This window comes from Chiloscyllium plagiosum, unplaced genomic scaffold, assembly GCF_037043375.1.
Source record: "Chiloscyllium plagiosum isolate Xiang-an unplaced genomic scaffold, Cpla_swu_hap1 HiC_scaffold_15, whole genome shotgun sequence".
Taxonomy (NCBI): domain Eukaryota; kingdom Metazoa; phylum Chordata; class Chondrichthyes; order Orectolobiformes; family Hemiscylliidae; genus Chiloscyllium; species Chiloscyllium plagiosum.
In genome coordinates this window covers 54,103,653-54,392,010 of record NW_028270153.1, presented here as the reverse complement: position 1 = coordinate 54,392,010, position 288,358 = coordinate 54,103,653, and the positions used below count along the sequence as shown (strand labels likewise).

Here is a 288,358-nt window from a genome sequence, read left to right as displayed (position 1 = left end):
TTTCTGACAGCAAGTAATTTCATATTGCTGTCTTAGGCATCCTGATCGGAATGGACAGGGGGGAACAAGGTGGTGCCTTGTGGAATGCAATGTCTCAACCTTCAGAATAACATAGAACTGCCATCACATGTAAATCTTCCCGGCTATCACTAGTCGTGCTGTAGAAAGAGTAGAACCTGAGAATGGGCTTCAACAAGATTAATGCAATAAAATCAATATTGCATACATCATGCATTTTTTACATCTCTTATCAAATGGAGATTATGGCAGTACATTGACAAACTGTCAACACAGAAATTTAATGGCGTCTTCCATCTCTTTGGTGTACAATGGCATGAATTTTTAAGTATTTTGTTGCATGTACGATGAATTTACCATGAGACTATACATCTGCTGGTGAATTTATTTTGTAATCCAAGTGGAATTGCAAACATTGCAGAAAGCTCACATCCTTTGAAACTGAGAGCTACACAATATACAGGAGAAAAAGACCCCCACAACATTAAAGAAATTACCCACCATCAATACCACTGCTTTTGCTGCGGGGAAAAACATACTTTGCACGTACATTTTCACAATTAGGGTACATTTAATATAACACAATGACGAGCTGCTGGAAGAAGCTTAAAACACTGCAGGGTTCTTGGGCAAAGGATTTTGCACTCTGCCCATAATCTGTTTTATTGGAGCAATGAGGAAGTTTAAATTGCAGCTTATTCACTCTCCCTCATTTTATGCTTTCATCCAAGGTAAATTTACAAATTGATACATTCATTTCAAGAATCCTGCCTCTAATCTAGCCAGATGGTTTGTTGAAAGCTCTCTCCATTAATGATTAAATCTGGCTCTGATTGAGGAAGATTGGCCAGAGTACAGCACAGATGAGCAGTGGATTTCCAACTGCACTTAGAGATAAAAGGAAATTCATGCTCGAAAATAAATTGGCGATGCAGTTGTGGTTATTCTCAGAATGGAACAAAAACACACTGCTGGAGCTGAGGGAGGTTTTCTTGAATGTGTCAGTCTAATAGGAGAAGTTATGAAAGGATGTACAAAGTTTAAGAGTTCACATTTCACAGAACTAAGATCCCTCCCATAATAAGCAAGACATTCTCAAAGTAATTTTCTTTCCCCATTTAAGGCAGTTATTCAATCTTAGCTGCTGTATTTTTGCATTAAAAATCAAGGAATCACATTTCCATTTGGCAATTGAGTCATACGGCAGAATTTTATTGCAACAGATAACTTACAACAGGGGTCTCTGGCAGCAGATGGGGAATACAGTCACTTCATTTCCAAAATTTTTTCATTGCATCAGAGTAAGGTCCATGCTAACTGCCCTTAAGAAAGCTGTGAGGGCCTTTCTGAACCACATCAGTCAGTGAGATGGTGCAATACAGTGCTTTAGGAACTCCCAGACATATGATCCAGTATAGGTTATATTGTTCCAAGTCAGGAGGTAAAACATTTTGCCGAAGGTGATGATCTTTCTATGCAACTACTGACCCCATTCTTCTGAATGGTAGAGGTCTCAGATTTAAAGGTACCATAAAACGAGCATTCCAAGTCATTCAGTTTATCTTGTAGACAGTACACACTGCTATCATGTGTGCCAGTGATGGAAGGAAGGAATGCTTACAGTGAAAAATGGAGTACAAATCAACTGGACTGCTGTCTTCTGGATGGCATTGAAATTCCGAAGTGTTCATGGAGTTGGACTCATTCGGCCCGTTAGAAGTACTCCATCACATTCCTGACATGTGCCTTATGGATAAGCTTTGAGAAGTTAGAGATGACTTACTCTTTTATTTTATTTCATTCATGGGATCAAGGGCTTTGCGAGCAAGGCTGTATTGTTTCTATTCCCAATTGACTTTCAGAAGGTTGTTGTGAGCTGCTTGAACTGAGTATCTTATGAAGCCATTTTAGGGAGTAGTTGTATCAACCACATTGCTGTGGGTCTGGAATCACTCTGATTAAGAATGGCTGTTTTCCTTCCATTCATGACATTGTGAGAACTTATTGTATAACAACTGGTGATAGTCGTCATAGTCATCATTACTAAGAAGTTGTAGATTTACTGATAGTTAAATTTAAATTCAAACTGCCATGGAGAGATTTGAACCCACATCCTGAAAGCATTAGCTTGTTAGCCTGGGACAATGGATCACACATCTAGTGAGATTATCACAACACCACTATCTCACCTCCAACTTTCCATCCCACCCCACTCAACCAACTCATTACTGAATCCCAGCTTCTGCCAAGTTCATGTAACCACAGTATTCATGTAAGTTTGTGGTCAATGATAAGGCTGAGGATGTTGATGGTGGGAGTGCAGCAAAAGTGATGCCATTGAATGACCAGGGGACATGGTTAGAATCTGATTTATTTGAGATGGTTATTGCTTGGCATGTTCATGATGAAAATTTGACAGTTATCTGCCAAAACCTGAATGTTGTCCAAGGCTTACTACACATAGACATGGATTACTTATGGCATGATGAATGGCTTTCCTGGCCAATGATGAGCTCAGGGCTACTGGCAAATGTGAAAGGTACTGTATTTAAAGAGATCACAGAAGGTGTAAAAATGGCTGCATCTACATTCTTTCTGCAGGCAGCAGGAGGAAGAATTATGGTAGGGAGACAGACACATACAGTCATAGAGCTGTACAGCATGGAAACAGACCCTTTGGTCCAACTCACCCATGCTAACCAGCTGTCCTATATTAATCTAGTCCCATTTGCATTTGACCCATATCCCTCTAACCTCTTCTTATTCATAAACTCATCCAGATGTCTCGCAATTGTACCAGCCGCAACCAATTCCTCTGGCAGTTCATTCCATGCATGCACCACCCTCTATGAGAAAAACGTGCCCTTAGGTCCCTTTTAAATCTTTTACTTCTCACCTTAATCCATGCTCCTCACAATTTTGTAAACCTCAACAAGGTCACCCTCAGCCTCCCTTGCTCCAGGGAAAATAGCCCTAGTCTACTCAGCTTCTCCCCATAGCTCAAACCCTCCAACCCTGGCAACATCCTTGTAAATCTTTTCTGAACCCTTTCAAGTTTCACAAACCATCCTTCCAATAGGAGGGAGATGAGAATGGAATGCAGTATTTCAAAAGTGGCCTAACCAATACATGTACAGCTACACCATGTCCAGCCAACTCCTATACTCAATGCACTGACCAATAAAGACAAGGGTACTAAATGCCACCTTCACTATCCTGTCTACCTGCAACACCCTTTAAGGAACTATGAACTTGCACTCCAAGGTTTCTTTGATAAGCAACACTGCCCAGGACCTTACCACTATTTTTATAAATCCTGCTCTGATTTGCCTTTTCAAAATGCAACTCCTCACATTTATCTAAATTAAGCTCCATCTGCCACTCCTCAGCCCATTAGCCCATCTGATTGGGGCCCTGTTGTACTCTGAGGTAACCTTCTTTACTGTCCACTGCACCACCAATTTTGGTGTGCAAACTTACTAACTATACCTCCTATCTTCACATCCAAATCATTCACATAAATTATATAAAAGTGGACCCAACACCTATTCTTGTGGCACAAGCCTCCTGTCTGAAAAGCAATCCTCCACCATCACCTTCTGTTGTCCTCCTTTGAGCCAGTTCTGTATCCAAATTGCTAGTTCTCCCTCCATTCCATGTGATCTAACCTTGCTAACCAGTCTACCAGACAGAACATTGTCGAATGCCTGACTGAAGTTAATATAGATCACGTCCACCGCTCTACCTTCACTGACCCTCTTTGTTACTTCTTTAAAAAACTCAATCAAGTTAGGGAGACACAATTTCCCTTGCACAAAAGCCATGCTGACTATCCCTAGTCAGTCCTTGCTTTTCCAAATATATGTAAATCATGTCCCTCCAACAACCTGCCCACCACCGATGTCAGGCTCACTGGTCTATAATTCCCTGGCTTGTCCTTACCACCTTTCTTAAATAATGGCACCACATTAGCCAACCTTCAGTCTTCTGGCACCTCACCTGTGACCATCAGTGATACAAATATCTCAGCAAGGGGCCCAGCAATCACTAGCCTAGCTTCCCACAGAGTTCTAGGTTACACCAGATCAAGTCCCAGGAATTTATCCATGGTTATGCGTTTTAAGACACCCAGCACCTCCTCTGTAATATAGGCATTTTTCAAGATGTCACTATTTATTTCCCCAAGTTCTCTAACTTCCATGTGCTTCCCCATAATAAACACTGATGCAAAACACATGTTTAGTACCTCCCCCATCTCCTTTGGTTCCACATGTAGGCAGCCTTGCTGATCTTTAGGGACCCTATTCTTTCCATAGTTACCCTTTTGTCTTTAATGTATTTCTAAAATCCCTTTGGATTCTCCTTAACATTGTTTGCCAAAGATGTCTCATATCCCCTTTTTGCCTGCCTGATTTCCCTCTTAACTATACTTTGACTGCCTTAATCCTCTTCTAGGATTTCACTCAATCCCTGCTGTCTATGCCTCACATATGTTTCCTTTTTTTTGACTAAAACCTCAATTTTTCTAGTCACCCTGCATTCCCTACACCATAACAGGAACATACTGTCACTGGACTCTCATTTTCTCATTTTTGAAAGCTTCCTATTTTCCAGCCATCCCTTTGCCTGCTAATATCCGTCCCCAGTCAGGTTTAAAAGTTCTTGCCTAATACTGTCAAAATTGACCTTCCTCCAATTTAGAGCTTTAACTTTTAGATTTGGTCTATCCTTTTCCATCACTATTTTAAAACTAATAGAATTAGGAATACTGGCCCCAAAAATGCTCTCCCACTGACACCTCAGTCACCTACCCTGCCTTATTTCCCAACAGTAGGTCAAGTTTTGCATCTTCTCTAGAAGGCACATCCACATACTGAATCAGAAAATTTTCTTGTACACATTTAACAAATTCATCTCCATCCAAGGCAGTCCCAGTCTATGTTTGGAAAGTTAAAATCCCCTACTTTTATAACTCTGTTATCCTTACAGATAACCGAAGTCTCCTTCAAAAATTGCTTCTCAATTTCCCACTGACTGTTTGGCTTCTGTGGTACAATCCCAATAAGGTGATCATCTCTTTCTTATTTCTCAGTTCCACCCAAATAACTTCCCAAGAGTTAATCCCAGGAATATCTCCCCTAAGTATCACTATAATGTTATCCCTAATCAAAAACGCTACTCCATCTCCTCTCTTGCTCCCCATCCCCCTTCTGTCCTTTCTATAGCATCTATACCATCAATAACATTAAGCTGCCAGTCCTATTCATCCCAGAGCCATGTCTCTGTAATCACTATGAAATCTCAGTCATGCCCAGAGTTCATATGCCTTCCCTATTACGCCTCTTGTATTAAAATAAATGCAGTTTAATTTATCAGTCCTAGCTCGCTGCAAAAGCTGCTTGTTCCTTCCTTTCCCTACACTTCACCCAGTTCACAGACTCTTCCCTGGAGGTGGTGAAAACAGAAGTGAAATCCAATTACATTTAGATTATATACAGAGGTCAACCACCCTTGCCAAATAAGCTTTGCTGGTATTATCAGCAGTAGTGAGCAGTATTTGGATAATTCCTCATAGCTAAAAAGAGTACCAGAAGAGGTTTGATAGCCTATTCAGCATGAACGCTAAGCAACATAATATTTTCAGATGGTAACTCTATGATGAAATGTTAATGTTTATTATTGTCATTTTGAGAACCAGGGTTCTGAAGTAGAGACAAATGGGGTTTTACTTTTCATTGCTGTGAAGGTCAGATCAGTTTTTTGTGCTTAGGATTAGAAATCCATTCTGAATAGTGAGAGCAAAATAGCATTTTCAAGACAACATGTAGTTTAAGCTAAAGCCTGGGCAGATAGTTGCATAAAATTCTCACTTAAGTTGATATATTCATGATGCAGAACAAGAGAGCCACAGCCAGAAGCAAGATCAAATTGACAGCAAAAGATTCAAAAGAACAGTTTCATCCCAGCAGAACAGCAGTTTAATTTTGGCAGTAATTCAGAATCCATTTCTAAAGAAGAATCATTGGATTTGAAACACTAACTCTGTATCTCATTCTATGATGCTGCTAGATCTATTGAGTTGTCCTAGCACTTCTGTTTTTTATTTCAGGCTTTAAAAATTGTTGTCCATTGGTACAGGCACAAAAGATAGGGTGCTTCTCCTATACTTGGTGAAACTCAATGGAATTAATGTCAACAATAATAGAACTGCCATGATGTGCACAAGTTTTAACTCTTTCCCCATTTGAACAAGATTTTGTGTCTTTTAAACTTCTAAAGATCTTTGACAGAAGAGGAATAGCAGGAGAAGGCTTCCTGAGAGAAGAGGAAGACTTCTGAGGATGAACGTTACATAACTCCTGCATTCTCTTGTACCATTGCAGATATATACACTCAGTTTAGAGAAAGCTGGGTGGTCACCACTGAACAGGAGCAGGTCCTGGAGGGAGGAACAGCAATCAGACAGTATATCACTCTCCTGTTCAGTTAGGAGACTGAATCTCAGATGAATAGAGGAATTCATTGTTACCTTGGGTGCCATAATGTTTCACATATTTGTGCTGATGTCCACTTCCATGGAAACAGTTGCTGCCTGCATGCAGGCTGAGTGATGGCTCAGAGCAATTGCCTATACATGGTCTGTCAATTTACACAGTCGTCAAGTTGTAAAATGCAGGAAGCCCAGCATTAGAGAGGGAAGCTGGTAAAACAGCCTGTGGAACGGACACTCTTCCCAGTGTGTTCCCATCTCTCATTTCTTGTCCCTTCCCCTACATCATGATCAGTTCCCCACATGCTTCCTCCAGCTCAATTGCAGGCAAGGCAGTCTTTGGTGGCAATCTCAAGGGTTTCAGAAGGAAGAGGTGATTCACCACAGGCATCTGATAGATTAATACCCTGTCTAATGTATCAGCTCTCATTTTCTACCGAAGCCACAGGGATTGCATAGGGGTAATAAAAAGCAATTGTGAAAGACTTCTTAATAGTACAAGGGAATTCATTTGGACATGCATAACAATGGCCCTGTCATTATGTATATATCAACTTAAATGAATTTAAAACTTAATTTGAATTATTCATTCTCATGACCTCTACTTCATTGCATTTGAATTTCAAATCAATGGTAACCTTCAGCAGAATAGTATAACATTGGAGCTCAAGAAAAGGGTGTAAGTTAGATTCTTGTCTTTGGGAATGATTTATTTTGGGGAAAGAGGTAAAAATGAGGACTGCAGATGCTGGAAACCCAAGTCTGAATTAGAGTGGTGCTGGAAAAGCACAGCAGGTCAGGCAGCATCCAAGGAGCAGAAAAATTGACGTTTCGGGCAAAAGCCCTTCATCAGGAATACAGGCAGGAAGCCTGCAGGGTGGAGAGATAAATGATAGGGGGGTGGGTGTGGGGAGAAAGTAGCACAGAGTACAACAGGTGAATGGGGGTGGGGATGGAGGTGATAGGTCAGGGAGGAGGGTGGAGTGGATTAGTGGAAAGGAAGATAGGCCGGTAGGACAGGTCATGGGGACGGTGCTAGCTGCAAGGTTGGAACTGGGGTAAGGTGGAGGGAGGGGAAATGAGGAAACTGGTGAAGTCTACATTGATGCCCTGGGGTTGAAGTATTCTGGGGCGGAAGATGATCCACATTGATGCAGTGTGTTTGAGATTGCACTTGAACATGGTTTCACACACAGATTAGTTGCAGTGTGATCGTTGAGGCTGTCACAGGACTCTCAGGCAGCTGGGTAAGCCACGCAAGGAGCGTGGCTACATCAGGCTCCTCCTACCCCCTCAGATGGTGATTAGTACTTTCCTCCTCCTACAGATCCATTCCCCTCGGAAGTGTGCAGTTAATCAAGACACAGTAGACCACAACTATTCTAAAGAGCCATGCTGGTACATAGTAAAGACTACCACATACCTGCCCATCTCAGTGGCTTACTCATTGATTAACTTTGTGGTCATGTGGTTCTTGCTGTAGCTCTTCAATGATCAGGCTCCTCATAGGAATCATCAGCGACATCTTAGGAATGTAGCCTTTGACTTCAAGGAGTCATCCACTCACACTGTTCAGAGGTGTGGAGTCCTGTGGGGGATGTGATTGTCAGAGAATAAAGGAATCACGGCAGCTTATCTTGGATATCTTGCACAGGCATGGATGATAGCCTTCTTGAAGTCAAACACTTTCTTGACACTAATGCTGGAGGGATTGTTTTCAGTTCATAAATACCCCAGGCTGATCTGAGAGGACCGTGTGAGCCATCAGTGCAGACAATAATTCCCTGTATTTCTGGGAATCTAGCTACTGCTGCAAACACCAGTCCTCTTTGTGTCTGATTTACCTCATTAGTGTCAAAGTGGGCACAATTAGTGACTTTGTCAGTAACTGGGAATATACCATTATGGGCAGCAGATTGTGGAATGCTGCAAATGTCATTGGGAAGGTCTGAAGATGAAGCAATTCAGGGGTCTGGTGACTTTGATGCCACTGCCAATGTTGGCTAAGCCAGTCCTCTTGGAGGGATGTCTTGATGCACAAAGCTGAAGATGTCAGCAATGCTTGCAATGAAGGCCTGTGTCATAAGAAAGTTGTCCGTTTATCTGTGTACCATGTTTGAGGGGTTTTAATCTGTGTTGAGCTGGAGCTCTATGTGCAGTCACAATAGCCTATACAGCAGCGTGAGAGCTGAAGAGAAGGTTGTTGCTAGGGGTGTAGTTTTCAGGTGTGCTTGCTCTATTTGTTCACCTGAAGTTATCCTCACATTTCATCATTTCCTCCCTTGCTATCATAAAGAAGGAATGTTCAAGGTGGGCAAAATCTAGTGACTCCTAAAGCTTCACAAATTACCTGTGAAACCAGGCTCCCAGGATAAATGTTATAAATGTAAGCCTTTCCCATTGCAAGCCAGTAGCTGTGCACTTTCACTGTTTTAAGGCTTTTTACTCTACCAGGTGCATTGTTCAACGAATTTCCTCTGCTTTCACTTTGTTGGCCCCGCAAGTTCCCCGTAGCACTGCAAACACATCCATTGACTTTTAAAGCTACGATCCTGTGTTAACACTACAATTAATTGTTTGTTTACATTTTTAAATGACTGACTCAACAATTCCCTGGGGGTTATTCAATTACCAGTGAAAATGCTCCAGCAAAACAGGAGGCAGCCATGATCATGTTGTGTTTCCACCCGAAATAACCACAGAAAGGTTAGCCCTGGTGACCAAGACACCCTTCATGTTCTAGGGCACAGTACAGCAGCTATGGCCAGCAGCTCAGTCAGTCCTTAACTGAGGAAATTCTAATTTTCTGGTTATACTTTCTCTTGGCTACTTTTCCCCTTTTTTTTTATTAAACAGTACAATTTACAAAACAGCTAATGTTAACAGCTGTATACAGAGAAATAGCAATTTTACAAGGGAGAACAGCGGCAAAGCCAGGCCTCAGACCCTCCAAGCTCACAGTGAGACTTGCCAGACCTAGGGCAACATAAGACAGTGCAGGTGATAAATTCAACAAGCAACAAGACAGTCAATTATCAACAAACAGTGTCACTTCTAGTACAGAGTTCATTACCATAAACAGTTATCTTTCAAATGTAGAGTCCATTCCCAGGAACAGAGTCCACTCCAGTATTCAAAGTGCACTGTCAGAAATAGAGTCCACTCTAAACTGCAGAGTCCCTTGCTAAAAAGAGAGTCCACTCCTGAAGCCAGCAAATGCACACCCCATAGAACACAGGTGTTCAGTCTCCATCGAATCCTGGCCCATCCATAGAGAACCAGACCCACTCACAGGAACACAGTACATTGTAAAGGTGCAGTTAACGCACAGGGGTTTGGTCAAGTTCCAAAGGCAGAGTACACTTCTGAACTCCAAGACGCAGCTAATGCTCACCTCCCAGCACACACACAGGTGTACAGTCTTTACAAAGGCCTAGTCCACCGACATAGGGCCAGGCCTTCCCACAGGAAAAGCTCATCTGGAAAATTGTATTTTCTCACAAGGGCTCAGTGCAAACACCAAAAAAAGTGAAGACACATACAAAAACAAAGAAAACTAGAGTGAAAAGGCTAAGCCCTACTACAAAATCAACAAAGTACTTTTCTCAAAGAGAAAGAGAAAAGACTATAAAAGCAGCCAGTGAAACAACAATCCCCTAATGAGACTGAGTTACATCTGAAACACATCGACTGCATCAAGCACAGAGTCAGTCCCCTAAACGGAGAAAACTTTATATCTGCTGGTTATTTTTCTTTATTTCCTCTTTTTTTCATACCTTTATATTTTACGCCCACACTACCACCTCACTGTGGTGTGAGATACAGTGAAGAGCAGATGTTTAAATCTTCATTTGTATTCCACCACCAGGAAAAAAAGGAAACACTCAAGTGGCCAGTGACAAGCAGTGCTCTTCTCAAAGGACAATGCTGCGTGACCAAAAAAAGTGAAGGGGAGGGCAGGGCTAAATCAAAATAGAGTTGGAGGGGGAAATAAAACACTCCACTCCCTGCGGTGCCCACCTCTCCCTGAACAACTCCAGGGTGTTGATGGACACTATGTGCACCTTCTCCAGAGACATCCGGTCTCGGACGGAGTCATGGAAGAGGGGCAGGCAATCAGCCATAATGAAACCTCCACAGCCCACTGCCCGGACGCATTTATGGCCAGGCCCAGGAGCAGACCCATGAGGAGATCCTCTGATCTACCATATCCCCTGCACATCGGGAGCCCAAAGATCAGGAGCGTGGGACTGAAGTGCAGCCAAGAGCAAAGGAGAAGGTTTTCCAGTAAACTAAACAGGGTGTGCAAACGCCCACACCCCGTGTACACATGGTCCACAGACTCCACAGCACCACAGAACATGCAGTTGGGCTGGGAGTCCATGAACCATCATAATCTGCAGTTGCAGGGGACCGCTGTGTGCAGCACCCTCCACCCCAGATCTGAAAGAAGGGGAGAGGACTCCCACGTAGAGTGCCCTCCACTGGGGATCCCCACCGCCAGGTGGCAAATGGGCATGCCAGGGCAAGTCCGGGCGGTGGACAAGGGAAAAGAAGTGAATGGTGTGCGGCAGCAGTCTGTACAGGCAACAGCACTAAAATTCCGGAGGTGGCTCAGGTTGTGGGACACAGGCTCCCGTGCCGTGGGAAGTACGGGACCTTGGGGCCAATGTGAAATTCCATCTGGGCAGGGCTAAGCGTGGTCGGGATCCCACCGCACACCTGAACATCCTCCAACTGCTGCACTATGTCGGGTCTGAGCTCTGCCATTTTAAGGCGTCGAATGGCAGTGGCCACGAACCACTGACCTATATCCTGCGGCAGCGTCCAGCCCAGACCCCTGCCACCCAGCATGTCCCCGACCCTAGTCACCCTCGCCATCACAGCCGTCCCCCTCCGACAGCCACTTGAACCCGATGAGTACAGAGGTGTGGATTCCTGAGCAATGGCGCCCTGATGACAGCCGCTACTCCTGTCGGAGGGTAGGCACAGCACAATTCCACCATGTTCCAGACAGTGATCAGGTCCTGGTAAAAGACAGGCAGCGCCCTGAGAGCGACCTCCAAACTGTCACGGTCGATGAACAGGTGCTGCATGTCGTAACTGAAGTTACACACCTGGTGGAAATATACATCACCAGGGCACACCACCTAGCAGGAGGTTCGATGTAAAAGTATCGCTGCAATGTCCAAAGGTGGAGAGTTGCCACCTAGGTGTGGACGCACACCAATGACTGACCGCCCTCCTCAATGAAGACACTCAGGACCTGCACAGTAAACCAGTCTGACTTTATGTCCCAGAAGTGAACCAACGTTCTCTGGATATCAGCGACAAAACCAGGTCAAAGGGACCAGCCAGTACCACAGCATGGCTGCCACCAGCTGGTTTATGACCAGCATACGACTTCTGTAAGACAGCACTGACCAGTCCTGTCCAACGGCTTAGGCGAGTTGAAGCTGAAGCCCCGTAACTCCTCCAGCAGTGAGTCCACCTGCCATGGACTGACCAGTAGTCCAGAACATTTAGCTCAGTTGATCCTGGCAGAGGATGCTGCCAAGTACACCACCTGGCACTCGCACAGGTCAGCCAGGTTGGTGAAAGTGAGGAGCACGTCATATGCTTAAGCAGAGAGAACCACCCCTGTGCCCAAGTGCACAGAACCAGCCCCAACAACCTCCTCCGCAAGAGGTGCAGGAAAGGCTCCACACCCAGGGAATAGGGAATATAACTCGCCGCACAGGGGGCAGTCTTGATGTACTCCTCTCCCAAAGCAAAGGGGCGCCGTCAGGGACCCGTTCAGTTTAACCAGACACACTGCAGTGTACATAAGTCGGATCCGGGTGACAAACTACATCCCAAACCCGAATGCCCCCAGAGTCCTGAGCAGATACTCGTGATCGACCCTGTTGAAGGTTTCTCCTGGTCGAGGGACAGGAAGGCACTTGGCAGACCAGCCTGTCGACAAATGGATCAGGTCCCAGACCAGATGGACATTGTCATGTATCCTCCAGCCCAGGACAGTGTAGGACTGGTCTGGGTGAATCATGTGGGCCAGCATAGAAGCCAGGCAAGAAGCCAACACCATGGCAAAACCGGAGCTAGACCGGATGCCAGTTCTTTAAGGAACGAAGGTCTCCCTTCTTCGGCAGCAAGAAGATGATCGCCCTGCGCCAATAAAGAGGCAGCTCTCCCCAGGACCTGTGCGTAGTCGCTCCCCAGGGCGTCCCAGAACACCCTGAAGAACGCCACATCAGCGTGTTCAGCTCCAGGAACTTGCCCCTTGAGAGCTGGTAGAGGGCGCCTGTCAGCTCCTCTAAAGTGACAGGAGCGTCAGGCCTTCCCTGCATCCTCCAGGCTGAGCTATGGCAGGTCCTCCTACAGAACTCTGCAAGCACCCTCACTGGACAGATCTGGAGAGAACAGTGCTGTGTGATAGGAATGAATTTGGGATCTGACACCTTTGCCATCCAAGATGAAGGACCCAACATTGGCCAGCAGTTCAAAGAGCTGGTGATGGGTGCCACACCTTTTTTCCAGCAAGTAGAAGGGGGAGCGGAGGTCCAGGTCCTGAAGGAGCTGGATTTGCGACCTTGCATACAGGCCCTGGGACCTGACAAGCTGCAGGTCTCTGAGCACAGCCTTCACTACGTCCCCCCCCTGCAGAGCCGGGTCCACATTGGGCTAACCAAAACGTGACTCCAGATTGAACATCTCCTTCTCCATCTCCTTGATCCTGGATTTTCGCTTCTTTATCAATCCCCTCCCGTACTCCTGACAGAAAACCACGGACATGAGCTTTGTTAAAGTGCTAGAATGTGGACATGAGCCGAGCGCCGAACAGAAGGAGTTCCGCCCACACCAGGTGATGGTCCGTGCATGACACCTGCTGCATGGAGGCCATCGGAAAACAGCAGGCGTACGCCCGCAAAACATACAGGCGGTCGACTCTGGACGATCTGACTCCAGGCCTCGCAAAGATTAAGGCGATGGAGTCAGGATAGAGATTCCGCCAGATGTCCACCAGTTTGAAGGACTTGACCAAGTACCCCAACCTCCTCCCAGCTGCCAAACCAGACCGGGGCACCACCGTGGTCTCTGTAATCAAGGATGCAGTTAGAATCTCCCAAGGACAACACATTGGCTTTCTTTGATGAAGATGAGAGGAGTGGTCACTTCTCTGCAGAAGCGCGTTTGCCTCAGGCCGACTGTGGGAGTATAGACGTTCAGAGTGAATCATGCCACCCACCCGAGCCATCAGGTGAAGCAAACAGCCTGGCAGAGGCTCCTGATGCCCAAGATCTCTGGCTGAAAATGCAGGGCCAATAAGATACCACCCTGCCAGATCTGCGGGTGAAGTGACTCAGGTAGACCACCCTTTGCCACTCCAGAAGCCAGATGACTTTGTCTCCTGGGGTGGTGTGGGTTTCTTGCAGGAAGCACACAGCATACTTCCCGTCTTGAAGGACAAAGAGGGTCTGGAATCTGCGCTGTGACTCCCTGCTGCCGCTGATGTTAAGGCTGGCTACAGTTGTCTTCATGTCTGTAGTATTTTGCAACCACTACCAGTACAATTAAAACTATACACATTTACCTGGAGGACAAGGGAGGGACACATAGGTTCCTCGCTCTCAACAGGAGTGCACACAAGAAATTTAATGCGCTTTTGCTCGCTGGTGTCCAGCCCAGGTGCTGGGCTGACCAGAAAACCAGCTCAAAAGGCACTCCAGCGGTCAAGTGCCATTTGGGCTCTATCCCGGTGACTTAGAGTTTCCTTGAGAAATTCCCAGAATTCCCTGAGGGGAAACTTGACAGGGGGCACCCAGGAGTCAAAACCTTCGCTGGAGATAGACTCAGCGTCATCCCCAGTGTCCACCACCAAGCCTAAACCCTCGTTTGGGAAGTCACCCACTGCCGCCAGTCCCTCCCCCACAAAGTCGGGGCTGGTCCGTCAGTGCCAGCTGGCAGCAAACCCCCAGCAACCCCACACCCTGGGTCGCAGGCAGTAACCACCCCAGTGCATCTCGTTCTGGAATCACCGAGGTCAGGTTATTGGGCGGCGGAGGCTCAGGTCACACACTGGGATGCCCGGCTCTTCTGGGAGAAGGTCCTTCCCAGGGCCAAGATGCCCAGAAAAACAGAGTCTTGGGGGGAGGAGTGAGGATAACACTGTCCTCCCCTCCATCGCTCGATGACCCAGCAGTATTTAAGATACTACGGCCCATGCCCCGCCCACAGTGGTTTCTAGTTCATTCCCGGGGGCTGATGGAACGGCAGCTGCAGGCAACAGCGGTCCAAATTCCAGGAGGGGCCCAAGGCAAGTTCTAGGCAGCAACAGTAGCTGTCCCAAGTGTAGCTGGGGCCCAGGCTGCAGAAGTTGAGGTAGGCCCCAGGCCCCAGCAACACACTGTTTAGTTGTGGTCAAGGCCCAGGCTGCATTAGTGGTAGTAGCTACTTGTGCAGTGGAACATAGTTCAAACTGAAGGAAAAAAAACAAACCAAAAAAGCACAAAACTAAAAAGAACAAATATCCTCTCTGGAAAAGTTGGGGGTGGGGGGAAGGAATGGGGGGGTGGAGATGGTGGGGGAAAGGAGAGAGTAAGAAAGAAACACTCCTCCTCCAGAACAGAGACCAGCACCACACTGACAGTGGCCCAGCCAGCACAGAGGTCAGTCCCCTAGACTGAGGTGATTCTAAATCGCCTGTTTTTTTTTTTACTTTATTAAAGGAGGAGCAGCAAAGTCAAGCCCCAAACCCTAATGTTCAACCAGTTTTCAGGAGAACAAACCTCAAATCCCATTTTCAATTACCATAAAACAGTAACAAATACATGAGGCAGTTCAATTACATAAAAAAACAGTGCACAGAATATAGACCCCCGCCCCCACCTCCCCCAGTAACCCAACAAGCCACCCTTTCCTTCCATCTTCCAGCCACTCAAAGGCAGCATGTCCCTAAGCCCCTTCCGTGTCTCAGTCCACCCCATGCCCCTTCCAGTTCTCGGTCCACGCTGACACACCTTCCGACCACCTCTTGGACAGCCAGTCCCAATTACCCTTCTTCTGATGAAAGCGCCCAGAATGGCCTACCCACCGTCCGGCTCTCGGGGCAACCGGCATCGGGATGGCCTACACACTCTCCGACTTTTGGGACAGCCTACCAACCTTCAGGTTCACAGGATGGCCTACCCACCCTCCGGACCATAGGAGGACAGCTTTCAGGATGACCTATGAGCTCCCAGCTCATAGTGAGGCCTGCCAGACCCAGACAGTGCAAGTGATAGCCCCAACAGGCAACAAGACAGTCAATTACCAACAAGCAGAGTCCTTTCTGGTACACAGAGTCCATGACAGTAAACAGTTCTTTTCAAAATGCAGAGTCCATTCCCAGGAACACAGTCCACTCCAGTACACAAAGTGCATTGGCAGATTTGGAGTCCATTCCAAACTGGCAGAGTCCATTGCTAAAAACACAGTCCACAACCGAGGGCAGTGTCCACTCCTGACGGCAGCAAATGCACACCCCATAGCACACAGGTGTTCAGTCTCCATAGCGTCCTGGCCCATCCATAGAGAACCAGACCCACTCACAGGAACACAGTACATTGTAAAGGTGCAGTTAACTCACAGGGGTTTGGTCTACTCTTGAAGGCAGAGTCCACTTCCGAACTCCAGGATGCAGCAAGTGCTCACCTCTCAGCACACACACAGGTGTACAGTCTTTACAGAGGCCCAACCCCAGGGCCAGGCCTTCCCAAAAGAAACAGGTCATCTGATAAGATATATTTTCTCAGACACCAAACAGCAATGAAGAAACATACAAAAAACAAAGAAAACAAGCTCAAGGGCTAAGCCCTACCATAAAATCAATAAAGTTATTTTCTCAAAGAGAAAGAGAAAAGAGTAACATACAGGCTGTAAGCAGCCAGTGAAACAACAAACCCCGAATGAGAACTGAGTTACACCTGAAACACATTGACTGTGTGGATCAGGCAGTTTAGAAATCAGTGCTCACTAAAAAAGGAATGCGAGTCAACAAAGTGGCTATATAATTCAGCGAGTTCAGCTATCAGGTTTCCCCCCAAAAAAGCAGAAACCAACAACAGCAGTAACACACTGACTGTTGGCCCAGCCAGCAGAGAGCAAGTCCACTAGACTGAGGATTCTAAATCTCCTGGTTAATCTCCTAGTCATATTTTGTTAAACAGTACAAAATACAGTTGATAATAAACAAAGCAGTTCGCAAAAAAAACCACTACATACAGGAGAAAAGGCAGCAAAGCCAAACCCCAAATCCCACCATTCAACCAGTTTTCAGGGAGATGTGGACAAACTTCAAATCCCACTTCCAGTCAAAGATAACAGTAACAAACACAGACAAGACAGTGCAATCAAGTGAGAAACAGTGCATAGATCACAGACCCAATATAGCTATAAAAGACACCTGACAACCATCCACACAACATACTGATCTGACCGTCCTTGGTTAGCCTTCCTGCAGGACAGTCATCATCGTTCTGGCCTCTGGCCACCCTGAGTACTGACTGACCCTCCCCAGGCCTGCTTTCCTTCAGACTGGCTGTCAACCACCAGCTCCCAGTTGCCCCGTGTACTGACTGGGCTACCCCGGGCAACTTTCCTACGAACTGGTTTTTTTAGATTAGATTAGATTACTTTACAGTGTGGAAACAGGCCCTTCGGCCCAACAAGTCCACACCAACCCGCCGAAGCGTAACCCAACCATACACCTACATTTACCACTTAGCTAACACTACGGGCAATTTAGCATGGCCAATTCACCTGACCTGTACATCTTTGGACTGTGGGAGGAAACCGGAGCACCCGGAGGAAACCCACGCAGACACGGGGAGAACGTGCAAACTCCACACAGTCAGTCGCCTGAGGCGGGAATTGAACCCGGGTCTCTGGCGCTGCTAGGCAGCAGTGCTAACCACTGTGCCACCGTGCCGCCCACCGGTTGTTGATCTCTGGCCTCTGGCCAACCTGTGTACTGACTGACCCTCTCCAGCCCACTTCTCTCTGGGACAGACATCAGCCACCAGCTCCTGGTCATCCCACATACTAAACAAACCACCTGCTTTCCAACAGTCAGGCTGTTGGCCTTCCAGCACTCACCGCCCTGCATACTGATTGACACTTTCTCCTGGCCAGTGTTCCTACGGACCAGCCACTGGCTGTCCAACTCCCAGCCTCCCTATGTATGGACTGGTCCTCCCCTGGTCAGCCATCCTATGGGCTGCCATTGACCGCCTGGCTCAGCCTCTCATGTACTGACCAACCTGCCCGATACCGGCTTTCCTACAAGGATGCTATCCGTTGCTTGGTCCTGCCTACTCCATGTACAGACAGGCTCCTCCAGGTCAGTCATCAACCCTCCAGCCCATAGCCAGGACATGTACTGGCTGCCCCTCCCTTGACCAGCTTTCCAACAGGCATGCTGTCAGCTGCTAGCCCCCAGCCACCCTGTATACTAACAGTCCCACTCTGAGCCTGCTTCCCCCGGCCAATCATTGACCCTCCAGCTCCCAGCCACCCCAAGTACTGACTGGCCCACACAAACAATTAACCCACAGAGTAACTGAATTCACAAAATCCTCAATACAGCTTCCAGTACAAAGACAGAGTCTACACCCAAACTTCAGGATATAGCAAATGCTAACCTCCCAGCACACACACACACACAGGTGTTCAGTCTCAATAGAGGCCTGGTCCTTCCAGGGAGAACTAGGCCCACTCTCAGGAACACAGAACATTGTGAAGCTGCAGTTAACTCACAGGGGTTTGTTCCAGTCCCAAAGGCAGAGTCCACACAACCCATACAGGTGTTCAGTCTTCCTGAAGAAGGGTTTATGCCCAAAACGTCGATTCTCCTACTCCTTGGATGCTGCCTGACCTGCTGCGCTTTTCTAGCAACATATTTTTTCAGCTTCAGTCTTCAGAGGCCTGGTCCACTCATAGGAACACAGTACATTGTAAAGATGCAGTTAACTCACAAGGGTTTGTTCCACTCCATGATGCAGAGTCCACTTCAGGATGTAGCAAGTGCTCACCTGTCAGCGCACACACACAGGTGTTTAGTCTTTACAGAGGCCTAGTCCTCAGGTCAGGCCTACCCACAGTAACAGCTCATCTCGAAAGTTGTATTTTCTTTCAGTCCAAACATCAAAAAACAGTGAAGACATACAAAAAAAACAAAAAAAATAGAGAGCAAGGGCTAAGCCCTGCCACAAAATCATTGTCCTTTTCTCAAAGAGAAAGGATAATGTACAGGCTGTAACCAGCCAGTGAAACAGCAATCCCATAATGAAAATGGAGTTACACCTGAAACACATTGACTGTGTGAATCAAGCTTTTCACAAATCAGTCCTCACTAAAACAGGAATGCGAGTAAACAAAGTGGCTATAGAATTCAGCTATCAGGTTTCCCCCAAAAAAGCAGAAACCAACAACAGCAGTAACACACTGACTGTGGGCCAGCCAGCACAGAGTCAGTCCTCTGGAGTGAGAACATTCTAAATCTCCTGGGTTTTTTTTTAAACTGAGGGGATTCTAAGTTCCCTGGTTAATCTCCAGGTCATATTTTCTATTTTATTAAACATACACAGTTTACCAAACAATTAACATTAACAGCTGTATACAGAGAAACAGCAATTTTACAAGGGAGAGGAATGGCAATGCCAATACATACTAGAGAGTCTAATTACATTAAAAAAGTGTATAAAATACAGACCCCAGCAAGCCCCCTCCCACCATCCAGCCAGTCTAAGGCAGATGTTCAGTCTTTGCAGAGGCTGAGTCCTAGGGTCAGGCCTACCCACAGGAACAGCTCATCTGGTAAGATGTATTTTCTCACAAGGGGACAGTTCAAACACCAAAAAGACAATGAAGACACATACAAAAAAACAAAGAAAACTAGAGTGCAAGGGCTAAGCCCTGCCACAAGATCAGCATTGTCTTTTTCTCAAAGTAAAAGAGAAAATAGTAACAAACTGGCCAAATCATGCAGCCAGTTCAGGAATCAGGTTTCCCCCAAAAAAGAAGCAGAAACCAATACCAGCAGTAACGCACTGACTGTAGCATCAACCAGCAAAGAGTCAGTCCTCTGGACTGAGAGGATTCTAAATCTCCTGGCTATATTTTCTTTTGTTTACTGAGGGGATTCTAAGTCCCCTGGTTAATCTCCTGGTCATACTGGTCAGCCAAGATGTTCCTGATTGCCTCACGTTAGCAACCCCAATCAAGAACCTCATAATCAACAAGGTCCACCAGGTTCCAATCACTACATCACCCCACTGGCATTTTTCAGGGAATTATCCCCCTACTTGCATCCAAACATGCCTCAGCAGTTACAAGTTACAATTCTGTCAGTCGACCTCAATCCTGTACATATCACCTCATTTAGATTTTTGAATATGTCCAAAATTCAGTCATATGCAGTATAACAATCCGATTGACAAGGTACAATCTCTGCACTGATTAAAAAGCTAATTTGTCACATCGAGTACAATACTCAGATGATAGTCATGAATAAAGTACACTTATTTGGTAAATTATACCACTACTGCGAAAGATTTTGGAAAGACTGATTGCAAGTCTTTGGCATGTAAAAGCAATGTTACATTTACAGAAGAAGTTAATTAAACAGAGCAAGAAAAAATTATGGCTGACTTTTACTTATAGTTTAAAATGCTCTTTCAGCTTCTATTTTTCTTCAATTCTATAGCTAGTTTTTATTAAAATCTTTGTCCCTTGATTCATTCAGATGCAAATGACTAGAGAATTTAATTAAGAACATTAAGGTTATTTTTCACACACATTGAGATCATAATAGAAAAAGGACAACTCTTCTTGTTAATAAGGTCAAAACTTTGCTATATTTATTGAATAAAAAACTGAAATAATTAATCCCTACTTCTAAGTTATTTAATTTTTTAAAATCTCATTAGATCCGCTGCTTAATGCAGTATTTCCTTCATGAAGTGTTCATTCAGTTCCACTTTCCATTATATGTTTATGATGTGCATCCATTCAGGGAGTGAGCTCAAAGATTCAGGAGCCTGCCGCAGACCATTTTCTAACTTCATTTTTGAATGATTTGAAAATTGTACACAGTGCATAGAAACTTTTTTCTGGTAGGTGCCTCAGCTGGGAAAAATATCCGCCCAGAACGAAACGCCAGGCAACTACCCATCCACTTTCCTTGCAGATTTAATATCTTCTAATGTTCGTTGTGCATTCGGAAGGGCTTTCCACCAAACTCACTTGTATCTTCTGAGTTAAGCCCTCTTTTAAATCAAGTCCCTTTGCTTGTCCCCATCAGCTACTTGCTAGTGTTATCCATTCAGAGTGTCTCGTTTGGTGATCCCATCAGACTTCACCCTTTACATTATATGCATTTAGCAGCAACAAGCAAGATGCCATATGACTAAGATACCTCATCAACTGGTTGACTGGGTCAGGCTTCATCCTTTGCACTGTAAGTGCTTATTCAAAGAAACAGCTTGGCTATGAAGAAGCTAATTCACGGAGGAGGTTTGGATGTGAACTCACTGGAGTTAGGACAAAGTCTACCCCGCCAAGTGGACATTTGATATAAATGGTCGAGCTTGTGAGCACATATTTCCCATCTTTGTCGAACAATATTGTATCCCTGAATGTAATTCCAGCAGATGAGCTATTAAAGAGTATTCAGAGCATGCTAATGAAAGCAAACAGATTTTGATATTCAGGAAAGCCAACCTGTCCGAAAGTTCTGAGATCATAACAGTTAAAACTTTAACCAGCCATTGGGAAATAGAAATTTTTGCCTTCCACCAAATAAGTCCATTGCTGGAATGTTTCAATAATTTATTCTCACTTGTGGTGAGAATGTCAGAGAGCGGCGGGAGCTGGGCGGAAGTGAAGTCAGAGCGCAGAGCCTGTTGGGAAGGTAAGTGATTGTTATTTAAGAACTTACCTCAACGCCAATGGTCTTTTTGCAGCAGAGAGCAGTGGGAGCTGGGTGGAAGTGAAGTCAGAGTGCAGAGTTGTTTGGGAAGGTAAGTGATATTTAAGAACTTACCTCGACGCCAGCGGTCTTTTTGCAGCAGAGAGCGGCGAGGACCTTAGGCTCATTCGAGAGAACGAGATCTTTCTGGACAGGACCTTCAGCGAGGTGATTACACCGACCCTATCAGAAGAGAGCAGAAGAGAGAAGACGATGAGGAAGGCAGAGAGGAGACAGGTGCAAGAGACCGCAGGGGAAGTACCTGTCAGGAACAAGTTGAATCTTTTGGAAACAGTAGAGACAGATGACACTGCCAGTTCGCAAGGCGGTCAGGTCTGTCAATCAAAAGTTGGCGTGGAGGCAGAGCCGAGGAGTCAGACATCGCATAGAGCCGTGGTGATAAGGGACTCCATAGTGAGAGGAACTGAATGGGGTTTCTGCGGCAACAGGCGGGATTTGAGGATGGTGTGTTGCCTTCCTGGTGCCAGGATTGAGGAGATCGCAGATAGAGTGATCACCTCAACGGCAAAGGTGAAGAGCCAGAGGTGGTGGTACATGTCGGCACAAATGATGTCGGGAAGAAGAGTAGGAACATACTACAGCGGGACTTTGGAGAACTAGGAAGAAGGCTGAAAAGCAGGACATCCAGGGTGGTTATCTCCGGTTTGCTTCCAGTTCCTCGGGCTGGTGAGGCCAGGAACAGGGAGATAATGGACTTGAATGTGCGGTTGGGGAACTGGTGCAGGAAGCAACGATTTAAATTCTTGGATCATTGGGGTATGTTTTGTGGTAAGCATAAATTATACAAAAGAGACGGTTTGCACCTTAATAAGTTGGGGGCCAGCATTCTGGCAGGCAGGTTTGCTACTGCAACACAGCTACGTTTAAACTAAATAGCGGGGGGGGACAAACTGGATGTTAAAGAAGGAAATTGAAGGGAAAGTTAGAACAAGGGAAGTCAGGAAAGACAACTGTATCAATGAAGCAGAAAACTCAAAAAGGGTTCATGCTGTAAGGTTGAGTGAAATAGGGGTTGATAGGAAGGGTGAGGGCAGTAACAAATTAAAAATACTATACATGAATGCACGAAGTATTAGAAATAAGATGGATGAGCTTGAGGTTCTTTTGGAAATTGGCAGCTACGATATTGTGGGGATAAGTGAGATGTGGCTTCAAATGGACAGGACCTGGGAAATGAATATTCAAGGCCATACGTGCTATCGTAAGAACAGACTGACGGGCAGAGGGAGTGAGGTGGCCCTGTTGGCTGACAGGAAACAAAGAGTAGTGATAAATGGCTCCCTTTCAGAATAGCAGGCAGTGACCAGTGGGGTACTGCAGGGATCAGTGCTGTGACCGCAGCTTTTTACAATATATATTAATGATATAGAAGATAGTATTAATAGTAACATTAGCAAATTTGCTGATGATACAAAGCTGGGTGGCAGGGTGAGGAGGATGTTAGGAGATGACAGGGTGACCTGGACAGGTTAGGTGAAGAAGGGCTTATGCCCGAAACATCCATTTTCCTGCTCCTTTGATGCTGTCTGACCTGCTTTTCCAGCAACACATTTTTCAGCTCTGATCTCCAGCATCTGCAGTCCTTACTTTCTCCAGGTTAGGTGAGTGGTCAGATGCATGGCAGATGCAGTTTAATGTGGATAACTGTATGGTTATCCACTTTGGTGGCAAGAACAGGAAGGCAGATTACTACCTAAATGGAGTCAAATTAGGTAAAGGGGCAGTACAAAGAGATCTGGATATTCTTGTACACCAGTCAATGAAGGCAAGCATGCAGGTACAGCAGATAGTGAAGAAGGCTAATAGCATGCTGGCCCTCATAACTAGAGGGATTGAGAATAGAAGCAAAGAGGTTCTTCTGCAGCTGTACAGGGCCCTGGTGAGACTGCACCTGGAATATTGTGTGCAGTTCTGGTCTCCAAATTTGAGGAAAGACATTCTAGCTATTGACGGAGTGCAGCATAGGTTCATGAGGTCAATTCCTGGAATGGCGGGACTATCTTATGTTGAAAGATTGGAGCGACTGGGCTTGTATACCCTTGAGCTTAGAAGACTGAGAGGGGATCTGATTGAGACGTATAAGATTATTAAAGGATTGGACACTCACGAGGCAGGAAACATGTATCCGCTGGTGGGTGAGTTCCAAACCAGAGGACACCGCTTAAAAATAAGGGGTAGGCCATTTAGGACAGAGATGAGGAGAAACTTCTTCACCCAGAGAGTGGTGGCTGTGTGGAATGCTCTGCCCCAGAGGGCAGTGGAGGCCCAGTCTCTGGATTTGTTTAAGAAAGAGTTGGATAGAGCTCTCAAGGATTGTGGAATCAAAGGTTATGGAGATAAGGCAGGAACAGGATACTGATTGAGGATGATCAGCTATGATCATGTTGAATGGTGGTGCAGGCTTGAAGGGCAGAATGGCCTACTCCTGCACCTATTGTCTGTTGTCTAAATGATGTCACAGCGCCCTTTGGCTATATTGTCCATGACCGAGGTGAGTTTGATGCTGACAATAATGTGAAAACATATTCATTTCTCCTCACCAACTCCCCTATTTTTACAGGTTGTGGCCTTTCTTTGTTGCAATTGTATCACAGAGTCATAGACATGTTCAACTCAGAAATAGACCCTTCAGTCCAACTCATCCACACTGACCAGATATCCCAACCTAATCTCGTCCCATTTGGCAGCACTTGACCCATATCCCTCTAAACCCTTCCTATTCATATACCCATCCAGATGCCTTTTAAATGTTGCAATTGTACTATCTCCACCACATTCTCTGGCAGCTCATTCCATAAATGGACAACCCTCTGTGTGAAAACGTTGACCCTTAGGTCCCTTTTATATGTTTTTCCTCTCATCCAAAACCTATGACCTCTAGTTCTGGACACCCCCATCCCAGGGAAAAGACTTTGTCTATTTATCGTATCCTTGCCCCTCAGGATTTTATAAACCTCTATAAGGTCACCCCTCAGCCTCCAACGCTCCAGGGAAAACAGCCCCAGCCTGTTCAGCCTCTCCCTATAGCTCAAATCCTCCAACCCTGGCAACATCCTTGCAAATCTTTTCTGAACCCTTTCAAGTTTCACAACATTCTTCCGATAGGAAGGAAACCAGAATTGCATGCAATACTCCAAAAGTGGTTAACCAAAGTCTTGCACAGCTGCAACAAGATCTCCCAACTCCTATTCTAAGTGCTCTGATCAATAAAGGAAAGCATACCAAACACTTGCCTCACTATCCTATCTATCTGCAGGTCTACTTTCAAGGAGCTATGAACCTGCACTCCGAAGTCTCTTTTTTCAACAACACTCCCCAGGATCTCGTTACTATCATCTGAAATAAAGACACTTAGCAGCTATAAATTCTAGAGGTGTACTAGGAGTTTCTTTTCTTTTGAGTAAGATACAAGTTTATATTGATGTCATCTGTAAATATTCATTGCATTAGTTAAAATTTAGTTGATTACATCCTTCTGTTTTGAATCAATTAACTATTGCTACTATGAAGAGAAAGTGAGGTCTGCAGATGCTGGAGATCAGAGCTGAAAATGTGTTGCTGAAAAAGCGCAGCAGGTCAGGCAGCATCCAGGGAACAGGAGAATCGACGTTCCTGAAGAAGGGCTTGTGCCCGAAAAGTCGATTCTCCTGTTCCCTGGATGCTGCCTGACCTGCTGCGCTTTTCCAGCAACACATTTTCAGCTATTGCTACTATGAAGTCAGGCACCATATTGTGATTAATATTATGTTCTTAAACTGTTCAAATAGAAAGCTTGAGTTCAATTTGAAAATATCTTTAATAATTCAATACTTCTTTAATATGTAAAAGTACTTAATAATAACCCATCTTATTAATTGAGGATAATATCATACCAGTGTTTACTTGTAACATATGTTGGCTAAGACAGATTGTTGCCTTAGAGCACAAGGTACAGGCAATAGTTTGTCCGGAACATGAGTGAGTGTTGTTGGGTAATTGAAGGACCAGGATGCTGCTGAGCATCACTGGGCCCATCCATCTGCTAGAAAGACAACACCAAACACGCCTCCACTGCTTATTCAGATCTCTGACCCAATTTTACATCCAGCAACCAATTAGCTGTGTGTGATTGAGACTCTCATCCCTTTAGGAGATCATGCTTGCAAGAGCTGTTAGGAAATTGAAGGGCTGGCAGTTCTTCAGTCCATGCAGGTTCACTGACAATGGTGGCCACTGCTGGTTCTGCAACAAGACATCAGTGGTTTCAATGGAGGAGGACCCAGAACATAGGTAAAGCTTGCCAGGGTCAATTAGTCAGATTATGGTGAGGCAAACGCAGGGTTGTTCGAGAAGTTAGGGGTGGTGCTACTGAGGTGACATTCTCAACATTTGGGGGCCTCTCTGGGCCACAGAGTACCAAATCTGGAGGGGCAAGCCACTGAGGCCAAAGTCCACAACGAGGTTGTTAGGTAACCCTGGTAGACTTCAGGTGTGACAATGTGGTCAAATACTCCAGGATACAAAATGACACATTAAAAAGCCTTCAGCTGGCCACTTAAAGACCTCAGTTGGTCTAAAGGTGGATTGGTCACCTATACCCTTAAATGCTAAAATCTTTCACTTCATCTACCCATTTCATTTATTGTGTATTCATTTTTAGTGTTTGACCTCCCTAAATGGATGTCCCCACACTTATCAGAGTTGAACTCTATCTGACACTTTCCTGCCCACTCCACCAACCCATTTATATCATTTAGACTAACAGTTATCTTCTGTGCTATCCATCACATGGCTAACTTTTACGTCATCTGCAATTTTTCCAATTGTGTCCCTCACATTCAAGTCCAAACTGTTAACATATAAAATAAACATCAGGGCTCCCAACACTGAGTCCTATGGAACACCACTTGAAACAGCCTTCCATTCACAAGGACAGCCATTGACTATTACCCTTTGTTTTCTGTTACTAAGCCAACTTTGAATCCAATTTAATAAATTACCCTGTATCACATGGGCGATTACTTTGTTGACCATTCTGCCATGTGGGACCTTGTCAGGTTCCTTGCTAAAATCCATTTCGACAATATTCACTGCACTATCCTCATCGATCCTCCTTGCCACTTCTTCAAAGAATTCAATCAAATTTGTAAGGCATGACCTTCTCTTAAGAAAGCTATGCTGACTATACCTGACTAGTCCATACTTTTCTAAATGATAGTTTATCTAATTTCTTGGGATTGATTTTAACAATTTGCAAAACACAGAGTAAGACTATCTGTCCTTTTAATTACCTGGCATTCCTTTGTACTTTTTCGACAGAATAGAATCACATGCATTCTTTTGCATTCCTCCAGCACCTCATCTTGTCTGGTGAAGATTGGAAAATAAGCCTCAGAGCATCTATTATTTCCTCCCTTCAACAGCCAAGCAACAATCCATCGAGCCCTAGTGACACATCCACTTTCAAAGATTCTAACTCCTCTAACACTTCCTCTCTCATAAAGTCATAGAGATGTACAGCATGGAAACAGACCCTTCGGTCCAACCCATGTCGACCAGATATCCCAACCCAATCTAGTCCCATCTGCCAGCACCCGGCCCATATTCCTCCAAACCCTTCCTATTCATACACCCATCCAAATGCCTCTTAAATGTTGCAATTGTACCAGCATCCACCACATCCTCTGGCAGCTCATTCCATACACGTACCACCCTCTGCATGAAAAAGTTGCCCCTTAGATCTCTTTTATATCTTTCCCCTCTCACCCTAAACCTATGCCCTCTAGTTCTGGACTCCCCGACCCCAGGGAAAAGACTTGGTCTATTTATCCTATTCATGCCCCTCATAATTTTGTAAACCTCTATAAGGTCACCCCTCAGCCTCCAACGCTCCAGGGAAAACAGCCCCAGCCTGTTCAGCCTCTCCCTATACCTCAGATCCTCCAACCCTGGCAACATCCTTGTAAATCCTTTCTGAACCATTTCAAGTTTCACAACATCTTTCCGATAGGAAGGAGACCAGAATTGCACGCAATATTCCAAAAGTGGCCTAACCAATGTCCTGTACAGCCGCAACATGACCTCCCAACTCCTGTACTCAATACTCTGACCAATAAAGGAAAGCATACCAAGCGCCCTCTTCACTATCCTATCTACCTGCGACTCTACTTTCAAGGAGTTATGAACCTGCACTCCAAGGTCTCTTTGTTCAGCAACACTCCCTAGGGCCTTACCATTAAGTGTATAAGTCCTGCTAAGATTTGCTTTCCCAAAATGCAGCACCTCGTATTTATCTGAATTAAACTCCATCTGCCACTTCTCAGCCCATTGGCCCATCTGGTCAACATCCTGTTTAATCTGAGGTAACCCTCTTCTTCGCTGTCCACTACAACTCCAATTTTGGTGTCATCTGCAAACATACTAACTGTACCTCTTATGCTCGCATCCAAATCATTTATTTAATGACAAAAAGTAGAGGGCCCAACACCGATCCTTGTGGCACTCCACTGGTCACAGGCCACCAGTCTGAAAAACAACCCTCCACCACCACCCTCTGTCTTCTACCTTTGAGTCAGTTCTGTATCCAAATGACTAGTTCTCCATTTATTCCATGAGACCTAACCTTGCTAATCAGTCTCCCATGGAGAACCTTGTCGAACGCTTTACTAAAGTCCATATAGATCATATCTACTGCTCTGCCCTCATCAATCTTCTTTGTTACTTCTTCAAAAAATTCAAACAAATTTGTGAGACATGATTTCCCACGCACAAAGCCTTGTTGACTATCCTTAATCAGTCCTTGCCTTTCCAAATACATGTACATCCTGTCCCACATGATTCCCTCCAACAACTTGCCCACCACCGAGGTCAGGCTCACTGGTCTATAGTTCCCTGGCTTGTCTTTACCACCCTTCTTAAACAGTGGCACCACGTTTGCCAACCTCCAGTCTTCCGGCACCTCACCTGTGATTATCGATGATACAAATATCTTAGCAAGAGGCCCAGCAATCACTTCTCTAGCTTCCCACAGAGTTCTCAGGTATACCTGATCAGGTCCTGGGGATTTATCCACCTTTAACTGTTTCAAGACATCCAGCACTTCCTCCTATGTAATCTGGACATTTTGCAAGATGTCACCATCTATTTCCCTACAGTCTATATCTTCCATATCCTTTTCCACAGTGAATACTGATGCAAAATATTCATTTAGTATCTCCCCCATTTTCTGAGGCTCCACACAAAGGCCGCCTTGCTGATCTTTGAGGGGCCCTATTCTCTCCCTAGTTACCCTTTTGTCCTTAATATATTTGTAAAAACCCTTTGGATTCTCCTTAATTCTATTTTCCAAAGCTATCTCATGTCCCCTTTTTGCTGTCCTGATTTCCCTCATAAGTATACTCCTACTTTCTTTATACTCTTCTAAGGATTCACTTGATCTCTCCTGTCTATACTTGACATATGCTTCCTTCTTTTTCTTAACCAAACCCTCAATTTCTTTAGTTATCCAGCATTCCCTATACCTACCAGCCTTCCCTTTCACCCCGACAGGAATATACTTTCTCTGGATTCTTGTTATCTCATTTCTGAAGGCTTCCCATTTTCCAGCCGTCCCTTTACCTGCGAACATCTGCCTCCAATCAGCTTTCGAAAGTTCTTGCCTAATACCGTCAAAATTGGCCTTTCTCCAATTTATAATTTTAACTTTTAGACCAGGTCTATCCTTTTCCATCACTATTTTAAAATAAATAGAATTATGGTCGCTGGCCCCAAAGTGCTCCCCCACTGACACCTCAGTCACCTGCCCTGCCTTATTTCCCAAGAGTAGGTCAAGTTTTGCACCTTCTCTAGTAAGTACATCCACATACTGAATCAGAAAATTGTCTTGTACACACTTAATAAATTCCTCTCCATCTAAACCTTTAACACTATGGCAGTCCCAGTCAGTGTCTGGAAAGTTAAAATCCCCTACCATAACTACCCTATTATTCTTACAGTTAGCTGAGATCTCCTTACAAGTTTGTTTCTCAATTTCCCTCTGACTATTGATAATTTTGTCCAGTGTTTCACACTTCTCCTCTTGATTACTATATCCACATCATCCATTTCTTTGTGAGTATGGAGGCAAAAATTTCATTTAAAATTCTTCTCATCTCCTCTTCATTTTCACATAACTTCCCTTCTTCTCTGGTACATCCAACATTTTCCGTAACTATCCTTGTTCCCTTAATTTGCTGGTAAAGCATCTTTGGTTTTTCCTTTATCATGCTTAATAATACTTTTCATGCCCTTTTTTTTGTTTTTTTTCCCTTGTTTTTGTTTTACTTGATCCCTGTAATTTGTTTGCGAGTAAAACATCTTTGGTTTTTCCTTTTTCATGCTTGACAATACTTTTCATGCCCATTCATTTTTTTTTTGGTTTTTTTAAATTGTTTTACTTAATCACTGTAATTTCTACACTCATCCAAGCTATCTGCAGTTTGGAGTTTTTTGTGCCTATCATAAGCTTTCTTTTGTTGTTTAATCTTCTCCTGTATTTTTCTAGACAATCATGGGGCTCCAGATTTGTCAGTACCATTCTTATGTTTAGAGGGACATGTCTGATTTGTGTCCCAAGAATTTAACTTTTTCGGGCTTCTGTTACCACTGATTTATCCTTTAGCAGTCCTATCTTAGCCAAAGCACATCTCATTTTTGTAAAATTTGTCTTGACCCAGTTTAAAAATTGCAGGCTTGATTTATCTTTATCCTTTTCCATAATAAAACTGAATCTAACCGAATTGTGGCTACTATCCCCGATATGGTTGCCCATTGTCAGCTTACCCATTTTCCCAGCTTCTTTTCCCAAAACTATTATCAGAATTGCATCTCCTCTCATTAGGCTTGTCATGTATTGTTCAGAAAAAAATTCCTGGACATAGTATATGACATTTTCACTATCAATGCCCCTTATTTTGTTTGAAATCCAGTTGATATTAGGATAGTTAAAATCTCCTACTACAGTCAGTTCTTCTTTAACACAATTGCATTCTTGTGCAATCCCATGTTATAGGAAAATCACACTTTACACCCAACACATATTTTAATCATTCACACTTTACAAATAGCATCCTCAAATCGTCAATTGCATTGCAGTGAATTCGTGTTGAGGAAACATACATTATAGCAGAACGACCTTTACTATTGTCCTTATTTCTCCAGGAAGAAATTTGTCTGCGTAAAAGGTGATTCACTTTGGTCAGAGTAACCGGAATGCAAAGTACTGGGCTATTGGTAAGATTCTTGGTAGTGTAGATGAGCAGAGAAATTTCAGTGTCCATGTACACAGATCCTTGAAAGTTGCTACCCAGGTTGACAGGGTTGTTAAGAAGGCATACAGTGTTTTAGCTTTTAATAATAGAGGAATCGAGTTCCCAAACCATGATGTTATGCTGCAGCTGTACAAAACTCTGGTGCGGCCGCACTTGGAGTATTGTGTACAATTCTAGTCACCGCATTATAAGAAGGATGTGAAAGCTTTGGAAAGGGTGCAAAGGAGATTTACTAGGATGTTGCATGGTATGGAGGGAAGGTCTTACGAGGAAAGGCTGAGGGACTTGAGGCAGTTTTCATTAGAGAGAAGAAGGTTGAGAGGTTACTTAATAGAGACATATACGATAATCAGAGGGTTAGATAGGGTGGACAGGGAGAGCCTTTTTCCAAGGATGGTGACGGCAAGCACGAGTGGACATAGCTTTAAATTGAGGGGTGATAGATATAGGACAGATGTCAGAGGTAGTTTCTTTACTCAGATAGTAAGGGTATGGAATGATTTGCCTGCAACAGTAGTAGATTTGCCATCTTTGAGTACATTTAAGTTGTCATTGGACAAGCATATGGACGTACATGGAATAGTGTAGGCTAGATGGGCTTCAAATTGGTATGAAAGATCGGCGCAACATCGAGGGCTGAAGGGCCTGTACTGCGCTGTAACGTTCTATGTTCTAGATGTTCTTCTGTCTCTCTCCCACCACTTGGGGGTCTATTGTATACTCCAAGTCCTGTCCCTTTTTTATTCCTAAGTTCAACCCATAAAGTTTCTTTTACCCATAAAGTATATCATCCCTTCTCACAACTGTAATTGAATCGCCAACCAATATCCCACCCCTCATTTTTTATCACTTACTCTATTCTGCTTGAAAACATATATCCAGCAATATTGAGCTGTCAATTCTGCCCCTCCTTTAGCTAGGTTTCTTGCCTTGTTTATAATACTCATTGCATTGAAGAATAAACATCTCAAACCCATCAATTTCCTTTGCTAGACACTTTTTAATCCTTAATTCTTTTGTCTTTCCAAGTCACTGACTGCATCATGAACTAATGTTCAACCTCCTTTTTTCCTGATCTGAAGCTGACCCAGCTAAGCCTACACTTTGGTTCCCACCTCTCCATTATACTACTTTAAAACATCACTAACAGAACTAGCAAAAGTCTCCATGAGGAGATTGTCCCATTTTTATCCAGGTGCAACCCGTCAGTCTTGTACAGATCCCACCTTCCCCAGAAAGAATCCAAATAACTCAAGAATCTAAATCCCTCCCTAGTACACCATTTCTCCAGCCACTCGTTCACCTGATCTATCCTTTTATTCCTGCTCTGGTAGTAATACTGTGATTACTAACTTTAATGTCATGAATTTTAATATATCATCTAACTTCCTATATTCAGCTTTCAGGTCCTTATCCCTTTGTTTGCCTGTGTAATTGGTACCTATGTGTAATATAACTACTAGCTGTTCACCAATCCACTCCAGAATGTCATGCAGCCGCTCTGTGACAACCCTGACCCCGACACCAGGGAGACAAAATTCCAATTTGGATTCATAACAGAGAAGCACCATCTGTACCCCTTACTATTGAATCCTGTGTCATTACAGCTCACTGCTTGTTTATCTCCCCTTCTGAGCAGCAGAGCCACCCATAGTACTATGAACTTGGCTTATGCTGCTTTCCCCTGAGAGGTTACCACTCACTAACAATATCCAAAGTGGAACATCTATTTGAGAGAGGGATGACCTTAGGGAATTCCTGCAATTCCTTCCTGAGCCTTTTATTTTGTCTGTGGGTCACTCACTCCCTTTCTGCCTGTGTAATCCTCACCTGTGGTGTCACCACCTCGCTAACCTTGCTTCACTGTGAGTTCTGCTTGACAAAACAAGAGTGCTTCAAAGTTGGGTGAAAACAGGAAGTTAGGTGAGACAGGGAGTAGGTGAAGTTAAAAGACTGAGCACGGTGCTCAGTCTTCGTCCAGACAGTTCAAAGTGTCACTGCCCCACCGGAAAAAGCTAATTGGTGATACCTGCAGAGTTTTTTCATACAGTTTTAAAGCATAATATATTAGCTTAAATAAAGGTTGGGAATTTTTTTGAAGTTTTTGAAACAAAGGAAGGTCCTGAGCTTAATTAAATTCTCTTATAGGAGTAAGTAGCTTAATCTCAGCAAAGTCATGACAGGAGACCTCAGACCTGTGGTGTGCTCTTCTTGTGCAGTGTGGGAAATAGGGTCGCTCCTAGTGTCCCTGACGATTACATGTCCAAGAAGTGTGTCCAATTGCAGCTAATGGTTAACTGCTTTTCAGAGCTGGAGCTGTGGGTGGATTCACTGTGGAGCATCTGTGAAACTGAGAATGTCATGGATCGCACGTTTAGCATGCAGTTAGCTTTGTGAAAGTTTTCTTATCTACAGTTCTGCAATTAAATTAGAATTGTCATTGGATGGTAAAATAAAATACTTTACACTTTAATGAGTAAGTTAGTTATTTCTTTGGCGTTCAATGTCTTTTTTCCCTCCTGGAAATGATAAAAATTCATTAATTCAGAATTAAGAGACCAATGTCAGGGCTTAATCTTTAAGGTAGAAACATTAATTAAAAATCAACAATTTGCTTCAACATGGATTCAGACATAGTGGCAAATAGTCCTTCAGGTACAGTAGATTTAGCAAAGTTCCCTACCCGGCTCTAACTACAACCCAACTAGTTACAAGTACATCCATGTGGGTGAGAAGCACTTCCTCCCACTGTCAGGGCAGCAACTGAGAATCACCAAAGCTGATGTCTTACACAAATCCCGGTGTATGATATTAACACAATAGGCTCTGGACTAGCTGGGTCAGAGGTCAGAAAGGCGTCCCTCTCGGGGTTGTCTGCCATCACTCCACTGAGTCGTTCTGTGCATCGGGCAGAACCTTACCATATTTTGACTAAGTGTTAATTTTGTCAGATTTCACAGATGGTTTTTCTGTGAGGCCTAGCATGATTTCTCACCTTATCATCGCAGACTCACCTCATTAACTATCTACCACGCACCCATGGTGTTCCTCTCACCCTGATACTTGCCTATTTCTATCATCTCAGCAGCAACTCAACAGGTCAGCTCAAGATGAGTGAGTGCTAGGAGAACAAGTGAGCAGCCCTGAAATGGAGTCTGGTCTGTGAGCTGAGTGTCTTCTCCTGCAAACAAAACATCCTGGCAGCAGTCTTTCAATATTAGGTGTCAGTGCACCCCAAAGTGTGTCTCTAAAGTGCATAAGTGTCCTGCAAGTGGATCAGTGAGGTGACATGAGGGTTCTGAGAAGCTGGCAGTTGTCAGGTCCAGTATCTGTGGATCAGAGGTCAGTGTGGCAGGGGCCCAGAAACAGGCCCTGAGATGTTGTTGGCAGGTATCCAAGATGGTGACCCAGAGAATCAAGTGGCAAGCTGCAGCCACCAGATACCCACTGAAACTTACATATTGGGAATCGTTGATGTCTAGTTTCCTCATGGCAGGTTATAGAATAGGAAGCTACACATCAATGAAGTGAAATTTGCAGTTAATGAGGCAGTTAAAAACCAAGATTCCCCAGTAATAGGTTTCTCGCCCCTGCCTAGAATGGCCTCCCCGACTTCTCACACAATTCTCCCCATTTCCTGCCAAAGTCCACATCATTCAGGCCTGTAAAATTCCATCCGTGGGGTCCAGACACGTGCATGATGACTTGATTGAGTTTTCCAGTTTCCCCCTTACAAACACAAACACAGATGGACTGATAAAACCTAGGAAGAAATCAATTTGCTGAAACATAGCAAACGTTTCCTACTTACTTAAACTAGTCAGTGTTGCTGTGAAGGGATGGTTAATAGCCTCTGGTCCTCAAGTGCCCATGTCTGTGGCCTGCTGTTAAAATCTACGAAATATATAAATACCAGCAATTTATAAGAGAGATCTTAAATCAGATTTTCTGTGTCTTTTACATTCACTGAGACAATCAATTAAACAGATACATTTTCTATATATCAGAATTCTTACTTGTCTTAAATAATGAAATAAAATAAAAGCACACTAAATTCTCCAGATTTCACATAATTTCAGCCAGTGGCAAATGGCATTATCATGAGATGGTAACAAAAGCTCCTAACGACCTCTCTCCACAGCAATCAATGGCTGTTCTGACCAACCAATTTGAAACTTGTTTCTACTGTGTAGATGGAGCGATAAAAATTAATCAGTGATCCTATTAGATACTGGAAGAGGTTTATGGTTTAACTAAAAATTGTGCAGTGCTCAGAATATCTCTTTAACGTATTTCAGGGGTCGGTTAGCTCAGTTGGCTCAATGATTAGAGTATGATGCAGAATAAATCCAACAGCACTGATTCAATCCCTATACTGACTATGATGGTTTATGAAGACCTTACCTCCTCACCTTATTCAAGATCTGTGGAACGAATATCCTCAGGTTATACAGAACCACTTAGAGCACTAATGGGGAGACATACCTACAGTCCTTTGTTGACTATAGCTTCTTACAATCCCTTATTTCTTCCTGATTTACTGTTTGACATGCCAAACATCACACCATTACATCACATGTCAAAAGTTAGAGCTGCATGTTCTCCATTAAAACTGAGTTGAGGCCAAACACTCATGCATCCTCTCCGATAGAGGACCAAAAAATATTGGAACAGAGTTAGGCCATTTGGCCCATCATGTTTTCTCTGTCATTTGATGATGGCTGATTTGTTTATCAAACTCATTCTTCTGCCTTCTCCCTTTAAACTTTGATCCCTTTATTAATCAAGAACCTATCCATCTCTGTCTTAAATACACTCAATGATTTGGCCCCCACAGCCATCGGTGACAGTGAATTCCACAGATTCACCACCCTCTGGCTGAAGAATTTTCTTCGTATCTCAGTTTTAAAGTGTCATTCCTTCACTCTGAGGCTGTATCCTCAGGTTCTAGTCTCTCCTACTAGTGGAAACATAAGCTCTACTCTATCCAGGCCTCTATGTCTGCTCTAGGTTTCAATCAAATCCCTCTTCATCCTTCTAAACTCCATGAGTTCGGACCTCGAACCTTCAACTGCTCCACATGTGACAAGCCTTTCATCCCTGGGATCATTCTTGTGAACCTCCTCTGGACGTCCTCCAATACCTTTCTTAAATGCAGAGCCCAAACTGCTAACAATATTTCAAATGGAGTCTGACCAGAGCCTTACACATCTCTGCTCTTCTTGAAATGAATGCTAACATTACGTTTGCCTTCCAACAGAACCTACATGTTAACCTTATGAGAATCCTGAATTAAAACTCCTAAGTCCCTTTGTGCTTCAGATTTCTGAAGCCTTTACTCCCACTTAGAAAACAGTCTATACCTTTATTCACCCGGGCAAAGTGCGTAATCTCACACTTTCCCACATTGTGTTCTATCTGCCACTTTTTTGCCCATGCGCGTAGCCTATCCACGTCCTTCTGCAGAGTCCTCGCTTCCTCAACTTTATCCATCCCTCCATCTATCTTTGTAACATCTACAAACAGCAACAATGCCCTCAGTTCCTTTGTCCAGATTGTTAATGTATAACGTAAATAGTTGTGGTCCCAACACTGACCCCTGCGGAACTTCACTATTTGCCAACTGCCATCCTGAAAAACACCCCTTTGTCTTCAGTCTCTGCCTTCTGCCAGTCAGCCAATCCTCTGTCAATGACAGTATCTTGCTCCCAGCACCATAGGCTCTTACCTTATTTAGCAGCCTCCTATATGGCACCTTCTGGAAATCGAAATACATCACTGCCATTGGCTCTCTTTTATTTACCTTGCTTGTTACCTCTTCAAAGAATTCTAACAGATTTGACAGGCCTCTTCTTCCCCGTGACATTGCTATGCTAACTCAGTCTTATTTTACAATGTACCAGCCAAGTACTCTGCAATCTCATCCTTAATAATGGACTCTAAAATCTTACCAATGACCAAGGTTAGACTAAATGGCCTATAATTTCCTGTCTCTGCCTCCCTCCACCTTGAAACAGTAGTGTTACATTAGCCATTTTCCAGTCCTCTGGGACCCTCCCTGACTCCAGTGATTTCTGAAGGATCACCATTATAACTTCTACAATCTCCTCAGCTCTATCCTTCAGAATCCTGGTATGTAGTCCATCTGGCCCAGGATATTTATCCATTTTCAGAATTCAATTGTCATGCAAAACAAATATGGGTGAGTAAATAAATTCATGCTTCAATCAAATTCTTTTCCCTTGTATACTTTGTTTCTTCCCTCTTGCTCACCCTCTCTGGTGTCCTTCGTTTCCCATCTTGCCTATTTCTTACTTGTTTATGATTTTGTTACATCAATCAACAAAAAAAGTTCTTTTTTTGTTATTACTATCAGAGACTGATGTATTTTTATGCACAGGACTGCAGATGCTGGAGAGTCAGAGTCAAAAAGTGTTGTGCTGGAAAAGCACAGGAGGTCAGGCAGCATGTGAGGAGAAGGAGAGCCCTTAGGGACTTATGCCAGAAACATCGACTTTCCTGCTCCTCGGATGCTGCCTGACCTGCTGTGTTTTTCCAGCATCACACTTTTCGACACTATTTTTATACAAAGTCATCTTTGCTGAACCACCCTGCTTAATTTTTTCATGAACTCATGACATCTCAGAGCACAGATGGATTTATGAAGTGTAACCATCGCTTCTTGTAAGGAAATGCATCAAATACTTTATGAACAGTAAGATCCCAGAAACAATACTGAGGTAAATGATTACGTGATGTGTATTAGATACACAGATTGTGTGATAAATGTCGACCATAAAGATTTTTGGCTTTTCAGAGAATTAAAGAATCTTTTAGCATAGAAGATAATTATTTAGCCACTCATGCAGAGGCCAATTCTTTTAAAGGACTATTCAATCAGTCTCAACCGCTTGCAATTTTCTTGTCAGATATTTATCCAATTCCCTTTCAAAAAGCACTACTGAATCTGCTTTCACCATCCTTTCAGGCAGTGTATTTATACCATAAGTACTCATTGGCTAAAATAATTTCCTCTCATATTCCCTTAATGTCCTCTGCCGTGAGAAGAACAAACTCATCTTCTCTTGTCTCTTCATGCAACTGATTCTTCATCCTTGTACCGCCACAAGCAAATTTCCTCTAAACTCGTTGATATTTCTCCTGAAGAGCAATGCCTTCAACCGGGAAACAAATTTCTTGCCTATTAACAATATTCGCTATGTCCTCCATGCTTCAGTACTTAATTCCTTTATTTATATATTCAAGAATACCATTTAATTTTCTTTCATTACTTTCTCAATTTGTCCTGCCTCCTTCTAAGTTTTCTGATTCTAAAGCCATAGGTTCTTACATTCTTGAACACCTTTAAAATTGTACTATTTATATTGCCTTCATCATTCTTCCTTCCACATGCATCACATGTCACTTCTCTTCAGTAAGCTTCCTCTTTTGATTTGATTTGATTTATTACTGTCGTGTGTACTGAGGTACAGTGAAAAATGTTGTCTTATGTGCTTTACTGATAGATTATACTGCATGAGTACATCAGGGTAATAGAACAGAGTGGAGGATACAGTGTTACAGCTGGTGAGATGTGGAGATCAACATTAACATTTAAGAGATCCAGTCAAATGTTTGATAACAGTGGTGAAGAAGCTGTTCTTGAATCCGTTCGTATGTGTATTCAAACTTTTATATCTTCAACTAATGGAAGAGGTTAGAAGAGAGACTAACCAAGGTGGGAAGGGTCTTTAATTATGTGTTGAAACTTTATTGCTGGAACAGCACAGCAGGTCAGGCAGCATCCAGGGAACAGGAGATTCGACGTTTCGGGCACAGGCCCTTCTTCAGGAATCATCACTGCCTGAAGAAGGGCCTGTGCCCGAAACGTCGAATCTCCTGTTCCCTGGATGCTGCCTGACCTGCTGTGCTGTTCCAGCAATAAAGTTTCAACTTTGATCTCCAGCATCTGCAGACCTCACTTTCTCCTCTTTAATCATGTGCTTTGCTTTCCCAATGTTGCAGGAAGTATTGATGGAGTCAATGGATGGGAGGCTGGTTTGCATGATGGACTGTAGTGAATAAAGCATTTGGTACCCTTGCCTTTATCGGTCAAGAATAATGAGCATAAGAGGTGGGATGTCAAGTTGTGGCTGTACAGAACATTAGTTAGGACGTTTTTAGAATACTGTGTTCATTCTGATCTCCCTGCTATAGAAAAGATGTTGTTAAACTTGATAGGGTTCAGAGAAGATTTGGAAAGTTTGAGCTATATGGAAAAGCAGAATAGGCTGGCACTATTTTCCTGGATCATCGAAGGCTGAGGGATGACCTTATAGAAGTTTATAAAATCATGAAGAGCATAGATAGGGTGAATAGCCAAAGTTTTTTTTTCCAGGGTAGCAGTGTCCAAACTAGAGACACTCTTTAAGGTCAGAGGGGAAAGATTTAAAAGGCACCTAAGGGGTAACTTTTTCATGTAAAGGATGGTGCATGTATGGAATGAGCTACCAAAGGAAGTGGTGGAGGCTAGTACAACTGCAACATTTGAAAGGCATCTTGATGAGTACATGAATATGAAGGGTTTCGAGGGATATGGACTCAATGCTCACAAATCAGACGAGATTCATTTAGGATTTCTGGCGAGTTTGGATGAGTTGCCCAAAGGGTCTGTTTCTGTGTACAACTCTATGACTCTATGACTGAGCTATGTTTACGATTCTCTGTAGTTTCTTGTAGTCTTGGAAAGAGCATTTGACCTATCATGCTGTGATGCACCCAGATCAATACTTTTAATGGTGCAACTATAAAAAATTGTTTGAGTTTTTAATGGACATACTGAATTTCCTTAGCCTCCTAAAGAAGTAGAGGTCTTCTTGTGCTTTCTTGACCAATTGTAAACGTGGCTGGTGTAGGACAGATGGTTGGTGATCATCACTCCGAGGAACTTGACGCTCTCGACCATCTCCATCTCAGCACCATTGATGCAGATAGGGGCGTGAAGTCAATGACTAGCTCTTTTGTTTTGCTAATGTTGATGGAGAGATTTTTGTCATTACATCATGCTGCCATGCACTCTATCTCCTTTCTGTAATCCATGTTATCATTGTTTGAGATCCAACCTACAATGATGGTGTTGGCAGCAAACTTGTAAATGGAGTTGGTGCAAAATGTGGCAACAAGATCAGGAGTATAGTAGGAGCCAAAGTATGCAGTCTTGTGGCGCATCAATGTTGAGGATTATCGTAGAGGAGGTGTTGCTGTCTGTCCTTACTGACTGCAGTCTGTTTGTCAGAAAGTTGAGAATCCGGTTATAGAGGAAGGAGCAGCGATCTAGGTCCTGGAGTTTGGAGGTGAGTTTGTTTGCAAACTCTGCCACACCCTTATTAGTCTATGTCCTCCGAAAATCTGCTGGTTTTTCTGGGATTTATAATCTGCAAACCTTGTCATTATGTACCAAAATCCAGATCATTCGTATGTATCAAAAAAAGCAATGCCTTTGTAACTAAACATGAAGGCACCACTGTAAATGTCCCTGCATCTGAAAATGAATAGTTCTCCAATACTCTCTGTATATTGTCCTTTCTTAATTTAGTATCCAGGCTGCCACTGCCTATTTAATTCCATAAGCTTTTAACGAACAAATCTATTATATTGTACTTTACTAATGACTAATCATAACATCAATTGTATTACCTTCAATTTATTACTTCACAGAGAACCTAAGTGAAAGGAAATAGGAAAGGAATGAAAGGCACCACACAAATACAATTCTTCTGATATTCTAACGTACACTGTGCCAAATTTAGTGAATTGGATGTCTGGTAGCGTAAAATGTTTCATAGAGTATGTCAACTTGTTGGCATCTCCATGAACTCAATTTTCTATCATCAATACCAATATCATCAATATCATCAATTGTATTCCACCTCGTTGAAACTGCATAGCTTTTAGTATTCTGAAAATCACCTCTCTGTGACCTGCTGTGCTCTGATGTCTTTATGGTCTCAATTAATCATCCAGTTCATGAGATTGCCGCATGAGATTAGATTAGATTAGATTAGATTAGATTAGATTACTTACAGTGTGGAAACAGGCCCTTCGGCCCAACAAGTCCACACCGACCCGCCGAAGCGCAACCCACCCATTCCCCTACATTTACCCCTTTAACCTAACACTACCGGCAATTTAGCATGACCAATTCACCTGACCTGCACATCTTTGGACTGTGGGAGGAAACCAGAGCACCGGGAGGAAACCCACGCAGACACGGGAGAATGTGCAAACTCCACACAGTCAGTCGCCTGAGTCGGGAATTGAACCCGGGTCTCTGGCGCTGTGAGGCAGCAGTGCTAACCACTGTGCCACCGTGCCGCCCACTCAGCTCTCAGCTGAGCTCTTCCATTACTCTCCTGGTCCTCACCATGTAAAATGATTAGTATACTTACCAATCTGATTCAAGGATTTGGGCGATTACTCAAACATTTAGATTTTTACATTGTCTGAAACAGTTCAACAATATACATTATTGAATACTTCCTCAAAATTGATGAAGGCATTCTTCTTCCCCTTTCAATTGCATGTGCCTACAATGGGTGAGCCAATCTCCCCTGATTAGATATCAGATCTAACTGAGAAACTAGACGGGAACCTCGCAACTCTTGCTTCCTACATGAAAAGCCACGACCCTTACAGGGTGATTCTGAAACACTTAAATAAAGGTGGCACGGTGGCTCAGTGTTTAGCACTACTGCCTGACAACACCAGGAACCCGGGTTCAATTCCAGCCTCGGGCGACTGTGTAGAGTTTGCACATTTTCCCTGTGTCTGTGTGGGTTTCCTCTGGGTGCTCTGGTTTCCTCCCACAGCCCAAAGGTGTGCAGTTTAGATGGATTGGCCATGCTAAATTGTCCATAGTGTCCAGCAATGTGCAGGCTAATTGAATTAGCCATGGGAAATGCAGGGTTGCAGGGGGGTTGGGTTTGGGTGGGATGCTCCTTAGAAGGTTGGCATGGGGTGAATGGCTCTTGCTTCCACACTGTAGGGATTCTATGATTCTCGTAGACTTATGATGTAAGTCTGCCAGGCTGAGAATAGATTTTCAAAGACCAAGAGCAAGAACCTAAACTCATTTTTGTCCCTCAGTAGAATAGCATGCTGTATCATTTTAGGATTATGTACCTTAGAACAAGGATTTTATGTTTTAATTTGAGTTGTAATATCATTATATTAGATCTAACCTATAAAGGGTTAACTTCCAGATTTATGCAAACCATTTAGAATGTTGATGAGGACGGTTCCCATGTGGTTGTGCCAGATTGCTATCATAGTCTGTTTACTTTCGCATATTGCATTTGCTTTGAGATAATAAGCTTCATTATGGTTCCCTCTTCAGTATTTCTTGCCTTTCTGAGCTTTGTGCATTATACCTGGCAGGCGATTTGATTGAACAAGGCATCATGGAGGAACGACACCCCCTCACCGCAACCCCCCACTGGTAGATCAGTGTCGGGAATATTTTATGTAAGCATTAACTTTGCTCAGCAGACCAATTCTCGAAAGAGTTGAGGGAGAACTCAAGAGACCATCATTGTTCTTTCTCCAGAGTACCAGTGTGAGAGGAAGAAACTAGAATGAGGTATGTGTAGCCTTTTAACAAAGAAAATCATGAGCAACCAAAGCTATTTTGAAAATCAATTTTGCCCGGCATAATAGGAAAAATGTGCCAGTGGTGCCTGCAGAAGACAAGAGACAGAGTGAGTTGTAAAACAGCAGGAGAAGTTTGGGCATGGTAAGAATACATTCACAGTGGCAGTAAAGGGAGAGCAGCATAGCATTTGACAATGATTCTTACTTGGTAGCTAGGACATGAGATCTTTGGCATGACCGCTTGTGTGGTCAAGTTCTCCATCAGTAATGCAAGGACTCTGTCTTCATATAGAGTGAAAACATACCCTTTCACCCTCACTGTGGAATGGTTTCTCCTGGGAAAAGGCGAAGAAAAGGATTCAATGAGATGAAAGTGGCTGGACTCGTTGTCAGTGCAGGTAAGGAAAAGGTGGTGATGTGTTCCAAGTGAGTGGATAGACAGTGCAGAAAGCCTGCATGTTTAGTCATCTGGGATTATGGAATGGGTGAGAATGTGTGAGAGAAGATGTTGTGTGTAGTAGTGAGAATTGTAGATCAGGAGCCTTGCTGGGAGATCGATGCAGTAGCGGAGATAGAATAAGAGCGAGGTAGCACTTCCTCCTGTGGAGGACAGAAGATCAGTAACCTTCTTCCTGCACTGCTGGGCATTCCTTTGGACCATGACCCACTAGCAGTTTTTAACCTGTCTGGCAGGGATTGGTGTCATGGTCTTCCTGACAGTTCTGAGGCAAAAGCCCTTCTCTCCATATTGTCCACTAGGACACTCTCAGCAAATTGAGACATCTATTTATCTCTGGCAGCCAGCTTTCGGATAATTTTTCCAACATTGCAATTGTGATGGCCAACGCTGGTCTGACAGTGATTGACCTGTGCTTTAAATATTGCACTGGTGATGGAAGTCCCAGGAAGTCCTGAATCGTTCTGCTGCTGCTGAGTGTATGACAGCATAAGCATGACTCCGTGGAGAAGCAGAGGATATATAAGGAGGTGAACAGTGTAAAATTGTGCAAGAAAACTCACAAGAGTCACACAGAAACTTTCCATGACACTGAAACTTAGCTGATTTTTTGTACAATTTCTGACTCTGAGTTAAATGTGCAGATTTTATGCATCTACATGGTGCATCTTGATATTTACCCAGGAAATATTAAGCAGTTTAAAACATGGTCTGACAGCTGGATGACTCTAAAAGCAGATCTTGCCCATTCAGTTCCCTCACCCCTTCCCCAATTATACAACAATCTACTGACCAAACCTAGCCACCCATGTAATCCTCAACTACTATTCGACTACTCTTCTAATCCAGCTACATCTCCAACTGAACCTGACTGGCCTCCTAACAAAAGCCAACTACCACCCCTTGTACAAGATCATTCACACTCATTCACTAATACACTGTAAAACTTTGGGACTTTATTTTATTCATTTCTGGGGTGTTGGCATCGCTGGCTGGTCAGCATTTATTAATCTCTACTTGCCCTTTAGAAAGTAATGGTGAGCTGCCTTCTTGAACTGCTGCAGTCAATAGACAATAGACAATAAACAATAGGTGCAGGAGTAGGCCATTTTGAACTTTGAGCCTGCACCACCATTCAATATGATTATGGCTGATCATCCTTAATCAGTATCCTGTTCCTGCCTTATCTCCATAACCCTTGATTCCCCCACAATCATTGAGAGCTCTATCCAACTCTTTCTTAAATGAATCCAGAGACTGGGCCTCCACTGCCCTCTGGGGCAGAGCATTCCACACAGCCACCACTCTCTGGGTGAAGAAGTTTCTCCTCATCTCTGTCCTAAATGGTCTACCCCGTATTTTTAAGCTGTGTCCTCTGGTTCGGCACTCACCCACAGCGGAAACATGTTTCCTGCCTCCAGAGTGTCCAATCCTTTAATAATCTTATATGTCTCAATCAGATCCCCTCTCAGTCTTCTAAACGCAAGGGTATACAAGCCCAGTCGCTCCAGTCTTTCAGTGTAAGGTAGTCCCGCCATTCCAGGAATTGACCTCGTGAACCTACACTGCACTCTCTCAATAGCCAGAATGTCTTTCCTCAAGTTTGGAGACAAGAACTGCACACAATACTCCAGGTGTGGTCTCACCAGGGCCCCGTACAGCTGCAGAAGAACCTCTTTGCTTCTATACTCAATCCCTCTTGTTATGAAGGCTAGCATGCTATTAGCCTTCTTCAACACCTACTGTACCTGCATGCTTACCTTCATTGACTGGTGTACAAGAACACTCAGATCTCTTTGTACTGCCCCTTTACCTAAATTGATTCCATTTAAGTAGTAATCTGCCTTCCTGTTCTTGCCACCAAAGTGGATAACCATACGTTTATCCACATTAAACTGCATCTACCATGCATCTGACCACTTACCTAACCTGTCCAGGTCACCCTATAATCTCCTAACATACTCATCACATTTCACCCTGCCAACCAGCTTCGTATCATCAGGAAATTTGCTAATGTTATTACTAATACCATCTTCTATATCATTAATATATACTGTAAAAAGCTGCGGTCCCAGCACTGATCCCTGCGGTACCCCACTGGTCACTGCCTGCCATTCCGAAATGGAGCCATTTATCACTACTCTTTGTTTCCTATCAGCCAACCAACTTTCAATCCAAGTTAGTACTTTGCCCCCAATACCATGCGCCCTAATTTTGCTCATTAACCTACTATGTGGGACTTTACAAAAAGCTTTCTGAAAGTTCAGGTACACTACACCTACTGGATCTCCCTCATCCATCTTCAGAGTTACATCCTCAAAAAATTCCAGAAGATTAGTCAAGCATGATTTCCCCTTCATAAATCTATGCTGACTATGACCTATGCTGTTACTACTATCCAGATGTGATGTAATTTCATCCTTTATAATAGACTCCAGCATCTTTCCCACCACTGAGGTTAGACCAACTGGTCTATAATTTCCTGCTTTCTCTCTCCCACCTTTCTTAAAAAGTGGTACAACATTAGCCACCCTCCAATCTGCAGGAACTGATCCCGAATCTATTGAACTCTGGAAAATAATCACCAACTCATCCACGATTTCTCGAGCCACCTCCTTCAGTACCCTGGGATGTAGACCATCAGGCCCCGGGGACTTATCAACCTTCAGACTTAACAGTCTCTCCAACACCAATTCCTGGCAAATATAAATTCCCTTAAGTTCAGGTCCTTCAGCCACTGTTACCTCAGGGAGATTGCTTGTGTCTTCCCCAGTGAACACAGATCTGAAGTACCAATTCAATTCTTCTGCCATTTCTTTGTTCCCCGTAATATATTCCCCTGTTTCTGTCTTCAAGGGCCCAATTTTAGTCTTAACCATTTTTTTCCCTTTCACATACCTAAAAAAGCTTTTACTATCCTCCTTTATATTTTTGGCCAGTTTACCTTCGTACCTCATTTTTTTCTCTGCATATTTCCTTCTTAGTAATCCTCTGTTGTTCTTTAAAAGCTTCCCAATCCTCCATTTTCCCACTTATCTTTGCTATGTTATACTTTTTCTCTTTTAACTTTATGTGTTTCTTAACTTCCCTCGTCAGCCACGGCCACCCATGCCTCCTCCTAGGATCTTTCTTCCTTTTTGGAATGAACTGATCCTGCATCTTCTGCATTATACACAGAAATATCTGCCATTGTTCCTCCACTGTCATCCCTGCTAAGGTATTGCACCATTGAACTTTGGCCAGCTCCTCCCTCATAGCTCCATAATTCCCTTTATTCAACTGAAATATTGTCACTTCCAATTATAACCTCTCCCTCTCAAATTGCAGATTGAAGCTTATTATATTATGGTCACTACTTCCTAATGGCTCCTTCGAGGTCCCTGATCAATTCTGTTCATTGCACAATACCAGATCCAGAATTGCCTTCTCCCTGGTAGGCTCCAGCACCAGCTGTTCTGAGAATCCATCTCGGAGGCACTCCACAAAGTCTCTTTCTTGAGGTCCAATACCATCCTGATTCTCCCAGTCTACCTGCATGTTGAAATCCCCCATTACAACTGTAGTAACATCTTTGCGACAGGCCAATTTCAGCTCCTGATTCAACTTACATCCGACATCCAGACTACTGTTTGGGGGCCTGTAGATAACTCCCAAGAGGGTCTTTTTATCCTTAGAATTTCTGAGCTCTATCCATACTGACTCTACATCTCCTGATTCTAGGTCCTCCCGCGCAAGGGACTGAATATCATCCCTTACCAACATGGCCACCCCACCCCCTCTGCCCAACAGTCTGTCCTTACGATAGCACGTGTAGCCTTGAATATTCATTTCCCAGGCCCTGTCCACTTGAAGGCATGTCTTAGTTGACCCCACAATATCGTATCTGCCAATTTCCAAAAGTGCCTCAAGCTCATCCATCTTATCTCTAATGCTTCGTGCATTTATGTATCGTATTTTTAATTTGTTAGTGCCCTCACCCTTCCCATCAACTCCTATTTCACTCAACCTTACAGCATGATCCCTTTTTGAGTTTTCTGCTTCATTGATACAGTTGTCTTTCTTGACTTCCCTTGTTCTAACTTTCCCTTCAATTTCCTTTTTAAACATCCAGTTTGTCCCCTCCCACCTGCTGTGGGTTGATACACAATGCCATTAGGGAGGGAATTTCAGGATTTTGACCCAGCAACAGTGACAGGACAGTTATATATTTCAAAGTCAGGATGGTGAATGATTTGGAGGGGAACCTGAAGATGGTGGTCTTCCCATTAATCTGCTGTCCTTGTCCTTCTAGTTGGAAGCAGTCGTGCGTTTGGAAGTGCTATCTAACGGTCTTTGGTGATTTTCTGCAGTGTATCCTGTTGATAATACACTGTGCTGCTACTGAGCATCAGTGTTGGAGGGAGTAACTGCTTGTGGATGCTTATGTATATGGTGCCAATCAAGTAGCCTGCTTTGTGCTGGATGGTGCCAAGCTTCTTGAGCGTTGTTGGTGCTGTACTCATCCACCCGAAAACGCTTAAGTGAATACAGTGTTTAAATATGTAAAAATGTATATCATCCCTTACCAACATATGTAAAAATATGTTGTGTACTGACTCTCTTGATTTGTTTCTCCATGGAGGGATTTTTTTCCATTATGGTACATCGCAAATTTAGCCTCAGAAAAAAAAATTCAGCGAAGTGAATGTTTTTTTGTTTGATCAGCACCAACAATGTAGTTTCCGATGCTATCAAGAGATTTGAGCCGATTTGATTTTATGATACCTGACAGATCTGCTGCTGGAAGAGGAACGTTTGGAATCTAAAGAGAAAAGTTGAGAAAAACAATCCATGCAGCGATTTGGTAAAGACGATTAAGTAATGTGGGACATGAAGGAACAGGGAATTTAAAAGTAATAGTTCATCTCTGAATAAGGTCCATGCAAAAAGTAGTGTTTTTAAAAAAAAGTTTAAGTCTCCTTACCTGAATGCAAAAAGCATTTGAAACAACATGGATGAAATTAGTGGCACAAATAGAGACAAATGAGTTTGATCAAATTGCAATTAGACAGACACGATTGAAAGATGATGAAGGCTGGATAATAACAATCCAGAGTTCTTAACATTTTAAAAAGACAGGTGGATGAAAAAGGAAAAGGTGAGTTTCTTGATAAAATATAACATCATAAGATAAATGAGAAAGAGTCTCTTTGGTTCAAAGGATCAGAGGTATAATTTGTATTGCAAAGATAAGAATAACAAGTGTCAGTAAACACAATGGGAGTAGTTTATAAGTCCCTTAAAAGTAGCTATGTATTGTCCTTTGTAGTCAAAGATGATTATGATATCACAGCAAGAATTCTTCAAGGAAAGTTGTAGGGGCATTTGTTCAAAGGTGATGAAGTGGTCTAATTTTGCACAAAACTGCAAATCAGCTGCATATTGGATACAACGTTTTGTTGGTTTGGAAGAGGTCCTTGTGGCTGTAAACGTTTAAAGCTCACTTTGGTCCTGGAATGAATCATCCTATAAGAAGAGGCTGAATAAAATAGGTCTAAATCTTCTGGAGAGTAGAAAAATGAGAGGTAATCTTATTGAAACATACATTAGCGCAGGCAATAGAAGGTTGTTTCCCCCAACTGGGGAATCAAGACCACAGTGTAAAGGGATTGATAATTTCCAACCACAATGATAATAAATGGAGAATTGTAAGTTTTCAAAGTTGTCTACCACAGAGAGTTTTTGAGCTCCCTTATTGGGTGTATGCAAGAATGAAGTAATTTTGTGTCCTCCTAGAGAAATAACAGGTATAGGAAGAGGGCAGAGACAAAAGGCCAGTTATTATTCAATTAAATGGTAGAGTAGCCTTGAGTGGATGCATTCTGTCCTTTCCTATGTCATAGAGTTATATCGTCAGCATGGAAACAGACCCTTTGGTCCAACCAATCCTTGCTGACAATGTTCCCAAAACTAGCCCCAGTTGCCTACACTTGGCAACTACCTTATCAGGTCCATGCCCCCCAACAACCCACTCTCCCCTCCCAACCTGCGCCCACACCTCCCCCCTTACCTCCATCCAAGGCCCCAAAGGAGCCTTCCACATCCATCAAAGTTTCACCTGCACTTCCACACATGTCATTTACTGCATCCGTCGCATTCGATGCGGTCTCCTTTACATTGGGGAGACAGGATGCCTACTCACAGAGCGCATCAGAGAACATCTCCGGGACACCAGCACTAACCAACTCCACTGTCCCGTGGTCGAACACTTCAACTCTCTCTTCCACTCTGCTGAGGACATGTATGTCCTGGGCCTCCTCCATCATCACTTCCTTATCACCCGACGCCTGGAGGAAGAACGCCTCATCTTCCACATTGGGACCCTCCAACTCCAGGGCATCAATGTGGATTTCACCAGTTTCCAAATTTCCCCTCCTCCCACCTTATCCCAGTTCCAAACTTCCAGCTCAGCACCGCCCACATGACCTGTCCCTCCTGTCCATCTTCCTTCCCACCTATCAACTCCATCCTCCCCTCTGATCTATCACCTTTACCCCCACCTCCATCCACCTATTGCGCTCTCAGCTACCTTCCCCCTAAGCCCCACTCCCCTCCCATTTAACTCTCCACCCCTGAGGCTCCCAGCCTCATTCCTGATGAAGGACTTTTGCTCGAAATGCCGATTTTCCTGCTTCTCGGATGCTGCCTGATTGACAGCACCACACTTTCGACTCTAATCTCCAGCACCTGCAGTCCTGACTTTCACCCATTTCTTTCCAAACCTTTCCTACCGTGAACATTTCCAAATGTCTTTTAAACATTGTCTTATTTTTTGTAATTATTTGGACGACAAGATTTCCAACTGATTCAAAATAAAAATCTTATGATTCTGAAATGTGAAAACCATAAAAATCTATACAAGAAAGCCTGCAACTCAGAGGCAGCTGCAATATCCATGCTATGCTAAGTCATGTCTTATTTTCTTATGTGTTTCTCCAAAGATTACCTCTGGGTTGTTCATCCAACACCATAATGATTGCAATACAACCGTGCAAGTACTTGAAAATACTTTATTAGAAAATCCTTCATAGTATTATTCATGGTATAATTGAAAAGATATTGATATAATGTCGTAAATAGTTTGTATATATAGTGGGGTGAGACATTGTCCCCTGTTCTTTACAGCTACAGGCTATTCTTTTTATGGGTCTGGATGCTGAACCACACGGTAGCTACGTATTGGCTGTTTGTCAGGTCATGTAACCTTGCTGGCTTTGTATTGGCTGTTTGTCAGGCCATGTAACCTTGCTGGCTTTGGGATTGCAGAGTCATTTTGGCTGGAGTGTGTTGCTAGTAATTTGGGTATTCCAGTTCAGAATGGAAGAGAACTCTCAGTATATTTAAATTTTTTGGTCACATTAAAATGTTTGATGTCAGAGGAATAACATATCACTGAACTGGGCTTTCATATGTTCAGCATGGTTTTGGTTTATAACATTTTTGCGTAGACAGAAGGACTTCACAGCATGCACACTAAACAGGTTTCCTTGTGGCCCACAGGATCCACAGCAGCTACTTCACCCTGCGAACATGACAGGTCACATCGTCATGCTTACAACATCTGGTAACTTTCAGTACCACTAATCAAATCTGCAGAGATGGGAAAGCACCTGGGCAACATGATATAGCGACTGAAATTGGTTATGTCAGCGAAGGAAACTCTGGTGGAGTTACAGGCTTCCAAGGATAAAGTTGGCTATTAAATTTGAAAAAAAGGAAAGGGGCTCCCAATGTGTCCTCTCTTAACTCAGCAGAAAGAAAAAAACTAAGATAAAACATTCTACCTACCGATGGCATGGAAGTTGGGGAGATTTGGAGGAAGACTGGAGATGCCAAGAAATTCTTCAGCTGAAAGCGAGATCGGGAATGCACAAATATTCATTGCATCCTTCAGGTGCCTCAATAAAACAGGAGCTGGCAATCTTGATGGAGCATCCACTTGGAAAGGCCCATATCATGGAGAGATATTAGACCGACGAGTACGTATCGTAAAGGGGAATCCCAAAATTCTCTGTGGACATATAAATAGTAAAAGAATTGTTAAAGGAGTAATAAGGCCAATTGGAGACTAAGTAGGGATTTACATGCAGAGGCAGGGGGCATGGCAGAGATGTTAAATGAATACTTTGCCATCTCCCTTTACAAAAGAGGATGAAGCTGTCCAGGCCGTGGTAACTGAGAAGGAAACTTTGTCATGGAAAGGTTCAAAATGACATTAAAAAAAAGCCTTAGATAACCTCTTGGTACTTATTTGATAAGGCACAGGACCGGATGAGATGCATCCAAGGATTTTGAAGGAAGTGAAGGCAGATATTGGAAACACTGACCATAATCTTTCAGTCTTCCCTGGACTTGGAGAGGTTCCAGGAGAATGCAAACCCTACAGCTTTCTTTAAGAAAGGTTGTAAGGATAATCCCAGCATCTTTAGACCAGTCAGTTTAATTTTGGTGGTGGAGAAGTTTCTAGAAACAGTTATTTGGGATGGCATTTGTAATCAAATGAAGAAAGATTCAGAAGAATCAGCATGGATTTATAAAGGGCAAATTTATTTCACTAACTTGTTCAACTAACTAAGGGTTGATGAGGGTAATGCTGTTGGTGTTGTATACATAGATTTCCAGAAATTGCTTTATCCAGTATCACGCAATAAATTTGTGAGGAAGATTATAGTTCATGTATAAAAGGGATAGTAACAATGTGAAGACAAAATAGGCAGAGTGATAACAAACGGAGATTAGTAAATAGATATCTTTTGGGCTGGAGGCATGCTGGTAATGAAGTTCCTCAGAGGTCAGTATTGGGACTCTTGTTTTTTCCTGATATCATCGAATCGCTCGAGTGCAGATAGAAGCCATTTGGCCTATCGGGTCTGCACCAACCCTCTGAACAGCATCCTACCCAGACCCATCTCCATGACCTCTAATAGCCAAATCAGTTGCCCTGCATGGCCAATCCAGCTAACTTGCAAATCTTTGGATTGTGGGAGGAAACCGGAGCTCCACCAAAGATCCACACAGACACAGCAGAATGTGCAAACTCCACACAGACATTCACCCAAGACTGAAATTGAACTTAGGTCTCTGCCACTGTGAGGAAGCAGTGCTAACCACTGTGTCACCATGCCACCCTGATATGTTAATGATCTGGATCTTGGTATGCAGGGGATAATTTCAAAGTTTGCAGATGATACAAAACTTGAAAGAATTGTAAACATTGAGCAGGATAGTCTGTAACTCCAACAGGCCTTTGACAAGTTGGTGGAGTGGGCAAATAGGTGGTAGATGTGGTTCAATACAGAGAAGTATGAGGTGGTGTACTTTCTTAGGAAGATCATTGAAAGACAATGTAAAATTGGGGTACAATTCTAGAGAGGGTGGAGGAGTAGAGGGGCATCTGTGTATTTGTGTACAAATCACTGAAATGATAGGACAATTGGAGAGAGCAGTAATAAAGCATGCAATGCATTCAGCTTCATTAATGAAGGCATAGAGCACAAGAGTTGATGTTGAACTTGTACAAAACACTTATTTGACATCAGCAGAAGTATTGTGTACAGGTGTAAGCATCACATTATGGGAAACATGTGAATGCATTGGAAAATATTCAGAAACAATTCACAAGGATGACTCCAGGAGTGAGGAATTTCAGTTATGAGGGTAGACTGAACAAGTTGAGACTATTTTGTTTGAAGAGAAGAAGGCTGAGAGGAAATTTAATAAAGGTTTTCAGAAGTATGACCGGACATAGAATCATAGAATCATACAGATGTACAGCATGGAAACCAACCTGTTCATGCCAACCAGATATCTTAAATCAATCTAGTCCCATTTGCCATCACTTGACACATTTCCCGCTTCAAACCCTTCCTATTCGTATACCCATCCAGATATCTTTTGAATGCTGTAATTGTACAAGCCTTCACCACTTCCTCTGGGAGCTCATTCCACACATGCACCACCCTCTGCGTGAAAAAGTTGCCCGTTAGGTCCCTTTTAAATCAATCCCCTCTCACCCTAAACCTACACCTCTAGTTCTGGACTCAGCGAAGCTGTACCTGTTCGTAAATTGAACAAGAACAAGACAGCATAGACTTAAAGCGATGTGCAAAAGAAGCAAGGGTGATATGAGGAAAAAAACAACTGTTGCACTCAGCAGGTAGTTAGGACATGGAACAAAACAGAAATTGTGGGAAAAGTTCAGCAGGTATGGCAGTATTTGTGAAGAGAAATCAGAGATAGCGTTTCAGGTCCGGTGACCCTTCCTCAGAATGTTAACTCTGATTCCTCTCACAGATGCTGCCAGACCTGCTGAGCTTTTGCAGCAATTTCTGCTTTTGTTTCTGATTTACAGCATTCATGGTTCTTTCGGTTTTTAGTTAGGATATAACAAAGAGCAAAGAACAAAGAAAATTTACAGCCCAGGAACAGGCCCTTCGGCCTTCCAAGCCTGAGCCGATCCAAATGTACTGTCTAAACCTGTCGGTCAATTCCTATGCATTTGTATTCCTCTGCACCCCATCTACTCATGCATCTGCCCAGACGCATCTTAAATGAATCTACTGTGCCTGCCTCTACCACCTCTGCTGGCAACGCGTTCCAGATGCTCACCACCCTCTGGGTGAAGTACTTGCCATGTGTATCCGCCTTAAACTTTCCACCTCTCACCTTGAAAGCATGACCTCTCGTTATTGAATCCTTCACCCTGGGAAAAAGCTTGTCTCTATCCACCCTGTCTATACCCTTCATGATTTTGTAAACCTCAATGGGGTCCCCCCTCAATCTCCTTTTTTCTAGTGAAAATAAATCTAACCTACTCAATCTCACTTCACAGCTAGCACCTTCCATACCAGACAACATCCTCGTAAACCATCTCTGCACCCTCTCCAAAGCTTCCACATCCTTTTGGTAATGTGGCGACCAGAACTGTACACAGTATTCTAAGTGCGGCTGAACTAATGTCTTGTACAATTTTAACATGACTTGCCAGCTCTTATACTCAATACCCCGTCCAATGAAGGCAAGCATACTATATGCCTTCTTGACCACTCTATCCACCTGTGCAGCAACCTTCAGGGTACAATGGACCTGCACTCCCAGATCTCTCTGTCCATCAACTTTTCCCAAGGCTCTTCCATTCATTGTATAATTCGCTCTAGAATTAGACTGGCCTAAATGCATCACTTCACATTTATTTGGATTGAAAGCCATCTAGCATTTTTCCGCCCAACTCTCTAGTCTATCTATATTCTCCTATATTCTCTGACAGTCCCTTATGCTTTCTGCTACTCCACCAATCTTTGTGTCATCTGCAAACTTGCTGATCATACCAACAGTGTCCTTTTCTAGATAATTTATGTATATTACAAACAACAGTGGCCCCAATACTGACCCCTGTGGAACACCACTGGTCACCTTTCTCCATTTCAAGAAACTCCCTTCAACTACTACTCCCTGTCTCCTGTTGCTCAACTAGTTCTTTATCCACCTAGCTAGAACACCCTGCACACCATGTGACTTCACTTTCTCCATTAGTCTACAATGGGGAACCTTATCAAATGTCTTACTAAAGTCTATGTATATGACATCAACAGCCCTTCCTTCATCTAACAACTTAGTCACTTCCTCGAAGAACTCTATCAAGTTGGTAAGGCACGATCTCCCCCGCACAAAACCATGTTCCTATTACTGATAAGCTCATTCGTTTCTAAATATAAATAGACCTTATCTCACAGTACCCTCTCCAGCAACTTCCCCACCACTGACATCAGGCTCACTGGTCTGTAGTTACCCGGAATATCCCTACTATCTTTCTTGTACAGGGGAACAACATGAGCAACCTTCCAGTCCTCCGGCACTTCACTTGTATTTAAGGATGCCACAAAAATATCTGTCAGGGCCCCAGCTATTTCCTCTCTCACCTCCCTCAGCAACCTGGGATAGATCCCATCCGGTCCTGGGGATTTGTCCACCTTAATAACCTCTAGCATACCCTACACATCTTCCCTACTTATGCCAACGTGATCCAGACTAATCAAGCTTCTATTTCTAATCTCAAGATTCATCATGTTCCTCTCCTCAGTGAATACTGATGCAAAGCAATCATTCAGAATCTCACCCATTCTCTCAGGTTCGGTACACAGTCTTCCTTCATTATCTTTTAGTGGACCAATCCTTTCTCTAGTTACCCACTTGCTTCTTAGATAAGGATAAAATGCTTTGGGATTTTCCTTAACTCTGCTTGCTAAAGCTATTTCATAACCCCTTTTAGCCCGCTTGATTTCTTGTTTAATACTTGTCCTACTCTTCTGATATTCCTCTAGGGCTCGTTCTGTTCTTAGCTGCCTAGACCATATGTACAGTTCTCTTTTCCTCTTGGCTAGTCATACAATTTCTCCTGTCATCCACGTTTCAAGAATCTTGCCCTTCCTATCCTTTGCCTTCACCGGGACATGCCTATCCTGCACTACCGTTAAACTATCTTTGAAAGCCTCCCACATCTCAAATGTGGGCTTTCCTTCAAGTAGCTGTGTCCAATCCACATTTTCCAGCTCCTGCCTAATTTTGATATAATTGGCCTTGGCCCAGTTTAGTACTCTTCCCTTAGGACCACTCTCTTCTTTATCTACAAGTATTGTAAAACTTACAAAATTGTGGTCACTGTTCCCAAAGAAATTCCCAACTGCAACTTCTACCACCTGGCCTGGCTCATTCCCCAGTACCAGGTCCAATATGGCCCCTTCCCTCGTCGGATTATTGACATACTGCTCTCGAAAACTCTCCTGGACGCTTCGTACAAATTCTACTCCATCCAGACCTCTGACACTAAGTGTATCCCAGTCAATGCTGGGAAAATTAAAATCTCCCATCACCACTACCCTATTGCCTCTACATCTATTCAATATAGAATGCAATGCCTGGAAATGTGGTGGAGGCAAATTCACTTGAGGCATTCAAGAAGGATTGGATGTTTATTTGGATAAAAATGGTGTGCAGGGATATGGGTAAAAGACGAAGATATTGGCATGAGGTAATGATGTTCATTTGAAGAGCCAGTGTAGGCATAATGAACCAAATGGCCACCTTCTGCAACCGTAGCAATTCTGTGATTCTAGATTAATATCAAAAAGAGCCTACAACTGCATCAGCAGATATTTTACAGATAAGACTATCTGAAGGAGAAGTTATGGTCTCGGTGTCCCTGAAGCTTGTAAGTTTATTTGACCGAATCGTCCTTCCTCCTTTAAACCAATCATGACACTCAGTTGAAAAATCGTTTAACTGAAGCAGTCAGGAGTGAAATGTCCAGATGGAGCTGAGAAGGCTTATCAGCGACAAACCCCAGCTGTCCTTCTTTGGGACACGTGACCACATTATCATGATCATGGGAAAAGACAGGATTACTTCGAACATGAGAGAGGCTACTAGCATACAAATATGAGTTAGTGCTTTTGAAAATGAAAGCACCATGTTGAAGAAACAAGTGCAACAGATGCAATGTTTGATGTCCTACTTCCCAAAGCAGGCCTTAAGGCTGATCATACCCAAGAGATATATCAAAGTGGTGCTGAAATTGCAACAATAATCAATCAATTTCAGTGAGATTGCCCTCAGCAACCACACATTTTACAGACTCTATAAGTGTGGCTCTGGAAAACCACAGCAGGTCAGGCAGCATATGAGGTGCAGGAGAGTTGACATTTTGGACATAAGCCCTTCATCAGGAATGTTATGCCTGAAACTTTGACTCTCCTGCTTCTGATGACCAGCATGTGCAGTCCTCACTTTCTCCACATCCAAATTGCAGGCACAATTGCATTCCCCCTTCCCTGACCAGGTAAGGTACAGATCTGGTAAAGGTGACCAATATGCTGATGCCCTGAACTGCAATTCTATCCAATGAAAGGAAGCCTATCTCTGTCAAGTGACAGAGGATTATGACTGATGGCATCAATTGTAAAAAAAAGTATACAATTTATCTTACTATCATTTGGCAATAGGGATTTTATATAGAGGCAGATTTTGGTGCAGCTCTATGAAGATAGTAGTTTTAAGAGGTCAGAAAGTTATTAGAATATGCAAAATTTCCAAGTAAGCTTATAATTCAGTTAGAGTGCGCAGCAGGATATATCTGTGGTGTTAATTAATAAAATAGTCACACGGCCAAGTTTACAACCAACAGAGAAAACAGACCAAGCAACATTAGTTTAGTTTGACTTCAGTTCAAAATGATCAGAAGTTTAGTTCGGATGACTAAGAAAGTGTGGAAGTTACAGGGCTGAATGGACTAATATAGGTGCAGATAAAGAGAGGTTTAACATTCATGTGAGGGAAAATTAATAGAGAACTATTCAGGGAGGTAAACAGCCAAGTGATATTATTGCTGGACTGTAATCCAGAGACCCAAATAACGTTCTGGGGACTTGTTTTCAAATTCTGTCACAGCAGATGATGGAATTTGAAATTGATTAATAAACATCTAAACTAAGAGTCGAGTGATGACCATGAATCCATTGTTGAGGAAAAGCCCATCTGGTTCACTAATGTCCTTTAGGGAAGGCAACTGCAATCCTTACCTGTCCTGGTGACTTCAGACCCACAACAATATGGTTGACTCTTAACTGCCTCCTGGGCAATTACGGATGGTAATAAATGCTGGGCTTAGCCAGTCATGCCCTTATCCTGTGAATGAATTAAAGAAAAACCAAAGACAGCAATTTGGGGAAGCGATGGCCTAGTAGTATTATTGCAAGACTGTTGATCCAGAGACCTGGGTTGGAATCCCATCATGACAGATGGTAGAATTTGAATTCAATAAAAAGCTAGAATTAAGAGTCTAATGATCACCATGAATCCATTATTGATTGCGAGGAAAAATGTATCTGGTTCACTAGGGAAGGGAAGGAATATGCAATCCTTATCTGGTCTGGTCTACATGTGACTCCAGACCCACAGCAATATGGTTGACTTTTAATTGCCTTCTGGGCAATTAGGGATGGGTAATGCAAGCTCATCTAGCCACCTATGACCTCATCCTGTGAATGAATAAACAAAATCATAGATTTATATGATGGATGATGAAAAGGGTTTGAAGTGGAGTTTAATTGAAGGCTTCCTTCTGTGCCATATATATAATTCATCACATGTGTCCGCTTATGTCTTACTGCCATTCTTTTGCTACCTTTTGTTCTTTCCCCTCACAAAAGAGCTGGAAAATGTTTTGGAAAGGAGTCAACACTTGGATCAACAACAAGATATAAAATATATTGCTGCAGGAAAGTGGCAGCACTGAACAAAGCAGACAAACTATGAATGAGGATGGCTGTCAGATGAAAGAAATGGGCAGCATACCCTGGAACATTTCATTATAATGATCAGGAGAACTGTTCAAGATCAGGGCATCTTACAAGAATAAGGTGCATACTTTATAGAAAGTGGTGGTCCTCAAATCCTGAAACTCTTCTGCACATGAGGAAACAATTTCCCAACTTATTACGATAGCCAAAGTTAACCGTCTCCCCACCCATCTGTAGTGGGGAAGATGCTTGGGTGTATTATCAAGGAAAGAATAGCAAGGCATCTTGACAGAAATTGTCCCATTGGGCAAATGCAGCATGGGTTCATGAAGGGCAGGTCATGCTTAACAAATCTTTTGGAATTCTATGAAGACATTACAAGCAAGATGTACAATGGGGACCCACTAGATTTCCAAAAGGCCTTCAACAAGGTGCCGCAAAAGAGGCTGCTGCACAAGATAACGATGCATGGCATTATGGGTAAAGTATTACCATGGATAGAGGATTAGTTGACTAACAGGAAGCAAAGGGTGGGGATAAATGAGTACAATTCTGGCTGGCAATCAGTGAGTAGTGGCGTGCCTCAGGGATTGCAGTGTTAGGACCGCAATTATTAACAATTTATGTAGATGATTTGGAGTTGGGGACCACACGTAGTGTGCCAAAGTTTGCGGATGACACTAAGATGAATGGCAGAGCAAAGTGTACAGAGGACTGTGAAACTTTGCAGAGGAACATAGATACTTTGTATGAGCGGGCAAAGATCTGGCAGATTGAATACAATGTTAATAAATGTGAAGTCATCCATTTTGGTAGGAGTAACATGATATGGTGCCTCAGTGGTTAGCACTGCTGCCTCACAGTGCCGGAGACCCAGGTTCAATTTCCGCCTCAGGGGTCTGTGTGGAGTTTGCACATTCTCCCCGTGTCTGCATGGATTTCCTCCGGGTGCTCCGGTTTCCTCCCACAGTTCAAAAATGTGCAGGTTAGGTGAATTGGCCATGCTAAATTGCCCATAGTGTTAGGTGAAGGAGTAAACGAAGGAGAATGGGTCTGGGTGGGTTACGCTTCGGCAGGTTGGTATGGACTTGTTGGGCTGAAGGGCCTGTTTCCACACTGTAAGTAATCTAATCAAATCTAAAAGGTATTGCTATTTGAATGGTAAAAAGTTGCAGCATGTTGCTATGCAAAGGGACCTGGGGGCCTTGTAAATGAATTACAGAAGGATCATCTGCAGGTACAACAAGTAATTAGGAAGGCAAATGGAATTTTGTCCTTCATTACAAATGGGATTGAGTTCAAAAGCAGGAAGGTTATGCTACAGCTGTATAGGGTGCTGGTGTGGCCACATCTGGAGTACTGTGTACAGGTTTGGTCTCTTCACTTGAGAAGGGGTGTACTGGCACTGGAGGGGCTGCAGAGGAGGTTCACTTGGTTGATTCTGGAGTTGAGGTTGGCTTATGAGGAGTGACTGAGTAGACTGGGATTATAGTCATTGGAATTCAGAAGAGTGAGGGAGGGTCTTATAGAAACATATAAAATTATCAAGGGAATAGATAAGATGGAAGTAGAGAGAATGTTTCCACTGGTGGGTGAAACGAAGACAAGAAGGCATAAAATTAGGGGGAGCAGAATCAAAACTGAATTGAGAAGGAACTTCTTCACCCAGAGGGTTGTTAATCTATTGAATTCCCTGCTCAGTAAAGTAGTTGAGGCTTCCTCAGTAAATGTTTTTACAGCTAAGGAAGAAAATTTCATAATATATTTATTAATTGTAACATGAAATTTAAAGACACGAAAGGCCCAAATATCATGAAGCAGGGGTACTGGAAACAGGTAAATACATGAAGGGAAATTAAGGTCAAACAAGGAAGTGTTTACAATATTTATATCAAATGAAGTCTGTGGTTTAATTTAGGTTGAGAATTCCTTTGCTTGTCAGTTCCTTATTGCCATCTGGATATGACCCAGAAACAAGCATCCCTCTTATAATTTGATTCCACATGCAAGTTAAAATAAAACAAAATAAAAATTAAAAATTAAATATTGAGAAATCTAAAATGCTCAGGAGGTTGAACTGCATTAATAGAAAGAAAAACAAAGTTATCATTTTAGATCAATGAATTTCATCAGAACTGGATTGTCCAGGAACTAATGTCCTTTAGGGAAGGAAACTGCAATCCTTATCTGATCTGGCCTACATATGATTCCAGACCCACAGCAATGTCATGGACTCTCAACTGCCTTCTGGACAATTAGGGATGGGCACTAAATGCGATCCTAGCCAGTGATGCTCGCATCCTGTGAATGAATAAAAGTTGAGAGGGTTAGTATTTATGAAGTAAGCTCAAAGATAACCTTCTTCCAAAGACAACTTTATTCCAGCTGCTGCTGCTCCAGCTGTCCTCTGCCACCATTGTCACTTGATGGTGGAGGTCCCAACACACTTTTCAAGCTCACTTGTTTGACGTCTTCACTCACCATTGTCACCTGCTGCCAGAGGTTGAATTACATAACAGTAGTAATATTTTTCTATGACTGCCCCAAATTATTAAATGGCAAGCAATTAATACAGTCTGTTTCTCCTACAGAGTCAAACTGATTAGAGGTGCTTGATTTTGGAATATTGCAACAAACAGAGTTCCAAATGTGCCAAAAGTGTTCTATTTCTTTGAGGGAATGACTATATTCCAAATGCAGTTCAGTAACTCTGGGCTACACCCACACATAGCACTAGGAATAACACTGTCCTTTCATCACAACACCGTTTGCAGGAGAAAGAGTTGGTTACTCTTTAGTAAAAGAATTAAACAGCTGTATTAAAATAATGCTGTGCTGATCCAAGGTCATCAAACTGAAGTTGAAACTTTATTGCTGGAACAGCACAGCAGGTCAGGCAGCATCCAGGGAACAGGAGATTCGACGTTTCGGGCACAGGCCATTCTTCAGGAATGAGCAGAGAGTGTTCAGCAGGAGAAGATAAAAGGTAGGGAGGAGGGACTTGGAGGAGGGGCGTTGGAAATGTGATAGGTGGAAAGAGGTCAAGGTGAGGGTGATAGGTCGGAGTAGGATGGAGGCGGAGAGGTCAAGAAGAAGACTGCAGGTCAGGAAGGCGGTGCCGGGCTGGAGGGATTCGGCTGAGACAAGGTGGGGAGAGGGGGGATGAAGAAACTGGTGAAGTCCAAGTTCATCCCCTGTGGTTTGAGGGTTCCCAGTCGGAAGATAAGACGCTCCTCCTCCGACCGTCGCGTTGTTGTGGTTTGGCGGTGGATGAGTCCAATGACCTGCATATCCTCGGTGGAGTGGGAGCATTAACTCTATTTTTCTCTCTATCAATGTTGCTTGACCTGAGTGTTTCTTGAAATTTCTGCATTTAAGTACTAGCAGAGACCCAAGAAAAGTTTTAGTGCAACTAATATTTTTATTGAAATAGTACTCACTTAAATACTCAACCCAGTCATTCCATCCTCAGAATATAGATAGTACGGCATTAGAACAGGCCCTTCAATCTACTGTATCCATGCCACCCATGATGCCATTCTAAACTAATTTTGTCTATCTACATGTAGTCTATTCCACACCTGTTCATGTGCCTGTCTAAATGCCTCTTAAATGTTGCTATCGTATCTGCTCCACCACCTCCTCTGGCAGCACATTCCAGGCACCTACCATCCTTTGTGTAAAAAACGTGCCTCGCATATTTCCTTTAAACTTTCAACCCTTTCACCTTCAACCTCAGTCCCCTTGTATTTGACATTCCTACCTTGGGATAAAAGACTTTGAATTTCCACCCTGTCCATGCCTTTTATAATTTTATGTACTTTTATCAGGTCGCCCCTCAACCTCTGACATTTTAGCAAGAACAATCCAAGTTTTGCCAGCGTCTCCTTATAGCTAATACACTTCAATCCAGGCAACATCCTAGCAAGCCTCTTTGGCACTCTCCAAGGCTTCCACACACTTCCTCCAGTGTGGTGAATATAATTGCATATAATACTCCAAAAATGGCCAAACTGAAGTTATATATAGCTGAAGCTGAAAATGTGTTGCTGTAAAGGTGCAGCAGGTTAGGCAGCATCCAAGGAGCAGGAGAATCGATGTTTTGGGCATGAGCCCTTCTTCAGGAATCTCTGATCTCCAGCATCTGCAGTCCTCACTTTCCCCTATATATAGCTGCAACATGGGATGCCAACTTCTATACACAAATGTTTCCATTCAATAAGTGGAGCTGCAGGACATAAGTTTAAAATTCAATCCAACAGTCATGAACAAAATGATGACTGATACTTTTTTCAGAAAAATCAGTTTCCTAATGCAATCTACAATAGGTGACAAACTTGGGAAGCTAGACCATTCAATCGAGTGAAACGTGACAAAGTTTACATTGCACCTTTTACACCAGTGAAGGGAAGCATGCCATATGCCTTCTTTACCACCTTATCCATTTGTACTGCCACTTTCCAGGAGCTATTGACTTGTAACCTAAGAACCTTTGGGTGGTACGGTGGCACAGTGGTTAGCACTGCTGCCTCATAGTGCCAGAGACCCGGGTTCAATTCCCATCTCGGGCAACTGTCAGTGTGGAGTTTGCACGTCCTCTGCGTGGGTTTCCTCTGGATGCTCTGGTTTCCTCCCACAGTCCAAAAATATGCAGGTTAGGTGAATTGGCCATGCTAAATTGCCCATAGTGTTAGGTGTAGGGGAATGGGTCTGGGTGGGTTGCTTTTCAGAGGGTTGGTGTGGACTTGTTGGGCCGAAGGGCCTGTTTCCACACTGTAAGTAATCTAATCTTTCAAAGATGAACATTTTGAATATCAATGCTCCCAAGGATCCTGTCTTTGAGGCAGCATGGTGGTTTGGTGGTTAGCACCATTGCCTCATAGTGCGAGGGACCTGGGTGTGATCCCAGCCTTGGGTGACTCTGTGTGTGGAGTTTCACATTCTCCCTGTGTCTGTGTGGGTTTCCTTCAAGTGCTCTAGTTTCCTTCCATAATCCATGGATGTGCAGGTTAGGTGAATTGGCCTTGCTAAATTGCCCTTGGTGTTCAGGGATGTGTAGGCCAGGTGCATTAGTTAGGGGAAATATAGACTAATAGGTGTAGGAGAATGGGTCTGGGTGGGATACTCTTCAGAGAGTTGGTATGGACTTGTTAGCTGGAAATGTGTTGCTGGAAAAGCGCAGCAGGTCAGGCAGCATCCAGGGAACAGGAGAATCGACGTTTCGGGCATAAGCCCTTCTTCAGGAATCCTGAAGAAGGGCTTATGCCCGAAACGTCAATTCTCCTGTTCCCTGGATGCTGCCTGACCTGCTGCGCTTTTCCAGCAACACATTTCCAGCTCTGATCTCCAGCATCTGCAGACCTCACTTTCTCCTCATGGACTTGTTAGGCCAAATGGCCTTTTTCCACACTGTAGGAATTCTGATTTAACTTTCCTCCTGCATTTGACCTCCCAAAATACACAAGCTCACACCTTTGAATCCCTTTCCAGTAATTCCTATTATTTCTCTCATATCATCCCCAACACATTCCTGATCCCACTCCTACTTCCTAAGCCATATCTAAGCCCTAATCCATACATTCCAGATACCTCATCTCATGCTGTCCCCACCTTTTGTCCCACACACTCTCTCGTGCTGTCCTCTACTTTCCACTAAATGCTGTCCCTCATTCCTTGCTGAGTGCTTTTGTTCAGTGAGGTTTGTCTGCATAACTCAGTTGCTTTGCGACTGTGGAAAGACAGTTGGAAAATTAGATATTTTAAAATTGTATTGTGATATTCAGGTACCTAGGCATTACCTAAGAAATAAATGCACCAACAGATGCAAACTTTAAACTGATTAATAAATACAGTCTGGACAGATGAAGACTTATTAATATAGATTCTAACTTTGATAAGAAGTTATAATATTATGGTCCATCTTAGCTTCAACTCCAATCCATTAGTGCTCACTTTCAATGATGATTCTTTACTATTTCTACCACTCATATTGTTAATAGCACACCTTATTCCCTTTCTTTCCCTTTTCACTATTCTGAAGGAACTGTCCTCTCTAGGACTACTGGTCCATCATTTCACATAGAAAAGTAGAAGCTGCAACACCAGCTCTCTTAATTCCTCAAGATCAAGGACCCAAAACACAACCTTACGTTGAAGCAGTACTTGTACTTCTCTCAATTCCTAATATATGTTTGTTGTTTGTGAATATAGTATAATGCATATACAGCACATTCTCATTTTGCTGAATACATCTGCTCCCACTCTGCCTCTATTTCTCAGTCATGGACTCTTGCATCGCTTCCAGTAAGTTCACTGGAAATTTGAGGAACACCTCATCTTCTTCTTAGTCAATTACATCCTTTCAAGCATTTGGGGCATATGGCAATATGTCTGTTCCTCTCCGTTTTAAGGCAATGTGGGTGGCACGGTGGCTCAGTGGGTGGCACTGCTGCCTCACAGAGCCAGGGTCCCGGGTTTGATTCCAGCCTCAGGTGACTGTCTGTGTGGAGTTTGCATGTCCTCCCCGTGTCTGCGTGGGTTTCCTCCGGGTGCTCTGGTTTCCTCCCACAATCCAAAACTGTGCAGGTTGGGTGAATTGGCCTTGCTAAATTGCCCGTAGTGTTAGTTGCAGTAGTTGAGGTAAATATGGGGAATGGGTCTGGGTGGTTATTCTTCGGAGGGTTGGTGTAGACTTGTTGGGCCTAAGGGCCTGTTTCCATGCTACGGAATCTAATCAAATGTGGCTGGGCCCTGAACAGTTCTGGTTTCTGATTAATAACTGTTTTATCATGTATTTTGATGCCACACTATGAGTTTTGATTCTCTAACCCTCACCTTTCCTTTTGTTTTTAACCTCTCTTCCCTCAAATCTAACAAAAGTAATAACCTTTCCAGGTGTGATGAAAATCATCAGCTTGAAACATTAAATTTGTTTCACTCCAAAATAAAAGCTGCCCTGAACAGTTCAACAATGTTCTGCTTTTAAATCTATTTCAGGTTTTTATTTGTTGGAAGAGGTCACTAAAACCAATCCTAACTTTCCCTTCGGAAGTTTAATTAGCTACCATGGTTTCAACTCAAGAATTTTTAAGTTCATCCCGACCTGAATGTGGTGCCTTTACGACAACTGAGAGTCATTTACGACCGGTTGGTACATACGGCAGTGTGTCAGTTGCTGTTTTACGGCAGTGTGGCAGAGCCCTGTGCTGTGTGTGTGTGTGAGGGCTGGAGGCGGCTGCCAGCTTCTCCTTGTGACAGTGCTGTGATGGACGTGGGCGAGTTGCTGAACTACCAGGTGAGGCAGTTACCTTTTCCTTCCCTCGGGCTTCCTGTCTATCCTCAGTCAGTCTGAGCCGCTTCATTCACCTAACCAACCGGCTCTGGGACAAGCGAGGCCGCAGGGCCTGGACCTCGAGTTGTGGCTGCATTTGCCAGTATAGTGACAGGGAACCCTCTTTCTCTGACACTTTGGAGTTCACATGGGGCCTCATCGGGTGATCATCTTTAAGTCCCACCAGCTCCAGAGATGTGTAATGACATCTCTGAGCAGGTTGATTCGGAAATATCAATAGACCAACTTCCCACAGCCACATTATTACCATCAGATCCAGCTTAGGAGTTTCATCTTTTATTTGAATCACTTTAAACTCCTTTGTACAGAGAGGTGCGTTATAATATTAGACATATTTGCCTAACAACAGATCAGTCTGACTGACAGAATGATGAGAAATGATTTCATAATGTTAACTTTCAATACTAATCTAATATAGAAATATTAAATATAAAATAAAACATACACTACACTTATGCTATCTCCTGTACCTTGATGTCCTTTTCATAAGATGGAAAACAGAATTGCTCCAGTACTGAAATATAACTTTAGTGGGAGAAAAGTTTCATAAGATGGGAAATTTAGAAAGTTGATAAGAAAGGATGAAACAGTAATGTAGGATTGCAATATTAATAATGAGGACTAGAGTGTGTCAGGTGGAACAGAACACAAACGTAAGAGTATACTGGCAAGTAATTCTTGAGATGCTTTTATCACTAAACTGCAGACAGATGCAAAGTACTTGTTCAAGGTTTATGTAATTCCCTTATTCCCAATTAATCCCAAGTCTTGCCAAAAACACCAATGTACATTTTAGTTACTTTTCCATTTTCTATGCTTTTAGATATAGAGATGAATAGTGAAAAGGCAGACTGAAAATTCTTTCTCTGAATGTGCACAGCATACATAGCAGGATGGACAAAATTAATAATACAAATACAAATAAATGTGTTATGTGATTGCCATTGTAGAAATGTGGTTGCAAAAATGACCATGGCTGGGAACTAAGTATTCAAGGATGTTCAGCATTTTGTAAAGACAGGAAGGAAGGAGAGGAGATTGAGGAACTCTTTTATTAAATTATGAAATCAGTCCAGTAATGAGAATTCAGATGATCAAGATGTAGAATCTGTTTCGATGGAGATAAGAAATGGTGAAGGGAAGAAGTCATCATTGGGAGTATAGTAGTACCCCTGCCCCCGCAGAGGATATGATCAAAGACCCACCACAGAAGCTTGAAACCGCTGATAGGTGTGAACCCATTCATTTAAATGGGAAACATACCTTCCCAGCAGCCTCCTGGGCCCTGGTGCTATAACGTTCCCTATAATATGTCCAGGATGCGGTAAACTGCTGGTAATTGAATTGAATTTATTGTCACATGCACCGAGGCACAGCGAAAAGCTTTGTCTTGCAACCAATACAGGCAGATTACATAATTAAGTAGCATAGATAGTAAATAATAGGTAAACAGTGGAAAAAACAAAATGCAGGTACAGGCCAATGTTAAGAGTTTGTGAGTCCATTCAGTATTCTAACAGGGTAGAAAATGTTACAAAACCAGTATTCCTGATGAAGGGCTTTTGCTCGAAATGTCGAGTTTCCTGCTGCTCGGATGCTGCCTGACCTGCTGTGCTTTTCCAACACCACTCTAGTCTAAACTCTGCTGTGTGTGTTCTCCCGATGGTAGAAGTTGTAGCAAAACATTGCCAGGGTGGGATGGATCTTTAAGAATGCTGGCGGCCTTACCTTGACAGCAGGCCTAGTAGATGGATTCTATAGTTGGGAGGTTGGCCTTTGTGATTGTCCAGGCCGAGTTCACCACTCTCTGTAACCGTCTCTGATCTTGAATGGTACAGTTGCCACACCAGATAGTGAAAATGTAGAACCGGATCTGTCAATCCGGGGGTTGCTCTGTATATGTAGGCCAGTAGGTTTACTGTAGGGCACAGTATAAATCAAGAAAAAATGGGGTTTATAGCAAAGTTACTGCAAAACAAATGGGAGCCATGATTTGGAGGAACCAGTGTTGGACTGGGGTGGACAAAGTTAAAAATCACACAACACCAGATTATAGCCCAACAGGTTTATTTGGAAGCACTAGCTTTCGGAGCGCTGGTTCTTCTTCAGGTGGTCGTGAAGCACGTCCATAAGACACAGAATTTATGGCAAAAGATTACATTTTCATGCAGCTGAAACGATATATTGAACAAACTTAGATTGTTAAGTCTTTCATCTTTTAGAATAGGTTTGCTGGTTTTGCTTCTTTAATATGTAAATCCCAGAACTTCTTTAAAGTCACATTCTCAAGATAACTTAAGGTTTTATAACAAAAGGTGACATCTCAGCTCAGACATTCCCTTGAAGGTGTGAGGTTAGAGTCTGTCTGTATCCCAATCTTGAATCAGATTGGTTCTATTTCTAAAGTGGAATTTACAAAATATGATATGGATTGACTGCTTGCAAGTTCTGCATTTTTTGAGCAAAATAGAATGTATCTGTAAATATAATTCTGCAAATACAAATTCACCCTATAAACTTTTATGTGTGTGCGCGTGTGCAGGAGAGAGAGACAGAGTGAGTGTGCGTGTGTGCATGAGTACACATGAGTGTGTGTTTGCATGTGTGCAAGCTGAGTAAAGTGTGTGTGTGTGATCAGGTATAAGCTTGTGAAAGGGTGTGTGTCTGTGTGTGTGTGTCTGTGTCTGTGTGTGTGAGAGAGAGAGAGAGAGAGAGAGAGAGAGAAAGTGTATAGTGCAGTGGGGTCACCTGTAGTGTGACATGAACCCAAGGTCCCGGTTGAGGCCATCCTCATGGGTACCAAACTTGGCCATCAGCCTCTGCTCGGCCACTTTGTGTTGTTGCCTTGGAGGATGGTCACCTGAAGTCCGAGGCCGAATGTCCTTGACCGTTGAATGTTCCTCCGAGTGGGAGGGAATACCCCTGCCTGGTGATTGTTACCCAGTGTTGCAAAGGTGTAAGGGGTACTACACCTTTAAGGGAGTTGAAAGCTGGCTAGGACTTAGAGGCACACAGAGCACTGGAAAATTTACAATGTAACATTTGGTCCAGCAGCTAGCAGTACTTGGATGGCTATGAGACAAGAAAACAAATTCAAATTCAGCCTATCAGTTTAAATTATGTCCCAAAATATTAAACTCCAGTCAAGTCTGAATTTGATATTTTGACAATATTAAAATCAGTGAAACAATCCGATGCTTTGGGGTATAAATATTAAACAAATTGAACAGTTGGAGGAGAACTGCCAAACCACCAACACATGTAGACTGCCTGGAGAATAGTTCTCTTAAAGGTACATTTATCTATCAATGACCTGTGAAACAGAAATCCCTAAGAAGAAGAAAAGCAGACAGGAAGACAGAGAGAGAAGATTCGTCAGCTGGCTGGTTTTTGAAATTTGAACTGTTTGATAAATCTTAATCGGGGTTTTATCGGACCAGTTTTGTAGGAGTGAAATTAAAAGATAGGTTAGAGAAAGGAGTTGTAAATAGTTGTTAGTTAATATTCTATGTTAGACCGAAAGAATAAAGTTCTTAAATTTTTTGTACTTTAAATAGTGACTTTTGGGATAGTTCTTGGCATCTCGAATTTAAACAGTTTACAGAACTGATTAAATCATTGCTGTGTTGCGAGTTTAAATTAGCAGGAGAGGGTCACCTCATGTCATAACAGCGTGTCCATTCATCTGTTGTCATAGCGTATGCTTGGTCTCGCCAATGTACCATGCCTTGGGGCATCCTTGCCTGCAGCATATGAGATAGACAACGTAAGCCAAATCACACGAGTACCTGCTGTGTACATGGTCCCCACGTGTAATAGTGGTATCCGTGTTGACTCTTTGACGCGTTTTGCAGTGGTTGCCATGACAGGGTTGTATGGCGTTGTGGTCAATGTTGTCCTGAAGGCTGGGCAGTTTGCTGCAAACAATGATCTGTTTAAGGTTTTGGCGGTTGTTTAAAGGCGAGAAGTGGAGGCGTAGGGAAGATCTTGGTGAGGTGCTTAACCTCATCGATAAGAATGAGGATGAGCATCTTGCTAAAGTACATTCTATTTTGCTCAAAAAATGCAGAACCTACCGGCAGTCAATCCATGTCATATTTTGTAAATTCCACTTTGGAATTAGAACCAATCTGATTCAAGATTGGGATATAGACAGACTCTAATCTCACACCTTTAAGTCATTGTCTGAGGTAAGATGTCATCTTTTGTTATAAAACTTTGTTATCTTGAGAATGTGACTTAAAAGAAGTTCTAGAGTTTACATATTAAAGAACCAAAACCAGCAAAGCCATTCTAAAAGATGAAAGACTTAACAGTCTAGGTTTGTTCAATATATCATTTCAGCTGCATAACACTGTAATCTTTTATATAAATTCAATGTCTTATGGTCTTGCTTCACCCTCACTTGATGAAGAAACAGCGCTTTGGAAGCTAGTCCAACAAATAAACCTGTTGGACTAAAATCTGCTGTTGTGTGATTTTTAGACAAAAATGGGGAGATTTTACTCTTCACATTGATTGAAAGCAATGGACAAAAATTGCATGGGGGATGAATTTGTACATTGTATTTTGAACAGTTTGTTAAAATTCCTTTTGGAACTAAACAGGGAACAGGCTGAGGGCACAATAACTCTCGGTAATGGGCTGTTTGAGACCTGGTATTGGGATCTGTAAGCTTACAAAACAAATGATTAGCAGCATTTCAGTGCAGATGTTTGGATAATGATATCCAACAGGAAGGGGAAGTATAAAAACATAGAAAAATGTCAGCAAATAGGGTAAAAGAAGGGAAAAATGATTAGCAAAATGAATGGCTGCTTACTTGAATGCATATAGTATTTTGAACAAAATAATGAGTTAATGGCACAAATAGAATTTAATGGGTATGATTTTGCAGCCGTCATGGAGATATGGTTACAAAGAAGTCAGTGTGGAGAACTGTGTATTGAGGAGTAAGTGACTTTTCAAATGTACAGGCAGGAAGGAATGGGTGGTGGGGTAGCAGTGTTGGTACAGGATGGAATAGAAATGATAGCAAGAAATGATCTTCGATTAGACGATGTAGAATCCAAATGAGTGTGGAGGTCAGAAATATCAGTGGGGAGAAGACATCAACAGGAGTAATCTTTTTGGCCCTTTAACAGTAGCTATATCTGTGTGGAGTTTGCGCATCCTCCCTGTGTCTGCATGGGTTTCCCTGGGTGATCTGGTTTCCTAGGAGAAAGTGAGGACTGCAGATGCTGGAGACCAGAGTTGAAAAATGTGGTGCTGGAAAAACACAGCAGGCCAGGCAGCATCAGAGGAGCAGGACAATCAACGTTTTCAGGCATAAGCCCTTCTTCAGGAATGATCTGGTTTCCTCCCACAATCCAAAGATGTGCAGGTTAGGTGAATTGGCGATGCAAAATTGCCCATAGTGTTCAGAGGTGTGGAGGTTAGGCGCATTAGTCAGGTAGAGTAATAGAGTAGGGGAATAGGTCTGGGTGGGTTACTCTTCGGAGGGTTGGTGTGAATGGCCTGTTGCTTGTTGGGCTGAATGGCCTGTTTCCACCCTGTAGAGATTCTGGGATTCTATGATATGCTAGGATAGACAATAAATCAGAAGCTCATGATTCTATGTAACTAAGACAGTACGTTAATCACAGAATCCCTATTGTGCAGAAAGAGGCCATGTGGCCTGTCAAGTCTGCACCAATCCTCCATACAGCATCCTACAAATCCCTACCATATGTCCAAAATCCTGCAATTACCATGACTAATCCATTTAGCCTCCATATTCCTGAACACGAAGATAATTTATAACCAATTAACCTCACCTGCATATCTTTGAACTATGGGAGGAAACCAGACCACCTGATGGAAACGCACGCAGACACGGGGTAGGGGTGTGTGTGGAGTTTGCAGTCACTTGAGGCTGGAATTAAACCTGGGTTCCTGGTGCTGTGAAGCAGTAGCACTGATAATCACTGAGCCACCGTGCCACTCTGGGTGTCTTTAATCTTCATGTCGGTTGTGTTGTTAGATTTGTAAGGTAACCACAAGGAAGAATGCATAGTGTATTTGAACAGTTTCCTTGAACAATATGCTGTGGGTCCAACTATGGATCAGACTTTTCTGGATTTGGTAATGTATAATGACAGGTTTATTAAATGATCTCCGAGGAAAAGATCTCCTCAAAGTTTCCATACATGGTAGAATTTAGCATTTAATTTGAAAAGGAGAACTTGGGTCAGAAACAGCTGTGGTAAACATAAGGGTAATTGCAAATAAATAAGGGCAGAACTAGTTGTTATGGACTAGGAAAAGAATTTCATAGTGAATACACTTGAGCAGCAATAGTTTACTTTTAAGAATATAGTTCGTCTCTTGAAAAACACACACATCGCAGTGATGAAGAAGGATTCTAGGAAGGGAATAAGCCAACCACGGTTAATCAGGAATTAACACCAAACTGAAAGAAGTAGCATAATGTGGCAAAGATTACTGGTAAGCCCGAGAACTGGGAAAGTTTAGAAAACAACAAAAAGTGACCAAAATAAAAATGAGGGATTAAATAAACCTGAAAGGTGAACTAGCAAGAAATATTGAGCTTGACATCAAGTGCTTTTTTAAATATACTAAAAGGAAGCGAAAGGCCAAAGTAGTAAAGGAAATAGTAAAGGAGTTGAACAAATACTTTGCACCAGTCTTCACAGTAGGAGACACTGATAATGTTCCAAAAGTACAAAATGATTGAGGAGAAAAAGGGGAAATAAAATGAACACAGTAACTATCACTAAAGAAAATGTACTAAGGAAGCTAATGGGGCTAAAGGCCAATAAGTCCTTGAGACTTGATGGGAAGCATCAAAGGATATTAATTAAAGTAACTACTGAGATAGTGGATGCACAAATAGTAACCTTCCAAAAATACACTTATATTCTGGAAAAGTGATTGGAAAAATTGCCAATGTAATACCCTTACTCAAAAAAGAAAAGAGAAATAAAATAGGAAATTGGCAAGTTAGCTTAACATCTATTATTTGGAATATGTTAGTCTATTATAAAGGATGTAATAGAGTATTTAGAAATAATATAGTCAGGTAGATTCAGGTTTGCTACATAATGGGGAAGTCATGCCAGACAAATTTAGTATAATTCTTTGAAGGCATAGCAAGCAGGATACATAAAGGGAAAGTAGTGGATTTTGAGAAGGCATAATGTACCTCATATTAGGCTACTTTTCGTCATTTATATAAATGATTTAGATGTGAGCATAAAATGTATAGTTAGTAAGTTTGCAGATGACACCGAAATTGGAGATGTAGTGGACAGCGAATAAGGTTACCTCAGATTACAACGGGACCTTGATCAAATGGGCCAATGGGATGAGAAGTGGCAGATGGAGTTTAATTCAGATAAATGCGACGTGCTCCATTTTGGGAAAGCAAATCTTAGCAGGACTGATGCACTTCATGGTAAGGTCCTAGGGAGTGTTGCTGAACAAAGAGACCTTGGAGTCCAGGTTCATAGCTCCTTGAAAGTGGAATTGCAGGTAGATAGGATAGGGAAGAAGGCTTTTGGTATGCTTTCCTTTATTGGTCAGAGTATTGAGCACAGGAGTTGGGAGGTCATGTTGTGGCTGTACAGGACATTGATTAGGCCACTGTTGGAATATTGCGTGCAATTCTGGCCTCCTTCCTATCAGAAGGATGTTGTGAACCTTGAAAGGGTTCAGAAAAGATTTACAAGGATGTTGCTAGGGTTGGAGGATTTGAGCTATAAGGAGAGCCTGAACAGGCTAGGGCTGTTTTCCCTGGAGCGTCGGGGGCTGAGGGGTGACCGTATAGAGGTTTGCAAAATTATGAGGGGCATGGATAGGATAAATAGACAAAGTCTTTTTCCTGGGGTCGGGGAGTCCAGAACTAGAAGGTATGGGTTTAGGGTGAGAGTGGAAGGATATAAAAGAGACCTAACGGGCAACGTTTTCACACAGAGGGTGGTACATGAATGGAATGAGCTGCCAGAGAAAGTGGTGGAGGCTAGTACAATTGCAACACTTAAAAGGCATTTGGATGGGTATATGAGTAGAAAAGGTTTGGAGGAATATGGCCGGGTGCTGGCAGGTGCGAGTAGATTGGGTTGGGATATCTGGTCAGCATGGATAGGTTGGATCGAAGGGTCTGTACATCTCTATGACTCTATGTGCCCATGGTGGTGGGAGGAATATATTAGCTTGGTTAAAGAAATGATTAACTAATAAAAAAGATGTTGGGGTAACAGGGACATTTTCAACAATTATTTACAAAATGCAATAATGACTTAGATGAGGGAAGTGAATATACTATAGTCAAGTTTACAAATGACACAAGGGAGAAAGGCAAGTAGTTAGGATGACACAAGAAGTCTGCAAAAGGATATAACAGGTTAAGCAAGTGGGCAAAAAGTTTGTAGTTAGAATATACTGTGGGAAAATGTGAAGCTATGGAGTTTGGCAGGAAGGATAGAGGAGCTGAATATTAGTTACTTAGACTGCAGAAAGCTACAGCAAAGAGGTATTTGGGAGCCCTTGTCGAACAATCACAAAAAAGCTGGGGTGGGGGTGTTGATTGGCAGGAACAGTCAGTCAAGGTCAGAAAATTACATTCTTAAAAGAACAGTGTCAGTACTATGGGAATCTGTTGGCTCGCAGGGTTCTACTTGGACTTTGAGTGTGTTTGAGTTAAAGGGAGGTGCTGGCATAATGGTAATGTCACTGGACTAGTAATCCAGAAACTTGGGCTGATGTTCTGGGGGCATGGGTTCAAATTCCACTTTGAATTCAATTTTCGATCGGTAAGCTTCACACAGAGTCAGGAAGGGGAGATCCAATCTAGACTGTGAGACATAGACAGTTTCCCGAGGGTGGAATTGAACCTGGCTCCTTGGCGCTGAGAGGCAGCAGTGTTAACCACTAAGCCACCATGCTGCCTGGCGGTAAGGGGAGTGGAACATAAAAATGGGCATGTCTTACTCAAACAGTACAAGGCACTAGTTAGATCACGTCTGGAATGCTGTGAACAGTTTTGGTCGTCTTAGCTAAGGCAAGATATATTGGCTATCCAGAGAAAGAGTCGAAGTATGTGGTGCTGGAAAGGCACAGCCAGTCAGGCAGCATCCAAGGAGGAAGAGAGTTGATGTTTTGGGCATAAGCTCTTCATCAGGATTGAGGGGGTGGCCCAGAGGAGCTGAGAGATAAATGGGAAGTGGGTGGGGCCAGGGGGCAACGTAGCTGAGAATGCGATAGGTATCCAGAGAAAGATAACTGGGCTTAACCTGGTATGGAGAGATTGTTTTTGGAGAAGTTGAATCGTTTAGGTCTTGTACTCAGTGGAGTTTAGAAGAAGCAGATGCCACCTAATTGTAAAATATATGTTCTTGAGGAGCTTATCATGGTTCCCCTTGTGAAAAGAACAAAAGCTGTAACCTGAGTAGGTGATCACCCAGTTTATATAGAGATGAGGAATATCTTCTCTGAGGGTAATCAATCTGTGTAAGTTTTGAGGGCAGAGGGCTATAGAGATTGGTTTACTCAGTGCATTCAAGCCTGAGATAGTTAGATTTTTAGGGAATCTATTGTTATGGGAAAAGGCTGGGAAGTGGAGTGAGAAATATCAGATCAGCCCAAATCTCATTGAATGACAGAGCAAACTCAATGGCTCAGTGACCTACTTCTGTCCTTATGGTATGAATTTAATGAAGTAGGATTAACTAGTAAAGGATCCTTGAAATGAGTTGTAATAGAATTTAACATTTGTTTTGAGACTGAGAAATGTGGAACTGAAACTAGGGTCTTTAACTTAAGTCATTTACAAGCATATTAAGACAAAGATTACTAATGCAAGGTTTGTAGCTCAGGTTGAGGTTTAGAGTGTAGGTTTGCTCGCTGAGCTGTAGGCTTGATATCCAGACATTTCATTACCTGGCTAGGTAACATCATCAGTGGCGACCTCCAAGTGAAGCGAAGCTGTTGTCTCCTGCTTTCTATTTATATGTTTGTCCTGGGTGGGGTTCCTGGGGTTTGTGGTGATGTCATTTCCTGTTCGTTTTCTGAGGGGTTGATAGATGGTATCTAGATCTGTGTGTTTGTTTATGGCGTTGTGGTTGGAGTGCCAGGCCTCGAGGAATTCTCTGGCACGTCATTGCTTAGCCTGTCCCAGGATAGATGTGTTGTCCCAGTCAAATTGGTGGTTTTTTTCATCCGTGTGTAGGGCTACGAGGAAGAGAGGGTCGTGTCTTTTTGTGGCTAGCTGGTGTTCGTGTATCCTGGTGGCTAACTTTCTTCCTGTTTGTCCTAAATAGTGTTTGTGGCAGTCCTTGCATGGAATTTTGTTGGTTTTGTCGAAGGGTTGTACTGGGTCTTTTAAGTTTGTTAGTTTTTGTTTGAGAGTGTTGGTGGGTTTGTGTGTACTAGGATTCCGAGGGGTCTTAGTAGTCTGGCTGTCATTTCTGAAACTTCTTTGATGTATGCTAAGGTGGTTAGGGTTTCTGGCTGTGTTTGGTCTGCTTGTCGTGGTTTGTTCTTGAGGAATCTGCGGACTGTATTTTTTGAGTATCCGTTCTTCTTGAATACATTGTATAGGTGGTTCCATGCAAGGACTGCCACAAACACTACGTAGGACCAACAGGAAGAAAGTTAGCCACCAGGATACACGAACACCAGCTAGCCACAAAAAGACACTACCCTCTCTCCCTAGTAGCCCTACACACGGATGAAAAAAACCACCATTTCGACTGGGACAACATGTCTATCCTGGGACAGGCTAAGCAATGACGTGCCAGAGAATTCCTAGAGGCCTGGCACTCCAACCACAATGCCATAAACAAACACATAGATCTAGATACCAACTATCAACCCCTCAGAAAATGAACAGGAAATGGCATCACCACAAACCCCAGGAACCCCATCCAGGACAAACATATAAATAGAAAGCAGGAGACAACAGCTTCGCTTCACTTGGAGGTCGCCACTGATGATGTTTCCTAGCCAGGTAATGAAACCTCTGGATATCAAACCTACAGCTCAGCGAGCAAACCCACACCCTAAAGATTACTAATGTGGATAGGGAAAATAGATTAAAAGGAAAGTTGGTAGTAAAGCAGTTGAGAGATATTATTTAATGATTGTAAACAGTGATCGTTCATAGAGAAAAGAAGATTGTGTCAAGAGCAATGCATCATCGTGTTAAGATAGTATTGAATAAAAAAGAAGTGCAATGCTGCAAAGATTAGTGCTATGCCATAAGATTTTATAAACATTTTAGAAACCAGCAAAATATGATTTAAAAAGTAATAATGGAGAAATTGGTAGGTGAGAGGAAGCTAGCAAGAGATATAAAAACGATTAGACATTTTATAAGTGTATAGAAAAGAGTAGCAATAGGCATATTGGTGTTTTGGTAGTTGAGACTAATGGCAAAGATCTCGGACAAGTAGTTTGTGTCTAACTTGGCATGGGAGGAAAGCATCCTGAGAACTGTTTAAAAAGTCGAGAAGCAAAAGGGAGGGATGAACTTAATGCAATCACATTGCTAGGGTAAAAGGTTCTAATAAAATTAATAGGTCCAAAGGCTGACAAGTCCTTTGGACTAATTGGCAGGATCCTAGGGTCTTAAAATAAGTGGCTACAGAGATGGTAGGTTCATTTGTTGTAATCTTCCAAAATTCCATAGGTGCTGAACAGCTCCAAGTGAGTTAGAAAACTGCACATTCAAGAAAAGGAGATAGAAAGCAGGAAACTCTAGGTCAGTTTGCTTAGTGGTCATCATTGGGGAAAATGTTAGGAGCGGGGCATCTAGGAAATCAGCTGGATGGCTGGTTTGCAATGCAGATTGATGCCAACCCTGTGAGTTGAATTCCCCCACCACCTGAGTTTACCATGAAGGGCTGTCCTTCTCCCCTCGCCTGAGGCATGGTGACCGATGGGTTAACCCACCACCATAGCTGCCCTGTGATCTCATAGGATAAAGGTGACTTTCCTTTTTTTAAACCTAATATGTGCAGATAATTTTATGAGGAAAGGCTCGACAGGCTGAGCTTGTTCCAGCTGATGAAGACAGAGTCGGCTCATGTAGGGTGGGAAAATAGTTTGAAAGTAAAGTTGGAAGCAAAGCAGTAGAAGAGTGAGGGAGTGACTTGATTGAAATTTATAAGATCCTGAATAACCTTGACAATGTGTACATGGAAAAGATGATTATTCTTGCACAAGAACTAGGGTGCATTGTTTATAAAGTTGGTGGTTGCCCTTTTCGGATAGAGTTGAAAATAATTGTCTTCATTGAGAGAGTTTGACTTCAGAAGCTGGTAGATGTGGGAAAATTTAAAAAGGTTTTAAGGCACAGATAGGCAGGAGAATCAAAGTATATCAGGGTTGTTGGGAAAGTGCAATCTAATTCCTACGTTCATATACACAGTGGGAAGAACAAAAATTTAATTTGAGAGACTGCAGAATGCTGTGGTACAGAGTTATATGAATATCCTTCTGCGTGAATCTCAAAATGTTTACAGTATCAGCAAGGAATTAGGAAAACCAAATGAATTGTTGGCCTTTTGTTGCAAGGTGTGTAAAAATAAGGAAGTCTTCCTTCAATTGTATAGGACAATGGTGAGGCTGCACCAAGAATATTTAGTCTCCTTACTTGAGAAACGATATACAATTCACACAAAGTTCATTTGGCTGATTCAAGGCCTGAAAGAGTTACATGGAAAAGTTGGGCCTGTACTCAAGTTTGGAAGACTGAGAGTTGATCCTTTTGCAAGATCAAAGACTGAGGGAACTTGATAGGATAGATGCTAAGAGAATGTTTCCTCTTCTGGAGAAATCTAATTCTAGGGTCACAGTTTACACAGAAGTGGTATCCTCCTTTAGGATAGAGAAAATGAGAAACTTCTCTGTTGTTAATCTTTGGAATTCTCTACTTGGGAGGACTGAGTAGAGAAATAAAGACTGGGTCATTGAATATGGTCAAGTCTCTGATGGATAATTATTTAATGCACAAGGGAAATCAGGTTATTGTGGTGGGTGTTTGGAGCAAGTAAAACGTGCAGTTGATTCTACATTTGGACCACCCATGATCTTATTGAATGGCATATTCCTGCTCTTGTTTCTTATGATCTTAAATCGTCATTACACAAAGAAGTTTTCCCCCTCGTTCTTTTACCAATCTCAATATACATTTTTCTCTCTGGATACTAGCCTTCAACATGACATCTCTCCAGGAGATGCCACACTACATTAATTGCATGTTAAGTCTCAAGTATGCGTTTGGAGTATACCTCATGAACTGAGTAGGAAAAATGCTAATAACTGAAGATTACTTGAACTGTCAGCGTAAATACTGTTTCAATGTGTGTAGCAGTTATGTTTCAGCATGACTGCAGCAAAAGTAAGAGGTTTGATTTATTTCAGTTCTGTGCAGTGAGAATGAGTTGACAATGACTTGATATACCAATTCATACAATGATTGAATAGATGTATTCAGCTGCATTTAAAATCCAAAAATGCATTGAATTTGTTGATATTGTCCATTTAAATTTGGGTTGAGCATTTTCAGACAGTTTTATGATATGAAGGTAACATTTTGATTCACTTAAAAATTGAGATACAAAATTAGGGAGGCCAGCCATCTTATCATTTCTGTGCTTTTTGCTGTTCATGCTTGTTCAATATGGAGACAAGCAAAGATATATGCAAGATCACAAATAGTTGAAACTCTCGAATATAACCTGAAAAGTGGAAATGAAAAATATAGAATTAGAAAATTGGAAAAGATCCAGAAACGTAACAGGAGGAGTATAAGATGAGAGAGATTATCATTTTATATGTAGAGCAGAGAAGATTGTGTGGATAAGCCAGATTTTGTAAATATCAAAATCTGTAAGATTCTCCTGGAACACAAGTCATGCACGATTTTATAAATATATTGATAAATATTATTGATTTTATTTGCATGTGCTTCAGTTGATCATTGTCATAAGATTATTTTAAATTATGTTCAGACATCACAATGTGATTATTATATAACAGTTTGTTATACTTATTGTGGTAATAGTTTTGTTTTAGTACTAAGAAACGGAAAGGAATGACAGTGGGAATGGATCAGATACCAAAGAATATCATGAATAAGGGAAAGTTTATGATGGAATTATGGACCATGCATTTCTTTACCAGTATTATGTTTTTGAGTATATGTAAGGATATAAAATTACATTTTAAATAACGCGCTAACATGTGAGTGGAAATTATTTACTTATAAATTATTGTGTTGTGATGTAGAAGTTTACAAAATTATGAGAGGTATGGATAGAATGGATAGTGAGAGCCTTTATCCCAGTGTAGAAATGTCAATTACAAAGGGATGTTGGTTTACGGTAAAAGGGGGCAAGTTTAAAGGAGATACGAGAGGCAGGTTTTTTTATAGAGCGGGCGATGTGCCCTGGAATGTGCTGGCAGAAGAAAACATGTTGTCAAAAATTAAGAGGCATATTGACAGATACATGAATAAGCAGGAACAAAAGATACGAATCTCATAGAGGCAAAATGTTTTTAGTTTAGAAAGGAGCCATGTGTCAGTGCAGGGTTGGTGGACCAAAGGGCCTGTTCTTGTGCTGTACTGTTACTTGTTCTTTTTAGTTTATCAGGGAGATGGGTAAGTGAAATGTTGGAACTAATTACAAATAGAATCAAAACAGGAGAGTAACAAAGATAGTATCTTGAAATAGGGTTTAGAAATGCGGCAGAAGAGTGTCAAGAAACCAAGTATTTGAAACATTGGAGCAGATGATTTTACTCTTCAAATTTGTGCGAGTGACTTTATCCACATGCATCAAATAATTTAATTTTGGTCTTTTTGCTCACCATTCTCTTTCATGTTCCTTTGAAAACTAATGTAAAGTTGTCTATTTAAACAATAAGCGAATTCTGCTCCAGTATTCTATTAATGCAATTCCAAGTTGTAATCTAGGTTGACGTTACTAGTGAACAAGTCACATCGAGATTGGTACATCATATTTTTCTAATTTACTGTGGTAGTGTTTCACTGAAGCATAATGCAATGCTGCAAATCTGGTTTTAACAAGAAAATTGAATTTATTACCCCAAAGAAGTGAAGCTAAATGGGACAAATTGAGCTAGTTACATGTAACATAATTTGAAAGATTTCTAAACATGAAACGGCATCATTTTAAAAAGAACGATACAGCACAGGTACAGGCCCTTTGACCGATCAAGCCTGTGCTGATTCCTCGTTCTTATTTCTTCCCACTTCTCATTGCCTCTACGTGGTTTCTGTCGCTCTGTTCGCCTCCTATTTATGTCTCTATTAAGATATGCCATAAACATTGCTAACTTGCATGCTTCCACCACTGTCTCTGGCAGTGTGTTCCAGGCATCCACCACCTTCTGTGTGAAATATTTTCCCTTCACTTCTCCCCTAAACTTTACCTGTCTCACCTTGAACCTGTGCCCTCTTGAAGTTGACCTCCCCATCCGAGGAAAAAGCCTCTGACTACCCACCCTAACTTTCTTCTCATAAATTTGCAGACCTCTATCAGGTTGCTTCTCAGCCTCTGTCTTTCCAGTGAATATAATTCGGTTTATCTAGTCTCTCGTTTCTAAAACCCTCCAGAACAAGGTAACATCCTAGTAAACCTTCTCTACAGCCTCTCCAAAGCATCTGTGTTCTCCTGGTAGCATGGTGACCAGAACTACACACACTATTCCAAGTGTGGCTTAAGTAAAGTTTTTTTACAGCTGTAACGTAACTTGCCAACTTTTTATGTTTAGTGCCCTAGCTGATGAAGGCAAATTTGCTGTATGCCTTCTTGACCAACCTGTCCATCTGTTTTGCCACTTTGAGGGATCTGTGGACCTGTATGCCCAGATCCTTCTGTATGGCAGCTCTTAAGGCTTCTGCCATTTATTGTATAAATCGCACCTGCATTTGATCTTCCAAAATGCATCACCTTGCATTTGCCTGGATCAAACTCTTTCTGTCAATATTCTGTCCAAATCTGCAATCTATGTGTATCCCACTGTCTCCTTTGGAAATCTTCCTCACTATCTGTAATTCTGCAAATTTATTAATCAGACGACTTACATTTTCCTCCAGGACATTTATTTATATATACAAACAACAAAGGTCCCAGCACTGATCCCCGTGGGATGCCACTAGTTACTGATTTCCATTTCACAAAGCATCCTTCCACTGCTACTCTTTCTTCTCTGACAAAGCCAATTCTGCATCCAAATAGCCAGCACACCCTGGGTCCTATGAGACTCTTATCTTTTGTACCAGTCTGCCATGTGCCTTATCAAATACCTTATTATAGTCCATTTGGAACCCTCCATTGTCCTTCCCTTGTCGATCATTTTTGTCACCTCCTGAAAAAACTCGATCAAGTTGATGAGACCACGACCTTCCCCATACAAACCCACGCTATCTATCATTAACTAATACATTCATTTCTAAATGTGGATAAATCCTGTCTCTCAGTATTCTCCCCAACACTTTCTCATCACTGCCGTCAGGCTTACCAGGCTATAATTACTGGATTATCTTTGTTTCGCTTCTTATTCCAATGAACAACATTGGCCATTCTCCAGTTGTCTGGAACCTAACCTGAGGCCAAAGAAGGTGCGTAAATATATGTTAAGGCTATTTCCTTGCTTGCCTCCGACAGTATCCTTGGGTAGAACCCATCTGGCTCTGAGGACGCGTCTACTTTAAAGTATTTCAAGACACCCAACATTTTCTGCTTCATTGTGTTGACCTGCCAGAGCATATGCACACACATTTCCCTCACCTCAACATTTCTCATGTCCCTCTCTTCGATGAATACCAATGTAAAGTACTCATTAAGGATCTCACCCATTTCCTCTGGCTACAGATATAACACCTCTCCTTAATTCTTGAGTGGGCGTATTGTTTCCTGAGCTACCCTCTTGCTCCTAGTATATGTGTCATATATCTTGTGATTCTCCTTAACTGTGCTTGCCAAGGACGTTTCATGGTTCCTTTTAGCCCACCTGACGCCCTATTTAAGCTCTCCTACTTGCTCTATATTCTTAAAGGACTTTGTCTGTGTTTAGTTGACTACATCTTAGGTATACTTCCTTTTTTTTGACTAAGCTGGTAATTTCCCATATCATCCAAGGTTCCCGAATCCTGCACTTCTTGTCCTTCATTTTTACAGGAACACACCTGTTCTGCACTCTAATCACTGGTCTTTAAAAGACTCCCACATGCCAGATGTGGATTTATCCTCAAACAGCCGATCCATATTTTCCAGTTCTTGCCTAATGTAGTTATTGTTGGCCTTTCCCCCAATTTAACACATTTATCTCAGATCCACTCTTGTCCTTATCCAAAAGTATCTGAAAACTTATGGTCAGTATTCCCAAAGTGATCCTCTGATGAAACTTTGATCACCTGGCCAGGTTCAGTTCCCTTTGTTAGGTCCAGTATGGCCCCCTCCCTCATTGGTCTATCCACATATTGTTTCAAAAAAATCCCTCCTGGATACACCTAACAAATTGGTAACCAGCCAAGCCCCTGGCACTAAAGTCCCAATCTGTATGGGGTAAGTTAAAATCATCCACCATAACAATCCTGTTATTTTCACATCTTTCCAGAATCTGACTATGTATCTCTCCCTCTATCTCTGGCTAGCAGCTGGGAAGCCTGTCGTACAATTGCAGCATTGTAACTGCACCTTTTCTATTCCTGAACTCTACCCATAATGCCTTGTTACAAGATCCCTCACGGTGTCCTCCCTCAACACACCTCTTTTGCTTCCTTCTGTCTCTCTCTCTCACATCTAACAGGTCAATATTTCAGAAAGTTAAGCTGTCAATCCTGTCCCTCTTTCCAATATGTCTCTGTAATAGCAACAACATGATTGCATGCATTAATTCAGGCTTTAAGTTCATCCGTCTTACCTATTATGCTTCTTGCGTTGAAACAAGTACGACTAAGCCTCCAGTTCTGCTGAGCTCAGCAACTGCTCTTCCTCTTAGCTGTATTGGTCTTAGTCTCAAGCTCTTCCCCAGTTTTTATATTTACTGACCTGTTGCTCCGGTTCCCATCCTCCACTGGTTTAATCCTTCTGAGTTACACATTCAAACCTCCCTACCAGGATATTGGTGCCCCTCCAGCTTAGGTGCAACCCATCCTCCTTACTATAGGTCCCACCTTCCCTGGAAAACATCCCAATGATCCACATCTTTGAAGCCCCCCCCCCCCCCCCCCCCCCAGGTATTCTACATATTAATGTTCTGAGGTAATTTCTCCAGAAGAAACTATTTTTCCATCTGACCCAGGTTAAACCCAGCATGTCTTTTACAAACTTCTGAAAGCAGTGTTTGGTTATTTAAAACCAAAAACAAGCTAATGCCTCTCAATAATTACACCCTGATAGTAAAGCATTGCAAATGCAAACAAGTTCCCATTATCACTCCAGAAGGGCAATCACCTGCTCTTTGCCATATATTAGTTTAAAATCATGCCTTCAGTAAGACCAACAAGTTAATTATTAAACCACTTCATATATTGACCAAAATCTACATGCCATTAACTTAAAATCCAAAATAGTTGAAAACAAATGATGTTAAAATATGTAAAGCATGTACCTTACTTCATAACATTCCTCCCATCCTCTTTGTAACATCACTTTTCTAACCTTGAGATCTTGTTTGTGACTTTTGTCACCTGCTTATCTCAGCATCTCTATCCCAGAATGTAATTTTTTTTATGGCTGGACTCCCTTCCTCACCCCTCAGTAAACTGCATCACATAAATGTTGTGTTCCACTAAATTTTATTTACTTGACATTATTGTTATCATTGTGTATGGGTTTCTCATTTAGTAACAGATTCAATTCGAAATCATCTTCTAGTCTATGAATACTTACTCCCATAACATTTTCCTGTTCTGTAAGTACAGGTGCTTGCAATGTTCTTTCCCCTCCCAGAGGTTCCATTTCCTGACACATCTTTTTTGAATTCCTTCTTTTGCACAACCAAAGGTACTAAAGCCTTCAACTGCCTCAGCTCTTCTGAAATCTCTTATTTTTTTTGTTCTTGCACGGGATGTATAAATTGCTGGCAAGAGGTAGATTTATTGCTATTCCCTTGAACTGAGTGGCTTGCTAGGCCATTTCTGAGGGCAGTAAAGAGTCAGTTACATTGTGGATCAGACAGGTCAGGACGGCAGATTTTCTTCCCTAAAGAATATTTGTAAACCAGATGGGCTTTTACCACAATCAACAATGGCTACAAGGTCACCATAAATCTCATTGCTTTAAAAGCTCTTCCTTAAAACTCATCCTGTTAATCTTCCTGTAGGCGGCTACTCTTAATTTTCCTCCTCTTGGCTTACTACCTTATTTTCTTATGCTTATTTTTTTGATGCATAGATGATAGATAAATGTGTATTGTTACATAAAGTTGTGGACCACAACAATTCTGAATCGTCTGTGTGTTTGCAAATTATAAATTGTCTACTATAAAAATTATATGTTGAATAAAAAGCATGCAATTAAATTAATTAGATAAACATAAATCTGTCACTCGGAGGGCTTTTGCCCGAAACGTCGATTTTGCTGCTCATCGGATGCTGCCTGAATTGCTGTGCTCTTCCAGCAGCACTGATCCAGAATCTGGTTTCCAGCATCTGCAGTCATTGTTTTTACCCCATATTTTCTATATTGGCAATGCTGAGATAATGGAAAATAGTATTTGAGCTAAATATATCCTTCAGTTTTGCTCTCTGCTGTACTATTATCAATATATTAGAAGAGAAACACATCTTGAACCAATGTGTTTAATAGTTCTATATAATGCAGTGTTTATTTAATGTTCTTTAATTCATCATATCAAACTCCACACTGTTCTATCCACCACCCTGTATTATGCTGATAGTCATAACCACAAAAAAGCTTCTGGAAATTGTTCACTGATCAAGCCACATACTATGAATATTTCAAACCCACAATTATTCTTTGTAGGAATCAAACTGACAGTAATTTACAATGACTTGAGTGATACTTTTAATCTGTCGCTTCACATTGCTCCTTCCTCCACATCCCGTTGGGGACTACCAACCTTAGCCTCTTTTTAAATTGCTGTTTCGACTGAAAAAGACAAAATATAGTTCAGTTGCATATGGTTCAAAGCTGTTACATTTTGCTGAAATGCTAATGGTAGTGGTGATCAGACAGTATTTTGAAAACTAATCACAAGTGTAACCATACTAGATTTAAACAGTTGCCCTTTTTGCCATCAGAAATTAGGGAAGTAAGATGTAGTAAAAAAAACTTGCATTTTGCTGTCAAATCTGTGCAAACTTCAGTGTGCGACCATTAACGGTGTGAAAATTGATCAGTCAGTGATGTGCATGACCTTTAAGTGCAATGTTTTGTGATAAGATCAGTGGGTCGCATCTGGTTTTGAACATGCAGTCCCTTTACCTCTAATTTATTTGGAATGATTTGTTTATTCTTGTTGTGGTTCTGTTCGCTGAGCTGGGAATTTGTGTTGCAGACGTTTCGTCCCCTGTCTAGGTGACATCCTCAGTGTTTGGGAGCCTCCTGTGAAGCGCTTCTGTGATGTTTCCTCCAGCATTTATAGTGATTTGTATCTGCCGCTTCCGGTTGTCAGTTCCAGCTGTCCGCTGCAGTGGCCGGTATATTGAGTCCAGGTCAATGTGCTTCTTGATTGAATCTGTGGATGAGTGCCATGCCTCTAGGAATTCCCTGGCTGTTCTCTATTTAGCTTGTCCTAAAATAGTAGTGTTGTCCCAGTCAAGCTCACGTTGCTTGTCATCTGAGTGTGTGGCTACTAAGGATAGCTGGTCATGTCGTTTCATGGCTAGTTGGTGTTCATGGATGCGGATTGTTAGCTGTCTTCCTGTTTGTCCTATGTAGTGTTTTGTGCAGTCCTTGCATGGGATTTTGTACACTACATTGGTTTTGCTCATGTAGTGCAAACATAGGACAAACAGGAAGACAGCTAACGATCCGCATCCCCGTTTGACTTGTTTGAAAAGAGGTGGAATAATTTAATGTGAAAATAGTGTTTGATGTTTCCCAAAACTCATTGTTGCTGGTTTGCTTAAAATAAGTATTGGGAGTATTGCATGATTTATTGTATCATTTTGAATGTGTCTTTTGATGATCAAACAAAATATTGAACTGTTCTGATAGCTTGAATGTTTAATCCTTGAATGAGAAAATATAGCACAGTCCGTTTAAAATCTGAAATTCTAATATATTGTTGGATGTACACAGCTAATGCAGCATTGTTTTGAAATAGTAGCATCATTGGCTTTCAAATGTTGAAAGCTACATTCTGTAAAGCATATTGAAGTTAAGTGGAGTTTTGTTTTATTATAAGCAACAAGGGATTATACATCAGGATGTTATGTATGTATCATTGCAGATAAGGATTACTTGATTAAAATGCATCAAATATCATCCTGGGTGAGCTTGAATGTTGTTGAATAAACATTGTATTTATATTTTAAAATATCCATCATCTATTCTACTAAAATTGTCTTGGAAATACTTAACTGAGCCAATTTTACTCAGAAATACTTAACTGAGCCTATTTTACTATGTCTAAGGTACATCATGCTACTATTTAAAAACAATGCTGCATTAGCTGTGTACATCCAGCAATATATTAGAATTTCAGATTTTAAATAGACTGTGCTATATTTTCTCATTCAAGAATTCGACGTTCAAGCTATTAGAACAGTGCAATATTTTGTTTTGAACATAGTATTCAGGTTTTTTTTCTGTCAATTTTCTGGTTCTATTCAGTTTAATGTGATAAGCTAATGAAAGATATGATACATCTCTCTAAACGCTATTAATGCTAAGGTGGAAGAATTCTGCACAGGATGAGTTCACAATCTGGATTGTGGCACTCAGAGATTGGCAAGGGAGATTTTGAAAGAATAGATCAATAAATTGTTTTACAGGAAGTTGAAGATGTAAATAAACTCAGTAATTGTAATACGTGGAGATTTCTTTTAATCGTTCAAAGAAAGTGGGCATCCGTGGAAAGTCAACATTTATTGTCCAGTCCTTAAAAAATGGCAAGCCAGTTCCTTGAATTGCTGCAGTCCAGCTTCTCCCAGAATTGTTGTTGGACAGAGAGTGCCAAGACGTTAACACAGTGAGGATTTAGGAATGATTACATTTCCTGTATGGAGATAATGACAAGAATTTACGGAGGCAGGAGATAAGAATATTCGGCCTCTGCTCGATCTTAGTGTTTATGACTGGTGCAGCTAGATTTTTCGTCAATGCTGATATACAGAATTAAAAATCACACAACGCCAGGTTATAGTCCAGCAGGTTTATTTTGAAATAATAGTGGGATTTTAACCATGGAAATGTCTTTTGAATATTAAAGAATTGTTTTGTTGGAGACTTGCTGGATGTGTCTTTGTCAGGCTGGAGCTTTTACATGCACTTGACTGAGACATTTCAGAGGGCCGTTAATGTTGGTTTAGAGTCATGTAGTTACCAAAACGATAACTTGAACTTCAAAAGATTCAGCTGGTCAGTACATATATTATTCAGCTTGTAATCCAGAGGCGTTGTCTAATAATTTAGAGAACACAGTTGAAGTCGCTCTGATTTGAATTCAGTTGATAACCATAGATGTAAAAACCTGGTATCAGTGAAAGTGACTGTGTAGGTGTTTATTGTAAGAACAAGACAATAGAACCTTGAGGAAGGAAACATGCCACTCCTTCATATCTGACTCCTAACTGCTGTCTAGGATGGCCTGATGGATTATTCAGTTGAGTCAAATTGTGCAGCAAGAATATCTGTCTGAGCAGTTGCAGAAGAAAGACATACCATCACCTTCTCAGGTCACTTAGACCTGGGTAATGATATAGATAGTAACATTTACATCCCAAAAAATAATTAATTACAGCAGGGCACATATCAGTATGATTTTTGAATTACGAGATACAATTGAGCCTTGCAGATTGTAGAGATATAGCAATGTTGTCATCAGGTATTTCATGAATCCAGAAACCTTGATATCTGATAGTAAAACTGCACAGTTGGCTGAAAACTTAAGAGTGACTGCATCTTTTTGAATATCTTTGATAAGTAGACTTTGTCCTCTGATTAAATTTTCTTCCCTATAGCTTTGTTTTTTAATCATTAGGGATAAGCTCACTTAACACATATAGTCCTGACAAATCTTGAGTTATTACTTGATTGGATGGATGGAACTTTTATACATGAGATATCATTAGTGTTTCTTCTGTAATTGCAGTGTTGTCTGTTGTGGGGACACTAAGTCTTTGGCAGACTGATCTTGTGTGATATTTTAAAAGATCAAGTATTCAAAAATCATAAATAAAAGCAAAGCATCGAGCCATTTTAGCATAGCTTACAAAGGTCTCTTGGTAATTATTCATATATTTTAAAGCCTGACAGGGGTGCAAAACGTCCCCGTGGTGTTGATGATGATGAAGAAGATTTAAAAGTGTTGCATAAATATGGATCAGCCAGAAGAAGCTATTATGAAGAGAGTGGAACTGTGGCCAATGAAGATGAGGAAGAAGCAGGCAAGAAGAAAATTCTTGAGTTAATGGAAAATGATGAGGTAATATTTCTGAAAAGTCTCTTTTACATCTTTCATTCTAAAGTAATAATTTCTGTTTTGTTATAATTTTGTTCAGTAAACTTTGCAAATTCTGATAATTATTTGTCACTAGTATATTATGTAAAAGTTACTGGTTTTTGATCATGTTTAATGTGTTTTTTGACTACAGGCAGCTATTTAAGATCTGTTCTTTTGTATTCTTCAATAAAAAGTTTGACTTGTTCTCTTTAGGTAATACCAAAGAAAATCCAGAATGTGTATTGCTGGAGCTGTTCCTTCTTTTAATGTAAAGATATTGCCAAATCAATTATGAACAGTTGAGTTGCTTCTTTGTGGCATCTGCTGTTGCATTTTTATAGTTCTCTAACTTATTCATTCATGGCCCATCTATTAGTTTTACGCTGGTCATGATTGCTTGCTAGCATGAAAAAAATCAGAATTAATGGGAACTTATTGAAACTTTTAATGCTTTGTTGATTTTTTTTCTATCAACTACAATGAATGTATACGCTTTAATCTTTTTTCATAATTACCATTTGCTAATTAATGACAGAACAAAGGCATAGACATTCACATTTATAAGTGAATGCTACAGTACATAGTAGGAGAACTTGTTTATTTGAAATTCTATTAAGTGTTGTGCAATCATCATCTGAGAAAATAATTCCATCTTGACATGCATATAGAATTGTATTGTTGTGCTAATGATGACTTAGACCGTGCACATGGAGTAAGTTTGGTTGTGTGACCTCTGACAAGGCATTTGCTGTAATGCTGTGCATCATTGACTTGCATTTTAGACAAACACAGACAATAGACAATAGGTGCAGGAGTAGGCCATTCTGCCCTTCGAGCCTGCACCACCATTCAGTATGATCATGGCTGATCATCCTTAATCAGTATCCTGTTCCTGCCTTATCTCCATAACCCTTGATTCCCCCACAATCCTTGAGAGCTCTATCCAACTCTTTCTTAAATGAATCCAGAGACTGGACCTCCACTGCCATCTGGGGCAGAGCATTCCACACAGTTATCACTCTCTGGGTGAAGAAGTTTCACCTCATCTCTGTCCTAAATGGTCTACCCCGTATTTTTGAGCTGTGTCCTCTGGTTCGGCACTCACCCACAGCGGAACCATGTTTCCTGCCTCCAGAGTGTCCAATCCTTTAATAATCTTATATGTCTCAGTCAGAACCCCTCTCAGTCTTCTAAACTAAAGGGTATTCAAGCTCAGTCGCTCCAGTCTTTCAGTGTAAGGTAATCCCACCATTCCAGGAATTGACCTCATGAACCTACGCTGCACTCCCTCAATAGCCAGAATGTCTTTCCTCAAATTTGGAGACCAGAACTGCACACAGTACTCCAGGTGTGGTCTCACCAGGGACCTGTACAGCTGCAGAAGAACCTCTTTGCTTCTATACTCAATCCCTCTTGTTATGAAGGCTAGCATGCTATTAGCCGCCTTCACTACCTGCTGTACCTGCATGCTTACCTTCATTGACTGGTGTACAAGAACACCCAGATCTCTTTGTACTGCCCCTTTATCTAAATTGATTTCATTTAGGTAGTAATCTGCCTTCCTGTTCTTGCCACCAAAATGGATAACCATACATTTATCCACATTAAACTGCATCTACCATGCATCTGACCACTCACCTAACTTGTCCAGGTCACCCTGTAATCTCCTAATATCCTCATCACATTTCACCCTGCCACCCAGCTTAGTATCATCAGCAAATTTGCTAATGTTATTACTGATGCCATCTTCTATATCATGAACATATATTGTAAAAAGCTGCGGTCCAAGTACTGATCCCTGCGGTACCTCACGAGTCACTGCCTGCCATTCCGAAATGGAGCCATTTATCACTACTCTTGTTTCCTATCAGCCAACCAACTTTCAATCCAAGTCAGTACTTTGCCCCCAATGCCATGCGCCCTAATTTTGCTCACTAACCTCCTATGTGAGACTTTATCATAGACTTTCTGAAAGTCCAGGTACACTTCATCTACTGGATCTCCCTCATCCATCTTCAGAGTTACATCCTCAAAAAATTCCAGAAGATTAGAGAAGCATGATTTCCCCTTCATAAATCCATGCTGACTCTGACCAATCCTGTTACTACTATCCAGATGTGTCGTAATTTCATCCTTTATAATAGACTCCAGCATCTTTCCCATCACTGAGGTCAGACTAACTGGTCTATAATTTCCTGCTTTCTCTCTCCCACCTTTCTTAAAAAGTGTACAACATTAGCCACCCTCCAATCCGCAGGAACTGATCCCAAATCTATCGAACTCTGGAAAATAATCACCAACGCATCCACGATTTCTCGAGCCACCTCCTTCAGTACCCTGGGATGTAGACCATCAGACCCTGGGGACTTATCAACCTTCAGCCCTAACAGTCTCTCCAACACCAATTCCTGACAAATATAAATTCCCTTAAGTTCAGGTCCTTCAGCCACTGTTACCTCAGGGAGATTGCTTGTGTCTTCCCCAGTGAACACAGATCTGAAGTACCAATTCAATTCTTCTCCCATTTCTTTGTTCCCCATAATATATTCCCCTGTTTCTGTCTTCAAGGGCCCAATTTTAGTCTTAACCATTTTTTTCCCTTTCACATACCTAAAAAAGCTTTGACTATCCTCCTTTATATTTTTGGCCAGTTTACCTTTGTACCTCATTTTTCCTCTGCCTATTTTCTTCTTAGTAATCCTCTGTTGTTCTTTAAAAGCTTCCCAATCCTCCATTTTCCCACTTATCTTTGCTATGTTATACTTTTTCTCTTTTAACTTTGTGTTTCTTAACTTCCTTTGTCAGCCACGGCCACCCATGCCTCCTCCTAGGATCTTTCTTCCTTTTTGGAATGAACTGATCCTGCATCTTCTGCATTATACACAGAAATATCTGCCATTGTTCCTCCACTGTCATCCCTGCTAAGGTATTGCACCATTGAACTTTGGCCAGCTCCTCCCTCATAGCTCCATAGTTCCCTTTATTCAACTGAAATATTGTCACTTCCAATTGTACCGTCTCCCTCTCAAATTGCAGACCTTTGAAAAAGAAAGAATACATATATATAGCAACTCCAGGATATCCTCAAGCATCATACAGCCAATTATATACTTTTCAAAGTGTAGTCACTGCTGTGAAGTCAGCCAACTTGAGCATCGTGATTACTGACCAGAATATATGTTTTATGTGATGTTTATGAGGTTGATTGTGAGTTTAAATATTGATCACAATGTTGGACATGACTCATTTCCAATCTAAAGAGGGCGATGAATCTTTGTCCCATTGAGAGTTTATTTGAATCTCACTTTAACATTTCGTCCAAAAAATCAGAGATGAGAAACCTATAACTTGAAGGTATATTTCTCACATCTTTGCTGTGCTTGCCTCTGATGCAGCAGAACCCCAGTTATTGCCAAATATGTTTCTCATCTAAGTTTCTCTGCTCTAAAACTTCTCAATGAGAGAGAGTTTTTAAATTCATTCAGAATGTGGGCATTAGTGGCTAGGCCAGCATTTAGTGCCATTTGTAATTGCCCTTCAAAGGTTGGTGGTGAGCTGCCTTCTTGAATGCTGCAATCTAAATGGTACAAATTCACTCACCATGCTATTAGCAAGGAAGTTCCAGGACTTTAAGCTAGTGACAATGAAGGAATGGTGATAAAACACCAAGTCAGGGTACCTGTGACTTGGAGGGAAACTTGCAGGTTGAAGATTTGAAATGTTAACTTTGCTTTCTTCTCACAGATGCTATCAGACCTATTGATCTTTTTCCAGCAATTTTTGTTTCTCTTTCAGATCTTCATCCACAATTCTTTTGTTTCATTGATCTACTTGTACTGCTGCCTTAATGGAATATGGACATATACACCAAGGTCCCTCTGATTCTTTGTACTACAATTTTGTTGGTCCTTCCATAATTGCATAACTTCTCACTTTTCAGGATAAATTCCATTCGTCCCTGTTAAACCCATCTGCCCACCCCATCTTTATTGTCTTGGAATCTTTGGCTTTCTTCCTAAATACATACCATATCACCTATTTTCATGTCATCTGCAAACATACCTTCAATATTCCTGTCCATTTTTTTATTTCCTGTATCAAATTCAGGACATTCCTTGACATCCAGGATTCACCTTTACCACCGTTCACTTTTTACAGAAATATTTTGCCCCTGTACTCTCAGTATTAACTTTCTATCTGGCTCCTACTATTTTGATGTGGATTTTTCAGCAAGTAGTTGTTCCCAGTCCACTTTGGCCAAATCCTGTCGTCTTAAAATCATTCAGAATCTTTATTTTCAGTCCATCTTTGTCGTTATTCATAATTACCTTAATCTTATTGTGTTTGTTTTCATCCAGTTGGTTCTAACAACCTTAATTTGGAAAGGAACCCTTTCCTCGTGGATGCCTTTGTCACAGATCAAATAGATTTATGTTTTAAAGGGCTCTGATTGAATCAGACTTCCTTGAGTAATGTAAAGAGTGAGTTTATTAATTACAAACTGTGAAAAGAAACAATAGTGAAACACACACAGTTTAGAAATAAGAGGTGAGTCTGAAAAAAGATAAAAGCTAATAAACATGCTGATCACCGAGTTCTGCGAAGACTAGACACTGGGATATTGCGATTTTTAAGTTGAGGAATATTGGGGTGGGATGGCGAACCATTGATTTCAAGATGTTTCATTTTGCAAATCAGCTTTGCTTTAGATTCATAGAGATGTACAACATGGAAACAGACCCTTCGGTCCAACCCGTCCATGCCGACCAGATATCCCAACCCAATCTAGTCCCACCTGCCAGCACCCGGCCCATATCCCTCCAAGCCCTTCCTATTCATATACCCAAATGCCTCTTAAATGTTGCAATTGTACCAGCCTCCATCACTTCCTCAGGCAGCTCATTCCATAAACGTACCAACCTCTGCATGAAAAAGTTGCCCCTCAGGTCTCTTTTATTTGTGACCAGATGGGCCAATGGGCTGAGAAGTGGCAGATGGAGTTTAATTCAGATAAATGCAAGGTGCTGCATTTTGGGAAAGGATATCTTAGCAGGAGTTATACACTTAATGTTAAGGTCCGAGGGAGTGTTGCTGAACAAAGAGACTTTGCAGTGCAGGTTCATAGCTCCTTGAAAGTGGAGTCGCAGGTAGATAGGATAGTGAAGAAGGCGTATGGTATGCTTTCCTTTATTGGTCAGAGTATTGAGTACAGGAGTTGGGAGGTCATGTTGCGGCTGTACAGGGCATTGGTTAGACCACTGTTGGTATATTGCGTGCAGTTCTAGTCTCCTTCCTATCGGAAAGATGTTGTGAAGCTTGAAAGGGTCCAGAAAGGATTTACAAGGATGTTGCCAGAGTTGGAAGATTTGAGCTCTAGGGAGAGGCTGAATAGACTGGGGCTGTTTTCACTGGAGCATCAGAGGCTGAAAGGTGACCTTATAGAGGTTTACAAAATTATGAGGGACATGGACAGGATAAATAAACAAGGTATTTTCCCTGGGATGGGGGGTCCAGAACTAGAGGGCATAGGTTTAGGGTGAGAGGGGAAAGATATATAAGTGACCTAAGGGGTAACTTTTTCATGCGGAGGGAGGTATGTGTATGGAATGAGCTGCCAGAGCAAGTGGTGGAGGTTGGTACAATTGCTGCATTTAAAAGGCATCTGGATAGACATATGAATAGGAAGGGTTTGGAGTAATATGGACCAAGTGCTGGCAAATGGGACTAGATTAGTTTAAAATATCTTAGGTTAAGGCATCGACAGGTTAGACTGAATGGTCTGTTTCCATGCTGTACATCTCTATGACTCTGTGATACCAATCTAATCATTAACTGGAATACTTCAAAGGAATGAACTACCTAGTTGTTTTTTCTCTTCCTCCAACTCAGCAAAATTTTAAAAGTACAGATATGAGCTCTTTGGACACATATTAGATTGTCCTTTTTTTTTTGGTCATGTGTGTAAATTGCATGTTTGCCAATAAAAGCACAACTTACCCTTAAGACATCAGGTATATTTTTTATTGTACGTTGCAGTGTGACCCTCTTAGAAACTGAAGTATTTCAACATAATGGAACACTTTCTTATCTCTTGTTCAACTTCCTGACCTTCTTTCCATAACTGAATTTCCTTCTGATTGCAAACAAAACACAACAGCTTAAGGATAAAGGAAAGCTGTTTGACTCAGTAACTCTTGTCCTTTCAGTATTCCAACTTTTGTAGCTGTTTTGAGTGCCTTTGATTCTACACCTTTAGTGTGTGACTTTGCGTGAATCAAAAACTTTATCACTTCTTTACTTTTGAGGAAGTGCTTGCATTTTGTGATTTGAAATTAAACTTTTGTTGGTTTATTTTGAGTTATTGTCCTATTAGCTTATTTTGTTCACGTTTCATATCACAGCCATTTAATACTTAATGTACTTGAACCTGGGGTCTTTTTAACTTTTTTTCTTTGCGTTGTTAATATTGAGCTTTTTTAAAAACCTTACATCAAATCGTTCACTGATTCTATCTCAGCTTATGTACTGTGGACAACTCTGGCCACTATGTTTCATGAAAGCTATAAAACCCGGGTTCAACTCCTGCCTCTGGCAACTGTCTGTGTGGGTTTCCTCTCTCAGTCCAAAGATGTGCAGGTTAGGTGAATTGGCTATGCTAAATTGCCCGTAGTGTTAGGTGAGGGGGTAAATGTAGGGGATTGGGTCGGTGTGGATTTGTTGGGCCGAAGGGCCTGTTTCCACACTGAAAGTAATCTAATCTAAAAAAAGCACTGAGGGTCCCTAGGTTTGTAGAAATGAAGGACCTCAGATCAGGAGAGCAGTTGGAAAATGAGAATCGTTCTCTCTCGAGAATGGAAGATAAAGAGCTGATTTATTTGAGGTTTTCGAGACAACAAGAGGTTCTGATAAAGTAGGCAAGAGACCGATCTTTACTCAGAGACCATAAATTCAAATTGTTAGCAAAGCATTTAGAGGGAGGGTGGACATTTTCTTCAAGTGTTATTGAGACTTGGAATATTGTAGTTGAAATGATGATGGAGATAATTTCCATAAGTAATTTTACAAATAGACTTGGAGAATGAAGAACTACAGGGTCATTGGCAAAAGTAGTGATGTTGAATTAAACCCATCTTCCTTTTTCAAAAAAGCAAGCAGAAAGGTAGTGAGTCAAATGACAACAATTTATACTTCAAGTTTCCATGATTCTAATACCAAAGGATTGGTCTCCAATTTTGAAAGGTTTTTCATCAGCACCCTCTGTTTCCTATTTTTTTTTTTTAACAGGATCTTGCGTTTTATCTGTTAAAACTGGTTCCCAAGTTAACCAGAAGCGTTCAGTACGGTACTTTAGTGGAAACATCGAGAGAGTCCAAGTAAACGATCAAAAGGAATTGTAATTGATTTGTAACAGTTTTAAAGTCAGAGATTTGTCTCTCAAGGTTTACCTGTACATCACCCTTTTATATATATCCATTGCTCCCAATACAGTCTCCTCTACGCTGGGGAGACAGGATACCTACTCACAGAGCGCTTCAGAGAACATCTTGGGGACACCCGCACCAAGCAACCCCACTGCCCCGTGGCTGAACACTCCAACTTCCCCTCCCATTCTGCTGAGGACATGGAGATTTTGGGCCTGCTCCATCACCAGTCCCTTACCACCCAATGCCTGGAGGAAGAACATCTTCTGCCTTGAGACCCTCCAACCCCATGGCATCAATGTGGATTTCACCAGTTTCCTCATTTTCCCCCCCCCCCCCAGTCCAGCCTTACCTCAGTTCCAACCTTCCAGCTGAGCACCATCCTCATGAGTTGTCCCATCTGTCCATCTTCCTTCCCACCTATCTGCACTACCCTCCCCTGTGACCTATCACCTTTACCCTCACCTCCATCGACCTTTTGCACTCTCAACCCCCTCCCATTTATCTCTCCACCCCTGAGGCTCCCAGCCTCATTCCTGATGATGGGCTTTTCCCCAAAACGTTGATTTTCCTGCTCCTCGGATGCTGCCTGATCTGTGCTCTTCCAGCACCACACTTGACTCTAATCTCCATCTGCAGTACTCACTTTTACCTATACAGTACCGGTTGTCTAATCATTTAAGTGATTCGTCGATACCTTGTCTAATGTCTGTTATCTATGAATAAGTGGCCAAGGTAGATTCTAAAATTTATGTTCTTAATTTCCTAACTGATACAAAAGAAATATAATATAATTCCTCATTGATGGGTCGGAAAGAAGATTGAAGCCTTCTGAGGAACTTCTGCACTATAAATTACGATGAGTGAACATATTTGGCAGGAGCCATTTTCAGTATGAATATTCTTGCCTTCAATTAAAGGGAGTTAATGCAGGCTGACATCGTAGCTTTTAACTATCTCAATTTAGCTTTCTACTGTCTGAACTTTGCAGGTTAATTTCAATCCTACTGTCCGGATTTTAGATCAATGTGCTGTATTTTAAAAGTTACGCAGTGAACCTAAACTTGCAATTGTAGCTGCCAAGGCTTTATTTTGGAGGTGTGGGCAGTGGAGGAAGTCAAAGCAAGTCTAATTTAATACAAGCAATACTGGTTTGTCACTTGTCGATTGGAGAAACTAACATGTGCACCGTACTCTAGCTGATGTCTAAGAAGTGTTTTATGCAATTTCAATATCACCTCCTTGCTTTTACACTCGATGCCCCTATTGAGAATGCAGAGAACACCGTTTACTATATTTACTCTTCTCTCCTGGTCTGCTGCCATCTTCAGTGTTCTGTACACTAAGTCCCACTGTTCCTGTGCTCTCTGTTTTGTATTGACTTTCACTGTTCTTCGAATGAAAGTGCATGACTTCAGACTTCTCTGCATTGGTCCTCATCTACTACCTATTCGTCTACAAATTTGTCAATGTCTTCTTGGAGTTCATGTCTATCCTCCTCACCGTTTACAATTCTTCTAAGTTTAGTATCATCTGTAAACTTATTGTTTCCTGCACACCAAGATACAGATTGTTAATATACGGAAAAAGTAAGAATACCGACCCTTGGGCAACTTCACCATCAGTCTTTCTTGAGCCTGCAAAATTAGCCATTGCTCTGTTTTCTATTGCCCAGGCAATTTTGTTTCCAGGTTGCTCCTTTCCATTTCATTTCATGACCTACAACTTTGTTTACAGGTGTGTGGTGAGGCACTGTATCAGATATCTTCTAGAAATCCATGTATACTACATCATGAGTGCTACCATCATCAGTCTTTTCTGTTACTCCTTTAAAATAAACTCCCAAGTTTGTTAGACTTGATTTCCCCTTTAGAAAACCAAGCTGACTCTTTGTAATCAACCTACCTTTTTCCACGTGACTACTGATTCTATGTCACGGTGGCATCGCAGTTGGGGCGGCACTGTGGCTCAGTGGTTAGCGTTGCCGCCTTACAGCACCAGGGACCCGGGTTCGATTTCAGCCTTGGATGACTGTTTGTCTGGCGTTTGTAGATTCTTCCCATGTCTGCATGTGTTTCCTCCTACAGTCAAAAGTTAGGTGATTTAGCTGTGCTAAATTGCCCATTCTGTCTAGGGATGTGCAGGCTAGGTAGGTTAGCCATAGGAAATGAGCTGAAAATGTGTTGCTGGAAAAGTGCAGCAGGTCAGGCAGCATCCAAGGAGCAGGAGAATCGACGTTTCGGGCATGAGCCCTTCTTCAGGAATGAGGAAAGTGTGTCTAGCAGGCTAAGATAAAAGGTAGGGAGGAGGGACTTGGGAGAGGGGTGTTGGAAATGCGATAGGTGGAAGGAGGTCAAGGTGAGGGTGATAGGCCGGAGTGGGAGCTGGGGCGGAGAGGTCGGGAAGAAGATTGCAGGTTAGGAAGGCGGTGCTGAGTTCGAGGGTTGGGACTGAGACAAGGTGGGGGGAGGGGAAATGAGGAAACTGGAGAAATCTGAGTTCATCCCTTGTGGTTGGAGGGTTCCTAGGCGGAAGATGAGGTGCTATTCCTCTAGCCGTCGTGTTGCTATGGTCTGGCGATGGAGGAGTCCAAGGACCTGCATGTCCTTGGTGGATTGGGAGGGGGAGTTGAAGTGTTGAGCCACGGGGTGGTTGGGTTGGTTGGTCCGGGTGTCCCAGAGGTGTTCTCTGAAACGTTCCGCAAGTAGGCGGCCTGTCTCCCCAATAAAGAGGAGGCCACATCGGGTGCAGCGGATGCAGTAAATGATGTGTGTGAATTTGTGGTGGATATGGAAGGATCCCTTGGGGCCTTTGAGGGAAGTAAGGGGGGTGGTGTGGGCGCAAGTTTTGCATTTCTTGCGGTTGCAGAGGAAGGTGCCGGGAGTGGAGGTTGCGTTGGGGGGGAGGGTGTGGACCTGACGAGGGAGTCGCGGGGGGTGTGGTCTTTGCGGAACGCTAATAGGGGAGGGGAGGGGAGGGAAATATATCTCTGGTGGTGGGGTCCGTTTGGAGGTGGCGGAAATGACGACGGATGATACAATGTAAATGGAGGTTGGTGGGGTGGTAGGTGAGGACCAGTGGGGTTCTGTCCTGGTGGCGATTGGAAGGGCGGGGCTCAAGGGCGGAGGAGCGGGAAGTGGAGGAGATGCGGTGGAGGGCATCGTCGATCACGTCTGGGGGGAAATTGCGGTCTTTGAAGAAGTAGGCCATCTGGGTTGTACGGTATTGGAACTGGTCCTCCTGGGAGCAGATGCGGCGGAGATGAAGGAATTGGGAATATGGGATGGTGTTTTTACAGGGGGCAGGGTGGAAGGAGGTGTAGTCTAGGTAGCTGTGTGATTTATAGTAAATGTCCATGTTGATTCGGTCGCCCAAGATAGAAATGGAAAGGTCTAGGAAGGGGAGGGAGGAGTCTGAGACGGTCCAGGTAAATTTGAGGTCGGGGTGGAAGGTGTTGGTAAAGTGGATGAACTGTTCAGCCTCCTCGTGGGAGCACGAGGCAGCGCTGATACAGTCATCGGTGTAGCGGAGGAAAAGGTGGGGGGTGGTGCCAGTGTAGCTGCGGAAGATGGACTGTTCCACATATCCTACGAAGAGGCAGGCATAGCTGGGACCCATGTGGGCGCCCATGGTTACTCATTTGGTTTGGAGGAAGTGGGAGGATTGGAAAGAGAAATTGTTCAGGGTGAGGACCAGTTCAGTCAGTCGAAGGAGGGTGTCAGTGGAAGGGTACTGGTTGGTACGGCGGGAAAGGAAGAAGCGGAGGGCTTTGAGTCCTTCGTGATGGGGGATGGAGGTGTATAGGGACTGGATGTCCATGGTGAAGATAAGGCGTTGGGGACCGGGGAAGCGAAATTCATGGAGGAGGTGGAGGGCATGGGTGGTGTCCTGAACGTCGGTGGGGAGTTCTTGGACTAAGGGGGAACAGGACCGTGTTGAGGTTTGCAGAGATGAGTTCGGTAGGGCAGGAGCAGGCTGAGCCATAGGAAATGCAGGGTTACGGAATTGGGGTGGGTTTGGGTGAGATGCTTTTCAGAGGGTGGATTTGATGGGCCGAAATGGCCTGCTTCCACACTGTGGTGATTCTATTTAACTTTATCCAAAAGTTTCTACACAACCAAAGTTGAATTAACTAATCTGTAATTGCTGGGATTAACCTTACAACCATTTTTGGGGAAAGCCATAAAGTGAAGAAAGTATTATGGCCATTGCCTCCACAATTTTTAGCCTGACTTACTTCAAAATCCTTGGATGCATTTCATCTGGTCCTGGTGCTAACATTCTATCCAACAATATTTCCTTATTAATTTGGATCCTTTGTCACTGGAAAGGATCCAAATTAATAGAGATTCTTCCTTTATCATCATGGCATTGCCAGCAGCATCCTCTTTTATGAAAACTGATGCACAGTATTCATTTACCATTTCAGTCATGCCCAATGCCTCCTTTTGTGAATCTACTTTTTTGGTCTCTGATCAGCTCTATTTCTCCTCTTCACTCCTTCCTTATTGTTTAAATGTCTATAGAAAATGTTGTGATTTCCCTTTATATTAGCCGCTAGTCATTTCACATAGTTACCCTTGGCTTTTCGTATTTGCTTTTTCACCTCTCTCTAGACTTCTGCTATTTCTGTTGATTCTCCATGTATTTTCTGCCTTACATCTGTCACAGGCATACCTTTCTAATGTTAATTTATCTCATCTTTATGTCCAGACAGCTCTGGATTTGTTTGTGTTATCTTTTGCATTGGAGAGAATATACCCCACTATACCTAAAGCATATGGTCCTTGTAGGCATGAATTGTTTAGCTACTGATCTTCCTGCCAACCTTTTATTCCAGTCAATACTGCTCAGCTCTAGGGTGTAGGTTTGCTCGCTGAGCTGTAGGTTTGATATCCAGACGTTTCATTACCTGGCTAGGTAACATAATCAGTGGCGACCTCCAAGTGAAGCGAAGCTGTTGTCTCCTGCTTTCTATTTATATGTTTGTCCTGGATGGGGTTCCTGGGGTTTGTGGTGATGTCATTTCCTGTTCGTTTTCTGAGGGGTTGATAGATGGCATCTAGATCTATGTGTTTGGTTATGGCATTGTGGTTGGATTGCCAGGCCTCTAGGAATTCTCTGGCATGTCATTGCTTAGCCTGTCCCAGGATAGATGTGTTGTCCAGATAGATGACAGCCAGACTACTAAAACCCCTCGGAATCCTAGTACACACAAACCCACCAACACTCTCAAACAAAAACTAAAAACTTAAAAGACCCAGTACAACCCATGGACAAAACCAACGCTATCTACAAAATTCCATGCAAGGACTGCCACAAACACTGTGTAGGACAAACAGGAAGAAAGTTTGCCGCCAGGATACTCGAACACAAGCTAGCCACAAAAAGACACAACCCTCTCTCCCTCGTAGCCCTACACACGATGAAAAAAAACACCATTTCGACTGGGACAACACATCTATCCTGGGACAGGCTAAGCAAAGACATGCCAGAGAATTCCTAGAGGCCTGGCACTCCAACCACAACGCCATAAACAAACACATTGATCTAGATACCATTTATCAACCCCTCAGAAAACGAACAGGAAATGACATCACCACAAACCCCAGGAACCCCACCCAGGACAAACATATAAGTAGAAAGCAGGAGACAACAGCTTCGCTTCACTTGGAGGTTGCCACTGATGATGTTACCTAGCCAGGTAATGAAATGTCTGGATATCAAACCTACAACTCGGTGAGCAAACCTACACCATAAACCTCAACCTGAGCTACAAACCTTGCACTGCTCAGCTCTGTTCTAGTTCTATTGAAGTCAGCTCTTCACCAATTGATTTGTTTTTTTGTGCTCTGGATTGTATCAAATGTATCATCCATTCTTCCAACACCAACCTGAATCTTTAAGATACAGTCATCACTGTTGCCTAAATGTTCTCCCACTGATACTCAGTCCATCTGGCCCATCTCCACTCCAGGGTCCTGTTTCAAAAATGTTTTCTTGTCGGACTGGCACATACTGCTGAGCACATACTCCCTAACACAATCCAGGAACACTTGCTCTTTGCTGCCCCTTAAGCTGCCAGTATCCCAGTCTAAGTTTGTGTAATTGAAGTCCCCCATTACAACTGTTCTGTAACGCTGGCGTCTCTAATTTTCCTGGAGATTTGTTCCTCAACATCCTTTCCACTGTTTGATGGTATATAAACTATACTGAGCAATGTAATTTTATTCTGTAACTCTAGCTAAAGTTGACTTCACTCTTGAACCTTTCGAGACATCCTTCTTCTCTGGTCCTGCAATTCCCTCCTTAACTGACACTGCCATCCCTTCTCCTTCCCTATCTTTTCTACCTTTCGTGAACAAACTAGATCCAGAAATATTTAACACCTAGTCTTGTCCTTCCTTCAGCCAGTTTTCCAACACTGCTGCAAATTCATAATTTCGTAATGCAATTTGTGCCTGTAATTCTCAACCTTCCTTACTGTACTCTGATTTTCATATATGCACATTAATTCCGTTTTGGACTCCCTTTCTTTCTTCCCTATTATGATCGTTAATTATCTTGCGATTTTCTACACTAGTCCCAACTGTATCCTTCAATATTTTGCAAGCCCTGCTATTCAACTCTAATATTCAGTCTCAGCTCCGACACCCCTGCCAAGTTAGTTTAAAATTCTCTCAATGGTACTAGCAAAAGAAATGACGAGCAGAACCTGTTCAATTTTGCTATTACAATTCAAACAGGTTGCATCTCCAGCTATCTTCTTTATTAAAATCTTTTCCGTTGGTATATCCTGCATTTTCTTTGAGTTGAGAATTAAAATCTTGTGCAATATGAGCTGGAGTGAATTTTAGATTGATCATTGTTACGGTATGGCACTCTTGGACACTGGAGATTGCATGCATTGCCTGTTCAACACCTGTATTCTAAAATGCACAACCAACCCATAGTTCCACACGAAATCAATCAGCATAAAACAAATAGTCAATCTTAATAATTATGCAGAAGCAAACTAATACATCAAATAGCCAGCTTTGTTTCACACTTTTTTTTATATTTGAAGAATCTTGAAAAATCAGCTGAATTTGACAAATGTAATGAGGCCCTCAATGATCAGTGAAGCCCTCCACAGTTGTCCAAATTTAGACGGAGGCAACTATCCGAGGAAGTGAACAGAATATCCTGGCAGTGAACAGAAGCAGTAACAATTATAATATCGCAAAGCATGCTCTCACAAGATCACGGAGGCTTTCTCCCATGGCCATGTAAACATGCTAAATAAAATTACCATTTATGTAGCAAACGGCAGATTTCTTGTTTCTCTTTTAAGTGGAGATCGACTTAGAAGAATCAGTTTTCGGAGACTGGTAACCAGACTTAAGTTATTTCTGAAGATCAAATGGACACTGTGTACAGAAATCAAAGAAGGCAGATTCTGTTTTCTCTCTTAGTTTCTCTGTTGGGTATATTAATTCTCAAAACTGAGTATTTAGCAAAACAACCTAATATGTTCTAAATATGAGCAGCCTTCCACCAAAACTATTATATATTTCTCAAGATTGTAACTCTTATACATAGATTGTCATTTTTATGAAAGTGGTTAAAGAGAGAGTTCGCCAATGTCATGCAAGTTTACTCTCCTTACAGCTGAGTTCATTATATATTGTCACATGTTGCAAGAAACCTCACAGGAGCAGGTTAAAATAAAGTATGTCAGTGGCATAAGATGTTATTGTGTCAAATAGACAAAGGCTTGGCCAACAAGAAGTGCCTTAAAAGAAAGAAAATGAATCATTGAAGTGGGCAATGTAGGTGGTAGTTCCAGAGCTTTGGCCTATGCAATTGAAGGCACCAATATCCATGATAAGACAATTATTGAGAATGCATCAGAGGTTTAAATCAAGGGCGTGCAACTGTTTGAGGGTTGAGTTTGAAGGAAATCAGAGGCTTAGAAGAGAAATAAAAGCAAGAATAAAATCTTTAATAATCAAGATATTGACTGGGAATCAGTGTAAGTCAGCAAGCACAAAGGTGATAGGCGAACAGGACTAGTTTGTTACATAACTGAACCAGAGAGGTCAAGTTTCGACAGATGCTGCTGAACTATCAGCCGTTTGGGCTCAGTGATAGAATTTCAGAGAGGCTTTTAATGATCCAGTGGCTTCAGATACAAGTGATCGTTGATACCATATCTTGGAAATCTGCACCAGTCACCATGGGAATTGCTGTGATTCCTGTATCCTTAAGAACTCTTACATTCCTAGTTTCTCTCAAGGGCTGGATGCTTCACAAAATTGTGTTCTGGGTGCTGAGGGTTACCCTGTGCAATGAGAGTTGATAAATGCACTACATAATTCCCTGACTGAGGCTGAGCATAGATACCATGCAATCCATTCTTAGACCAGAGCCTTCATCGAGCAGATAATAAGCCGCCTGACAATGAGATTCAGATGCTTATATTGATTGCAGTAGCTTTGCAGTACATCCCAGATTGTCTGCCCTACTATCCTAACATGCTGCATTCTTCACCATTGGAGCAGGCAAAGAGGATATGATGGATTCCATAGAGTTAGGAGAGCAGCTCCTGTCGTCTGAGGAGAAAGATGGTGACTTTCTGAAACAGGAACATCGCCTTCAGCATTATACAGTGCATCGTTGAGTGCAATAAGCCAAATAGGACTGAATTAACGTCTGGTTTTGAGCTGGGTACAATCATCACTCATTGACTGTAAATTTTTTGTTGGTTGAAAAGCAAACAGTTCCTACCTGTTCCCAGCAGTATATGCCGATTTTGTTTGTTTGTTTCTTCAATTTTACTGCTCCTGAATAAAATTGAAGATTGTCAACTGTGATATATGAGATTGTGTGTGTGTGTGTGTGTGTGTGTGTCGAATTTGACCATAGTGTGAAAAATCTCGCGAGGGCTCATGAAGAGACCCCTCCGTGGAATTCAACAAAATTGGACTTTACTGATTTCTGGTAAAATTCACTCCATCGTTTAATAGATTGGGGGCGAGAATATATGAAGTAGAAAAACATTGAGCATTTCATAAGATTTAGGAGGAGAATTAGTCTATTTAGCCCATCGAGTCTGCTTCGTCATTTGATCTTGGCTAATATGCTCTTCACCCTCATTTTCCTGCCCTTTCCCCATAGCCCTTCAACACATTATCAATAAAAAATCTGTCTAACTCCTCTTTAAAATTACTCACTGTCCCAGCATCCACTGCACTTTGAGATGGAAAATTCCACAGATGCACAACCCTTTGGGAGAAGTAGTTGCTTCTTGAGAATGTGTACAGGGTATAAGCAGGCAGGGAAAGAGTTAAGTTCTGAGTTTTGTGAAGCAAGAGGTTCAGCTGAGCATGACTCGGGTCAGATAAAAACTTCCAGTTAACAATAGGCTGCTGCAGGGAAAGGTAATGGGTTAACAAGGTGGAAAAACATTCTTTATGTAGAGACTTTTAACAATATTGGAAGCATTCAGTATGCAAGGTCAGCTAACAAGGGGAAAAGTATCCATTGTATGAATCCATTTAGCAAGGTTAAGAACATTCGTTGTATAAAAGTAAAGGGATTGGTCTCTGTTATTGATACGAGTTGATTGTAACGGTCACCCAATTAATATGTATGTTGTCTTATCTGAATGCGAATCCCTGTAAAATTACTATATAGTTCATTGAGAAACTGCTGTTCCAGAGAAGACTATGACCTCATGTTCCTGTGCGCATAGAGTCATAGAAATGTACAGCTCGGAAACAGACCATTCCGTCCAAATCGTCCATGCCGACCAGATATCCCAACCTAATCTCGACCCATTTGCCAGCACACGGCACAAATCCCTCCAAATCCTTCCTATTCATATACCCATCAAGATGTCTTTTAAATGTTCCAGTTGTACTAATCTCCACCACTTCCTCTGGCAGATCATTCCATACACGTTACCCCTTAAGTCTCTTTTATATCTTTCCCCTCTCACCCTAAACCTATGCCCTCTAGTTCTAGACTCCGACACCTCAGGGAAAAGACTGTGTCTATTTATCCTATCCATGCCCCACATGATTTTCTCAACCTCTAGGGTCACCCCTCACCCTCCAACACTCCAGGGAAAACAGCCCTAGCTTATTCAACCTCCCCCTATAGCTCAAATCTTCCAACCCTGGTAACATCCTTGTAAATGTTTTCTGAACCCTTTCAGGTTTCACATCTTTCTGATAGGAAGGAGACCAGAATTGCATGCAGTATTCCAAAAGTGGCCTAACCAATGTCCTGTACAGCTGCAACATGATCTCCCAACTCCTGTACTCAATACTCTGACCAATAAAGGAAGGCATACCAAATGCCTTTTTCAAAATCCTATCTACCTGTGACTTTACCTTCAAGGAGGTATGAACCTGCACTCCAAGGTCTCTTTGGTCAGCAACACTCCTTAGGACCTTACCATTAAGTGTATAAGTCCTGCTAAGATTTGCTTTCCCTAAAAGCAGCACCTCTCATTTATCTGAATTAAACTCCATCTGCCACTTTTCAGCCCATTAGCCCATCTGATCAAGATTCCATTGTAATCTGAGGTAACCTTCTTCGTTATCCACTACACCTCCAATTTTGGTGTCATCTGCAAACTTACTAACTATACCTCCTATGTTCACATCCAAATAATTTATAAAAATGACAAAAAGCAGTCTATCCAGCACCGATCCTTGTGGCACTCCACTGTTCACAGGCCTCCAGTCTGAAAAACAACCCTCCACCACCACCCTCTGTCTGCTACGTTTGAGCCAGTTTTGTATCCAAATGGCTAGTTCTCCTTGTATTCCGCGAGATCTAACCTTGCTAATCAGTCTCCCATGGGGAACCTTGTCAAACACCTTACTAAAGTCCATATAAATCATGTCTGCCGCTCTGCCCTCATCAATTCTCTTTGTTACTTTCTTCAAAAAACTCAATCAAGTTTGTGAGACATGATTTCTCATGCGCATAGGCATGTTGACTATCCCTAATCAGTCCTTGCCTTTCCAAGTACATGTACATCATGTCCCTCAGGATTCCCTCCAACAACTTGCTCAACACCAACGTCCGGCTCACCGGTCTATAGTTCCTTGGATTGTCCTTACACCTTTCTTAAATAGTGGCACCATGTAACAACCTCTGGTCTTCCGGCACCTCACTTGTAACGATCAATGATACAAATATCTCAGCAAGGGGCCCAGCAATTACCTGCCTAGCTTCTCCACTTTTGTGCATTTCAAGACATCCAGCACCACCACTTCTGTAATATGAACATTTTTCAAGATGTCACCATCTACTTCCCTATATTCTACATCTTCTATGTCCTTCTCCACAGTAAACGCTGATGCAAAAGACTCCTTTAATATCTCTCCCATCTCCTGCGACTTGACACAAAGGCCATCCTGGCGATCGTTCTGTCTTTTTCCACGACCCAGAATATAGATGAAGGAGGTTAAACTATACTGTGTCTCTGAGCGGTTTGCTTCGACTGATAGGGTGGAGAAAATGGGGCAACATTTTCAACTCTTTTAAATTTGCTACCTCTTATCCTAAGATTATGACCTCTCGTTCGAGAATGCCCAAGAAGAGGAAGCATCTCCTCCATATCTATTTTATCCATACCTTTTATCCTCTTGAATACCTGAATTTGATCTCTCCTCATTTTTCTAAATTCCAGAGAGTATAGGCCTAAACTGTTCAATCACTTCTCATGCGACAAACCCCTCATCTCTGGCATCAATCTAGTGAACCTCCTGTGAACTACCCCCAATGCGGCTACTACTTTCCTCAAATAAGGGAACTAAAACTGCACACAGTGCTTTTAGCTGTGATCTCACCCATGCCTTGCAGAGTTGCAACAATAATTCCTTACCTTTATGTTCTATTCCTTTAGCTATAAAAGTCAACATTCCATTCGCTTTCTTTATTATCTGTTGTACCTGCATGGTAGTTTTGTGACTCATTTGAAGGTAACTTAAAACAAAATGTTAGTTAAATAAAAATAATAGGACAAGCCTTAAGCAGGGTTTAGCAATTCTCTTAAAGGCTGCATTTGGATTACTTGGTTAGTTTCTGGTCTTTTAAGGGCTCTTTGATTTTTACTAGCTCGTTTATAGGTGATTTAGCCTTGTAGTACCTTGTGCCTTTGAGTTCTTTATGGTTTTCATTCTCAAGATATATAAAGCAGCATAATACCAAAGGAAGTTGTGTGTTTTTATAAGTTATATCTTTGAACTTGTAATATGTGAGCTAGCTTGCATATTTCTTTTCATACTGACTCAAATTAAATTAACTGAAAACTTTTTCTGCTACTCCATTTCTAAAATGAAAATCCTAACTACTTGGCACAAGATAACTTATTGGGAATGAGTCTCTCATCTGCAGCCTCTTTTAAAAAATTAATTGCAAACAATTAGCACTCTTCATTCTAAACACATACCATCTGCCCCAGATAAACACATCTACAGGCAGTGTTCCTGGTTGTAGTTGTGCTCCCAGTTTCGGAACTTGAGCAGCAGCTGGATTCTATATTGTGCATCCATGAGGTAGAGGACTAAGTGGATTGCATGTTTAGGGAGGAAGTCACACCACATATGAAGAGTATACAGGCAGAGAGGGAATGGCCGTCTACCAAGCAGTTTGAGAAAACCAAGAGAAAACGAGGACTGCAGATGCTGGAGATCAGAGTCAAGAGTGTGGTGCTGGAAAAGCACAGCAGGTTAGGCAACATTTGAGGAACGGGAGAATCAACTTTTCGAACATTAGCTCTTCATCAGGAATGAGGCTTGTGGGCCAGGGGGCTGAGAGATAAATGGGACGGGGGGTGGGGCTGGGGAAAGGAAGCTATGAATGCAATAGGTCAATCAAGGTGGGGGAGAAGATGACAGGTCATAGAGGAGGGTGGAGCGGATAGATGGGAAAGGTAATGGACAGATCATGAGGGCTGTGCATTGTCCTCTTGACCTGTCCATCATCTTTCCCACCTATCCATGCCACCATCCTCTCCTATCCATCATCTTCTCCCCCACCTTCATCTATCTATTGCATTCTCAGCTACCTTCTCCCAGCCCCATCCCCTCCCACTCCCTCCCATTTACCTCTCAACCCCCCCTCGCCTCACTCCTGATGGAGGGCTAATGCTCGAAAAGTTGATTTTCTCACTCCTCGGATGCTGCCTGACCTGCTGTGCTTTTCCAACACCACACACTCAAGTTTAAGAAAACCAAGCAGGTAGTGAAGGAGCCCTGAATGTCTTGGAAACTAGTGAAGGCAATGGTTCTTCAGGGCGTGAGCCAGAGAAAAGTTCATGGGACCAACGCTACCTCAGCTGTACAAGGGGGAGAAAGAAGAATAGAAGGACAATATTCATAGATGGTTCCATAGTTTGGAGATCAGGCAGCCGTTTCTGCGGCTCTAAGTGTGATTCCAGAATGACGTGTTGTCCCCCTCGTGCACGAAGGAAGCAAATGGGATAGCATACATTGGTGTTTATAGGCCATCAAATAGCATGGGACATGAGTGTCTTAGGGATGGTTTTCTGAAGCAGCATGTAAAGGAGCAGGTTAGAGGGCAAGTTATTTTTAATCTAGTATTTTGTAATGAAAAATGAAGAAGTAAAAAAGAGGATTGATGAGGGCAGAGCATTCGATGTGACTTATATGGACTTCAGTAAGGCGTTCGACAAGGTTCCCCATGGGAGACTGATTAGCAAGGTTATATCTCATGGAATACAGGGAGAACTAGCCATTTGGATACAGAATTGGCTCAAAGGTAGAAGACAGAGGGTGGTGATGGAGGGTTGTTTTCAGACTGGATGCCTGTGACCTCAAGGAGTGCCACAAGGATCGGTGCTGGGCCCTCTACTTTTTGTCATTTACATAAATGATTTGGATGCGAGCATAAGAGGTACAGTTAGTAAGTTTGCAGATGACACCAAAATTGGAGGTGTAGTGGACAGCGAAGAGGGTTACCTTAGATTGCAACAGGATGTGGACCAGATGGGCCGACAAGTGGCAGATGGAGTTTAATTCAGATAAATGTGAGGTGCTGCATTTTGGGAAAGCAAATCTTAGCAGGACTTATATGCTTAATGGTAAGGTCCTAGGGAGTGTTGCTGAACAAAGAGACCTTGGAGTGCAGGTTCATAGCTCTTTGAAACTGGAGTCACAGGTAGATAGGATTTTGAAGAAGGCGTTTGGTATGCTTTCCAATATTGGTCAGAGGAGAAAGTGAGGACTGCAGATTCCTGAAGAAGGGCTCATGCCTGAAACGTCAATTCTCCTGCTCCTTGGATGCCGCCTGACCTGCTGCGCTTTTCCAGCAACACATTTTCAGCTCTGTATTGGTCAGAGTATTGAGTACAGGAGTTGGGATGTCATGTTGCGGCTGTACAGGGCATTGGTTGAATCACTGTTGGAATATTGCGTGCAATTCTGGTCTCCTTCCTATCGAAACGATGTTGTGAAACTTGAAAGGGTTCAGAAAAGATTTACAAGGATGTTGCCAGGGTTGGAGGATTTGAACTATAGGGAGAGGCTGAACAGGCTGGGGCTGTTTTACCTGGAGCGTCGGAGGCTGAGTGGTGACCTTGTCGAGGTTTACAAAATTATGAGGGGCATGGATAGGATAAATATGCAAAGTCTGGGAGTCCAGAACTAGGGGGCATAGGTTCAGGGTGAGAGGGGAAAGATATAAAAGAGACCTAAGGGCAACTTTTTCACGCAGAGGGTGGTACGTGTATGGAATGAGCTGCCAGAGGAACTGGTGGAGGCTGGTACAATTGCAACATTTAAGAGGTATTTGGATGGGTGTATGAATATGAACGGTTTGGAGGGAAATGGGCCGGGTTCCGATTAGTTGGGACTAGATTGGGTTGGGATATCTGGTTGGCATGGACAGGTTGGATCGAAGGGTCTGTTTCTGGGCTGTACATCTCTATGACTCTATGTGCTAATTATTAATCTTGTTGGAAAAAAGCCTTTTGCGATGAGTGATCGCAGTAGGTCAGAATTTTACATTGTTTGAAAGTAAGGTAGTTCAACCTGAAGCTAAGGTTTGAATTTGAAGAAGGGAAATTATGAAATTGAGATGCACATGCCTTGAGATGAATTGGGAAAATACATTAAATAGCAGACTGTACATGGGTAGTGAACAGCCTTTAAATAACATTTGCATGGCTTACAGGAGCTTATATATCCCCTCAAGGTGTAAAAGCTCTAAAAAGATCAGTCGACTGTGGCTGACAAGATTGTGTCAGCTGAAAAGAAAAGGCCTACAAAGTGTCCAGAAATAGTAATAAATCTGGGGGTTTGAATTCAACACAGGCAGATGCAAAAATGCATAAGGAAAGGGAGAACAGAATAGGAATTCAACCTAGAAGGAAAGGCCAAAATTGACTGTGAAAGCATCTACAGGTATGTGAAAAGGAAACATTTTTGGCTGAGATGATCATGGGAAAAAGTGAGGATGCAGATGCTAGATATCAGAATTGAAAAGTGTGGTGCTGGAAAAGCACAGCAGGTTAGTCAGTATTTCCTTCTCCTCAGATGCTGCCTGACCTGCTGTGCTTTTCCAGTGCCACATTTTTTTGATGAAGATGAATATAGGTCCATTGCAGGCAGCTCAGGTGGATTTATCTTGGGGGATAGAGAACTAGCAGAGAAGTTAATTGCTTACTTTGTTTTCACTGAGGAAGATAAATAAATCTCTCAGACTTAGAGATCCAAATGACTAGGAAAAATGAGGGCTTGAAGGAGATTAGTATTAGTAATTAAGTAACTGGAGAAATTAATGAGGTTGGCAGTGAGTCCCCTGGGTCTAGATTAGAGTGGTGCTGGAAAAGCACAGCAGTTCAGGCAGCGTCCGAGGAGCAGGAAAATTGACGTTTTGGGCAAAAGCCCTTCATCAGGAATGCAGGCAGAGAGCCTGAAGGGTGGAGAGAAAGTAGTATAGAGTACAATAGGTGAGTGGGGGAGGGGATGAAGGTGATAGGTCGGGGGCGGGGGGAGGGTGGAGTGGATAGTAGAAAAGAAGATAGGCAGGTAGGACAAGTTATGGGGACAGTGCTGAGCTGGAAGTTTGGAACTGGGGTCAAGTGGGGGAAGGGGAAATGAGGAAACTGTCAAAGTCCACATTGATGCCCAGGGGTTGAAGTGTTCCGAGGCGGGAGATGAGGCGTTCTTCTTCCAGGCATCTGGTGGTGAGGGAGCGGCGGTGAAGGAGGCCCAGGACCTGATTCTTGGCTGTAGAGGATAGTTGATGCATTGGTGGTAATCTTCTAAAATTCCATAGATTCTGGAATGATTCCTATAGGTTAGAAGCTTAAAAAAATCTCCCCAGTGAGATGCCCCCTCATCCTTCTAACCTCCATCGAGTACAGGCCCAGAGTCCTCAACCATTCCTCGTGTCCAACCCTGCATCTCTGGGTTTGTTGTTGTGACCCTCCTTTGGATCCCCTCCAAGGCGTGGACATCCTTCCTTAGATATGCTGCCCACAACTGCTCACGATATTCCATATGTCTGACCAAAACCCTACTACGGTGGCTCCCAGCCCGAGCTCTTATTAGTTCATCTGCCTGTTCTTTCAATACGACATGTATCCTCGGATATTTAGTTCCCAGCCCTGATCCCCTTACAGTTTTGTCTCTGTGATATCCACAACCTCGAACCAGCCAATTTCAATCAGTATTGAAAGCTTAGAGTGCTTTTGGATTCCAACTTGTTTGGAGAGTGCAGCATTAAAGAAGTTAACTTCTGCCACATGTTTGTTCTCTTTTTAATGCTTCCCGGTGAGCAATATTTCTCCATTCATGGAAGTATTAAATTTGGCAATTGTAAATCTTTGAAGCAATCTGACAGTTATGCAATTTGTAAATCATGATGCTTTCTGAGATTTCTTTTTGATTTGTAAAATATATTTTTTGTAATATTCTCCACCAAAGCACAACATTAAATCAATAAGGAAACTCCAGCACATTCAACAAAATTAGACTAGAAGATCAAATCCTTGCATGTTAAAGCATTGTGTTCATAACTTCTCCCACTCTCTTTTTTAGAAGAGCATTCTGAAGCTTTTGAACGTAGGTCAGTGGCCTGTTCATTTTGCACAACTCAGATAATTCTACAGATTCTGTCAAATATCACTTATACTATAATGAGTTGTTAACTGGTACTCAGCTTGGATGCTGCTTGGGCTACTCTGCTATGGACCTCCTTTTAACCTTTGACCAAACACTGACAAAAAAAGCTGAACTTGAGAGAAAGTAAGAGTGACTGCCTTATGACATCACTTCAGAAACTGACCAAGTGTGGCACCACGGAGTATTCATATAACTGAAGTAAATGGAGAGTGGGTGGAAGCTTTGCACTGACTGGAATATTAGCACAGAGTTTATGGTGATTAGAGATATCAATCATCACAGTCCCAGGGTATCTCTGAAGAAGTTTCTCAGTACAGTGACCCAGACCCAGCTATTTTCCGCTGCTTTTCAATAACTGACCTTCCATCACAGGGGTCAGAAATGGGGGTGTTCATTGTGCAAATATCAGTGTTGAGCACTACTCTTAATTCCTTAGGTATTGAAGCAGTGTCTCATTTGTTATGAGCAGCTGAGGAGGGAGAAATTGACTCCCCTCTTTGTTGCTATCACATTTGTGTTAAAATCTAGTTTGCTAGAAATTGAAAAAAGCCAATTACAGTATCAAGGCTTTCTTGGGTGAAAAGAGAAACCTCATGTCCCACTAAGTCTGAGAAAGAAAAAAAAGCCATGACATTAAACTCACAAACACAGGTAATAAGTTTAAAAGAGGGTTTGTTTGGTGCAGATGGGAATAAAGGTTACACAGTTTAAACATTCTTAGAACCCTTAACATGTTGGATTTTTAACCTTAATACCACAGTTGTTTAATGGATGACTTGCATCCTCAACAGTAGTAGGATTTCTTTGCATCCTAAGTGAATGGCTATTTTCCTAATGCATTTTTTCACTGGGAGCTGTATTCTGAGATGATGACCGAAACCATTGAGTGGAACTCAGAGTCTTCTAGTTCTTGTTTGCAAATCCATTTTTACATTTCTGTGCTGTGGCTTGAAAGTAGTTGTTAAAATTTGGTTCATTATGTCTTCCTGAGTCTCTCTGCATTGTCTTTCCAAGCTGGCTAACCAGCAAATTAAATTTTCATTCCCAAAAAATGTGAAATTATCATACAAATGTGAATTAAAGCAGGAGATGCAAATTGCAACACACTGATTCAGTTGCTTGGTTTCAGTGTCTTTTGGTTTTAAATTTTGGTGAAAATGACTTCATTTATTCCTCATGGTTCCCATTTAATTTGCCTTCATGTAAGTGGATGTTACCACTGCAGCCCTTTTAGATCCGTGTTCCTTTTTTTGTTTTTTTCTTAAAAAGGTTTTAGTTCATCAAGAGCATCAAACATAACAATCAGGCAACAGAAGTTAAAATTCAATAGTCTGTGTTTACCATTTTCCAAATTAAATGTAGCAAGAGCTGGATAACATTCAGGCTTGAACTGGTAAGTGGCAAATTACATTTACAACTACACAGGTACCAGGCAGTGATCCTCTCTGCCAAGAGAGAATCCAATCTTTATCCCTTGACATTTAATGGCATTATTATCATTGATCCCCACTACTAATAACCTGGGAGATTCCATTGACCAGGAACTGAACTGGCCCAGCTATTTCAATCCTGTGGCTACAAAAGCAGTGAGTAATTGTAAAAGCAACATCTTATTTTTCTTTTTGTGGATTAAAATGAGAAAGGATTATTTTAAAACCAAGGATTGCAGAAGGAATTGCTGCACTTTTGAAATCGTGTCACTGGTACTCGTTGCATTTTTGCTGTGTAAGCAGTGGGGAAGATGAGATAAAATGGCACATGTAACTGGGTGTGCATGGAGAATTTTGGTGAGCATCAGGTAGCTGATTGGTTTGTATAATTGTGGATGCCAAAGATTGTCAACTTGGTGATGACCATTCTGGTACTGGGTAGCTGAAGAGCTTGTGTGTATGAACGATACATTGACAGAAGCAGGGTCTATCTTTATAACTCACGACAGTAAACTAGCTGTAGACTGAAGACCATCCATTATTTTCTCCCACCGTTTGCTTGTAAGCTGTTAGCTCTAACCAGCGACTGAACTGAACAATTAACATGTAAATCATCTGTGCCTTTGTCAATGAACTGAAAATCTGCAAGGAAGGGCTTCAGAGACCTAAGTCTTGGTAAGGAAAATGAACATCTCATCCAAGTCTATAGACAGGTACCATTGAACACATAACTCCCCAGTATTGTTTCCTCTACCCAGGAAACCCACTTTTTTTTGACTATCTGTGTCTGTCTGTATGTGTGTAGGAATTTTCAAAGGTGTTATTTTTATAGGTCTAAGAATTGTTAGGACAAAGAAGGAAACTAATTGACCCATTATGCTTGCGTCAGTTCTGTTACTTAGTGTCAATCTCCTGCCTTATCCCCGTATCCTTGCACACAATTTTTATCCAAATAAACACCTCATGCCGCCTTGAATGATTTAATGGAATCTGCCTCCACATTTCCAGGCAATGCATTCGATACCCTAACCACTTGCTTTGTGAAAAACTTTTTCTCAAATCTAGCCTGTATCAAATTTATGAACTAGTAGAGCTATATTTTGCTCGTTCATAGATGTTTACTTGTAGTTAGAATTTGCTTATTTTTAATAAATAGTAGTGTTAACATGTTAAGTACAGGAACCTGGTCTGTGTTTTCTGCTACCTGATTCCACCAAAGAGGTAAATTGGACATTTTTTATACTTTCATCAGACCTTTAACTTTGTGATGACCCCAGGAGTAGTAGGGCTGAAACATCAGTGCTGTTTCTCAATAAGTTGTAACACTGACATCTGACTTGGTGAAGTCTGTCGACCATCTGCATGGAACAAATCAGGAGTGCAAAAGAATATTTTCCAATTACTTGAACAGTTGCAGCTCCAATACTCTTGAACAATTTGACACCATCCAGAAGAAAGCAAACCTCTAAATTGGCATCCCGTTCCACTACCTCAATGTGTACTCTTTCCACCACTGAGACATGCAATGCAGGAATTTACTATCTTGAGGGCAAATAGAGATAGGCAATACATGGTGACCTGACCACTGATGCCCAAATCCCAGGCAATCTTAAAAATAACTTGGTCTCTCTTCACATAACTTTTATGGAAGTCAATACTTTGAATTGAATTATGGCTGTCAGTTTTTCTTTGATTAAATCCAGTCATGGTCTCTTTGTATTGGTCAACTACTTTTGGTATGAAGTTATTTTTTATTTTGCTTCCAGTTCTTTCTTTCTCTCTCTCTCTTTCCCTCCCTGTTCTCTTCCCCCCCCCCCCCCCCCCCCCCCTCCACACACACACACACACACGCACATGTACGCAAACATTGCTCTGCATTGTGAATTTGTGCTAATAGGTATGAATCTGCTTTCTCTTTCTACGCTCCCCAAAGACTTTGGTTCCCAAGTAGCTTTTGTACCCATCTAAACTAAGCTAAGCTTTCAAGACAGGATTAGGTGACTTTCAGAAAGTTCATTTTCTATATCTGAGTTCTGCTTTATAATTTAAAACTGAACTGATAACGTATTTTCTCAGACTGTTTAATCTGCTAAATAAAACAGAGATGAGAACTAAATTTCCCGTGCTATCTAGATTTATGATCTGAACTACCTCAATTGCGATGCAGCTACTATCAACTCTGCAAAGTTAAGACTTGGCCATAAATATAGATTCTGGGATTTTGACAGTCATGTGTTGACACTTTTTTTTATTCCATCTATTTTATATATTCCATATATATTCCACATTTTATTTTCAGCCCAATCATTGCACAATCATCAAAGTCTCTTTGGCCATACCAATAACTAAGATAGTAGTGGGGAGGTTTAAGAAAACAGAGTTAAGTCAACCTTCTCTACACATTTGGGAAGTTTTATTCATCGTGATAATACTCTTCACTTGACCTCAGCTAGTGACTGGATGCACTGAAGAACAAGGTAGGTACAAAAATGTTTATAATGTCGAGCAAGGGAGCTACAATGTCGCCACCTTGTATCCTTGAGTGTCAGGAATAGAAGAATACTGAAGGATTCAACTTGTATGCAATAACTAAATTTAGTATGTAAAGGTGAAAGATGTTCATTTAATGATTAAAAAGGTTCCTTTCTTTCAGGCAGAACCATTGGATGAAAGCTCAGTGAAGAAGATGATTTTAACATTTGAAAAGAGGGCCTACAAAAACCAGGAACTGCGCATCAAATTCCCAGAGAATCCAGAGAAGTAAACAACTATATCTGTTGATCAATCCTTGTAATAACTTGTGCTATTTCATAAATATTGCATTTATTTGAGCCAATAGAGGCAGTTGAGCATGTTTTATTTTTGCATTCAAAATGTATTTTCTACTTACCCTTTTCATACTGTACATGTGGATAATTTCTTGATTGTCAATATTGATGACTCTGTTCAAGTTATTATCTGTTACTTGATTTGTATCTGACTTTTAAGAAAGAATGGTTTTAATTGCCTTATTAGTCTTTGATGGAACACGTACAAAAGAAATTCACGGTGTGAGATTTTCCTGTTGGGAATAATGAGGAATAGAAACAACAAAGGCACCTAACTCAATTTTTCAACTAATAGTGTCAGTATAATTGGACTGCTGGCAGGTTTCTTTTCAAGAATGAGAAGAGAGCATTGCTGCATGTCAACACTGGTATAAGTGTGAGCTGCCCTAGTCTATACTGTTTGGTGGTTCTCATTATGAGTTCTAGTTTTCTTGGGCAACAGTGTATTGCATATCTTTTATGTTGAAGATTCTTCTAAATAATTATGTGCAGTAAGGCAAGCACATCCAAATCCTGCCCCCACCCACCCCCCCCAAAAAATGTAGCGATACTGCAAGTGTCTTACATTATAATGGATGCTTTCAGTGTTTCCAAGTTTGCAGATGACAATACTAGATGGGAATATGTAACACAAGTATAAAATGTCAGGGAAACGCAGCGCATCCTGTACCATTTGTGGAGGGAGAATAAATTGTGAATGTTTTAAGTTAAATGTTTACAAATATTTGGGAAGTTTCAAATTTAACATTTACAATTTTGAATATTGCAATGGAAAATGTACTCCATTCAAAATCAATCCACTACTTTTCATCATTTACATAAATGATTTGGATATGCACATAGGAGATACATTTAGAAAGTTTGCAGATGACACCAAAACTGCAAGTGTATTGGACAGCGAAGAAGGTTATCTCAAAGTACAATGGGATCTTGATTAGCTGGGCCAATGGACTGAGTAGTGGCAGATGGAGTGTAATATATATAAATGCGAGGTGCTGCATTTTGGAAAAGCAAATCTTAGCAGGACTTATGCACTTAATGGTAAGCTCTTAAGGAGTGTTGCTGATCAAAGAGACCTTGGAGTGCAAGTTCATAGCTCCTTGAAAGTGGAGTCACAGGTAGATAGGATAGTGAAGAAGGCGTTTGGTATGCTTTCCTTTATTGGTCAGAGTATTGAGTACAGGATTTGGGAGGCCATGTTGCAGCTCTACAGGACATTGGTGAGGCCACTGTTGGAATATTGCATGCAATCCTGGTTTCCTTCCTATTGGAAGGATGTTGTGAAACTTGAAAAGGTTCAGAAAAGAAGTACAAGGATGTTGCCAGGGTTGGAGGATTATAGGGAGACGCTGAATAGGTGGGAGATGTTTTCCCTGGAGCTTCAGAGGCTGACCTTAGAGGTTGAGGAAATCATGAGGGGCATGAATAGGATAAATAGACAAAGTTTTTTCCCTGGGGTGGGGGAGTCCAGAACTAGAGGGCATAGGTTTAGGGTGAGAGGAGAAAGATATGAGGGACTTAAGGCAAGATTTTCACATGGAGGGTGGCACATGTATGGAATGAGCTGCCAGAGAAAGTGGTGAAGGTTGGTACTGTTGCAACTTTTAAAAGGCAATTGCATGGGTATATGAATAAGAAGGGTTTGGAAGGATATGGGCTTAGTGCTAGCAAATGGGACTAGATTGGGTTGGGATATCTGGTCGGCATGGACAAGTTGGAATGAAGGGTCTGTTTCTGTGCTGTACATCTCTATGACTATTTATTCTCGCTAGTTTCATTTTACCCTAGATAATTTTCATTTTATCACGATGGATGTAGACATTTTATATAAGTTTCCATCTAGTGCGTAAGTCAAATAAAGATTACGAGGTTTTTCTTTTCAATTAAGTGCAAGTTTGAAATATGATTAAAAGGATATGATGCTTTCTAAGTTGAACAACTTATACAGTAATGCACGCTTTAAGACTATTGTTGCATATATTTCCTTTTACTTGTAACCTTTTCTTTGTTTCTTAAGTCTTGTGTGCATGTTTCAAACGCAAGCAAACTGCAATCAAAAAACTGATCTCATGTTGTCAGTCTATCTTCTCTCTTGGATGTTATAATGGAAAAACCTGACAAAAAAACAGTTTTATTTGTCTGATTGAAGTTGTCATTAAGGCAAAGTTCAGCTGGCTATTAATTAGAGTTATGGAGTCTTGCATAATATTACTCTGTATCATCTGGTTTACTTGCAGGTTTATGGAATCGGAGTTGGATTTAAATGATATTATACAGGAGATGCATGTGATTGCCACCATGCCTGATCTATATCATTTGCTTGTGGAACTGAATGCTGTGCACTCTCTGATTGGTCTACTTGGTCACGAAAATACTGATATCCTTTTGACGTCAGAAAACTGAAATAAATTCTCTTTACAATCTCGTGTTATTTAGCAGTCATCTAAAATCTTTGTACTGATGTAAAGTGCTTTATATAGTGGAACAATGCTGATTTAGTTGGACTATTTTATCTCACAGCATTGAGGACACCAGTTCCATGTAGCTATCCGAGCTGCTCAGTAGATTTGTTTTTGGTGTATTAGCGTTACTAATGCGTCAGTTGTATTTTTATATGATTAAACAACAATTGTTGCAGCTTTGGCAGCATCTGTTGAGAGAGAAGCAGAGTTAGTATTTCCAGTCTAATATGATTTTTTCAGAACAGATCCAATGAAGTATTTGCAGTATTTTACTTGTATTTTCTTTGTCCAAATGAAAGCGACCTGCTTCAATTTTTGTTGGTTCATTGAAACTCCTAGCTTACTTAAAGGCTTTTATGCTGAAGAAAGCTAAGATAACATGAAATATTTTCCTCTGTATTTAAACAGATTGTATGCTAATTAAGAGTACAATAGCCAGTAGAATAAAGGGTCATTTTTGTTTTTTAAAAAAACATTCATTCATTTGGTATGCAGGTTAAAAGCACACTCAATGTTTTATCATAGTACTTTCTTAGAGAATTTAGTGTTAAATGTTGACAGCAGTGTTGAATATTAAATGAAGATCTGAAATTGATCTGTCATGTTTTGTAGTATTTATTAAGGTAAACCTTATGCATCATAGCATGGAGTACTGAATGCAAGTCTATGCCAATCTTATCCTAGGTTAATTCAAAGTTAAAGCTAGTGTTCTGATTTTTTCCCCATGTTCCATTATCCTATATGTATTCCTGCTTAACTCAGACTCAGCGAAAACTAAAAGTAGATATTATCAGCATGTGATAGCATTGTTTGCCGATTTCTTTCATGTGTTATTTGATATTTGACAAACTACTACATGTATCCATTGCAGTGGTAGATCTGCTGCAAGAACTGACAGATATAGACACCCTGCATGAGAGTGAAGAAGGAGCAGAGGTTCTCATAGATGCTTTAGTGAGTGCAATGCTTTGGTTACTCCTTTGGGATGACTTTACTGTAGTCTAATGGTTACATGTGATTTTGACTGTTGCTGACAATTGTTTCTTTATATCATAAATATTTTCAGCTTTTATGAACTTATTGACTCGCTTTGTAAAGTTTTGCAATTATTCCATTGTTCCCTATGGAATTGTGATCTCCATTTACTTTTAAAAATGATGCCTGTCCTTCTGATTAGAACTCCAACATAATTTGAGAGCATCAGTTTTCACCTATCATTCAAAGCCCACACAAGAACATTTGTTAATCTGTAATAGTTTGGAGTACTGTACAAGGATGAACAGATGCTTCTCATCACCTGGGAGAGGCCATGTATTCGATTTAGACCAACATGAGCTGATTTAAATGAGCTTTCCGATCATTTATGATTGTGATCAATTTAATTTTTGCCAGATAGTACTGAATTATCAACCACACAATTTCCACTTCGCCCTTTTTTGCAGACAATTCAAGGAAATTCACAGTTTTAAAAAAAATAATTCAGAGTAGCATATTAAAATTTGTCACAACCGGATAGTATTTTATGGCTTCACAAGGGTAAAGAAGAATGGCCAGTTAGGGAGCATGATGATCCAGCATTTAATTCACTAGTTCACTGGATCGGGCCGTGTTCACAAAAGATGTTTAACTTTTCCCACGCACTGCACCCTGCTCAATGGAAAACCTAGGAACTAATGTGTATTTTAAATAAATTGACCGACAACAGGTAGAAATCTCTGAAGTATAACCAATTACCCTGAAGCCATTGATGGAAGGGGTATTCAAATGCTTGGTTAACAAGATGGATTTTAAGGAGGAGAAGAGTTGGCTAAGTTTAGGAATGAAGGTCCTGAATGGATGAAGCTACAAATACTCAGTCTGAAAGTCACTTGGGATCCATTGACCAACTTCTGGGTAATAAACTAAAATGTTTTGACATCCAACCAGGATGAGTGTTGTGCTAGAGCTTAAGAGAATGAACTTCGAGGAAGCATGAGTGTGCACATAAAATTGCAAAATAAAATTAAGGGACAGACCACATCCCAGCAGGAGTAAACCCGAGATGCGGATCTCATACAGCTTAGTCCCCGAAAATCCAAGATGATTGGACGCCTCATCTACATCATGTCCAATGCTAAGACAGGTGACAAATAGGAATGACAAAATGGTAATTTGTTTTTCAGCTGTTTTTATAGATTTAAATCTCATTAGCTTGTCATGCCCAGTAACTATATCAAATGACCATGCAAATCAGGAGCAGGGGTAGGCTGTTCACTTCCTTGAGTCTGCTATGTTGTTCAGTAAGATGGTAGCTGATCGGATTGTAACTTCAAAGCCACATTCTGTCTAGTTCTGGTAAGTTTCACCTCCTTGCTTAACAAGAATCTCATTTTCATCTGATTAAAAGGCATTCAACTACTCTGCCTCCATATTTTCAGAAAGAATGTTCCAAAGTCACACTGCCCTCAGAGAAAGAGAGACACTCCAGATCTAGAAAAAGAAGTGATTGAATGGAAAATGGCTGACATGGCTGCTAATGCTGGTGAAGTGGAAGAAAGGTGGTGAGGTGTCCCAAGTTAGTCAACAGACTCAAATAATTAGTGGTTTGCATTGGATGAGAATGAACGGTAGAAGATGCTAATGTAATTGTGAAGAGTGATAGGCCATGAGTCTAGTTGGAATGTGGATGTACTAGCAGAGTTTGAGCAAGTGTGAGGTAGCAAGGCAATAATACTGGCACTTACCTGGCCGACTGCAGAAGAACAATCATCTTTTTGTGGCGTTGCTGCAAATTCTTCCAGATAGTGATTAGTGTCAGTTTCGGATTTGTGGGTGATGTTCTCGTCTGCCGATTTTGCGTGAAGATGATGGCCCTCCTCTGCACCACCCCATTCACCAGGACTTCCATGTTCGTGTCAAGAAATTGATTGCCAGCTTGCCTCTGTTTGCCATTTCTGGAGCAATTTTTCAGATGAAGGAATCGTATAGAGTAACTCTGGACTCGAGAAATCTCACTAGGACTCATTGACAAAGCTCTCTATAAAGCCTGCTAAAATTGACTGTTAGCTTCACTATGCTGTGTCCTCTTAAGGTGCTTGTAAGCTCTCAGTTCAAAACAGCATGCACTCTCTTAAAAGGTACAGTTATACACCTTGTAACACTATATCTCTCATAATTTCATACATTTCAATCACATTTCCCTCACTCTCCTTTGTTCCAAGGAAAACGATCCCTTCTGTCCAATCTGTCTTCATAACTGAAACTCTTCAGTCCAGGCAACATCCTGGTAAATCTCCTCTGCACCATCTCCAGTGCTATCACATCTGTCCTATATAACGTATTCCAGAACAGCTTACAAGCACCTGAAGAGGGCACAGCATAAAGTGAAGCAGGTGGCAGATTAAAAACTCTGAAATTTGGACATTTTCAGTATCAGTATTGTTACCAGTGGTAGGAGATCCTCAGCCAGAAGAAGAAAAATATAGGCTGGTGCCTGTTTAATTTCCCCAGGGCCAGTGGGAGAGCAGCAGGAGGCAACTCAGGAGATTAAAGCAAGGTTGAGGCGGGTGATAATGTTTGGGGCCACGCGGGGGTCTCTGCCCAGGAGCCAGGCCCAGTATTGCTGCAGGGGCGGCTTGAGCAGGGATCGACCCACCATCCCATACTGGTAATCCGCCAACTGCTTCAATTGCACCTCCCTGCAGCAGCCGCACCATCACCTGTCCCCAGCCCCACTACCGAGTAGGCACCAGCCGATGTCTGTCACCTTCCAGCTGAGGATCTCCTACCACTGGTAACAATACTAATATGTCATCACAGGAAAATGCCTGAAGTTTGGAGTTTTTATCTGCCACCTGCTTCATTCTATACTGTGCCCTCTTCAGATGTTTGTAAGCTCTCAGTTCAGAAAGCATTCTCACTTTCTTAAAGGTACAGCTCACTCCTTCAACTTCATAACAACAGGGTAGTTAGGAAGGAACCTTTCCCCTTGATAGACGGATCAGTGGCCGAGGGGCATAGATTTAAAGAAAGCAGCAGAAGGTTTAGAGGCGATGTGAAGAAAAACCTTGCACTCAGAGGATAGTGGGAATCTGAAACTCATTGCCTGTAAGGGTGATAGAGGCTGAATCCCTCATAACTGTTAAGTATTTAGGTCTGCACTCACGATGCCAAGACATAAATGGCTATAAGCCAAGTGCTGGAAAATAGGATTGAAATAGTTAGGTGGTTGCTTTTGACTGGCGTGGATGCCATGGCCCTATGAACCTTTCTCTATGCATTAGATCACTATGACTCTGACACTGTGGTCAGTTTGATGGAGCTGATGGGAAGGAGTTGCAGGGTTTCTTTGTAAGTCAATCTTTGTAAGAGGATAAATAGGGTGGTCAGTAGGACTTTAAACTTCTGAGTTGGGGGGAAGGGAAAGTGAAAGCAACAGGGAGCATGGAGTTAAATGGAAAGATAAGCGGCAGGATAGCATATGTGCAGGCAGATTTAAACTTGAGACAGACTGGGAATGCAGCAAAAAGGAAGGATAATTTAGGACATCTTATGACTTCCAATATCTCTAATGATAAAAAAGTTAACATTAAGGCACTTTATCTGAATGCTCGTAGCATTCATAACAAAGCAGACGAACTAATGGCACAGATCATCGTGAATGATTATGATGTGGTAGGCATCACAGAGACGTGGTTACAGGGGGATCAGGACTGGCAGTTAAACATCCAAGGGTTTTCAACTTAATGAAAAGACAAGGAGGTGGGCAGAGGGGGTGGGGTTGCCTTGTTAGTTCAGAACAAAATTAAATCTATGGTGCTGAATGACATAGCGTCGGATGATATGGAGTCTGTGTGGGTGGAATTGAGGAACCACAAAGGCAAAACAACCATAGTGGGAGTTATGTACAGACCTCCTAACAGTGGTCAGGACCAGGGGCGCAACATGTACTGGGAAATAGAGAAGGCATGTCAGAAAGGCAAGGTCACAGTGATCATGGGAGACTTCAATATGCAGGTGGACTGGGTAAATAATGTTGCCAGTGGATCCAAAGAAAGGGAATTCATGGAATGCTTACAGGATGGCTTTTTGGAACAGCTTGTCATGGAGCCCACAAGGGAGCAGGCTATTCTGGACCTAGTGCTATGTAATGAACCAGACTTTATAAAAAATCTTAAAGTAAGGGAACACTTAGGAAGCAGCGATCATAATATGGTAGAGTTCAATCTGCAGTTTGAAAGAGAGAAGGCAAAATCGGATGTAATGGTGTTACAGTTAAATAAAGGTAACTATGAGGGCATGAGAGAGGAACTGACGAAAATAGACTGGAAGCAGAGCCTAGCAGGGAAGAAAGTAGAGCAAAAATGGTGGGAGTTTGTGGGTAAAATTGAGGACACTGTACAGAGGTTCATCCCCAAGAAGAGAAAGATTATCCGGGGAGGGCTTAGACAGCCATGGCTGACAAAGGAAGTCAGGAAATCTATCAAAGAAAAAGAGAGAGCCTATAAAGTGGCCAAGAGCACTGGGAAATCAGAAGATTTGGGAAGGCTACAAAAACAAACAGAGGATAACAAAGAGAGAAATAAGGAAGGAGAGGATCAAATATGAAGGTAGGCTAGCCAGTAATATTAGAAATGATAGTAAAAGTTTCTTTCAATACATAAGAAACAAACGACAGGCAAGAGTAGACATTGGGCCACTTCAAACTGATGCTGGAAGCCTAGTGATGGGAGATAAGGAAATAGCAGGAGAACTTAATAAGTACTTTGCGTCAGTCTTCACAGTGGAAGACATGAGTAATATCCCAACAATTAAAGGAAGTCAGGGTGCTGAGTTGAGTATGGTTGCCGTTACAAAAGAGAAAGTGCTAGAAAAACTAAAAGGTCTTAAAATTGATAAATCTTCAGGCCCTGATGGGTTACATCCTAGAGTTCTGAGGGAGGTGGCTGAGGAAGTAGCGGAGGCGTTGGTTGAGATCTTTCAACACTGGAGTCAGGGAAAGTCCCAGATGATTGGACGATCGCTGTTGTAACCCCCTTGTTCAAGAAAGGATCAAGGCAAAAGATGGAAAATTATAGGCCAATTAGCCTAACCTCGGTTGTTGGTAAAATTCTAGAATTCATCATTAAGGATGAGGTTTCTAAATTCTTGGAAGAGCAGGGTTGGATTAGAACAAGTCAACATGGATTTAATAAGGGGAGGTCGTGCCTGACAAACCTGTTGGAGTTCTTTGAAGAGGTCACAAGTAGGTTAGACCGGAGAAATCCAGTGGATGTGGTCTACCTAGACTTCCAAAAGGCCTTTGATAAGGTGCCATATGGGATGCTGCTGAGCAAGGTGAGGGCCCACGGTGTTCAAGGTGAGCTACTGGTCTGGATTGAGGATTGGCTGTCTGACAGGAGGCAGAGAGTTGGGATAAAAGGTTCTTTTTCGGAATGGCAGCCGGTGACAAGCGGTGTCCCACAGGGTTCAGTGTTGAGGCCGCAGCTGTTCACATTATATATTAATGATCTGGATGAAGGGACTGGGGGCATTCTAGCAAAGTTTGCCGACGATACAAAGTTAGGTGGACAGGCAGGTAGTACTGAGGAAATGGGGAGGCTGCAGAAGTTTGGAGGAGTGGTCCAGGAAATGGTTGATGGAATTCAATGTGAGCAAGTGCGAGGTCTTGCACTTTGGGAAAAAGAATAGAAGCATGGATTACTTTCTAAACGGTGAGAAAATTCGTAAAGCCAAAGTACAGAGGGATCTGGGAGTGCTAGTTGAGGATTCTCTGAAGATAAACATGCAGGTTGAGCCCATGATTAAGAAAGCGATTGCAATGTTGTCAATTATCTCAAGGGGGTTGGAATATAAAAGCACTGTTGTGCTACTGAGACTTTATAAAGCTCTGGTTAGGCCCCATTTGGAGTACTGTGTCCCCACACCTCAGGAAGGACATACTGGCACTGGAGCGTGTCCAGCGGAGATTCACACGGATGATCCCTGGAATGGTAGGTCTAACATACGAGGAACGGCTGAGGATCCTGGGATTGTATTCATTGGAGTTTAGAAGATTAAGGGGAGATCTAATAGAAACTTACAAGATAATACATGGCTTGGAAAGGATGGACACTAGGAAATTGTTTCTGTTAGGTGAGGAGACTAGGACCCGTGGACACAGCCTTAGAATTAGAGGGGGTAAATTCAGAACAGAAATGCGGAGACATTTCTTCAGCCAGAGAGTGGTGGGCCTGTGGAATTCATTGCCACAGAGTGTAGTGGAGGCTGCAACGCTAAATGTCTTCAAGGCAGAAATTGATAAATTCTTGATGTCACAAGGAATTAAGGGCTACGGGGAGAATGCGGGTAAGTGGAATTGAAATGCCCATCAGCCATGATTGAATGGCGGAGTGGACTCGATGGGCCGAATGGCCTTACTTCCGCTCCTATGTCTTATGGTCTTATGTCTATTAGCAAATATGTATACAATTTGTAATATATTACTCATTCAATTTTAAAAGGATTAGTAATCATGCTGAAGTGGCTTGTTATAATGTTGTCTGTTTTTGCTTTAATTTAGTTGGAAGGACAAGTGGTAGCACTCCTAGTCCAGAACCTGGAACGATTAGATGAGACTGTGAAAGAGGAGGCAGATGGTGTTCACAACACATTAGGTAAGTTATACTTTCCCCTGTGAAGCCTCTTGAAATGAATACAATACGAAAGGGTCATCTGATTTTCCTGAAGTTAGATTTCAATTGTGTGCTTTTCCTACTTTAAATCAAAAGCACACAGAAAATAATTCTAGAGAAGATGAATTTCAGTTACACAGACGAACTAATCAGCAAATCTGAAGCATTAATTTCTTGTGGAAATGGCTATGCCTTTTATCTTGAGCGTTTAAAGTGCAGCCAATATTTACAAAATTGTATGGAAATGCTTTCTCAATTATAAGATTACTGAACGTCAGTTCTAAAACATTCCTTTTACGTTGCCACCTAGTTTCTTGACAATAACAGTGGAAGTATATCAGAGCAGAAATTTGTATTTTATCCAACACACTTTTTCTAACCCTTAAGCATTTCTCTTAAACCCCTTAAGGAACTGTGTCTTAAATTTGGATGCATTTAGTTTGTAGGTTTGTTCGTTCAGCAATGGTAAATTTTTTTTGGTGTTTATAGAAATATAAGGAAAACGCCGATCATCTCGATTTGATCTCTGTTTCATTCCCACACTGTGTTCTCATGTGTAACTGTTGTCGGTGTGTCTGTTTTTATGGTTCCCAAACAATTTTGCAATCTCTGTTTTCTAACTTTTTTTGTCCCTATTTCTCACTGTTTTCTGTGAAGATAGCCCCTACTACCATTTGTTGCTTCATTAATTTGCTCAATTTGTCACTGATTTATTAGCTGTCTTGATTCAAGTTTGAGACTAGCAGCAATTGAGGAGAGCATGTCCTTAAAAATGTATGAGAATCAGAGGAAGGCTGGAATAGCAAGATGGCAAGGGCTCCTTATGGGATTGGGAAGTGACTTGTGGCATGTGTGCAGGCTGGTCAGGTCGAAATTTCAAATCAAGGTGGACTATTGAAGAAAATGCTGGAGCACCTCAACCTGTCTAGCAGTATCTGTGGAGGGAGAGGAACAGAGTTGACATTTCGAGGCTGATATGACTTTTTTTTTCTTCAGAATGTTATTTCTTTGCTATTCAATATCTGCTGTTATTCTATAGTAGACTGTGTATGTGCACACCATTCTAATATCCCCATATTTGACACTCAAATTGTGAAATACTTTGCAAGCGTTTTACTTTGTTCACGCTGCTGTATAAATGAAAGTTGTAAAAACATGTATCACCTGATCTGACCATAATGTAAGTGAATTCCTAATTGTGGTGATACTGCAGCTTTAAAATCCTTCATTACATTTAGTGAGCTTTCAGTTCTTGAGCCAATAATTCATAAACTCGGCACTGACCAAGCAATGATTTGAAATTGTGGACCCTGTGCAGCAGATAATTCTAAGATTTTTGGTCATGACTGCTCCATTGAGTTGATGCTCAAGAAGTCAGTGCAAAATCACTGCCAGTGAAAACGAGAACCAATCAGGAGGAACCAGTCAATCTGTGGATTTAATTGGTTTTTCTAAAATCCCATTAGTTTCAATCGGAAGTGTGCTACCGAGTATTTTTACTTGTTTTATGTTGCTGTGGCTTATATCAGGAAAGAAGCAAAGCAATGTGCTTGTCAAGCCCAGTTAATCTTTTAGGATAGAAGACCCAGTTGTATTATAAAATGAACTCACCAGTGGGAATACTAATGGGGATACAACCTGGGGATGCTAATTGTCTGTGACACCAGTTCAGCTGTTTGCGCACTTCTATTACTTTTTAAATTTATTTCACTCTTAATACTTTACATCAAAATGCTTTACCTTCTTTGGCCTCATTTCAATGAAGTGTGAGAAGCCTGCCCTTGCAGCATTTGTAATGAAAGCAATTCAGGCTGAAAGTAGCAACTGTTAGAAATTTCAAAAAAGCAAATACTTTGCAAACAAGACTTTGAAAATCCACTTGTAACTTATCATTTAGCCAATCTTTTGTTGTTTGTTTGAAGTAAGTCTTTCACCTGTTTGATATCTTCATATTCCCGTCTCTCTCTTTTGTCTGTCACTTTCTTTCCTTCAACATGTCCGTTTGTCTCTTTATCCGTTTTCACCCATTTCTGTATTTCTTTCCCTTCGTATGCTGGGTGGTGTGGTACAACATAATGAAGAAGGGAACTGCTGTCAGCTGCAGACTGCATTTAGAATGAGGGTTGTAGGGGAAAATGTGACCATCTTCCACTTGTGCCTTTGCCATTTTATGTTTTCTCTTCCTATCCTTTGCTCTACATCTGCCGCACTTTTGATTGCTGATTCCTCTTCTTTCAATAAATCACTCAATGTTTGTAACCTCCTGACACCCATGTTTCACAGTCACTTATCTTGTCTTAACGTGTCTGTTTCCAAATGTGGTTATTGAGATGCTAGAGGCCCTCAATCTTTAAGCAGTATTCTTTGTCCTACCTTGCCTTTTCAAAGTTAATTGAAATAAACAAAATATTCCATCAATATAATTGACTGGATGGTACTGATGCATCCTAAGAAATTAGATACATTGCTCATGCTTAGACTGCTGATGTAATCAAAATCAGAACTCTGGGCAAAACATTCAAATTCATTACCAGGCTTTTGGAAAAGGTTGAAGCCTTCAGTAAATAGTTTAATCAAATCATTAATGGACAATTGAAGTTTAACCATGATAATGTGAAATATATAAGGTTTTTGATTTCCTTGAACATCTTGAAAGATTGCATTGACTGAGAAAAAAGTGAGAACAAAATGTAGACTTGTGGGTAATTTGTAATTGTAACCAGGTGGTAAGAATTATGGGTAAAATGTTTTATGCATTAAACTTGCAGCAATTGCAGCATATTATGCTGTGTGACATTCTTAACATTATGTATCTTGCTTTCATTTGGTTTATAGATTTTTGGAAGTTTTTTTATGGATAGTAAATGTGGAAGCTATATCGCCTTTATACTGAAGAATAACAAATTATTTTTCACGCGAGTCTTCCAAATTAACATTAATTATATATATTTTATATTTTGTCATTCATGTTTTATATTGAGAACATGAATCTGACCTTGTCTGGTTTCTTGGTGAATTGTGTTCAGTTACTCACAACAATGTGTTAATAATACATTTAAAAGGCTTTTAATAAACAATACATTTATGCATCCTTGTGATTCAGTAAATAAACATATATGTCAGTGTTCAGCAAGTAAATGTTAGGCATAACTCAAATCTCTTATTTATGGAGAAGAGTATTGCCAGTTTTGTACAGGAAAAGCCAAGAACACTTTTTTAATAATTTTGGTCCACTCAACATATTCATTACTTGTTTGCACAATCTCTGTTAATTGTGTAGATGAGAAGTTGCAATACGTTAATTCTATTCTAACTTTCACCATCTATGTTAGATACATGGACTTGTAAAAGTTTGTAAAATTCAAAAGTGCTTCCAGACTGATTTACTTTTGGAGACAGATGTAAGAAGAAAGTATAGAACTATAGACACTACAGTGTCTACAATTGAGATTGCTTAAAAAGTATAACTCCTTCAGACATTCAAAATAGGGAATATATTTAATGATATTCTGCTCATCACCAATGTTTAAATTTGATATCTCTAGTTTATTGCTAAAATTAATTTCTTTCTTTACACAGCTGTAAGACTGGATCATTCTTTGCATTTTGCCAGCTTTCTATGTCATAAGCGCATAGTGCATTAATGAAAAATCAATAGCCTAAAACTTGCCTAATTAAAATAATTTCTTATGTGCCAGTCCTTCCCTGTCAATCTGCACAGATGCAAGCCCATCTGTGTGCACATTTAGCACAGGGAATGAAGCGTGGATTCTATATCGCACACTCTCTTATAATACATTAAATTGATCCAAATAGCTTGGCTTGGATATTTGTGATGTTGGTTCTTGAGTTTTTTTTAAAGCTTATTACTGTGATGTGAGAGTGATGGTGATGTTTTTGATGCTAAAGATAAACAATTAAATGTTTATGGAGGTTTGAGAAATAGACCAGACACACGGCCTGGCGAGTATAAAAGCATGTTGAGAAAAAAAATCTAGATCAGGATAAAACTGCTCGGGGATGAAGTGTGCTGCATATCTGGATTTTGAAAAGAAATTTGAAGTATTTTGCAAACGTACTTACAACAAAATTTAGTTGAGGGGCAGGAAAGAATGGGCTATGATTAGTGAGTATTGCCCAGATTGGAGAATGGTTTGGAATATTGTAGTCTAGGGACAGCGCTGACCAAATCTTTGCTTTAAATATGGTTAGTTTGGATTTGGGCATGAATGAAAATGTATTGTTAACAGAAAAGCAAAGGTTTGCAAAAATAAAATATTCTGTTAGAAATGGAGTTTAGCAACATCGAGATGAAGATAGCAGATATAGTTTAATGTGAAGTATAAAGTTTGTGAATATTAGGAGGAGCATTTAATTTATGTAGATGTTTAGATTGTATTTTTTAAGATGTCTTTGGATTGTTTATAAAAAGCATTCAGGTGAGTGGTTCAAGAAAAGAAATGTTGAAGAATGGCGGAACTTAGTAGAAAGATGTCAAAGTATATGGTAGAACGAAGAGATATTAGGGTTCAAATACATAAATCCATGAAAGTCTGAACAGAGATTAACAAAGGTGAAAGAAGGCACCTACATGGAATAATCAAGGATGGGTGAGCATGAAATTGTTAAAAGTTATTCATTTTTGGCCTTTAGACGTCATGAAGCGACCAATTTCATACGTGCTTATGAAGTCATTAGATAGACCAGTGGCACTTTGAGTTTTTAATAGAACACAGAGAACAACAAGGCTGAGATTTTAGTAAATTTGTGTGAGGCTATACATGTTTTGGATGCCCCTTTGTGGAAAGAACTTGATTCTGTGTGCTTGATATCATGATCTCAGAATTGTTACAGCACAGAAGGAATACATTCAGCCCATCTTTTTGAGCTGACTCTTCCAGTGAGAAATTCACCCAGTGCTGTTTCCATGTAAACATGCACTTCCTTGTTCTTCAAATAATCCAATTCCCTCTGAATACCTCAATTGATCCTGCCTTCACCACACCCTTGGAGTACATTCCAAATCTTAACTGTTTGCTGTGAGAATCAGTCCTTCCTCATTGTTTCCATTGCTGTTTTTGCCAATTACCTCAAATCTATGCCCTCTCGTTTTTGATCCTTCCGTGAGTGGGAATAGTTTTGTCCGATCTATTCTGTCCAAACTGCAAATGATATTGAATACCTATACAAAATCTCCTCTCAACCTTCTCTGAGGAAAGCATCCCCATCTTATTCAATTTAAATATCTCAAATTCCATATCCATGGATCCCTTCTATTAAACCTTTCTGTACTGCCTCTAATATCTTCACATCTTTTCCTAAATTAAGGCATCAACAACTGGACCTAATACTTCAGTTGAGGATGAGTCAGTTTTTTTTTAAATTCACCAGGGATGATAAAATAGAATCGTAAGGAAAAGCTTGAACTCTGAATGCTCATTCTGTGTGATCCATCTGGCTAACAGGATATTGAGTAAATGGTCTTAATCTATCATCATCCATCAAGATTTTGTTTTGAACAAAACTACTTTCTCTTGGTAGAGAGTCAGTGAAGCTGAAGGTTTGGAGAATGTTTATTGAAGCTGACCCATTGAATATGGTTCTTTTGCTATAGGAAATAGTTATGACAGAACCCATTACACCTTTTTCAAGGATAATGCAGATACATGTTTGAATCAAAGGAAGGATGCAATACAGTGATTTAGGTTTGAAATTTCTGAAGCTTGAATCAAGACAGACACAATAAGGTATTTACATATTTTTGATTCCAAGGTTGTGTTACAGGGCTCCCTCACCTCTTCCTGCTTGTACCCTGCAATCCTGTTACTGCACCTCCTATTGGTGAAAAGCAATAATTTTTAATTTAGGAACAGGGAGGTGGCTAGGAATTGAAATACAGTTCAATCACCAGATTTAGGTTTATAGAATTTTTGATTCTCTTATATTTGATGGATGTTAAACTTGGGTCGTTGTCAGCTGTCATGTTGATATGACAGTAAAACCGTAGATTTGTGAAGAAATTGCTTCTGATCAACAGAACCCTCATCTGGAGGTTTCCTGGATTTGCTATAAAAAAGTGGACACTATTCAAGTATTGAGGAGAAAGTGAGGTCTGCAGATGCTGGAGATCAGAGATGGAAATGTGTTGCTGGAAAAGCGCAGCAGGTCAGGCAGCATCTAGGGAACAGGAGAATCGACGTTTCGGGCATTAGCCCGACGTTTCGGGCATTCCTGAAGAAGGGCTAATGCCCGAAACGTCGATTCTCCTGTTCCCTAGATGCTGCCTGACCTGCTGCGCTTTTCCAGCAACACATTTCCATCACTATTCAAGTATTGGCAAGTAATGTTTTAAAATGCATTTGTTTAAAAATAAGATTGACTTAAATGATTAATTTCAACTTAATAAACAAAGAGTGGAGGAATGCATCATTTCAATGTTCTGCATGAAAGCTGTAGACTCATTTCCCCAAGAGCTCAGCTATTTGCAGTAGGTCAGCAAAAGGTTTGTTGTCGGTTTTAATTTACTTCTGAATTATGCATTCACTATGCCTTCTCTTTCTCTTTCAGCTATTATTGAGAACTTAGCAGAATTTCGTCCTGAAATGTGTACTGAAGCAGCTCAGCAAGGTCTTTTGCAGTGGATGCTGAAGCGGATAAAGGTAGTACTTGATTAGAACCCAATTTCCCTTCCTTCCCCTCATTTTAACCAATTGTGTTAACAGTTGTCTTTCTCAGTGTTCTCTCTTCTTTGAATTGTTGTCTCTCTTTGAATCATGTTCTCTCTGTCTCTTTGAATCTCTGTCACTTCTAAATCTGTTGTCATCACCACATCCTGTTCTCACTAAAAACCTTTGACCCTCCTGCCCAATCTTCCTTTCTTCTCCAAAGCTCTTGTCACTTCCCAAATCTGTTCCATCCTTTCCTTTGACTCCATGTATGAATCTCACAAATCTACCCTGAAACCCTGTGCATCGAATTCACAAATTGCATGAGACTGGTAACAGTAAGTGTTCTCCTCAAATCCTTCTTAACAAATCCTCCTGTCTTCAGCTTTAGTCATAGTTAACCACGCTGCCATCTTCCAACACCCTTTCACTGTCAATCCAGTTGTCTTAATGAGAGATTTATTCATGCAATGCAACACTAACATGTCTGCTTCCTCCATTGAGTCTTGCACCAACCCTCCGAACAACATCCCACGCACATTTTAAATTCCACCATTTGCCATGGAAGCATTCTAACATGGGTCCCCAGAACATCTACTGGGTCTCTTAATTAATAACGTGGCAATAATACCACTAGGCCATCACCTCCCCATGTTAAGGAAGCTGCTTACTCTTATTAATCTGCATGGAATCACCACTTATTCAGTGAGCTCAGTATTTTGTTGTTCCCAAACCTGAAACCAGTCGTATTTTCATTTCTCTACCTATACTTTGATCCTTATAACTGAGTGATTCTAAATAGTTTTTTTTAACTAACATATTCCACCTTCTGTTGAAGTATAACCACTGTCCAGTATGCCACATTTAAATGAAGTCTCATCCAGTACACTTATCACTGGTCTGAAAGCTCCTTGTGAACAGCACAAAGTCCCTCAGACTGATCAATCTCATCACTTGCCACTTAGGAACTTTCCATGTCATGTGTTACTTCAGAATCCCTGTTGTTACACTTTGGACACATCACTATATTCTTAATCACATCTGAAACACATGTTAAGTGTTCCCTGGGCATTCCTGGGGTTAATGTGTCTATTATTATTAGACCAGTTCAGATCTAATGTGATTGTCTTATCCTCATTTGCTTTGCCTGGAATTCCTCTGCTGTTCTGACATCTGTATTCCTTATCCACTTGTGAAAGATGGTGATCATTGATCCTCCAACTACTGTTCAATCACTGAAGTCTCCTTATTGCCTCTAACGCTGCTGGTGATGATTACTTCACCAGGATTTTTGAAGGCTTAGGAGGTCTGATCCAAAAGTGTGTTTCTTTTTCAGAATTTTCAGAATTCTTTTTCAGCTAAGACTGGGCCGATCCATATGCGACATGGATTAGGGTACTTCCAAATTGAAGTTTGCAATCTTGTTCACAATCAGTTAAAGGCCATGATGATGTATTTCTGTATGAAACAGTGGTTGTATTTCTAAATTATCAAAGCCTGACTCTGCCTTTTAGGCATTTATACGTTGCTTAAAAAGTTTATCTATGAGAAGCAATGAGATGTCCAAACCAACATCATTGTTCAACTGATGGGCATCAAGTTTTTGAAAACTTTTGTCAGATATGACCTTGGCATTGTCACTTTGTGGTTTTTCTTTTCAGTAATATCCATGTATCCACTTTTTAGTTTTCCACTGATCTGAGAATGTTGGTGGGTAATCATTTTTTGACATTTTGTATTGGTCTTAAGCCATTTTTTCCCATTAAATTAACAAAATTTTGATCTGTCTGGGGAAATACTCTTTACTCATCTGAAGATGAGATTAGAAACTTTCTCTGCAACCAATTTATTAAGGTAGCTATCAGTTAAAGAATGAAACTAGACTTTTTGTGATAATATGTAATGCTGAATTCTGCAAATAAACAGATGTCTGTTTCCTGCCATCTCCAGTATTTAGCAGTAAACCCTTTTCACAAATGCTTTAGGTACATTAGTTCCCCCCCCCCCCAAATCCACAGGGGCTGTATTTCAAGACCTACTGCAGATGCCCGAAACCACAGATAGTAGCAAACCCATTCATTTAAATGGGAAATTTACTTCCCTGGCAGCTTTCTGGTTCTTGGTTCTGGAATGTTCCATATAATTTTTTAGGCCATGGCAAACCACGAAACCGATTCCACGGATATAGCAGTCACCCGTACTTAAATAATCAACGCTTTTCATTTTGTATCGTAGTAAAATAGTCAACATGTCATGAACATATTTCTTCCTTCTTGCAAAAAGCATAATTTATTTTCTTAAGTCAACTGTTGTTTCCTACTTCTGGTTTGTTTTCACTTAATTTAAGTAGCAAAGTGAAAGATGATTTGACATTGACCTATATTCATAATTTGGTCAGTGATTTGTAAAGTTATTAAATAAGAATCAAGTTTTAATAAAGAGCTGAAGGAAATACATTGATCCCTTTAAGTAACACATTTTGGGTGATTGTCTATAATTATTCACGTTGATGAATATTTCCCTAGAGTTGAGGGAGAGCAATTCCAAAGGTATGTCACCTTGTGTGACTGTTCAAAGACAGAAGTCGGTCCTTTACTTATCAGGGAACGGAAAGCAGCTCACAAACTGAAGGCAAAAAATGAAAACAATATCTGTGGAACATGTTATCCAGCAGTGCTATTTTCTAAAGATAATTCTTTTTCAAAACATCATAAATGCTGCTTGGTAACTGCTATAGCCAGACTGTATAAAAACTAACAAGCAAGCCCTTTGAATTGGCTATTTTAGTATTAACTGATATGCAACAAATATTTACATTGTCTACTAATTTGTGCATGTCGGAATAAAAGTAGGTTTATGATCTGTAAAACCTTGTGCAGACTTCAGAAGGATAGTAAAGTGGTTAAACATGAGGTTCAGTTTCTGTTAGAAGAAAAAGTTACATAACTCATTGATCTGTATATTTATGAAATGTTTTGCAGGCATCTTTTCCAAGTTGCACTGAAAATTGTTAGGTTCCTATTGCGATTACAAGATCAAAGTAAGGCAGAAGCTTGAAATCTAAAATAAAAGCAGAAAATGCTGTAAATACTCATGTAGAAAACAAGCCACCAGGATACATGAACATCAACTAGCCACAAAACAGTGTGACCCTCTCTCACTAGTATCCTTACATACAGATAAGGAAGGACACCACTTTGACTGGGACAACACATTCATCCTCGGACAAGCCAAACAGAGACATGCACGAGAATTCCTAGAAGCATGGCATTCCAACTGGAACTCTACCAACAAACACATCGGGTTAGACCCAATGTACCACCCCCTGAGAAAAAGACACGGAAGTGACATCAGCACAGGAAATTACATCACCGACCCAAAGAATGCCAAGCATATAAAAAGAAAGCAGGAATTATCAGCAGTGCTTCGCCAGGAGGCCCACTGAAGATGTTACCTGGTAGGGTGATGAAACGTCTGGAAATGAACCTTCCAGCTCAGCGAGCAAACCTACATCCAGAACCTCAACCTGTGCTACAAATCTTCTTAAAATCTGTTTTCCTTTTGCTCTTCAACTGTTAAGCTTTTAGATTTGCCTTTGCTGTCCAATCCCATTGCAATTTGAACTGAGATGTTCTTAATTTCATGCAATTTGATTTAAATCTTGCTGTTATACTGAGTCCAGAATGCCACTCTGCGGAAATCTTTAGGTATTTGACTTTTTCAAAGAAAAGATCAAAACCATCCAATTATTTGGGTTAAATTGGCATCTAACAATAGAGAGAGAGAAGGCTGTTTGTATTTGAACTTTTAAATGTGCACAGTTGGAATCCTAGTATCAATTAAGATGGCATGGTGCTCCAGTTGTTAGCTCTGCTGCCTCACAGCACCAGTGATCTGATTTCAATTCCAGGTTTGGGTGGTTGTATGGTGTTTGCAATACACCCCGTGTCTGCATGGTTTCCCTAGGTGCTCCAGATTCCTTCTGCAGTCCAAAGATGTACAGGTTAGCTGGATTAGCCATGGTGAGTACAAGGTTATAGGATAGGGTGAGGAAGCTGAATCTGGGTGGAATGCTCTTCAGCGGATTGGTGCAGACTCCATCTTTCCACACCGTGGGGATTTTAAGATTGATGTTTTTTAGAATCTTTGCTCAGTTGCATATGATAATTTGATGTTGTAATTCTTGCAGTGTTCTGACATGTTGTAACCAGTTCTATTTTTAAAACAGGCCAAGATACCTTTTGATGCCAACAAGCTTTACTGTAGTGAAATTCTCGCCATTTTACTCCAGAATAATGACGGTGGGTTTATTTTCTGTGATTATTTTTGAGATCGAAGAACATGAAATTGGTAAAAATGAACAGATTGTGAATATTTTCCTCATCCAAACCCCATAATGATTCTGTCCATCTGGTCGCTTTATCTTTGCATCTGTTAGTCTGTTTATGATTCTGCTGTCAGTGTTTCTCAAGGACTAGCTTTCATTTAATGTTGCTTGATAAACTGGAGCATCATCTGTGTTACATTTAAATAATATGTGTAGTAGGAATCCTGGTGTTGATTGAGAGTTATTTTTTCGGATCTGTGCTTGCAGATAGTCATCAGAATCACATGCTGTCATTGCTCTGTTTCCCAGTGGTTTTTGGCTTAATAATCGTGAAGATGGCTTGCAACTGACAAAGTTTAAAATTACCTCCACCTTTCGCTCCTCAGGTGAACATCAGTCAGCTGTGTATTTATAGATAGAGATTGGTACACATTTTGGCTGATGCTATTTTCAAATGCGTCCAAAAACTGACCACCATCCAAGGACCACCTACATGTAGTTTCTACTCCCTGTTACATGATGTTTTGCCCATTCCCATTGCCATAGATCATGCTTACATCTCGTTTGGTCACACTTTACACTTTGTTAAAAATGTGATTATAGCAAAGGAAGGGTCCAGGTGGTTGACCTCACTCAACTGCTTTTGCCTGTACCCAGAGATGAGGAGGATCTGAGATATCTAGGATGTTTAACAGATGCACCAGGTGGCTGGTCCAGGCCGTTTTTCTGTTTTCACGTTTTTTGCTGCATAATGCATTACTGCGGTGCCATTTTCACCAAAAATACTAAAATATGGTAACTCACATCTTCATTGCCACAATGGACTTTGTTTTACCTTTCCAACATCTGTTCCTCCACTGTTGAGTCGTCATGCAAAGGAATGGATCAGGCTTGAAGATGAGCAGCTTTCGATCTAATGAAGGATTTAGACTGGAGATCTGCCTCCTTTTTGTTAAAGAGGCATTGGTAGGATTAATATGATAAATGAGGTGAAAGTTGGCTCGAGTGTTAACCTTTGCCATCACCTTTGAGTAAGGTTATGAAAAGTGAACTGGAAATTGTAGCTATACTCAATTCATAACCAGGAGAAAGTGAGGACTGCAGATGATGGAGATCAGAGCTGAAAATATGTTCCTGGAAAGCACAGCAGGTCAGGCAGCAACCAAGAAACAGGAGAATCGACGTTTCGGGCATGAACCCTTTTTCAGGAATGAGGAAAGTGTGTCCAGCAGGCTAAGATAAAAGGTAGGGAGGAGGGACTTGGGGGAGGGGCGTTGGAAATCCGATAGGTGGAAGGAGGTCAAGGTGAGGATGATAGTCCGATATGGCTAGGAAGAACTGTTTGTTTAGTGTATGGATTCTTCTGTGGATGAAGAACAATAAAGGTCCTTTGCAGGTCTCCGATATGGCTAGGAAGAACTGTTTGTTTAGTTCCGATATGGTTACATCGTATCATCTATCGTCATTTCCGCCACCTCCAAACGGACCCCACCACTAAGGATATATTTCCCTCCCCTCCCCTATCAGCATTCCGAAAAGACCACTCCCTCCGTGACTCCCTTGTCAGGTCCACACCCCCCACCAACCCAATCTCCACTCCCGCACCTTCCCCTGCAACCGCAAGAAATACAAAATTTGCGCCCACACCTCCCCTCTTACTTCCCTCCAAGGCCCCAAGGGATCCTTCCATATCTGCCACAAATTCACCTGCACCTCCACACACATCATTTATTGCATCTGCTGCACCCGATGTGGTCTCCTCTATATTGGGGAGACAGGCCGCCTACTTGCGGAACACCTCTGGGACACCTGGACCAACCAACCCAACCACCCCGTGGCTCAACACTTCAACTCCCCCTCCCACTCCACCAAGGACATGCAGGTCCTTGGACTCCTCCATTGCCAGACTATAGCAACACGATGGCTGGAGGAAGAGCGCCTCATCTTCCGCCTAGGAACCCTCCAACCACAAGGGATGAACTCAGATTTCTCCAGTTTCCTCATTTCCCCTCCCCCCCCACCTTGTCTCAGTCAAATCCCTCGAACTCAGCACCGCCTTCCTAACCTGCAATCTTCTTCCTGACCTCTCCGCCCCCACCCCCACTCCGGCCTATCACCCTCACCTTGACCTCCTTCCACCTATCACATTTCCAACGCCCCTCCCCCAAGTCCCTCCTCCTTACCTTTTATCTTAGCCTGCTGGACACACTTTCCTCAATCCTGAAGAAGGGCTCATGCCTGAAACATCGATTCTCCTGTTCCTTGGATGCTGCCTGACCTGCTGTGCTTTTCCAGCAACACATTTTCAGCTCAATTCATAACCATTCAGCTACACAGATGGTTGATCCTAGGTTGATGTCAAATCTCATTAAGGGTAAGACGATGCTGAAAAGCCTAATTTTGTAAGACATTATATAAAGTTTCATGGTTATTCTGAATTTCTGCATTTTTCACTTATTTGACTTCTCAGTTGGTATCCCCCCAAATGCATGGTTATCTGTTTTACAATCTGATGTCAGTAGGTGTTAACTTGACCCTTTATAAATTAATATTCTGAGAGAGTTTTTCCTCACTTGCTGTAATTGACCCATACTGATCTATAATGTGCAATGTGCATCGTTAATATTTTGCCTGCCAAGAAGAGAAATTTTGAAAAGATTTTATCTATTTTTTGCTTTAGTTGCTTGGAGAACAATGTCTGTAACTTTTGGATGACCATCCAGCTGACTCGTTCAATCAAATCACTTATATTCATTTCCCCTCTGTAGAATTGAGAGGGAGAATATAGGATCTCAGTGCAGAATAAAGGCATTTGACATGGCTAGTTCTTTCGTAAAGCTGCACAAATAGTAATATTATTCAGCTAAGATAAGGCACATATGCCTTAACTTTGAAAGAGATCTTCAGTTTTGAGAGACAGCATTATTTCAAATTTCAGCAAGTTGCATGGATGCTGGAAATTGAATCTGGAATCATGTTTATTGTCATTTAATGACCATAAGTTATGGGAGAACAAGTAAGCCTTTCAACTCGGTGAGTTTGCGCCACAATTCTATGAAAACATGGCTGATCTGATAACCCTCAAATTCCATTTTCCTCTGTTGTTGTGGTTCTGTTCGCCGAGCTGGAAATTTTTGTTGCAAACATTTCGTCCCCTGTCTAGGTGACATCCTCAGTGCTTGGGAGCCTCCTGTGAAGCGCTTCTGTGGTGTTTCCTCCGGCATTTATAGTGGCCTGTCCCTGTCGCTTCTGGTTGTCAGTTTCAGCTGTCCACTGTAGTGGCCGGTATATTGGGTCCAGGTTGATGTGTTTGTTGATGGAGTTTGTGGATGAGTGCCATGCTTCTAGGAATTCCCTGGCTGTTCTCTGTTTGGCTTGCCCTATAATGGTAGTGTTGTCCCAGTCGAATTCATGTTGCTTGTCGTCTGCGTGTGTGGCTACTAAGGATAGCTGTTTGTGTCGTTTCGTGGTTAGTTGATGTTCATGGATGCGGATCGTTAGCTGTCTTCCTGTTTGTCCTATATAGTGTTTTGTGCAGTCCTTGCATGGGATTTTGTACACTACATTAGTTTTGCTCATGCTGGGTATTGGGTCCTTTGTTCTGGTGAGTTGTTGTCTGAGGGTGGCTATTGGTTTGTGTGCAGTTATAAGTCCTAGTGGTCGCAGTAGTCTGGCTGTCATTTCTGAAATGCTCCTGATGTATGGTAGTGTGGCTAGTCCTTTGGGTTGCGGCACGTCCTCGTTCCGTTCCGTTTTCCTCTATTTTCTCTATAACTCTCTATTCTCTTGCTGATTAAAAATCTACTTCAGCCAAGAATAGACTTAATGAATTAGCCTCTACAGTGCTGTGTAGTAAAGAATTATACAAGTTCTTACCCTCTGAAAGAAGAAATTCCTCATCTGTGTCTTAAATGGTCGACCCCTGATTCTGAAATTATGCCCTCTGATTCTAAATGCTTCCTATTACCCGAACTTGTAAACTAGCTTTTTGTGATTCGTGAACTAGGACCCCCAAATCCCTGTGGTGCAGCTTTGTGCAGTTTTTCTCTCCATTTGAATAATATTCAGCTCACCATTCTTCCTGCCTCACATTTACCACAATCTGCTAAATTAATCTGCTAAATTTTTGCCATTTTCTTAATCAGTCTCTTTCCCTCTTCTGAACATATATGTCATCCTCACAAGTCATTTCCCAAATGTTTTGTATGACACTTGCAAACGTAGCAATTGTACATTCGCTTCTGTCATTCAAGACGTGAATATATTTTGTAAATATTTGCGGCCCCAGCACTCCACTAATTATTCCACTGGAAATGCCCCTTGCAGCCCAATTCTCTCTTTGGTAAATTCATCAATGCTGCTATACCACCCCCCAACACCATGAGTCCTTATCTTTTTAAGATGCCTACGTGCAGTGCGTTATCAATTCCTTTTTTGAAATTAAAATATAGATTTACTGGTTCCATTTTATCTATTCTGCTTTTACATCAAAGAATCCTATCAAATCGAATGGATTAGTTGGAGAGACAGTTAGAGGCAATGAGGAATTTACAAGAGCAGGGGATGTGATGGATGGCAGCTCGAGGAAGGGGAAAAAGTTGCAGATACAGTCACATAGATGGGTTAATTCCAGGAAAGGTAAGAGAGGTAGGCAGATAGTGTAGGAGTCTTCTGTGGCTATCCCCATTTCAAACAAGTATGCTGTTTTCAAAAGTGTAGGGGGTGATGGATTCTCAGGGGAACATAGCGCAATCAGCCATGTGTCTGGTATTGAGACTGGCTCCAATGCAATGAGGCGTATGTCGGGTTCCAAGTGATCGATTGTGTTAGGGGACTCTCTAGTCTGAGGTACAGACAAAAGTTTCTGTGGCCAGCAACGGAAAAATCAGAATGGTGTGTTGCTTCCCTGGTGCTAGGATCAAGGATGTCTCAGAGAGGGTGCAGAATGTTCTCAAGGGCGAGAGGGGCCAGCAGGAAGTCATTGTACACATTGGAACCAACAACATAGGAAAGGAAAGTGTTGAGATTCTGAAGGGAGATTACAGAGAGTTAATTAGGAATTTAAAAAGGAGGTCCTTGAGAGTAGTAATATCTGGATTACTCGCGGTGCTGTGAGCTAGTGAGGGCAAGAATAGGAGGATAGAGCAGATGAATGCATGGTTGAAGAGCTGGTGTACTGGAGAAGGATTCAAATTTTTGAATCATTGGTAGCTCTTTTGGGGTAGAAGTGACCTGTACAAGAATCTAAATTGGAAGGGGACTAATATACTGGCAGTGAAATATGCTAGAGCTGTTCGGGAGGATTTAAACTAATAAGGTGGCGTGGGGTGGTACCCAGGGAGAGAGTGAGGAAAGAGATCAATCTGAGACTGGTACAGTTGAGAACAAAGGTGAGTCAAACAGTCAGGGCAGGCAGGGACAAAGCAGAGAACAAGGTTGGACTGATAAATTATACTGCATTTATTTCAATGCAAGGGGCCTAACAGGGAAGGCAGATGAACTCAGGGCATGGTTAGGAACATGGGACTGGGATATCATAGCAGTTGCAGAAATGTAGCTCAGGGATGGACAGGACTGGCAGCTTAATGTTCTCGGGTACAAATGCTACAGGAAGGATAGAAAGGGAGGTAAGAGAGGAGGGGGAGTGGCATTTTTGATAAGGGATAGCATTACAGCCGTACTGAGGGAGGATATTCCCGGAAATACATGCAGGGAAGTTATTTGGGTGGAATTGAGAAATAAGAAAGGGATGATCACCTAATTGGGATTGTATTATAGACCCTGAAATACTCAGAGGAAAATTGAGAAACAAATTTGTGAGGAGATCTCCATTATTGGCAAGAATAATAGGGTGGTTATTGTAGGGGATTTTAACTTTCCAAAACTAGATTGGGGCTGCCATAGTGTTAAGGGTTTAGATAGAGAGGAATTTGTTAAGTGTGTACAAGAAAATTGTCTGATTCAGTATGTGGATGTACCTACTATGGAAGGTGCAAAACTTGACCTACTCTTGGGAAATAAGGCATGGCAGGTGATTGAGATGTCAGTGGGGGAGCACTTTGGGGCCAGTGACCATAATTCTATTAGTTTTAAAACAGAGATGGAAAAGGATAGACCAGTTCTAAATTGGAGAAGGACCAATTTTGACGGTATAGGGAAAAACTTTCGAAAGCTGATTGGGGGCAGATATTCACAGGTAAAGGGAAAGTTGGAAAATGGAAAGCCTTCAAAAATGAGATAATGCGAGTCAGTATATTCTTGTTAGATTGAAAAGAAGGCTGGTAGGTATAGGGAATGCTGGATGTCTAAAGAAATTGAAAGTTTGGTTCAGAAAAAGAAGGAAGCACATGTCAGGTTGGACAGGAAAGAGTGAGTGAACGCTTGGAAGAGTATAAAGGCAGTAGGAGTATACTTAAGAGAGAAATCAGGAGAGCAAAAAGGGGACATGAGATGGCTTTGGCAAATAGAGTTAAGGAGAGTCCAAAAGGTTTTTACAAATAGATTAAGGAGTAAAGAGTAACCACAGAGAGAATAAGGCCCCTCAACGATCAGCAAGGCAGCCTTTGTGTGGAGCCGCAGGAGATGGGGGAGATACAAAGATTATTTTGCATCAGTATTTACTGTGGAAAAGGAAATGTAAGATATAGATGTAGGGAAATAGATGGTGACATCTTGCAAAATGTCCAGATTACAGAGGAGGAAGTGTTGGATATCTTGAAACGCATAAAAGTGAATAAATCCCCAGGACCTGATCAGGTGTACCCTAGAACTCTGGGAAGCTAGGGAAATGATTGCTGGGCCTTTTGCTGAGATATTTGTATCATTGATAGTCACAAGTGAGGTGCCGGAAGACTGGAGGTTGGCTAACTGTTTAAGAAAGGTGGTAAGGACAAGCCAGGGAACTATAGACCAGTGAGCCTGACATCGGTGCTGGGCAAGTTGTTGGAGGCAATCCTGGGGGACACGATGTACATGTGTTTGGAAAGGCAAGGCCTCATTCGGGATAGTCAACATGGCTTTGTGTGTGGAAAACCATTTCTCACAAACTTGATTGAGTTTTTTGAAGAAGTAACAAAGAGTATTGACGAGGGCAGCGCGGTAGATGTGATCTGTATGGACTTCAGCAAGGCGTTCAAGGTTCCCCATGGGAGACTGGTTAGCAAGGTTAGATCTCACGGAAAACAGGGAGAACTAGCCATTTGAATACAGAACTGGCTCAAAGGTAGAAGACAGAGGGTGGTGGTAGAGGGTTGTTTTTTAGACTGGAGGCCTGTGACCAGTGGAGTGACACATTGGTTGGTGCTGGCTCCACTACTTTTCATCATTTATATAATGATTTGAATGTGAATATAGGGGGTATTGTTAGTAAGTTTGTGGATGACACCAAAATTGGAGATGTCGTGGACAGCGATGAAGGTTACCTCAGATTACAACAGGATCTTGATCAGATTGGCCAGTGGGCTGAGGAGTGGCAGATGGAGTTTAATTTCGATAAATGTGAGGTGCTGCATTTTGGAAAAGCAAATCAGAGTAGGACTTGTAAACCTTAATGGTATGGTCCTAGGGAGTGTTGCTGAACAAAGAGACCTTGGAGTGCAGGTTCATAGCTCCTTGAAAGTGAAGTCGCAGGTGGATGCGATTGTGAAGAAGGTCTTTGGTATGTTTTCATTTATTGGTCAGAGTATTGAGTATAGCAGTTGGGAGGGCATGTTGCGACTGTACAGGACATCTGTTAGACCACTGTTGGAATATTGCGTAAAATTCTGGTTGATGTTGTGAAACTTGAAAGGGTTCAGAAAAGATTCACAATGATGTTGCCAGGGTTGGAGGGTTTGAGCTATAGGGAGGGGTTGAATAGGCTGGGGCTATTTTCCCTGAAGTGTCAGAGGCTGAAGGATGACCTTTATAGAAGTTTATTAAATCATGAGGGGCATGGATAGGATAAATAGACAAAGTCTTTTCCCTGGGGTGGGGAAGTCCAGAATTAGAGGGCATAGGTTTAGAGTGAGAGGGGAAAGATATAAACAAGACCTAAGAGGCAACTTTTTCATGCAGAGGGTGATATGTGTATGGAATGAGCTGCCAGAGGAAGTGGTGGCGGCTAGTACAATTGCAACATTTAATAGGCACCGGGATGGGTGTATGAATAGAAAGGGTTTGGAGGGATATGGGCCAGATGCTGGTAGGTGGGAGTAGATTGGGTTGGGATATCTGGTTGGCATGGACGAGTTGGACCAAAGGGTCTGTTTCTGTGCTGTATATTTCTATGACTCTATAATTCTAATAAATTGTCAGGTATGATTTCCCCTGCATGAAGCTGTGCAGACTGTGCTTGATTACATTAGATATTTCAAATTACAAGTAGCTCTGCATAACGTGCATTTCGGCGGCGAGATTTGGCTATAATGTCTCTGAAGAATTAGGGAATGGTACTTTGGAGAGTGTTTGCCTCCATTTGAAATAGTGCGGTTTCAGTGGGGATCAGTTTGTGTGTTCCATTCTGTGCATGCAGAGATGTCCGTGCCGAAATCTTCGTGCCTACCTGCATGTGTATCAATGTCATCTGCCAATAGAGCAGCTTTCTGTGAGAAGTACTGTACAGAGAGCAGCTTCCTTAAATTTTGTAAATGTACTGTTTTAAATTTACTTTTGTTCATTAATAAATAGATTTCAACCTTCAATCAGGCTGTGCGATACTTTGCATTCGACCTTTGGGTGATTTCTGAGTGATCGTGAATGATTTCTTTTGCTGGTCTGCCCCAACCCGACTTTTTCCTTGACCCCATTATTTATAATAAACAATTTTCTGTCAAGCGAGGTTTCGCTGGAATGCATTACGGTGTTTTAGGAGAACCACCTGTTTCTGCCATTATATCCTCTATAATAGACTCTATTGAGCAAACTGGTCTGCAGTTACCTTTTTTGCTTCCTTGCCTTTTTGAATAAATGTGGTACATCAGTTTTCCAATCCTCTGGGACTTGGAGAATTCAGGGATTTTGGAGATTACTCAAAGTGCGTCCTCTAATCTCTTTCGGCACTTGCCTAAAGGATGCAACCCATCAAGTTCAGGGGCTTATTGGCCTTTAGCCCTATTAGTTTCCCTAGTACTTTTTTCCTAGTACTAGTTATTACAATTATTTCCTCTCCATTTTGCCTCCTCTTATTTAGTATTTATGGAATGCTGTTAGTGTCTTCTAACATGATGTCTAACACAAAGTATTTATTCAACTCCTGGACCATTTCCTGATTTCCCATTATGATTTCCCCAGCCTCATTGTCTAATGCTCCAACATTGTTCTTTACATATTTAAAGAAGCCTTTACTGTCAATTTTTATATTAATTGTTAGTTTACTCCCAACATATTTTCTCCCTCTTTATTTTCCTTGGGACGTATTTTCATGGGATTTTAAACTTGCCAATCCTCTAGCTTACTGCTAATCTCTGCACATAGTATGTATTTTTTTCTTTCAAATTGATACTATCCTTAACTTTCTCAGTTGAATAGCATTGGTTTATCCTTTTCCTAAAATCTCCCTCTTCAATGGGATATATCTTTGTGGTGTATCATTAACTATTTTCTTAAATATCTGCTATTGCTCATTAACCTTCTTAACTCCCCAGCCCAGCCCAGCCCAGCCCATCTCTGCACTCATTCCTTTCTAATTGCGTTGATTTAAGATGTGCAGTTATTTCTGACCCAAGTTCCTCACTCAAGCTGAATGCTTAATTCCACCAAGTTATAATACCTGTTTTCCAGGGGATTGTTTACCCTGCGAGCATTTATTAAAACCTGCCTCGTTACACTTTGAGGTCCAAATATCCTGATCCATGGTTTGATGCACTGCATTTTTCTTTCTAGGAAGCTGTCTTAAGTGCACTGTATGAACTTTTTCTCATGACTACCTTTGCCAAGTTGATTTTTGAAAACTGTGTGAAAAATGAAGTCAACCATAATTAATGTTCTGCCTATTTTTAAATTCTCTCATTATTTCCTGATTTATTCTGCAACCTACAATATAGCTGTTGTTCGGGCATCAATAAACAACTTCCGTCAGTCTTCATCCCCGTGTCATTTCTTACCTCCACCCAAATGGATTTTTCCCAGTTCAAGATAATTGTTTTCACTATTTACTTATTCCATCTTGCACTAACAAAGCTATCTCATCACCCTTTCCTTCCTGCCGATTCTTTTGGAAAGTAACATACCCATGAATTGTTTTTGCCCTACTTTTGATGTCTTTGTAGCTGTTTCTCTGTAATTATTATAAGACTATGACCATTAGCTTATGATGCCATTTTGTGACACCTGCACAAATGTTTTCTTGATAAATTTGAAATAGTTCTCCCATTATGAAGAATTAAACAGTTTTTTTTACATGTCATTGAATTATTTGGATTTATTTAGTATTTCTGTGAATACTTGAGGACTGCATTGCTTTTATTTAATTTGTCCATTGTATTAAATGTTGAATATCTTGATTGTCTGGTTACTTATATAACAGGTATGTTGGTTATATTAAAAAACAGCTTATTTACATGCAATATTATGGCAACGCATTACTATGGTGAAGCGTTTCTGGTTTTCTAACACATTTGTCTGTCTTCTGATTGTTCCTATAATATATTGTGCAGTATTTATTACGCAGAGTTTATCCATGTTTAATGCTGTAATATCTGACCAGCAGTTCTACTGTTTTCAGTCAATAGGGAATTACTTGGTGACCAGGAAGGAATCGATGTGTTGCTGCAGCAGTTATCAGTGAGTATCTGTATTCTCTCGTCCCTGACTCGTTCAGTATACTTAACATTTTTTTAAAAAAAATGCATCAGAGGTCTTCTCTCATTATCAGTCAGATATAAATTGTATCTGAATTCTCAGTAACACACACTGCTATTTCGCATATGGATGTGAACATGAGGTTTTTCCATCTGCAGCTGTGGATGGGTGGATGGATTATAGCAGAAGTTTGCAAAGAAGAACTTCAGTGTAATGCCTCTCATTTACATAGATTGTCCCAAACTATGATAGATCTAATTAATAACTTTTTTTTTAATGAAGTCACTTGTATTGTAGGCATGTTTTGAAGCTGTTTGTGCACAGCCCATTTCCATGAGCAGCATTCAGATGCATGGCCACTTGATCTGTCTTACTGATATTGGTTGAAAGAGCTTGTTGGAGACCTTATGATTCTAAAAGTCATGAAAATGGGATTTTGTGCGTTGTAAGTAAGATTCTTCAATATTGCATTGTCTAACTTACATTGCTTAAGTAATAAAGTGGACTTGAACCCACTGTTTAAGGTGACTTATTACCATCTAAATCAATGTGCCACAAGTGGGCTCCAATTGATTTTACATTAGACTTCAAATTTATTGCGACACTTGCTTTTCAGGATGTTGCACAGTTTAGGACTTTGGCACAAGATTAGACAGGCCATTTAGCCCTTCATGTCTGCTCAAGGCACTATTTGTAGCAAATATTTCACATTCTGAAAGATTTAATAATTCCATCACCTTGACCCAAGGTTTAATCCAGAAAAGAATGACATCAATGTTTTGGTACCTAACTGAATTTTACATTGTTATTTCACTGATGTGTTTCACATATTTCCCTCTAGTTCTAAGTTATTAAATTGTCAATAGCTGTAATTGAGTCTGCAGGAATGATACAAGAATGAAACTTCTAGACCTTGTACCTCCTGATACTGAAATGACAGGATATAGTTACATGAGTGAATGAGTAGTATTAGACCATTCAGACCCATGAGCCTGGTCCATCACTGAATAAGAGCATGGTTGGTCTGTTTGATTTTAATTCCACGTTCCATTTACCCCGATAATATGTGATTCCCTTGTCTAATTAGAATCTATCTGCCTCCACCTTAAAAATATTTAATGGTACTTATCTCCACCATCTTCTGAGGCAAAGTTCCACAGTCTCTCAATCCTCCAAGAGAAGAATTTTCTCCGAACCTTTGTCTTAAATGTCTGATCCCTAATTTTAAAGCAGTGCTCCTCATTTGGATTTGATCACGCGAGGAAACATCCTTTCCAGGTTCACCTTGTCAAGACCATTGGGGATTTTGCGCAGTTCAGTCAACTGCACTGCCCCCTCTGGAAAAAAAACCTCTAGTGGAGACAAACCCCTTCTGTCACATGACAACCCATTCATTTCATAAATTCAGTAAATCTCTGAACCTCTTTTTGTCTATTAAATTGAAAATGTTAGACCAGCGAAAAGGACTTTTGCATTGCTCAGTTGTTTTGTTAACTTTATTTTGAAATAATCATTTGTACATCACCTCATCCATAAGTGTTGTGACCAGGTGAGAATGAAGAACATTTAATAAATCACTGCAGCATTGGCAGTGCACTGATATGTTTTATGACATACCAGATAACCTTTCCCCAACAAAGGTGCAAGGTCCAGCCATGCTTTGGCATTTTACCAGTGCCCTTTCCTCCATCAGAAGATCATAATGGGGGATTTTTGCTAATGATGGCAAATGGTCAGATCCTTTTGCAAATCCACAGATTATAGAGAAGGCAGAGGACAAGGAAATTGATAGATTTTTAAAAGAAATAGGTTGAAAGGTTGTGGGGAGCCAGCAGGAAAGTAGACCAGCAATGAACACATTGCTGTCATTTTGGGAATTACCATCTCCAACAAAAGAGAAATTAGCTGCCTCCAGTTTATATTCAACAGCATAACCATGATAAGAGACATAACTATGATAAAACCTCTGTCAATAACATCTGTGGCAGGGCTTTTAGGAGTGGGAAACTTAACTGGACCAACCACACATGTACTGTGGCTACACAAGCAGCTCAGAGGCTCTATGTTCTGTGATAGAGATTAATTACTAGTCCAATAGAGTTCACAGCACATCACTGCATTAAAGGTCCTGAAGAGTCTTTCTGTTCAAAAATGGGCCTTATCTATCTTTTCTAACATATTTCTCTTTGGTTGCTCTTTTTAATACTTTTATAAAATTCCAAAGTTAAAATGGATTTTAGACAAAAGTTTGAGTTTGACATTATTTTATCAATGAAATACAGTAGTCATTGGTTCTGTTACTGTGCTATTCGTCTGCTGTTGAAGACAGATAAGAATAAAATCAGTGGCACAATTTTTAAGTATTGAATGATGGATATTCTTTTTAAGAACGGATCTGTTATCTGTCACAAAACACATGCAAAATGATTTCTGTGAATTTCTAATTCTGGAAGCCAGCCTTTATTCAAAGGTTTATAATGGCTACAAATTCTACTTTTGCTGAGATATAAGTACTGCCTAAGATCAGTGCACACATGTAGAATGGGCTTTTGTTGAATTCTTTGTTCTTGCTATGCCTTTCTTAGGAGAATAAGGTGAAGCGAAATAAAAAACGGAAAGATGTGTGACATTTTATTTAGAGTGAAGTAATCAAATAGAATTTATTTCGCAACATGAAGGTCCATCTATTTAATTGAATTGAGACTTTTAAATGGTGGTATGGAAGAATTAAATAGCTTTCTAGGCAGTTATCCTTGTTATTAATAGTGCAATAGAAAAGTGCTGAACAATTACTTGCTATAACTATTTTTAGATGGAATATTCTGATAACTAAATTGCATCAGTTGCAAAATAGAAAAGCTATACAATCTGTTCAGTCTTGTAAAATGCATAGCAGTAATGTTTGTGTTGCAAACTTAAAGTTTGCTGTAGGATATGATTTCTGCAAAACCAGACGAAAGGAAGGTATATATCAGGATTCCCTCAAGTTCTTCCCCTGCTTTTCTTAACCTATATTAATGACCTAGGTTTGTACAGGGTTGAATTTCAAAATTTTCATATAACAGAGCGCTTTAAATTATTGCAACAGGATTGTGATAAATTTCAAGAGAACTTAGACTGGATTAATGGGCAGAAGAATGGCAGGTGAAATTTAATACAAAGCATTGCACAGTGATTTATTTTGGCAGTAAGAATGAGGAGAAATAAGATAAAATTCAGGTCTCAATTCTACAGCGGCTGCAGGAACAGAGAGATCCATGGCTACATCTGCAGAAGTCATTGAAAGTCAGCAAGGCAATTAATAAAATGGAATGTTAAGCTTTATAAATAGAGGCAAAACAAAAGCAAGAAAGTTGTAAGAAACCCATATAACATTCCATTGTAACCTGGTTTGGTTACAATGGAATGTTGTGTTCCATTTTGGGCAACACACTTTAGGAAAGGTAAGAAGGTATGAGAGGAAGTCCAGATGGGATTCATAAAGGTTCCAGCAATGAGAAATCAGTTCTGTGGGTAGTTTAAAGAAACTGAGGTTTCTTGGAGAATAATAGATAAACATAGGAGCAGATGGAGGCCATTCAGCCCTTTGAGCCTGCTCCACCCTTCATCACGATCCTGGCTGATCATCCAACTCAATAGCCTAATCCTGCTTTCTCCCCAAAACCTTTGATCCCTTTCGCCCCATGTGCTATATCTAGCTGCCTCTTAAATACATTCAATGCTTTGCATCAACTACTTCCTGTGGTAATGAATTCCACAGGGTCACCATTCTTTGGATGAAGAAATGTCTCCTCATCTCAGTCCTAAATGGTCTACCCCGAATCTTCTGATTGTGACCCCTGGTTCTGGACATACCCACCATCGGGAACATCGTCCCTGTGTCTACCCTGTCCCGTCCTGTTAGAATTTTATAGGTCTCTATGAGATCCCCAACCCCTTCACTCAGTGAAGACAATCCATCTCTCCTCATATGTCAGTCCCATCATCCCTGGAATCAACCTGATAAACCTTAGCTGCACTCCTCGAGAGCAAGAGCATCTTTCTTCAGAAAAGGAGATGAAAACTTCAAACAATATTTGAGATGTGGCCTCACCAGAGCCCTGATTAATTGCAACCACACATCCCTGCTCCTGTACTCTAAATCTCTCGCAATGAAGGGCAACATATCATTGTCCTTCTTTATCTCCTACTGCACCTGCATATCCAGGCCCCGTTGCAAACTCCCCTCCTCCATTTTATAGCCATTATAGCCATTCAGTTCGTAATCTGCCTCCTTGTTTTTGTTTCCAAAGTGAATAACCTCGCATTTATCCAAATTATACTGCATCTGCCATTGATTTGCCCACATACCCAACCTGTCCAGATCATGCTGAAGGATCTCTGCAACCTCATCACAGTTCAGCCTCCCACCCAACTTGGTATCATCTGCAAACTTTGAGATGTTACATTTTGTTCTTTCATCCAAATCATTAGTATATATATTGTGAACAGCTGGGGTTCTAGTATTGATCCCTGTGCCACTCCACTGATTGCCGAATTGAAAATAACCCATTAATTCCTACTGTGTCTCCTCTCTGCCAACCAGTTTTCTGTCCATCTCAATACACTTCCCCCCAATCCCCTGCACTTCAATCTTTGACAATAATCTTTTATGTGGGACTTTGTAAAATGCTTTCTGAAAGTCCAAATATACCACATTGTCTGACTCCCCCTCGTCAAATCTACTGGTTACATTTTCATAGAATTCTAACAGATTTATCAAGCATGATTTCACTTTCATAAATTCATGCTGATTCTGGCACTGCTTTCTAAACGCTCTGCTGTGAAGCCCTTAATAATGGGTTTGAGAATTTTCTCCACTACCAATATTAAACTTACTGGTCTGTAATTCCCTGGTTTCTCTCTATCTTCCTTTTTGAATATTGAAGGAACATTTGCTACCCTCCAATCTGCAGGGATTCTTCCAGAGTCTATAGAATCCTGGAAGCTCTGGTGATTTATCTGCCTTCAATCCCCTCAGTTTTTCCGGCATCATTTCTCTGCTAATATTGATTATCGTCAGTTCTTCCCTCTCACTAAATCTTGCATTCTCCAACACTTCTGGTACCTGATTTGTGTCCTCTTTTGTCAAGACAGAACCAAAGTATGTATTCAGTTGCTCAGCCATTTCTTTGTCCCCTATTATACATTCCTGTTTCTGTCTGTAGGTGACCTATATTTGTCTTCACTAATCTCTTTTTCTTCACATACCTATAGAAACTCTTAGTGCCAGTCTTTATGCTCCTTGCAAGCTTGCTTTTGTACTGTACTTTTTCCTTCCTAATCAATCCATTGGTCCTCCTTTGCTGAATTCTGAACTGCTCCCAATCCTCAGGCCTATTATTTTTCTTGGCCAATCTGTATGTTGTTTCTTGGATCAAATAATATCTCTAATTTCCTTTGTAATCCATTTGCTTTTGTGCAAGACAGGAATAAACAGTTGATGCAGATCCCCTATGCATTCCTTGAATGTTTGTCATTGGCCTGTCCATTATCACCCCTTTAAGCAACTTTCCTCAATCTGTCAAGACCACCTCGTGCTGCACATCTTCATAGTTTCCTTTATTCGGGTTCAGCATTCTAGTCTCTAAGTGAACTGTCTCAGTCTCTATCTTGATTAAAAAATTCTATCATGTTATGCTCACTCATCCCCAAGGGGTCTCCCCAAGATTGGTAATGATTCCCTTCTCGTTACACAGTACTCAGTCTAAGATGGCTTGCTCTCTAATTGATTCCTCCACATATTGATCAAGAAAACTATCTTGTATACACTCCAGGAATTCCTCCTCTATGGCATTGTGGCTAATTTGATTTACCTAATCTATTTGCAGTTTAAAGTCACCCAGATCACAAAGCATTTCTCCCAATGTTTTAATCATACTCTTGAATGTGTGTTACCTGGAACCCATATCTATTTTAAGAATTCCTAATCTATCCAGATGGTACTAGTATCTTTCAATATTCATAATGCTATTCCATTCTGGGCATCCCTCTTACCTGGAACAAAAGCATTGTCCAAAGAAGCCTGTACTAATGTGAAATAGTCTTTCAACAGCTCTGCCTTAAACTGAGAATCACTATGAATTATTATACAGTGTCTTTTACTTGCCCTGTATAAAAGTTTTGTGAGCTTCTGATACAGTTTTAAAAAAGAATGTTTCATTGCCATTGACACAATTGTCTTGGATGGTTTGATCGCAGTGGAATATTGGCTAGTTTTCTCTTCCTTAATTTCTCGTGGTACTTTTCCCTATTCTTCTCTGAGACAAATACTTGAATCTGTAGATTTGGTCAGAAGCAATAAAGCTTGCTTCCACATTCTTAATCGCCTATTATGATTTTGTTTCATTTTGAGTTCTGAATTCTTGATATGAAAATAGCACAACTACATTGCTGTTGCACTTTATTGTGAAGCTATTCAAGTACTGTACCCACATTGTGAAGGTTTGTAGCTTAGCTTGAGGTTTATGGTGTAGGTTTGCTCGCTGAGCTGTAGGTTTGATATCCAGACATTTCATTACCTGGCTAGGTAACATCATCAGTGGCGACCTCCAAGTGAAGCGAAGCTGCTTTCTATTTATATGTTTGTCCTGGATGGGGTTCCTGGGGTTTGTGGTGATGTCATTTCCTGTTTGTTTTCTGAGGGGTTGATGGATGGTATCTAGATCTGTGTGTTTGTTTATGGCGTTGTGGTTAGAGTGCCAGGCCTCTAGGAATTCTCTGGCATGTCTTTGCTTAGCCTGTCCCAGGATAGATGTGTTGTCCCAGTCAAAATGGTAGTTTTTTTCCTCCGTGTGTAGGGCTACAAGGGAGAGAAGGTTGTGTCTTTTTGTGGCTAGCTGGTGTGACAAAAAGACACGACCCTCTCTCCCTCATAGCCCTACACACGGAGGAAAAAAAAACACCATTTCGACTGGGGCAACACATCTATCCTGGAACAGGCTAAGCAAAGACATGCCAGAGAATTCCTAGAGGCCTGGCACTCCAACCACAACGCCATAAACAAACACACAGATCTAGATACCATCTATCAACCCCTCAGAAAACAAACAGGAAATGACATCACCACAAACCCCAGGGACCCCATCCAGGACAAACATATAAATAGAAAGCAGGAAACAACAGCTTCGCTTCACTTGCAGGTCGCCACTGATGATGTTACCTAGCCAGGTAATGAAACGTCTGGATAGCAAACCTACACCCTGTACCCACATTATAATGACTAAGATTTTCACCATCTCCTTTGTGGTGTGACCTCAAGTGTGTAGGAGACAGCAGGTGTCTTCCAATAAACTACTAATTGTACAGGGACTTAAACACGGAGGGACACGTCCTGGGAGTTCCTCCCAAAGGCAACAACGCAGTGAGTAATTTTACCTTGTGTGCCACCATTCCTGCAGCTAGACCTTTTGAACAGCTGACCATCGAGTTCATATTCCCTGTCATGATAGGAAGAGTCCTATGTTTTGCACCTCACTTTTCTGCATTAAATTTCATCTGGACGCAATGTTTTCTTTGAGGACCTCTGAGAATTTTTTTGATGGCTACTTTTTGATTTTCGGGAGCTATACTTGGTTTTCAGGGGCTCCCTTACCTATATGTAAGTTTGCTCGCTGAGCTGAAAGGTTCGGTTTCAGACGATACGTTGCCATACTAGGTAACATCATCATTGAGCCGCTGGTGTTATGTCCCGCTTTGTATTTACGTGTTTAGGTTTCTTTGGGTTAGTGGTGTTATTTCCAGTTCTTTTCCTCAGAGGATGGTAGTTGGGGTCCAAATCAATGTGTCTGTTGATAAGAGTTCTAGTTGAATGTCATGTTTCTATGAATTCTCATGTATGTCTCTGTTTGGTTTGATGTTGTCCCAGTCAAAGTGGTGTCCTTCCTCGTCTCTGTGTAAGGATACTAGTGATAGTGGGTCATGTCGTTTTGTGGCTAGTTGATATTTATGTAACCTGGTGGCAAGTTTTCTGCCTGTTGGTCCAATGTTGTGTTTGTTACAATTCTTGCAAGGTGTTTTGTAAATTACGTTTGTTTTGCTTGTTATCTGTGTAAGGTCTTTTAAGTTCATTAGCTGCTGTTTTAGTGTATTGTGTTTGTGGGCTACCATGGTGCCAAGAGGTCTGAGTTGTCTGGCAGTCATTTCAGAAATGTCTTTGATGTAGGGGAGAGTGGTTAGGGTTTCTGGGCGCGTATTGTCTGAAGTTTTGGGTTTGTTGCTGAGAAATCGGTGGACAGTATCATTGGGTGCCCGTTCTTCTTGAATACGCTGTCTCGATTTCCTTCGCTTCGTGGTTCTTCGGTTCCCCCCCCCCCCCAAGTCTACCTGCCTGCCCACCCTATCTCGCCCCTGCACACCCCGTCTCCCCTCTTCTTCCCCCCTGTCTTCCCCCTGCCACCCCCCGTCTCCCCCCCTTATTTCCCCCGTCAGGCCCCTTCTTCCTCCCCCACCCAGTAGGCTTCTTTCCCTCCCCAACTTCACACACCCCTCGCCCCTTTATCCCTCTTCTCGCCCTCCCCCGCCTCCCCTGTCTCCCCTCTTCTCACCCCCACCATATCCCTCTTCTCCCCTGTCTCACCTCTGCACCCCGTTTCCTGTCTGCCCCCGTCTCCTGTCTGCCCCCGTCTCCCCTCTGCCCACAGTCTCCTTGCTCCCCTCCCCCCTTGCCCTTTTCCCCTTCCAGCCCTACCCTTCCTCTCCTCCCCTTCCTCCCCCCTCCCCGCGCTCACCCCCCCCCCCTTCCCCGTGCTCGCCCCCTTCCCCACGCTCGCCCCTTTCCCCGTGGCCACGCTCTCCCCTGCCCTGTATTCTCCCCTTGCCCCCCCCACTCCCCCTGCCCCCCCACTCCCCCTGCCCCCCCACTCCCCCTGCCCCCCCACTCCCCCTGCCCCCCCACTCCCCCTGCCCCCCCACTCCCCCTGCCCCCCCACTCCCCCTGCCCCCCCACTCCCCCTGCCCCCCCCACTCCCCCTGCCCCCCCACTCCCCCTGCCCCCCCACTCCCCTTGCCCCCCCCACTCCCCTTGCCCCCCCCACTCCCCTTGCCCCCCCCACTCCCCTTGCCCCCCCCACTCCCCTTGCCCCCCCCACTCCCCTTGCCCCCCCCACTCCCCTTGCCCCCCCCACTCCCCTTGCCCCCCCCACTCCCCTTGCCCCCCCCACTCCCCTTGCCCCCCACTCCCCTTTGCCCCCCCCACTCCCCTTTGCCCCCCCCACTCCCCTTGCCCCCCCCACTCCCTTTGCCACCCCCCCACTCCCTTTGCCACCCCCCCACTCCCTTTGCCCCCCCCACTCCCCTTGCCCCCCCCACTCCCCTTGCCCCCCCCACTCCCCTTGCCCCCCCCACTCCCCTTGCCCCCCCCACTCCCCTTGCCCCCCCCACTCCCCTTGCCCCCCCCACTCCCCTTGCCCCCCCCACTCCCCTTGCCCCCCCCCCACTCCCCTTGCCCCCCCCCACTCCCCTTGCCCCCCCCCCACTCCCCTTGCCCCCCCACTCCCCTTGCCCCCCCCACTCCCCTTGCCCCCCCCACTCCCCTTGCCCCCCCCACTCCCCTTGCCCCCCCCACTCCCCTTGCCCCCCCCACTCCCCTTGCCCCCCCCACTTCCCGCCCCCCTTCTACCCCTTCCCCTTCTACCCCTTCCCCTTCTACCCCTTCCCCTTCTCCTACTCCCCTTTTTCCCACTCTCCTCTTCCCCCACTCCCCCCAACACATCACGGACCTCCTACTCCACATGTCCCAACATCCACCCCACCCCCTCCAATCTCCTCCTCCTGAGGTCATTTATTAAATTATCATTTATTACCCATTATCGGATCCAAGATATCCTGCTCCCTGGTTGGCTTCATTCTACATTGGGTTAAAAACATGGACTGCAGATGCTGGAAACCAGAGTCTAGATTAGAGTGGTGCTGGAAAAGAACAGCAGGTCAGGCAGCATCCGAGGACCAGGAAAATCGGCATTTCGGTCAAAAGCCCATTTAGTTTAAAACCCTATCTCCAGCCCTAGTTATGTGATTTTCCAGAGCTCTGGTCCCAGCATGATTCAGGTGGTCTGTCCATCGAAACAGCTCCTTCTTCCCCAGCACTAGTGCCAGTGTAGCATGATTTTGAACCCATTTCTCCTACACCAACTTTAAGCCTTGTGTTGAACTCTCTAATCTTGTTGAATCATGTCATTTAGCCCATGGCTCAGGTATTCACCTGGAGATTATTACCTTTTTGGTTCTGCTTGTTAATTGAGCTCCTTGCTGCTCATATTCCCACAGCAGACCCTCTCTCCTCTGGGATGGGTCCCTCGGCCATTGTGCCATGGCCAGTTTGCACCTCTATTTTATTTACTTAGATATTAATTTGATTTTAAATTTCTTAGTGGTCGTTTAGTTTTTAATTCGGAGAATATTTCTTATTTACCTTTCATTTAAAGGTAACGTATAATAATGAAATTAACAGGTATTACCAACAAATGAACTTAGATTTTCTGTGATGTCACGCTTCTTTTGTGCTGGACCCCAATCCTGGTCCTCACTGTATGCTGTTAACAAGACCAAGCAATTAGCTTAGATTATAGAAAATGATTAATAACATCTGTTCAATCTCTCAATTGTTTTCACCATAATTTCAGCATTCAAGCTACTTCAAACTCTTAATACTGTCCACGATATCTGTTTGGTTATTCTTTTTAAGATGGAATGCTGTATGTGACCTTGATTATCAATTTATTGATGTGGCAAATGCTTTTGAATTGATTGTATTCAGATGCATTTAATTGATTTTGAAAGCAATGGTTTCTGCTGTTGTGGCCCAGTGGTAGTGTCTATACTACTGGGCTAGAAGACCTGGGTTCAAGTCCCACCTGCTCAAAACACTTGCCGCAACATCCATGAATGGATTGATTAAAAATGACTTCTGATCTTGAGGTGCTCTGTGGTAGTGTCCCTAAAACCATGGCCAAGCGATCCAGGTTCAAGTCCACCCTGCTCCAGAAGTTAATAATAACGTCTCTGAACAAGCTGTTTAGAAAATAAAGAAACTGACTACTGCTGTATGATATAAAGTTGGCTTCAGGATGAGGTTTCACTTTCTATTTTGGGAAACTGGCCAGAAGTATTGCTTATTAACGTGAAGGTTTGCCTGATGAGACTGAAATGCTGTGCTGATTCTGGTTAAAAGAGCAAAGTATTCAAATCTAATTTGCCTACAGTTCCATCTGCAGGCATGAACGCCATGAAACATTTTGCAATATCAGCTAAAAATTATTCTTTGGGGAAAAATGAAACATGAATTGCAAATAGTGGGATAAATAAGGACTTGTGCTACCATCTCAAAATGCAGTAAGTGGGCTGTAAACTTGTATGTAAATTATGTGTCTTACACAAGCTTTGCTGTTCTCAGGTTTAGCAGAATAACCATGGAAACTGTAAAAGTAGGTGTGATGGGTACTCTGGATTCCATGGTAGCTTATTTTGTCTGCCTGAGGAGTGTGGTGTTATTGAAAATCTCAGGGCTTTAAGTATTAGATGTAGCATTTGGTGCAACATATCTGACAGTTGTTTAATGCTGTAGCATATTTTTAAGTAATGGTAGATGTCTGTGAATTACGCACTAAGAAGAAGTGATACTGATGTTTAATGTGAAGATTAATATGCATTGATAATGTTGGCTACTCTTCAGCAATTATTGCCACAGCCAACATTTAAAGGAATCAAGGCTGCAATATTATCTAGTTTTCTTCAGCTATCATTAAACACTTGAGCTTCAAATGATGTATTTTACCTCCATGTCACAACATCCTGAATTTCTGGCTTTAAATCACTCCAATTTTATGATTGCTCTGTACTATACTTGATATCTCAACTGCATAATGAGTAAACGCTAATGACTGTTAGGTTTTCAATCTTCATTAGATACAAACCTGAATCTACCAGCTGAAATGTTGTTCTACTCCGCTCTTTCTACTCAAATATTTCATTTGGAATGGTTGATTATAAACCTAGCCTCAATTCAACCATTCCATTCAACTAAATTGATTTTTACTTAAGCAAAACTTTGAATTGATATATTTATGCTGCTGGCTAAATGCAGTTTGAAAAGTGTTGAACGTTTTCATCTCAAGGAAAGAATGCTATCTTTGCTCCTCTCCCATTCCATTACCATGTCATTATGATTTGACAATTGTCGAGATACCATTCTTGTAAGGAATTCACACCCTAAATGGTTAAATAATCATCTATCTTGCTTTCAAAATATTTTTTTTCCCTGGGGTAAGTCACAATTCTATTTGTTTTTTCATTAGCAGATTGTTTCCTCTTACCTCAGAAAAGGTTTATTGCTGTGATTACTGACACAAGTTTGAATCTGTCTTAGTTTGTGATTTATAGGAAATATGTATTTAAAATTTATTATGTAACTTGTTAGTTGACATATTTCTCTTGGATGCTAACTTAGAATTTACACTCAAACTCTTGTACAGAGCAACATGGACTCTTCACAAAGCAAAACACAGTCTTAAAGGCTATTGAACTTTGGATGTCGGAACAATAATACCCAAATCACTTTGATCATACATAATGTATATTGATTAAATGCATGCTCATGGTATCTGCATGATTATTCAAGAGTGAGTGAGATCCTGTATATCTGTCAACTGACTGTCATTGGGCCAACTGCCACCTTTGGAGCATCCACTCATACAAAGGAAGGGAATTACTGCGACTTGTGCAAGGAATCGGACAGGTGTGAGTTCTCTTCCATTGATCCTTGGAGTTTCTGAAGGATTGTTATTGCATGCTGTACCCTAGACAATCGTGTCATTGTGGAAGTTTTGAATTTTATTGCATCATGGAGGAGGCAACTTCAAGTGCAAATTGCTACAAATAATATCCAAATACCCTGAGGACTGTTTTATCCTTATAAACCATTTTTTATGGCATTGTTTTATTTCTAGAAAGTCGAGCAACTGCTCATGAATAAAACTTAAATGAACGCCAATAGATAATGTCTTTTGGTTTGGAAATCTCCATGTTGCTCCTGAACTTAAGGTGATCTTGCTTTTCATGCTTTCTTTTGATTAATTCTCTTAACATTTTCTTAATTTAGAATATGTTCATCTGACTCTACTTTGCATAAAGGGTTAATAATTTAGCACTTCTTGTAATCTTGGAGGTTTAAATTACAGAATTCCACTCCATTTTCCTGTCTCAGCTTTTAATGCTTAAAATATAAAATATAAAACTGTGGCATTATGATGCTTGAACAACAGACAACTTTAATCGAATGTGATTGTTGAACTTGCCCATGAAAATACAAAGGCTTGAAAATTCCTTCAGAATTAATAGCCTTGAGTTAGTAAAATGTCAGCAGTAGCCAACAGTAAGCTTGATGTTGCAAATCCAGTTTACTGCAGGCACCTTTTCTGAGTTAAGTGGCATTAATCATAGAATTGTAATGTTGCAGAAGGAGACGATTGAGTCCAAGACAGCCCTCTGGAGAGCAATTAAGTCAGTGCCAGTCTCCTGTATCTGCTAGACACCTTAAGAGCTTTTGAAACATCTCTTAAAATCATTGATCGTCTCTACTTACAGCATCCTCATAGTTAATGTTGAAAGCAGGATTTCCGGGACCTATTCCCAAAAATAAATTTATTTCTTGCCTCATCCACGTAACCTTCGTGTTAACTATTTTTGCACAACATATCTGGAGTTGTTGTAATTGTGGTTCCTGTGACTCCAATCAGATGTTTATGTTCCAAACCTGGGCTTTCAATATTATTGCGGGTGAATAGAGCACAGACCTTTTGAGACAATACAGTGATCCCCCTGTACCTGCAGGGGATATGTTCCAAACACTATCGCGCAAGCCTGGAACCACAGATAGGAGCGAACCCGTTCATTTAAATGGGAAATTTACCTTCCCGGCAGCCCCCTGGTCCCTGGTTCTGGAATGTTCCATGTAGTATGTTCAGGCTGCGGTAAACCTATGCGTAAGTGAAACTACAGAAACCAACTCCATGGATACAGCATTTACCCTGTACTTGAAATTCACAACTGCAGTTTTGATTGGTCTTATTCAATTTGTGCAAAATATCTTCACATAATACAAACAACATGATGTGTAATGCCCCCGACATCATTGGGTCACCTTATTTGCTTTAACCAAAATGACTTCTAACTGTCTTTCAACATCTATATTCTTAGTCTTGCACTCTTGCAACTTTCTGTTCTAAAAACTTGGCTGCATGGATCCATGTTCCTCCCTTGTGACTCCCTTTGTTCATAGACAGAGATTTAAAACTTCTTCACAATATGACGACTGTTTTCTGATTGGAGAAACATGCCAATGAATTGCTTATTGGCTTTGAATCTTTTGGGGAAGAAACTTTGGTTGACGTAGCTACTTTTTGTATAGAAGTTTTTTTTTATAACTCTGATTCTTTGATTTAAAAATGGAAAAGTGAATTGACCGTCCTTACAGATGCTTTATGAAAAATAACCTTTTAAACCGTTACAGTCCTTACTTAGAAGACAATCCAGTTTATGTTAGATTCGATGAGATTATCTACAATATGGAATCAGGCCCTTCAGCCCAAGAAGTCCATACCGACCCACCGAAGAGTAACCCACCCAGACCCCATTCCCCCTACCCTGACTAATGCACCTAACACTATGGGCAATTCAGCATGGCCAATTCACTTGACCTGCACATCTTTGGACTGTGGAAGGAAACCGGAGCACCCGGTAGAAACCCACGCAGACACTGGGAGAACGTGCAAACTCCACACAGATAGTCACATGAGGCTGGAATCTAACCCAGGTCCCTGGTGCTGTGAGTCAGCAGAACTAACCACCGAGCCACCGTACTGCCACAATGTTCTGCATCAAAGATATTCAAAAGCAAACCTGTTTAGAACGTACATTTTGTAGCACAACATTTTCACTTCTCTATGCCTTCAACAACCTGCAGTTACATTTATGGGGAAAAGATTTGGGCCTTTTCTCTATAATTTTGTGACCCAGCTGGATATGGGAAAATGACTGAACAGAAAGACTTTAAGTGCATTACATGAATTGTAATTTCATTGACTGATTATGCGGCACAAACTTCATTTGTACATGCTTGCTTGTTGTAGCATAGCAACGCTGATGAATTCTACATATGGTGGTGAATATGAAAGGTAAAAATGTGATTGATCAGGAATGTACAATGACCACTTAAATGTTTAGAGGATCGTTCATGATTTTATTAATTTGCCATTAATTGTTTATTTCGCCATGCTTAAAAATCGGAGAAAGAGAAAAGGATGTCTTGAAAACTTTGCTATTATGTGAATTTAAAAGTGATGAGCCATTTAGAGTGAAGATACTGCAATGTTAGTCTTTAACATCTTGTGATATTAGTAGTGCTGCTTCTGTATCCGTCATTGTAATTAGGCGTGTAAAAAGACAGTTTTCCTGATGACCATTACTGCTAAATTAAATGTCAAGTTGGAAGCATGACATGTTAAAGGAATTTTGAAAATAAGTACATCAAAATAAATCATAGTACATTTAATCAATAGGGAAATTAAGTGATTTTCATGTCTGGAGGAGGCAGCACAAACACATTCATAATTCTGTGAAAAAAAACTAAAACCAAACGCTTTGTGTGGCGATATTGACCTGCATTTCAAAGTGAGTTTTTTGCCTGATGCTTACTGTAATTTAGCCACACATTCAGTCTTTGCTTTTTTTTACAATCGTTAATAATCCAGAAACAAATGCATATTTGGATGCATTTTTAAAATAAAATACGCAGGTCATTTGGATAATTTAAAATTATTTTATGTTAATACAGTGCCAAATTTTCCCATCTGTCTCAGCAAATGGTGGTTGGTTGAGGGGTGAGTTGCTAATGCTAGTAAATTTCTTTGGCTTAAAACTATATTTATAGATATTTTTAATTAACCTGTTCAGACATGTTATGATAACTTTGCAGCAAGTGCGTCTTGAACTCAGGCCTTCTGGCCCAGAGGAAGTGACACTACCACAGCACTAAAAGAGCTTTTATTTATATAATGTATAAGACCAGAAGACATTGGAGCAGAAATTAGGCCATTTAGCCCATCAAGTCTGCACTGCCATTCAATTCCAACTGATACATTTCTCAACCCAGTGCTCCTGCTTTCTCCCCATAAACCTTGATCCCCTTGATAATCAAGAACCTATCTTTCTCCGTCTTAAATGTACTCAATGACCTGGTCTCCACAGCCTTCTGTGGCAATGAATTCCATAGATTCACCTCTCTCTGGCTGAAAAAGTTTCTCCTTATCTCTTTTCTAAAAGATCTTCCTTTTACTCTAAGGCTGTACCCTTGGGTCCTAGTCTCTCCTACCAATGGAAGCATGTTGCCAACATCTACTCAGTCCAGGCCATTCAGTATTCCGTACACTTGAAGTAGATCCCCCTTCATTCACCTAAACTCTATCGAGTATAGACCCAGAGTCTGCAAACATTCCTCATATGTTAAGCTTTTCATTCCTGGGATCATTCTCGTGAACCTCCTCTGAACATGCTCCAGGGCCAGAGCATCCTTCCTGAGATATGGGGCACAAAACTGAACACAATACTCCAAATGTATCCTGACCAGTTCCTTATAGAGCCTCAGAAGGCTGCGTTTAAATTCAAGTCCTCTCAAAATAAATGCCACCATTGCATTTGCCTTCTTCACTACTGACTAAACATGCATGTTTAACTTGAGAGAATCCTGGACTAGAGCTCCCAAGTCTCTTTACACTTCAGACTTCTGAATTTTCTCCCCATTTAGAAAATAGTCCATGCCTGTATTATTCCCATCAAGATGCATGACCTCACACTTTCCCACAATGTACACGATCTGTCACTTCTTTGCCCACTTTCTACAGCCTCCCCGCCACCTCAATGCTGTCTGATCCTCTAACTTTGTATCGACTGCAAGTTCAGCCAGAATGCCCTCAGTTCCTTCATCTAGATCATTAATGTATAAAGTGAAATGTTGTTGTCTCCAACACTGAGCCTTGTGGAACACCACTTGTCTCCAGATGCCATCCTGAGAAGGACCCTTTTATCCGTACTTTCTGCTTTCTGTCAGACAGCCAAGCTTCTTTCCATGCTAGCACCTTGCCTCTCACACCATGTGCCCTTACCTCACTCAGTCACCTCCTGTGCGTCACCTTATCAAAGGCCTTCTTGAAGCCTAGCTAGATAACATACACTGGCTCTCCTTAGTCTAACCTGCTCATTGCTTCCTCAAGGAATTCTAGCAGCATGGACTTCAAGAAGGGCTTTGACAAAGTGCTGCACAGGAGGCTACTGAGTGAGGTAAGGGTACGTGGTGTTAGAGGCAAGGTGTTAGCATGGATAGAAGCTTGGCTGTCTGGCAGAAAGCAGAGAGTAAGCATATCTACCAGCTATATATCCCAATGTGAAGCAATTGGGAATTATTGCTCCTTCAACAGTAGCTGTTGGCATCCCCAACTGCCAGGTAATGGCAAAGAAATTGTGAACATGTGGAGGAGCATTGTACTTGAGGAAATATAAGGGCTACCAAAACTTAAAGAAATTGATGCGAAGGGCCATGGTGAGATTTTCAGATTGGAACAATAATATTAAAGTGTACTAAAGCACATGAGTCTGAGACACAAGTCTGACTTGATGTGGGATGAGACACAAGCAGCAGTGTTAGACCAAGTTACATTTTCTGAAAATAGCAGGAAATGACTCCTTTTAAGGGCATTGAATTACTCAAATTTGGAAATAGCAACGACACGCAGGTTTTTAGTGAGCCAAGAGCAAGCGTTGTTCTGAAGGTTATACATTCTTGGCAAATGCTTTCGCTTTTGTTTGTCTTGCACCGGTCCAAGAATTTCACCTGTAGCAGCATAATGCGAATGCCCCCGGCCGTCCCTCTTAATCATGGCCCCAGTTCTGAAACCCAGCAAAATAGAACCAGGGTCCTATTCCATTATCCCTAGCTGGAGTATTCAGGCGACCAGTCTGCTTTGAACACTCTAATATTTTCAAAGTAAACCCTTCCGACCCCCAGGTCACTCAGCTAAGAGCATCAAGGGAGCACCGAGAGGCAGGGGCTGGGACAGGCGGTAGCTCACCTCGCGGCGGACCACCAGCCCGATCCCAAGATCCAACTACCAGCTTTTTAACTGCACCAGCTTTAGTATATGCTACTGGAGCTGGAATTCCCGCGGCTGCTGGCACCAGACTTGCCCTCCAATAGATCCTCATTAAAGGATTTAAACTGTACTCATTCCAAATTCAGGACCTCGAAAGTGTCCTGTATTGTTATTTTTCGTCACTACCTCCCCGAGTTGGGGGTGGGTAATTTGCGTGCCTGCTGCCTTCCTTGGATTTGGTAGCCGTTTCTCAGGCTCCCTCTCCAGAATCGAACCCTGATTCCCCGTTACCCATGGTCACCATGGTAGGCACAGAAAGTATCGTCGAAAGTTGATAGGGCAGACATTCGAATGTGTCGTCACCGTCACGAGGTCTTGCAATCTGCCCGATGTTATCTAGAGTCACCAAAGCTGCCGGGCGAGCCCGAATTGGTTTCGGTCTGATAAATACACGCATCCCCGCATGTGTCAGTGCTCATTTGCATGTATTAGCTCTAGAATTACCACAGTGATCATTCAAAACGTTACGTGGATAAAAGGAACCATAACTGGTTTAATGAGCCATTCGCAGTTTCACTGTACCATCTGTGAGTACTTATACATGCATGGCTTAATCTTTGAGACAAGCATATGCTACTGGCAGGATCAACCAGATAGCTGGACCCAAAAGACTGTCCACCGGCTGACTGGCGCCCGTGCCTCACCCTCCATAAGTCAACCTGGCGCCGGGTTCAACTGTTATGAAATTTAGCCTCTCGTCTGACCCCAAAGCAAGACACCCCGGTCACGACGGATCAGACGGATAGTCACCCTCGTGGAAGAAAGGGTGAACACCCGCCAGCCAAAACCAGTCGTGTGCACAAGCTCAGAGGAGAGAGTGGGAGCTCCACGTCCTTGGCTCCTCTAGCCGGCTCGTGTCCAGCACAGTGCTGCGAGAAATGGAATTCCGAGGGTCGACACGCAAGGGAAACAGAGAGATGCCAAGAGCCCCACACACAAAGCCTCACTCGAGGACCAAGGGCAGTGTACGGGCAAGCATGTTCCCGGGACCCACTCCAAAACACTCGATTTTGGACCACTGGCTCTGCAAAGCTGCAGCTTCCCGGCCTCACCAGAGCATCGTGTGAGAGTCCGTTTCGGAGGCAGAGGGGTGCCAGCTCTCCCAACCCTGCCGTGGTATTGTGACCCTTGACAAACGAGAGCACGCGTCCAAAAGCACCGGGAAGGAACCACTCAGCCTGGAGCACCGGCTCCTAACAGGAAAGTCAGCCCGCCAAGGGACCTCCCATGCCGGATGGGCAGTGCCAGATCGCTTGAGTTGTAGACCGCAGCGAGGTCGTCCCTTGCACCATGCTCGCAGGTCTGGGAGGAAACCTGGATGACGAGCACCGCAGGGCGGCAGAGCCATCTCACAGCCGGGTGGCAAGGGTGTTCATGCCATTTTCCAGCATTTTTATTTTTGCGGCCACCCACTACCAGAACCGGTTCTGCAGCGCACGAGGCCTGCACTAAGCGTTCGAGGGTTTGGGAATGCACAGGCAAAGGTCAGCCCGCATCCTTCCTGGCAACACCCAAGGGAACCAAGCAACTTGCAATTCTCGCTTTTATATTTAAACCAGTGCCTGTGGAGGGATGGCCTGAGTCGATATGGATTTTTCCCACCCTCAAAAAATGTCAATTGACCTCCGCACAGGCCTCTGACTTACTCTTAGAACAGATGGAAAGAGTTGGGTAAGTCTGTCAAAAATTTGACAAAGTGTCAACAATTAGACTTCCGAGAGCTCTTCAGCATGCGCCCAGACCTGCTATTCAAGTGCTCTGCCCATGGAACCGCTTTTGGATGCCTTTCAAAGTGGTCCCGTGCTGCCATTTTGTTCTAAAAATAGTGTTCCTAGAAATCTCTGGGTACCCCGCCAACCTGGGAGCTGGCTAATGCCCAGTACCTCTGAATGGGCCTGGATTCCAAATTCGAGTGCTTCAGTCTCGAACTCGATCCCCGCAAAACTGTTTGGATTTTACCGCGGCCAGACTTCCGCGACAGAGAAAGTTTCAGTTTTCGGGCTGCAGACACTTAATGACGGCCGGATAACAGCAGAGCTGAATTCCCCCAGGTCCTGCGACAACTCGGAACACATTTTCGTCATGAGTTTTCGGATGTTTTCCGATGGTTTGGCGTATTCCTCTGCTGATGCTTAGAATATTTTTCACACTTCTCAGAAGATGTTTCCAAGTCCTTTTTTTCCTGGTTACTGACTTGTCCTTTTCAGGACGATTTTCAAAACTCCCAACCCGCTTTCGGGCGCACATGCTTGGGCATTCTTTCCAGGTTTGCCAGGCTTGGTCCTCAGACATTTTTCTAAGTGTTGCTGGTTACTCGTTTTACCCTTTCAAACATTTTTCTAAGTTTTTCTGGTTACTGGTTTCTCATTTGCAGACACTCTTCTAAGTTCTCCTGGTTACTCACTTCACACTTTTAAATATTTTCGGGCATTTTTCTAAGTTTTTCAGGTTACAGATTTGGCACTCTCAGACACTTTTCTAAGCTTTTCTGGTAACTTATCTCATACATTTGAGAACTTTCGAACACTTTCCTAAGCTGTGCTGGTTACTCACTTCACCTCTTCAGACCCATGTCTCTTTTATGTAAGAGACCAATTCCCACGTTTGGAAATACCTGAAACTCTGCCAGAATGCTGGAGACACTCCGCCGTTGAAAGCAAGACCTTCGGCAGAACCACCGGATCAAATCTGACTGAGCTACCTGGCCTGGAAGTCTCAAAGTCAGTATGAGCGGTCTCATTCACTCCCATTCCCATTTGGAGCACTTCCCACGATTGGAAATGGCTGAAACTCGGCCAGAACACGGAGGACACGCCGCCCCCGAAGACGAGACTGTTGGCAGAACCGCCAGATCTAATCCCGGCTGAGCTACCCGGCCCTGAAGTGTGAAAGTCTGTATGACCAGTCTCATTCGCTCCCATCCCACAGAGCACTTCCCATGTTTGGAAATAGCTGAAACGCGACCAGAACCTGGAGAACACTCCTTTCTTGAAAGCAAGGCAATCGGCAGAACCACAAGATCAAATCCGGCTGAGCTTCCCAGCCTGGAAGTCTCAAAGTTGGTATGAGCAGTCCCTTTCGCTCCCATCCCCATTTGAAGCACTTCCCACGATTGGAAATCGTTGAAACGCGGCTACAACTTGGATGACTCTCCGCCCTCAAAGGCAAGACTGTCGGCAGAACCACCGGATCTATTCCAGCTGATCTACCTAGCCCTGAATTGTTAAAGTCGGTATGAGCGGTCTCATTCGCTCCCATCCACATTTGGAGCACTACCCACAATTGGAAATTGCTGAAACTCGGCCGGAACATGGAGGGCAGTCCGCCCTCGAAGGCCAGGCCGTCTGCAGAACCGCTGGATCAAATCCGGCGGAGCTACCAAGCCTGGAAGTCTCAAAGTCCATCTGAAGCTATGGATTTGCCCCCTTGCAAAATGCACCCTAAACAATACCAAAACAGGAACCCTATTATTAACCCTAAGCCTAATCCTAACCCTATCCCTAGCCATGAACCGAACATTCACCCTAAGCCTGACCCCATTGCCGGTGTCACTCCCCCCAACACACATTCAGAGCCGCCGCCCTCAGCTCAGCACAGCACATCCCACTTCGACAGTGGTCTGACTGCCATTGCCTCCATCCCCGGGCAGGCGCCTGTGGGTGTGGAACGGTTGGCAGGGCATCGGGTTCAATGTGGGGCCCGAGCAAAAGCCGATGTAACGGACGGGTGCGTATGAACGTGCGTGGGAGTAAATGCTCGGGCCAAGCATGTGCACGAGGGATGACTTTCAATAGATTTCAGCGAGGTAGCTGCTCTGCTACTTACGAAATCCTGAGCCAGAATCCGGTCGTCTACGAATGATTTAGCACCAGGTTCCCCATGAACATGAGGTGCGATTAAAGGAGAGAGGCAGCGCCCATACAGCCGCACTCCAGACCAGAATCGAATGGCTCTACGCACCGACTGGAGTCGGTTATCCTAGGCCGACCAGTGATCCGTGGCGCTAGGGTATTGTTACATTTAGGTGGGATTCTGACTTAGAGGCGTTCGGTCATTATCCCACAGATGGTAGCTTCGCACCATTGGCTCCTCAGCCAAGCACATACACCAAATGTCTGAATCTGCGGTTCGTCTCAACTGAGCAGGATTGCTATTACAACAACGCAATGTCAGTAGGGTAAAACTAACCTGTCTCACGACTGTCTAAACCCAGCCCACGTTCCCTATTAGTGGGTAAACAATCCAACGCTTGGTGAATTCTGCTTCACAATGATAGGAAAAACCGACATCGAAGGATCAAACAATGATGTCGCTATGAACGCTTGGCTGCCACAAGCCTGTGGTAACTTTTCTGACACCTCCTGCTCAAAACCCAAAAGGTCAGAAGGATTGTGAGGCCCCGCTTTCACAGTCTGTACTCGTACTGAAAATCAAGATCATGCGAGCTTTTGCATTTCTGCTCCATGGGACACGAGGTATGACACGTGTACCACCCCCCAGTCAAACTCCCCACCTGCCACTGTCCCCGGAGCGGGTCGCGCCCGGCCGCTTCCGACCAGAAGCGAGAGCCCCTCAGGGCTCGCCTCCCCACCTCACCGGGTAAGTGAAAAAACGACAGAGCAGTGGTATTTCACCGGCGGCCGAAGCCTCCCACTTATTCTGCACCTCTCATGTCCCTTCACAGTGCCAGACTAGAGTCAAGCTCAACAGGGTCTTCTTTCCCCGCTAATTCTGCCAAGCCCGTTCCCTTGGCTGTGGTTTTCCTAGATAGTAGGTAGGGACAGTGGGAATCTCGTTCATCCATTCATGCGCATCACTAATTAGATGACGAGGCATTTGGCTATTACAAAGCACTCACCATCATGAATGGGTTGTGCCTATTTCGAGTTTTAATTCGACGCTCGTCAACGTATAAGGCAACCCCTATCTAGCTCAACCGCAGCCAGATGATGTTACAGGGACCAGATAATTAGTATCATTAACACAGAACCACCAAGCGGAGAGTGAGCCAGACTTATAAAACCAACAGGTTAAAACCCTAAGCTGGCAGCATTTGTTGTATTGTTGAAGTGAAGTTTATTATTAACACTCTATTTGTTACCCACCACCATTACAGTGATTGTTCTAAATCGACTTTATTAATAAAACGTTATTTAAAAACTAACTAAAACTCAAAATTAAGATCATTAAAATGTAAAATCAAAAAGAGAATTTTAAAATGGCGATTAACAACTAACAACTAAAATTTCTATAAAAAAGAGAGTATAAATTATAATGTTATGGGTCCATAAAAGTACTTAAGAGCTCCAAAGTTAGGGAGGTAGTAAGACCACTCATTTCTTGAGCAAAGGCTTTGAAGTGTTTAACTCCAATTAGCTTCATAAGTTCGCTATTTTTATCAACTCATTTCCCCCTTGTACCCATGACGAATCCGTGGAATGTGATATTATTTCCTTTTGTCATATCCAAAATGTCATCCTTCAAGTGCTGGTATTTGGTGTCTTCTCCTCTCATGCCTGTTCTAATGATTTTTTGTCGTTCTCAAATCTCAGTGATGTCTGTTACTATAACTGATAAGTCCTTTTTAATTATTCGGTCTGGGATCCACAGTTTATTTTCTTTAACCTTTATACGCGGTTCTAAATAACAAGTCCAGCCCTTTTTAACATATTCCGCTAATGATTTAACGATTTTATTGTGCCTTTTAATTCTGAAGTTTTCCATAGCTGGACGCCACCCAGGGATGTGCACAATCGTCTCAGTTGTTAATCCACAGCGTCTACAGCTTTTGTTCTGATTTGGGTCTTCCGTATGCCAACGTAGATTTTGTCGGATAAAGATTTTTTTTCGATGTTTTAATTTTTGTCCAAATTTTCATCCAATTGTTTAAATATTTATCGTTTTTAAAGTACTGGATGCCCGTCCCCTAGCTGGGCATTGCCATCAAATTCCTCAGTTCCAAATCTTTCCATTTATTGTAATTATCACTGATTCTACTTCTAATATCCCCTTCCTCGATTATATTGGTTGACATACTGGTTTCACATGCTGAAGTTCTTCCTGTAGGATTCCAAATTTCTGATAATACTTTTAAATTACTTATTTCTCTAATTTTATCCACTGTTTTATATCCACTAAACTGGAACAATTCTTGAAGCACATTATCTATTGATCTCTCATACGCCTCATATTTCCTAATAATTGCTATAGGGATTGTGACCTCCAATTTATTTATGGCCATTGCCCCATCTCTATTTTGAGAATAAAGTAGACTGTGGTATATGCAGGATTTCCTTTATAAAGACTCTTATCATCGCATCCAATTTGACATGGTAATTCTGCGACACTTCGGCCAGAGTTAAATAAAAGTTCATTCTGGGAATAAAATAAGTTTTAAACAGTTCTATTTTTTGGATGGGTTTTAAGTATGACTTTTTAAGATTTTCCATCCACTGTTTTAATATTTCATCCCAGTTTTTGGGCCCTATTCCAATCCATGGATCTATTTTGGCTCCCAGATATTTTTCGTTTTCACCAGGCTCAACATATCGAATTTTATTCCCATTATGTTTCCAATTCTCCCTACTATTATATATAAACGATTTATTTTTATATATGAAATGGAATCCTTTAGTTTTGTTTACATTTACTTCCAGTCCCATATTTCTACAGAATTTCTCTATAATTTTTAGCATATTTGACATGCCCTCGTAAGTTTCACTTACGAGGGCAACGTCATCTACAAATGCATGTGTCACTGTTCGAATCTAAAAAAAATTCTTTCTTTTTATTCCAGACTGCGAATTAAAGGGTCCAGTGCTATATTGAATAAGATGGGTGACAAAGAGTCACCCTGTTTGACTCCTTTTAAAATTGGAATTTTTTCAGTTTTACATTTGTATCCCTTGACTATTGTTTAATTGTTAGAATTTAGACTTGTGATCATTTTTATAAATTCTGTGGAACTGACACTCTCTATTTAGGGCCTTAATTATATGTTTATGTCCGAGTGAGTCAAATGCTTTTGCTAAGTCAATAAATACTACCGATAATTCTCATTTCCTCTTCTTAGCTCCTTTAATAATGTTTTCTAGGATCTTAATGTTTTGATTACACCTGGCTACACACTCCAGGAATCTTTTCTGTCTTTTGTTTAAATTAATACGATTACTTAATCTTTTAGCCATTATCTTTGTAAATAATCTCAGTAATATTGGGCCAATGGTGATGGGCTTCCAATTATCTATTTGTTTTAATTCCTCTTCTTTTAAAATTGGATTTAGGGATAAGAAGTGTTCTCTTACTTTGAGACAATCTGGAATAGTACAGGTCTTAATACAAACAGAAAAAATTCTCGGGATGATATTATTATCTTTATTGAATATTAAAATAATATCTTTAACTCCCATTCCATCTGGACCAGCTGCAGATTTTGTGTCCATCACTATATACCATGATTGACCTTATCTACAGTGACCGGGTGGACTAGGGAGGGACTATTTAAATTAATATTCTCATATTTGGCGAAGCTTCCAATGTTGCACTTATCGTTGCTCATAGCCAATCTGCTGAGATAATGCATTTCTAGTTCATTTTTATTCAGGGGACAATTGCACTTCGATGCTGCACCCATTATTTCCCTCGCTAAATATTGCCTTTTATGCTTGAATAGTGTCTGAACTTCTCTATATTTGCTTTACCTTTTTATAAATCTTCTTCTGGCATTATTAATTTCTAGATCATATCTACGCCTGGCTGTGTCTCTTTTTTAACTTTAGTTATTATTTTCTTTCTATTCCTATTCCTATTTCTATCAGTTTTCAATGTTCTATTAAGTGTCTCTTCCATAACGTCACTATTAAACCTAGTATTATTACATTTTGATTTATTATTTATCTCATTCTCAATTAATTCAAGAAGATCATTAATTGACTCTTTATTCTTATAATTACTATCCTCACTTACTCCTTCTAATTTTACATTCTCACATTCCTCTCTATCTATCTTAATATCTATATGATCATCATCCTCTATATCTTCAGCCCTATAACTGTTTATAGATTTATCTGTTACATTTCTTCCCGTTATATTATCTTTATCTTTATTAATTTGCTTATTAATTAATCTTCTTTTATCTGAAATTTGTTTGGGGGTTTTAGGTTTAAATGTTCAGTGATTGCTTTATTAATAAATCTATGACCGATGAACTGTTTTTCCAATTCAATTAATCTATTGATCTCTTCGCCGGTCCAGATTCCCTTATTAGTTTTGCTTCCACTTCGTGGTTAACCTGATTATCCTGTTTATGTTTATTAGTCTTTTTATTCTGTTTTCTCTTTTCATTCCTGAGGGCAGCATGCCTATGTCTTTCATGCTGCACTAGTCCAATCGCTGAACTAAATTTTAGGGGACAAAGATCACACTGATAAATCTTGTCAACTTCATCCTGTTTAGTTCCTCTACACTTAGGATAATGACACGCTATTGTTTGATATCCTGCTACGTGGTCACATTTACTACATTTAACTTTTACAGAATTTACTCCTTTATAAGTTTTTATATATTTCCTTAACTGTGCTACTGTATTATAGTAGATTAAGCAAGATTCACATTGAAAATTATCAATTGGAGACTTGATGTTACGTCTGTTTTACGATTAGTGCTTGGTGTTGGTTCTATAAGTACAGGCTCATTGGAGGTACCTACCTCCCCAGCTCTATGCTCTCTGCAGTTAATAAAATCCATAGACCCTTTAACATTTGTGTTATAAAATATCCTTGTGTCTAAAATTTCTGCTCCTAGAGGGGCCTTCTCACAGGAGTATATGATTTTGTCATTATCCCTCTCTGTCACTAACTTGGCTGTTTCGTGCCTGCCCGAACACAGCCTAACAGGGAGTACTGTTAAGGTATCTTCCGTTTGGGTTCAAACAGACGACATATTCCTTATCTGGCTAATGCCGCCAATAGCAACCGTGTGGGGCGGTTATTTTCCCGGTTTCCCACCCAACCGGAGATTAAGGAGTTTAGCATAATTGCCTCACTGCTAACAAGATTTTAACGCAAAAATGACCGAAGGTCAACAGCCGTCTCGTATTTCTTCTCAAGCTCATATTCGCCAGCCTGATAAGAGTAATACTGTAGCAACGGGAAGAATTAGTTAAAATTGCCCTGCCCATCGCAGTTAAAATCAGCACTGGATAAAATCAATGATAAAATCAATGATAAAATCCGCACCGACAAAACCGCTCTGAGTTAACGAAAACAACTCACCCGTTATAGAGTTTCCTCAGCCAGGCCATTACCGGGGGTGATCCACGTGCTGGTTCAACCAACATCACAGTAGATAAAAATACATAAAAACAAATGTGAAGGTGACTACTCAGGCACAGTTGGGAGACCAACCAACAAAATCTCTGTAGTCACATACCCCAAGATCCCCTAAGAGAGTCATAGTTACTCCTACCGTTTACCGGCGCTTCATTGAATTTCTTCACTTTGTCATTCAGAGCGCTGGGCAGAAATCACATCGCATCAACACCAACCTGTGGCCTTCGCAATGCTTTGTTTTAATTAAACAGTCGGATTCCCCTGGTCCGCACCAATTCTAAGGTCAGCTGCTAGGCGCCAGCCGAGGCCACCCACCCACCTGCCATGGAAGGACGACAGGCACTGCAGCTGAGCGATCCACAGGAAGGGCCCGACGCGCGTCCAGAGTCGCCAATTGCCCCCACGAGGGGCGGCGCCTCATCCAGCCATGGCACGTGCCGAGCCCCGCTTAGCACCCCAGCCCGACCGACCCAGCCCTTAGAGTCAATCCTTATCCCGAAGTTACGGATCTGATTTGCCGACTTCCCTTACCTACATTGTTCTAATATGCCAGAGGCTGTTCACCTTGGAGACCTGCTGCAGAGGAGAAAGTGAGGTCTGCAGATGGGCATAAGCCTTTCCTGAAGAAGGACTTATGCCCGAAACGTCGATTCTCATGTTCCCTGGATGCTGCCTGACCTGCTGCGCTCTTCCAGCAACACATTTTCAGACCTGCTACAGATATGGGTGTGGCCCGGTGCGAGGTTTTCATCATCTCCCCCAGATTTTCAAGGGCCAGCGAGAGCTCACCGGATGCTGCTGGAACTGTGACACTTTCCAAGGCATGGGCCCCTCTCTCGGGTCAAACCATTCCAGGGTGCCCTGCCCTTCACAAAGAAAAGAGAACTCTCCCCGGGGCTTCCCTCGGCTTCTCCGGGATCGTTTGCATTACCGCACTGGACTCCATGAGGCGCCCATCTCTGCCACTCTGGATTCGGGGATCTGAACCCGACTCCCTTTCGATCAGCTGAGGGCAACGGAGGCCATTGCCTGTCCCTTTGGAACGGCAGTCACCTATCTCTTAGGACCGACTGACCCATGTTCAACTGCTGTTCAAATGGAATCCTTCACTTCGGCCTACAAAGTTCTCGTTTGAATATTTGCTACTACCACCAAGTTGTGCACCTGTGGCGGGCCCACGGGCTCACCGCAGTGGCCCTCCTACTCGTCGCGGCTTAGCCCCCGCGGGCTCTACATTGCCAGCGACGGCCGGGTATGGGTCCGACGCTCCAGCGCCATCCGTTTTCAGGGCTAGTTGATTGTTACACACTCCTTAGTGGATTGTGACTTCCATGGCCACCGTCCTGCTGTCTATATCAACCAACACCTTTTTGGGGTCTGATGAGCGTCTGCACCGGGCGCCTTAACCCAGCGTTCGGTTCATCCCACAGCGCCAGTTCTGCTTACCAAAAGTGGCCCACTGTACGCACTCTTTCCATACCCGGCTCCAAGCCAGCGAGTCGGGCTTCTTACCCATTTAAAGTTTGAGAATAGGTTGAGATCGTTTCGGAACCAAGACCTCTAACCATTCACTTTACCAGGTAAAACTGCGTGTGGAACGAGCACCAGCTATCCTGAGGGAAACTTCGGAGTGAACCAGCTACTAGATGGTTCAATTAGTCTTTTGCCCCTATGCCTCGGTCAGGCGACCAATTTGCACGTCAGGATCGCTACGGACCTGCACCAGAGTTTCCTCTGGCTTCGCCCTGCCCAGGCATAGTTCACCATCTTTCGGGTCCTAAAGCACGCGCTCATGCTCCACCTCCCCGACGGTGCAGGTGAGACGGGCTGGTGGTGCGCCCCTCGACCGATCCTCATTGACCTTCACCTTCATTTCGCCATGGGGTTTCGTTACAGCCCTTTGACTCATGCACATGTTAGACTCCTTGGTCCGCGTTTCAAGACGGGTAGGGTGGGTTACCGACATCGCCGCAGACCTCTGGCGCCAGCTCGGCGTGGCGGGGCCCGACTCAGTGGCAGGATGCGGTTAGGGTGCACTGAGGACAGAACATCCCGGTCGACAGTCCCACCGGGAGCACGGCGAGCCCACTCGCCACACACGTTTCCACGCACACCCCGAGGGGGGGGGGCGGCAGGGCGTGGCAGCGGTCCCTTCCCTCGACTCCGGGGGTACAGCGACGGATGGTGCCAGGGAACTATAACACTCCGCACGGAGCGGTGAGCCACCTTTCCAAAGCCACCGTCTTTCCCAGCCGACCCAAAGCTGGTCGTGGTGCACCACCAGTGGAGGAAATTCTCACGGCGACAGCCATACCTGCGCGGGGAGCAGTCCCAGCAAAGGAGATCCGCCAGACCCCGACGTGACCAACCAGAGCTGCCGAGTTGAGTCCTCCGGACGGACTGCGTGAACCCCACCCATTTACCTGTTAACAGTTTCACACCCTCTTGAACTCTCCCTTCAAAGTTCTTTTCAACTTTTCCTTATGATACTTGTTGACTATCAGTCTCATGCCATATTTAGCCTTAGATGGAGTTTACCACCCGCTTTGGGCTGCATTCACAAGCAACCCGACTCCAAGAAAACACAGTCCCGACGAGCCGTGCACCACCACCGGCCTCAGGCTAGGCCTCGATCAGGAGGACTTGGGCGTCTTGGCATCGTCAGAGAAAGGACTTCTATACGCCACATTTCCCTCACCTGTCAGGTGAGCAGGGATTCGGCGCTGGGCTCTTCCCTGGTCACTCGTAGTTACTAAGGGAATCCTAGTTAGTTTCCTTTCCACTGCTTAGTAATATGCTTAAATTCAGCGGGTTGTAGAAGTTCAGTTCAGAATCTTCCAAAATACTAATATTGCAAAAGTTAATTAGTCTGTGAAAATTTTCAGGGAAAGTTATCAAATTGATAACCAAAGTTGAACTGGTGGAATTTGAAGCTAATTGAGAATTTGAAGTCATGTTAAGTACACTAATTGAAAGGAGCCGATAAAGAGCTCAAGAGAAATGGTGAATAAATGAGGTAGTCAGTAAGAATGGAGCATTTAAGGATCTTGGATAGAAAAAGAAGTTAAAGAGCTGACAACATTAACCAGGATGACTGGATTATTCTTTTGTTGGTTAGAGTGGTTTAAGTGATGTGGAAATAATGTCAGAAGTAAAGGAACCATTGTCAAGGCAATTGGACATGTACCTGAAGAGGACTAATTTGCAGGGCCTAGTCATAGATTCCACTCCTGTACAGGTTTGGAAAGCATTTCGCCTTCTGCAGGCTTGAACTTTGAAAAATAGCATACCAAGCAAAATGTCAGCCCCTTCTCCATCACTATTCTTAAAATCAGTGTTTTGCTCTTTCAGCAAGAATTTTGTGCAACTATGTCTTTGGTGTTAATAATGTTGATGCGGTGTACAGCAGACAGATATTTGACATTGTTCTACCTGACAAACCGGTGACCTCACCACATGAGATTTCTGCACTTCAAGTTTTTTTTCACTCCAGTTTAATCTAAGTGTCCAATTTTGCTTACTGCAAGATTTCTGTAGCATGCAACATATCTGTAGTGTCAGATCATAAAAAGTTCCATTGCAAGATTTCAACAGATTGGCTATCTGACAATACTGTACCTGACTGAATGGTACTGCATCTTGGAAGCAGTGTCTTTCACTTGATGCTGTGCCTTCAACACCCAGATTGATATAAAATAATCAATTGTGCTCCTTAAAGAAAAGATGAGTTCTCTCATCTCCAACAGTCACTTACCACTGTGAGTCATCTAGTTGTTTAGGTCATTGTTCATTATAGAATCATACTGTTTCTAAAGGTCAGCTGTTGCGATTGCCTACAAAACAAGTGACTACAATTCAGCAATAATTATTTGGCTGCCAAGTTCTTTGCAACTCTGAAGATGTGAACTCTGTATAAATATATGCCTTTTATTCCTATAATGTACATTTTCTATTTCCACATCGCCGGTTTTGGGATTTATTCAATTGAATATCGATGGCTTTATTGGTCAACACCTAATATGAAAAATAAAAGTTCTGTTTCAAACCTTTTGTTTTTAGTTATTCAAACGTCATAACCCCAGCACAAATGAGGAGCTTGAGATGATGGAGAACCTGTTTGATAGCCTTTGCTCATGTCTAATGTTGAGCTCAAATAGGGATCGATTTCTGAAGGGGGAGGGACTACAACTCATGAATCTGATGCTCAGGTAAAGATACAGTTTCATATATCTCTCCAAAAGGAAAAATGTATGCCTGTGTTTCGTTCCTTTGCAGAGTCAGGACAATTCTCAGCTCCCAGATACCTTGGAACTTTGAATTTTCATTCCAATGAGGCATGGTTCAGAGAGCAGCATCGAGGCCTAAACGGAAACAGTCGGCTAAGAAGACAGGCTGTTGGAAGGGCCGAGTTGAAAAGGGTGGAGCTGGAAAAGCACAGCAGGTCAGGCAGCATCCGAGGAGCAGGAGAGTCTACGTTTTGGGTGTAAACTCTTCAGGTTATGCCCAAAACATCGACTCTCCTCAGATGCTGCCTGACCTGCGGTGCTTTTCCAGGGCCACACTCAACTCTGACTTCTCCAACATCTGCAGTCCTGACTTTCTCCTAGTTGTTGGAAGAGCTGTCTCAATGAAATGGTGCTTGTTAAAACAACATTGCAAAAACAGCTCTCCCATCCCTCATGCCTCCAACAGTTGTCCCCCTTCCTTCCCCTTTCCCAAAAACTGGTATATCCATTCATGCCACCTCAGACTCTGCTCCCACCTCCCTTGGCCTTCATACCTCCATGCCAACATCTGCTGCAGTTCCCATTTCCATACCCCCATGGTCCTTTATAGCCCTGTTACAACTCACTGACCGATACTCCCACCAACTGTTATAATCAAAGAGTAGTGCATTTAAACAGAGTTCAAGTCCACACTTCCATGTGAAAGCCTTATTTCAGTTCGCCACATTCCATGAAACATTCAGCTCACTGAGTACTATCTCCTCATACTTATATAACTAATTTCGAATCATAGTCTTCAGAGACATACTCCTCTCTGGAGCAGGGCGAACCTGAACAAGAGAAGTATTAGCCCAGCAGCAGAGAAACTTCCACTGAACCACTACAGTCTGCACAAACCCTCCCTGCTTAGTTGAACCTACCGCCCTTTGCCAGAATCTGCTGTACCAGCCACATCTCCTTCCTCAGTGCCTAGCTCCTCATTTCCCCTCCCCTACCTTGTCCCAGTTCCAACCTTTCAATTTGACACCGCCTCATGGCCTATCCTATCTGTCCATCTTCTTTTCCACCTATCTGCTCCACCCTCCTCTCCGCCCTATCGACATTACACCCACCTCCAGCTACCTATCGCACTCTCAGCTACCTTCCCCTTCCCCCCCCCCCCCCCCATTTATTTCTCCACCCTCTAGGCTCACAGCCTCATTCCTGGTGAAGGGCCTTTGCCTGAAAAGTCGATTCTCCTCCTCTGATGTTGCTTGACCTGCTGTGCTTTTCCAGCACCACACATGTGACTCTAATCTCCAGCATCTGTAGTCCCCACTTTTGCCAAGTAGCCATTTTGGGAAATTAAATAAGTTTTTAAGTACTTACTGAAAAGTTCACCATTTGAAAATATCACACTTGATGATGAGAATTTATTCATGAGCTTTAACTTCCTTTAATCCCTTTTAGAATTAGAATCAGAATTGGCTTTATTGTCATGTGCACTCGAGTGCAGTGAAACATTTTGTACTGTCGTCACTTATGACACCATTTTTTGTACAGGATATCTAGGTACAGATACTTAAGTATTGTTGCATAATTGAAAGAATAATAAAAGTCCAGCGTAGGAATACAACATTTTTTAAAAATGTACTCGAATTACAGTCCTTTTCACTAAGTCTGTGCCAGTACTGAGCCTCCAGATTGCACTGTTCCTAGTCTCCAGATCATGCCAAGTTTAAAAACTCGAGGCCTCGCTTGCAGTCGCAAGGGCTTCACGTCCTCTCAACAGCCTCCACTCTGGGACCCACTTCTAACACACTCCAGGAATTGGCCCCAGGACATCTCCACACATGCTGACCTCTGATATGGACTTGTCTGAGTCTCTCCAGTCTGAGAGTCACCACCTCCATTCCCACCAGTTAAGTTCAAGAATTAAAAGTTTGAAAAAAAAAACTGCAGAAAAGAGGGAAAAAAGGCAGAGAAAACAAGAAAAAGAACAGGCGAAGCAGAGGAGCTCCGACTGCAGCTCCTACTCTGCCACCATCTTGCAAAATAACCATTAGCATTCACAGTTCAATCAAGCTGAATTGACCAGCGTCCCTTATCGTAGAATCCCTATAGTGTGGAAGCAGGCCATTCAGTCTATTGAGTCCACACTGACCTGCCAAAGAGCATTCCACCCAGACAAAATTGGCCAGCCGCAACTTTGATTGACTTAGAGTTGACGAGACATCTTAATTTTCCTGGAAGTTACAAGCAATTGAAACAAGCTACTAAAACGGAGGAATTAGTTCACGATTAAAAAAAATTTCTAAAATTGTTTGTTGACAGTGTATTTAATACATTGATTTCCAAAAGTCTGAATGTTAGTTGAGTAAATGCATTTGCTATCAGATAAGAGTGGTCGTGTAGAGCTCAACTTGACCAGGATATTGAAGGTAATAAAGTAAATATTTCTACAAGTTTTCAACAGCACAGAAGATATATTTCTGCTTTTCTTTGATTTTTAAATCTTTTCTTTATTTAGTAAGTAGAATATGTAGAATTCAGAAATTATTATTTTTAGCTGAAAGTAATCTAGTATTAAAAAGAATCTAGTGCCACAATACCACTTCATGTGGGCTCTATTGCTCAAGGATATTCAAAAGAAATATTCTTTCATTAATGTTTAATATAATGGGCTGAATGTAACCATACAATTTCTGTAACAAAAAAATTAATAAGCATTAGTCATTACTGTCGTGACATTTCCCATTGATTTTAGTATACCGGAAATATTGGAGTGCTAGCAACTCCAAAATTTTGATATATTACCATTTGTAACATAGTTTAACGCTCTGACATTGCTCTTAATGAGATTTTTGTGTAAACATGGATTATCTGTACGGTCTTTATTTGTAAAGATTATTATGTTCCATACGTTGCTGATGTTTGTATGACTCCTCATTTAATGAACAAATAAATCCTGTACCATTTTGCTTTAACAAAAGTAGGATGGATGAAGAAATTCTCAGATCTAGCACATTTTATGCAAAAGGATGGTGATTAGAATATATATTGTTTGATTTTTGTTGTGGTTTACTGACTTAGAGTTTTAAATAGCAGCTCTTGTGCTTCAGTTCCACTTCAGGGTTGGAACATAAAAGTCCAGGCTAACACTGCTGTACTGAGGTGTCTTTCGAGTAAGGTGTTATTAAACTGAGGACCTTGATTAAGATTTATATCATGTTTTCAAATACTGTACTTCAAAAATATTTATGCACACTGCACGTGATGAGAGTTGTTCACTTGTTTTAATCAATGTTACGTAATTGATATGTTTATAGAGAAAAGAAAATGTCACGTGCCAGTGCTCTAAAGGTGTTGGATCATGCTGTGATTGGCCCTGAAGGATCTGACAACTGTCACAAGTTTGTTGACATTCTTGGACTAAGGACAATATTCCCCCTTTTCATGAAAACGCCAAAGAAAATGAAGAAGGCTGGAATGACAGAAAAGGAACATGAAGGTGAGCTATATGGTCATAATCTTTTAACCTTCCATCCGCTCCAGTTGATATATTTAAAAATTTCTTCCACGGATTGAAGGCCAACATTTGTTGCCCATCCCTAATTTCCCTTCACGTCTTTATCAACAGCATCCTTGAACGGCTGTAAACTGGTCATTGAGTCCACAATAGAAAGTAGCTGACCAGTGACAGGTATGCCCACAGAGTACTGTTGAGGGGTGAAGGGGTGATAGGGTAGTTTCAGGAATACAATCCACTGAAGGAATGGTGATGTAGCTCCAAGTCAAGATGGTGTGGCTTGCGGGGGGAGCAGACGGCAAACTTGCAGGTGATAGTGTTCACATGCGACTGCTATCATCATCCTTCTAAGTTGTAGAGGTCATTAGTTTTGAAGATGCTGTAAAGAGGAGTTTTCGTGAGTTATTACAGTGTATTGTTTAGATGGTGTGCACTGCTACCATTGTGCAATAGAAGAGCGGGGGGAGTGAATGTTTATTGTGGTTCACAGTGGAACAATCAAACAGGCTGCTTTGTCCTGGATAGTGTTCTGTTTTGAGTGTCACTGGATGTAAATTTATTCAAAATTCAAAATAAAATAAGAGGATGATCACAGAAATTTATCTGCTAAAATTAATCACTTGTACATAGATCTAGCTTCTTGTCACACAAGCATGATTCTGAATTCTCTAAGGATAAATTACCTGAAAAAAAGTCCTTTACTGTTTTTATTTCCTGCATTGCAAAGCTTGATAACTAGAGTCATATCTTGGATACTCATGAAGAATGTTTGAAATTTAAAATAGGAAAATTTCAAAACACCTAAATTTAATTTTATATTTTATTTAAGCAGATGTATTCAATATAATTTGGTTTTATTTGTTAAAATGTAACAATCTGTGTATTGTAACACTGGTGTGTTCTCCTCAGTGGCTGCATTGCTGTCATGCTAGTAGCAAATACATCTGTATTCTTGGAGTTAGCTTGAAAAGTTGAGACAAATCTAATTAGAGTTTGTTAAACAGAGCTGAAAATCGATCAGTCTTTCCCCTTTGGAAAAAGAAATAGATGTTTTCAAATAATCTTATCTGGTTTAAAGAATATGCACAGCCTTAATCAGAAAGAACTTATGAGCAGAATGCTCAAATAGAATTCTCATTATCTTTTAATTGTGGCTTTAAAATCCCATATCTTATAATTAACAATACATTCAAACCGGTAGTGAACAGTGAATGCTATATTGTTGTAAACCTAAGTTTTCTAATAATGTTGAGTTCATAAAATCCCTGCATTGTGGAAGCAGGTCATTTGACCCTTCAAGTCCACACTAATCCTCCAAAGAACTTCTCACGCAGAACCACCCTCCACAATCCACTTAACCTGCACACCTGTGGACTGTGGAAGACACCCGGAGGAAACCCACACAGACACTGGTAGAATGTGCAAACTGCACATAGACAGTTACCCGAGGCTGGAACTGAACCTGGGCCCCTGGTGCTGTGAGGCAGTAGTGCTATCTACTGAGCCACCCCTAAGGTTTGTAACATTACAAAATAAAAACCAAAAGAACTGCAGATGCTGTAAATCAGAAACAAAAACAGAAGTTGCTGGAAAGGCTCAGCAGGTCTGGCATCATCTGTGAAGAGAAATCAAAATTAGTCCCTTTCTCTGTGGAAGGGTCACTGGACCCAAAATGTTAACTCTGATTTCTCATCACAGATGCTGCCAGACCTGCTGAGCTTTTTGAGCAAGTTCTGGTTTTGTTTATAACATTCCAGTTGTATTATCAAACTCTGTCATCTGGTATAAATGGTAAATGAGACATATTGTACACTTCGATGTTCTGTCTAGGTTTTCTTGCTGCTGTGCAAACATCCAAGGTCTGTGCAGCAGTAGCTTCTGGAAGTAGATCTGGAAGTAAATCTCCAATTGATGTGCATGGAGCTTCCCAGAGGTCATGAAGCTTTGAGGGAACATGGCGCCTCATTTCTGCCCTACTTATCAGACTAAGAGTTTAAGGTAGAACAAATTGCCTCATTTTGTCAGAACAGCTGTTGTGGGAGGCAAGGGCGATTGCAGGGGTTCTGACAATTTTCAAATCCTCTTTTCATTGGAGAGGTGTCAGAGAACTGGAGGGCTGTTAATATGCTACTATTATTCAAGAAGGATAGTAGGGAGAAACCAGGAATCTACAGGCTAGTCAAATTTAGCATCAGTGGTAGGGAAACTGTTGGACAATATTTGAGGGCCAGAATTAATCTCTCTTGGAGAGGTAAGGATTAATTGAGGAATGTCAGCATGACCTTTTGCAGGAGAACATATCTGACAAATTTGGTTGAATTAATCTTAAAGTAATTAAGCTTATAGGTGACAATGGTGCAGTTGACATAATCTGCATGGACTTCAATAAGACTTTTGATAAGGCCTTGCATGGCAGATCAGTGAAGAAGCTTAACAGTCCATTGAATCAAGAGTAATGTGAAATACAAGGCTACAGGCCATGTACTAGGAAATGGGATGTTTAATGATTGGCATGTATAAAATATGCCAAAGAGCCGCCTTCTGTGTTGTAAATACCATACCACTCCAAGAAACCCAATTCCATGCATTTTGATTGAAGACTGATTCATGCTATGTAGGTTGTTGTCACATAGATTGAAGTTGGACTGCCATTCAGATTTCTTGATTTTTTTTATGCAGAGTTGAAGTTGGCTTCAGCCCTTGTTGTGTTGGTCATATAGTACTTGCATTTATTAAAGGGGAGGCGGTAACAATATCACTGAACGAGTAATCCAGAGGTCTAAGCTAATATTCCAGAGTCACAATTTGAAAACCTGCCATGGCTGCTGATGAAATTTGAATTCAGTTGATAAATGTAGAATATAAAAGTTTGTTTCTGTAATGGTGACCGTGACAGCTCTGATCAATTGGTTTAAAAACCCATTGGATTCCCTAATGTCCTTTCGGCAAGGACATCTAGCATTCTTACCTTGTCTGTGTAATGAAGTTTCATTTCTGATCCAAAAGACACCAATTCAAGTGCACGTTTCTGTGTTGCACTGAAATATCAGCATATGTTATATGCTGTGACAGTATTTTCTCATTCTAGTTACGTTTTGCATCAGTTCCAATGCCTTTATTAGTCTTGCTTTTTCCTTGCCTAGTTTCAAACCTAGACTTGCTAATTTCTTGCCATATTGAACTGAATTTGATACCACTGCTCTTTTTATTCCCCTAGATGCAGTGTGAACATCCCCTCTGCTACCATCCCATTTATGTCTCCTTTTAAAAGTGCAGGTAGTATTAGCCTCAGTTCCCACTAGCACAAATTCTCAAGAACCCAAACTCCATACTTGCTTCATAAACAAGTGCATTTTAGAAACTACAAAATAAAGTTATGCCACATAGCACTTTGAGTCTAATTTACACTTTTCTCCTCTTTTGTAGTCATTATTTATTTTAAGACATGTATTGCTGCCTCAGTACAGCAGGCTCCCCACCCCGGTCAAGTATTCCTTCTCTGCTGTTCAGTCAAACTTGGTAAGAAAAGTTTCAGGCTGGCAATTTAAAGTTGTATATGAGTAAACCTTGGTTAATGGAGCATTGAGCATAGATTTTCCAAGCTTATTTGAAACTCAGGTTATAATATGAACACTGCTGATCAGTGAATTCTCGTACAGGTTACACTATATCAGTGACATATCCTTCAACCATAGCTACTAACTAGCATCTATCTCAACAATAAATTCACTTTGTCAGACTTGTAATCAATTAACATTACCACTCACTACCATTAGTAAATAACTATTAATTTGCATCATAATTAGATTAAGTAACTGCTACATGTACAAGAAGGAACAATTATTTAGCCTCAGCTTATTTAGGTGAATCTTTTCCCTTCTGTAGTTTTTACAGTGTATCATGTTGAGATATCCAAAAATGCCAGTATCTCTTTTCATTCAATGTCTCAAATCAAGTTAAACCAGAGAGCACAATTTGTTGCATTTTCTGTGGCAGACCTCCTATTAATATTAATTGTATCTACACTTAAAGCTGACACCGTATACTATATATTCTGTAGTCAAGATTCCAGAGTCCAGACTCTCAGCAATTGATTGACTCTCAACTGTCCCTTGGGCAATTTGGGATGGAGAATAAATGCTACCTGACCAGTGATGCCCTCATCCCTTGAATAAATAAAGAAAATAAAAGTTTGAAGATTACATAACATGACAGCTGTGCAAATTCGACTTAAGAAAAATAATTCATTTTATGTTTCTAAACCTCCTTCCAAAACGAGGATCAACACGTACTGCATATAAGATCTGAACTATTGTATGCATGATCGTTTTGAAATGTGGAAAGAAGCACAACACTGGCAATTCATATTAAATTGATATGGCACTTGTTTTTTTCATGAATTCATTGTACAAAGTACCTTCAACCACAAATGAAGTATTTTAAATCGAAATTAATTGCCTCTGGCACCAACTCAGAGCTCATTGAATCCCTTTGCTTTGGCATTCCTAAACATCCTAAAGGTCCCATTCTGGATCTTTTACGGGGGTACTTTGCTTTCAGAATTATCTGTCTATACCAAATCATCATGCTCTACGTTTAAACTGAATATAGAGAGAAGGTAATGGCTGAGTGGTATTATCACTCAACAATTAATGCAAAAACTTAGCCAATGTTCTGGGGACCAGATTTGAGTCCCACGACAACAGATGGTGAAATTTGAATTCAGTAAAAAAAAAATCTGGAATTAAGAATCCACTGCTGACTGTGAAACCATTGTTAATTGTCAGAGAAACCCATCAGCCTCACTAATTAGATTAGATTACTTACAGTGTGGAAACAGGCCCTTCGGCCCAACAAGTCCACACTGACCCGCCGAAGCGTAACCCACCCATACCCCTACATTTACCCCTTTACCTAACACTACGGGCAATTTAGCATGGCCAATTCACCTGACTTGCACATCTTTGGAGTGTGGGAGGAAACCGGAGCACCCGGAGGAAACCCACGCAGACACGGGGAGAATGTGCAAACTCCACACAGTCAGTCGCCTGAGGCGGGAATTGAACCCGGGTCTCTCGCGCTGCGAGGCAGCAGTGCTAACCACTGTGCCACCGTGCCGCCCACTAATGTCCTTCAGGATAGGAAATCCTGGTTTGGCTGACATGTGACTCCAGAATCGCAGCAAATTGGTTGAATCTTAACTCCCCTCTGAAATGGCTGAGCATGTAACTCAGTCACTACAAAGTCTCAACAAAGAAATGAAGCTGGACCTAAGCACCAGAAAAACAGCCCTGTCAAACACTGCAAAGTCCTCCTTAGTAACATCTGGGGACTAGTGCAAAAATTGGGAGAGCTGTTCTGAAGAAGGACCTGGAGCATTAACTCTGCTTTCTCTCCATTGTTGCTGGCAGACTTAGTGAGCTTTTCCAAAATTTCTGATTTTGTTCCAGAATTCCCAGCATCTGCAGTTCTTCAGTTTTTTTGTTTTGATTTAGCTTACTTAAGTGTGTGTATATATACACATCTCACTTTTCTTGCCAATGTAACCATTTGAATGATTTTCTGGAGCCCATTTGGATGTGTGCTTCTCAAAATCAGCCCAGTGGTTGTATCCTATTCTGATTGCAGAAGTAATCATTGGTAACTTCATGGTGGATTTTGTATGTCAGTTTTTTACCAATACTGAATTCCCTCTCAAATAGTTAATTGAAAAATATGCAAGAATTGTGACTTTTAGATTAAAAGCAACTTTGTGCTTCACTTGTTTTGCTGAAGAAGTCATTTCTGTTTGTTATTTGGCACGCTGTGTGTGGTCTGTTTTCTGTGGTTGTATCATAAATTGAATCACAATTCCCATGCATTATCTCTACATCACAGTCCATGTTGCCTGCTTAATCCGGTGTACCAACTGACAAGAGAAGGAAGGCAAAACATGCATTTCTAAGGTGAAAATTTGAGGCTAGTTATTAATATCATATACTGTGTATGGATTGTCATAATTGGAAAGAGATGTAGACTTGTTTGTTGAATGTATGAGGGGAAATTGACATAGTGGTCATGTCACTAGACTAATAATCCAGAAGGTCAGGCTAATGACCTGTGGATATGGGTTCATATCCCACCATGGTAAATGGTGAAATTTGAACTCTATAAAGTCTGCAATAAGATGCTAGACTAAAGGCAACCATGTAATCACTATTAATTGTTGTGAAAACCCAGATGAGTTTTAGGGATGGAAATCTGCCTTACAAAACCTGTTGTCCTTCTCTAATCTGGCCAACATGTGACCCAGAGCAATATGGCCGACCTTTCTCTGCCCTCTGGGCAACAAGAGATGAGCAATAAATGTTGGCCCAGCCAGTGACATCTATAACCTGTGAGTGAAGAAGAAAAAAGTGTTTTTTTGGCTCTAGTTCATCACAATTTACAGTTGTATGCAGAATATCTCTGTGAAAAATGTGACCATGCTGGCATCTTCATTATGCATCATGTATGGGTCCAAAGGAGTAGTGAAAATCTTTACTGAACATAGTTATATATGCCATGTATGCTTATACCTTGCAGCACATACTTATACCTTGCAGCACGTTGAACTGAGTGAAGAGATAAAGAACTAGTCAATGAAGTATATAATTTTGAGTTAGGCCAATTAGTTTAAATTATATCTCAAAAAATACCAAATTCCAAACAAGTTTGAATTGAATCATGTCAGTCTTAAAAAACCAATGACACAATCCGATGCTTTGGGGTATAAGACTGGGGAAAATTGAACAGTTGGGAGGAGGACTGCCCCCAGACCAACAGATGTAGACTGCTAATCAGAACTCTCTGAAAGGTACTTGTCTAGAGAAGGAGTTTGTACAGAGAAAAATCTCAACACTGACCTGGGAAGCAAATCTACTGACGATGATAAAGAGAAGATTCGACCATTGGCTGGTTTTAAAATTTAAATTTTTCTGTAAATTTTAGTTGGGAGTTTTATCGGGCTAGTATTGTAGAAGGGAAGGTAAAAGATAAGTTAGAGGAAGGAATTGTAAATAATTGTTTGTTGGTTGTTCACTGTATACTTTAAGAAATAAAGTTGTTAATTTTTACTTTAAATAGTTCTTGGCCACTCAAATTTTACAGATTACTGCACGGGATAAATCTTTTCTGTGTTGCTGGTTTTAAATTAAGCTGGGGGGTTTGACCCATGTCGTAACACTACCCATGAGGGCAATACATGAATTTTCAATTTAAAACTAATTCCCATGCTCTATCAGTTTCTGGAAAGGAAATCCTGATCTTTATTGTGTTCCTTGACTGATGCTGTTCTGTATCACCAAATGCAAGCTAAAATACTTCAACAGTAGAGTACTGTGATTGAAAGTAAAAATCAAGAAGTTGAATCTGGCTGTAAAACCTCTTTTTTTATAAAAACAAAATTCTGACTATAACCAGCATTGGTAAGAAACCACCGGGAAAGCCTACTGACAGATTACAGTTGGCAGCAATATTTTTTATACTTAAAGCTTCTTTTTAAAAATTGAATTAAAGTCAGCAATTAATTATTAATGCTGTAGCTCTACTTTGTGCGTGGCAACCTTCATCAGTTTAGATATTAAGAGTATAGTATTATAATATGGTGCTGTCAGTACTATATGTGTATAATCTACATTGCCCTGCATTGGAAATGCACTAGTAGTTAACCCAGACCTGTCAGTTCTGTGGTGGTGTTCTGGAATGAACTAGTTTAGAATCAGCACTGCCTCTCACTCGTCTGGCCGATGTTCCATTGAGAAAAGACTTTGGGCCTTCTGCACTTCCAGCACATCCTTTAGGGATGCTTTTCAGCAAACTCTGTTTGGTGGCTGCTCTGCATCACTTGGAGTTGCACATATTCCTCATCAGTTTCTGCAGATATTTGTTGAATTGTGGCCATGGAGATGGTAGCAGCTGCTTGGCCTGGGTCCATTGGTGATGTTTCCAATGAGTTTATCTGAGGAAATCAGAAGCAAAGCAGTTCGTTCAGAATGTGATCAGACTGCTGTCACAGCACACACGTGACATTTTACCATAATCCTCTTTACGTTGTGATATGGACCTCTCCAATAAGAAGGGCACTGTGATGCCTTGGGTGGTTCCCTTGACCTTGATCACTGCAAGCAACTGGCTAACCATATCCAAGCCATGGACGAAGATCAGAAAGTGCCGTTAACTGATTGTGGGAATGCACAGTAACCGACCACAGTCTTCCTTGACTGAACTAAGGTTTAGTCTTCTTACACTTTCAGAAATGCCATTTGGTTGATTCACGTGCAGTGTGTATGTCAGATAAGCTGCTGGCATATAGTGCAGCAATGATATTCATGTAGCAAAGTTCTGTGAGTAACATGTCTACCCACTTGACTAATTGTTACAGACAAACTATCTGGGTTTTTGTCTGCACTAAAAAGCAAAGCAGTTCCAAACTTGAGCATGTAAGTTCTGAAAGTGCCAGAGATTCACCTTATTCCATCGCCTGAGATGAGTTTATGATCCTGTGTGCAAAATTATCCAGCAGAAGCTTTGCAATGAGAGGTGTTACTGAGCTCCAAAGTGCTGCACTGAAGTGAAGAACCATATTCTGTGTGAGATCAAGATGTGCCATGATAATATGGTTCGGCTGATACTTTGCCAATACCCATCTCCGTGGATGGAGGATGCAAATGGTTGCTATCCATGGAGTACATCCTGAAATGTTTGGGAACGCTCGCCAGTGTGAGGGCAAATGCTGGCAAAATACAGCTGCCAGTCAGTTATTCTGACCTTCATGTCAGGAATTGGAATAAAACAGTGAGGCACTGGAAAAGCACAGCAGGTCAGGCAGCATCCGAGGAGCAGGAGAGTCGACGTTTCAGGCATAAGTCCTTCATCAGAAGAATTGGTACAGTCCAATTTCTTTCCACTACCTGAGAAAATAGCAACCAGCATATAAATTAGGTCTGATGAGGCAAGAATGGGATGTTAAGAAATGCAGACTCCTTGCTGCTCTGTAAGCAAGATTCTCATCTGTTAAAAACCTTATTATTGTTTTTATTCATGCTGTTTTTTTCTCCCAACCACCTTACCATTACCATCATTGCTCAAAGGCTGGGAAGATTCAGCGGATAGTTTCTAGAGAGTTGTGGCACACTTGTAGTTATTCCAAAATAAATAAATTAGTTGAAAATATTATAATTTATGAGAAAGTGTTTGGTTGAAATGAGAATAAATCTTAAGGGTATATGTGAATGTAAATGTAAGTCCTGTACATTCAGGAACAAGCAAAGTTATAGGGTAAGATTGATGGCAGACCAATTAAATGCATATTTTGATTACATCTTCACAAAGGAGGAACAAATAATGCCCCAGGATGTTAGGAATCACGTGGTCTAATGAGCGGGAGGAACTGAAGGAAATCAGTATTAGTAGGGAGATTGTGATGGGGAAACTGACAGGATGAAAGGCTAAAAGATCCCCACAACCTGATTATTTACATCCCATAGTACATGAGGAAATGACCACAGAAATAGTGGATCCATTGGTAGCCATTTAAGATTCTATGAGCTCTAGATTGTTCTATAGATTGGACAGTAGTTATCTCACAATTTTAAAAACGAGGTAGTGAAAATGTGATCAGTTAGTCTGACGTCAGTAGTAGGAAAATGCTCATGTCCTTTATAAATGTTTAATAGCAAAACACTTGGATTGGACACTCAGTGTGGATTTAGGAGAGGGACATTATTCTCGACAAATTTATTGGAATTTTTCAAGGATGTAACAAGTAGATTTGATGAAGGGGAACCAGTGATATGGTTTACTTAGACATGCAAACCCGTATGATAAGGTCCTGCATAAGAAATTAGCATGTATAATTAATCCACATTGAATCATGGGTAGTGTACTGAAATGCATAAAGAACTGGGTAACACAAGAAAGAAAGAGTAGAAATAAACAAGTCAATTTCTGAGTGGCAGCCAGTGAGCAGTGTGGTACTGCGGGTATCAGTAATTGAAGCCTAGCTATTCACAAATATACATGAATAATTTTGATGAAGGCATAAATATTATCTATGCAAATTGCAGAAGACACAAAGCTAGGTCGGAGAATGACTTGTGAGGAGGATACAGAGATGTTCTCATCTTGGAGTGCCGTCACTAGCGATGTTCCGCTAGGATCTGTTTTTGGACCATTGCTGTTTGTCATTTTTATAAATGACCTGGAGGAGGGGTTAGAAGGTTGGGTGAGCAAGTTTGCGGATGATACGAAAGTCGGAGGAGTTGTAGACAGTGTGGAAGGATGTGGCAGGTTTCACCGGGATATAGATAAGCTGCAGAGCTGGGCAGAAAGGTGGCAAATGTAGTTCAATGTAGCTAAGTGTGAGGTGATTCACTTTGGTAAGAGTAACAAAAAGATGGGGTACTGGGCTAATGGTCGGATACTTGGTAGTGTGGATGAGCAGAGGGATCTTGGTTGGAAATGTGTTGCTGGAAAAGCGCAGCAGGTCAGGCAGTATTCAGGGAACAGGAGAATCGACGTTTCGGGCATAAGCCCTGAAGAAGGGCTTATGCCCGAAACGTCGATTCTCCTGTTCCCTGGATGCTGCCTGACCTGCGCTTTTCCAGCAACACATTTCCAGCTCTGATCGCCAGCATCTGCAGACCTCACTTTCTCCCCAGAGGGATCTTGGTGTCCATGTACACAGATCTTTGAAAGTTGCCACCCAGGTAAATAGTGCAGTGAAGAAGGCATATGGCGTACTGGCTTTTATTGGTAGAGGAATTGAGTTCCAGAGTCCTGAGGTCATGTTGCAGTTGTATAAGACTCTGGTGCGGCCACATCTGGAGTATTGTGTGCAGTTTTGGTCGCCATACTATAGGAAGGATGTGGAGGCACTGGAACGGGTGCAGAGGAGGTTACCAGGATGTTGCCTGGTATGGTAGGAAGATCGTATGAGGAAAGGCTGAGGCACTTGGGGTTGTTTTCATTGGAGAAAAGAAGGTTTAGGGGTGACTTGATAGAGGTGTACAAGATGATTAGGGGTTTAGATAGGGTTGACAGTGAGAATCTTTTTCCACGTATGGAGTCAGCTATTACAAGGGAGCATAGCTTTAAAGTAAGGGGGGGTAGGTATAGGACGGATGTTAGGGGTAGGTTCTTTACTCAGCGAGTTGTGAGTTCATGAAATGCCCTGCCAGTAGCAGTGGTGGACTCTCCCTCATTATGGGCATTTAAGTGGGCATTGGATAGGCATATGGAGGATAGTGGGCTAGTAGAGGTTAGGTGGGCTTGGATCGGCGCAACATCGAGGGCCTGTACTGCGCTGTATTCTTCTATGTTCTATGTTTGCGAGATTTGGACAAGTTGTTAGTGAACAAATACATGACAGATGAAGTATAATGTGGATAAATGTGAGCTTATCTACTTCAGTAGCAAAAACAGGAAGGGGGACTATTATAGATTGGAAAAGGTGGAGGTGTAACAAGGCATGGAAGTCCTTGTATACAAGTCAGTGAAAGTAAGCATTCTTATGCAGCAGGTAGTAACGAAGGCAAATGATATTTTGTACTTCATAATGAGATGATTCAAGGTCTAGAGCAGAAATGTCTTGCTGCAATTGTACAGCTTCTTGGAAGTACCACATCTAGAGTATTACGAGCAGTTTTGGTCTCCTTATCTGAGGATGGATGCCGTAGTCATAGAGTGCAACAAAGGTTTATCAGTCGGGGTGGCAACACTGATATATGGATCAATTAGGACTATATTCACTGGAGTTTAGAAGAATGAATGGTTATCAAAGAAATCTATAATATTCCAACAAGACTAGACATGTTAAATACAGGAAGAATGTTCCCGATGACCAAGGAGTCAAGAACCACCAATCACGCCCTATTGATTTGTGGTAAGCCAGTTGGGAACTGAGACAAGGAGAGATTTCTTTCAGAGTGATGAGCCTGAGGAGTTATTTGCCACAGAAAATGGTTGAGGTAAAAACATTGAATGTTTTCAAGAAGGAGTTAGATGTAGTTCTTGGGTTTAAAGCAGTGAATAGGTAAGAGACAAATGTGGGAACATGGTACTGAGTAGAATGATGAACTATGACCATATCGAATGGTGGGGTAGACTCAAAGGTCTGAATGTTCCTATTTTATATGTTTCTAAATTGTAATGTTAATTTAATCATGTTTGCTTCATTTAATTAATTCTATGTACAGTCAATTTTTTTTCAAGTAAGTGAAATTTTTTTGCAGTATGTTGGCTAAAACAATGTATTTTAGCTTTCTCTTTTAAAATATGTTAATAGTTCCCAACTGGATCATAACATCATGTTTAAGCATTTGCAATATTACAGAATATTATAATTCAAATACTTATAGAAATACTGCCATCAGTGATGTAATACTGTTGCAATTTCAGCTTTGAGAATGTGCATATTGATCTTTATTGAATGGAAAACTTATATGTTTGAAAAGCAGCAAATAACTAGTTAATACTATCCTGTTTGTGATCTAAATCAAATAATTAATTTGCTAAATTACCCATAAATGATCAAGAATTCATTTTTGTACCTTTTATTTTAATATGTCTGAATCAACATAAATTGTCCAACAAATCACAGTAGGTACAAACTATAAATTATAGATCAAATACCCTGTTCAAACAAGATAGACCTCGCAGACTCCACCTGCTTGGCTCCACTTTCACCTATATAATTCTTCCCAACCCCTTCTTGGCCAAATTCGCAGCAAATTGGTTGATCTGTTACACCCAACAGCTGATGCATAAAACATTTGCACCTTCCACCTCCAACGTACATATTAATATTCTCTTCAGAATAGCATGATTTTTTTTCTTGAATCTTCTGGAGTCCCAGTTCTAGTAGCTTGAAACTAAATCCTCATTTCAGCTTGCTGCCTGTCATCTCTTTTCAGCTTTCCTCCTTTCTCTTTAGCTTTTTGCCAAGGTCTCTGTATTTTAACTTCCTGTTGGTACTGATTTTCAGTCAAGGGTCACCAGATTGCCAGTATCTCTCATTCAAAAAATTTAAGTAATCCCCTTAAAAGTCTTTTCCAGATACCTTTTTCTGTAAAAAAAAAGCAATTGTACATTTGCCAAGTATTTTGAAGTAATTATAAATGTTCCATAGTATTACAGCTGGATCAAAGGCCATCACACGGTATTCAGTTTTTTTTAAATAAGTGGACTCACGAACTGCGTGAAGTATTAAACTTTAATTAGTTTTAATTATTCATGAAACGTCTTTGCTCTACAGCTTTGCGAATTGACTCTTCTTAACATGACTGTCAATGTAAAAAAGAACACAAATCCAGGATAATGGTTCACATTCAGATTTTGTTCTTCATGGGATGTGTAATATTAATGTAGTGATCTTGTTTATTTGAGGTAACCTATTTAAAATAAAATATGTGAGCATCATAAATTTTTCATGGAATTATTAAATATTTAAAGTTTAAAATATAAAGGAATTGTTATTATTCCCCTAGAAAATAGTGACCTTTGAATTTGGAATTTATTTTGTGTTTTTTTTTAAATAACTGTGATAAAGAGTGACACTCTATTTGTAGTTACAGCTTTTTACAAGAAGCATGGAGTTGAGTCAAAAAGAAAAGGGAAGCATATGTAAGGTTTAGGAAACTGAAATCAGACAAAGCCCTGAATGATATAAAGGAAGCAGGAAATAAGTTAAAGAAGGAATTATGAGGGCTGAAAGGAAGATTAAGGTGAATTCCAAAGCATTTTATATGTATGTTAGGAGCAAGAGGGTAGCGAGGGAATTTATGCCTAAAGCCAGAGAAGGTGGGGAAGTCCTTAATGAATACTTTTCATCGGCATTAACCAAGGAGATGGACATGGATAATGGTAAGATCATTCCAGGGAGGGGTATATTGATATTCTAGATCATGTCGACATTAAGGAGGACGTTTGGCTGTCTTGAAAAACATTTTATGTAGATCAGTCCCCAGTCCTTAATGGAATTTATGCCAAAGTACTGAAGAGGCAAGAAGGAGATTTCTGGAAACTTGTCAGAAGTCTTTATATTATCTTTAGTCATGGGAAATGTCTCCGAAGACTGGAGAATAACTAATGTTTTTTTTTTGTTTGAGAAGGGCAACAGCAATAATCCAGGAAATTATAGGTTTGAGAGTCTTATACCAGTGGTAGGGAAATAATTGGAGAACATTCTTAGGAAAATTCACATTTAGAAAAGAATGGATTTTCTTGGGATAGTCAACATGGCTTTGTGTAGGGGAGGTCTTATCTCTCAAATTTGTTTGTGATTTTGAGAAAGTGAATATCATGATTGAGGTTAGGATGGTGGATGTTGACTACGTGGACTTTCTGAAAGTATTTGACAAGGTCCCTCATTGTAGGCTGGTCCAGAAGATTAAGTCAAATGGGATCCATAGTGAGTTGGTAAGTTGGATGCACAATTGGCTTGGTAGACAGACGAGTGTGAAGGGGTGGTTTTCTGACTGGAGATCTGTGCCGAGTGGCATTCTGCAAGAATTGGTGCTGGACCATCAGCTGTTTGTAATATATATATTTAGATGGAAGTGCAGGTGGTCTGATTTTGTAAATTTTCAAAAAACATGACAATCAGTGAAATCATAGCGACTGAGAAAGGTTGTTAAAGGATACACCAGGATATAGATAAATTGCAAAGTTGGGCAGAGAAATGACAGTTGGAGTTTAACCTGGACAGCTGTGAGATAATACATTTTGAGAGGACCAATGCAAGAGGAAAGTATACAGTAAATGGCATGATCCATAGGAGGATATACAGAGGGATCTTGGGGTAAAGGTCCATAGCTCCCTGAAAATGGCAGCGCAGGTGGATATGATGCCAAAGAAGACATTTGGCATGCTTACCATCATCAGTCAGGGCAATGAATATAAAGGGTGGTAAGTCATGTTGCAGCTGTATAAAATGTTAGTTTGTAGTAGTATGTGCAGTTCTGGTTGCTTCACAGTAAGAAGGATGTGAAGGCTTTGGAAAAGGTGCAAAAGAGATTTAACCAGGACGTTGCCTGGAGTGTATTGGCTATAAGGAGAGGTTGGACAAACATAGATAGTTCAAAGTTTGTGAGAAGATTTGTAGCTCGGGTGCTGTTGTTGTGGTTCTGTTTGCCGAGCTGGGAATTTGTGTTGCAGACGTTTCGTCCCCTATCTAGGTGACATCCTCAGTTCTTGGGAGCCTCCTGTGAAGCGCTTCTGTGATGTTTCCTCCGGCATTTATAGTGGCTTGAATCTGCCACTTCCGGTTGTCAGTTCCAGCTGTCTGTTGCAGTGGTCGGTATATTGGGTCCAGGTCGATGTGCTTATTGATTGACTCTGTGGATGAGTGCCATGCCTCTAGGAATTCCCTGGCTGTTCTCTGTTTGGCTTGTCATATAATAGTAGTGTTGTCCCAGTCGAATTCATGTTGCTTGTCATCTGATACCCAGCATGAGCAAAACCAATGTAGTGTACAAAATCCCATGCAAGGACTGCACAAAGCACTACATAGGACAAACAGGAAGACAGCTAACGATCTGCATCCATGAACACCAACTAGCCAGCTATCCTTAGTAGCCACACACGCAGATGACAAGCAACATGAATTCGACTGGGACAACACTACTATTATAGGACAAGCCAAACAGAGAACAGCCAGGGAATTCCTAGAGGCATGGCACTCATCCACAGATTCAATCAATAAGCACATCGACCTGGACCCAATATACCGACCACTGCAACGGACAACTGGAACTGACAACCGGAAGCGGCAGATTCAAACCACTATAAATGCCGGAGGAAACATCACAGAAGCGCTTCACACGAGGCTCCCAAGCACTGAGGATGTCACCTCGACAGGGGACGAAACGTCTGCAACACAAATTCCCAGCTCGACGAACAGAACCACAACAAACATAGATAGTTTTCACTGGAACATTGGAGGTTGAGTGTGACCTGATAGAAGTAACAAAATTATATAGGGTTGATAGTTACAGCCATCGGAAAAAGACTATCAAATGCCTGGGATCATATGTTTAAAGTGAGAGGAGAAAAGTTTAATGGAGATGTGGAAGGCATGTTTTTTTTCCGCAGAGGTTGGTCGGTACCTGCTGCCAGGGGAGGCAGTAGAAGCACTTAGACATGTGAATGGGCAGAGAACAGAGGGAAGCTGTGAGACTGATTTTTCATTCTCCAAGCAAAACTGTTTCAGGCATTTCCCAGCAAAAGTTGTCATTTCATTCCAGGGTCATTATGATTTATATCACTAACCATGAATAGTATATACTGATACTATGGTTATAATGACACTGTTGAACTCATGCCTAGCTCTCTGTTGAACAATCTAGGGAGGCCCATTTTCCTACTTTGTCTCTGTAGACGTGCAAATGCCCATCCAGTTTCCATTAGCCATCACTAATTGTCTGCACTTGCACTACATTCATATACAGCAAGATTCAGGTCATTTCTACTTACTTCAAAGTTCCCAGTGCATGTCTTGCTGAAGACCTTAACTCAGTGTCATCAGTCCTTGACGTATCTTTAAAAAATGAAGAGACTTCCAGAGTGAAGTGCTTCACTGAACATACAGGGCATAAGCCCACAAGCTTGGCATTTAGTATCTGTGCTAACCATCCAACAAGAAAGGAAAGTTGAGATTTCTATGTTTAAAATGTTCCAATTGTTTGTAAACCTAATCATAAATAGTTCTCTCATTTCATCATACCTAAGTTTAACTCGCAAAGTATTAATGTTGCCTTTGTTTTATTTTGTAGAGCATGTTTGTTCAATTCTGTCTTCCATGCTGAGAAACCTGAAGGGTCAGCAACGAACACGTCTTCTTAACAAATTCACTGAAAATGATTGTGAAAAGGTACTCTTGTATTTTCCTCATTACTAATAATTTGGTGGTATTTTGACTGATGCTGACTATATCTATTTTTAACATGTAAAACCACAGATTTATAGCATGGAAAGAAGTCTTTGTGCAATTATGCTGCTTTAAACGGTGGGCACTATGCACAGTTTAAAATCATGTTTACTGGAGCACATTCAGCTTTATACAATGCTGCATTTTTCTACAGGGCAGGCACAACAGAACCAATGGGTAATGAACTGAGGCATAGTTATTTGGTAACAACATTTTAATTGGCTCGTAATCAGGTGATTATGGTTGTGTGGGGGCAGTGCAACAGAGAACCAGGCTGCAAAGAATAAATCTTTTTTCTTTTTGATATGCAGCATCCAGAAACTGTATTGTTAATTGTTTAACAGTATAACTGTATTCTGCTCACTTTTTTGCAAATCTCCTGTTAAGCATATAGAACATAGAACAGCACAGGAATGGACCCTTCAGCCCACTATGTCAACATTGACCAGTCCATTTGTGGGCGGCACGGTGGCACAGTGGTTAGCACTGCTGCCTCACAGCGCCAGAGACCCGGGTTCAATTCCCGCCTCAGGCGACTGACTGTGTGGAGTTTGCACGTTCTCCTCGTGTCTGCGTGGGTTTCCTCCGGGTGCTCCGGTTTCCTCCCACAGTCACAAAGATGTGCAGGGTCAGGTGAATTGGCCATACTAAATTGCCCGTAGTGTTAGGTAAGGGGTAAATGTAGGGGTATGGGTGGATTTCGCTTTGGCGGGTCGGTGTGGACTTGTTGGGCCGAAGGGCCTGTTTCCACACTGTAATCTAATCTAATCTAATCTAATGCCTTTCGACCATGCTAACATTGCCTGTGAAGACAGTGAAAGTCGAATTCTCAGTCAGTGAATCAAGGAGAGCATCAGTGTGCAAGCTATCTTGTCAATAGCAAAGAACCAAAAGAATTGGAAAGAAACTGAGCAAAACAACTCATCACTATCTGGTGTTATTGCCAGGTTTCACTGTTCCATTTTCAATTTGTTATTCCTTTATGTCCTGTCACGGCTGTCTTTTTGTGACTATCTTTGATGGGTGAAGTTTAAAAAAGGGTAGCGTTTAGCTTATACGGTTAATAGTTAGCAATTGCTACTCCCTAATTGCCACTGATTAAAGGCAATTTGTTCATGACGATGGTGACTTCACATTAAGTACAGAAACCTGGTGAAACCTTAAATGTTTTAACTTCAGTTCATTCCCCAGGCAAACTGGGGATTTTGAATTTTAAAAGGATCCAAAGAACTGGAGATCAGAAGTAAAAACAATCATTGCTGGAAAACTTAGCAGCTTTGGAGAGAAAGCAGAGTAAACATTTTGTTAACTTTGAAGATGTTCTAAAGAAGGGTCATTGGACCTGAAATGTTAACTCTGCTTTTTCTCCAAAGATACTGCAAGATCTGAGTTTTTCCAGAAATTTCTGTCTTTGTTTGGGGTCTTTGGATAGTTTGTCTAAACCTTTTCACATTTGTGACCAATCCAGGAATGGTGGGGCATGATTCCCAGTGCACTACCCCATTGAGTTATGGCAAAGCTTTGGGGTGCATGGCCAGGAATACATAACATTGGATGTTAGAAGTTGGTAAGGGATAAAAGGGAACACCTCATTTCATACCAAGTAAAAATAAGATGGACCAGAAACTGCAAAAGACTGCTAATAGAGGACTCAGATAAATTTACAAGAGATCAGAAAAATCAGGTGGGCAAATAACTTATCAGTAGAATTGCCTGCCAGTGCTAAGAAGGCAGAAGCATTGAAGAACTAGACTAACATTTGGACTTCATTGGAAAAGTAGAAATCACATGACACCAGGTTACAGTCCAACATGTTTATTTGGAAGTACACGTTTTCAGAGCGCTGCTCCTTTGTCGGGTAGCTAGTCACCTGACGAAGGATCAGCACTCCAAAAAGTTGTACTGCCAAATAAACTTGTTGGACTATAACCTGGTGTTGTGTGATTTTTAACTTTGTCCACCCCAGTCCAACACTGGCACCTCCACATCTTGGAACAGTTTGGGCAGGGACTCCAGTAAATTAGACATTGGAGACAATTTAGACTGCATCCCAGTTGTGATTTGAGGGTGGGGTGGGGTGGGGGGGTGGGCGGCGGCGGAGAAAGGAGGAGGCTGGCGATAAAAATTGAAAACTTGAATTAGAATTGCAGACGGGAAGAGAACACATTAAGAGCATGAATATTACCTTAGAATGATCCAGATTAAAAAAGAGCCACCAAATGTTGATGCAGGCTGTTGTGGGAAACGTCCTAGTCATAATCTAAACTACAGGAGAAAGTGAGGACTGCAGATGCTGGAGATCAGAGCTGAAAATGTATTGCTGGAAAAGCACGGCAGGTCAGGCAGCATCCAAGGAGCAGGAGAATCGACGTTTCGGGCGTCTCATGCCCGAAACATTGATTCTCATAATCTAAACTACAGTAAGGAAATGCTTAAGATTGTGCAGGCCCAATCAAAATTTGAGGAAAAGGCTGTGGGGGTCTCATTTCATTTGAGAAAATAGCAAGAAAAATAAATTGTCTGAAGGGATTTGCCAGTGCAGAGCAAGTTGATAGGTTAAGCACAGAGCATTTGTTTTACTTTCAGAGTACATTTATAGGGATTATGGCACTGTTTCTTAAAAACAAAATCTTTTATACTGGTTACGAGAGAGGTAATCCCTGAAACATACAGATAAAACTTTCAAATTTTTAGGAAACAGCCTAGACTAATCTAAATTGCATTTGAAAGGTTTAAACAAAGTAATTTTTATAGGTGGATGTGGGCTTTAGGAATGAATATCACATACAAGCCTCTCAGCGAAAAGGAAGAATTTAAAGATTCACAACCTTTTGTAATAAGAATCCAAAATGGTGCAACTGCTAAACAATGAGCAGGAATTAGGAAATGACCCGTAAAAGTAAATTTTTTTTTGTCCATCATCCTCATAAATAGGGTGGCACTGTGGCTCAGTGGTTAGCACTGTTGCCTCACAGCGCCCAGGGTTCCAGCCTTGGGCGACAGTCTGTGTGGACTTTGCACATCCTCCTCGTGCCTGCGTGGGTTTCCTTCAGGTGCTCCAGTTTCCTCCCAGAGCCCAAAGATGTGCACGTTAGATGAATTGGCCATGCTAAATAGCCCATTGTGTTCGGGGATGTGTACGTCAGGTGCATTAGTCAGGCGTAAATGTAGGATAGTAGGATAGGGAAATGGGTCTGGGTGGATTACCTGTCGGAGGGTCGATGTGGACTTATTGGACCAAAGGGCATGTTTCAACACTGTAGGGATTTGTTTTGTTTTGATTCGATTCGATTTGATTCTATTAACCCAAGAACAATAGAGGATGGGAGAATGAAAGGAAGGTAAGTAGCCAGGATAAAGAAAATGGCAAATACCACTAATATCAAAAGCTGAAGAAGTATCTGTCTTTGTCACACCAAAACAGTTTTATTAATGTCAGCACAATAGCTATACCTTCAAGAAATTTATTATGGAGATGGACAGAAGTGGTTTTCTCAGCAGAATACCAAGTAGCCCTTGATCAGCTGAAGGCAGCCCCAATAAATGGATTTGTGTTGGTCATTCCTGACTTTGAACTGTTAAAATGACAATTGATGTGAGTGACACTTGGGTGAAGGCTTATAACGAGATGATGAGTTAGGAGAAGAGAAGCCAGTGCAGAAGTTTCCAAGAAATTAAACAAATGTCAAAGGAAGGACATGGATAGGAATTATTATTAGCTCTTCAGCAGTTTGAAGTACGTGGTCCAACATGGTTACATTGAAGCATTAATCTGCAGTAGCCATAATCTGTGAATGGTCATTGAAAAGTTTAAAACTTGAAATGCAAGACAGCACAAATAGAGTTTATTGATTCACCCATTCAATTAAAGCTTGTTCGTATTGCTGGTAAAGATAATTTAATAGCAATTGCCTTGTCCCAATATAAAATGATGAAGTAAAAAATTAAAAGATTGGGACAGGTTCTGTAAGGCATTTATAAGTGTGAGTAATGATGAATGAATATAAGTCTGTGTTGTTGTTTGTGTATTACATACTTTGTAATGAAATGCATTTTTGAAATTTTTAATGCATGTAAGGAGTGGCTTTTAGTTTTCTTTATTTTTGGACTGTGGACTGCTATAACCAATGGGACTGTGCAAATCAATGGCTGTTATTTTAAAAACTCAAGTTTATTGGAGCACATCATGAGTTGTATGCTGTGTTGCATTTTTACGGAACCAGGGACAGCAAAAGCAGAACTGAGGCCAGTCACTCAGCAACAAAGTTTTGATTGGCTCCTGACCAGGCGACCACGGGGCTGTTTGGGGTAATGCAACAGAGAACCACTCATTGTGCGATGAGCAAACAGCAAAATAAATCAATTTCTGTCTGTATCTCCTCTGTGAAAGTGTCAGAAAGTCTACATTAACAGCTGTATTCTAGTGAATTGAATTTATTGTCACGTGTACTGAGGCAGAGTGAAAAGCTTTGTCTTGCGAGTAATACAGGCAGATCACACAGAAAGTAGCATAGATATTAATTAATAGGTAAACAGCGGCAAAAACAAAAACACAGATACAGACCAATGTTAAGAGTTTGTGAGTCCATTCAGTATTCTAACAACAGTAGTGTAGACACTGTTGCAAAACCAGCTGGTGCATATGTTCAGGATTCTGTACCTTCTCCCCAATGCTAGAGGTCGTAGAAAAACATTGCCAGGGTGGGATGGATCTTTAAGAATGCTGGCGGCCTTTCCTTGACAGTGCGCCTGATAGATGGATTCTATAAATGGGAGGGTGGCCTTTGTGATTGTCCAGGCTGAGTTCACTACTCTCTGTAACGGTCTCCGATCTTGAATGGTACAGTTGCCATACCAGATAGTGATACATCCAGACAGAATGCTCTCGATGGCGCACCTATAAAAGTTGGCAAGGGTATTTGCTGTCATGCCAAATTTCCTCAGCTGTCTGAGAAAGGAGACTTTGTTGGGCCTTTGTAACTAGTGCATCCACATGAAGAGTCCAAGAAAGCTTGTTGTGGATGACCACTCCCAGGAGCTTGGCACACTCCATTCATTCCACCTCTGTGCTGTTAATGTGCAGGGGATCATGAGTAACATCCTGCCGAAAGTCAATAATGAATTCCTTAGTTTTGCTGGCATTGAGAGCTAATTTGTTCTCAGTGCACCATTTTTCCAGGTCTTCAACCTCCCATCTGTAGTCTGTTTCGTTGCCATCTGAGATTTGACCGACTATGGTGGTGTCATCAGCGATCTTGTAAATGGCATTAGTCTGGTATTTGGCAACGCAGTTATGGGTATACACACCCCTGAATACGCACCCCTGGGGGGTTCCAATGTTGAGTGTTAGTGAGAATGAAATATTGTCCTCAATCTTCACTGATTGTGGCCTGTAGGGCAGGAAACTAAGGATCCAGCTGCAGAGAATGGGGCTTAGTCCTAGATCACTAAGTTTAGTAATCAATCTCGAGGGGATAATAGTGTTGAAGGCTGAACTGTAGTGAATGAGTAGAATTCTTACATAGCTGCTCTTGGTGTCAAGATGTTCTCGGGCGGAGTGAAGGGCAACTGGTATGGTATTCGATGTGGATCTTTTGGTCCGATAAGCAAATTGGATGGGGTCAAGAGTAGTGGGGAGGCTGGAGTTTATTAATGCCATGACCAGCCTTTCAAAGCACTTCATGACCATCGAAGTTAGGGCCACTGGGTGGTAGTCATTGAGACATGCTGCATGAGCCTTCTTAGACGCAGGGATGATGTTGGTCCTCTTGAAACAGGCAGGGACAGTGGCCTACTGCAAGGAGAGGTTGAAAATGACCGAGAAGGCCTCTGCCAGTTGATCTGTGCAGCTCTGAGTGCACGGACTGGTACTCCTGTCTGGTCCCATTGCTTTCCTTGGATTCACACGAAGGAAAACTGATCAGACCTCTGATGCAGTGACTGTTGGGATAGGTTTGTCAGGACTTGTTGGAATGGGCGTTACCTCTCCGCTGAATTTTCTGCTCAAAGCAAGCAAAGAAGGCATTGAGACGATCTGGGAGGGATATGTCATCGTTTGCTATCTTGCACTGTCTCTTTTTAGAACCTGTGATGTCATTCAGTCCTTGCCATAATCGCCAGGTGTCTGTCTGGGTCTCTAGTTTGGATCAGGATTGGTCCTTGGCTGTCATAATGACTCTGCGAAGGTCATACTTGGATTCCTTACATTTGAGTGGGTCTGCTGATCTGAAGGCCTCACGTCTGATTTTTTTAGCAGGTTCTGTATGTCCTGATTCATCCAGGGTTTCCTGTTGGGGAACACCCGGAATGAGTTTGCTTTGCAAATCCTGTGTTACATGAGGAATACAATGCCTTTTAAAAATAGTGGAAGCATTCCCAATCGGTGAATCAAATAGATTATCTCTGCAACCAACCTTGTGATGAGCAAAGAATTAAAAGGAAAATACATCAGTATAATAAAACAAAGTAGTGCAGATGCTGGAGATCTGAAAAAAATCAGAAACTGCTGGAGAAACCCAGCAGGTGTGACAGCATCTGTGAGAGAAAACCGATCTTGGAGTCCATTGGCCCTTCTTCAGAACTAGAAGTATCTAGGAAAAAAGTTATATTTATGGTTGATGGTGGGGGTGAGGGATGTGAGGTGATTGATGGCAGTAGAGCCCAGAGAGAGGGGATAAAAGGGAAGGCAGGCCAAGGGATTGTTGATTGTAAGCCAGGGATGAAGAGAAGCTAGATAAAAACATAACAACAACTCCTGGGTCACAACTGTATTTCAAACTGTATTTTCCTACTTTTATTTTTCCACCCTTAATATTTGTGCCTTCACTATCTTTCTGTGTCTTTCTATTTCTTGTGAAGGAGTAATTTAAGAAAGGGTAAAGATATATGTTTTGGTCAGTAGTTAGCAATTCCTATTTTCTAATTATCATTAATTAAAGATATAATGTCCGATTGAATAGTTATTTTTCTTTTAAATCCAAAAATCTGGTGAGTGTTTTCTTTTAATTCAAATTCATCAGTCAAGTAAATTGGGTACTTTGGATAGGTTGACTAAGTCTTTGTGTGTTGTGATGCCTTTGTTGCAGCACACTACCACCCCCCCACCCCCAGTGAGTACCAAGTCCAACACAATGAATTGCTGTTGTTTTCGTTTCCATAAGTGTACACAGACAAAACTAACTTGTTGTGGACAAGACTAAATGCCCTCAAACCAGTACAAGGAGATAGCCTTGTTTAAAGGCAAGTGTAAGGCACTGTAATCCAGATGTGATTCAGTTGGTTAAACTACACTTTATTCTTACAACATTTTACTACACTTTATTCTTATACCACAGTTAAAGTACAAACAAAAAACAAAGAATTGGCATAATTTTAACTCTAACAAAACAGTTAACAAAATAATGTATAATTTAACTGCTACTCATCAAATATTCTAATCAAGCATGTTATGGACCAGGCCTGACCACCTCAAAACACTTCAAGAAGATAATCCAGACTCTAACGTTTCCAGTTGTTTTAAGCAGGTGTAAGTGGATATGCCAGGAGTGATGCAGCTGGCCCAACCACAGTTTCAAACAAACCAGAATTTATTTTACTCATGAACAAAAGAAAACAGAATTTAGAATAATGTAACTGTTTGAAAACGCAATTGACTCTAATGCAACTTAACAATGCTGTTCCAAATACTTGCAACATCCCCATAAACAGCCCCTTGGCAAAAAAAAAGGTAAGATCAAACACAGGAGAGAGAGAGATGGCAGAGCGATTCAGCTTGGACCACCACTCTATAGCTGTTTCTCTGACCAGCAGCTTCAAAAACTGACTGCTTGCTAAAACCAAACGAAACCAGAGATGAAGTGAGCTGGGAGAGCTGGCCACTTCCCTTTCATTATACAACTATTTGTTTAAAAATTTAAAAGCTGCTTCAAGTAGATAAACCCAGACATTTCAGAACCTGTGTGTTTACGGCCCCTCTGGGGAAATAAAAAAGCAAGGACAACCTAACCTTGTTAATGGAGCAAAATTGTCACAAGCAGTGTCCCATAAGCACTCTTGGCAAAAGCAAATTCACTTGTTATCTACTCTAGTCTAGGAGAAGACACACCGATAGATTTAATCTAGCAGCGGAGAGAGACCTCAAGCTTTTTGCAGTAGCAGAGAGAGCATTGTATTTAGCAACTTCAACAAGTGAAAATAAAATCTAAAACCCGGGTCTACTTTTATTGTCTAAATTTTTAAAAACACCAAAGCTGTTTACTATGCTTGCCATGGTGTAGACACCTCGGCACAAGGTTTACAACGCCCCTCTTCAAGAGAAACAGGATGGGACAGAACAAATCCCTCTTAAAGGCACATCTCATCACACACTGAATAGGGTAATTATTTCCATTTAACTTTTGTGCTTCGAGCCAAGAAAACCATGCATGCTAATTAATTTTACACACTGGGCAAAATTGACCCTTCTAGTACTGAAGGAACTAGTGTATTGACCTTATATATGTATATCAGTCATGTTCATTTATTCACAGAATATCATCATCACTAGCAAAGCAGCATTTATTGCTCCTCTGTAATTTCCTGCAAAAAGATGATGAGTAGCTGCTGCATTGAACCACTGCAGTACATGCTGTGGAGTTACAACATCTCCATTAGAGACTGAGATACAGGATTTTAGTCTAATGACATTGAAATAATGATGGTCATATATCTAAGTCAGATTGTATTTTAACTTGAAAGGAGTCATTGGTGATGGTGTTGCAATGTGTTTGTTACCATTTTCTTCTAGTGGTAAAGGTTGGACAATGCTGTTGAAGGAGCTAATTTAACTTCTGCAGGGTCTCATTTATATGATCAACTCTGCTAGCATTGATCTCTACTGTATGTAGTTCTTCCCAATACAAGAATGTTTCCACCACCCCTGTTTTATTATTACATTGCCATATAGATGATTTAACTCATTTTGAATAGGATTAACCCTTGCATTACCTTGATGATAAGACTGCCTTCAAGAAAGGAGACAGAATGTAATGTGGGAACTACTGAGGAATCTTCCCACTTTCCATTGCCAGGAAGATCATTGTCCAAATCCTTGCTAGGTGCCTTCTCCCAGTCTCTGAGAAAATCCTTCCTGAAAGCCATTGTAGCTTCCAACAAAACCATGAAATTATGGTGATGGAATTGCCAAGCAGTGAAAATCAAAAGAAATGCCAGGAACAATACCAATTACTCTACGTGGCCTTCATTGACCTGGCCAAGGTTTTTGATTCAATCAGTCAGGAAGTGCTAAGGAAGAACATGTAAACTGGCAACTGTCCACTGAAATTTATCAATATCTTCTGTCTTCTCCATGACAAGATGTTATTAACAGTCTTCATCAAAGGTGGTATGAACATTTTCTTTGAGGTCAAGCAGGGCCCTCGCCCTCGACCTTTTCTCCATCTTTCCCACCATTCTTCATCTTGTCAAGGACAAGCTTCCCAGTGATATGGACATTGTCTCCAGGATGGATGGAAAACTTCAACCTCAACTGGTTGAAATTGAGAAGGAAATGATGCCAACCTCGCTCTTGGTACAGTATGTGGATGACAATGTCATCTCTGCTAAATGCCTTTGCAGAAGCACACAAAGAATTGCTCTCAGTCTCAACTTCAATCTCAAAAGGACTCAAATCCTTTACCAGTCCTTCCCAGGTCAAACTCTGGTCCATCCCTCCATTGAGATCAACATGCAAGTACTCCAAAATATGGAATATTTCCCTTACCTAGGAAGCTATCTCCCATCCAAGGCTGATATCAATGTGGAGATTCAACATCACATCCAATCTGCGAGTGCTACCTTCAAATGCCCCTCTATGACTCTAAGGATGAGAGTCCTTACAGACCATGCTGATACAAAGATTGTTGTGTATAAGGCAGTAAACTTTTCCAATCCTTCTCATGCCCCTGAAACTTGCACTACGTATGGATGCCCTTAATGCCCTTGAGAAGTACTATCAATGCTGTTTTGAGATGGGTTGTCCGCATCACCTGGGTGGACAGGCATACTAACATCCGTATCCTCAAAGCAGCCAGTGGCACCAGCTTCGAAGCCAATTCCTCTGAACCTGTCACATGCTTAGGATGTCTGAGATCCCGACTATCAAAGCAAATCCTCTTTGCCCAACTCAAAAAAGGACCAAGGAAACGTTTCAAAAATTCCCAGGAGGCTTCCCTCAAGAAATGTAGCATAGATGTTAACGCATAGGAGACTCATTTAGAAGAAACTGACTTGGACGACACCTGTTGGCAAGAGAAAGTATGGAAAAGAAACCAGAGAAAAGAATGCCAGTAGTCTCAAGGACCACTCTCAATTACTGCCAAATGTGTGTTGGGCATAGAGTCATAGAGATGTACAGCATGGAAGCCATTTGAAGATTGAACTCACCAGTCACACAAGAAGCCAAAGAATCCATTATCAGTGGTGTAGAACTTCCTCGATGGACAATCATATTCATTAGTGAGTGATTGCCATTGACTACCTCTTGCATTACGATTGACCATCTTTTATAGACCTCTGTTAATAATTTTAATAATCTTACTCATTTAGAGCTTTTGTCTACTTCCTCTCTCAGAACCGGTGTCAGTATCTTATGCAAAGTTACCTCTCTGTGCCTCAGCAGCCTTTTAGTTATATGTTAATTGTACCAATTTGTTTGTTTCTCTGCCACTATTCACAAGGCTCAGGAAACAATCCAAAAATTATATCCTCTAGGTCTTGCTTATCAATTTAGGTCCTAACTTCTCCTTCAGTAGGTTTTTAGATTAGATTCCCTACAGTATGGAAACAGGCCCTTCGGCCCAACAAGTCCAGTCGACTCTCCGAAGAGTAACCCACCCAGAGTTCCTATCCACATGATGTGCCACCCATGTAATGTTCCACCAAAGGCTGCAAAAACTGAATTTATATTCCTTTCAAAGTTCACTTCCACTATGATCCATACACATTTTTCTGTTGCACTAGGTGTCACTCTTTATTGACTGTAGGATAGTTCTCCGTAATTATATAGCTTCATATGAGTGCCTATTTCTGTGCTTTTGTTTGCCCCACCACCACCACTCACCATCGTCCCCTTGAAGCACTTTTTGAGCTGCAGTATTTTGTCCTGCACTGCAATGTACCAAATGATCATGAGGATGACACAAAACCTTTTCAGTAGCCAAAGACTTTGGAATGAACAGATGATCATTCGAATTTAACTATGTCAATAAGTGTGGCAATGGATTTGACTAATTGTTCCAGTTTGGGTGGAGGAAAGCTGGTTGTTGTAGAGAATTGAGAGTTTTGGTTTGCAAGAAAGCAAAATAGCACATCAAATGGATAAAGCCATGAACATCTGACTTACATATTAATTTTCACATAGATGCTTACAAGTGCAACATGTTAGAGCTTTTTAGCATACACTGGCTGAATTAAACAATCTTCCATCTGTCCTAACATGTTCCTCTCTATACTATGTCTATCTACTTTATGCAATAACTTTTTATATGGCACCTTGTCATTCTTTCTAGAAATCGAAGTACAGTACATCAATGGGCTAACCCCTATCTCGAGCATATATTACTCTTTTGAGAATTCCAATAAATAGGTTAAGTGTGATTTTCTTTTCAGAAACCCATGCTAATTCTTGTCTGTATTGATCTATAGTGTCCTGTTGCTCTTATTGATTTGAGGAGTTCAATTTGTCCCTTTCCAGTCAGAGGGAAGCTTTCAGAAATACAGTGAATGTTGAGAAATTAGCACCTCATTAACCATCTCTTTTAAGACTGTAGGTCTGAAGTCCATCAGCACCCCAGAACTTGTCAGACTACAGCTTGCACAGTACTACATCCCTGATACTTATAATTCCAGCATATTCCTCCTTTTCTGCTTTACAGCTATTACTGTTCTTTTTTTGTCTTTTTATAATGTAGATAGTTGCAAGTTATTTGTTAATATCCAACTCCTTATTTGCTGTTAACTTTCCATTTTAACTCTGGATGTCCAATACTCACTTTATTTACCAATTCTATGTTAGATACTACAAAACCTTTTGCAGTCCATTTTTCATTTCCAACTGGATTCCTCATCTGTTCAAATTCCTTTCTCCTGATTAGCCTTTTAGTCATTCTCTGCCGTTCTGTCCATCTGCCCTGCCACCCTTTTTTTTTTTGCTATTATATGCTTTTTCCTCAAGTTTGAATCTTTTTTTTTTAAACTGCTTTAGCTTCCTCACACGTGGTGGATCCTCCCCTTGGATTTTTTCTTCTCATAGGAATGTATATTCGTTCTGAAGTATCCCTTTAAGTGTCTGCCAAAATGATCCATCTCCCAGCCTAGATGTCTGTTCATTTCAGTTAGCTCAGCTTTCGCGACTATTTAATTGCCCTTATTTCAATTGAAAATACTAGACTTAAACCCAGTCATCTCCCTTTCATACAGGATAGAGAATTAAAACATAGTGATCCATTCTGCCAAGACAAGCCTTACCCTGAGATCATTAATCTTGACATATTGCATAATACAAAGCCTAATAATATGCTATCTGGTTGGATCCACAACATGCTGCTCTGAAATATCTTCTCATAAACATCCTATGAACTCTTCATCCATGTCATAAGTGCCTATTGCTTTTATTCCATTTTGTATAGGATAAAATCGCTCATGATTATTGCTGTTCGGGCTGAACTGGAGCACTCATTGACTTTCCCCACAACTTCCACCCCACCCTCAAATTCACTTGATCATCTCCCTCCCCTTTCTTGATCTCTCCATTTCCATCTCCGATGACAGTTTTCAGTTGGACATTGACTGTAAACCCACAGGCTCCCAAAACTATCTTCTCCCACTCAGTATCCTGCAAGAACTCCATCCTATTCTCCCAATTCCTCCGCTTCTGCAACATCTACTCGTAAGAGGAGACATTCCATTCCTAAGCATCCCAGATGTCCACCTATTTTGAACAACATGCTTTTCCCCCCTTTGTCATCAAGACAGCCCTCCACTACACCTCCTCCATTCCCCGTTAGTGTTTTAAACCTTCCACTCTCTAAATGCAATAAAGAAGGGGTGTCCCTTGTCCTCACCTACCACCCCACCAGTCCCTGTATTCAACACATCATTCTTAAACACTTCCATCAAATCCAATTAGACCCTGCCACCAAAAACATCTTCCCCTCCCTAACCCTTTCTGCCTTCCGCAAGGACTTTCCCTTCGCTAGTCCTTGGTTCATGCTACTCTTCCCACCACCACCCCCCCCCCACCAAAACCACCAGGTGCCTTCCCCGCCATCTAAAAGATGCAAAGCCTCCCATCACATCACACCCTTCACCTCCATCGAGCGCCTCAAACAGTCCTTCCAGGTGAGACAGAAGTTCACCTGCCTCTCTCTTAATGTAGTTTACTGTATCTGGTGCTCCAGATGTGGTTTTCTGTACATTGGGAAGACCAAGCATAAACCCAGGGAACGTTTCTCCAAGCATCTCAGCTGGACACGCGTGAGTCAACCTGACCTCCCAGTCACTGCCCATTTTAATTCCCCCTCCCACTCCCTTTCTGACGTGACCATCCTCAGCCTCCTCCATTAGCAAAACAAACCAACTGCCAATTAGAGGAACAACAGCTCATCCTCCACCTGGGCAGCCAAAGCCCGGAAGACTCAATATTGAGTTGTCCAGTTTCAAATAATCCCTTTCCAGCCCCTCCCCTCTCTTCCATTCCTCTGACCGGCCCTTCCTTCCAGCCAAAAACCGGATTCATTCCTCCCATCAACCAGCCAGGACATATCCTCTAACTGTGTTCACCTATCCCCTGTGTTCACCCTACCACCCTTCTAACCCCTCCCCCCACCCCCCCTTAATCTGCAGCCCCAGTTACACCCACCCACTCACCTTCCACCCTGAAGAAGGGTTCCACCTGAAACATTGAGTTCTCCACCCCTTGATGCTGCCTGACCTGCTGTGTTCTTCCAGTCTCCTGCGTGTCCCTTTGTAACAAGCACCCAATATTTCGTATTGTAAGCTTCATCCTCCATTATAGTTACTGTCTGGAGTCTACAGACCACTCCCACTAATGACTTGGTTCCCTTTTGCTCCTCATCTCCACCCAAACTGATTCTACATCCTGATCACCTGAATCCAAGGTCATCTCTAAATATTGTTTCAAAAACATCATTCTGACTGTCATAGACTCCTCAATGCTCAGGATCCAATCCTTGCCATCCTGCAGCCATACCTCCATAATTTACTTCAGTGTATGCTATTATTTAGTTTGATGTATGACTGTTGTGTGCATTCAGGTGCTGAACCTTTAATTTTAACTTTTTCTTGTCTTTGTAATATCTAGTCTTGATTATTGATATATCTCTGTCCTTTCCTACCATTCTTTGATCTTTGTTGCCCAGATTACGTTTTGTTCTACCGAGACTTCACACCATGATTTGTGATGTTTACCCAAGCTGGATCCCTTGTCCCCCATATCTAATTCAAAGTTTTCTCTAATTCCTAGTTATGTGGATCATTAGAATACCAGTTTCAGCATGACTTAGGTATAACATGTCCTGATAACGCAAATCTCACTTTTATTAGTACTGGTATTAGTGCTCCATGAAACAGAACCCGGTTCTCTCACATCGATCATTGAGTCATGTATTTATTTCCATAATCATATTCACTTTATGCTAAATAATTTGAGGCTAAGGTAGTAATCCAGAGATTAAAACCTTTGAGTTGCTTTTGATTTTAGTGTCTGGCACCAGATACTGTCTGAGAACCTGTTTCTTAGTTCTGCCAGTCATTGGTGCCTCCCCATCCTGCAGTAATTAAACTATCTTCCTTCTTGCTGTTGTCTTGAAGTTAGTGATGTGCCCTGAGCCTTGACCTCAATTTATGTCTAGTATATGCAAAGATATTCTCACATTTACATGTCGCTGAGTTTGCTGTACAGTTTGTTTTCCGAGTGTGTTGTTTCTACTTGTACTTAAAGATGGGTCACAATCTATCAACTGTAATTCAAGTGATGGATTATGAACACCTTGTGCTATTCAAAGCAGTACAGTATGTTGACTATTTTCTTTGAAATCGATAAAGTCTTGCGTCCTTAAAAATAGGTCTCCTTAATTAAATGAACTAGGAATATCGTAAGGTACACTGTTAAATGGAAGATCAAAGGAACAGAATGTTCAATTAAAAGGTAGAAGGAACATTTGGCTTATTGCTACAGAAACTGTGTTCAGGAGGGTGAGAATTGACCACAGCTAGCCTTTCAGATGTTGAAACGTTTGCATTGTGTTCATTGTAAATAGAAGTCGACTGCTTTTTTAAAAAGTGGTGATCAACTGGGAAGTTTTAATTTTGGTGAATTGCAAGTAACTCTAATCAATGTTTTTAGACACGTTATGACACATTTCTGGGGCACTTGGAATTTGAATGTCAAAAAAGATAATCTCTGTTGCTGTCCCTCTGCTCTGTGTCCTTGAACAATTTATTTCTTCCTAACAAAAATCATATTGTTAACTGAAGTGAAAGATACATTGAGCAAGCTGAGAGTTGTGTGGAAACCAAAGGACAAAGCCTTTAACTGTCTTTGTCAGATTCATATGCACACGGTTACACTGCATTTTCAAATATATTTGAAATATTTATGCTTCTGTAATTGGACTAACCGTATGTTGTGACAATTCTATGAAAACATATTTGCACAATTATGAATAAAATTAATGTTTTAAAGTGTTTTCTATAACACTCAAGGACTTAATTAATTCAATGCCCAGTCACAGTATTTATGCAACATTATTGACTAAGGTTTCCAAAAAGCATTTATTTCCAATAATGACTGCCATTTTTAAAAAGTATATTAGCTTGAGCATGGTGTTGCTAATAAGTTTTTCATTTCCACATTTATATGTAGGTTTTGCATCACCATTGTGCAGCACAATACCAATAGAATTACAGAAATACACATGCTTTATATAGCCAATGTGTATTTTTATTTTCAATTGAATATTATGCATTATTTCAAATAAATGCACCTGGTATTGAACCAGACATAAACGGACTGTCATGGTGCAAGACGTTCATGGGACAATCCATTTACTCCATAGTCATTCAATCTGCAGTGCCTCACCTTCTCTTCCCTGTCCCAAGTTATTCATTTAAAGACTGCAGGTTAGTAAAGCTATTGAGAATTTCAAGACCTATTTTTTATATTTCAAGTGATTGTTTTAATTAGTAATGACACATTGTCACTACCATGCATCCTAGATAATTTTCATACGCTCAAGTAGGTTCCAGATGACTTAATTACCACCACCAGCGTTGTCACAACATGTCTAAACAGGTTAAATAAAAGTTCTGACTGTGTTCAGTAGAGAAAGCTAAAAATGGCCTGTGATTTGAACACTACTATCTAATTTTTCCAGCCAGGGTGTGCTATTACTGCAGTCTTACCACACTGTAAGATATGGTAGTTTAATGTAATACTGGCTTTGTTTAAGGGTCAAAAAGCGTAGGGCTGGAAAAACACAGGTCAGGCAGCATCCGAGGAGAAGGAGTGTTGACGTTTCGGATATAAGCCCTTCATCAGCACTACCTGACGAAGGGCTTATGCACGAAGCGTAGACTTTCCTGCTCCTCAGATGCTGCCTGACCTGCAGTGCTTTTCCAGCGCCACGTTTTTTGATTCTGACTTCCAGCGTCTGTAGTCCTCACTTTCTCCCACTGGCTTTAAGTGATGTATGTTTCAAAAAGCTAGCTGGTTTATGTAGTCCATAATTGATGGCTATTTGTCTTTCTTGCAGGTTGACCGACTGATGGAGTTGCATTTTAAATACCTGGAAGCTGTGCAGGTGGCTGACAAGAAGATTGAAGGAGAAAAACATGTATGCATTAGTTAGTCTGGCTACAGTCGTGGTTTATGTTTCTTACGAGCTATCATGTTATCTCTGGCGTAGTGGCCTGCTAATTAAATTGATACTATGGACATACAACCCCATGGAATTTGGGAGAAAAATTGGATTAGTGGGTTGTAGGTGACTATTCATTTAAGTCTATATTGATTTTTGTTTTAGGTGACATGCTGTGTGCTGAATATGTTAATTGTGGGAAGGTATCATACAAAATTAGTTCATCATAACCAATGTTCAGGGTTACATGTTCAATCCTGCCTTCTGAATTACTCCAGAGAATTGAGTATTCATTGCCTGTGACAGGAGCTGTTCTTTGTGCTTTCATAATGAAGGTAAACAAAGTTAAATCAAGTAAAATGCACAGTCTACTGGAGAAGCAAAATCTCTGGAAAGCACGTCGAGCAAAAAGTACTCTGCCAAATGTGTTCTTAGCTCTGTTGAAGCATCAAATTACTGAGGCATGAACCACACTGGTCTCAATTACCTAAACTGCAAAACAGGAATTTGAATTCACCTAACTATTAACCTATAATCAAAACAGGGAACATAAGGTTCATAGGGCTTTGCAACATGGAAAAAGGCCCTTAGGCCAGTGTAGTATGTGCTGGTCATCAATTATCTGTTTACTGCAGACTCATTTTCCAGTACTTGGCCCATAGCCTTGATTCATTCATGACATAAGGGCATCACTGACTGGGCCAGCATTTATTGCCCATCCCTAATTAAACAGAGAGGTCAAGAAGGTGAAAGTGAGGACTGCGGATGCTGGAGATCAGAGTTGAAAAATGTGGTGCTGAGGGCTCCACATTGCTGTGGGTTTGGAATCACATATCAGCCAGACCAGGTAATGATGGCCAATTTCCTTCCCTGAAGAACATCAGTGAACCAGATGAGTTTTTGTTTTCCCTGACAATTGGTGATGGATTCATTGACGTCATTGTACTCTCAATTCCAGATTTTTATTGAATTCAAATTCCACCATCTGCCTTGGCAGGATTTGAACCTGCGTTCCCAGATCATTACCTGGGTCTCTGGATTAACAATCCAGTGATAATATCACTAGGCCATCACCTCAGCCTTGTATGCTGTGGTGTTTCATGTTCAACTAAATGTTACTTAAGTGTCTTGAGGGTTCCAACTTCTTCCATCCTTTTAGGTAGTGTGTTCTGAACAACCCACTATCCTCTGGGTTAAAAGAATTCTTCCATAAATCTTCTCCAAACCCCTACCCTTTACTTTGAATCTATACCCCCAGGTTATTGACCCATGGACTCAGTGAAATGTATCTTCCTATCTACCCAATATATGCCCTTTGAATTTTATATACCTCAGGTTGTGGTTGCTTTCCTTAGATAAGGTTGAGCAATGGGACGTATCTTATTCCTCCATAGTTAAGATGTTGCAGCCCAGGCTTGGTGAATCACTCTTCTCTGGAGCAATCATATCCTCCTTATGGTGTGGTGACCAGAGTTGTACACAGTACTCCGAAGGTCACCTAACTAATGTCCTGTGCAACTCCACCATAAGATCCTTACTCTTTTATTCAGCGCCTCAGCTGATAAAGGCAAGTATCCCATAAATATTCTCAACCACTTTTATTCACCTGTCCTGCCTTCAAGGATCAGTGGACATAGACCCCAAGATACCTCCGATCCTCTGTACTTCTTGACGTTTTAATCTTTCCATAATATATCATTTCTTGCTTTTCACAATAAAACTCCGTTTGCCACTGTTCTGAGCATTTAACCAGCCCATCCACATCGTTCTATAGTCAAAGGCTTTCCCCCTTGCTATTTACTACAGCACCAGGGGTATTTATTAAGAATACCATAGAACCAAGCCAGCAGTAATTTTTCCAGATTATTATGGCTTAAAATTCAGTGGTGTGCACAATTTCCAAACTAATGAATAAATCTGCTCAAAAAATCTACATTGGAAGAGTAAGTGTGTTTTTAAAAAAAAGACCCAAGGTAGAAAATGTGCATAAGAAGCAAAATTAATAATTTGAAGATAACATTAGATGAGATGTGTTAACCTTGAATGGGACCATATCACTTGAGAGTGTGCTTGATGCATAACAAATATGACTTTACTGGCAGTAATATGTTTGTAAATCAGCTCTGGCTGTTTTGTTCGTTTGTCCTTTCTGTTACTAGTTTGCCTGGTGTGGTAAGTATTAATTGGCTTTTAAAAGTGAGGACTAAGATATACTATAGCTCCAGAATTGAAGAATAATAGTTTCTTTAAGTGCTGTACTTAGAAGTAGAATTCGATATGAAACCTCCAATATGAGACTTGGGGTAAGTTGCAAATTAGATTTGGCATAAATATAAACTTCTGATCTCTTTCCATTGGTTAAAATGAAAACGTACTGAGGACAAACTAATGGATACACTACAGCAAGTTTGAATATTAGAATTTCTGATTACCATCAAATTATATTCACATAGTCCACTTAAGAACAGCTAATTTGTCAATATTTGAGTATCTTTCTGATCTGCATGGTTCGGTAATGGACTACATGATGGTTTCAGATGTTGTCAGAATGTTTTCTTCTTATGGAAGTCTGCTTATTGCTTTCAAAATATTCCTTACAAGATAAGATTATTAACCTTGAAATCACTAAATATATGATATTCTAATTGCAGCATTACTTAAAAATCTTGAACAATGTTCACCATGAGGATAGTATTTCTTGGAAGCTTAAAGGATACATCTCTTGAATTTAAAGCAAAAAATGTCCCACCACAATGCTTATTTTCCTTGGGTCAGATGTTTTGAACTGCAAATTTTCAATATGATAACCTATGGGTTTCATGTCAACTGGTAGTAATTCTGCTTAGAGTATAATGGATCTATCTCCAAGGTTACATTGAAAAAGTCTGAGAGCTTTATTATTAAATTTTAAATATATCTGTTAGACTAGTGATTTAATTGCCATTGAAGCATTTGATATTGCCTGCCAAGTTTATACCTTTATGATTCACTTCTAGAAGATGTAGTATCACAGATCTTTTTATTAAGTAGAGAGCAGTCTGTTGAACATAGCAATTAACCAGTTGTCTTAAAGAGAAGAATGTAGAAAGAATGCAATCTACTTCATTTAAGTGTACATGAAGATGAACTTAAATTTTAAAAGTTCTGACATACTCATCCCAACTTGATTGTAAGGTGTTTCTATCTTGTCAAATGTGTTCCTTTTTTAATCAAAGAATATAATAAGTTCTTAAGGTAATAACTTGTATCTAAATTAATGAGAGTTCTAATACATTAATAGTTCATACATGTATATCTGTTAAAATTATCAATTCAAAGTAACTGTTAACTCATTGTTCACTTTGTACAATTTGTTCAAACTCTTGAAAGTCTTATTAGCTATAAAATTGTCACAAATGAAGAATGTAATTGAAAATTCAGTCAAAGTCCCAGCATGTTCTACAACCAAGAATTACTTTTGAATTGCTTTAATTATTTCTGTGGAAGCAAGCTAAAGTAATGCAATTTAGCTTTATATGTTGGATTCCAGAGTTATTTAAATTTCCTTTTTTTTTAAAGTAAAAAAAAACTGAAGAAGAATCTTTCAAAATAATTTCATATTTGCAGCCTACCACGTATTCTCAAACATAACTCGTATTGTGAATTGATGCCTTTTTACTTTAACCTTGAAATGGTCTACATGTTGTAAATCATTTATTTTGATCCTTCCCTTGCTATCTTGTCACCATTTTAAGTAGATTACTTGGTCTAGACCATAAAGAAGAATAAAGCCAATAATTCAATTATGATAGATGCAAATGATCTTGTTTAACAGTATTTCTCCTATGTTTTTGTGCTATTTTATTCTTTTTAGGATATGGTCCGTCAAGGGGAAATAATTGATGATGATATGGAAGATGAATTTTATCTGAGGCGATTGGATGCAGGCCTCTTTGTCCTTCAGCTGGTTTGCTACATTATGGTAGAGAGCTGCAATGCAAATATCCCTCAGGTGATTTAAGAATCCACTCATTAAGAATGCTACTTGTTCAAATACATCTATCTGTGTGATGTGTGCATTCAATGTTACCATCTGACAGAACGTTGAGGCTAACTTTTAAAAATAATCAGTTATGATTAATTTGAGTGAGCTATGTTGAGTGAGCTACCTTCATGGCACAAACAAAAGTTAGATTGTGGGCATTATTTTCTTTTTCATCACACAAAATTGTGGTTCTGGTTTTGATATTTGTTCATCCTAAAATTGCTTGTAATACAGCTTATGTCTGTTTGAGGACTGCGCCTTAAGGAGGATAAATATAACAATTCATTCATTTCTCCATTAGTAAGTGCAGTTTATAGATTTTGCAACATTATAGGCACCTAGAAGCACTAGTAAGGCTGCAATTATCTCTCCAATTTCCATTTTCTCTTGGAAACAGCAGTCAAATGGCATAACCACAAATCTGTTTCTTGCCTATTTTGTTACGTACCTAACCTCCAGATGGAAATAAAGCCATGCTTAAGGCATAGCGTTTTTGTTGGGAAGGAATTCAGTGACTTGAATTTTGCTGGTATTGAGTTGAATGCAGTTCTTACTGATCAGTTCATGTCAGCTAAGCAGTCAAAATGTACATTGGCCTATAAGACGTAAAGATGCTAGTAAAGATGTAAAAGATTGGACTGAAATTTATTATACCGTTAGTTTATGTCTGACACATTTGGCCCTTAAGATGTCCTCCTGCCATCCTAAGATTGTAGACTTCCGTTCATTATAGGTATTTCTGACATCTTAAGTTTGAGCATCTCAAGTCAGAACACTGAGAGTTGTAACATTCTTGAATTATGAAGACTGTCTCACTTCATTGTCTGTCTCTCACTCTTTCTCTCTGTCCCTGTTTGTGTATGTGCCTCACTCTGCCTTTCTCTCTCTCTCTTCCTGTCTCTCTCTCTCTCACTGTCTGTCTCTCAATTTATTGTTCACCCTCTCTGTCTCTGTATTTCTGTTTTTTTCTGTCTCTCTCTTTTCTCTCATTGTGTTTCTCTCTGTCTGTCTGTCTGTCTCTCCCTCCCTCTCCTATACTCTATTTTTCTCTATCAGAATTTCAACTCATTGTCAACTATAGTTAACAAAAGTTGCAACTTAATTAGCCACTATCCAGAATTTCAACCAAATTCTGCTCAAGAGTTGTTTCCTTCATTTGAACTGTACTAAACTGTCAAATTACACTGATTGAACAGAAAACTAGCCCTAGGAACGTTCTCACACCTGTAATTAACTTGTTGACCGTTTTTCTTCCTTATTTTGCATTCCCAGGAAGCCTGATCCTTTGATTATTTACCAGAGTCCAGCTGTTTTTAACCAGAGAGTAACTCCTAATTCTTAAAAGGACCATCTGTCCACAAAGAAAGCTGCTTCTTGCAAAATTGCATAGGCCATCACAAGTTTACAATTTTATAACTCCAAGCACACATCCCCACAGCCTATGAAATTGAATATTAGTATGCTAATGCATTGTTTCTTTAATTTATTTCACTTTGTTCATAAGCAGAAGAAACTGATGCAAGTAAATGGGAAAATAAAATCAATGGAACCCCGGATGAATAGTTTCTACAGTTGCCCAGGGATAGTACTGCATATTGTCTGGCTCATAACTTGACCTTGAGGAGATTATTATGACAGCACCTTTAAATGGAGACAAGCATCATTGTTATTATAAATGTCGTACACTGTAACCAGACTGCAGGAAAAAGTGTTCCATATATTCCAGGAAAGACTGAGACACTTGGGGCTGTTTTCATTAGAGAAAAGAAGGTTTAGGGGTGACTTGATTGAGGTGTACAAGATGATTAGGGGGTTAGATAGGGTTGACAGTGTGAACCTTTTCCCGCGTATGGAGTCGGGTATTACAAGGGGGCATAGCTTTAAATTAAGGTGGGGTAGATATAGGACTGAAGTTAGGGGTAGGTTCTTCACTCAGCGAGTCGTAAGTTCATGGAATGCCCTGCCAGTAGCAGTGGTGGACTCTCCCTCTTTATGGGCATTTAAGCGGGCATTGGATAGGTATATGGAGGATAGTGGGTTAGTATAGCTTAGGTGGGCTTGGATCGGCGCAACATCGAGGGCCAAAGGGCCTGTACTGCGCTGTATTCTTCTATGTTCTATATTGCAGTGCGAGTGGTATTCTTTCAAGGTGTAGTCCTTAGCTTTAGTCAAATAGGCTGGATGCATGGTACCCACTCTTCTCTCCTCCAACCCACCAACTCTGTGCGCTCGATATCCTCTCTCCTTTCCACCCCGCAGCACCCTCTTCCTTTTTACCTGAGCCCGCATTCTCCTGTCTTCCTTTATCCCAACTCTCTGCCTACCCTCTCCTTCATTGATTTGAAGTTGCATTATTTATTTTGGTGCTCATGTATGACAGTTCCTTCCGAAGCAAATATGAAAAAGTTGTGTGACAGACACTTGAAAAATAACGAAAGAAATTCTAGCTTTGTTTTGGTTTGACATTGGTGTTGTGTTGAGACTGTATTCATGTTTATTTTCAGATAAGACAGCGTGTACACCAGATCCTGAATATGCGAGGTGGCTCAACCAAAGTGGTTAGACATATAATGAGAGGTATGAGCACAATGTTTTGAGTGATAGCAATATCCAATAATTTCAAATGCATCTCTTCTCCTTTGTTAACTCTGCACTCAGTTACCTTCTTTTTCAATAAATAAAATTAGCCTTGTTCAGACATGCATCCAGTTGTCCCCTGAATTCACCTGTGCTATCTATTTCAGAGGTATGCTCCAATGATGTTCATATATCTATTATTATCATTGGACAAAAATGTTCTATTTTACTTCTCTTGTTCATAATCTTCAACCTGAGTCCTCTACATTAGTTTTGTCAGTTCATTTGGAGCCATGAGCTTCCAGTGTTATTTGACTAACTGTGAAGGTGCAGGTTAGGTCTTCAATGCCAACCTAAGTTGTTGAACCTTTTTCAGTGTGCATTCTTATTTATTATCTCTTTATCTGGTTGTTCTGATTTCATGCCCCTTCTGTACTATGTTATATTAATCCTACAAAACTCACAGAAGTTAAAATGCTGTACAAATGATGGAATCACAGAATTTGATGTTTTACCTTCATGTAGAGTTACCTGTACTGGTAATAAACAAACAACATATTTGTTAGCTCTGTCAGAGCCATAAGTTTTTTTTTCCTATTAGACAGAAACTTCTTTTATAATTAATTTGTACTTGTGAATATCGCATTGGACGAATATAGAAAAATATTTCTATATTCTTAAATGAGTTTAACTGTGTGTGTGGTGTGGATCAGAACCCTGCCAAGCTCTCATACCATTTGGCTTTAAGGAGATCAATTTGTTCTGTGAATACAGCTGTGGTTTGAAAATCCATACAAGCCAATGCATATGTTCTGTCATGGTCCCCAAACTGAAATCACCAGATCCCCTCTTCTGTAGAAATTTTGAAATTTGCAGTGAAATTCAATAATAAGACTCTATTCAAATTTTTAGTCTACTCATTGAGAGCTAAATGTTGCACATGCATACTCTCTACTCTTCCCTATTATGTGAAGTTTAATTGTAACAGCCAACAACTTGTGTCATACCCGATATATAATAAAGCCTCCCAAGATAATCATGAAGAGGAGGTTTCAAAGACATCTCCATTCTCAATGATCACTGCAAAAGAGAAGGAGGAAACATTTGCAAACAATTCCAGGAAAACAACAACTTGTATTTAGATAGCACCAACAATAAGATGAACTATTTGAAGGCACTTCATAGGAACTGCCAAAGTGTGACACAGCCACATGAAATATTGAGTTAGACGACTAAAGACTTGGTCAGAAAAGTAGGTTTTACATAATAATTTAAATAAGTCAAACAAAATGGAGAGGAGGAGAGATCTAGGAAAGGTAGTCCTGATCTTGCAAGCTTGTTAAGACATAGGTAGCAGACTATTCAATGACCTAAACTTTGCAGAGGCTAGAATGTGGGAGACCAGGTAAGAATGTATTGGAATAGTCAAATCTATAAGTAAAAGCATGGATGGGGATTTCAGCAGCAGATGATAAACTGAGTCAGAGGTAAGTCAGATGATGTTGCAGAGATAGAAATAGACTTTATGATATGCTTATGAGAGTAGAAACTCATCTGTGGTTCAAATCTGATGTCAATCTTGAAAATAGAGTGACTTAATCTAAAACTGTTGTCATGGAGAGGAATAGAGTTGGTAGTTAGGGAGCGCAGTTTGGAGCAGGGATCAAAAATTATGGCTTCAGTCTTTCTGATTGGAACATAGGAGCAGGAGTAGGCTATTCAGCCTGTCAAGCCTGTTCCACCATTTAATATAATCATACCTGATTGATTACTTCAATCCATTTTAGGCTTATTGATCACTTCAATCCCTTTTACCCACACTATCCTCAAGAGAACTCGTACACCATTGGTAATCAGAAGACTATCAATTTTTAAATAAACTCAAAGACTAAGCTCCCTGAGTCCTCAGGGTAGAGAGTTTCAAAGATTCTCAACCCTCTGAGTAAAACAAATTATCCTCATTTAGTGCTAAATGACATCCCCTTACTCTTAAAATGTGTTCCCTTGTTGTAGGCTCTACAATCAAAGGAAGCATCTTACCTGCATTTATCTCGTTAAGTATTTTGTAGGCTTCAATAACATCACCTCCTTATTCAAACCTCCGGAGAATTTAGTGCAGTTTGCTTAATCTGTCTTCAAAGGACAGATCTGTCACCCTAAGAATAAGTGTGATGAACCTTTGTTGCACTGCCCCCAAGATCATAATATCCTTCCTAAGGTCAGGAGACCAAATCTACGCACAGTAGTTTAGGTGCAGTCCAACCAAGCTTCTGTACAATTGAAGGTAGTCTTTCACTTCTCCAGTTCTCAAATCCAATTTTTGATTGAGGAAGTATTTGTTCATGCACTACTGGATATCAGTGAAGTAGTCTGATAATTTGCCAACAATCACTTCTCTGTAATGAACTTTATGTAACCTATACAAATCAGCGAATATTAATTGAATCAAGGACCTCAGTGCATTGTTATTCATTTGTGATATGGTACCATGCACACAGAAAGCTATTATTGCACATTTTGGTATTGGCTTAACATATCTGGTTTGTAAGTAAAATGGGTGGAATTTATATTTTGAATATTTTGACATTGAGTAAATTGAATTGACTTGAATATAAATTACCTTTAATTACAACAATTTATGTGATGTCTCCTAAGTATATTTTAGACACTTTCTAATTAATTTATTTTTCTCTTGGAATCTGTTCCAGTTTCTTTAACCATCCATGGTTGCCTAACGGAATGGCACAAGTGTTATGCAATACAGCTATTATGGATGTAAGTTTGCTCACTGAGCTGTAAGGTTCATTTCCAGATGTTTCATTACCATACTAGGTAACATCATGAGTGAGCCTCTGGTGAAGCATTGGTGGTATGTCCACTTCTTATTTTTGTGTTTAGGTTTCCTTGAGTTGGTGATGTCATTTCCTGCGGTGATGTCATTTCCTGTTCTTTTTCTCAGGGGGTGGTAAATTTCAGGGGGAATCCAAGTCATTGCATTTGTTGATAGCTACCACCCACTGAGAAAAAAAACAGGAAATTACATCATCAACCCAAGGAAACCTAAACATATAAATAAAAAGCGGGCCGTACCACCAGCGCTTCACCGGAGGCTCACTGATGATGTTACCTAGTATGGTGATGAAATGTCTGAAAACAAGCCTTCCAGCTCAACAAGCAAACTTACATTCTTCAACCTGAGCTACAAATCTTCTCAAAACTCGTTAACAACAATTATTTAAAAATGTGTTTCTGGAACTAAATTCACATCTTTTTAATGGGTTGTGACCTTTCCTGAAAGTATTCCAGAATTCAATGGATGCAATGACATAGCACGACACTGGTTAAATTTTCAATCTGTGCATATTCCATTATATATCCGACAATTAAATGATTCTAAGAAGTCTATAATACTGGATCTTTACAACAGAAGTGGCTTATTCCCCTAACGTAACATGTTATTTCAGGGAAGGTCTCTTTTGGTTTGTCAAATACAGCATAACTCATACATTAACAATCCACAGTGGGACAGTATACCATTCTGTAAACTTATTTACTGAAATATTTGTACTATTATTGCATGCAGATAGATACTTGTGGCTTTATATTACACACATTTAGGCTAATTTGCCTGTGACTGTGACAGTCGTTAGGCCCAGAGGGAGTACATAATGTTTCAGACGCAGCTGAAGAATAATGGATTGTGGGTTCATTAACTGCACATTCACAGCCTAATAAGTTTGTATTTGTTTTATTACTTCCCCCAGCTATATGTGAAGTGCAGTCCCATGACAAATGTGTTGAAATCAGCTGTAAAGCAGACCCAATTCAACTCTTAAAGTAAAGAAATGGTTCAATTTTTAGTAGAAGGTCTGCTCTTTAAGGATCATTGCCAGAAACCATATTTACAGGAAGCCAAAGATTCCTGAATGTCAACTCTGAAAATTACTGCTAAATAGTGGCTTTTTGAAAATCATAATAAGTTGGATACGAACAGTTTTACAAAAGGTCTTTGTTTTCTGTGCCCTTGCTTTTGCTCCCAAATATTGACTGGAAATACGATAGTTCAGGTACTTTAGATGGGTCAGTTAAATGCTCATCCTGGAGTTCAGTTACTAGTGGTGTACCGCAAGGATCTGTTTTGAGTCCACTGCTGTTTGTCATTTTTATAAATGACCTAGATGAGAGCTTACAAGGATGGGTTAATAAATTTGTGGATGACACTAAGGTCGGTGGAGTTGTGGATAGTGCTGAACACTGTTGCATATTACAGAGGGACATAGATAAGCTCCAGAGCTGGGCTGAGAGGTGGCAAGTGGAGTTTAATGCGGAAAAGTGTGAGGTGGTTCACTTTGGAAGGAGCAATAGGAATAAAGGGTACTGGACTAATGGTAAGAATCTTGATAGTGTAGATGAGCAGAAAGATCTCGGTGTCCAGGTATATGGATCCCTGAATGTTGCCACCCAGGTTGATAGGGTTGTTAAGAAGGCATACAGTGTGTTAGCTTTTAATGGTAGACGGATTGAGTTTCAGAGCCATGACGTCATGTTGCAGCTGTACAAAACTGGTGTGGCGGCACGTGGAGTATTGCGTGCACTTCTGGTCACTGCAATGTAGGAAGGATGTGAAAGCTTTGGAAAGGGTTCAGAGGTGATTTTCTAGGATGTTGCCTAGTATGGAGGAAATGTCTTATGAGGAAAGGCTGAGGGACTTGAGGCTGTTTTCGATAGAGGGAAGAAGTTTGAAAGGTGACTTACTTGAGACATATAAGATAATCAGAGGGTTAGATAGGGTGGACAGGGAGAGCCTTTTTTCTCAGATCGTGATGGCTAGCATGAGGGGACATAGCTTTAAATTGAGGGGTGATAGATACAGGACAGATGTCAGAGGTAGTTTCTTTACTCAGAGTAGTAGGGGCGTGGACTGAACTACCTGAAACAGGAGTAGACTTGCCAATTTTAAGGGAATTTAAATGGTCATTGGATAAACATATGGATGACAATGGAATAGTGTAGTTTAGATGGGCTTCAGATTGGTTCCACATCTCGGCACAACATCGAGGGCCGAAGGGCCTGTACGCACTGACATGTTCTATGTTTTAAGGATTTTTAATAGGTTCATGAAAAAGCAGTGGATATCCAAGATTTTGTAAAATATCTGAAATCTGTAGTCTATCATGCAAGCAGTGAAATTGCCCCCTTCAAGAGAAATCATACGTCCAGACATATTGCTTTAATCCATATGCAAGAATTAACTGTTCTCTCATTAATTTTGGACCAGTGTTTCAGCAAGAGTGATAAAATCTTGTATTGTCAGTTCAATACACTTGTGGCACTGAGCTGACACTAATGTAAGATCACTCAAATGATGCTGCAAATCATAAACTGGAACTTCAGAAATTTTTGGAGAACTCAAAATATGGATCTAAGTTTTCAATTATTTGACAATATGATCTATTTGATTTTTAAAAATCAGGAAGAATTCTGGAAGTTAATTAAGTTGGTTGCTGACTTGAGTTCTACAATGCAAAGGAAGAACAGGTTTTTAGTAGTATGAATGCTATGAGTAACAATTTAAAGCAGTCGAGGCAGGGCTGGGAAGAAATCCTCAGTTTCTTAAAAGAGAACTTAAGAGGGCTGTTGTGGCACAGTGGTAGTGTCCCAACCCCTGGACCAAGAAGCCTGGGTTCAATTTCCACCTGCTTTGTAGGTGTGTAAGATATACTGAACTGAATGATTAGAAAAATAGGTTAATAAGAAAATTAATAATAAAAGAACTCCCAGAAGGAGTGTGGAGGTGTCAGAGAGAAAGACATCCTTGCAAGGCTGTTCAAGAAATAAGTTGAATGAACCCATGCTTGATGATAGTGAGATGAGTAAGCAGATTGTTGAAAGATTTTAAGAGATGCATTACTTGAAAGCATATATGTGCAGTAAGCAGTTACAGGATTAAATATCATGTTGACCTTCATTATAAAATGTCCAGATTACAGAGGAGGAAGTGCTGAAAGTCTTGAAACGCATAAAGGTGGATAAATCCCCAGGACCTGATCAGGTGTACCCTAGAACTCTGTGGGAAGCTTGAGAAGTGATTGCTGGGCCTTTTGCTGAGATAGTTGTATCGTCGATAGTCACAGGTGAGGTGCCAGAAGACTGGAGGTTGGCGAAAGTGGTGCCGCTTTTTAAGGAGGGTGGTAAGGACAAGCCAGGGAACTATAGACCAGTGAACCTGATGTTGGTGTTGGGAAAGTTGTTGGAGGGAATCCTGAAGGACAGGATGTACATGTATTTGGATAGGCAAGGACTGATTAGGGATAGCCAACATGGCTTTGTGCATGAGAAATCATGTCTCACAAACTTGATTGAGTTTTTTGAAGAAGTAACAAAGAGGATTGATGAGGGCAGAGCAGTAGATGTGATCTATATGGACTTCAGTTAGGCGTTCGTCAAGGTTCCCCATGGGAGACTGGTTAGCAAGGTTAGGTCTCACGGAGTACAGGGAGAACTAGCCATTTGGATACAGAACTGGCTCAAAGGTAGAAGACAGAATGTGGTGGTGGAGGGTTGTTTTTCAGACTGGAGGCCTGTGATCAGTGGAGTGCCACAAGGATCGGTACTGCATCCTCTACTTTTGTTCATTTACATAAATGATTTGGATGCGAGCATAAGAGGTATAGTTAATAAGTTTGCAGATGACGCCAAAATTGGAGGTGTAGCGAAGAAGATTACATCAGATTACAACAGGATCTTGATCAGATGGACCAATGGGCTGAGAAGTGGCAGATGGAGTTTAATTCAGATAAATGCGAGGTGCTGCATTTTGGGAAAGCAAATCTTAGCAGGACTTATACACTTAATGGTAAGGTCCTGGAGAGTGTTGCTGAACAAAGAGACCTTGGAGTGCAGGTTTATAGCTCCTTGAAAGTGGAGTCGCAGGTAGATAGGATAGTGAAGAAGGCATTTGGTATGCTTTCCTTTATTGGTCAGAGTATTGAGTACAGGAGTTGGGAGGTCATGTAGCGGCTGTGCAGGACATTGGTTAGGCCACTGTTGGAATATTGCATGCAATTCTGGTCTCCTTTCTATCGGAAAAATGTTGTGAAACTTGAAAGGGTTCAGAAAAGATTTACAAGGATGTTGCTAGGGTTGGAGGATTTGAGCTATAGGGAGAGGCTGAACAGGCTGGGGCTGTTTTCCCTGGAACGTCGGAGGCTGAGGGGTGACCTTACAGAGGTTTACAAAATTATGAGGGGCATGGATAGGATAAATAGACCAAGTCTTTTCCCTGGGGTGGGGGAGTCCAGAACTCGAGGGCATAGGTTTAGGCTGAGAGGGGAAAGATATAAAAGAGACCTAAGGGGCAACTTTTTCACACACAGGGTGGTACATGTATGGAATGAGCTGCCAGAGGAAGTGGTGGAGGCTGGTACAATTGCAACATTTAAGAGGCATTTGGATGGGTGTATGAATAGGAAGGGTTTGGAGGAATATGGGCCGGGTGCTGGCAGGTGGGACTAGATTGATTGGGTTACCTGGTCGGCATGGACAGGTTGGACCGAAGGGCTGCTTCCGTGCTGTATATCTCTATGACTCTATAAGAGGTCTGAGTACAGGAAAAAGGATATCTTCAGCTGTACAGGGCTTAGGTGACATCAAACCTGGCATATTGTGTGTAGCTTTGATCTCTTTACCAAAGAAAATATACACTTGCCAAAGAAGGTGTGCAGCAATGGTTTAACAGATTAATTTCTGGGATGATAGGGCTGTTGTATGAGGAGAGATTGAATTGCCTGAGCTTATATTCACTCAAGTTTAAAAGGGCAAGAGAAGATCTCATTGAAGCATACAAAATTCTAACAGGGCTGAACAGACTGGATGCAGAAATGATGTTTCACCAGATCCATGGGGTTGGTTGTCGAGAACAAAGTGTCATAGTCATGGTAGGTAATTTTGGATTGAGTTGATGGGAAATTCAACTGTGCTGAACCTGTGGTACTCTGTACCTCAGAAGACTATGGTGGTGAATTCATTCAATATATTTCAGAAATAGATTTATTTCTTGAAGCTAAAGATGTTGACCAACATTGCGAGAGATTGTGAATGTGGCATTGAGATAAAGGGTCAGCCGTGATCATGTTAAAGGTATTGTGAATGCAGTCGGCCGAATGGCCCACTTGTTGCTCCTGTTTTCTACATTTCTTTGTTTCATTTTGAAAAGCAAAAGCAACCAGTTATGAATTTGTTCAGTGAGTGATCTCCACAGTGAACAAAAAGACTAATAATACTTAAGGGCTGTCAAACCAGGTCTCACTCTGGGATCTCACTCTCCAGTACTACCTTCAGCTAGAACGATGATAACAAGCACATCAGGTTTCGAGCTTCAGCAGTCAGCTAAATGACCAGTTTGTCTGTTATTTAGTGCTGTTGGGTAAAGGATAAATATTTTGTTGAGGACAGCTGGAAAGATCCTCATTTCTCATCAAATTGTGCCTTGATTGACAGGAGTGTTTTCTTTCATCTTACAGAACATTTTATCAAAAAAAAACACACCTAACAACACTCTCTCAATCATGCAGCTTTGATACATGTTCAAGTCTTGAAATATGAAAATTACATTCTACTGCAGGTACATTTTTGAGGTGGATCTGTTTTGGCAAGTTGCCTGTTGAGTACAAGAAAACATCATGAAATGAGAATAAATTGTAATTGACATTCCTTTGTCAGTTTTGTTACATCCTAAAGTTGGTTGTCATTGATCTTGACTGTCTTCACTGGCAGGCTGTTTTTGCTATTTCTGAGCTAACATGCTAAGTAATGTAGGACATGGTAATTAAATCCCCCCCCTCAGCTCTGACAAAAACAAACTCAAACAGAAAAGAGAAATGTAGTTGAAATCTGGAATGGTACAGTCCGTTCTGCTATAATGCATGTTTCTTCACCATGAGGAGGCTATAACGCAATTCTGACCTCATTAGTTTAAATGGACGGCTTTTGCACGATTTCTTTATAATGTGTGATTGCATAATGACGGAAACCATTACATTATATCAAAACCGACTGTACAGTCATGGAATTCTTCTCTGTGGCCAGGATCAAGAGTCCTAAAGGCTGCTTGGTGTCCAGCTTCAGATATCTCCTCTGGGCTGCAGAGGAACTTGGAGTGGGAGGGGAAAGATCCAGTTATTGCGGTCCACATTATACCACTGATATAGGGAAAAGAGAAAAGTTCTGCTGAGAGAGTTTGAGCAGCTTGGGGCTAAATTTAGAAGGAGAACCAAAAAGGTAATAATCTCCAGATTATTACTTGAGCCACGAGCTAACAAGATTAAACAGATAAACACATGGCTCAAAGATTGGTGTGGGAGAAATGGGTTTAAGTTCATGGTACATTGGCACAAGGATTGGGGAAGGAGGAGCTGTTCCAATGGAACAGGCTCCACCTGACTCATGCTACTGATCAAATTGGAAAGGGTAGCTGGGACAATAAATTCGTAGAGCGCATTAGGAATAGTTTTCTGCAGCAATATGCCAAGGAGTCAAACAGGGAACAGGTCATCCTTACCTGGTAATGAGGCAGGTTTACTAAATGCTCTCTTCGTAAAACATCCGCTAGGAAGTAGTGATCATAACATAATTGAATTTAATATTTGCTTCAAGAGGGAGAAACGTGAATCAGAGACAACTGGATTTAATTTAAATAAAGGGAATTACAATGAAATGAGGATAAAGTTAGTTCAAAGGAATTGGGCAAAAAGATTAGCAGGAAAGACTGGAAACAAGCAGTGGCAGATATTAAAGGAGATAATTCATGACACAGGGCTAAAGTGTATCCCAGTAAGGAGAAAAGATTTGAAGACTGATAAACCAACTATGGTTAACCAAGGAAGTTTGGAGGGTATTAACTTGAAAGACAAGCCTTTCAGCAGACTAAAGTCAGTGATAACCTGAAAGACTGGGGAAAAATTCTCGATCCAGCAAAGGAAGACTAAGAAGATTTTCTTTAGATTTATTATTAACTCTAAGAGCAAACTAGCAAAGAATATAAAAATTGACAATAAGGTCTTTAGACATATAAAAGGAAGAGCTCAAAGTGAACATAAGCTCCTTGGAAAATGCATCTGGAGCGATGATTTTGGGAAACGAGGAAATGGTAGAGGAGTTAAACAGATATTTTGCATCAGTTTTTATGGTGGAAGACACTTCAAACATTCCATTCATATAAAAGATTTCAGGGGAGGAATCAAGTACTGTCACCATCATAAAAGTAGTAGTATTAGACAAACTAATGGGACTGAAGCAGATAGTTGACATCCCAACATCCTAAAAGAGGCCATTACAGAGATAGTGGATGCATTGGTTGGTAATTTTCCAAAAGTTGTTGGATTCTGGAGAAGTAAGAGGATTGGAAACTGCCAATGTGACACCCTATTCAGAAAGGTGGTGTGGGGGGGGACAAAATGCAGGTGACTAGTGGCTAGTTAGCCTAACATCTATTGTTGGAAAAGTACTGGAATTAATTATAAAGGAATTAATGGCAGAACATTTGGAAAATCATAATCAATTATGAAGAGTCAGTATGGCTTGATGAAAGAGAAATTGTGTCTGGCTAACTTTGTTGAAGAAGTTTCAACCAGAATAGATAGTGGGGGGACCAGTAGATGTGTTTTTGGGCTTCCAGATGATATTTGACAAGATAGTTGACAAAATGTTAAGTCATAAGATAAGAGCTATGGTGTTGGAGTTGGTATATTGGTATGGTTAGAGAATTGGCTGATAAGAGATTCTTTCTCAATTTGGCAACCTGTAACAGTGGGGTTCCAAAGGAGTAAGTGCTGGGATTGTAACTGTTATAATATGTATTAATGACTTCGAGGAAGAAAACAAATGTAGCCAAATTTGAGACAGGCACAAGGCAGGTTGTAAAAGTTAAAAATCTCACAACACCAGGTTATAGTCCAACAGGTTTAATTGGAAGCACTGGCTTTCGGAGCACTGCTCCTCCATCCAAAAGCTAGTGCTTCCAATTAAACCTGTTAGATTATAACTGGTGTTGAGATTTTTAACTTTATACACCCCAGTCCAACACGGCATCTCCAAATCAAGGTTACATAAAGATATTGGTCAGTTAAGCAAGTGGGCAGAAAGTTGGCAAATGGAGTACAATGTGAGAAAATGTAAAGTCATTTTGGAAGGGAGAACAAAAGAATAGAATATTATTTAAATGGAGAACACTGCAGAGAACTTCAATACAAAAGCACTTGAGGATATTTGTGCACCAAACACAGAAAGCTAGCGCACAGGTAATCAGGAACGATATTGGAATGTTGGCCCTTAATTTAAGAGGTTGGAGTATGAGAGTCCTTCTGCAACATACTAAGTACTGGAGAGACCATATCTGAAGTACTATGAGGAAATTTGGTCCTTATTTAAGGAAAGATATTTCATTGGAGACATTTCAGAGAAGGTTCACTGGGATGATCTCTGGTATGGAGTGATTGTTTATGAACAAAGGCTAAACAGATCCAACTTTATTGGAGTTTAGATGAATTAGAGGTTATCTCATTCAGGCATACAAGATCCTTAAGGATTGGCACCGCATCCACTCCCTCAACGCTGATGCTCACAAGTTGCATTGTGTACTATCTACAAGATGCACTACAGAAATTCACCAAAGATCCTTAGACAATATCTTCCAAACCCATGACCACTTTCAACTAGAAAGACAAAGGCAGCAGATACATGGGAATACCAGCACCTTAAAATTTCCTTCCAAGTCACTCACCATCTTGACTTGAAAATTTATCATCGTTCCTTCATGTTGCTGGGTGAAAATCCTGACATTCGCTCCCTAAGGGAATTGTGGGTCAACATACAGCACATGGATTGCAGCAGTTCAAGAAGGCAGCTCCACCAACACCTTATCAAGGGTAACTAGGGACAGGCCACATCTCATGAATAAATATTTTAAAAGTGCTGAAACGAAATTTCCCCTCATGGGTGAGTCTCAGACCAGACGGCACAGCATCAGAAAAAAAGGACCACTAATTTAAGACTGAGAATCGGAAGAATTTCATCTCTGAGAATTGAATGTCTTTGGAACTCGTTGTCACAGTGCGCTGTAAGGGCAGAGTCCTTGTGTAAATTTAAGGCTGAGATAGATTCTTGTTCCACAGGGGAATCAAGGGAAAGAGCAGGAAAGTGGACATGAGGAATGTTGGATCAGCCATGATCCTGTTGAATGGCAGAACAGGTTCGAAGGGCTGAAAAGCATACTGCTGTTCTTATTTTTTACAGACGTACAAATATTACATTTCTTACCAGCCCACTCCTGGATATTGGCCAGATCTTACTACACATGGACGTAGGCTATTTCAGTGCCTGTGAAATAATGAGCAGTGTTGAACATTGTGCGGTCATCAGCAAACATCCTCACTTCTGACCTTATGGAGGAAAAATCACTGATGAAGCAGCCAAGATTGTTGACCATGGAAAATGCTCGATAGAACTCATGCAGTGATGCCCCAGCACTGAAATGATATCCCTTCAGAAACCAAAAGTACTTTCCTTTTGCTAGTTGTTACTCCAACCATAAAATAGAATTATCGAACCCCTACAGTGCAGAAAGAGGCCATTTGGCCCAGTTAGCACATTCTCCCCGTGTCTGCGTGGATTTCCTCCAGGTGTTCCGGTTTCCTACCACAGTCCAACGATGTGCAAGTCAGGTGAATTGGCCAGTGCTAAATTACCCATAGTAATAGGTGCATTAGTCAGAGGGGAAATGGGTCTGGGTGGACTGGTTGGGCCGAAGGGCCTGTTTCCACACTGTAGGGAATCTAATCTAATCAAATCTGCATCAACCCTCTGAAGAGCATCCCGCCCAGAACAACCCCACGCCCTATCCTCATAATCGCACATTTCCCATGGCTAATCTACTTAGCCTACATATCCCTGGACACTACCCAGCAATTTATTTTGGCCAGTCTACCTAACCTGCACATCTTTGTACTGTGGGAGGAAACCAGAACATCTGGTGGAAACCCACACAGACACAGGGAGAACATGCAAACTTCACATAAATAATCACCCAAGGCAGTAATCAAATCTGGATCCCTGGTGCTATGAGGCAGCCATGCTAACCGCTAGCCAGTGTGCCATCCCAATTGTAGAGCTTTTGTCCTAATTCCCATTGACTAATTTTGTTAGGGCTCCTTGATGCTAACTCAGTCAAATGCAATTTTGATGTCAAGAGCAGTCACTCACCTCATATCTGGAGGTTGATTCCTTTGTCCATGTTAGGATCAAGACTGATGAGGTCAGCAACTCTGTGCCCCTGGCAGAACCCAAACTGAGTGTCAGTAAGCAGTTTCCTGCTGAACAAGAAACTCCATCACTTCATAGATTGAGTGTAACTTGATACAGCTTAATTGGGCAGGTTAGAATTCTTTTGTCTTTTGTGCACATGGTATATCTGGGCAATTCCTTTCCCGTAACTGCAGAGATCTCAGTGGTGTTGCAAAGGACATGACTAGTTTTGGAGCACAAGTCTTCAGTACTATTTCCAGAATGTCATTATGGCCCATAGCCTTTGCAGTGTAGTATCACATGGAGTAAATTGAGTTGATGAAAGAGTGATCTGTGATACTAGGAAACTCAAGAGGAGGTAAAGGTGCATCATCCACTTAGCACTTCTGGCTGAATATAGCTGCAAAAGCTTCAGCTTTATCTTTCGCACTCAAGTATGGTGCTTCATCGTTGTTGAAGATGGGGGATCTAAAAGGATTGAGTTTAAAAACAGGGAGGTTATGTTGCAGCTGTACAGGTTGCTAGTGAGCCCAAACCTGGAGTACTGGTTGCAGTTTTGGTCTCCTTACTTGAGAAAGGATATAATGACAATAGTGGGGGTACGGAGGAGGTTCAAGAGGTTGAAGGGGTTGGCTTATTAGGAGAGACTGAGTAGAGTGGGATTATATTCATTGGAATTTAGAAGAATGAGTGGGGGGATCTTCTAGAAACATATAAAATAATGAAGGGAATAGATAAGATAGAAGTCGAGAGGATGTTTCTGCTGGCGGGTGAAACTAAAACAAGAGGGCATAGCCTCAAAATTAGGGGCAGCAGATTTAGGATGGAACTGAGAAGGAACTTTCACTCAGACAGTTGTGACTCTGTGGCATTCCCTGCCTCATGACGTAATTGAGGCTTCCTCAGTAAATGTTTTTAAAGCTAAGATTTTTTGAACAGTAAAGGAATTAAGCGTTATGGTGAGAGGGCGGGTAAGTGGAACTGAGGCCACGATTAGCCATGATCTGATTGAATTGCGGAACGGGCTAGAAGGGCCAAATGGACTACTCCTGCTCCCATTTCTTATGTTCTTATGATATTTGTTGAGCTTCTTTCTCCTGCTAGTTGTTTATCTGATCACCATGATTCATGATTGGTTGCAGCCGGGCTGCACATCTTAAATTTGATCAGGGATCACTCAGCCCTGTTTAGCATGCAGGTAGTTCTGTTTTGTAACTTCATCAAGTTGATACCTTATTTTTAGGTATTAATGCTTGGTGTTGCTCCTACCATGCCTCCTGCACTCTTCTTTATATCAGGGTTGGTTCTCTAGCTTGATGGTAGAATGGGGAATATACCAAACTTTGGAGTTCCAGATTATGGTTGAATGCAGTCCTGCTGCAGATGCCCGCGGAGCCTCGTGGATATCCGTTTTTGAGTTACTAGATCTATTTGATGTCTGTCCTTTGTAGCATGGTGATAGTGCCACGCAACTGAATGGAAGGTATCTTGATGTGAAGTCAGAACTTCACTGGTCACTGCTACCAATGCTATCAAAGACAGATGCATCTGTGAGTGGTAAAATGAAGAAGATTAAGATAAGTTGGCTTTTCTGTCTTATTGGTTCTCTCAGCATTTCCCATAGACACACACTAACAGCCATGTCCTTTAGGACTAGGCCAGCTCAATCAGTTGTGATGCTGCAAGCCACTGTTAGTGATAGATGTTCAAGCCCCCACCCAGACTATATTCTGTGCCCTTCCCAACCTTGATGCATTCTCCAAGTGGTGTACACAATAGCGGTATACTGATCTATAAGCCAATCAGCACAACAGTATCCTGGTCCCTCTAGTCCAGTAACATATTGCCTCCTTTCTGAAATATACATGAAAATTGTTCCAATATTCTGCTGCTTACAATATTGAATTTTTCCAAACACATAATGGCCACTTACAGTTTTATACATGAGAGGAGTGCATCCAAGTCATGATATTAACCATTTTGGTCTGGTATTTTAAAAAATATTTATTTAATCCTTTCCTTCAATATATGAACGCTGCTTCAGTTAGGCCCCATTTTGAACAGATCTGCAGCCATGTTAAAAGTTGCAACATCTAATTTTTGGCTCTTACTTTTCACCATGTTAATTAATTAAAAACTACTTCTATCCAGTGGTTAGCACAAAACCAAGATCAATATACTGATAAATACATTGCTGAGATAACTATGTGAAATTGTAAGCATTCATGATTTCGCAGTTGGCTTAAAGAAGTAGACCTAAATCATTTTATTTTCCTGCATTGGGCACAGTTTCAAAAATAAGGATGTAAGCCAGGTTAAGACCTTGGCTTGTATCAAGCTCCTTTCAGCACAAACCTTTGTCTAAAATTACTATCCTATTTTTCTGCTTTTTTTTTGGCTTAGTCAAATTTAACACTGTACTGCTGAGCTTCCTAGAATTTAATTAAATTTAATGGCCTATTGCTCAAATTTTAGTTAACTGGAAATTCTTTATTTAAGAAGAAACTTTATGCAGGTGTGCTTTGAACATGCATTTACTTTTAATTGCTCACCATAAAATTAGATATTCAAAAATTAGTCCAACTGCATTTTTAGGTTCCCTGACTATCCCATAAAAACGATTGTCTGCAGCACTACGTTTTGAAATTCAATTTAATAAATTTAAGTGCACAAAATCAATATTGGTAGGTGATGGCTTGGCAACTGTCCAGCAGTCTCTGAAATGCATACAGTTTCACAGAGATTTTTGGAAAAGCATATCAATTTTGAAATACCTTAAAAATCCTTAAATGGAAAGCATTCAGACAGATCTAAGGGCTGTTTCTGTACAACTGAACTGTTTTCTCCATTGAAGCGAATGGGGAAAGTCAAACAAGAACCAACATCAATTTCGATTGTAGTGTGCATAAGTTGAAATATCTTGCCAACATTGACTATTCAGGTTCTTGGCCAACATTTTGGAAGTGGGTTATGATCCAAGATGCACTATCTTAGATGTGTCAGTGTTTGCTTAAAGATTATAGAGATGTATAGTACAGAAACAGACCCTTCGGTCCAACTCATCCATGCCAACCAGATATCCTAAGCTAATCTAGTGCCATTTGTCAGCACTTGGCCCATATCCCTGTAAACTCTGGCAGCTCATTCCATACATGCACCACCCTTTGCGTGAAAAACTTGCCCTATAAGTCCTTTTAAATTTTTTGCCTCTCACCCTAAACCTATGCCCTTCAGTTCTGGACTCCACAACCCTAGGGACAACACCTTGTTGATTTATCCTATCCATGCCCCTCATGATTTTATAAACCTCTATGAAGTCACCCCTCAGCCTCCGACACTCCAAGGCAAACAGCCCCAACCTATTCAGCCTCTCCCTATAGATCAAACCCTCCAACCCTGGCAACATCCTTGTAAATCTTTTCTGAACCCTTGATTGTTTCATAACATTTTTCCGATAGGAAGGAGACCAGAATTGCATGCAGTATTCCAAAAGTGGACTAATCAGTGTCCTGTATAGCCGCAACATGACTTCCCAACTCATACACTCGATGCTCTGACCAAATGCCCCCTTCAATATCCTATGTACCTGAGACTCCGCTTTCAAGAAACTATGAACCTGCACCCGAAGATCTCTTTGTTCAGCAACACTCCCCAGATCCTTACCATTAAGTGTTTAAGTCCTGCCCTGATTTACCTTTCCAAAATGCAACACCTCACATTTATCTAAATTAAACTCCATCTGCCACTCCTTAGTCCATTGGCCCATCTGATCAAGATCCTGTTGTACTCTGAGGTAACGATGTAGGGCAAGAGAAAGAAATTGGAGAGCCGAGCAAAATAAAGAATAACTATTAATTACCATTATCCATTTCTTGCGATGTATAGGGATCAACACAAATCTTTTCTAAAATTGTGTTGAAGTTTTGTGCTCAAGTACTAATTTCCAAACTATTCGCAAGTTTTTAAGGCCATAAGACAATAGAAAATAGACAATAGGTGCAGGAGTAGGCCATTCTGCCCTTCGAGCCTGCACCACCATTCATTATGATCATGGCTGATCATCCTCAATCAGTATCCTGTTCCTGCCTTATCTCCATAACCCTTGATTCCACTATCCTTGAGAGCTCTATCCAACTTTTTCTTAAACGAATCCAGAGACTGGGCCTCCACTGCCATCTGGGGCAGACCATTCCACACTACCACCACTCTCTGGGTGAAGAAGTTTCTCCTCATCTCTGTCCTAAATGGCCTACTCCTTATTTTTAAGCTGTGTCCTCTGGTTCAGGACTCACCCATCAGCGGAAACATGTTTCCTGTCTCCAGAGTGTCCAATCCTGTAATAATCTTATACGTCTCAATCAGATCCCCTCTCAGTCTTCTAAACTCAAGGGTATACAAGCCCAGTCACTCCAATCTTTCAACATAAGATAGTCCCGCCATTCCAGGAATTGACCTCGTGAACTTACGCTGCACTCTCTCAATAGCCAGAATGTCTTTCCTCAAATTTGGAGACCAGAACTGCACACAGTGTTCCAGGTGCAGTCTCACCAGGGCCCTGTACAGCTGCCGAAGAACCTCTTTGCTTCTATACTCTATCCCTCTTGTTATGAAGGCCAGCATGCTATTAGTTTTCTTCACTACCTTCTGTACCTGCATGCTTGCCTTCATTGATTGCTGTACAAGAACACCCAGATCTCTTTGTACTGCCCCTTTACCTAACTTGACTCCATTTAGGTAGTAATCTGCCTTCCTGTTCTTGCCACCAAAATGGATAACCATACATTTATCCACATTAAACTGCATCTGCCATGCATCTGACCACTCACCTAACCTGTCCAGGTCACCCTGTAGTCTCCTAACATCCTCTTCACATTTCACCCTGCCACCCAGCTTTGTATCATCAGCAAATTTGCTAATGTTACTATTAATACCATCTTCTGTATCATTAATATATATTGTAAAAAGCTGCGGTCCCAGCACTGATCGCTGCGGTACCCTACTGGTCACCGCCTGCTATTCTGAAAGGGAGCCATTTATCACTACTCTTTGTTTCCCGTCAGCCAACCAACTTTCAATCCAAGTCAGTACTTTGCCCCCAATACCATGCGCCCTAATTTTGCTCACTAACCTCCTATGTGGGACTTTATCAAAGGCTTTCTGAAAGTCCAGGTACACTACATCCACTGGATCTCCCTTGTCCATCTTCAGAGTTACATCCTCAAAAAATTCCAGAAGATTAGTCAAGCATGATTTCCCCTTCATAAAACCATAGGCGCAGAAATTATGCCATTTGGTCCATTGAGTGTTCTGCCATTCAATCATGGCTGATAAGTTTCTCACTCCATTCTCCCACCTCCTCCCCATAGTCTTTGATCCCCTTAACATCAAGCTCCCATCTATCTCTGTCTTAAATATACTCAATGACCTCGCCTCCACAGCCTTCTGTGGCAATAAATTCTAAAGATTCACCAATCTCTGGCTAAAGAGGTTTTCCCTCATTTCTGTTCTTCCCTTTACTCTAAGGCTGTGCCCATGGGCCCTAGTCTCTCCTGCTAACAGAAACATCTTCCCAATGTCCGCTGTATCCAAGCCTTTCAATATTCTGAGAGTTTCCATTAGATCCCCCTCATCCTTCTGAACTCCATGATTATACACCCAGAGACCTCAAACGTGCCTCATGTGTTAAGCTTTTCATTCCTGGGATTATTATCCAGGATTCTCTTAAGGTTAACTTGCAGGTTGAGTCAGTAGTTTGGAAGGCAAATATAATGTCATTTATTATGGACCTGCTCCAAGCTCAGTGTGTCCTTCCTGTGATATGGGGCCCTGAATTTCTCTCAATATTCTAAATGTGGTCTGACCAGAATCTTATAAAGCCTCAGAAGTACATGCCTGCTTTTATATTCTAGATCTCTTGAAATAAATGCCATTGTTGTATTTGCCTTCCAAACTACTGACTCAAAACTTGCAAGTTAACCTGAAGAGAATCCTGGACTCAGACTCCCAAGTTTTGCACCTCAAACTCCTGAATTTTCTCCCCATTTAGAAAACAGTCTATGCCTGTAGTATTCCTACCAAAGTGTAAGACCTCACACTTTATCATGTATTACATCTGCCACTTCTTTGCCCATTCTCATAATCTGTCTAAATCCTTCTGCATACTCCCTATCTCCTTAATGCTACCTTACCCTCCACTTATCTGTGCATCTTATGAAACTTAGCGAGAATGCCCTCTGGTCTTTCATCTAGATCATTAATGTATAGAGTGAAAAGTTGTGGTCCCAATGCTGACCCTTGCAGAACACCACTAATCATTGGCTGCCATCCTGAGAAGGACCCTTTTATCCCCATTGTCTGCTTTCTGCCAGACATTCAATCTTCTATCCATGCTGTACCTTGCCTCTAACACCTTATCCTACACAGCAGTTCCCGCGCTCATCTTGTCAAAGAACTTCAGGAAGTCCAAGTAGATAATATCAGTTGGTCTCCTTTATCTAACCTGCTCGTTACCTTATCAAAGAATGCTAACAGATTTGTCAGGCATGACCTCCCTTGATGAAACCGTGCTGCCTTTGTCGTAATTTATCATGCACTTCCAAGTATTCTGATCTCATCCTTCACTATGGATTCCAAAATCTTGCCAAGACCGAGGTCACACCTGTAATTTCCCATCTTTTGCCTTACTCACTTCTTAAAGGGGGGTGGGTGGAGGATTGCATTCAGGATATTCCTGTCCTCTGGGATCCTTCCTGACTCCAGTGATTCCTGAAAGATTACCACTAACACTTCCACTGTCTCTTCAGCAATCTCCTTCAGAACTCTGGGGTGTACACCATCTGGTTCAGGTGGTTTATCCACCTTCAAACCTTTCAGTTTTTCTAGCACCTTCTCCTTGGTAATAGCCAACATACTCACCTCTGCCCCCAACTCTCTCAAATTTTTCAGATGTTACTCATGTCTTCCACTGGCTTTGGAATGTGGTCAATAATTATAAGAACCCAAATGACAGGTGATAGAGAGTCTGGCAAACATCATGAGATGATGGGAGGACCTAAGGTGAACTATGAAGTTATCTATCATTGATCATGTGTTCACAGAGAATGTGGCAAGCAATACTGTCAGTGTTGTAATTAACCATTTTAACACGATATATAGTGGTGCCTCGGAATCCGATTTTAATTCGTTCCAGGAGATTGTTCGGATTGTGAAAAGTTCAGATTCCGAAACTATTTACCCCATAAGAAATAATGGAACGTGCATTAATCCATTTCTGGACCCAAAAAAAACATTTTCATGACACTTTTAACTGCAAATACACATGGTTAAGGTAAAATAAGATGAGTAAATGACCTAAATATCAAGTAATAATAATAAAAGCAAGAAATAAATGTACTAACATGAAAATAACTTCATTTACCTTAGTGAGGAGTGCTAATGGTGAATGCACTTATTTGCTTCACTGCTCTTCTTGGGTGCCATGGTGAATGCACAAGGGTGATAATTAGAAAAAACAGCACAAATCAAGATGAAAATACAAGGTAAACTAATGATGGACACACAAGAGATGCTTTCATGACTAGTTCCCGGGACGAACTGAACAAACAATGTGCGACCTGAACGGTACGTGGTGTTCGGTTTCTGAAAATGTGTTCTCATTTTAGGGCAAAATTTTCTCAAAATAATTGTTCAGATTCCAATTTGTTCAAACAGTAGAGCGTTCGGATTCCGGCGTCACCACTGTATATATAAATATCCTGTACTTTACTGGGAAAGGTAGCGTGCCACTGACCTCCAATCTCTGCTGTAATTAAGGGCAACTGGACCTCCACATAAAAGCCAGATTTGGAGTGGTCTCTGGCCCCTCCCACACGTGTGGGGAAACAGCTCCAAATAGAGATCAATTTGTGCAAATTTAGTAATGCAATTCATATCCCTTACTGATCTGAGTACAGAAGATAAGGAAGGATGTTCATTTCTACCAATTATTACAATATTTGTAATATCAGCTCTAATATAATGTTACGTATAAAGTTATTAGATTAGATTAGATTACAGTGTGGAAACAGGCCCTTCGGCCCAACAAGTCCACACCGACCCGCCGAAGCGAAACCCACCCATACCCCTACATTTACCCCTTACCTAACACTATGGGCAATTTAGTATGGCCAATTCACCTGACCCTGCACATCTTTGGATGGTGGGAGGAAACCGGAGCACCCGGAGGAAACCCACGCAGACACGGGGAGAACGTGCAAACTCCACACAGTCAGTCGCCTGAGGCGGGAATTGAACCCGGGTCTCTGGCGCTGTGAGGCAGCAGTGCTAACCACTGTGCCACCGTGCCGCCCATTATACGATGTTAAATCTAGTATGATTTTTTGACCAAGCTAACAATTTATGGAACAATTTCACTCTTACCTGATTTGCGAAGTGGCGATTATTTCTTCTCTCGAGCCATAGTGACCCCGTTTCAAAATTGTTCCTGTCCCCTCTTGCTACGTTATTTGTGTCTCGGTACTCTGATGAGGTTATCTTGTTTAGACCTTTTTGTTGCTCTAATCTTCTTGCTGATAGAGAAAAATATTTCTTCAAGGCTGTCTCTGCATCCCAGGCTAATTGCCTTCTGAATTTTAATTTCCCAATATCTAATAAATTTAAACTTCTTTTTTGTACGAATATGTGTCTAATTAGTTATTTTAAAAACCTCAGCACAGGTAGGTCAAGCTTTCCCTGGCTATTTCATATAAAAATCAGAAATTTCAAATCAGATTGTTTTCATCAGCTAAAATTTCCTTCGATTGTCTAGCAATTTTATTATATTCGACCATGGGCAATTAATACAGTTTTTCACTTTTGGCGCTCGGCCCAAGCGTTAATTAGATTAGATTCCCTACAGTGTGGAAACAGACCCTTCGGCCCAACAAGTCCACACCGACCCTCCAAAGAGTAACCCACCCAGACCCATTTCCTTAACCTATATTTATCCCTGCTAATGTACCTAACACTATGGGCAATTTAGTACGGCCAATTCACCTGATCTGCACATCTTTGGTTTGTGAGAGGAAACCGGAGCACCTGGAGGAAACCCATGCAGACACGGGGAGAATGTGCAAACTCCATACTGACGATCACCCGGAGGCGGGAATCGCTTGAGGCAGCAGTGCTAACCACTGAGCCACCCTGCTGCCCCACTTAAGCTGGACTATATCTTACTGACCTCGGCAATAATACCTATTTTCCTGACTCTTTGCTGCCTATTTCACCACCTTTTTTTAAATTGTTCATTGTCATATCCAATTAACCTTTATTGATTAACCTTTGATGATATGTTTTGAAGATATCATTGTTGAACCTACCAGTACATCCACCCCTTAATCAAGGTCTCTCATAAGCACGTACATGTTTATCGATCACAAGCTGATTTATACATACTTATGTTTAACTAGCGACAGATTGTGCATGGAATTAAAAGATTCTCTAGCTCTTCCTTTACTCTTAAATCTTGTGGATATTGCTTCAGTATATTCCCTTTTTGTCTTCGATTGCAATTTTAGCTTTTTCTCACCCATACCAAAAGTCAGTTCCTCTATGAATTATGTGTCAGTGTTTTATCATTTAAATATGTTTTTGTGCTCTTCCAGGCCACACTAATCACTTCCTCAAGTAGATGTTCATGTCTGAGGCCATGCTTCAGTGCATTTTCACCATGCATTCCTGCAAGTTAAGATGTAACAATCATCACTGCATCAGTTTCCCAAGATCATGCCCCACACTCTTGACCTTCAGGTGATCTTTTTGAAAGGTCAAATGTGGCTGGAAGGTGCCTATGTATCCTTCTCACCTGATCCAGTGTTCCAAGTGGTGGCTAAAATTGTTACGGTAATTCTCTGTGATACCAATTCAATTTTCACAAAGAACTTCTTTAGCTTCACTGGAGGAAAGGAACTTGTTGATTTTTTTCTCTCACTGTACCCTCGGGTCCTACTCCTTTGTCCACAATTTCTGGCTCATAGGTAACTCCAACTTTCTTTTGGTACACAGACATAAAATAGTGGAGGAAACGCTGCTGACAATATTCGCAAGGTCTTGCAAGATAACAGTCTCTGCTGCTGTCTGTTCACAGATTTTTATCAGCCATATTTTGAATTCTTTCCTGTATCAGAAGCTCATTTCACCATCACTTTCAACAACAATATCCAATTTTTCCACACTCAATCTTGGGTTTACCAACAGTCATTCTCGTTCTGGGTACAGTGCTTTCCTTAATATTAATTCCTGGGCAGGTTTACCGCTTCCACTAAATCTTTAGCCTGGACGAGGTGATATACCCTCACAGAGCCCAGGCCATCATATAATCATGGGCTATGCTAGAAGTTTACCTGCTATCTATGTATATGGTAACTCTCTCAACCCTGGCTAACTTCAGTGTACTTGTCAGTGCTATTAATACTGCTGCTTGACCTGAATATATTCCAAGGATTTGCTCTCCTACTTTCAAGTCTCCTTCAATACCTACTACAGCCCATGCAGTGTGGAGCGGTCCCTCATAATATTTTCTCGATCCATCTATAAATAACTCCATTACTCCATCTCCTTACAACAGTTCCTTAGCAATCCCACCACTCAATAAGATCATAAGACATAGGAGCAGAAATTAGACCATTCAGCTGATTGAGTCTGCTCCACCACTCAATTATGGCTGATAAGTTTCTCAACCCTATTCTCCCACTTTCTCTCTGTAACCCTTGGTACTCAAGAACCTGTCTATCTCAGACTTAAATGTACTCAATGACCTTGTCTTCACAGCCTTCTGTGGCAGTGAATTCCATAGATTTACCACTCTCTGGCTGAAGATGTTTCTCCTTATCTCCGTTCTAAAAAGTCTTCCTTTTACTCTAAGGCTGTGCCCTCTGGTCCTAGTCTCTCCTGCCAATGGAAACATCTTGCCAACATTTACTCTGTCCAGGCCATTCAGTAATCTATAAGTTTCAATTAGTTCCCCCCTCCACCTCCTAAGTTCCAAGTATAAACCCAGAGTCCTCAAATGTTCCTCATACATTAAGCTTTTCATTCCTGGGACCATTCTCATGAACCTCCTCTGAACATGCTCCAGGGCTAGTATATCCTTCCTGAGATATGGGGCCCAAAACTGCACACAATACTCCAAATATGGTCTGACCAGGGCCTCATAGAACCTCAGAAGTATATCCTTGCTTTTATATTCAAGTCCTCTCAAAATAGATGCCATCATTGCACCTGCCTTCCTAACTACTGACTCAACTTGCAAGTTTAACTTGAAAGAATCCTGGACTAGAACTCCCAAGTCTCTTTACACTTTAGACATCTGAATTTTCTCCCCATCTAGAAAATGGTTCATGTCTCTATTCTTCCTACCAAAGTGCATGACCTCACACTGTCCTGCGGTGTACTCCATCTGTCACTTCTTTGCTCGCTCTCCTAACCTGTCCAATCCTTCTGCAGCCTCCCTGCTTCGTTGATGCTCCCTGTCCCTCTCCCTATCTTTATCTCATCTGCAAACTTAGCCAGAATGCCTTCAGTTCCTTCATCTAGATTGTTAATGTATAAAGTAAGAAGTTGTAGTCCCAACACTGAGCCTTGCAGAATATCACTTGTCACCGGCTGCCATCCTGAGAAGGACCCTTTTATTCTCACTTTCTGCTTTATTCCAGACAACCAAGTTTCTATCCATGCTAATACCTTGCTTCTGACACCATGGGCCCTTATCTTATTCAGTAGCCTCCTGTGTGGCTCCTTGTCCAAGGCCTTCGTGAAGTCCAGGTAGATAAAATCCATTTGCGCTCCTTGGTCTAACCTGCTCGTTATTTCCTCAAAGAATCTCCCAAAGAATTCTCTCCATCAGCTTCACTCAAGCACACTGTTCCTCTCCTCTTGATGTTTGTGTGATGATCTGCTCAAATTGTTTTTATTTGTACTTTCGTTCTGTTAATCTGTTTCCATAACTTGTTCTGAAATTCACTATATTCTATCATACCCTCTGAATATTATAAATTCAGATCTATGATTCTTAATTTGGTTTGTTACCTTCCTGTTATCCATCCACAGATCACCTTCCTTAATAACAGTAAAATAACATCATACATGGACTTAAAATTCTACAGTTCTCTTTTACCTTTATCTGTCTTGAGGTTACTTAGTTTTCCAATCTCGAAGTCCTTGATTGTTTTAAATCTAAATTCTGCTTGCTCCTTGCAATTCCACTCTTTATCCCAATTGTTTTACAGTCATTTTCTCTAGGGAGTAGGTGTTATTGTCTCGTAAATAAAGATGTTTTCTCACTTTACTGGACACATTAACCATTTCATGCCATACTATTTCTCAAATAGGTGCACATGATTGAAACTCATTTTTCAATGCATTTTCCCTTTCATAGAACCAATTTATTTTGGACTCGTCTCAGAATATCTGAAAAGCCATGCATTATCTAAATGTCATGCCACATATTTTTGATTCTCATGATTTTCTCAAAAGATCTGTGGAGTTTTACTTATCTCTCCACATATGGACCCTGTGCCTCAGGTTAATGGCTCGATCATCAAATTCAGTTCTCTTAAAGGGAAAGACAAGGACACAAACATCATCAAGTGAACGTTATCAGTTTAATGCTCTCATCTGAACTTTTCTTTCACTAGAATGCATGTTAACCTCAATTGCTGTGACAACCATTATTCTAATTTTGTTTGGCTTCTTCTGTCACCACCTTCGTCACTTGCTCTCTTCAAATTTTGCTATTCAACGAGTCACCATCCTATTTCATTCCTGAGCTCTGAAAAGATCTGCATTCCAATGAAACATATTGTGTGATGCTATATCACTGCTAAATGGGATAGACTTGGAACAGATCTAACAACTCAAGACTGAACATCTACGAGTAGGTTAGGCAATCAACAGCAGCAGATTGCAGTCCAACCTAAGCTGCAGCCTCATGGCCTGGCATATCCCCTACTGTACAATTAACAAGAGCCAGCGGGTCAACCCTTGTTCATTGAAGAATGCAAGAAATCATGCCAGGACGTATCTAAGTATGAGGTGTCCAGCAAAATAAGACTATTTGTGAGCCAAGCAGCAAGTGATAGAGCTAAGCAATCCTACAACCAACTGATCAGATCTAACTCTGTAATCCTGCCACATCCAGCTGTGAATGGTGGACAATTAAACAACTCATTGGAGGAGGCAGCACCATAAATATCCCCATCCCCAGTGATGTGGAAGCACAGTCCATCAGTGCAAAAGATATAGCTGGAGCATTTACAACAGTCTTTTACAACAAGTGGATGATCTATCTTGGCCTCCTCCAGAGATCCCCAGTGTCATACAGGCCAATCTCTCAGCCACTTCAACTCACTCCATGTGATATCAAGAAACAGCTGAAGGCGCTCCCAAGCAATTGACAATTACTAGGTGTAACACCGATATTCAAGAAATTAGGAAGAGAGAAAACAGGAAACAACAAACAAATTGACTTGACATAAAATCTCTGAACAATATTGGAATAGGTATTATTAAGGACATGTTAACAATGGACTTTGCTCAGGACTTCTATACCAGGGCAGTAACGTTTGACAGGTTGACTAGAGCTTTTTGAGAGGGCTTTACTTCTTGGGTAGATAAAGGAGAGTCTGCTGAATGTGTTGATTTGGTTTTCCAAAACACATTTGATAATTAGCCACAAAAGCATGTGAGCAGGAATAGGAGTGAGGAAACTAATGATAATGTTATTAAATCAATTAAAGCTCTTGATGTATCCTGTAGTTTCATATGCAAAGATTTCCATAAAAAGATTATATCTGAGAGTTGGCTTTTCAAATGGGTAGGCTGTAACCTCTTGAATCTAATTTAAAATTTAATCTGTTACTCTTCAGGTCGCCCTCACACATCTTTCTCTCTCCACACCTCCTTCCCCCATGTGAAACTCCCTGTGTGTCTATAACACTTGGTGTATCTCCCTAGACTGCACAAGTCCCCTAAAATTACCAACCTATAAAACTGATGTTTCTGTCTGCATGTACTATCTACTTTTGAGCTGGAGATTGTGCATATTTCATCAATGATAGCAGTGGGTAAATTTAATTCCAATTTATGTTCAATCATTTATTTCAGGTATTTGATTGCCATGAGCAAAGTTTTAGTTAATGATTACATTAGATTAGATTCCCTACAGTGTGGAAACAGGCTCTTCGACTCAACAAGTCCACACTGACCCTCCGAAGAGTAACCTACCCATGACCCACTCCCCTACTAATGCACCTATCACTATGAGCAATTTAGCATGACCTATTCACCTGACCTGCACATCTTTGGATTGTGGGAGGAAACCGGAGCACCCGGAGGAAACCAACAGAGACGCGGGGAGAATGTGCAAACTCCACACAGTCAGTCGCCCGAGGCTGGATGTTTTTTGATACAACCCTTGAATAACTTAGTATGAGAAAAATGTTCTTAAGGCCTGTTAAAACGTAAGAACCAGTAAAAAGCAAAAATGACACCAAGGTACCGTTGTGCTCCTCAATAAAACTTTTTGTTTCCAAACTTACTTTAATATTTATGAATTATGTTAGACTTCAATAATTTAACTTAAACCTTGTAATAGTATTTGACAGTAATGCTGGTCCAAACATTGTTTACTTTCCCTACTCTAACCTAGGGAAAGGTATTAAAATTGTGACCATTTTCTGCAGAACCATATTTAAAGTTGAATTGCATTCTAGGTTCCCTCATTTACTCGTTAGCAGCATTAAGTACCAAAGGTCAATGAGTTACATGATTTTCTGTCACTATTTTTACAGGTGTTAACCCCATTTAAGTTAAACTGGTTAATGTTGCAAACAGAAATGTATAGAAATAATGTGAGTTAATTTACTATTTTAGGTCACTGCCTCTTCAATCACTCAGGAAAATTATACAGTATTGTGAGTACATGCCTGTCTGATCAATTATTGGCTTTCCAGCAGATTACTTTAATCTTCCCTCCAAATCAGAAATGTTCCCATTTGAAATAACATCTCTCGTAGAATCTGATACTTTAAAAGTCAAGTATAAGAAGACAGCCAATGATGTTAGGCAGCCATAAATCAAGGCCTGAAGATCCTTCAAAATGTATGTCCTTGAAATTATTCCAGCTGCTGTTCTATAAAAGTGTGTGCAGGTGTGGGAAGTGACTTTATTCTGTCTTTTTTTTTCCTGGCAGCACAGGGCACCATGTGGGCAGTGATGGATGGCCACTTTCAGTAATTGTATCACGTGGTTTGAACTCAAGTTCTGCTGCACCAGTGTCTTGAATTGCAGTAATGTCTGATTTTTACTTCAGCAGATCTTAAAGATTTACAGCAGAACACATTTTATACATATAAAATCACCATCCCATGCGGAGACCTATTTTATATGATATGATTGGTTTAATGGCTTGATTTTAATGACCTTCTCAGTATTTTAATCTTGCCCTGTCTCTGCAATCCATCATACACTGTTGCACAGTAACGTAGAAAAGTGCAGCACAAAAGCAGGTACTTCGGCCCACCTTGTCTGCACCAACCATAATGCCATTCTAAATTAATCACATCTCCAGTGACTTCTTCACCCATGTTTCTAAAACTAATCCAAGATGTTTCTAATTTGGCCTTATTACTTATGGTATTGTTCGCTTACTTACACAGTGACATTTATCCCAATGCTTCTGTTGACATCACAGGCGTCACACTTACAAGTATAAATTCAAATTCCCAATTTAATTCCTTACATGAATGGATTATTTACAGTTGTGAATTATTAAAAATAAATACCACTGCAATTAAGTTTTCTTCAAAATCTGAATATTGTGTGGGTATGAGAATGCAGCTGCACAGTCAACTGAATACCATAGCAAATTAGATTTTTCGTGTTCTGTCACTTATATAAAATACAATCATCGATTATTCATTCATTCAGTATTCAGAACTTAGTGATCTTTCATGCCTTTGAATGAACAGCAGCAGCTCAAGTCACCGGTGAGATATTGTCATTCTTTCAGTCATTTTAAAGAGAACTCCTTTTATTAATGAAGTTAGTTTGGTCTCCTTGGATCCTTTCTGCCAAGTTTGTTTTTAATGAGGTTTTATGCTCATTCATGGGAAGGCTGCCAGACTTGGGGAGCTAGATAGTTTATGTTCATGCAAGTCTCAAGAAAATCATGGTAGATTTGTAGATTTTGCTGTCTCAATTTTTCCCATGAGTTCGTTTGTGCCTTACAAGTCAATATCAACCAAGTAGAGGCAACGTCCCTGCTTAAATTGGTTTCTCTTTTGAGTTAATAATGATGAAAAGTTGCTGAAACGAATCGAGGTCTATATTATCAGTTCTGTGCTGCTTTTCTGTCTGTCAATCAATCAGATACCTTGTCACTGGTCAAATATTCTGCTCTAAAATTGAACGAAAACGTTAGACGTAAGCTTCCACTGTGAAAAGTGGTGGTTGAGTGACTGAGGAAATCTGTGTTAAAGGAGCCAAAGCACTGATGGGCTGATTTGTTATTATTCCCCAAGCTGTTTAGTAGAGGCATAGTAGAATTAAGTTTGTTATCTGTTTCTAATATGTTTAAGGACTCGGAAGCATTGCAATACCTGTTTAATGTGTTTTATGAATCAGATGAGTGAGATAATAAACAGTCGTTTTGTATATAATACATATGAAATCTTATGCTATATTGTACACATCATGTCCCACCATTCATGATTCCCTACAGTTTCAATGAACTGTTCAATATGAATACTTTGGCTGCTACATATACAGTAACCATTTTCAAAAAGCGCACTTATATTACAGTAAAGATGCAATACTTGAGGAAAGGATGGAATAGAGTGGCTCAAATTTATGGCTGCTCATAGCAGTTCTGTCAGAGAGTGCATTTCTATAGCAATGTGAGTCCAAACAAGCATGATATCTGAGCCTTAATTTTGGTTATACTGCTTTGTAGAGCAAAATTATGTCCATCAAATTGGATATGTGAGAAAGGACAAATGAATTAGGAGGAATATACAGGGCAAAAAATTTAAAATTCTGAATCCGGAGCTCAATCGAGACCAAATTCCTCTGCAAGTTGGCTCATTTAAATGCATTTTTAAATTTTATTTCATGCACATTAGGTTTCCTCAGGCTTGAGAATCCCAGCAGGTAGAATAATGCAGGAGGAACCAAATCCCTGAGGAAAATATATTTACAGTATTGCTTTCAAGTCTGTTGGAGGAGGGGGGGTGGTGTTTCCTGACCATCCAAAAATCTGACTTCTGTATACCCAGCAATTACACTCCACAGTGTCCAATTCCACCCTCTTTGTTATCTCGTGCTTTGTTAGCCAACAGATACTCAGTCTTTTGATCTGTCATATGTTTGGTTTAGAAACCTATTGAGAAAATGTAAGACGTTTTGCAGTTGTTCGCTAAAAACAAACTCTGTATTTCGGGGCCTTTGTCCAAAAATCCAGTCCACTGCCTTGGAGTTTACTTTTGAATGCATTTGTCCTTGTTGAACAGTTTTGTGGTCCAATTATATTTTATTTGACTTTTATTTTAAGCTCCTAGAGTTTTGACTTTTTCTCATTAGCAGTAGTTCTGATGCAAATTGATATGTTTTCATACATTGTCTTCCACAAATAGTGCCATTCCATTCCCTGATTTGGATTCACCACTTATTTCAATCTGTTTCATTTGGCACGTGTTAAATTTATCATTGGATTTTTTTAAACCATGGTGATACATTTATTATTGTCAAATTGAACTTTGTATTGGTTCCTCAAGACCGTGTGCTTTGTCATTCTGGGAGATGTAATGAAATCACAGTCACCATTTTGATTTAGGCTCTTAGCACAAACGCAAACAGGCGAAAGTGAGGACTACAGATGCTGCAGGTTAGAATCGAGGGTATGCTGCTGAAAAAGCACAGCAGGTCAAACAGCATCTGAGGAACAGGAAAATCAATGTTTCGGGCATAAGCCCTTCATCAGGAATTCATCAGCCCAAAACGTTGATTTTCCTGCTCCTCAGATGCTGCCTGACCTGTTGTCCAACAATTGATTCCAAAACATCTATTCTTTTCCACAACTAATAACTGGAGATGTAACCATAGCACCTCCAAGGTACCCTCCACACTGTCCCACTCATCCCCATCTTTCCCCAGAGGCTTTGTTTCTCCATTAGCGTAGAAGTAAAATCGTCAAAAAACGCACAAAATAAGGAATCTTTGGAAATCTCCGCTCTAGTGGTATTCCCCCAGGAATCACGGTATCTGGAGAGTCGGTAAGAAAATGGAGTTAAAACTCAAAATCAGATTTAAAGGTGCAGAATGTTTCGCAGGCCATTAGTGATCTCTTGGCCCATACTTTTTTTTACAAAATTCAAAGATGATATAAAAGCAAATTGCTATTATTCATCTTGAGGAGCCAGGTCTTATGGTTGGGAAAATTGTCTGTAAGATTGTTAAATTTCTCTCCATTTATTACCAGACTTCTGGAAGACTTTATTTACCTACATGCTAATTGTTTTCCTTTGAGAGACTGAGTTAGCAAACAGGACTTGAGAATATTAATATTTTTAGAGGTGTATCCGGTTGAACTTCAAATTAATTCAATTAATTATTTCCTGTTTAAATAGACTTCTCAGACCTAAAGCCCATTTTCTTCCAAAATTGTATTGTTCTGATTTATCGTAGCTCTGACTCCATTTCAGCACCATCAGCTTTTTGTTTGAAATCTGTTTTTCTACACCATCCACCCTCAACTTTGAACAGATTGAGTTGATGGATTTATTTGTCACAAAGCTAAAGGTCAGCGTTTGTGTTAGCTTTTTCTCACTCTTACTAGTGTATCCGCCTCCTTTATCTCTGGATCCATTTCTTTTTATATTTGTAAAAAATATGATATTTTTAAATGTAGTCACTGTATAACAGTAATGCAGTTCATAAGGCAATAAGATGGAAAATTAGAACTACATTAAGCAGAATATTGGGTTAGTAATTCATGTTTTACAAGAATGTGTGTTGCCATAATGGTTAACACATATAGTATATGACTGTTCTGATCCTAGCTGATGTTATTACTGGCAAATCAGATCCCACACCTAAAGCTGCTTAATAAAATCAAATTTTGTTTTAAATTTACTGAGGTGTTTATCACCAAAACGCAAGCACAGAATGCTACATATCCAGTTTTAAGAATGAAAGGATTTGTTACCCAAAGTAAAAGATAAAATAGAATAAAACAGTCATAGAATAGAATAAATGTTACATAAAATACAATTTGATATTTCAAAACACAGTAAAATTGCAATCCCATCTGTCCTAATACTATCACTTTATAGTACTCAATTACCAGCGAGCATTTGTGTCTCTGTCACACTTATAGGTTTAACTTATCCATTTCTTTCAATCACCAATCTTGAGAATTTGGTAGCTTTTTTCTCGATTAGTCTCACACCTAAGCTTAAAATTTCTCTGCTTCCAGTAATTCTTCAGGATTCTAACTAAATGTTTCTGGTCTGCTGTTTTCAATTAATGTCCTCACACTGAGGTAACCTATTTCCTAAATTTTCTGAACCCAATTCTGTCCTCGAGGGAAAACTGTTTTATATGTCTAACTTCAATCTGGATTTCTGCAACTTGACAAATGAAAGCTCCTTCTAAACAGCAAGTAAGCTGATGTTCCTTAATGTTTACTTGGCCCACTTGTTAATACTCTTCCAATGAAAGCAAATTCTCATCATTGCCCAGAGACTTCTCCATCATTACTGTTTTTTAAAAATAAAACATCACTGAAGTTAATGGTTAAACTTTTTGTACACATAGTCCGAAACTTTAATGCCATTAATCCTAAATCCAACCTCTAAAATAAATTAGATTAAAGTACATGTTAATCTCTCACCTTAAACCACCAGCTATTCATTAGATTATTTCCACTATATTTGAATAAATATTAAGATGGGTATTTTTAGTCTTTCTCATTGTTTGTGAGGCGATGGTTGCTGCTGCGTACAAACTGACTGACTGTTTTTCCTACGTTATAACTGAGTGAACTTTAGACAAAATAGTGCATCCTTTAAATAGATGTCCAAAGGGTGGAAAAGCTATTATATAAGTTATTTCATAAATCAAACATGCTGTACAGTAGACTCACCACTAACATTTTGAGGAAGGGGTAGCCCATTCAACGTGCCAAGCTCATTCGTCCATCATTTTCATCCCATCCCAGCATTTAATATTAAATGAAAATTATACAGTTTATTAGATTTGTACCTCAAGGCGCTCTACCTGGTTGAGGGACTTGACACGTGGAAAAGAGACCTACTGAAAGACATCTTGTGCCTCTCAAAGCCAATCTCAAAGATGCAAAACCTTCCCAGCATTACTTACAAATCTTCTGGACCATTGTGTTATTGAGGATCCTGTCATTTAAACAGCAGAAAACACCTCCTCTAAGAGCTACTAACTACAAAAACTATCCACCTCTGAGAGACCTCAAACAGTAAGAGTTTTACCCATGGAGTCTTGATTCCAAGGGATGCTCCAGTGCTGGCTCACTGCTGCCTAATTGGTTCATGATTTGGAGGACCTTCCTGAAAAGAGAGAGCACCAATCTCCCTATCTCTCTAGCTATCAAGAGAGACCCCTGACACCATGACAAGATCCTGCCCATTGTTTTAATTTAACACTGCCAGGAATCTGATTATGATGTTTTCCAAGTATTATTTGAATTCAAACAGAGAAGTTACTTGAATCATACAGAAACGTATATTGCAGGTTGAAGCGTGTACTGAATTTTTTTTTCCATTATGGCACTTAGAGATTTTGCATATTTAAGTATTCTTCATTTGTGTTATAATGGTACATGATTTGCAGGGAAAGTGCATTTGAATCATGAAATGAATGTGGTATTTAATCTGAAACATAACTGTCTCTGCATCCTTCATTTTTTTAAACCTGTTTTCCAGAATATGCAGAAAATATTGGCGATGGGAAGAATGATGAGTTTAAAGAAAGTGAACAGAAAAGAATCTTGGCTCTACTTGAAAATTTTTAAGAACACAATATTGTTAGTCTGTAAATGTTAAATATGTCTTGTGAGATACTATAGCGAGCTTACAGTCTGAGGTAGACCTACAAAACCTTCCCTGAATTTTATTAGACTGGGAACACAGCAGTGATGTTGATTTTAATCAACTGAGCAACAAGTTTGAATAATTTGCTTCCCTCACAGTAAAGAACGACAATGCTGATGAAGCACCACAATAATCAGTTAAAAATTGCCACTCCTACAACAGACATCTTCACACATTCTAATAAAAAACTATTGTGTAATGATTTCCTTTCAAAACCAAACCTATTTTTTCTAAGCTTTAACCAATATTGCATTATGCAGAACACAACACACAATCTGTGGCAACAGCCATTGATACTTTGTACTGAAATTGGTGCACTATTCAACTAAAGTGTCTGACTTGCATTTTTTCTGAAGACAATGTGTTTGTTTTGATATAAATATACCTGTTACAAACTGTTCACCTCAAATATATGTAAAATTGAACCATATTATGAAGCTTGCAGTTCCACTTGGTGTTTCATGTGTGAATACAAATGTTGCTTTCCATCTTGTATACCAGATGAACTTATTGTAATAACATTTTGCTCTGCTGATCAGAAGTTGAGGTGTATGTATGTCTTAACCTATGGTTTGAATGACATTTCCCTGAAATTTTACATTTTCTAACCAGAAATAAAATCAGGGAAAAAATGGACATTTGCACCAAACATGTCAGAAACTGAAAAGAGAAAATTTCTAGTGAAGGATCCCCACCCAAAATCTGTTCGCCTTTTCTTTTGTCTGTTTACAAATGCTGATTAATTACAGAGATAATTTTGTCATTTTCAATTTTCTTTGAATTTTCATCATTCAGTGTTTATCTGTATCACCAGTATCATTTGTGATTATCTATAAAATTCAGTCACTAAATAGCTAACTTCACTGGGCACCAGTAGAAAGACAAGTCAACATCACTTCTTTAGCAGTGAACTAAGGTATAGAGAAAATTGGTCTCCACAGACAAACATATTTGTTTATTTTTAAATGAATGAGTTGTTTATTTCCTTTCTGGACGAATGTAGGTTTCTACATTAACTGCAAACTAAATCCTCTATCTTCCACGTGTTCAATTTATTGCTTACAATAAGTTTTGAGTAATTGTTAACCTTAATGAAACTTTAGAGGGACCCTGTTTTAATTGTGACAAATATCGAAATGCATTTCCACTGCAGTTTAATTCATGATGGAACTTCCTTTAAGACAAAAGTTTGTAAACCTGCATTTCTATAAATAAAGTATTTAAAACTCTAGCCATCGGTATCTTTTTTTAATGTGCTGAGACAGTTCACAATAGATGTGAAGATTTGAATTTGTCCGTTTAATAGAAGTGCAGGATTGTTGACCATTCTAAAGTACTCAGATATTCTGCAAAGTACATACACATATTGTGGTATTACTAAACTAGGGATGGTGTTTAGATCTAGCTAAGGTGTCTGTTAAGAATCAAACAATTGAGAACTAGCAAAATAGAATGGACAAATAAACAGGACATACCTTAGAGTCAGGGAGAAATGAGACCTGCAGATACTGGAGAATCAAGAGTCAAAAAGTGTGGTGCTGGAAAAGCACAGCAGATCAGGAAGCATCCGAGGAGCAGGAGAGTCGATGTTTCTGACAAAAGCCCTTCATCAGGAATGATGAAGGGCTTATGCCCAAGACATTGATTCTCCTGCTCCTTGAATGCTGCCTGACCTACTGTATCTTCCCTGTGCCTCATTTTTTTTCAACTATCTTAGAGTCAATTAAGTTCCTACCTCAGCATTCTGGCCACAAAGTAACACTGGAAAGAATAAATATTAACATCAGGCCTTCGTCAAAATAATTTAGATGTGGCAATCGAGTTTTGATATATACTGGTCTAGTTGAAGGACATCTTAGACAGAACGTGCATAATAAAATAAATTAATCATTTTAATAGTGATTGTAAGGATAGTAGTTTTTGTCTAACTGCAACTGAAATGTGAAGCAGTCTATTTAAATCAATGTTTGAAAGTATGGATGAATCTTTTGAAAACAAATAACCTGACCTCCATGTCAAGCATCCTGTAAACAAATGTTTGACCTAACAAACCAACAGTTATTGAGGTTTCAGTTGGAGCTGAGGGGGTGTACTCATACAGCACTAGTTTGCAACAAGAGGTTGATTGGTCTATGGACTAGTGACCAATTTATCAATGATACAGACACTTTGCCTGCCAATAACTGTGTGTGATTGGTTCTCTGGAAACTAAACAGCTTAGAGCTGGGAACAAATTACTAAGAAAAGTGTTCAGTTCTTCCCCAGCTGAGGAGCAGTCTCTCTATTCTCTGATGTGAAAACTCATTAAACTTGAAGCAAGCCAGTTTATCTTGCCTGGAACAGTTGTTGTAATCTGTGACTAATAAGTCAGATATCTTTTATCAGTGAACCAGCCAGCTGATATCTTACCAAATGATGGAAGCTTGCGAAGAAAAATGGCTACAAAGCATTGTGCTGTTTAGCAGAAGAATCATATGGATCACCTCAGCCATAGAACCTGGTACAAAGGCTACTGAAGTTTCTTTTAAATTTATTTCCCTCTTCCATAGCTTGTTCTTATCCTGTTTGCTTGTCTGTGTTATAAGGATGTTAATATTTTAATTAGTGGTGTTATATGCTGACTGTTTATAACTCTACCTGTAGGTAGAGTCTCATTATTTCTAATAAATTATGATTCTTGTTTAATACAGCAACCTGGTTCTTGCTTTCTATCTATGTGTGTGTGAAAATCAGATAAAGTTGTGAATTTTTTAAACCTTTAACTTCTGTGGTAACTCTGGAAATAGCAGAGCTTAATTTCCAATTTGCTACCCTAGTGAGTTGTAAGATGATTTACAACTATTTTATTCCTGTGAGTTATGAGAATTTAAGGAATTAAACAGTTCTTTCAGCACCTCTTGAAAGAATATAAAACAGAAATTGATTCCAAAACAAAATTGCCAAAAGGACTGAAAGCCAAAATGAAGTTCATAAAGCTTTTGAAGCAACCTGCAACAAAGCAGAGGTTACATGACTAATTGAATGTAAATAAAACTGGTAAATCAACACAGCTATTAGTTAAAATAAAGTAACAGCTGATGTGTAGAGAAATTAAATAGTTGCAAGTTTCTTTAGGATGAGAACTGCATCAATGATGGTGGAGAATGACCACACTGGCACATGAAGACCACTTCCAGACAAGATGATGAGCATCTGAAAAGAAGGCAGTGCTACAGCAGCTAACCCTACACAGAGGTTTATATTTTATATCCTTGTTTAAGAGAAATAGTTTAAATATAAAACCAGAGGGTGAATTCTGGTGGGTCCGAGCAGCAGTGAGTACTTCTAGCACTGGCACCACATGGTGGTGCTTTAGAGGTGTCATGTATGCTTAAGGTGAGCAGCAGAGAATAGGATTTGACTTGCTCACACTTGTGAAGAGGGGCCCTCCGTGAAACACCCAACTTGAGATTCAGCTGATTTTTAATAAAAATTCATCCCATTATCTTTTTTAATCATATTAATGTCCTTGCTGCCATCTATTTTCAGAAGGGTTGAGATCATTTATATAAAATAGAGAGGTAGCATAAGGAACGCATTCTATTTAACACATTTACTGCCCCATCATATTTTTGTTAAACTATTGGTAGTGTTATTTAAAATAGTATGTTCCCTAATTAACTAAATTTGTTACTTGCATTTGACTTACTCCTCACCAAACTGTTGCAGATACATTTGTCCATGACAATCAATTAATGCTATTAGATGGTCAAGGTGGAGATGAAGACCTTTTTTCTGATACAGAGGACACCCTTCATCATGTTGTGTGGCTCTACCATGAGGCTAAATAAGATAGGTTCAGATCAGAGCTAACATTTCAAACTTGAGCATTTATGAAGCATTGTGGGCCATCAACAGCAGAATTGTATTCAGTCAAAATCTGTAACCTGTGGCCTGGTACATTCCTCACTTTATCATTACAATCAAGCAAGGTGAATAACATTTGTTAGATGAGTAGTGCAGGAGAGCATGCCAGGATCAACTTAAAGTATGCTGAAAAACACAATGCCAACCTAGTAAAGCTACAATATAGTATTTCTTTTCTTTTAAAACAACAGAGGCAGCAAGTGATAGAGCCTGTCGATCCTGGAACTAATGGATCTGATAAATTGCAGTCATGATGTTGCATATAATTGTGAATGGTGAAAGATAATTAAAGATGTAATTGGAGGAGGACAAGGCTCCATACATGACCCCACCCTCAATGATGGGGAACTTCCAGGATATCAGTGAAAAGACGAGGCTGAAGTGCCCATTCCTGTCTTCAGTGAGAAGTGCAGAGTGGATGATCCAGCTCCTGAGGTCTGTAACATTACAGATGCCAGTCTTCAGCTCATTTGTTTCACAAGACCTGGCTCTACACATTGGATATAGCAAAGGCTTTAGGTGTCAACATTTATTTGTAGAACTTCATTTAAGGTGAGCATTGTTGACAAGGCCAACATTTGTTGCCCATCTTTAACTGCCATCAAGAAAGAGCAGATACAATCTATCTGGTATAGGTACACCACCTGTCTCTGCATGCAAATCCTGGAACTCTATTCCTAACAGCCCCTACTACGTGGACTGCAGCTGTTCATTTCCGCAAGGGCATTTAAAGATGGACAATAAATACCAGCCTTGCTAGTAATGTCCATATCCCATGAAGAGTGAAAAACAAATGCAATTTCAGTGATTGTGTTGTGTCATTTGTAACATGAATATTTTAGTGTAATGTTTGTACCAGCCCATTTGAGACATGTCAGTCATAAAACAGTACACCATGGGCCTTCAGCCCACATTATGTCGAATGTGATGCCAAATGAAACTAATCCCTTCTGCCTGTCCTTGGTCTATATCCCTCCATTCCTTGCATATTCTTGTGTTTATCTAAAAGTCCCTTAAGTGTCCTTATCATATCTGCCTCCACCACCACCCACCAGTGCTTTACAGACTCCTACCACTTTCTGTTAAAAAAAACTTGCCCCTCACATCTCCTTTGAACTTTTCCCCCACTCACCTTAAATGCATGCTCTTAGTATTAGACATTGCAACTCTGGGAAAAACATTCTGACCGTCAACCCTATCTATGTATCTCATATTTTATGGACTTCTTTCAGTCTCCACCACTCAAGAAAACAACCCATGTTTCCTAGCCTCTCCGTATTGCTCATACATAGAGTCATAGAGATGTACAGCATGGAAACCTTCGGTCCCTTCAGTCCAACCTGTCCCACCACAACCACAAAAACACTTTGTGAACCCTGTTCTGAGATTTTTAGTTAGGTATAAGTTGTTGGCAATATGGTGTAAAGAAATTATTCACCAAAAGATAATGCTGAGGCTGCTCAAAGCTGCGCATGTTCAGAGAGAAGTGGTTTAACTTTGAATTTCAGCTACATTTGAGTTATATTTTCCCCATAGCTGGAGACAGTTCTGATTGCAGGCTATGGCCTGATCTTCATGTAGTGATTGGTTATAGCCTGCATTGTAATAGAAACTCAGTGAGCTGCACAGGCTCATGGCAGGTACGTCTGTATGAAATATCAGAACACAGTTATGGTAAATTTGCACTAAACTTAAAATCATCTGGCAGGGTATAGTGCATTACAATAAAAGTTCATTTGGGCTTTCTGTACTTCGCATTGCTATCTTACTGCTTGGGCAACCTCGACAGCATTTTCTGAATCAAGCAAAGTGCACTGATAAAATTAATATCATTATTATGGTCATTAAAAATGAACAAAACTTTGCAGTGCTCTTGTGATAACATTTTAGTCTATCCAATTGGCCACTGAAGTGATTTGAAAACTAGTGGTTGTAAAATGTAACCTTGTATTTAATGAGGATGTTGCACTATAGATGAGACACTTTTCTCCAATACTAATTCAAGATTACGTGTACAAAATAATTGAAGGGACTTCTCTGAAATGTGAAATTAAAGTGGTAATGAAACCATCTGATTGTATTTGGGATCTGGCTAGTAGGATTCATGCACAGTATATCCACATTTTGTTTTTCCTTCACCATTAAGTGTTTTGTTGATGTGAAATGTGTACAATTCTAACTCCTCAGTCAGAATATTGGACCAGGTTTTACTATGAAAGTAACTGGGTTTCACTATGGTTTATGATTGTAGTACAGAATCATCAGGCAAGGGGCTGATGTGTGGTTAAACACAAATTGAAAACTTGTGCTGCTTCAGTGCAGCTTACTACAAATAGCAAGAGCTTCCGTAGCTATTTAAAAAGGAAAAGAGTAAGTAAAGTGAGTCCTCTAGGAAGCAAGTCTTAGGAATTAATGGAAATAGGGAAATGACAGGTGAGTAACACAGAAATTTTCATTATAGAAGACAAAAGTAACATTCCAGAAATGATTATGATTCAGAATGTGAAAGGGAGCACGAAGCTTTAATCAATGATAATAACCAGGGAAAGGGAGCTAAGAAAATTGTTAAAACAAAGACCTGACAAGGTCCCTCATTGTGGTAGACTTCAAGCTTGGTGTGAAAATAAGGGGGCTGTTGAGATAGTTGATGCATTCATTTTCCAAAGTTCTCAAGGTTCAGAAAGATCCCATCAGGTCAGAAAATTGTTAACGTGACTCCTGTATTCAAGAAAGGAGGGAGACCATAAACAGGAAACTACAAGCTGGTTATCCTAACATCCAGCATGGGGAAAATGCTGGGATCTATTACTAAGGAAATTTCAGCAGGGCACTTAGAAACTATCAATGCAATCAAACAGAGTCACCATGGAAAAGGGAAACTATGATTGACTAATTTAGTAGAATTATTTGAGAAAGTGTCAAGCAATGTATTAAAAAAGGAATCAGCGGATATACTATACTAAAATTTATAGAAGGCATTTGAGAAGGTGTCACATCAAAAGATTATGCATACAATAAGATCCTTTGGACTGCCAGTATGTTAGAAGGGGTGTGTCACAGGAATCCAATATTTGATTTGATTTCATTTCGTTTCATTGATTTATTGTCACATATATCAAAGTAAGTGAAACGCTTTATTTATAAGCAGTACAAGCAGATCATAGTAAGCAAGGATGGACAGATCAAAAAGACTTAGATGGAGGCAAAAGGGTTACATTGCACAGGGTGTGCGCTAGGGGAGATTAACATTGGCAAGATCAGCATTATTTGAGGTGAGACAGTCCATTCATCAATCTAATAAAGGCTAGGACGACGTTGTTCTTGAACCTGCTGGTGCATGTGTTCAGCCTTCTGGATCTTTTGCCTGATGGAAGAAGTTGTACAAAATCATTACCAGGGTGCAATGAGTCTTTGATGATGTTGGCAGCCTTTCTTCGGCAGCGAGCCATGTAAATGGACTCCATGGATGGAAGTTTGGCTCCTGTGGTGGCCTGGGCTGTGCACACCACCACCTGTAATTTCTTACGGTCACACCAGGTCATTATGCACACAGATAGTATGCTTTGAGGTGCATCTATAGAAGTTGGTGAGGATCCTTATGGACAAGCCACATTTTCTGTGCCACCTGAGGAAGAAATCGTTATTGCACCTTCTTGACAATTGCATCTACTGTGGAAGTCCAGGGTAAAGGACGTTGGTTAGGCCACTTTTGGAATACTGCATGTAGTTCTGGTGTTCCTCCTATCGGAAGGATGTTGCGAAACCTGAAAGGGTTCAGAAAAGATTTACAAGGATGTTGCTACGGTTGGAGTACTTGAGCTACAGGGAGAGGCTGAATAGGTTGGGGCTGTTTTCCCTGGAGCATCAGAGGCTGAGGGGTGACCTTATAGAGGTTTATAAAATCATGACGGGAATGGATAGGATAAACAGACAAGATATTTTCCCTTGGGTGGGGAAGTTCAGGACTAGAGGATGTAGGTTTAGAATGAGAGAGAAAATATTTAAAAGGGACCTAAGGGGCAAAATTTTCACATAGTAGTTGGTGCGTGTATGGAATGACCTGCCAGAGGAAGTGGTGGAGGCTGGTACAATCGCAACATTTAAGAGGCATCTGGATGGGTATATGAATAGGAAGAGGTTAGAGGGCATTGGATTAGATTGGGATATCTGGTCGACATGGACGAGTTGGACCGAAGGGTCTGTTTCCATGCTGTACATCTCTATGAATATATGACTCTCTGACAGGTTGTCGCGAGCTCAATCATTTGCAATCTGCATAAATTACTTGGATGAAGTGAGCAGTCCAATGATTTTCAAATTTGCTGATGTTACAAAAATAGGTGGCTTAGTTGTGAAGGTACCTGCAAAGGAATACAGATAAATTAAGTAAGTGTTCAAAAATATTGGCAGATGGAGCAAAGTGTAGGAAAATGAGAACTTGTCTACTTTGGCAGAAAGAATAGACAAGCAACACATGATTTAAATCGAAACAAATCGCCAAACCCCAGGGTACAGCAAGACTTAAATGTGCTGATACATTAATCACACAAAGTTAATATGCAGATTCTGCAATTATTTAGTGGGATTGATGGGGGAATGACATATAACAGTGAGGATATTTTGCTGCAGTTGTATAGAGTGCTGATGAGATCTGGATTATATGTATAGTTTTGGATTCCTTATTTAAGAAATGGTGTATATGTGTAAAATGCAGCTCATAGAATATTTGCATGACTGATAACCAGGATGAGGAAGTTACATTATGTAGTAAGATTGGACAGGTGTGGTGTGTATCCATTTGAGTTTAAAAGGCCAAGAGGTTATCTTATTAAAATGTATGAAATAGTAAGGAGTCTTGACAGGGTGGATACTAAAAACATGTTTTCCCTTAGGAGAGACTAGAATTAGGGAACAAAGTGTAAAAGTATGGGGTCTTGGATGGAGGGACTGGACACAGGGTTTCCACATTTTCCAAAAATATATATAAAAAGATGGAAATTAGGCTTTTTTTTTAAACTTGAGAGTCGTTTGGAACTCTGTTCTCCAGACTGTGTGGGAAATTGAGTTTGTCGAATACTTTTAAGGCAGAGCTGCATAGATGTTTGACTAGCAAGTAAGTAAAAGGTTATCAGGAGTAGGTAGGGAAATGAATTTGAGGCCAGAGTGAGCTAAATGGCAGAGCAGGCTAAAGGAGGTAAATGGTCTACTCTTGCTCCTAATTTATATGTTCATTGTTAACTTTGTGAAGTTGACACTTCAATGTCTCCTACACCATTGAAATCTATTGAATGATGTGAAATTGTTGTATATACATGGGAGATACAAATTGAGCTCACCAAAAGTGACTCTAAGCATCCTTTTAAAGATGTGACTTGTTAATTATTGCCAATCAACCACTCCAGCTCTGTAAATTAACTATTACATGAATGAAGTCTAATTTTTCTTTCAATTTTTAATTGTTAGAGATTTTCAAAATATAAAATGTTAAATTAAAATTGTTTTAAAGCCTTTCAGCCTTTGCTCTTTCTCTTAATCCACTCTTCTTTCATTCTATTTATTTCTCTTTCTCTAATGTTGATGTCGAAATCATACGTTCAAACTTGCACTTGCTGCACAGTTCTAGTGCTTGTATTCCACAAACCTTCAATCTGATTGGGTAAGGAGTTACACTTGATTGGCATGTTCATTTTGTCACCCTGAATATGGTGATTAACTTCACACTTTCATTAACATATCACACAAATATTTTTAAAGCTTAAATGTGAAAGGATCCCTTTGAATGTCATGGTTCAACAAGATTTGGTGCTGTGTGTGTAAGTTTGGTACACTTTACCTGAAGAAAATTTGATTGAAGCAGGCTTAGTAGTGATAATGATTGTTGAACAAAAGAATTCTTAAGTATAGAAAATGGTCATGAACTATCCAGTAGTATATGACCACGTCTATACTGCTGGATCTCTGAAACTATCAAATTTGAGATGCAAGGTTGACTAATTGTCATATAACCACGGTATGAATCGCCTGAGATCTTTGTTTCACTGTTTAGGGAATTAGGGAGAAATTAAGATCTTTTAGAATTTGTTTGTTAATTATTAATGTTTCACTAAATTGGGTAATTAGTGTAAAAGAATGTAGGCAATCTCTCAAACAAAAAGGAATCAGTGAACCAACTTGTGTTGCCTTATTCCCTACTTCATTCTAATAAAGAAAAGTTATTTTGCATTCTGCTTACAGCATTCTCTATGAACAATAATAGTTAATGGCATGATAATTTGTGTTTAATAGAGATTTGAACAAGAGAATTGCACAAAGTATTCAGGTTTCAGTAACTGATTGTAAGGTCTTTTAAAATGAAAATGGAATTGTATCTTTGTGTTTCATTAAACCTTTCATTACTAACTACAACTGGACAAAAGGCATTTTGTTTTGTACTCACATTGACCAGTTTCCCTTTTTACTTGCTCTTTCTCTTGAAGATATCCACCAGTATTGTATAATCTGAGAGAGTTTACAAGAGCTAGGATTGAACAGCATAGATTTTCGCTCTCAAATCCTCTACCACAACAACCTGTGAAATGATGTCCCAGTTGCTCTCTCTTCACATCCTGCATTTACTAATATTTACCTTCCTCTACAAAAGCAAAACACTTTATCCATCTCAAAACCGAAGACAATCCTGGAGCTGCTCCCTCAAATAACACTGAGAATATGTATGCACTTTTCCCCTCACAAAAAATATTTTCATCGGCATACCTGAACCCAAGACTACTTTTAAAATAAATCTTAGTAGAAGATAATAAAATGGATTTTAAAAAGTCGAAAATTCATTTTTCCCCATTTTGGGTGTGGGTCCCCTATACAGAATTTTTATTTTTCTGCCAAATACCCTTACTTCATTCTGTGTTTGTGTCTGATGTCTCTGTCAATGAATGAATTACTTCTTAGATTGTAAGAGGCTGTGTGGAGGTGGTGTGAAGGGGTCAGTATAATAACAAGTTCCGTATCCCTGTATCGTCTGCACACTGTCTGAAATAAAATTTAAGTCCCAATCCAATTGTAGAACAAAAGAAAATGATAACTTCATCAGATAAATAAATTTGTAGGCTTATGCTTTGTGATGATAGCATATAGATTTTTGGAATTTGGATTTCAAATAGAGACAGATATCGGTTACTACTGTAAAGGATTTTCTTTAAAGAGAAAGCAAAAATAGTGGGTCTGTCCAGAGTAATGACCTTAATCCAGCATTTGTCAGAAAGCAGGTAACTACATATCTTTGTGGTAGTAAGGAAAAAGTGTTATTTTGTTTAAAGCTGGTAGAGTGAACACTTAAGGCCATTAACTTTGTTTCTCAGTTTAGAAGAGCCTAGGATTGAGCAAGTTAAATTCAGTTCACACAACAAAGTTTGAACTCAGAAGCAAGTTAAGCTTATCTCCTGGAAGGATTTCAGGAATCCAGTCACTTCAGTAGGAGGGTTTAGTTCGTGAAGTTTTCAAGTTGAGAGATTTTGATAACTCTGTGAGCTATTAGAACTGAGAAAATTAGGCTTGCAGATTTGTGAAAAATTAATGTCATCAGACTTGAAAAAAAAACTCATTGGACTGTCTCAGCCGGCCTTTAGCAATAAAACTATAAGGGTCACTTGATAGAGGTGCAGTTGCTCTGGGCTTGAATCCCTGTATGAATAGTATTGGGAAAAACGTTGAAACATTGTCTTGTTGTGCTTTTTGAGATCTTAATAACTGTGTTCTACAACTAGTTGTTGTTTTTATCAAAATCTTTTTATTTTTGACACAGTTATTAAATAAAACCTTCTGCTTCATGAATATGTTTCAGTGATTAACCACCATGTCAATGACTAAAGAAGAAAAGATGCAACAAGTCAGGTTTCATGCTGGGATCTTACTTGTGCAGTCGTGTCATCAGCTGAGAGCATGACATTTGAAAAGGCAACACTAAGTGTTTAAAGAATGCACAAGCAACTACTTGTTTGTATCATTTGAAGAGATAGAAACATAAATTGCCAGAAAATTTCAGTAGGTCAGACAGCACCTATGGAGAGAAAGCAGAGCTAAGGTTTTGGATCCAGTGATCCTTCGGAACATTTGAAGAGATTGTTTTCTATGAATGTATGTTTCTAAGCATTTACTTTAATTAGGTGCTTTACCTAGGTAATATATAATTGATGAACTTGTTAGATTAGGGTTAAGAGTGAGCAGAGCAAAGATATCACCTTAACTGAGAGAGTAAATGTCATGATGTGACTGAGGTGTTATTAGGTAACTGGTACATTGTCAGATTGCAATCATAAAATGCTGTTCTGATTTTCAGTCATTACATTACAGAAAGATACCATTTGACTTATTAAGTTTCAGCCGATTCTTTATAGAGCAATTCAGTGAGTCGTATTCCTTATTTCATCCACATGACCTGACAGGATTACTTCCTTCAGGAGGCTATCTCATTTCCTTTTGTAAGCATTAACTATCTCATTTTCCACTGCTGTTCTTCTCACTGCATTAAAAAAAAAGTTCTTTTTTCACATTCCATCAAAATCTGTGTCCCCGTGTCTTTGGATAATCTGCTAATGGGAAGAGCTTTTCCTTGTCTACATTATCCATGCCTGTCATCATCATGAGGCAGGGAGAGTAATGGGAATGTTAAACCTGGGATATTAGAATTATAGCAACTTCAATGTAGAAGGAAGCCTTTAAACTACATCCAAGTATCAATCTTGTCTAGTAGTAACCATTGTTGATCTAAAATTAATCAATAGAAAAGGTTTAATTAAGATCATGAAACATTTTACAAATATCTTCCATATCAACATAAGAAATTCCATGTAAGAGTTTTAAGGAACAGGATCAGATCTTTTAGCCTGGATTACCCATCTTCCTTTTCAATTATTTAAAGCCCATCTTAAGTATGCCCTTCGAAATCATCTAATTTCTTCTTTCTTGAAACTCAGTTGCCTTTTGAATGCATACTAATCAAAATGAATGAGAACAAAAGATTTAACTCTTCAACTGATTTACATAATCTCCCAAAAGAAAATGTGATGTGTGGTTGATATGCAGTGTGAAACACATCGCTAGTTTTTACAAGAGCACAATCTGTCACTGAAGTGAATTTGTAATTCTCCAGTCAACTGAAGTAAAAGCCCAACTGACATTACTGCATTAAAAGTATAAGGTGGTTTTAGCTACATTACCCCTCATGTTAAATTATGGGGTAGACTGCCATCTACTGTTGTGAATGCAGACCCAGTTGAAGTTTGTAAAACAATTGGACAGAATTCATAAGAAGCAGACAGGTGTAGGCTGAGAAACAAGCAGGATAAAGATTAAAGATATTGCCAAACAGCCTCTGCAAGGAGCAAAGCAACACGATGACTTAGATAGACTGAATGGAGTTTTTTTTGTGCATACGCATTTTATAGGCACTCATCAGTAACTAGTTGCTTTAATGAACTAGCTACAGTCAGGGTTAAGAAAATTAGCATGGGAAAGAAAGAGAGCTTATTATTTAATTCTCTGAATTTCAGTAAAACTTCACTCTTTTAGTTCTCTAAATCCTCACCGTCTAGATCACATTAGTCAAAATGTGCCAACTTAGGCAAAGATAAGTGCAACCTCCCCAAGGAATTGTGGAACATGAAGAGCAGGAACAGCTCTCTAGGAAAGAGCTGATGAAAGCTGCTTTAAATGTTGCATTGTCTTAATTCTGAAGTAGGAAATTTAAGATATATGTAATTCCAGAATAGATTGGGTCAAATATAGCAAGATAGTTTCCTATCTCTATACAATTGTATCTATACAATTTTATAATATCTTTTAAGTAATAGTATCACATTAGTGTGTTGCAGTACTTTTTAGCTGAAGCCCTTTAGTTTGCTACATCCTCAGTTTAATCTTTCCACTCCAAAGATGAAACATAATCTTTTATACTTACTCCATAGGTCATTCTGTTGGCTGTCTTAATCACATTGACACACTTACTGCTTCGTTAATTTCTGATCCCTCAACAGCTTATCATATTTTTATAACCTTACTGTGTTTATGAATGCTTAGTTTTAAAATCTAATGTTGAGAATCTATGATGATGCTTTGTCTATAACCATATAAAATACCAACCAATCTCGCAGTTCTGATTTTGTGCAGAATTTTACTTGAATCAATATGTTTTCTTTGTTGGATTCAACATTTCCAGAATATCAGCCTGCATACAGATTTTGAAAGTAACCATGGCAATGTGATACTTAAGTGACATACCTTTACAGTTTTCTGTTTTAAGGTGTTACAGTTGTGAATTTGACAAATCTCAATGAAAATATTCACTGAAATTTAAAGCCTTCATTCTTTTTACTTCAGTTAGAAATGACCTATTGAAGTCTGGATTTCAGTCTTTGAAAGTAAGAACCAAATCTACAACTGGATGGAACAGTCCTCAATTACAGTCAATGTCTTATTGTGTTCAGTGCACTCAACTAACATGGGTTTGATTCCCGAATACAGATGCCTTTCACCTGCTTCATGTTAGGCAACAGAAATTCACACTAGCCCCAGGCTCCCAATATATTACTTGTGCTGTTACATTGCTCATGTTTAGAACCCATGACGGAGGAGGGGAATTCTGCCAATTCAACATATTTTTGAAAACATTTTTCACTGTGTTTAAATTATCACAACACTGAACACCATCTGACGATAGATGGAAGCAATTGAGGTTCACAAAATCACAAAGATGTCACATTTTTCATCAAGATTGATAGATTATTTGATATAATACTGATGACAAATTAGGAAGTCTTGCATATTCAGTCAATAAATATAGAATATGCTTATGAAAGATTTATTTCGTGTAACGCACTGCTTTTCATGCTTGCTATATCATTACAGTTATTCATCATTCAGTTCTGGAATCAGTTCAATTCATAGTGTGCGGATTTCAAACCCAAATTCCAAATTGCAGGCAACAACATAACTCCAGTCTCTCAATGTGGTTACACAGAAAGATATCTATTGCAAGTGATATGCAGGCATGATGGCTATCAAAAACAATACCTCCCTTTGTCAGCCTCCCTGTATAACTGTTGATCCGTTGGTTATCTTCACACATTGCAAGTCAATGGAACACTTACGTTCTGGGATTTTAACAAAACAAGTCAGATTTAACTCTGGTTTGTGTAACCATTGCACGCTCAAAGATCATCTCCTTCAAATTACTTTGTGCAGCATTAAGGCACCATTAATCTTCCTCCTCCATGAAATTACTTATGCTTTCTTTCAGCTTGTATCTTCTTATGAATTTAAACTGATTAGGATGCATTTGGACTCTAAGTCATTTGTTGCAAAGCAATTGTTCTCTTTGGTCATCTCTAACCTGGCTGTGTCAATTCAGAATCAGGACCAGATGTAACCTAATTCGAGGGTCTTGAGAAGTGAGATGCTTTGTAGCACCCTCATACTGCTTTGTTTTGATACTATATAGATTTTAAATCAATGATGACGCCACAACTGTTTTTCAGGATGCTATTTGGGTACATTGAGGCCTACTTGCCCTCAATTTAATTGCTTCATGAGGCAGGAATATTCCCTTATCTGGTTGCTAAACCTTTATGTTTGTAACTGTGAAGATAAAACTCCATATCATTGTATTTAGCTTAGTACAGAGGTTGCTACTGAGAGAGTAGAAAGATTTCGAGACAAGCTATGTTAAATAAAGCCAATTTGACCTGGCTATCTCACCATAGTATGGGCTCACTGTTACATTTGAAACCAGTCAAATTATTAACTAAAGCATATTAATTCACTGGTTTTCCACTTCCTAAATAATCTATTATCATTATTTGGCACTGTTACTCCTCATTCAGAAGCTGTCATTCTTTTTGTGAGTCCTGCCTCTCCCCTATATTTTACTGTCTTCAAATTCTTTCTGCCACATTCCCTTCAGGTATCAAACCAAGAGCTATTGTGAAGTTGACTTTAATCTGTGAAACATTCAGATGTTGCATTCATGAGCAATTATTTTTCAATCACCATTTTATGGAACGTTAATTTATTTTATAAATTGTAATTTATGTGTCCATAAGTAATGCCATTTCATATTGTAGTTGCACAGTGCTTTAGAACCTATCCAATTTATTTTGCAGGATGGAATTTAAAGCATTACTGGCACCAACTGTATATAAATAAACATAGGGGCCTAGATTAGAGTGGTGCTGGAAAAACTCAGCAGGTCAGGCAGCATCCGAGGAGCAGGAAAATCGACGTTTCGGGCAAAAGCCCTTCATCAGAAACCCGAAATGTTGATTTTCCTGGTCCTCAGATGCTGCCTGACCTGCTGTGCTTTTCCAGCACCACTCTAATCTAGAGTCTGGTTTCCAGCATCTGCAGTCCTTGTTTTTACCTATAAATAAACATAGCTGGTACAATTGTGCAAAAGATACCTTTGAAAATTTGAAATTCCTCATGATGGGGAAAGTATCTGGGGAAGGTCTTGTGTTATTCCTATAGGTAGATTACATTTTTAGTCTGCCTGTAATTAGAGAAATTGCAACTTCTGTTGACATTTGCCATCTTCTCAAAACATAGCTCAAAATGAAACTAGCACGATCTATCTTTCATAATGTTAAACACCATATACCCATTATCATTCTATTCAAATAATCCACACATGTTAAAACCTATATTCTCTGTCATGTGAGAGCCTGTGATGGTGTAATTACATGCTCTAGCCACAGGGTAGCTTTGTGAAAAGCTCTGGTGGCCGCTGCAGTTAGCCGTCTTCGGAAAGGTAAATCATTGGGCCAATGAATGTTTGGTGAACTCATATCATTCTTTCTAAGTTCTGAGCTTTCTCTACATTTGCCCTCTTACTCCTTCCTGTTTTCCCTATTCCTTTGCCCTTACAGTTTTAATTCTCTACTCCCCCTCATCTTCCCTTTGATTCCCCCTCCTGTGCACTCCCACATTTCTATTCTTTCCCAGTTTTGACCTCAACCTTTACACTCTTCACAACATCGAAGTGGGTCATGGGGATTCATAAGATTAGAAGATTAAGATCACATGGGGACAAATGAGGGATTAGAGGATACGAAGCAGCAAAGTACAATGTTAGTGAAGAAGGAATGATATAAGGAACAGTAGGGAAATGGAACAATTATGTGGTGCTGTGAGATGGCGATCAGAGTGATAAAAACCAAAAAGGAGGACAAATTGTTCCTGCCATCTGCTCACTCTCAATCTCTGAAGAGGAATAACTAAGACATAAGAAGGGAATGGAAGGAGAAATGGTAAGAAGGCAAAAAATAGGGCGAATGCATATTAAGTAGTCTGACAATTAGAGGGAATAATTGAAAAATAAAGAGAGAAGAATACATGAGAACGAGGGGGAAATAAATAACAGTGGATGTTATGAAGTAAAATGTCTGGTTACAATTACTCCACCTTTGATTGCACACTGATCAAAACTATTCTTAACTCAGATACTGAACCAGACCATATGCAGCAAGATCAGGACAACATACAGGCTTGAACAGATAATTAGCAAGAAACATTTGCGCTACAAAAGTAACAGGGAATCGCCATCACCTTTAAGAAAGAATTTAACTATTAATCAATCAATCAGCGGCATTCAATGGCAATTTGCTGAGGCTTACCATCGACTAGAAACCCAACTGGGCAGGCCATACTCTGCCAACCAACACTATGACTCCAAAAGGAGGTCAGAAGCTGGGCATTTTGTGGTGTGTAACTCACTGATGATTCACGGAAGTCCATCCATTATCTACAAAACCCATGGCAAGAATGTTTTCACTTAATGGAATTAGGATGTCACTGACCAGGTTAGCATTCATTTTCCATCCCTAACAGTTAAGAGCCAACCACACAGTCACATGTAGGCTAGACCAGGTAGGGAAGGCAGTTTCTTCCCCTAAAGGATATTAGTGAACCAGATGGGGTTTTCCTTTACAATTGATTCCAGATTTTTATTGAATTATCAGAATTACTAGAACATTATCAAGGTCTCTGGATTAACAGTCCAGTGATAATACTGCTAGGCCATCACCCCCCCACGATGAAACATTTTCCATTTAACAAAATGTGTGCAGCTCTAACACTGAAGGGGCTTCATACCATTCAGGATGAAGCACCTGATGGATTCCATCATTCCACTAATTAAATATGTATTCTCTCTACCACTGGTGCAGCATAGCAGTGACATGTACAAGATACACTGCATTACGTTATCAGGGCTCCTTGGGCAGCACCTTCCGACTCTACCACAGGGGTAACTGAGCACAGAAACACCATCTCCTGAAAGTTACCCTCTCAGCCATGCATCATCACCTGAAACTGTAGCAATGTGCCTTCTCAGTTACTGAGTTAGTCATTAATTCCCTTGCTCACAGCACTACAGGGGTACCTTCATCACTTGGAATGCAATGCTTCAAGAAGGCTGTTTGCCATCAGCTTCTTAAGGCTAATTAGTGATGGGAAATAAACACTGGTCTTGCCAATGACACTTGCATCCTGTGAACAGATTTTTAAAAACCCTCCAAATTCCAAGGTTATTCTTTTTCCTCGAGGAACACTGCTGATATATGTGGCAATTCTTTTTTTGCTAAAAAAAATGAATGTTTCATTGTATTTCAGAGCTGCTATCAACTGCAGCCCAGTGGAATATAAACACCACTAGTGGCCCAGAGAACAACTGCAGGGCAGAATAGAAGTAGATATATCTCTGTAGCACTCTCTCACATCCCTCATGATGCATAGCAGCAAATAACTTTAAAATGCAGTTACTTTTGTCTGTAGTCCGATGTGGCATTCAATTTTCAGAGCAAAATCCCACAAACTGCTTTCAGGTAAATGACCAGTGAAGGTGTCTTTTGGTAAGGAAGAAATGTGAACCAGCAGACCTCATAATTCTTCCTTAAAAGATGAAATGGACAGGAAATGCCTACTTGAGCCAGAAGAACATCTAAGCAAAGCTATAATTAATATTTAACCTGGAGAAAGACACCGTCAATGTCCATTATCACACTGCTTGAAGGTTGGATCTACATTTCATCATTACATTTGAACTTTGCTTGAACCCATAGCCTTCAGATTCAAAGTAGACTGTGTCATCAAATGAGCAGAATCTCAAATCAAAATAGAGAATATTGCACAACTTGTAGAATTATGTGGGTTGTTAGTCTGAGGTGTACATGGTCTTGGCAGATAGTGTTGGAGATGTTTTATTCTTTGTAATATGATGATTATGTTCTTTTTGACTATTCATTCTTTCATGGAATGTGGATGTTGCTGGCAAGCCCAGAATTTCTTGTCCCCTTCAAATTGCCCTTGACCTGAATGGCTTGCAAGGCCATTTCAGAAGGCAGTTAAGAGTCAGCTACACTATCCTGGGTCCTTTTTTCAGGTATGTAAGACCAGGTGACAGCAAATTTCTTTTCATAATGGGCATTAATGAACCAGATTGGAAGTGTAGTGCAAGGTGAATAACAGGTTGTGAAAGCTTCCTGTATTTGAAAAACGTTTGGTTGGATCTATGTTACTGAGCTGCTGTCACTATGAAGTGATTTTAGCTTTGTACTGACACTAAAGTAGCCATGCAAATCCAGAATCAGTGCCTATCCAAAATCTGTAAGGAGTCAAAATGGGATTTCTTAGAGGTTGTAATTGCACACTTGCTCCAACTTGCTGCACGATGGAGTGTAAACAGAGTGTGGTGTCAACACTGTCTGAAGAGGACAAATCTCCTGGAAGCAGTATTTCTGTCAATCCAGCTCTTTAAATATTGAAAACTGCCATTTCTGGCATTCAGTTTTGTCCATGTGTTAATTTTTGAACTCTCTCCTACATAGGACATTTCAAGTTCCAGCTGAATAATATAAAAGGCATAGAGGCTGGTGGGATATGGAAAAGCAGTTCTTTGACTAAGATTAATAGATGCAATATCAGTTCACATTTTTAACTTAAGTTGATATTTTTAATGAAGTTTGGCATTGACTTAAGTAGGTACATTTTGTTCTGTATAGTATCTAAAGCATTACAGTTCACAAGTGAAAAGAAAACATTTAATTTAGAAATGCAAGTTTGATCTGGCAAATGTTTGAATCTTACAGCAGCACTTGTCTGTGATATGATTTAAAAAATTGAAACAAAGAATTTTCCAGCTGATTAATTTATCTTCAATACTCCATGAACGTGTGGATTTTTAATCACTTATATTTTTAACAGCAATGGAACATTTAAGTGATACATTTTCAGCCCTCCCATTACAGACACGATGTTCTTGAGTCAATAAACTCTGGAACAGTTGGCAATACATTGGAAATAAACATTGTGCAATCTAATTCTATCGTGCCACCAACAGGCTATGTCACTTACAATAAACTGGAAACTTTCATCAAGAAAAGATATGGATTTATTTGATTACATTCAACAAAATCTATACAGCACTACAGCATCATACAACTGTATTTAGTATCTGCCAATCAACCACTGAAGGTAGCAATAAATTACTGCGGCAGCTTTTCATTCCTGGCTCTACATTTGGGCAATGCTGACAAGGTCACATTTATTACCCATCCTTATTTGTCCTGAGTCCATAAATAAATATTTTTATGGTTCTATCAAACCCAAAATATGGCAAGCTTGTTATGGCTTTCCAGGATAATGATATATAGAGAATTCTGACACTTGTTTCCACGATATCGTAGCCTCCTCACCATCCTACAGCCTCAGCAAAAGTGTGCCTTCTCAGCAAGTTGATTGCTGTAGATTTTATTATAGTAGGCACTACCTGAATTTGATTCCAATATTGCAATCAGATTTATATGCTGGGCCATGAAATTGATAACCCAATAGTTAGCATGGTCTAAAGCGAAGCCAAGACCAGCATTCTTCTCTTCAAATTCCCATCATTGGAATCAGATGTTACGATTTGATATATTCTTGGCATTCTTTCCCAGTGCTTTTACTTTTGAGGATCAACACTGAGAAGGAGAAAGGATAATTCTAGTCTATAGGGTTGGTCATAATGAACGACATTCAGACATTTAAATAATACGCTGTAGATTCCCAGTTCCAAGAGCTGCCAGATTGCAGTCTATCTATTCTATTGTGTCCTAGTGCCGGTGTTTAATTCATTTATCTCCTATCTACTGCAAAAATTGGCTGTTGGACCATCTCTCTGGCAACCTAGATGTAAAGTAATTCAATCATGACTTTCTTGTCTGACTGGTATGATAAGCAGGAAAAAGTAGCTGTCTTTTTCATTTTTTTTAAACAAATCATTCCACCACCTTAGCATGCAGCTGAGACCTTTGTTTCATTAGAATAAGTCACAGATGCAAACATGGTTTAGTTTTACCTGTGAGAACACCACATTTGGAAATGTACTCTAGAGTTTTTTAAAAATTTAAAATAAAATCAATGTGCAAATACACATATGTAGTACTGTAGCATAGCTGCAAAAACGTCAATGCATATTTTTATCAGATTTATTTTTCCTTATAAATTAATGATTTGTAGTACTTGCATATAATGTGAAGTAACATTTACAAAACATGTAATCTTTGTCTTTTGATTGTCTGCTAACTTGTCTTACTGCTCTGGAATATTTCACAATGTATAGTTGCTTGAAATATATAATGAGTTACTAATTCCACTTTTGTTCCACACAATCTGTGGGTTTTACAGAATCAGAAGGGAAGAAAAAGTCAGACTTTTTGTCATATTGTTTTAAATCACCCAGGCTTCCAAACATTTCACACATGGTTTCCTAAATTGTAATGCCTTTCACCGCTGCTGACAATGGAGATAGTGACTGCTTTCCAAATCGTCACTTGTTTCACCACTCCCATAGAACCTGTGCATGTTAATGGGAAATCAGTGGCAATGTAGATAGCAATATGAAATTGAGATCTGAAGCAAAAACACACATGAGAGTTAAAACTCTATCTGGTACAAGCATGATGGGGTTAACAGCCTTATCCTATGATTGTAATAGTGAGATTCTTCCAGTCTCTGAATGATGTAGGCAGTACTGAGTCGGTTGGGAGTATATGGTGTGATTGATTAAAGACTAGATTGTCAACACCACAAAAAACTGAAGCCCGATGTTTCATCCAACATTTTATTGGCGAGATGAGAAGTTTGCTGATGAGTGGCCAGTTCTTTTTGATTGCATTAACATCTCATTATTGCCTAATCTCTAACTCATCAGGAATGCAACACATTATATCGTAATGTTGCTGGTGGACTGCCTTGCATATGGGGACTGGCACCCATCTTAGATGTTGGAACTGAGTTCCTCACAGTGCTCTTAGCTTGTTCATTTAGCATTCACTCACTTTGCACCAACTTGGGTGCTCACAGCATCTCTGTCGTGCATTACTGTTTCATGCATTCCTGCTTCCTTCAGAACTTGTAGGCTCACAGCATTTCTGAAGGGGTGTGTTCGTTGAAGGTCAAAGGGAGTTATTGTGAGCCACTGCTGTGGTGGACAAGTTTGAAAGTCAGATGTGGGAATTGTAGGCAGCAAATGGGGTAATACTTGGAAATTATTACCTGTTAAGAGCCTTGGAGGACTTGGGTTACTGGGGGGGGGATTCATCATCAGCCACCCTGGCTTTGATTGGAATGGGGAGGGGGGATTCAGAACAAATACGTAATGACTGTTTGATATATGTCAGTTGTAGGCCTGGGGCTCAGGCGATAAACTGTGGGTATGAAGAGTTTGGCGGAAACATGTGGGTGCTCAAGCAGGGTTTGGTCAACAGAGAGTGCAAGGAGAAAAGGGATCTGAAGTGGTCATCTAGACTGAGAGACTGAGCCTGTGCACTCTCTCTGGGAAGTGCTGTCTTCTTCCGATGAATCACAAGTGTCCAATGGAAATTGCAAATGGCTGCGACAACACTGCAATGGGACGATTATGTGTTTCATTTTAATCTGAGGAAATGGGCTCTATTTGTGAACAATTTTCAAGAGGAAATTGAGGAATTGACATAGTTCAGGTTAAAGACATCTCTAATCACAGGAATCTACATGTGAACCAGATTCAGTGACCAACATGTCGATTTCAAATCCTGGTCACAAACAATCTTGACCATGTCATTGGACATTGCACATTGATCATAGTCATCTCTGTGAAGCAGAAGTGATCAACAGGCGAATTTCAAAGAGTCAACCATTCACAAATATAATCCGAGAATGCTTTTGGCTGCACAAGGCTGCACAGGAGCTGCTCTCCTCTCACCTTCAACAGTAAGCATTTGCCAATATCCTTGTTGACATAATGTTGGTGGAAGCAAAGATCACAGTCAACCTATCAGCATTACAATCACCAAGCTGTACTTGCATGGAATTGGTTCTGCTGCATCCATTGAATCAACACTTTTATTATAGAGGCATCCAATATTGGAGAGTTCCATAACCCATATATAAACTGTTACTTGTGTGAGTGATGTTAGTGATGACTGCTCGGATTGCTGAGAAGTCTGGTTTGCTCCTGCACAGATTCATGCAAATATCACCCATGATTCCAGCCACAGCTGCGGCTGCCTTACAAAAAAGCTGCACAGAAGTTGCCTCACAGCGCTAGGATCCCAGGTTTGATTCCAGCCTCGGGCCACTGTCTCTATGGAGTTTGCACAATCCCCCATGTCTGTGTGGGTTTCCTCCAGGTTTCCTCCCACAATTCAAAGATGTGCAGGTCAGGTGAATTGACCGTGCTAAATTGCTGATAGTGTCAGGGATGTGTTAGTTCGGGGTAAATGTGGAGTGATAGGGTAGGGGAATGGATTTGTGTGGAATACTCTTCAGAGGGTCGGTGTGGACTTGTTGGACTGAAGGCTGTTTCCACACTGTAGAGATTCCATGATCTTCTACAATCTATGATCTAAGCTGAAGAAGAACAAATAAGCCAGCAATTGCAGAACATCCAGTGGCTGCTAAACAGCCTCCACATGAAGATGTCACAGCTATAGATTCCCTTAGGATCAGAGGCAGTAACAGGAGGCCTGGGGGTCTATTGTCTTCGATGTCACTTCCTCTGGATGAGCGAGGCAGAATGTTACAGCAGAACATGGCCGCAGAAGTGGCGGAGCAGAACCCGAAACCTGAAGGAGTGGGTAGCCATCCTATCCCAGTGGCTGTCAAAGTGTCAGCTACACTCAGCTTTTATGCCACTTGCAGCTCCCAGGAATCCTCTGGGGTCCTGTTTGGGGTCTCTCAGTCCTCAACCCTGAAATGTGATGAGGTCAAAGCTGCAGACCAGGCTGTAGGCTTTACCAGCATAGCTGACTATTGCACCAAATATGTTGACAGTGCCATATCAGAATGTGACTGAATTCAGTTGAAAATGGGTTCACCTGGTTAATGTACAAGTCAACTGAATCATGGAATCACTGCAGTGTGGAAGCAGGCTAATCAGCCCATCAAATCCACATTGAACTTCTAAAGAGCATCCCAACAGACACACTCCCCAATCCTATAACCAACCTAGCCTGGACGTCCCTGGACACTATGGTTAATTTAGCAGGGCCAATCCACCTAACCAGCATATCTTTGGAATGTGGAAGGAAACAAGAGCACCTGGAAGAGACCCACACAGACACGGAGAGAATGTGCAAACTCCACATACCCAATCAGCCAAAGGTGGAATTGAACCTGGTCCCTGGCTCTGTGAGGCAGCAGTGCTAACCACTGAGCCACCATGCCGCCCCTGTGCAGTCATGATCATTGGTACCACATCTTCGAGTTTTGACCCTTAATGCTTGTATCCTTGATTAGTTTGAGGTTTCTGCTACATTTCAAGGGCTTGCTATCTTACAAAGATGCCTGCTGCAAAACAAGGCCTGCAACTATGGCTGGTGACTGTATAATGCATCCCACTGATGGAGGTCAAGGGTCATGCAATGTAGCCCATTCTTGCACCAGGACCATCAGGAGCAGACTGTAGACCTCCGGATGATGATGTTCTGATACATAGATCAATCTGGGTGATTACGCAATACAGTTCTGACAGAGTATGCGCATACTCTTTGTTACTGTGCCCTATGAAACTGGAGCAGGCATACATATCAAAAACCTGGGAGGGCAGCAACAAAGAGGTAGATGAGAACATTAAGGAGGATGAACATCACCTTCTCCATGGCAGAGCATAGCCACATCAGACCCAATAATCCAGACAGCACTTAATTGACACTTGCTTCCAATAGATCTGAGTTTGGATGTAGTTATCAATCATTGATAGTAAATTTGCTGCTTTAAATGCAAACGGCCTATTTTTATGTTGTAGGTTTGCTCGCTGGAAGCTAGAAGGAACCAGAGACTCACTGATGATGTTACCTAGTATGGTGACAAAACATCTGAAAACAAACCTTCCAGCTCAATTAGAAAACTTACAACCTGAAGCTCAACCTGAGCTACAAATTTTTCAAAAATCGCAAAGGTTCCCAGAAGCAAAATATATTGTTCCTGTTTGCATTTTCTTCACTTTTCCTGTTGTTTAACATTAACAACTGTTTCAAGGCTTTCCAACATGTGATGCTCTCACACTGAACAATGACAGGATGTTATGTAATGTAGAATGTAATGAAAGAATAGTTCTCCCACAGTCAGGAATCTAACAGAGTGTAATGCTAAGTGTCTATGGCTTCAGTCCTGTAGGTGCAGCTGCATTGGACAGGTGATGACTTAAAGTGCCAATGTTTTTATGAATGTGACAATCTGTTTACAATGAAGTGTCACCCATCTCCAATCAGGAATTGCTGGAACAGAAATAACTGTTCTGATGAAGGCTTACCAGACCCAAAATATTAACTCTGCTTTCTCTGCCAGATCTGCTGAGTTTTCTTCCAGCAATTTCCAGTTTTGTTTCTGATTTCCAGCATCTGCAGTTCTTTGTGTTTTTGTGAAGTGTCATTTATGTGTCCTCAGAAGCTTACCTTTATTATATTTCCCTTCTATTCAATCTACTGTAAAGGACTATTCTTGCCTGGCAGTCTTTAAGCTGGTGCACATGATAAACGTGAGACTGATGGAAGGAATCGTGGAAGGTCCTTGTCACTGCAAATACGTCTGTCGCTGGTGAGTGCAAGTCATCACAATGCTGGTCCCAGGCTTTCTGGTGCACTTGCTCCTCCTCAATTTCACTGCACCTTTGTTGTACAGCTGCTGCTGAAATCATTGATGACATTTTCAATGAACCTGTGTAGGGACTGCCAGGAACAGGGCAGGTCTTTCATAATGGAGAAACCCTCAATGTAACACCCTGAAATTGACACTTCATCACTGTGATTTGCTTTAGACCCAATTCAAAAAATGGCACTTGAAATTGTGCTGGTTACTGGTAAGGGTTTCAACCAATATGGATTTGCATAATGACCAATAAAAAAACTCTTACACAAAGCAGTACAGTTAACACAATCACCAATATATTTCTTTTTGCATTTGAAAATTTCATTGATGTAGTTGAGATTAAAATTCTATTGCAGTTTTATTATCACAATTGAAAATGAGCTTATCGCATAAAAAGGATTTTCAAGAAGATCATCCACTTCTCCAACTGCAGGTAACCTACTTTTAAATCACCATAAATGATTTAAACAAACAATTTATTAGAGTCAGTGGTGTTCACTTGTCAGATTTTTAGTAACCTGAATATTCATAAGTATGTAAAAACTTTCAAAATGCATCTAAAAGAAAAACTCAGTTTGCTGCTCATCCTCCAATGACCAATAATAGACACAATCCTCAGTAACCCACCATGCTCATTACTTCAACTGGGAACCACGGTTAGTCTTATGTGCAGATCTGGCTTCAGATTAAATCGTTTATAAACCAGCATTAAAGACTGTGGAAACTCAATTTTTTTCATTTAAATTACCAGATCTTGTGTTCCAGTTCAGCTAGTGCTGTTGATGAAATAAAATAAACCAATGAAAATTCTACTCTCTTTTTCAAGACATAAATGTAATTACCCACTATTTATCACAAAATGTTCAGTGTATCAAATACTCCTACATTAAAAGGCAAAAAGTTGTAATTTTAGTATTGTGTCATCAAACTGTTGTACCTACATAAAGGTGTAATTTTACTCTCAAACATTATTCATCACTTGTATAATTATAGGTGTGGTGTCCAAGCTGCAACAGAATCATTAGTGTTGTTTTGCCTAATTTTCTGACACATTCATGTATAAAGAAGATTTCTTATAAAAACCACCAACCAATATTAATCATTGATGATGGATTAATAATATACAAACAGTTCTTCATCAGCTTAAAATATTTGGAAATATTAAAATATTTGTAAATGTTGTTTGTTACTTCTCAAATTTAACTCTCTAGTTTAAAGAGTTGTTTCTCACTGCAAGTTTATTCTCTTTTTGAAATCATTTTCATACTTTCCCCAACTGCAGCCATTCTATTTACCAGCAAACAAATGTATGTTGTTATGATAGAAACCACTCAGTTTAAATCTGTGACTTTAATACAGGTTTTCCTTTTTGTTAATTCTTGGGATGAGAGGTTGCCAGGAGTAGCAGCATTTATTGCAAATCTCCAGTTACCCTTGAGAAGGCGTTGGTGAGCTGCCTTCTTGAACCACTGCAGTCTATTTAGTGCAGCGAGACCAAAAGTTTCATTAGAAAGAGAATTTCAAGGTTTTGACCCAGTGATATTGAAGAAATGGCAATATATTTCCAGGTCCGGATGGTGTGAGGCTTGGAGGGGAACTTGCAGGTGGTGGTAGCTGTTGTACTTGTCCTTCTAGATGGTAATGGTAATAGGTTTTGAAGGTGCTTTCTAAGGAACCTTGATAAATTTCTGTAGTGCATCATGTAGATAGTACACACTGCTGTTACTGAGTGTCAGTGGTGGACAGTGTGAATGTTTGTGGGATTTATGATAATCAGATAGGCTGTTTTATCCTGGATGGTATTGTTGGAACTGTACTCAGCCAAGCCATTGGGGAGTATTTCATCACACCCCTGACTTGAGCTTTGTAGATCATAGATAGGCTTTGGGGAGACAGGGGTGGAGAGTGTGGTGATGGAAAAGCACAACCGGTCAGGCAGCATCCAAGGAGCGGGAAAGTCGACGTTTCGAGCATAAGCTCTTCCTGGTGAAGAACCTATGCTCGACACATCAATTTTCCTGCTCCTTAGATGCTCCCTGGCAGGTTGTGCTTTTCCAGCACCACACTCTCGACTCTGATCTCCAGC

At 40.9% G+C, this 288,358-nt stretch overlaps 1 protein-coding gene and 2 pseudogenes across 1 annotated transcript; 1 reads left to right on the top strand and 2 right to left on the bottom strand.

The window, feature by feature from the left end:
- The first annotated feature begins 65,446 nt into the window (after window positions 1–65,446).
- ctnnbl1 (catenin, beta like 1) lies at window positions 65,447–261,442 on the top strand. Its single transcript, XM_043710185.2, has 16 exons — window positions 65,447–65,552; window positions 89,082–89,258; window positions 117,931–118,037; window positions 120,343–120,482; window positions 121,424–121,521; window positions 128,108–128,201; window positions 134,787–134,878; window positions 139,113–139,185; window positions 149,914–149,972; window positions 181,618–181,766; window positions 185,093–185,274; window positions 202,083–202,180; window positions 219,049–219,129; window positions 223,007–223,144; window positions 225,682–225,754; window positions 260,044–261,442. The coding sequence occupies exons 1-16, from the start codon at window positions 65,523–65,525 to the stop codon at window positions 260,130–260,132; spliced, it is 1,680 nt and encodes a 559-aa protein (XP_043566120.2). The 5' UTR covers window positions 65,447–65,522; the 3' UTR covers window positions 260,133–261,442.
- LOC148147658 (18S ribosomal RNA) lies at window positions 167,818–168,825 on the bottom strand (annotated as a pseudogene).
- LOC148147657 (28S ribosomal RNA) lies at window positions 171,990–180,393 on the bottom strand (annotated as a pseudogene).
- Window positions 261,443–288,358: the final 26,916 nt, after the last annotated feature.

Excerpts from the sequence above, each read along its gene's own strand:
- ctnnbl1 (XM_043710185.2), top strand. The coding sequence starts at position 65,523 with ATGGACGTGGGCGAGTTGCTGAACTACCAG. Across the intron at positions 120,483-121,423 it reads ACTTGGTCACGAAAATACTG|ATGTATCCATTGCAGTGGTA; the intron begins ATATCCTTTTGA and ends ACAAACTACTAC. Across the intron at positions 223,145-225,681 it reads GCAATGCAAATATCCCTCAG|ATAAGACAGCGTGTACACCA; the intron begins GTGATTTAAGAA and ends GTTTATTTTCAG.